Source organism: Ambystoma mexicanum, chromosome 1p (assembly GCF_040938575.1).
Source record: "Ambystoma mexicanum isolate Mex_15411 chromosome 1p, UKY_AmexF1_1, whole genome shotgun sequence".
In the NCBI taxonomy this organism is placed as follows: domain Eukaryota; kingdom Metazoa; phylum Chordata; class Amphibia; order Caudata; family Ambystomatidae; genus Ambystoma; species Ambystoma mexicanum.
This window is the reverse complement of record NC_090921.1, coordinates 1,332,964,803-1,333,253,160: the sequence shown is the minus strand read 5'-3', so window position 1 is coordinate 1,333,253,160 and position 288,358 is coordinate 1,332,964,803. Positions and strand designations below refer to the sequence as shown.

General features: G+C 46.1%; 1 long non-coding RNA gene across 2 annotated transcripts; it reads right to left on the bottom strand.

Annotated features, from left to right (window-relative positions):
- Nucleotides 1-115,773: 115,773 nt before the first annotated feature.
- Nucleotides 115,774-276,703, bottom strand: LOC138453748 (uncharacterized). 2 transcript variants are annotated; one of them, XR_011260515.1, is made up of 4 exons: nt 276,628-276,703; nt 263,169-263,335; nt 119,451-125,559; nt 115,774-119,139 (listed from the first exon to the last, which is right to left on the bottom strand). It is a non-coding gene; the product is annotated as an uncharacterized lncRNA (long non-coding RNA). The 2 variants fall into 2 exon arrangements; XR_011260514.1 differs by lacking the exon at nt 115,774-119,139 and having other exon boundaries at nt 125,375-125,559; nt 276,610-276,688.
- Between the last annotated feature and the right edge of the window lie 11,655 nt (nt 276,704-288,358).

Below are 288,358 nucleotides of genomic sequence, written 5' to 3'. Positions count from 1 at the left end.
TTTGCTAATTTAGATCAGTCTGGATTTCATTTAATAGTTCAGATTGATTCTGTGCCAGAGTTGTATTTTCCTCATGCTTTTCCTGCATCACTCCCATGTGGAGATACATGTAGTACACAATTCTAGCTATTTTGATTTGCTCCTCTTTAATTTTTGGGGTCATATATATCTCACTCAAAGCTTGATTTAATAGGCCACCGTCCTGCCAAGTATCCATGTTTATGGCGGTGACCTGTTGCATTGTTTCTTCTAGCCAGACTTTTTCATCTTGCTCTGGCCATTCACCTCTGACAAATAGTGTGTGCAGAAGGTGCTCCCCAGCCATATTGATCTCTACTACAGTCATTTTGGACATGTTCTTTCTTTATTACTTTATTTATATAAAGGTAACCTGTATTCTGTTGCTTTCTGTCTATTTTGGGGTTGATTTAGTTTTACTTTTAGACACAGGCCTGGTACTTAGAGTATTTGTTTTTTGGGAGACGCTACAGTGTAACAAAGTATTCCAACTACACAAAGTATCTCTACCTTGCAGGTTAGTCTGCTGTGTTAGACTGCCACGGGTGGCAAGCAAACTCAATCCCTGGCTACGAGCCCCCAAATTTGTTAAGGATTTCAATTGGGCGACACACACCTTGTTCTCAGCCTAGTATGTAGCGCACAACTGAAATGCCTTTCTCTATATTTTATGTGGATTCAATTTGAGATGGTACACAACTCGTATCACACCCCTTTTTTTTAAATACCCCGGGTCACAATGGACCATGAACCAGGGTTGGTGAAAATTACAATATTTATTTATTTTTAAATTCAAAGTAAATCATACCATTTTTTCTGTGGGCAGCAATCACCAATGGGGTGATAATTACAATGAAAATTGAAGCAATACCCTTGATTAACCTTCTCCTAGAACATATACACTACTCAATTGAATAGGAGCATTTTTATGATTTTAGGAAAGATGGCACCCAAGTTAAGGTTTCCCCCCTGCAATGTTCCCTCAAGCCACAAATAATCGAATTTTGAGTGGATAGCGGATTTTAAACCCTTTGCAATAGCATGAAATGACACTCAGAAATGGCAAATAAATAATTAACATGCAGTTAAATATGATTTCTCACTAAGGCAGCAATGCACAAAAACTAGCAATCACAAGGCAAAGGATCAACAAGGAGCAAACAATTCGAAAATGAGTGGAAGTTGAAATATGCTGCAGCCAAATGACACGTTGGAAAACTTGCAATTTTCTCAATTCCCGCTTTAAATTACCCAATCAGTTTTTAATAAAAACGGGTGAAATACTCTGATTTGGAGTGCGGTTTTTGGGCTGGGGGATATATGTGTATCACTGGGATATTACTGAAGTTAAAGGATGGTAGTAGCTTAAGATTTGGATGAGATTTTCGGGGTGGAATGGGGTTCACTTTTAGGGAAATTGAGCAGTTAAAATGAAAACTTCGGTTTTAAAAGAAAGGCAAATGTTACTTAAAATGAAATTATCTAGACTATATTGTTAAGGAGGAACACAGTAAGTTCCAGATTGATTTGCAAGGTCAACCTTGTCTCTCCAGTGCTCAACCCCAACAATAAAATATATGGAAATTAGTTTGATTACTCCAAATATATGTAAGGGCTTATAATTTAACCAGACAAAATTGAAAAGAGATGGCGCTAGTACTTAAACATTAAGGATAGGATACAAGGATAATTCTAACAGTTTCAGCAAGTTACCAGGGTATAAATATGACTACTTAGAGAGTGGAAAAAGGACAAAGGCAAGACAAGGTAGGCCATGTGTTTCTATGGGGTGGGGATTATACTCGAAGTCAATTTTTTAGTTTTGGGATTTTTGGACAGTCAACAGAGTCTGGTCACCACACAGCGGCGCGCCTGGCAAAGGCCAGCTGGCCAAGGTCTTGTTACCAAGTAGCGAACAGCTGGGCAATTCGGGTCACTGGATGGCACAGGTACCGCTGTATGCAGTCAGTGGGCAAGCAGTTAGTGGGCAGCAAGTCAGGCTGGTCTCAGGATGCAAAAGGTACCACCGCTTTCCCATTTTTATTAATGGGATATTAGTGGGTAGGAATCAGCTAGGCTTGGGTTTTGCAGTGGGCTCTTGATTAGGGTCAGCAATGTTTTGGCCTTGTAGGGAAAATATGGAACAAGCAAGATGAATGGAGCAGATCAGGAACGCAGCGCAGGAACTTCAGGAAGAGTGTCTGTCTAGAGTCCTGTCATGGACTCTTATTTATAATGCATAGTGACATCATAGCACTATATGGCTGGGCAGGCTTAGTTTAACACACCTCTAACCCACTGGATTGATCAGGGGTGCTAGTGCCCGCCTCACTCTCAGCTGGTTGGATTTCAAGGGCAGGATGTCAGATTTATGATGTGAGTTTTACAATGTTCAAAACCCTTCCACAGTTACCTTAGCTAAAACCCGATTTTTTCACAAATTATACAGTTAAAGTCTCTTAGCAAATTACATAAACAGGTTACATATTTTATGCAGACCATTGCGAGACATTGTTTTGTACGTTTAATAATCTTTGGTAATTTTCAGTGTAAAATGTTCGGCCTAAAATTCTGTAACTTTACATGTGCGTACATACTATAATAGGGCCCATTTCTGTTAATTTTTAATGTTCCATCATATGTCCTTTCCCCATGATTCACATTCTTCTGGCGTTCGTGTCCCATACATGCTATTGACAGCCAAGCCATCTTAATTGAAAGCCACAAGAATCACATTTAAACTGCTTAATTTTCATATTTCTGCAAAGTCGTGCTGCAAAAATAAAAGTCTTTAAAGTTTATTTCTAAAATAGTGTCTGGGAACAGATTGGCAGTCCTTTGTCCTGCACTGGACCATTTTTTCCTCTTCAGCTACCACCAACTGTCATTTCCTCCAGAGTAAGGTGGGGGTTTCCCAGCTTGATTGAAGGTTTATTGCCCCATCTCCACTTCACGCTTCTGTGTCCTGGAAATTCCATTGTAGAGCGCTCAGCCCAGTCCAGATTCTGTCCAACCTAGTAATTATCGCTGGGGTGTTAGTATCTATTGAGAGGACCCCTTTTGTTTCTATCATCCTCTCAGCAGAAACCTGTTTTTGCTGACATCCCCCCCCTGCAGCCACTGAAGTTTTGATTTAATTGTATTTATTTTTGTTCTGAATTTGAAGAACCTGCTGAATAGAACAATTTCATACATTGTATTTTCACATTGCTAGGCAAGAAGAAGTTTTGTTGAACATAGTACTCTCAAACAAGCATTTTTCTTGTTTAGTTTGCAAAGCCCATTTTAACACATGTGGTGCAAGCTGCTAGCACTTTGCTTTCAAATTCGGTTTTTGACTTGCAATCTGGATTCCCACACTGTTTTGCAGCCATCATTATTTTCCTGTAGGCAGTAGTTTATTTGAACCACCTATGCACTGAAATTGACATAGCCCAGAGCTGGAGTTTCTTTCAATTACTGACCATTGACACCTTGTAACTTAAAAAGTTAAGCTTTTCCCGTGCGGCGGAAAATTAAGTTTCGTTGTTGATGTTTCTCAGATTTGGTTTGACAGAGCCTGTCATTCAGGGGTCATACTTGGTTTTGCTGAAGCACAATGGGGATATGAATGGACATGGCAGGGCCTTATTAATAACAGTAGTTTGAGGAAGAACAGATAAAAATATCGTCAGAGCACCATCATTTTAGGGTAAAATACCCCCTTTTCAATGGGGACTTTGGGGCTGGTAGCCAAGCACTGCTGCTTTTCACTCTATTTCTTTTGTATATGTAAGAACACACTTGCAAGCTCCCTCAGTGTGCCCCCTTGTTCCATCCTGCCCAATATGTGCTTGGCAAGATGGTGCAGGCACCTTTTTGTCTCTGCAAAACGCAGTTTTGAGGACATGGTGCTCACAGGAGCCAGCGCAGCCATTTTGCTGGTGACTGCAAATGCGCAGCATGGTGATTTGGGGGAAGTACAGCTGACTGGGTAAATATATCCCACAATGCCCACAGCATAGTTGCTGCAAATTCTGGCCAGTGCAGAAAAGGTCTCTGGGAGAATTAAAACCTTTCATCACATTGTAGGCATTACCAGAAAAAGCTGGCAAGTACTGTGCTACGGCGATGATACATTTGATTAATGCAAACTATCCATTGAACTAAAAGGGTGAACGCCAGAACAGGCCTAACCCCACACCTCCATAAATACCATAGCATATTCAGGGTCTCCCCTCCCCCATGTATACATGTCCATGACTATTGTGACTGAAGCTTTCAAGAGAGCCATTAAAGAAGTTCTTGTCACTCCCAGTGAATATGTCACCTATGTAAGGCTAAGGCCTATTTCAGATCATCTACCAGTGCACAAAGGAGAGGATGAGCACCAAATCTGGTCACAGCAGGCATGCCAGATGTTGCGAGAATGAAGTTGAAGCACTGCAAGAAGAAGCGAGTTATAGAGAGTCTGCAAAGAGCTGCTTTAAAAGACATCCTGTCTTTATATTTTACGCAACCTGATCGGAAGGCAGAGGATATCATGGACATGCTGGTATGTGTTTTTGCTGGTAGCAAGACTGGATTAGATATTATGGTAAGATTCTACTCTACCCTACTAGAACAAGGGCAAAACTTAGCCTATGTTAGTTCAATTTACTAGATATTGAAATTAGCATTGACATTGAAATGAGCACACTTGAGGGTGGGGGTTGAGGTCAAGGGCATTCATTCTTAATGGCTGCAAAATATTTTTCATGGGGCCAACAAGTGCATATGAGAATACTACAATAGAAATTGAAGGACTACACTATGAATCAAGATATTGAAGAATCTCTGAAAATATACCTGGGTAATCTGCAGCAGGAGCTGGGAAGGTTATGACGGGATCCAGGGCAAGGGAACTTCCACTTGCAAGAAGTAGCGAGGGTGACTGACAGTTCCTCCATACTGGGAGAGAGAACAATATTGCCGGGCATATGAGCCCTGTGGTGCACCTCCACAGGTCTTTGGGCCAGGATCTTTGCCCGCATTGAGGTTCTGCCATAGTTGTGGAGAAGGAAGACCTACTTCGCTGTTCATATGCACCAACACTGAGGGGTTATCGGCAGGCCAAAATAATAAATAATAGACAAAGGAACAATCTAGTGTATATGGCCAAAGTCCCAAACCTTAGTCCATCAACACAGGAAATGGGAAACTGATCAAAAAACAAATGTCTACATTGGCTAAAACATAGGAAGGGGTGTGTGTCAGTAATTTGGTCAGACATATGTGAGAAACCTGAGGGCGATCTCACAAATAATCCCTACGGATCCATTGTTCAGGTGGCCAGGGAAGGGCCATCGCTCTTGTATCCCAACCCTGGAGGCGGACAAGCGAGGGAGCATCACCTGGGCTGGGGGTGCTTGGGGACTGCAGGAAGAGCGTCCAAAGGCAAGACATGGTATTCCCTGTTCTTTGTCCCAATCCATCCCATCCTCCCTCTTTGTTCATGGATATTGTCATCCAAGTCCCATACGACCTATTGATCTTCCCTCAAGAAAAGGGAAAATAAAACATCTTAGACATCTAAGGAGGCCAAACCCTTTCACAACCTTTGACACTAACGTTATCTCTCCTTCCACAAAACCCAGAGGATATACTGTAACCCCACCTTATTCCTCCCAGTTCTCCCCCCCTCCAGTAAACAAAGGGCTTTAGAACCAACACCCCAGTATTACTACTACCACAACAACCCAAATAAAGAAAGAAGAAAAACATCACACACGCACCTTAATAGGCCCCAACAAATCCCCACACCTAGTACTGAAAATAGGATGAGAAAAGTCTAACCACCCTCAACCTTTATGGGGTATTTCCAATCAACCCATTTCCAGTAAGTACTGGGACGAGGAAGGGGTGATCGGGAGCAATATGGATTGCCCATAGAAACAACATACGGATGCAAAGTGAGGCTTATCATCTAACACAGTGCTTGGTGTTGACGGTGAGTCACACTGAGCCTGTAGATTTGAGCTACTGCTGTATATGTTATATGACAGAATGATGTCTGTATAAAGCACAAAGTCAATTTAATCAATTAATGTCAATTAAACACAGGAATGGACAGAATTTAGGGAGTGAACCCTAATAATCCCATCTTTATTTGTAGGAATCAGTGACAAAGAAATTGTCTTTGGGTGAGCATTCATTTAAACCCTATCCATTTCACTAATGAGGTGTCCCTCTTTCCAATAATGATGTAAAACAAGATGGAGACAATCTTTTTAATGGTAATAATGGTGATAAGGGCACACTCATGTACATTTAAAAATGATGAGCACTTAACAGCTATGGTGTAGCTTTCAACCGGCCATGGTGCTCCACTCAACCCACACACTAATATGATATTGTATAACGTGTAAATTAGCAAAAAGACAAAGTTCAGCATAATTTCTGTTCCTGTTTGTTTTTCTTCATATCACACCTCCCTGCCCACTTACTGTCATGATCACGGACAAGGTATCAAGCATTAACTCACAGAAGAATTGGACATCAGCTTATCGCACTTGGTTCTTACACAAGAAGAAGCCTGCAGAGAAGGAATTTCAAGAGTAGTATGGAAATGTGAACACCCAAGATGGCCGCCAGGGAAGACAGTAAGTTGCTGTGTTGTTCCATTCATTCCGATCTGTTGTCCTTATAAACCCTGCCCACCGTGGGTGCTCCGCTTTGCGTTTATTCTGCTTCACAGCAGTGTAACGTTTACTGGGGTTCTGTTTGAAAACCTGAAGTCACCTCACAGAACCTCTGTATCCGACCGTTTCCACGGTATTCTGATATTCTTTCCTTTTCCACTTAGTCCCCTCTTTCTGCCCGTCCCGTTATTTCCAAATTCCCTGTCACCTTTCTGAAGCAGTTTCAGTCAGACTCTCGTACCGTATTCCTGTGTACCTGGCGCTGAGTCTACCTTCAACAAAATGCAGAACTTGAAACATTGTATGCAATTCCTTTCAATTAGTAATTGTATCCTGGCACATGTCAGTCATATTGTATTTTCAAATTTAACGTTGAGAAGTCAGCGCTCAGTTTTCTTTGAATGTAGTTTTTTCACAGCCTCCACCGTTTTCAGTGAAGGCAAATAGATATTAGTTAACCGTGCTTGGACTCTAGTGGCACGGTTCAGTTTTATGGACTACAGACTACAAGTTGTTACCTCCCACTACGACTGTTTGTTCTTTCAATTTGTTTTCAATACTGGAATATTTATGTCAGTCCAGTCGTACATAAGTTCCATAGAACCTTTGCACTAGTCAGGAGCGTTCGCTAGTGCGTTCTCAGTCTTCCATGAACCTTTAAAAATTCAAGACTCCATAGTAGCATTTCATTCCATTTCGTGAGAAGCTCTCAACTCTGCTTAATCAACGTCTGTCAGGAAAAGTAACTCTTACACGATCCATTTCTTCAGAAGCTCTCAACTCTGCTTAAAACTACATCTGTCAGGAGAAGTACTCTTACACATTTCTTTTCTTCAACCCTTAACTCTCTGAATCTACTCTTCTTCTTGTTGATGTTCAAGTTAGATACCAGTTAGTTGTGCCCAACTACAGTACAGATCATTCAGCTCGATCTTCTCTTCAGAACATGCGCCCATGCATTCCGCAGGATGGAGAGCTCATTAAAAACTCAACACTGGTAAGCAATACAACTATCTTCAGTTCAAGACAACCGTAGTTAGAACTCTACTAGTCACATAGAGAATTAGACTGATGTGGTGCATTGACATATTAAATGAGAACATTACTGTTATACCTTGTAGGGCCTACCAGTCCTGCTTCCATCAGGAAAAATCCACTGAGGAACATCTGTAGACCCGGTGCCCCCGCAGAGTTCAGGTAAGCGTTACACTTACTATGATTTGGCTACGTAACTTTACTTTATCTTGATACTTATTTTTCTTGTGTTCGCTCAAATGTATAATTCTTATTTTGCAATGAATATGTATATAATATTTTTGACATATGGACATGATGTTATCTATAATTTATCAGCCTTGAAAACGACCTAGTGTCGAAATACGTGTCGGCTGAAATATGAAAATAAACTTCAAACAGAAGTATTATCTGAGGTTTTATTTGACATTGACTTTATTGTCTTTTATAAAGAAATAATTATGTCTTATAACATTACAATAGTAGTTAAATTCTACAGGCTCAGCGTCACTTACCGGCACCACCAACCACTGTGTACTTACTGTTAGGGACTTAGGCTAAACCCCTTGGTGACGGAGATGCTACTTGACACATCATACACTCAACCGGCCAAAGCGCACTCGTTAATGGTTATACCTTCACAAACACATTTTTTTAAAATCATCTAACACCTTTGAATTGTCCCCCTAATCGAGTCAGGGAAGGTCAGTAACATTTCCCCAACTGTGCACACCGGAGTCCAATTGACTCTTACTGTGGTATAAAAACTGTGGCTCTGCTAGCTGGGGATGCTAACTGGACCAGAGGAGCCAAAGAGCTGCAAGAGGAGATGCTTAGAGGATCCGGAGGAGAACGGCATGCAGAGATGCTGGCCCGGTGTTTGTGATGGGCTGCAGCATAGATAGGGAGCTGTGTCTCCAAGGAGCCGAAGCAAGGCAGCCTGAAACCTGCTGGCACTGTTCAGAGAAAATGCTTGTTCCCATGAGGACGTGTCCCGGTCACAAGGGTATCTGAGGGGCAGATGGTGAGACCCTGACTTCAACCCAAACCCATTTGTCCTGCTCTCCGGCACTGCGCTACTGTTGGTGAGTCTCATGAGAGAGTGAGACATCGAAACTCAGTACCGTGCGGGTGGCTGGAGCAGGAGCATTGTTGAAAGAAGAGCCTGTTGAGCAAAAGCGGGATGAAAGCTGGAAATCGGTGAAAGAAAACAAAGCGAAGCAAGAGAAGGGGGAAAAGCGAAGAAAGCAAAAGTTGGAAAGCGGAGGAAGAAATCAAAGCAGAATGACAGAAAAGGTATGTTAGAGGCACGGAAGTAATGAAAGACAGCGCAGTGCATGCGGAAACAGCCAAGAGTGGGTGCAAGAGAGACCTGAAACTAAGGACAGTAGTGCAACAGAGCGGGTGCTATTAACCGCAAGTGGGAAAGAGGGTGCAAGCGACCCAAAAGAAATACAGAGTGTGCAAGAGGCATGTTAAAGGGCAAATGAAGGTGCAAGAGAGCATGTTGAGAAACTAAAGGGGTGTAAGAGAGCACATTGAAAAGTAAGGAGAAGTGTGCAAGGGGCACAGAAACGTGGAAAGAGGGTGCAAGTGTGCACGGCAGAAAAAGAATGTATACAGGAAGCCCAGTAAGGTGAAAGAGGCACAGAAAAGGAAAAGGTGCCAGAGATTAAGGCTAGGGGTTAGAGGTCAGAGTGATCGTGCCTTGGAGGAGAAAAGAGCCCAGCGTTCTTGAAAGTCTCTGATACTACTCCCATGAAGAACTGTACATTGAACAGTGCTTCCTGACAAGAGGAACCTTTTGTTTGTTGAACTTTGTAAAGAGGGACCTAGGCTTCGGGAAGGAAACCCTAAGAGGCCCGCTAAATTCATCGTTGAACTTGGTAAAGAGAGGCCTATACTTGGGGAAGGGAACCTTGAGACCTAACAGGAACTGTGTCTTTTGTTGTTTGAAACTGGAAGGATCAAAGCTTGGGGAAGAGAACTCCAAGAGACCCAGAGACATTGTGAACTCTATTGACGTACGCCAAGAGCCCTGCGTGGAAAGTTCTAGGGGCAACCCTTTTGAGGTGAACTATTTTTGAACTGGCGGAACTACACTTAGTGGTAAGACTACCTGAAACCAGCGGTGGTTTACATTTCCTTTTCTTGAGTCACCATTTTTCCTTTAAGAAAATCCCCTATCACATTTTGTTAAGAGTGAGGGCAAGTATAGGTTTGGACACAGACAAACTTTGGTTTTGGATTTACGGACATCGACAGCCCTTAGAAGCATCAGTTGAGGGAATAATACCCTTAGAGTTAGGGACAGGCGGGCATTACACCAACCCCACAACGTTTGATAATAAAGGTTTTCAAACCTTTACTTTTGACTCTGTCTCTCTATTGATACCCTGCCTGTCTCACACATAGTTGTCTCAAGGCTTCCTGACAGCAAAAACAAACTGGGATATCATCAGAATTACTACTGCAGGTGATTATTTGGTTGGAAAGACTATTGGCTGTAGAATATAGATCCTTACCACCAAGGGGTTCATCAATACAAATAGAACAATATTCTCCTGTGGCTCCTAATGTCACACGAAAAGGACTTGACTTGTCCCCAGGTGATAATAAGGAAGAAAACCATGCCACAAGTAGTTCAGACAAACACATAGCAAGATCAGAGCCCAAATCCAAAAAGGAGAATTTACCTGTTTTCACAGGACAATCAAATAGTTAATTCAGAGATTAATTTAATCGATCTGGACTGACATCATGTGCCACCCACTGTGATGGTAGAACATTATAGAAATATCCAAAGGCTGCGGAATTAATTGGACAACATGGATTGGCAGAGATTCTTAAGAAAAAACATAATTATTTGATTACAATAATCATGGGACAGGAATTCTGTGAATTGTAGGGGTTATGGCTCTTACAGCATTAAGGCAGTTAAGGGCTTATGGAGAAGGGGCCTAGCAATATCACTCAAAGCCATTTTGAATGCTCAAAGCACGCAATTCACTATAGAATCACCAGACATAATAACGTTAAAAATAGAGCTACCTCAAAAATGGTGTTATCTATTGATTAATGTCTATTTAAGGCAAGAAGAAAGGGTAATTGATGCATTTGAAAATATAATTCACTCATTAATGGAAGAGAGTGGAAGCTGCAATAATATATTTGTGGTAGTCGATCTAAATCTCCAGATAAAACCCTTTCTTGCAATGGACAATTTATTAGAACACGCTGAGGAAATTTGGGGAATGCCAAACGTTGTTCCACCTCAATCCTGCTACTGTTAAGTAAAACGTCTGGCTATACTACTGCGGTCTACGGGGGGCTAAGGGCCTGTGATGGGAGGACGATAGAAGATAATCCAGCTTCTCTGACATTCAGAGTAGATACCAAATACTCACACATAGATTATATACTGATGGATATCACATCATGAAGTTGTGAGAGAATTGTTAGGGTCCAGGAAAGCTGGGAGAGCAACGACGACCCACTCGTATGTACTGTCATCTATCAATCAGACTGGAGAGGGGAGGAGGATGTCAATGGAAGATTCAGCATTATTACAGAGGATTAAATGGACCGATATACATAAAGAGCAGGTTGTTCCATTAATATATAACAGACTATTACCAATAGTAATGGATTACGCAGACTGTACTGTTAATGATAATCATCTGGTGTTTTATAACAAACTTTCGTAAATAATAATACCTATAGTTACACAGGAAGTGATGGTGTCTCGATCCAGATACCACACAGTTGGCAAGGGGCAATAGTAGTTCCCATACGCACAAAGGTGGACGTAACCTTCCTCACAATTATAGGCTGATCTCACTATTAGATTCCATGGAAAACATATTTGGGAAAGTCCTACAAAATTGTAACACAGGCGCACCACGAATGAGACTATCCCTCCTTGCAAGCTGGTTTTAGAAAAGAAGTTTCAACCATAGACCAGGTATTTTGGTTTCTATTGATACTATATACATTTGTTTTCCTAATGAGACAAATGATTTACCTTGCCTTTATGGATCTCCAAACTGCATTTGATCTTATTCCACAAGCAAAACTATGGCTATCACTCGATCAACCTGCAATGCCAAATGAATAAATTAAAGCTATTAGATTGTTATATACTGGACATTATGCAGTCATCAGAGGAAATATTCCCCTTTAGAATATAAACAGGATTGAGACAATGATGTGTGCTGCCACAGCTGCTTTTCTATCTATACATTAATGGCTTAATCATTAAATTGGCAGCTCTGGAAGCAGACGCCCCAAAGATGAGAGATCAGAAACTAGCAATGATACTATCTTAACATCAAAAACACAGATGTGACACCAAAAACAAATATCTACTTTTAGTAGCATGGTGGAAGAAAAAGGGATCATAACCAATACATCCAAAATCAAAATAATGATTTGTCAACCCTCAGTTTCTAAAATAACTCCCTACCATCGTCTTGCCCCCCCGTTCCCCCAGGCAACCATGGACCGGTTTTAGCCAATCTTAGACAATCCCCTAGGGGAGTGTGGATCACTATTCGCCCCCCCTGCATTTGTATCATGAGGCCTTAGTGCACTGTGTTACTCCTATCTTACTCCTAATAACATACACCTATCTTACTTCTATGGACACAAAACACAAAGAAAACACATGAATCGATTCAATTATAACAATAGAATACATTTATGTATGCACAGCAAAGCATGTTGCAGACAATTCTAAAACTTGAGCCAATATCGAATTAGCACCTTTTATGCTTCTGGTGCAAATCTACCATGCAATAACTATAAGCCTTACAGGTTTCTAATGCAAGCCTGTGATTCTAATGTAGTCTAAATGCTTCAGCAATCCTCTCCTTCATGCACGATCAAACCTATCCAATCCACACCATACTTCACACTCACTCTCTTAAGACAATCCTTGTCTGATCTCCCCTTTCCCAAACCCAAAGCTCTTTGTGTGAGTGTCTGTCATAATTCTAGAGGGGGAGCAGGGATGCCCGTCCCCCCAACCTCCATGGCACACCATTCTGTCCCCAATCATTTGGCTCAGGCACCTCCCCTTCAGATGTCATGTCCTTCCCAAACCCATCAGCAAAGCCTCCCCACTGGTTGTAATCAATCAGTTTGTCTAGGCCATGGACCATACTTCCCATTTGCTTGTGCATCTCTCTGTCTTCTCCAGCTCTGTCTTTGTCAGTCTCTCCTCTCTGCACAACTCTGCAATCAGCCAGTGAGTGGCAGGCCCCTCAAGATCTGGTCACTCGAACTGCTTCTGCCAAGCTCTCGATCTCCCAAAGCCAACGGATTCTGCTGCACCAAGACATCTGTCCCTTATTCTCCGAAAGCAGCTCCATCTGTATCTAACCCCATTCTCCAACAGCAACTACCAGCAACTAACAAAAAACTAGCCACTCTCCTCTCTCTTCACTTCTGGTTATACTTTCCAATGACGCACTCATTCCCATGGTTACTTTCGTTCTCTAAGCTAAGAATATCTCTTCAGCATTTAACAATGCCTGCCAGTCTGTGTTATGTTCTGTCTCATGTTCTGGTCACTACGTGTTCTGTGTCAATTTGACATAGGACATCATATCTCTGCCTTGGCCTTCTTTGTGCAGTGCAAAACACCATCTAATTCCCTCCATTTCTCCACTCACTCCACTGTTGGCTCTGTCTGCATTACAAAATCCTCTTAGTGCTCGTGTTCAAAGCATCCCCTTGCCTGAAAAGGCTTCTCTCCCATCTCCCCATGTCGCTCCCTCCATGGCCCCAACCTTTGCTGTCTCCGCGGTACACCAACCCATGCTGATTAGCTTTCTTCACCTAAGGCGAAGGCGACCTCTGTGTCTGCCAAGAAACTGTTTACATTCCTTCTTTCACTAACTCATAACAATCTCTCCGCACTGAGCCCAGTGGTGCTTCTGTGTCTCCATCAGAAATGGCTTAAAATGCTGGCTAATTGCTTTCTAACGTTCTCGAATGTAGTGCACAGCACATTCAAACAATACCAAGCACTACCCTCGAAGCATAATGCAAATTCTAAGTGCACACTCCATGTGTGGTGTCTCTACAATGCATACATGTGTACATGTAACTACAAAGCATGACAGTGTGTCATTCCAGGCCTCATTCGTTCTCTCTAGTGCAAACAATACATTTCTCTCTCATCCTAAACTCTACATAGATGCATAATAAATAACATCATCTCTACATATCATGATGCAAATATACCGTGTCTCTAAAGCACTACATGGAACTTCAAATACGACAGTGCAAGTGTCATTCTATTGCAAATGGCTAATGCAAACAAAAGTGGCAGTATAATATGTGGATATTATAATGTTGCTACTTCATGTACTACTAAACAGGATGCAATAATGGATAACTGAACATGATGCCATTATCCCTAAAGGGATAATGCTAAGTAATTGTTCTCTACCAATGGGTACTAATGGGTAATGGTTCTGTAACAAAGAGTACTGATTCTCTAATGATAACAATTCCAGACATCTCGTTTTATCAGATTCTACAAGGTAAGAAGAAACCTCTACCATCAAAATTAATAAAATAAATATACACCACTTGCAACTGTGGATGTATTTGTGTGAGAATTGATAATAAACTAAATAGGCAACCGCAAAAAGACAAAAGTGGTACTATTCTTAGCCAAAGAGGAGATGGTATATAGAAATTCTCTAAACAACTCGACGGCAGAATGATATTGTGTGCTGTGGAGGTATAGTGGATGTAAGTTGGGCCTGCTGCCATCTATGGCGCAGAATTGTGGGGTCAGAATAACTGTAACTCAGTAACAATAGCAGAGAATAAAATCAAACAAATTTCTGAAACTCCCGACAATAGCAACTGAAATGGTATCCGTAGGAAAGATCGAAAATAAAATTCTGAATGGTAGATTTGTTAGAATTTTGGCTGTACGAAAATTACGTACAGCTAAAAAGTTTGAAGACATCTACCATTTTGTGCGATTACAGTGAACAAGGGGCGCCGGGGTGTCCCTCACACCCTTGTTCACTGTAATCGCATGGGAGTTGCAGGGGTGTCCCTTGCGACCTACATAATAAAGTTTGAAAAAAGAAAGGGGACCCTGTAGTGCCGGTTCCCAAGCACGTAAGTGAAGGGAGCCGGCGTTGCGGAGGGATTGCGGAGGCGGCGGCACACAGCCAAGAGTGCCGCATGAAGGCAAGTAATAGGGTGGGGGGAGCAGGTTGTCGGAAATGTCCGCAGGAGACAAAACTGAAAGTTATTTTCGTTCAAATAAGTTGGTTTTTTATCCTTCAAATTCATGCACAAACACTGAAATGGAATTAGGTGTTAATGAAATTGAGACTGTGTTGGGACTAAGACCACTTTTGTTCTGGATTAAATCTTAAACCCATGAGAATTTGAAGCTCTTTTGTAAATCTCTGGTGGATGTTTTAGAAAAAACATCAGGATGAGGAACCCTGCTGTGGTTTAGATACGTTAGATTAATGTTAGCCAAGCTACACCTAATAGAAATATGTAATAATGCAGGCTACTATGGTTTGGGAGCCAGTCACCTTAAAAAGGCATAAAATGAGTGGCTATTGTATAAAATACAAGAGATGGAGCCAAATTCCTGCCTATTGGAAAAGTATCTGGAGCTGAAAGACTCAAAGGGGTTTGGACAATATCTCGATAGTCTGAGAGGAAAGAATTGGATGCTATTGAAAATTAGACTGGGAATTCTGCCCGTCAGAACATACACAGCAATTTGGCAGGGAGGTGCTACACAAAATGTCTGTACTTTATTCAATATGAGGAATCCTGAATGCACTTCTTACTGCCATGTCCCTTTTATGAAACAATTAGGAGGACTTGGCTGGTTCCGATGCTTAGAAGCAAGGAAATAAGACATGTTCAAGTGGCCATAAGATTTAGCATCAAAGGAGCAGACGACAATTAGAAATGTTGCCAAATTTTTAACTACAGCATGGAATAAGAAACTCAATTTGATTTAGCTGTGCAGTAGTTTTAAAGGTCTTATGGGATATTTATGCATTGTGCACAACAATATTGCATGTATGGATAGGGGGGCCTTTATCAAATACATATTGTATGCTATGAATCTACCAAAAGGGGTTCTACATAATTGCACATGAGACCAAGAACAAATTATACATTTTATGTTTGATCTAATGAATTGTATGGAGAAGGATATTGGCAGGGTATGTGTCTTATCATTCCCTCTATCTTATAAGTCAAACGAGATAGTTATTTATTTTAGGTGATACTTGTTTTTATGGATGTATACTTTAAGGTTATTTACTGAAATAAATCTTATATGATGGTGCTGCTCATTTGTGCCCAAATCAGAGCAACTATTAAAGTAATGGTGAGGTATGCAGCATTAACCACTAAAATGATGACCCTGACAAAAATCAACAGTGAGGTGCCTGTACTGGAGCACCCAGTCCATTGAATACAGTAAGCTTGTCACCAAGATTGACCCAACAAAATCAAATGGCAACCACAAGGCCACCTGACACCCATAATGTTTCCAAGAAGAGAACCACTTAAGTTGAAAGCCGAAAACCTAAGTCATGCCAGCCAAATTCCAGAAGGCCTTCTGGGACCCAAAGTGGAAGTTCCTTTGACAGAGGAAGGTAGAAGTTCAACAGCTGTCCTGGACAGTGGATCACAGTTAACAATCATTTTTTAGCCTGGCTGCCAAGCTTACCATAACAATTTGACACTGGAACCCGTGCAAGGGTTAAACCTTGTTGGCATGTTAGCTTGCACCGTTGAATACCTGACATACCTTCCAAATTAATTTGTATCTGCCACATTAATAGCTTGGGTGAAAAGCAACATCACCAGTCTTGTGCTTGTCTCCCCTACCAAAGCTCAGGACCCTATCCCTCTGTTGGTGCTTGGTACCAATTCGTCCATGTTTGGTGCTTTAGCTCAGCTGTGCAAGGAGATGGCTGAGCCAAACTATACAATGACTTTGGCCATTCATCTAATGTGCAGGTTTTTCCCTAGTGATGCCTGTTGACAGTCTCAGGAAACGTTTGTTGGACCTCTTTGAGATGTTACTACCACAAACTTTAGACAGGTCGCAGTATGCCTGCCAAAATCACAAAATTAGTCTATGGATGAGTGCCTATCACTGATTTCATCAACCTACCCATCACGTCATGTTAGCGCCTGATCAGAGTTCACTACCAGGAGGATTGCTTATTGAAAGGGTTCTGGTGCAACCAACAAATCAGAGACTGCAACATATTATTGGTTCCCAGCACCAATGTTACTGAATGTGAGATCATTCTACATGGAGTAACTAGAACATCATAGTTCTGTGTAACTGCTGCAGTGGCCCAGTTAACCTTTAGGTCACGTGTATTACCAGCTTTTGATCCACTGAAGCTGACATTTGGGGAACCAGAGAAAGATTGTGAGAAGTTAAGAGAAAAGCTAGCACAGTAGGCTTTTCTCTACGTATGATTAGACAATTGGAAAAGCTCATGGCGTGCAGCACCAAATTCGATTACTGCTGCTTAACACCAGGGGATGTTATAGACACGAGAAAACCTCTGGAGGAGCTACTCCATGCTGGCATCATCAAAGAGTCACTAGGTCCTTTTGCATTGCCTATAGTTGTCACCCTCCAACGGAACAATAACGTGTACATGTGTATTGACCAATATGCCACACCTCTTGTGGCTGGAGCATTAAACTGCCTGATGGGACTTAAGAAGTCGATGTTTAAAATACCAATGCACCATCAAGACCAAGAGAAGACAGCTTATATATGCCCATTGAGATTCTACTAAAATGTCAAGGGAATCCCAGGAGCACCCTCTACCTTCCAGAGACTGATGGAAAGGACTGTGGGTGACATATTTCAGGTAATGGAGAAGTCCACAAAGTAAGGAAGAAGGAAGATCACAAGCTTCTTTGGGGCGACATCTCAGACAATGACTGAGACCAGGAGCAAAGATGAACACGTTACTGTACACTTACTAAGGGTTATCTCTCAGACCCTAGTAGAAGCCAACGACAACCAGGACCATATTAAGGACTAGACACTGTGGACCAGGGAGGCTACCCCCAGCTGGTGAGTTAAATTAACACTGTCTGACAACAACCTAATGCAAGGGTGAAGAAATACTATTAGGCAGGAGTGTGTCCTGGTAATACCTTGACAAGAGGGGAAGTAATAATTTTCTCTAATTCCGTAGGAAATACCCCAAAGCCAGGGTGTATAAAGTTCTTGTTTGTAGGCATTTCATGAAGCATTCATGTTTGGTGTATTCTTCTTTCAGGGTCCTATTCCTCCTGCTCGTGCTACCCTTAGGTTTTGGTGGGCAGGTATCACTTCCTCGGCTGATGATAGGCTGGGGATCTTGAGGACCCACTCTGTTCTTACCCTGGGCCCTACATCACAGCAGGTTATGGCACCCGGCCTCCATGGTCCTTCCAGCCCCATCACTCAGCCCAAAAAATGTCAAAATACCAAGTTCCTTTTCGCATTGGAATCAGAGTTCTGGTAGGAGTAGCAGAAGACATTGGAACAGGTGGCTCAGGCCGAATCATATAGAAAGCGAGAATAAGTAGGTTTTCAGAAGTTTTTTAATTGAATAATATTATGTTCAGCCTGGATCTTTGTGGGAAGTTCACTTCATATTTTGCATCCTTCGACACTAAACCTGCAAACTCCAGCAATGGTCGATTTAATCCAGGGAACAGTAAAGAGAAGAGCATTGGATTAGCGCAAAGAGTCGTTAGAAATGTATTTAATGGGTGGAGCCAGAGTGCCCGATGAAGATGGCTGCCATCCCGTGTAGCTCCTGAACAGGCAGGAAGTCTGTGCCATGCTACGACCACTTGTGTAGGCTGAAGGGCCAGGCCTGGATACCAGAGGCTATTGGGGACCCCCAGACAGGGGCTCTGCAACTCTTGGCCCGATTGATACGGTGGGGGCTGAGAGATTAGGCCAGTGGAGGAGGCCTAAGGCACTGCATGGGTGAACGGATGACATGTGCTGGAGGTGCCTCCCACGCAGAGCTAAGATCACCCAAAGAAGAGGTGCTGGGAGTTATTTTATTTATTTATTATTTTCCTATTTACGTATAACGCGCCATAACCCCCAGGCATCAGGGCGGACAGATAACAGAACCTTACAGTCAGACGGAACAGAAGGAAGAAGGCATGGCAATTTATTAAAAAAAACAGCGTTTTTAGGTTTTTTCAGAAGGTAGTAAGTTTTCCTTCAGAGCGCATACACATGGGGAGAGTATTCCATGCATTGGCAGCTCTGAGAGGGAAGGATCTACCCTTTCCTCGGACTTGTTTAGCATGTGGAATGGTAAGAAGATGTGCTGAGCCCGATCGCAAAGTCCTGCTAGTGTTATGTCATGTCAAAGTGTTCTTGAGATAGGGGCATTTCCGTATACACACTTGTGAGTCAGGGTTAGGGTTTTAAACTGAATCCTTTTTTCCACAGACAACCAATGGAGCTCTTTCCTGAATTTAGTGATGTGTTCTTTCTTAGAAATGTTGTATATTATCCTGATAGCGTCATTCTTCACATTCTGTGGTTTATAAACATGTTCCTTGCTAGCTCCACTAAGTAGAACATTGCAATAATCCTGAAGGGGCATTATTATAGCTCGGACCAGAGTTTTGCAGTTCCTTCATGAAACAAGCAGGTTAATTTGCCACAGGATTCTGAGATGGTAGTGAGCATTATTTGCAACATTATTGAAATGGGTGTCCGAGCTAAGGGATGCTTCTAATACTGTACCAGGTGTTTTAACCTTTTCGACCACTTGGATGGAACAATCATCTAGTTTGAAGCTAGCATATGCCTTACTTAACTTATTCCTTCCCTGTTTGGTACCAGAAATCATGAGCTCAGTATTTGAGCAATTGAGGCACATCCAATTACTAACCATCCATTCCCTGATGGATGCGTAGATGTCATTAAGGTTGGCTGAGTCGGTCACATAATCTCCACTAAGATCCATAATAAGTTGGAAGTCATCTGCGTAGTTGGTGAAGTGGAGACCCTTTCCCTCCAATTTCTCGCATAAAGGTTTTATATATATGTTAAAGAGGGCTGGGGTAATACATGCCCACTGAGGCACTCCACAATTAATGGGAGCTGGGTCAGAGCAGGCAGTATCCCACCAGATTCTGGAGCTTATTTCACTCAGGAATGAATGTATCCATTTGATGGTGTGGTTGGAGCAATTTCCTGTTTTAGCTAGGGTTTTGAGCAGGCGTGAATGATCAAGCAAATCAAATGCTGCTGAGAGGTCAAAAAGGATGAGAATCCCTGTCCTGCCTTCATCCAGTCTCTCCAACATTTGGGTCTGCAGGTCTAACAGGGCAATTTCTGTCCCATAGTTGCTTCTGAACCCTGATTGTTTTGGGTGAAAAGCAGAGGATATCTCAAAATGGGTCTGCAGTTGCAGAGTGGGAGCCCTATCCAAGATCTTTTAGCAAAAAAGGAGTATTAGTAATGGGCCTTAGGTTGGCTGGGTCCTTTGTGCTAAAACCAGGCTTCTTCATGATAGGGGTTACTGCTTCTTCCATAATAGCTAAAGGCACATTTCTGTGCGAAAAAGAGGCGTTTACGAACCTTGTAAGAAAGAGTGCAAAAATGTCACTATTCTTTAGTATAATCTAAACTGGAAGAAGATCTCCTGGACAGGAAGTGGGCCTGATATTCGCTGGTATTTTGGTTGTTTCTTCCATGGTGATAGCTTTAAAGGAAAATCCTAAGGACACACTTTTTACCCCAGGATCAGTACGTATTTCTTATTCCCAAGGTATTTCTGTGATGTTTTGCTGGTTATGAATTTTATCACGGGCCAGTAGGACTTTTTCCCGAAAGGCCTTTTGTAATTATTTGCAGTCATCTTTATCCGGGACAGAGAAGTGGGAGAATGCTGTTGGTTTTCCCATTTCCTATGAAGTTCAAAAAAGTTTTCTAGTGTTATTTGCTGCATTTTCAATTTGATCATTGCAGAAGTGTTTTTTTAGTATCAATGATTTTGGCTTTGAATGTCTTTTCCAGGCATTTCCATTTATCTCTGTTTTCAATATTTTTATTTATCGCCCACACTTGCTCGCACTGCCTTTTGGCCTTTTTTAAGGTGCATAGTTCAGGGCTGAACCAGTTTTGTTGGTTAGGGCAGTCACGCACTATCTTGGGTCTTAAAGGGGAACTTTTATCAAGTAGACCAATGAAGTGGGATTTATAGACTTCTACCAGCTTGCAAGAGGGATCTAGGTCAGATGATGCAGGTTTCTAAATCTACTGCATTAAGTTTATTGAAATTCCTGTTAAGCATTTTTTGGGAGGTGCGGGGGTAGGTTCTGCATGTTCTGGTAGGTGGAGAACACAATCGATGGTATGGTGGTCAGCCCAGATACATGAGTTATCATCAACATTGCTTATACTAACGTTACGTGCCATCACCCAATACAAGATATTGCCCCCTTTATGAGTGGGCTCATGATTTTGGGCTAGAAAGTCTGTATTTGCAAAATGTTATTCCAGCCCAATGGCATCTTTATCTTTTATCTTCCACCGATTCAAGTCTCCCAGAAGGATTGTGGCTGAGTTTGGTCGATTCAGGGGGTTTAAGAGAGGACTCAGTTCTTCATTGAACAATGGCATATCAGATGGAGGTCGGTAGACTAGGATGAAGTTAATGAAATTATTGCTAGTGGGTGTCATTTTTACGTGTAAAACTTTGCACCCTAAGCATTTAATATTGGACTCAAAAAGTCCAATATCTTCTTTGCTTATGATTGCCACTCCCCTTTCCTTGTGATCTATTCTTGCAGAACATATTGTATCCTGGAGGGTTGGCTAAATCTATTCTTGGCCCACTACTTTCCTGTAACCACATCTCCGTAACACACATGATGTCTACCCTATTATCAAAGACATAGTCTTGTATCTCCAGGGCATGTTTGGACAGTGATCGGGTGTTTAGAAGTGGTAGTTTCAATGTATTGGACAGGGGCCTTGTGTGGTTGTGTTCGGTCATAGAATCGATGTTAGTTGGTCTAGTATCATTATATGGAAGAGGGACAGAGTTGTATATTAAGGCAACATCTTGCTTTGATAGGAAAGGGTGGTTGTTTTCTAGCTGTACATCTACCCCAATCACAGGGATGGTTGGTCAGGAGTTGGGTTTCGGTGGTAGCTGGGTTATAGAGGAGGGTGATAAGTTCTTTGAGCCTGTATCTACTAAAAGGCTTTCTGACAGTGCCTCACTTCATGGTTTTAAAGCTGCAGGTAGCAGCACAAGTTTGGGATGTAGTCCGATTGTAACAGTACAAACTTAAGCAGGTAAAGGAGGTGAAGCTTTACCCTTACCCTCAGTATGTGTGTGTGTGTGTGTGGGCATCGGTTCTTCCGCGCACAGACCAGCCCAAATGTGCCTGCAGTAACGCACCGACAACGGAAGAAAAAGCCCTGCGCTTGCAGGGAAATGTAGTTTATCAAAACTACATGCAGATCGCAGTTTCGCCAATAGAAAGGTTGGCTGCTAGACTCATTGCAATCAATGCTAGGGCCTAGTGCCCAATCAATCAATGCTACAATTCTGAAATAGGCAGATGTTGAACCTAGCTGATTTTCCAAACAAAATAGCTTTCACTTTTAATAAATAAACAGTCTAGCAATTTCTATGTAACAGTTCTTTCAGCACAATTACAAATTGCGGATAGATTTTAGGCGTAACAGCCCAGCACACAGCAAAATAAGCTTAACATTCAAACGTTCATCTGAAAATGCTCACTGCATGGCAATGGTTAAGTAACAAGCTGTTCCGTAACGTTTCTTCACACACCATGCATTTGTACTCGCAGTAGCTTGAGTGACTAGTAGAGTGAGTATTTGAGAGTGCAGAGTTTTGAGAAACCTGAGGGTGTTCTCACTGGTAGATCCTGGTGATCCTTTGTTTAAGTGGCCAGACGAGGGCCATTGTGCTTGGATCCTGACCCTGGGGGCGGACAAGTGAGGGAGGATCACCTGGGCAAGGGGCCCTTGCGTACCGCTGAAAGGAACACCCTTGGGTGGGGGCATTGCCCCCTTTTTCTGTGATACACCCTTTGCCGATCACCCCTCTGTCTTTATGGGATATTGCCACCACTGTCCCATCCTACCCCAGTACTTACCTTTAAAAAAACACCTTTATCCACGACACATCTTTTCACCCCTTTCTGACAATAACCTTCCCTTCTCTTCAGTCGAACACTACAAACCCCATAATCACTGTTCCTTTGTTCATTTGTTGACAAACCTTTTTTTAATTACTCAGCTGATTTTCTCCCAAAATCTGCAACTCACATTTCACAGAATCCCCTTCATTCACTCTGTCCTTCAAATACTGCGAAGAAGAGGAAGCAACAAGCGGTAATAAGGATTACCCATAGGAATCCCTGGGCCATTAACTCCGATGGACGACCACCATATTGTCCCGCTAACGAGGACAAACAGGGTCAGGCATTCCCTTCCAACCACTCACACCTGATTCCAATCAGTACTCCCAGGAAGTATAAAAGGCGGGACAGGAAAGCACACTTTGAGCGAGTCGGGAATGCTGGAAGCCAGAGGAAGACTAGAAGAGCTGTAGAGACACTTGGAGACCTGGAGGAGGAGAAAACCACCCTGACATTGGCCATGTGAGTCCAGAGGAGACTGCACCGTGGAGAGGGAGCTGTACCTCCAGAAGGCAAGTCCAGGGGCAGCTGGGGTTGCCTGGCAGTAACCACAGCAAGACACCTCCCCTGGGTCAGTCAGGCTAGCACAGGTCTCTCAGGGTCAGCAGAAGAGACTCTGACCTCAGAACATTATACCTTTTTAGCTCCTGCAGATCCCAATGCCAAATGCTGTTTTGGGGAGCTGAGAAGTGGGAGCAAAATCATTACAGTGCATTCTGGAACTGTGAGCCCCAAAACCCTTTTTTGAAAACTGTGAGGAGTCTATAGCCCGGCGGAGGGAAGTCTTCTTGTGAACTTTGGGAGCAGGGTCCAAGCCCAGAAGAGGGATGCCCTTTGTAATCCCTAAGAGGGGCCCAAGCTCGGCAGAGGGAAACTCTGGTGAACTTTTGTGATTGAAATTGGCACCAGAGACCGAGTGGTCCGGCGCCACATGGGCGCTCATTCAAAGGTCTGTGGCTGGTGCCCGCTCTCCTGAATTAGGAGAATGTATTGAACTATGAGTGGTGAGACTACAAATGCCAAGAGGTCTTAGGAGAGGCTGGTATGAGGTATCAAGGTGGTCATACGAGGGTCAAACCAAACCCCTTGTACAGTCGAAAGTCTTTGACACGTTGTGGAGGCAGACACGAACCCTACTGATGGATGCCTGCGAATTGGGGTGAACATTGACACACCCTAGAACATTGTGATGATAGAACTGTGTGAAGCCTGACTGGGTGCTTAAAGGAAAGCCTGACTGGGGGCTGAGACCCACACTTTGTAAAACGAAGAACCTAAGGGGTCTAGAATGACTTTGTTGAAAAGTGAACTGTGGAAAATGCGAACCTGACAGAGGGATGCCAAGACAAAGCTAGGGGAAGAGAACCCCTTTTTTTTATGAGATTTAGGAATCGTGAACTGTGAAATTGTGAACCCCGACTGAGGGAATTGTGAAACAGGCGTTTGCGCCCAGCTGAGGGGAACACCATGTGAACTGTGATTTTGTGAAGCCTGCACTTTCCATAAGCTAACAGACCCGGAGAGACGAGATTTCCCTTCGTAAGTCTCTATTTAAATTGGCAGGTGCTTATGGGAGGCTGACGCTGAAAGAAGGATCGGAGCCCAGCTGAGGTGGATTGTAGGGTGAAGAGTAATCACACAAAGTGAAAGTTACCAGGAGGAACTTTTGTTTTGTTGTTTTGGCATATCATGCCCTCTGAAGCAAGAGACTTTGTATGAGAAGAGACTTTGGCACAGAAGGCCTTGGTATAGAGAAAAGGAACTGTAAGCTTGTGCCAGAGAAGCCCAGCAGTGTGCTGTGCTCAAGAGTCCTGCCCTGTCCCGTGCTTAAAGCGTATGGAAGAGGGACCTCGGTCATAACATCATGACTTCTCATTTTGTGAACATTTCTTTCTTTCTTGTGAACATTATCCCACACTCTCTTGTAGCATAGCGGTAAGGATTGGCAATAGGTTTTCTTAGTATAGGCGCTTTTATTTGACTAAACTCCACTAGGACTGTATTATTATTATTTGATGATTGTAGTGTGCTCCCGTCTTAGATTTTGGTTTAGATTAGGCGTTTATCTCACCCATTTTTACATTTTAATAAATATCCTTGAACTGTGATCACTTTTCTCTGTCTTGTTTTATATCATGCTTTCGTTACAGAGTCCGATGTTGAGACTCGAGTGCGGAGTGTGAGCTGGGGCACACAGGCATACCCTTGGTGGCTGGAAGTGACGGCATCCCGGCCCTATGTGACAGGGGCTGGCCCGGAGGCAGGTGGGTGAACGGAGCAGGCAGTCAGCAGGAAAACTGCTTCTACCAGATAGCTGGACCTGCTTGCTCGTACGAGCATAGACCCCAGCATGCAAGGGTGCACGGATGAAATGGAGATGGCAGCATGAACAGAAGTGGAACAGAGGGCCATTTCATATGCATATGTGGATTTAGCACACTACTGTGGTGATCTGTAGGGGTTGCACTGGATCCTGGTAAGCAGCAGAGGAAAGTTGCCACCAGTTCAATTGAAAGTGGCTATCCCGCCAACCTGCATAGAAGTGGGGGGGGTGCACTGTCTGTGTGGGGCTGTCCGTGGCCCTAGGGAGAGCAGAGAAGAGGAGGACACACCTTGTGGGAATAAAAGGTACAATTTTATGTGGAAACTGCAGCTACACTAAGTGAGCCCCCATCCCCGGTGAGACTACTTGACTAGCCAGCTGGGTGTTGCTAGACAAAGAGAACGGCTGCAACTCAGACAGTGGTCTGTGCTGGACAGCTGTAGTGCACCTTTTCTTTGTAAACACGTCCACCCACCTGGTATTGAAGAGAGGTGGTGAAATGGCTTCAGGGAAGTCTGGTAAGACTGAGGAGGCAGAATTCTTCTCACTTTGTGGTAGACAACATAGCCAGAGAAGATAGCGGCCCAGGACCCTGTGATGGCCACACCGGGTAGGATGGAGAAGTTGATGTTGCGGCTTGAAAAACAAAATTGACAAACTGAGTAAGAAAGTACCCCAGTTGGAAATGAGGACCGCTACCTTAGAGCAGACAGCGAGCGAAGTGGACCAACAATGTGCCCAAATGTTTCCCTTGGTGCAGCATGCCGATAAGGAGGCTTTCCCTCTCGATTGTATTTGCATATTAAACTTGAAATAAAGTAAAGTAAAAAAATGTATTTAATCAATCAAATGAAGCGATAAGGCAGGGCAGTGGCCTAGAATAACAAGTCAGCCAAAGGGGCCACTTCAATTTCAGTCCTGGACACAACAGGCAGCCATTGAAGGTGACATAAGGTGGGTGAAATAGGAGCCCCAAAAGGAATATTTTCAACAATTCTGGCTGTGTTATAATGTATCACCTGAAGTTTCGAGATGTGGGACTTAGAGAGTCCCATTAAGGGTGAGTTGCAGCAATCCAACTTCCAACTTGGATAGTACAGGGAATTGCGTTCACCCCATGTCTATAAATGGATCAAAGGTGTTTCGCAAGGCATTTATTTTGGAGAGCACAGGAAGGGAACTTATGTCAACCTGAAAGTAAGAAGATAACGGAATTATGATGTGAGTGAGACAAAATAATGACAAATTCTGTCTTATTTGTTTTCAGACTTAAGAACTGTAATTGCATCCTGGATTGACTTTGTGAAAGTATGTTCTGTAAGTCAGCAAGATGTGTCTGAAACCTGACTAGCAAACACTTAGAAGACCTTGAGATCACACAAATTCCTGGAGTTGTGTAGTAACCACCTTAGGATTTTAACCAAGAAAGGGATATTGGCAATAGGTCTATAATGTGATGACCAGTCTGGGGCCAAGGTGGCTTTCTTGAGTAAGAGCATAATCCAGGACCATTTTGTATGCCAAGGAATAGTGCCCTATGCCAAAGAGGTTAAAGGCATCCCTGATGGCCTCATCTTTTGATTTTGAATTCTTCAATATGTCTTGGCCTGGTTGGAGAACATCTAGCAGTAGCGTGCCCACTGCTGCATAGACGCTGGGTGCATCATTTAGCGACAGATGACAGCTCAAAAAAGATGACTCACCTCAGTATGGGTTCTCCAAGCGGTCTGTGTGGCCAATACACAACCCGAGTCTAGGGTGGTCATTGCAGGTTGTATGATGAGCACAAACCTGGTGTATGTTAGGTGCCACATTAAAATTGTCACTCCTGAGAAGGCCACCAGGGGGCGCGCTTATGCTTGCAGCCTCAGCTTAATCCTCCCATACTTCGGGCCTGTTATAGTGGTTTGAGCCCCCAATTGCATGGCTCCCCTAACCCCACAGCTGGAATGTGACGGGAGGTGAACCCCCAGGGCACGTGCAGCGAAAAGAACAGCCGAAATCGGCCACGGATTGCTGGTGGAAAGCCGGTTGCTGGTGATGGAGAAAACAAAAGTGGAGCAGCCTGCGTCAGAGTTCTGCGCTGAGGAGGGACATGGCCCACCGGTGCGAGGGAGACATGGCCGCGCTGACAGAGGAGCGAGGAAGTTAGCCAGGGGAGTGAAGGGAGGTGAGTCTGTGCCCCCCTGTAGTCCACTCGATGAGGCCATTTGATGAGCCATCAGGGCCCCCCCTGCATGCCCACCACAGCGGCTCGCGCCAGCAAGGCTTTGAAGACCCGACCGGCTGGGGGAGGGGCAGACCCCACAACAGAACTGTGCCAGCCTCATGGGGAGGGTTCCCAGTGGGTACAGGGGCACCCGTAGGCCACAGTTGTCATTGGGGGTGACCAGTGCAAAGGGACCACCAGCTTGCAAGGAGCAGATCAAATACCAGAATGCTCTCTGTACACGCCACTTAAGGAAGGTGGTGGAGCTAGCCCAGGCTCCTAAACAGGAAGGGAGCAGGAGTTAGCCCAGGCCACTGATCCCTAGTGGGAGGGAGAAGTCACGAGAGGGCCCACGACACGTTACTGCTGGGTGAAGGGCCCACAACACGTTACTGCTGGGTGAAGGGCACCCCCTGCTAAATAGTTCCTAAGTTGGTGGCACATGTGTGGGCCCTGAGTGGACAGACCTGAGTGGACAGTGCAAGAGGCCCTGTGGGGCCAAAGAGGAACAACCACAGTGCGCTGGGGTGTCTGGGACCCCATTACTGGCACCCCTTAGGAGGGACACGGCCACTGTGACACTCTGAGCCAGGCCACACGAGGAGCTCCCCTCCGCTGTTGCGGCACGTTATTGACAAGTGGAGGTGGAAGAGGCCTCACGTAGAAGGGGCGGGGATGTGAGGGCCCCGACGTCAGGACGTGTTCCTGCCTTCCATGCCGCAGAGAGGAGCAATTTATTGGGAGAGGAAGGTGCTTTAAGTGGAAGATGCAGGGGAAGAACCAGCCACCATCTCCCGGAGTGAACGGGCTGGTTGCAACGGAGCCGGAGCCCCAGTGCAGACCAATATGGCCACCACCCCGGAAGAATCTGCGGCCACTAAAAAAGATGTTGCCGCACTAATGGAAGAAATCAGGAACACGAGGGCGGATATTGGAGGTAAGGTTGATAAAATCACCCAAAGGATAGACAAAATGGAAGAGAGATTGGAGGAGGTCGAGCATAACCAATCTTCATTCGACAGAGGAAGAGGCCAGGTTGAAATTGGATGATTTAGAAAACTGTGAAAGGCGGAACAACCTTAGTCTTTTCGGAATTCCGGACAGAGAGGGGGAGACCGAGCTAGACCTGAGGAGAACACTACATGAGGTCATAAAATTGGTCTTTGAGGATGACACCATTGATGAGGGGGATATCGAGAGAATTCACAAAGGGGGTGCAGGGGAGTAGGAGGCTCAAAGTCAGTCCTCGCCTGGTTACACAACTACTCCGATAAAATGAAGATCCTCAAGAAAGCAAAGCAGAGAGGCCCGGTCATGTACGGCACATCCAGAGTAACGATCTTCCAGGACTTTACTCCATGACCATAGCCAAGAGGAGGTTGTGCTCGCACATGACTAAGTGGCTCAATGAGAAAGGAGTAAGGTATAGATGGGGGTTCCCGTTTGCCATCTCCTTCGAATTTGATGGACACAGATATCGACTGATGTCGGAGGAAGACAGTCAGAGGGAGATGAGGGAGTTGCTTGGAAAAGCCGACTCAAAGAACCAGGGCAGGGGAAAAAAGGCAAAGGGGGACAGGCAATGGCTTATTAAGGGGCCCAGGAGAAGACGGTTGCCGGTATCTAGAAAATATAGGAAGCTGAATACATAGCCTATGGCGGACACTTGATTCATAGCTTGAAGCAACCAAGGCGAGGACACAAGACTGGTAAGGTGGCTTTCACATTGTAAGATGCTGATGTATGATCAGGTGGGCACCTACCCTACTGGATTATGTTAAAGTGGTTTGTTTGAAAGGGGCATCTGCCGGCGGCAGATGTCGGCTGTAGCCTGGAAAGTTGCTGTTTAGTTTCATTGTGGGAAGAGGAAGGTAGGGGAGGTGAGGGCTCAAAGGTAATGATGTGCAGTTGGCATGGGACCGGAGGGGAATTGGTTCCAGCTGGTGGTCCGATCCTAATCTGGAGATGTCAACTGGGAGGAGTTGTGCGCCCTTACGGGTTATTAGGGTGGATACCAGGGTTGGGGCTAGGATACAGGTCTTTTTGAAGTTAGGGTTCTCGGTTGTTGGCAGAAGGGGTTATGGGCCTGGAGAGCTAAGGGGAATCATGTCCGTGGGGAATGGCAGGATGGCAGTAGTTTCAGGTGATACGGGGGAGGCCACCTGCGGATGGGGACGCTGAATGTAAAGGAATGAACTCACCCACGAAAAGGTCTTTGGTGGCTAGTGAATTTCGGAGAGCAGGCTTTGACGTAATGTTCCTCCAGGAGACTAAATATGCTAGAGGAGAGGAACAGAGGGTCACTGGAAATGTACTGGGTCAGGAATACTGGGGTTCAGATCCCCCGAGGAAAGCGGGGGTGGGAATTCTCGTAAGTAAAGGGCTGAGAATGGAGGTCTCAAAGGTTTGGGCTGATAAAGAAGGTAGAGCCTTCCTGGTTTCCCAGACCCTAAAAATAGTTGGGTTCATATTCGCAACAATTTACTGCCCGAACCAAGTTCAATTAAGGTTTTTGATGAAAACTCTCCCTAAAATAATGCTGGAAGCTACGGGCCATATAATATTGGGGGGCGATTTCAACATGTGGGCATACCTTAAGCTCAACAGACAGGCATGGGTGGGTGGGCCGCACGAGGTAGCAAGAGTGGCATATGGAGAGGTCCTGGAAGTGTTAGAGGTCTATGGGTTGCGTGACATATGGCGGAAGATGCATCAGAAAGAAAGAGGGTACGCCTTTTACTCGGTCCCTCATGGCACTTTCGCCAGAATTGATTATATGTACATCTCAAGGGGTCTGTGGGAGGAAGCATTGAACTCGGAGATTTTCCCGATTACTTGGTCAGACCTTGTGTTACGCTCACCTGGTCTTTGCGGAGGCATTGGGGCATGGTTGCAGTCGTCCCTGAACTTGAATCGCCCCCTCCGGCCTCTCCCTCAGTAGAAAAGCTGTGAGTGGTGGTCAATGTTCCCTCTAATTTTTTTGGGCTGTGTGCGCCAAAGAATAGTTGTGTGCGGGCTGTTTTTCAGTCATGTGCGCAACTGAGTGATGCACCGCCGCTGCCAGAACGGGGGTGGTCGGCGCGGCAGCGCCGGCCCGGCGCCCCACTTGGGAGCAAGGCTGCAAAATAAGTGCCAGAGGCTCTGGGTATTAAGTGCGTTATAAATAACCTATCATATCATACCATAATAACATGTAAAGACTCAGCGGTGTCGCTGCAGGTAGTCACAAGATGGCCTTTTGTCATGGGCAGGCAATTAGGTAACCCTGCGGCCCAGCTGAACCTAAACCTCACAGATCTACTCATCCCCATCCCATCCCAAGGACATGCTACTGTCTATGCGTGAACCTGCCCAGGCCTTACGGAACACATATCCTCATGTACAGACTGTGCTAAATTACATTGTTACTCATAGTGTACCTTTTGTACCACTCACTCACTCAAATGAAAACAGGGTTGGTGAAAAAGAGCCAGCCCCCCACACTGCGGTATAAGTGCTGGATTAGCAGGTGTTTTCATTATAGCTCAATGTTTTTCTATGTCCCGTTCTACACCAGTCCTCTGCTAGTCACTTGTGCGTGTTGGGCTAGCAGGGCATACATCACCACACAAGGGATATTGAGCAGCCAGCCCTTGAAGTCGTGCCCCCTGCTACTTTGTGCTCAGGCTGCAGGTCAGTAGGGCCCAGGCCCCCTTCCCCGGAAGCCATACTTAGGCGTGCATTAAGGGCTGGATGGCTGACGTAAGACGTGAAGCTTAAGAACCCGCCATCATTAGTTGCTAGTGCTACTGATGGAGAAAGAGAGCTAGTGTTGGTCAATTGTTCATTAATGCTTATAAAATGGAAGGGGACTCTGCTAGCATCACTTTCATCTGCTCTCACGTAAGAAGAGAAACAAATGGGATCATCAATTTTGGAGCTACAATGTAAGAAATACTTTGTAAGATATTTTTTAAAAAAAATACAAGATAAAGCGCAAACAATTATTTTGTTAAGGAATGTTGTTTCTTATTTTGCCTTTTATAAAATCGGACAGATTAATGTGGTTTTGGATTTCGTGCTGCCATCGGTTTCAAATTAATCTGACAAGCGCAAGCAGTGGCCGCAATAATAATGTAAGGTGAGCGGCAGCCTTGGTCGGACGACCTCATTTTGCAGTATTTGTGAATGGAGCAGGGTCCTGGATTTTAATTTATGAATCCACCTCCCTAATCCGCTCGGTTTCACAACTACAGCCTGTGCCGCATTTTGGGCAAAGATGCCATACATTTGTGGAATACTTGTAACAGCCGCCCACCTTGAACATACATGGCGGAAGGCATTTTGCATATAAAAATGCACAGAAGCACAGTACTGCACGGATTTCAGTGTAGTATTTGCACCTTGGATTGCAATGAAAGAGTGCAATCAGAAGACTATATGCTTCGCCATGCGTGAAATTTACGAGGTGATTCAAAATGCTCCCGCCCCCGATGATGCAACTGGGTGGTCCACTGGTGCGTGTAACTAAGGGAACGTCAGCTTACATTCCATGGAAACCCTAAACATGCCCTGACCATTGAGGCAGACATTTAAAAAAAATACCATTGTGGCCTATTGAACATAATGCCAATGATCGCCTAAATACAATGTGAACACCTATAAGAGCAGCCGTCCATTGACAGCTCAGAGTCAAGCATTCACTTTCAAAATTAGGCTTTCACAATTTAAAATCATAATTGTATTTAATTTGGAAGCTAGTTCGACCAGTTGTGTTCTTTTTCTGCTATTTGCAGCTGTGGCAATGCGCAAGCGCCGTCGGCCTATTCATGTATTTCAGCAGTATGCCTTTCTTCTTTGCAAAATAATAAAGCGTTAAGTTTTAAAAAATAACAATAGTCCTCGGCGGGAACATCTTCGTATGCAGTGCATTCCTCTTCAGATAGCACCACTGGGAAAATAAACAAATGTTCTCCTGAGCAGAAAGAGCCCATTTACATTGTGGACATTGAAAAGGTAAGCAGAGATGATTTTACAACAGTGCCACTCTTAGACCACAACGTACCCCGCTTCAGAGTCTTTAAAGACCGCAGCCAAGCTCCAGCTGGGGCAGCGAAGCTCCATTAGTAACTGTATTTTATCCGGTGTTTCTATGAAGCCGTGTGGGCCTCTGTAGAACCTGCAGTTATGCCGGACTGCTGACTTGTGCCGATGCCCCTGCAGTCAGATCCCTCCTGGTCCAAATCATTTAATTTCCATTCTGTGGGCCCGGGTCCGTGCACCGCTCAGTCAATAAACTGATCGTTTGTGCACCTGCCCTTCCGTGGTTTTCGTTTCTGTTATTGTTTGCTGCTTATTTTGGTCGTGTACGCTCAGAATAGCAGCCTTATCCAATGTCATTTGTGCGCAGGACTCACTGCACCTATGTGGCCCTAGTCCCCCAAAAGCGGCCAGAGAGCGGAGACAGCATTTTTTAAAGAATACATGGCAGCAAAATTGGCTTATTGTGCCCCCACTTAGGGTAACCAGACCATAGTCTGTGGAAGAAAAGGAAAGGGAGAAGCGGGAATATGAAAGGTGTACAGACTAACAAATTGGGAAGTTACAAGGGGGTTTGGCTGTATACATAGAGGTGCACGTCTAATAGTATGCAGTGGCTCAAATGCACGATGGTTACAAGCATTTTCCAGCAATGGCAGTTTTTAGCAGTGGTGGGAAGTGCTAGGATTAGTGAAAGAATAGTGTGATGGTCCAGATATGTACTTGGGGATTCCTTGATGCAGTGAGGCTGGTTTGTGCAGTAGGTTGTTTAGGCACCCAGCCACCCACTGTTTGTGACAGAGCCGAGAATGGGCTGTGTAAAAAGGGTTCTATGTTATTTGCTCGCAGGGATTTCACCGAATCCCGTTATACCGTTTTGTTTACCGCAAAGAAATGCGAGTAGAGATGAACCAACCTACTCCTCCCCCACTCCCTGCGCATGCACACGTGAGCACACCCACACCAACACACACACACCTCTCTTTCTAAGTACCTAACCCCAAACCCCATCTACTTGCAGAGAAATGTAGAACACAAACTGCAGGGAAACGTGAGTCGGTGAAACTGGCCTGCAATTAAAATGGGCATTTCCACTGGCCTACAGTATTGATATGGGGAGGACGATCTAAATGAAGAGGTCACATGGTATAATTGCAACGTCAAGTGAACTGACAAATCTTACGGAGATTTTAAAAAGTAATCGCAATCTAAAAGGAGTCACAGATAAAAATTGGATAAATAGGATCAAGGGAATTATTGCATGTAGGACATATGGCCTTTGAGAATGAGTGACGTTAAAAAGATGGTGTGCTTTCTTAATAACATCTATTATTTGAATGGTTTTGAGGGCGGTGACTGAGTAGAAGAATTGAAGACAGCAACAGGAAACAAGTGATTTAGGGCCCTACCATCTGAAGTGCTGATTCAGTAATTACATCAAAATGCTTATCAATTCAGGGGAAAAGCAACAATAGGGAACGGGGATGCCCCAATAGAGTAATATAAAAATAATACATAAGCGTGCCTAGAAAGACCAGGCGCGTTATAAGTGCCATATCATATCATAAAACAGTGACAGAGGGAAAGAAGGAAAGGGAGGGAAGAAGAAAAACAGTATAGTGGTCCTGTGTGGGGGCTGCTCACTCACCTTTAAAATCCTTGGCACAGCAACAGGATTTGATATGGAGCCCGAATGGAGCACTGCTCAACTGTCTCTGACAGTGAGGTGGTTACACGTGCTTCGAGAAGAATGGATTCTGGAATGTTCCAGTCTGGCTGGGCCCGGGCAAACTCCGACTCCTCCAAACTCAAAACTCCACCTCCTCCACACTTTCTGAAGCAGCCCAGCCCAGGCCCGGGAAAACTCCACCTCTTCCATGACTAGTAGTGCAGCCCAGCCCAGCCTGATCCCGGGCAAACTCCGCCTCCTCCACCCAGCAGGCTCCCTCCTGAAGCCCTAGAAAACAAAGCTAAAATGCTTGCACTGTGCAAGAAGCAGACATATGCTGAGTGCGGACAGGGCCATCCTCCTCCTAGTTATTCTGACCCTAGTTCGGCACATTGCCAGCCCAGACTGCCTAACTGTCTTACAAGGTACCAAATGCATTATCACATTAGTCATGCATAACGTGGCCGTGGGTGTTCTTACTGACAGTGCTGGTGCTGGTGTTAAAGTCTTGAGTCATGTTGGCATATTAGCTACTTTCAACACTGTTACCAAAATATCCTTCTGCCTCATGTCAGCGTTGCTGGAGTTTAAAGTCCGGCACACTCAGGGAAGACTTCCTGCCTCTCTGCCAGCACTCGGATCATGTTTCCTCCCCCAAAAAAACACAACTTTCGTCCCTGAGGCAAATTCCTGTGTCTCGTTTCAACATTTCACTCTCTCACCAGTTTCAATATGTCAAGAATGCCCATCTGTCTGGTCGTCACCCACAGGCCGTAACAATATCACATTATATGGCTGCCCATACTAATAGACATTGGCTGCCCCAGAAAAATGTAAAAAAAAAAAAAAAAAAATATTGGAGCAAAATGATGATTGGAGCAAGTGCGCGGTAAAAAAAGCATTATGCGCGGCTCCCAATCAAAGGTGCGCGGCCGCACAGGCGCGCACCTTACAGGGAACGTTGGTGGTGGTAGGTGTAGATAAGTGTGTGTGAGTGCGCCAATCTGTGATTGTTGTACCTCTCGAACCCTTCACCCCAAAGTATGGTTTCTGTGAGCATACGCCGGCCCATAAAGCTCACCTGTGAATTATGGAAGATAAGCTCTAAGTCCTGCTACTTCTGGCAGGGGCGCGTCGAATGGGATCTAGTTCCTTCACTGATCCCTGATAAGGATTGGCCCAGTCGAGGTGTGACTATGCTTCTCCTTATGATTGGTAAGTCTTTCTTGAGCTCTTGTGATGCTGTTCGTTCTGTTTAATGTCTTTATATGTTTCTCCTATTTATGCCCGCAATAATGTCTCTCTTCTGTTTTCTTCCCTTAGATGGAAATGCAGCCTCAATGCAGCTGTGAGACATGAGACATGGCCGGATGGAAGATGGATACTACCACAATGTTCGGCAGCAGGTAAGGGATGGTTTAAGGAAAAGCGCGAAGTATGGCGAAGAGCAACCTTAAACTGACGTTGGTTTTTTTTCAATGTCTAACCTTGTTTTCTGTTTTTCCTTGCAGGCACTGCTGTCGACGATGGAGCGTGTCGTGCTGCGGTGCCAAGATGAAGATTTCGGCATTCCGAAAAGTGTAAAGATGAATACTTGCTTCGCCGAAGAGATGTACAGGTAAGAACAGTTTCCCCCAGTTGGTAAGTATGCTGGCAGGAAGCAGGATGTCCAGGAAGCAGGATCTTCAAAGTTAAGTCTGACCTCTGGCAATGGTGAGCGTTACGCTGCATGCAAGTGCAGAATAACGCGATGCATCTGTCTTGAGGATCGGGGCAGCTTATATAGCTGAGATTGTGGGCATGCCCATTAGAGCTGGTGTACCAGCCACACCCTGCCACTCCTGAAGAGTGAGCACGTGCAAAGGCAATCCATTAGCAGTCACACCCAAGAATACACTTGGGGCTGTTTAATGGATGGAATGTTCAAGGTTAATGCATTCTACTTAATGGATGGAATGTTCAAGGTTAATACATCTGAAGTGCTATCCATAATAAAAGCTTTTTGGTGTTAAATGGATGTTCTTGTTTACTTTTGTTAAAGAGCCTGGCGCCAAAGGCGCCAGGACAGTGTCCAGCCAGGTCTCCTGTGCATGCGACCCCTGCATGCATGTGCCCCTGACTTCATCACCATGACAGCACTCCCCCTCAAGGCCCCTCTCAAGGGTGGTTCTCCTCCCGGTCCTGGTTTGGTGCGATTTTTGCGATGGAACTGTCTGATTAAACGCGGAGCATGGGCTTGTTCACTGGGTTCCCAAGTTCGGTCTTGAGGTCCGTAGCCTTTCCAGTCAATTAGGTAATACAATTTTGATCGAACCAAGTTGGAGTCCAGGATGGATTTGACTTCATATTCTGGTTCTCCATCTATTACTTCGGGCTCTGGCAGAGAACTAAGCCGTGTATTGGATTTTATTGGTTTGAGGAGAAAGACATGAACTATGGTGTGAATTTTCATGCGAGATGGTAACTCCAATTTCATGGCGACAGGATTGATTATGGACTTTATAGTATAGGGGCCCAGGTATCTTGGGCGGAAAGCTCTTGGCCCCTTCAGGGGAATATATTTGAATGCTAACCACACCTTTTCTCCAATCTGGTTGGCGGGAACTTCCTTCCAATGTCGATCAGCAAACAGTTGTTGTCTTTCCTTAGCCTTGGTCAGATGCTCTGTCGCCTCCTTAAGAACCTGAGTGATGGTTTTATGCAAGTTTTTTATGGCTGGCATTTCCAGGGTTGTCATGGCCACTAACCATGGGCCATTACTTTCACCCTCCAAAGGGTCCAAATGGACCCTGTCCTGGCGCCTGTGGCGCCAGGCTCATAAGAAAGTGTGCTCTGCACACTTTGTATCCAAAGCACATGCTTCCAGGCCGGGCGTGGCCATTGGAAAGTATTGGAAGGCACGTGCAGAAGTCTATGGGAGTGGTGAGGTGGGGCCACAAGGTGGAGCTAAAGGGGAGTGGCTGGGGCCAGGCTATTTAAGCCAGCCCCACCCGCATGTAGAGGCTTTGTGTTAGTCTGCTGTGTGCAGCGTAACCCGTTTCCAGTTCTGCATCTTCAGCGCGCACCTACCTGTTTCCAGCCCTGCATCTTCAACGCGCACCTACCTGATTCCAGCTCCGCATCTTCAGCGCGCACCTACCTGATTCCAGCTCTGCATCTTCAGCTTGCACCTACCTTTTTCCAGCTCTGCATCTTCAACGCGCACCTACCTGATTCCAGCTCTGCAGCGCGCATTTTGCCTGAATCCAGCCACACCATCGCTCACAGCGCTGCTACTTTAACTCTACCTCTGCAGCGCGCATCTTGAATCCAGCCATTCCATCGCTCGAAGGGAAGCTACCTTCACCTCAGCATTTACAGCGCGCACTTACCTTTAAAGTCTTGTGATAAAAAGTGGTGGCACAGGCCGTTGCCTCACTCCGTGGCTACTTTTTCTCCTTCATTGCACTTGTTGCATACAGCAGTCCATGCATTCAAGCATGGTTACATCTCCCTCCTGATGAAGACGTTGTTACAACCAAAACTCCACGTAGAAACCGGTTGAGAATAATCCAAAGGGATGTGATCCTTGAATTTTTCTGTTGTGATCCACCTTTTGTAATAGATTGTGTTTTAATATTTTCTATTACTGTTGAAATACTAAAATAATGAGTTTAACCTTGGGGAGAATTCATGACATTTTCTTCTCCTCATATGTGTACAGTTTTTTGTCTTTTAGTAATCCTTGCTTGAATGAATGCCACTGTGTGTTGTGCTTTGTTTGAATGTTGCACTATGAGTGATACGTGTGGTTGATTATTTCTCTTTTTTTAGCAAACGTTGGGCACATTGTTGATATCTTGCTGTGTTTTGAAATTATGAAATGCTTAAAAATTTGTGATTGATTCACAATTTTTCTAATTTATGTATCATTTAAATAAATTTTAATACGTTGTCATAAACACATCCTCTGGACATTTTTCTGTTTTTGATGCACGTCTCATCCTCACCTGTCCGAGCGTCCACCTACACGGGAGTCTTCATCTCATCCAGCATCCCCACGGATGTTCCATCTAACAGCCGCTGACAGGTTCTCGGATCGCCGCTCTCCATCATCTGACGCCAGGCCATCCCTGCAAGAGAAAATGAACGCACAAGGTTAGAAACGGCATGAACATTTAACGCTTGGCCGCAATACACCTAAGCCTTGTGTACCACCTTGAAACCCTACTTACCTTCTAGTGGGGCCGCTCCATTCCCTTCTGGCACCGCGTGGACTCACTTCAAACTCTGCGACGCTGCGTGGACATCTTCGCACCTGTAGGGAAAAGGAAAGACATAAGAATTACGGACAAAATTCATTGGGAAAGACATTGCAAAAGCATAGGGACAATAATCATTGTTACAAACACTTACCTCCAAAGTGGATTGGTCGCAGCCGGTCTGGGCCATCACGCATAAGGACCAGTGATGCAACTAGGTCCATCTACAGCACCCCTGCTGAAGAGAAGCAGAACGGAGAGCCCATGATATGATATGATATTGCATTTATAACGCGCCTATACACAAGTGTTTCAAGGCGCGACGAGGCAAGGGAGGGGGGAACAGAGGGAAGACCGACAACAATCCTACTAGGCCAAGTGTCATTCAGATCGCACAAGTGCATGGGAAGGGAGGAAGGGGAAGTGCAGGGGGGAAGGAGAAAGGGGGAAGGGGACAGTGCAAAGTGCAATACATGGGATAATAGAATAAATAACAAAATAAGTATGGCCAGCAGGTGGCAAGTGCAAGGGAGAAGGGAAAGTGCAGGCATCAGGTGTCAAGTGCTAGTGGTAGGACTGTAGGAATACAGAGAACAGTCCCCAAGTGCAGGGGTTTCCAGGAGGGCAGTGCAGGTGTGCGACTGGTGGAGGGGGGGACCTGTGCCTGAGATCAGATGGTGGCCAGGTAAACCAGTGCAGTTTCAGTAAAAGCCAGGAAATCAGCTGGGGAGAGGAGGAGAAAAAGCAGAAACAAAGACAAGGTGCTTGAGGTGCTTCCGGAACCGGAGATGGTTCTCCTCAAGTTTCAGGGGGGCAGGGAGGCTGTTCCAGAGGGAGGCCCCGGCCGAAGAAAGTGATCTACCACCAACTCGTTACTTGGAGAAGCGACTGACCATGAGGGAGTTGGAGGTGGATGAGCGAAGAGCTTGAGAAGGGAGATATTTAGGAAGAGAGAGTTGAAGGTATTGAGGCCCTTGGCCCCAGAAGGCCTTGTGGATGATGCAGAGGGTTTTGAACGTAATCCTTGCTGCCACTGGGAGCCAGTTGTAACGCTCACCTGATTCTCGCAGAGGCACCGGTCTTGACTGGGCGACTACCGTATCTTCAAAGGTGATGTGTAGCACCCGGTTGGCTCTTTGGGCTGGACCTCTGTACACTGTATGCCCGACGTGTAGAGTAAGATGTCTGTAGATAGAAAATAAGGGGTTAATGAACTGGGGTTATTGGGGTGTCCCTATCTCTTTCCTCTTCTCCTCTCCTGTAGACCCCCAAAGGTTAACGCTCTCACCTTAGGTAAGTGAATGCCGAGCTCTCCATCTGCCTTGGGGCAGGGTGCTGTAACCAGTTTCTTCACTGAATAGGTAGCGCAGGCCTCTTGACTTCAGAGGACTGCTGTCCGTCGTTTACTGCACGAACGGTAAGTTTCGAGTCATTCAAATGTCTGTAAAGTCTTTAGTAATGATGTCTCTTGTTTTGCAGGGTTCCGGCGATGGCGGATGATGGGCTGAAGTGAGTTGAAGATGGAGCCCGTGTGATGAATAGAAGCGCCTGGAAGCACGTAAGTAAGCGCTTGTTGCCTGCTTCACGATGCGCTCTAACTGTCTTTTTATTTTGCAGGTACGAGTTCGGAGCGGCTGTAGGGTGCCGGAATACCCACTGGATTAGATGTGGAAAGGAGTAATGGCACGTGAGTATTAAAGTTCCCCAATGTCTTAAACGCACCTTGTTTTGTCTTTCAGATGCGGGATGCAGCGCCGAAGGCCTCCGGAGCGTGCGAAGAGTTGGTAAGTTTTGTCTTTCAGATGCCGGAATGCAGTGTGAAGACCTCTGGAGCGCACAAAGCGTAGGTAAGCCTTTGCCTTTCAGATGCCGGAATGCTAACCTGTTCTTCCTTGTCTTTATAGGTGTTGCTGAAGACTGGATTCAGGATGGTAAGCCTTTGCCTTTCAGATGCCGGAATGCTAACCTGTTCTTTCTTGTCTTTATAGGTGCTGCTGAAGACTGGATTCAGGATGGTAAGCCTTTTTCCTTAGGCCCAGGACCGGATGCAGAAGACACGATGAGCGTTCTGCTGCAGAGGTTGCAGAATAACGCAAAGCAAGATTCATCCACCGGGTGTGGTTTAAATAGCCTCCTGTAGTGCTTCGGTGTCTCCTTCCACAGCCACGCCTAGGTAAGAAAAGAGTTCCTGCTTTCCAGAAGAGTTCCAGTGTTCTGAATCTAGGGAGTGGCTCCAGCCCCACCCAACAGGAAAAGTAGTTCCAAACAGAAGGGGATCAGAGGCTCAACTGGCAGGCAAGTAAGCAGCATGGTGTGCTGCAGGTAAGTCCACCCAAGCATTATGAGCCCGGCGCTTCCAGCGCTGGGACTGGGCATATTTATGAGCCTGGTGCCACTGGCGCCAGGACTGGGTCCAAAAGGTCCCAATTGGAACTGGTTGGCACTCGGAACCTGGGTTATGGATCTGCTTCCAAGGGAGTTGGGAAAACCCTGACCTTTTGGAAGCAGAGATCATGACAGTACCCCCCCTCAAGGCCCCTCCCAAACCGGGCTTCTCCTGGGGTTTTGGCTTGTCAGGAAATGTTCGGTGAAATCTTTTGATTAGGCGAGGAGCGTGGACATATTCAGCAGGTTCCCAGGATCTCTCTTGGGGGCCGTAGCCTTTCCAGTCAATTAGGTAGAATAGTTTAGATTTGGAGATATTGGAGTCCAGAATGCTTTTGACTTCAAACTCGAGTTCTCCATCAACTAGGATAGGTTTTGGAGATTTGGTTAGTCGGGTTTGAGGTTGCACAGGTTTTAATAGAGAGACGTGGAAGACCGGATGTATCTTCATGTGCGGGGGCAAGTCCAACTTGACCGCTACTGGGTTTACTATGGTAGTGATGGAATAGGGACCAAGGTATCTTGGGTTGAATGTGCGTGGCCCTTTTAGAGATAGATATTTGGTGGATAACCAGACTTGATCCCCTACTTGATAGTGAGGGGCTTCCTTCCGATGTTGATCTGCTCCTTTCTTGTATTGTTCTTTAGCCCTTTGAAGGTGAGAAACAGCTTCCTTAAAGGCTTGGGTGATTGTAGAATGCAGGTAGTCTACTGATGGTGTTTCAAGATCTTGGAGGGGATCCAACTCCGAGGTTCGAGGGTGACTGCCGTACAAAAGAAAAAACGGGGTTTTCCCAGTTCCCGAATGGACAGAGTTATTGTAGGCATATTCGGCTATCCAAAGGATATCTTTCCAAGTTTTTTCAGTTTGTTGCAGCATGCAGCGTAAATACTGTTCCAGAGTTTGATTGGTCCTCTCGGTTTGTCCGTCGGTCTGAGGGTGGTGACTGGTCGATAGTCTCACATCAATTTGAGCCGACCGACAGCAACTTCGCCAAAAATGAGAAATAAATTGACTACCTCGATCCGAAATTAGAACCGAAGGAAAACCGTGCAGTCGGACGATGTTTTCGAGAAATTCTCGGGCCAGAGTTGCTGCTGTTGGCAAGCCTTTGAGCGGAATGAAATGCGCCATCTTGGAGAATAAGTCCACGATTACTAGAATCGTATTGTATCCGGAGCATGGAGGTAGATCGGTGATGAAGTCCATAGAAAGCGTATGCCAAGGGCGAGGTGGGATGTCAATAGGGCGTAAGGGGCCTGCTGGTCTTTCCTTTTGACTCTTGTTTTGGGCGCATACTCCACAGGACATTATAAAGTCTCTGATATCTTTCTTCCAAGACGGCCACCAGAAGTAGCGCTTGATCTTTTCTGAGGTCTTGGCCATACCGGGATGACCTTCCATTAAAGAGTCGTGATAACAAGAGATTACTTTTTTCTGTAAATCTGTGCTGGGTAGGTATAATCGTTCTTGGAAATACAATAAGTTGTCCTTTACTGCAAAGTCCTTTCCCTGCAGATGCCAATTCTGTATGTCTACTGGAGTTACAAGTTGCCTGGCTTTATCCTTAACTTCCTCTATGGATTCGGTGGCGATTACACCCAGAATTCTTTGTTCGGGAATGATTGGTACAGGTTTAGGGTTGATCAAGTGTTCTTCCACTCCCATCCGAGAAAGGGCATCAGCTTTACCGTTCTTTGTACCAGGTCGATAGGTAATTATGAAGTCAAACTCGGCAAAGAATAATGCCCAACGGAGTTGTCTAGAGGATTGGGCTTTTGCGGTTTTCAAATATTGCAGGTTTCGGTGATCCGTAATCACAGTAACGGTGTGTCGGGCCCCCAGCAGATAATGCCGCCAAGCCTTAAAGGCAGACTTGATAGCCAGAAGTTCCTTGTCAGTAATCGTGTAATTGATTTCAGGAGGCGAGAATTTGCGGGACCAAAATGCCACGGGATGCAACTGATTGGTTACCGGGTCCTTTTGTGATAGAACTGCCCCCATGGCAAGGCTTGAAGCATCAGTTTCCACGATGTAGGGGAGTTCGGGGCGAGGGTGTTTTAAGATTGGTGCAGAGATAAATTTAGTCTTCAAATCCTGGAAAGCTTGTTCCGCCTCGGTAGACCATTCAAAACGTTTGTTTTTCTTTAACAAGGCAGTGATGGGCTGGACTATTCGAGAGAATTCGGGGATAAACCTGCGGTAAAAGTTAGCGAAGCCTAACATGCTTTGCACACCTTTTACGGAGGATGGTGATGGCCATTTGAGAACTGCATCGACCTTCTTTGAATCCATACGCACTCCGCCAGGTGATAATATGAATCCCAAGAATTCAACTTCAGTCACGCTGAAAACACATTTTTCCAATTTAGCGAAAAGTTTGTGTTGACGCAATCTTTCGAGGACCATTTTCACGTGTTTCCGATGTTCAGATTCCGATGAAGAATAAACGAGGATGTTGTCAATGTAAACAACAACACATACATCTATGAGCTCTCTGAGGACATCGTTCATAAAATATTGAAAGGCGGCCGGGGCATTGCAAAGTCCGAAGGGCATGACCTGATATTCAAATAGCCCATACTTGGTGCGGAAGGACGTTTTCCATTCATTGCCCTCTTTTACTCGTACCAAGTGGTAAGCTCCTCTAAGATCCAGCTTTGTATATATGCATGCTTTTCTGACTTGGTCCAGGAGTTCAGGGATCAAAGGTAACGGATATCTATTCTTAACGGTGATCTGGTTCAGGGAGCGATAATCGATACAAGTTCTAAGGTCTCCTTCCTTTTTTGGAACGAAGAACAAAGCTGAAGAAGCAGGGGACTTGGAAGGACGAATAAACCCATTTGCCAGGTATTGATCCAGGTATTGTCGAAGGTGAAGGTTCTCAGGCTCGGTGAGGGCATAAATTCTACTACAAGGAGGAGTAGATCCAGGTATCAGGTCTATCTGGCAGTCATAAGACCTATGAGGAGGTAGAGAGTTAGCCTGATCCTTCCGGAAAACATCTTGGTATTCTAGGTATTCGGGAGGTAACTGGGGAGTCTCTGAAGAAATTGCGGCCAGTGCAACACCAGGTGGAGGGTGACAAGTAGAGACACATTCTGGAAACTGGACCGTTCTTGCTCGCCAATCGATCAGAGGATTGTGTTTCTCTAACCAAGGTATTCCTAGAATAATCTGAAACTGAGGGGCCTTGATCACATCGAACACGATCTTCTCATGGTGTCCATCTTGACTTACTAGCGTCACCTCTTGAGTGGTATGCGTTACTGGCCCGGAGGCTATCTCCGTACCATCCACCGTAGTAATGACGTCCTTTACAGCCTTGGGACAAAGAGTTAGATTCATCCTCAAAACCATTTCATGATCCACATAATTGCCGATGGCACCGCTGTCGACGTAAGCTTCAATTGCATGTAATCGATCCGGATTATCAGGGCTAATGAGGACCATCGGTATCACGAAATGCGAGGTCACGGAACTGGTTTTCACGCTCGGCAAGAGGCCTCTATTCTTGTCGGGCGAGGTCGTTTCCCTGCTCAGAGTTTGTAACTTTGGTAACTGCAGCTCCTACTGCCTTCTTGGCAGGTTTCACCAGACAGTCTCGAAGAAAGTGTCCCGAGTTTCCGCAATATAGGCATAATTGCAACTGTTTCCTCCTTTCCTGCTCCCTTTGTGTTAGAGGACCTTTCAGACCCCCTATTTGCATGGGTTCCCCGGAGTCTACTCCTTTGGAAGGAGTTGGCGGTTTGGAAAATACTCGAGCATCAAACTTGGAACGATCGGCCTTCCTGTTCTGCAGCCTGTGATCTATTTGAACGACCAAGTCTATATAATCCGAACAGTCTTGTGGGGGATTCACTACTTGGGCTAAAACGTCTTTGAGCTTTCCACGTAGACCTCTATAAAACAGCGTAATCCTTTTGTCCTCAGGCCATTGAGTTTCCACTATTAGTCTATTGAAAGATGCAATATAAGCCAAAAGGTCTTGAGTACCCTGTCGCAACGAAAGAAGCTCATTGTCCAAGGCCTGCCCCTGTGAATGTCTTGCGAACAGTTTTTTCATACTAAGCTGAAAGGCTTGAAAATCATGGAGAACCGGATCATCTTGATTAACTAGAGGGATCGACCAGTCTGCCGCATTGCCACTAAGGTACGAAAGTACAAAAGCTACTTTTGCTTGATCAGTTGGAAAGGCTGCTGGCCGGCATAAGAAGTGCAACCGGCACTGATTGATAAATACTGCAAACCTCTTTGGGTCACCAGAAAATCGTTCGGGCGGAGCCAGAGGTACATTCCCAGGTAGGTTTATCTGCACTGGATTCATAGAGGAGGTTGAAGGAAGATTTGCCCCTGATGCGGGTAACGGGGTCTGTCCGGCTTGTGACTGTAGCACTTGTCTAGCAAGATTGTCTGTTCTCTCCTTGGAAATAATTAGTTCCCTTCTTAGAGCATTCGTTTCCTGACGAGCTGCATGCACTTCTGCCCTTAGTTCCCCAAGTAACCGGGCTAGGGGGTCAGTATCTGAGGTTTCCATAGCGCCTGGGCGAGAGTTTTGCGGTAGGCTTTGCGTTCTGTAACGCTCACCTGATTCTCGCAGAGGCGCCGGTCTTGACTGGGCGACTACCGTATCTTCAAAGGTGATGTGTAGCACCCGGTTGGCTCTTTGGGCTGGACCTCTGTGCACTGTATGCCCGACGTGTAGAGTAAGATGTCTGTAGATAGAAAATAAGGGGTTAATGAACTGGGGTTATTGGGGTGTCCCTATCTCTTTCCTCTTCTCCTCTCCTGTAGACCCCCAAAGGTTAACGCTCTCACCTTAGGTAAGTGAATGCCGAGCTCTCCATCTGCCTCGGGGCAGGGTGCTGTAACCAGTTCCTTCACTGAATAGGTAGCGCAGGCCTCTTGACTTCAGAGGACTGCTGTCCGTTGTTTACTGCACGAACGGTAAGTTTCGAGTCATTCAAATGTCTGTAAAGTCTTTAGTAATGATGTCTCTTGTTTTGCAGGGTTCCGGCGATGGCGGATGATGGGCTGAAGTGAGTTGAAGATGGAGCCCGTGTGATGAATAGAAGCGCCTGGAAGCACGTAAGTAAGCGCTTGTTGCCTGCTTCACGATGCGCTCTAACTGTCTTTTTATTTTGCAGGTACGAGTTCGGAGCGGCTGTAGGGTGCCGGAATACCCACTGGATTAGATGTGGAAAGGAGTAATGGCACGTGAGTATTAAAGTTCCCCAATGTCTTAAACGCACCTTGTTTTGTCTTTCAGATGCGGGATGCAGCGCCGAAGGCCTCCGGAGCGTGCGAAGAGTTGGTAAGCTTTTGTCTTTCAGATGCCGGAATGCAGTGTGAAGACCTCCGGAGCGCACAAAGAGTAGGTAAGCCTTTGCCTTTCAGATGCCGGAATGCTAACCTGTTCTTCCTTGTCTTTATAGGTGTTGCTGAAGACTGGATTCAGGATGGTAAGCCTTTGCCTTTCAGATGCCGGAATGCTAACCTGTTCTTTCTTGTCTTTATAGGTGCTGCTGAAGACTGGATTCAGGATGGTAAGCCTTTTTCCTTAGGCCCAGGACCGGATGCAGAAGACACGATGAGCGTTCTGCTGCAGAGGTTGCAGAATAACGCAAAGCAAGATTCATCCACCGGGTGTGGTTTAAATAGCCTCCTGTAGTGCTTCGGTTTCTCCTTCCACAGCCACGCCTAGGTAAGAAAAGAGTTCCTGCTTTCCAGAAGAGTTCCAGTGTTCTGAATCTAGGGAGTGGCTCCAGCCCCACCCAACAGGAAAAGTAGTTCCAAACAGAAGGGGATCAGAGGCTCAACTGGCAGGCAAGTAAGCAGCATGGTCTGCTGCAGGTAAGTCCACCCAAGCATTATGAGCCCGGCGCTTCCAGCGCTGGGACTGGGCATATTTATGAGCCTGGTACCACTGGCGCCAGGACTGGGTCCAAAAGGTCCCAATTGGGACTGGTTGGCACTCGGAACCTGGGTTATGGATCTGCTTCCAAGGGAGTTGGGAAAACCCTGACCTTTTGGAAGCAGAGATCATGACACCAGTGCAGGGATTTCAATCCTGGAGAGATACGATCCCTGGGCTTGAGGCCAAGGACAAGTCTCGCAGTCCGGTTCTGGATGAGCTGCAGAGGGTAGAAGAAGGCAGATCTAGAAACAGGCTGTTGCAATAGTCCAGCTTAGAGAGAAACAGAGCTATGGAGACAGTGAGCTTCTGGGGGAAGAATAGGAAAGGTAGAATACCTCTGAGGAGGTGCATCTGGTAGTGTGACTTCTTAGAGATATCAGAGATGTGAGGAGAGAAGGAGAGTGTGGAGTCGAAGATGACCTCAAGGTTTTTAGCCTCACAGGTGGGAGCAGGGAGAGGGCCAAGAGAGGCCGGCCAAAGAGTGACAGGAAAGGAGGGTGGCTGTGCCGATGAGGAGAATCTCAGTCTTGCTGGCATTCGGGCAGAGATCATTGGCGGCACACCACTCATGGATGGCGGACAGGCAGTCAGAGATGAGAGAGGGAGAAGAAGTGGCTGAGGGTCGCCTGAAAATGAGCTGAGTATCATCCGCATAGTACTGGAGGTTGGGGCAGAGTGCGGCAATTTTTTTATTTTTATCTTTTATTGCAATTTTTTAGTTTATACAAACTTTTATCACAATATTCTTTCCATTATAACTCCTAAGAAGAACAAAACGAAGTGTTGTTTACTTTCTAAAACATTCTAGTTGTCTAGATACCACCTTTTCTAAGTTTCTTTCAAAATTTCATCCATAAAATCAACAATTGCACGTTATCTTCGTGTTGTAACCAGATGTCACTCGAATCCACCATTCATCAAGATTTTCATTTAATGGAAATGAAAATCCTAAATGACATGTCCTTTGGGCCGTTATTGCGCTACATGTGACGGTCAAATGATGGAGCGATTCTATATCGTTTTTGCAATATCTGGAGAGATTGTCTGTGAGGTCGGCTTCTTTTCTTAGCCAGCGCATTTCTTTGGTCTTTAATGCATTTAACCGTAATCGCAAGAACTGATCTTGATGATGGCGAGATGGGCATTTTACTAAATATTTAGGTTGTGCCTCTAATTTATTTATTGTACTCCCAAATGGAAGAGCAGTACGCAGGTCTCTCTTTTTTCTTGATTTAAAATCCAACTCCACTGTTGGAGGTGTTTTTTTGCCAATTGTGGATGTTTTTGCAGTGTCTCTTTGTCAATGTCGGCGTCCAGAAGAATTTGATCTATTTTATTGATCAAAACTTTTAACATATTTGAAGAACTCCCAGCTTGGGATGGCTTAAAGCTTCTGTATGCAGGTTCTCCAGGGTTTTCTCTCATTTTGCGTAGGGTTGCACAAGCTTTCCAGACTGTTGCACTGTAAAGGGAGTTTATAGCCAATTCGTGTCGCAATGTCGTCATTGATACATGACGTGGAAGTCGCAACACTTAGCGCCAAAACATGCCTTCGAGAATTTCACAAAATTTGAAGCTAAGGTTCCATGCTGCTTCAGCCCAAAATGTTATTGCTGCCAATACTTTGTTCTGGTAGAACATTAGTATCGGCTGGGGGGAAAATTTCCCATATTCATTATGCAATTTCAGGCCTTGTAATGCGTATGTGGTCATTCGACTTCTCAGATCTTGATACCATGGCCATTCTCCAATTGATCTACTGAAAATGATTCCAATGTACCGTATCAACGAGGTTGTCTCGATTTGGTCTTCTGCAACATGCCATTTGAAATTTTTGTTTTTTGCTCCTTTTAAAGATCCCATCTGTATTATTTTGGTTTTTAAGGTGTTTATTTCGAGGTTGTTCTTTGTCAAATAGGTATTTAGTTTTGCCAGCAATCGCTGTAAGCCTATTTGGGTGCGATCTGCTAACACTAAATCGTCTGCATATATGATGCAGTTGATTGGTTGCTCATTTATTTTCGGTGGGAAGCACTTGACATCTTTCAAATCGGCTGGCAGATTGGAAATGAACAGTTTGAATAGCAGGGCAGCCAACGGACAACCCTGTTTTACTCCCTTTGCGGTCGGTATTGGGTTTGTCAGATCACCCTCGTGATTCAACCGAATTCGAATGGTTGTTCTTTTGTGCAATGCTCTTATAGGGTTCAAAATGTCTGCCGGACATTTCCAAGATGATAGTTTCTGCCACAGCAGATGTCGATTAATTTTGTCGAATGCTTGTCGCATATCCACAAACGCGAGGAAAAGATTTTTGCTTCCTCTTGGGTTCTCCAGTTTTAAAAGGTTTAGTAGCAACAAGTTGACTTCTGTCCCTACACCTTTTGTAAACCCTGTTTGTCGACAATCGCCTATCCCAGTTTGTGTGGCCCAAGTGGTTAGTTTTTTTTGTAGGAATGAAGCGAAAATTTTACCAATCGTATCTAACAAAGCGATTGGGCGGTAGTTTGCCGGATCATCCTGTGGCCCTTTTTTATGGATTGGGATAACTACCGCAGTTAGCCAGGATGGAGGGACCACTTGCCTGACTGATATTTTTCTGAATAGAATTTCAATAAACCACGCCCACCTTTCAGGCTCTTGTTTTAACATCACGTTGCTGATGTTATCTGGGCCAGCTGCTCTCGAGTTTTTTAACAGCTTTATTGCTTGTTCAATGTCAAAACAAGATTCAGCAGTATTCCATTGTACGCTGTTACACTCCTGAGTTTTTTCTTGCTCGATGTAAGAGTTATTGAATAATTTGAAGAAGTGGCTTTCCCAAATATTGGGAGCCATTTCATTATTTAATGTTGGGTTACTTTTTGAGTTGCGAGAGTTTAGAATTTCCCATATTTCATGTGTGTTATGTTTTTGGAACAATTCTAATATTACTTCTGCACGTTCTTGATCTCTTAAAGTAGCAAATGATTTAACCCAGTTCCTGTAACGTTGGCATCAGTGACAAATTTGCTCAGTGACCTTATGATTCTTCATTTTACTAATCCTTCTTATATCTTTCAAAAGAGATTTTCTTTCTAAGGCTAGAGTTCTGCTGAATTTATGTTGATGTTGATGACAAACGATTCCTTTTGCATTGGATTTCACTATAAATTTCGTTAACAGTGGGACGTAATTGATGTCATGTTGTGACATGTGTATTCCAAATGTATCAGTCAGATTTCCGATCTGAGTTTGGTTTATCCGGAGTCGATTTCCACTTGCATTTGTGGTTACAATGTCAGTGTATTTTAACAACCTCTGTGGACGTACCGCATTCCATGTCAATTTTAATGGATTGTGATCGCTGCTTCTTACTGTTATGATGTTTAGGTTTGTCACTTTTTCAATTAAATTTTGGGACGACCACGTATAATCAAGCGTTTTGTGGCACTGCTGTTGGCGTCATGTTGGATTGGCAGGAGTGTCACCCTGTGTATGCCCATTGAGCATGACACAGTTTCTGCTCCGCATTGCAGAGTGCCACAATCTGGCTTCAAGCGACAGATCTTCAAACGGTATTGGCTTTTGGTTTTGGCAAAACTTGTTCGGCGCAAACCATGTATTATTTAAGTCACCACAGATTATGATTTCCGGATTTTGGTCAGACGTCAGGCGTGGGTCAATCATAGAAGTCACTGCATCTATATATTTCAAGGCACTGATCATGGCAGAATTCCAGTAGGTGTTTATCAGCAATAGCTTAGATTTTACCAGGTTCTCTTTACTGGAATAGTTAATTAAGGCTCCTTGGACAAATAAATTTGGATTAGGTAATTCTTTGATAGTTCGATCCGGTGCGTTTTTTATCAACATGAGAAGGCCAGAAAAAGGGCCCCCTTTATGATTTTTTCTGGCCGAATTGAGCAGGATTGTATAGCCATCTCTTGTGGGTGGATCGCGGAGCCATGTTTCTTGTAAACATAGTGCAAAGTTATCTTGAAACTTCACTGGAAAGTCATTCAACAGATGTACGAAGCCCCTTGTGTTCCATGAAATCAAGTTCTGTGTCTTTATTCATATGTTTTTACATATCTATTTGTTCTGACTCTTACAAGGAACTCTCTGCTTTACATTTAGTTCTTCTGGTCTTTTCGCGACAAAATGTTTCCTCAAAGTCTCTCTTCGTTGTTCATTACTTGTCGGTGATGTTAAGGAGTCTTTCGAGATGCTCTCTGCAACCATCTCGCCATATGGTTCTAAGGAGATCTCAAATCCATAGAATAGTAGATCGTCCTTTGCATCCAAAAGTGTTCTTCTGACCGCTTTAGAATTTATGTGCAGCAGCACTTGATCGGACGTTCTTTCGGTCGCATATTCCACAATTTTTAATCATCAGAGATAACTGTCGTAATGCTGGTATGCATTAAGTTACGCGGTTTAAGTTAACCTCCAGGTCATCGGAATGGATATTTTGTAGTCGTAGTTTCACTTTTACACCTTCAATGCTATGTTGCCGTCTTGGTGGTGACTGTTCTTGTATTAGAAAATGTGTGCTTCTGCAGCAGCATTAATTTAGGATTTAGTTTGCAATGTTCTATGGATTTTCTATCTTTAGTTTGTGATGAATTCCTTGGCGTGTTTTTGTGCCGCAACAGAGTTAGTTTTGAGGGTTTGTTCCTTCTGAATTATCGAGTTTCGTTGGTTCCTTTTTTGGTGTTGAGGCGCTTGATTCATTTGTCTGTTCATCTGAGTATGTTGATAGGTCACATAAATCAGATAGCGTAACAGATCGGACAGTCTCCTGGTCCTCAGACTCTACTCTTCTACATTTCATTGGATTTATGTTCTGTTTTGTGAAGAGGCCAGGCTGAGATTTATTTGGGTTGGTTTTTCCTTCTTGTGTTGCAGTAATTCTTTTCTGGAGCTTTGCATGTTCAAACACCGGGGTCTTAGATGGCGTTGGCAAATTTCTTATGAATGCCTTTGCAGTCTAACGAGTCGATTTCTTTATTAAGCTTTGGCAGATGCATCCCTCTTTTTGAGTTTGCAATGGTAATTTTCTTCTTATTATTGGCGTTCAAGTTGCCAGTTTTCGCTGGCCCGTAAAGATTCCAAATGAGGAGAAGGGTTTGTTAGCACTCCTTTACTTGCCCCAGCGGATTCTTCGGTTTTATTTGTAAAGAAGTGCAATGTTTCGTCATCCGTTGCACCCTTATTTTGTTCTGATGACGCATTCATTATTATTGCTTTATTGTCAATATGGTTTACTGTTTGTGTCCCTTCTTTGGGACAATTTTCGATGTTTCCATTTTTATTGATGGTTTTATTTGTCAGGCTCTCTTTGAGCTCACATTGTGTCAAGGTGTTCCCCCCTTCTCACCTGAGTTCGATATTTGCTGGATTTCTTGATCGATGCCTTCTTGCGTACTGCTCGAGTCTTGAATAAGGCTGCACGAGTCTCTTCCGACTCCAGCGTGCGTTCAAGTACCGGGATGCAGGGATCCAGGAATCCAGGAAATAACAGGGTGCACAACTAGCACACAAGTCCAGGAATCAAGAAAGGAAGGAAAGGGACTAGAATTGGGTTAGAGTTCAAGAAGCAAGGGAAACCATACGCGAGCTACGAAGCACACGTCTGGTCGCTACTTCCCAATAGCATTGAGACGCGAAGGGGCGTGGCATATTTATGGAACGTACTACGTCTGCCGTGAAGGCTGGTGCGAGGCGTGTCACGTGATACGGCCATGTTGGGAGAAACAATGAATGCAAGCCCCGCCGCGACAAGGACCAGGAAGTCCAGAAGGGGCTCGTTCTGTGGGTCATGACAGCATGCCTCCTCCGAAAACCTTTCCACCAGGTTTGCCCGGGTGTATAAAGCGAAATCTTCTGAGTAGTTGAGGGGCCTCGAGATTAGAAAGTGGTTCCCAGGTTCTTTCACTAGGAGGATATCCTTTCCATTCAACCAGGTATTGAAGCTGACCCCGTTTATACCTGGAGTCACATATCTGAGATACTTCATATTCCAATTGGTTGTCGACCAGGAGAGGAAGAGGTCGATAGGATTTCCGGGAGGATTGGTGGTAGGGTTTTAGAAGGATGTGTGGAATACTGGGTGAATTTTCTTCCAAGAGTCTGGTAGACTAATCCGGTATGAAACTGGATTGATAATTTCCTTGTTGGGAAACGGACCATAGTACCGAGGGGCCAACTTGTTTGGCCGTAGATGCCGGGGTAGTAATTTCGAGAACAACCAGACTTGATCACCGATTGCATAAGAAGGACCTGGTCTCCTTTTAAAATCCGCATACCTCTTAGTCTGTGTTCTGGCCTTCTCTAAATTTTCTTTGGCCTCTTGGTGTATGTTGATGAGGGTTTCAATCCAGGAGTCGACAGTAGGTACTGGTGTGGGATGAGGGAGAACAGAAGGTAGAACTGATGGATGGAAACCTGTAGTGATACACGAAATTGCAACCTTGCCAATCAGGGCTTTAGATGACAGCATTAGCCGCTGAAAGCCAATAGTGTATTCAAAGTATGTGCTAAAAATGCTGACAGTAGTCTGTTGTAGCACTTCCATTATGCAGTAGTGAGCTACAAGGAATATGCAGGCCTAGTATGAAATAGGTCACATTATGCATTGTTAATAGACAGGCAGGGAGAGGGCCCCTATCTCTGTACCTAATAGGTATTTTTGGAGTGTTTGGAACATTATGGCACCTATATAGCGCTTAGATAGCCAGTCTTAAGCGCTATAAACACTAAGCTATGAGTGCATGCCTTTTAGAGCTTGCAGATGGGGTTAATACATCCCTGCTTCCCTTAGAATATTCAGCCTCACTAACGGTAGCCCTGGCTCCAAGCTAATCTTGCTTTTCTCTGGGAAGGCACTGATAAGGACATTTCAGTGTTCGCGGAGAGGGCTCCAAGGGAGGGGGTAGGAGCGAGCAGGGAGCATCTCAGAGAGAGCTGGGTTTTTTCCATGAACCAGCCCATATTTTTGCACAGGGAAAGTTCTGGAACTATGCGTCATGGTGACTGACATCACGAGATTATAAAATATCCATGCACACATGACTCGGGGGGAGATCGTCCTGTGGACTTGATTCGTGTACAGTCAAGTGCCCGGAATTGGCTCTCACGGTGTCCTCCAGCATTGTTTTTCTATGAAAAGCCCAGGTCTCCCAGTGCTGATTAAAGGGACGTAAGACTGTGTTTCTCTATGTTTCTCTATATTTCTCTATGTTTCTCTATGTTTATCTAAGTTCCATGTTTCACTATATTTTGCATTGTTCTAAGTTTATGCTTTGTAATATTCTTTAACTTGAATCCCAAATGTATATGAAATTCACTGCTTAGAATAAATATGCTAAAACTTTGAGGGTGTCATTTGTCACTAGCATGAGATCACTGCTCAGCACAATAGAACCTGTATTTTGGGCTGAATTGGGTATTTTTGCTCTCAAAGGGCTGGCCCCGAGGAAGATTTTGCCCATATCAAGACATTTGGTGGCAGCTTTGTGGGATTTGTGAAGAGCAGTGCCATGCTGACATGACAAATGGTGTGAGAGAACACAGTGTAGAGTGGGGAGCAGGCTGTCACATTTCCTTGATGGTCTCACTGCAGCTCTGAGACTTCAAAAGGCAGCAATGTTGTGTCGGCTTGCCGTGGCCGATAGCTTGTGTGGTTAAGACTCCCTTCAGTAAATCAGTCGTGACTGACTTATTGCATGGGATTGGTGCCAGGGAGTACAAGGCGATAAACGAGCGGGAAATGGCTTTGTTTAAAGCACTCCGATGAATGGTCAAGAAAGATGTATGCTCAATTAGAAAAGAATTTTATCATGCGGTTTCCCCAGTTTAAAGTTGTAATTTGGAATGCATAGTGAGACGGAGTTCTCATCTCTATTCTGTCATGAGGGCAGGAAAAAAATAATTGCAAGGATTTGACATGCAAATTGTGAATAGTGATTTAACCATTGACTCAGCCCCAGTGTGCTAGCGAGTGGGGGCTGTAATGTTCGGAGGCGAAGGTTCGCTTTTTTGATGTATGCTTTTGAAGGGTTGGCATTCCTGAATAATGAGGAGCCATGCTTAGGAGAATGAGTAACATCTGTGCTGAGAGCCTAAAGAGTTTTTTTTTTCTTTTGGCAACTGTAAAATTCCATGTGCTGGTGGTGGCGAATTCTGTTTTAAAGGAAACACACTAAAATGACTATATTGCATTTTAGGCTGTGCCATGCTTATATTGGGTGAGAGACTCACTTAAAAGGAAAGTGAGTGAATGTTATTTGGATTTTCGATTTTTGTGTATTGATTTGAATTTGCAGAATCAGTTTGCAATGGTTTGGGGGAAAAACAATTTATATTTTTCTAAATTGCCCCTGGAGTATTTTTGACTGTCCCCATGCTATGCCATGGATTTGTGCTGTTGCCTTATAAGTGATGTATGATTTAGAAATAGTAATCTGTTGACTGTGATACATGATGAAAAAATGTTGTTGACACATTAAACAGCCCACAAGCAATATATAGAGTGTGGGTTGCTCTTGCAGGAAAACGTGCAGGGAGCTGCACTAAACATTGGCATTTTTTATTTTTTAAATGCACTGAAATGAGTGGTTATAGTTTGGCAATGGTACAACAGAATGAAACATCTGTGTGTGATAAGATAGCACAAAGATTTAGTGGGTTGTGAGTTCTCTTGAAAGATCACACATTACAAGAAAAGAAAACGTATGCTTTTAAATGGGACATTAATCAGGTTAAAACAGGCAAAAAAAAAGACGCTTTGACATTTTGCAAAATTACATGGAGTAGAATCTGATGACAAGAAAAGTGCCTCTTTTGAAAACAAGAGTCTTGCTGTGTGTGCAGAGCTTGTGCCTTGAAGCTGTCTTGGGCGAGGTGCGTGAAGGCAAACAAAAGCAGAAACAGTACAAGAAAGAGTTAATCTGGATGAACTGTCTAAAACGAGTGCTTCCCATTGAGGCCGCCACAGTGTAAGAGTTATAGTCAAAAGAGATAAGCATGCTGCGTGCTCATGGCGCTGCCAGGTGCACACGAAAGATAAACATGCCTGCATTCCTGAGGAAGGAGGTGCAAAGACAGAGAGCTGTTCAGAAGTAAAGAATTTGCCCATGAACACTGTGGTAGGGAACGAAGGCATGCAGGATGGCAGACGGGCACATCACATCTGAACATTTACCTATGCATCTGTGAATGGGCCAAGAAAAGACAGCTGCCCATTCCAACAGACATTACTGTGCAAACCGCATTCCCATGTGATGTGATGTGAAGTGAAACGCTATTGCTGTGCAAGCTGCATTCCAATGCTCCATGTGATGTGAACTGAAGTAAAGCGCTGTGCACTGGCGAAGAAACCTCTAGGCGCTTTGAGAAGAGAAAATACACATCTGGCAAACTGCAAGCTACATTGCCAGGGATGGAGTAACTGACAAAGACATTATGGCATTCCAGATGGAAGCAAAACTGACAAAAGTGCTTAGCCGTTTTGCAAAAGACAACATGCAGAGCGGGGCTTTGAAGTACAACATGAACACTGCACATTAGCCATGATCCAGAAGCCACACGGCTTAGTGCAAGAATGAATGATTTGTTGAAGCAACAAAAGAAACTGACTTAGACTATCGCACTCAAAGGGGTGGTTCAAGAAACAGCAAACACCCTTTGAAAAAATGACAAGTGAAAAAACCAGAGGCTTGAAAGACACTGCCTGTATGGAAAAGAAAAATAAACAGCTGCTTGTGCAACTGTAAGCGGTATTGGACTGAAAGACTTTACCTTTGAAAAATGGAGTGATGCCAGCAGTGCAAACTAAATCAAGATCATGAGACACTGGAAGCAAGTTGGCGCCTGGCATTTGTGATCGCTTTGGTGAAAAAGAAAAAGCATTGTGCGACCTGGGTACTTACTATATGGCTTTGTAAAAGCACAGATCAGTCTGAGGTACCATTGACCAGCTATGATTGCATTGCACAAATGAGTTTGTGATTAGGCAGTTACACCCCGTATGGTTGAGTGTAAATAAGCCCCCAGAAACATGCAGAAGGGTGATAAATAATTGCAGTAGCAATGACAAAGTGTGTAGTTACCTGATGAGACTTTTTGAAGATGGGGGTGGTATTATGGGAAGGGGTGGATAACGCTGATATTGAAGTTTTGATGACATCCTAACATGAAGAATAATGATATTGAACTTTTGATGAAATCCTAACATTTCTGTTTGTATTTTGCCTAGGCAAATAACCAAGAAATAGATTGGGGGGTAGACGTGTGCAAATGCCGGGTGACACTGATCAAAGAAGGGTCAGACGCATTCTCAGAGAAAGCGAGCCACTGCGACATGCTATTTCAACTTTAACGTGCCCTGCACCGCACAACGCTGCTGCAACCTGCGAAAAGTGTCCAACAGAGTAATAACTTCTGCTGAACTGGCACGATGCAGACTTGGCTAATTATCAAGTATTTGATGCTACACATTCAAATGACTCAGTTGCTGGAAATAACTTAAATGACATGGTTTGCCCTTTCTTGTTTAAAGGACTATGGACAATGAGTTGTGGACTGTAACATCAGGCACCACATACAGCTGTGTGACACAGCAATTGAATGCTAACACATTGAAAAATGGTTTTTAAATGCACTGTTGAGATGAATCTGAAAAAACGAAATGGTTTTACTCTTCCAACTGAATTGCTTTAACCAGAGATGTTTTGTTTTTTGAAAAAAAAAAAATATTCTACATTGCACGTAGGCAGGAAAATGATTTATGAACTGTTGGGGCAGCAGGATTATGCAAGCAGGAGTGTAATTTATTTTGAGATAAGATGAGTGTGCACATCAAAGTCACCTGTGCGTAGGTTAAGATTCTTAATTGAAGTAATGCTGCCAAGTGTATGAGCTATAATTTGAAATGGTAATCTTTGAAACACTGGATACTTTTACAGCCAGCTTAAGGCAGGTAAATGAAACCATGACTGACTTGATGTTTGATTTTATGACACAGAGTGTGACACGGTTTTTGTTAAACCAACCAGTTTCATGTTTTTGTGGGGACAGCTGTCTCCAGCACACTAATGCAAAGAGTCACCTTTTGATTGTAGACATTTGGAATAATTCTTTGGAAAAGCGCTACAAATGAGTATCCACATGGAATTGCTAGCGTACTGGCCTGGCACATTGTCGGGCATCTTTTGTCACTGAATGGATACGATTTGTTTAATTTGTTTAATGTGATGTTTTTCTGACCAAGAACTGCAGCGAGTTTCTCGCCAAGACGCCAAGATTTTATGGACTATAACTTGACTAATGCATTTTTATACCATGGTGTGATGAAACAGCCACTGCCGGATAGTAGTATGGTGTTTGTGGCTAAAGTTAATATTGTATATGGTAGATATCCCACTTGAAGAAGAGTATTCTCCAAGTCACAATAGGTAGACACTGTGAACATGTTAGATTTTCCAGTAGTAAGGTAACATGTAAATTGTAGGCTGGTAATGCACACCTCCATTATTACAGTGATACACTTAGACATAGGTTTATCATGAGGCAATGTTTCCATTTCTATGGCCCATCACCAGAGTGTGCGTAGCTAGGGAGCTAGATTCATTAATTGCAGGAGCTTTATATGCTTGTGACATAGAAACTGTGCACAATAAGCTAGCCACTGTGGGTTCTGATGCCAGCTCTGCTATAGAACTTCTGGCCTAGTGGGGCCCATTGATACGCCCAACACTGCTACAAGTATTGACAACCACTGAAGATGGCAGAATTTTAGGTATGAAGACATTTTTGTCTGCCATAGGGCAGGTCAACAAGACTGCTATATACACACGATGCATTGTATGGCAAACATTGTTTGATCAGCAGGTGTTGGCTTTTTTACTGGGTGGGGGCGACCATCCTCCACACACTGGCATGCAGAGCTACAGTTACCAGCATACATATGGATTGAATTGCTTGCTTTTTGATTGCATGAATAACACATGCCATGCTTTGATGTAAATTAGTAGAATTGTTTTTATTTAGATAACCTGGTGCCCATGGGTTCACCTTGTTCACGAAATTAGATGGTTTCTGGTTGGGTTCCACCTACCTGGGGGAAGTGTCTAGTCACACAGCCCATAGTCACGCTTGAATGCCCTGGGATCAGGGGGAGGGTAAGCCCTTAGAGTGAAAGGCTGCCAGGTTTTAGAATTGGTAACCATACATAAATGCAATAGTGCATTGTAGATTAGACTACACCGGATTGCCTTGACATTTTAACTGCATGCTGCTTTTTAACTGACAATCAGTTATACAAACTTGGTGTAGGTATTTTTTGTGTAGGCCAGGTTTTGGCAAGGGTATATGTCACTGTTCACTTTGTGTACATTTTTGTTTAGGTAGTGTTTTACCTTGCATGCCACGCTAACTAACCGCTAGAAGATAGTTTGCTTAAACCTCTTGCAAAGCCCCAAGGTCTTTATCACTGCACTAAATACTATATTGATAGGTATTAGTCAGCATTTGTCGCACAAACGTTGAATAGGGGTGGAATGTAGTGATACACGAAATTGCAACCTTGCCAATCAGGGCTTTAGATGACAGCATTAGCCGCTGAAAGCCAATAGTGTATTCAAAGTATGTGCTAAAAATGCTGACAGTAGTCTGTTGTAGCACTTCCATTATGCAGTAGTGAGCTACAAGGAATATGCAGGCCTAGTATGAAATAGGTCACATTATGCATTGTTAATAGACAGGCAGGGAGAGGGCCCCTATCTCTGTACCTAATAGGTATTTTTGGAGTGTTTGGAACATTATGGCACCTATATAGCGCTTAGATAGCCAGTCTTAAGCGCTATAAACACTAAGCTATGAGTGCATGCCTTTTAGAGCTTGCAGATGGGGTTAATACATCCCTGCTTCCCTTAGAATATTCAGCCTCACTAACGGTAGCCCTGGCTCCAAGCTAATCTTGCTTTTCTCTGGGAAGGCACTGATAAGGACATTCCACTGTTCGCGGAGAGGGCTCCAAGGGAGGGGGTAGGAGCGATCAGGGAGCATCTCAGAGAGAGCTGGGTTTTTTCCATGAACCAGCCCATATTTTTGCACAGGGAAAGTTCTGGAACTATGCGTCATGGTGACTGACATCACGAGATTATAAAATATCCATGCACACATGACTCGGGGGGAGATCGTCCTGTGGACTTGATTCGTGTACAGTCAAGTGCCCGGAATTGGCTCTCACGGTGTCCTCCAGCATTGTTTTTCTATGAAAAGCCCAGGTCTCCCAGTGCTGATTAAAGGGACGTAAGACTGTGTTTCTCTATGTTTCTCTATATTTCTCTATGTTTCTCTATGTTTATCTAAGTTCCATGTTTCACTATATTTTGCATTGTTCTAAGTTTATGCTTTGTAATATTCTTTAACTTGAATCCCAAATGTATATGAAATTCACTGCTTAGAATAAATATGCGAAAACTTTGAGGGTGTCATTTGTCACTAGCATGAGATCACTGCTCAGCACAATAGAACCTGTATTTTGGGCTGAATTGGGTATTTTTGCTCTCAAAGGGCTGGCCCCGAGGAAGATTTTGCCCATATCAAGACAAAACCTTGGCTACAATAAAAGGGGCTGGTCTTAATTGCTGAATGGTCAGAATTGTTGTAGGCGAATTCAGCCACGGGTATCAGGAGCGACCAGTCATCCTGAACCTTGGTGGCGAAACATCGAAGATACTGTTCCAGGGTCTGATTAGCACGTACCGTGGCCCCGTTGGTCTGGGAATGATAACCCGATGAGAGGGTGCGTTGGATTCCCAAAATGCGACTGAGATGTTTCCAGAATTGAGAGACGTACTGAGGTCCTCAATCAGATATAATCTTGGAAGGGAGTCCATGTAAACGAAATATGTGTTCCAGGAAGATTCCAGCAAGTTCGGATGAGGTTGGTAACTTACACAGGGGTGTAAAATGAGCCATATGAGTGAACAAATCTATGGTAACCATGATGGTCGTGTATTCTTGGGAAGGTGGTAATTCCACAATGAAGTCTGTAGCAATGAATTCCCATGGCCTTGTTGGCAGCGATGGTTGCATTAGAAGACACGCCGGGCTCTTGTTATCATGTTTGTTTTGACTGCAGACAGCACAAGCTTTGATGTACTGCTGTACGTCGATCTTCATTCCAGGCCACCAAAACTGTCTTTGTATAAAATGGAGGGTGTTGGTTATACCGCAATGTCTGGAGTGAAGGGTATCATGACAGAGGTTTATCATTCTTTGTTGTAATTTCTGTGTAGGAATGATCAGTGCATTGCCCTTGAATAAGCATCCTTCCTTAAGTCTTAGGTTCCATGGATTCTTCCTTGAAATATCCTTCCAGAGGTCAGAGGATTGGGTTTGTACTCGAATTTCTTCCAGGAGGTTGACTGCTTGAGCTACAAAGATCGTGTGGGGAAACATCTTAGGATAGGCCTTGTCTTCAGTAGTTACATAGTCAGGACATCGAGATAAGGCGTCAGCAATCATGTGTTGTGATCCGGGAACATGAGTGATTTGGAATTGGTATTGGGCAAAGAAGTAGGCCCAACGCGCCTGAGGACTGTTCCGCACTACAATGATTGTCGAATTTTAAGATTCCGATGGTCCGTGCGGACCTGAACCGGATATCTAGCACCCAGAAGTAGATGTCGCCATTCAGTGAAGGCCTAGCGGATAGCTAACAGTTCCTTTTCCAGGACGGAATAGTGTGTCTCACTGGGAGTCAGGGTTCGTGAGAGGTAAGCAATGGGGTGTTCCAGTTTATCCTCAAGTTCCTGTTTCAAGACCGCTCCTATGGCGTAGTTAGAGGCATTTGTTTCCACTAGGAATGGGCTATTTATGTCTGGTTGGGCCAGGATAGGGGCTTGCGTGAACTCTGTCTTCAATCGTTGGAATGCTTCGTCTTGCGGTGTAGACCAGATAAAGGGAGTGTCTTTCTTCAAGAGACCAACAATCGGCTGGACGATCTCGGAAAAGGTAGAAATGAACTTCCGGTAGAAGTTGGCAAGCCCCAGGAAGGATTGAACTTGTTTCACGGACGTGGGAGCAGGCCATGCCAGTATGGCCTTTACCTTTGAAGGGTCCATACCAATTCCTTCTGGGCTAAGGATGAATCCCAGGTAGTGAACAGAAGTAACGTGAAACAAGCATTTTTTAGGTTTGGCTAAAAGTCTGTGTTCACGGAGTCGTTGCAGTACTGCCTTTACATGCTCTTCATGCTTTAGAGGATCCTTGGAAAAGATCAATATGTCATCCAGATAGTCAATGACAAAAAGGAATAACATGTCAGAAAACACCCTATCCATAAAACGTTGAAAATCCGCGGGGGCATTAGCTAGTCCAAAGGGCATGACTAGATATTCATAGTGACCAAAGGGTGTTCTAAAGGCTATTTTCCATTCGTCTCCTTCCGGACACGGATCAAATGATTGGCACCCCGGAGATCCAACTTCGTAAATACTACGGCGCCTCTCACAGCTTCCAGGATATCTGAGATCAGGGGTAGTGGGTACCGATCTTTGAGGGTGCATTGATTTAAGCCACGATAGTCGAGGCAAGGTCTGAGTTCCTTGGTGTCCTTCTTGGGAACAAAGAACAATGAAGCACCCGCTGGAGATTCTGAGGGTCTTATGGTGCCGTTTTCAAGGTTGGTATCCAGGTATTCTCTGAGGGCCTTTTTCTCAGGTTCAGAAAGAATGAACATTCTGCCAAAAGGAATCACTGCTGAGGGATCTGTATCTATGGCACAGTCTTCAGGTCTGTGAGGGGGTAAGGCCTGGACTATGGCAGTTGAAAATACATCAGCATATCCCTGATAGGCCTCTAGGACTTGTATGATATTAGAAACCATGAGTGGTGTTTTCAGGTCTCTTGGTGGTTCTTTAGGGGGTGTCAAGGAGGGATCCAGGATTAGACAGTGGGACATACAAAACTCTGAGCCTAGGAATAGTGATCCTGCTGTCCAATTGATATACAGATTGTGCTTCTGTAACCAGGGCATACCCAATACCATGGGGTAATGGGCTGACTTAATGATGTTGAATGTAATCCGCTCTTGGTGATGGTTTATGGAAAGTTGGATCTCTTTTGTCTGCAAGCTTATGGGTCCTGAGGAGAGGGGTCTTCCGTCGATTGCTTCCACCGGCTGCATGGTGCTTCGTGTCTCATACGGAATATGATGACTAACAACCCAGTCTTGATCAATGAAAATTCCCATAGCTCTGCAGTCCACCAAGGCCAGAATGGGATAGGTCTTATTCTTGGAGGGCGACAGGAAGGCTTGTAGTATCACCAAATTGTTTTGTCCAGGATGGAATTGATGTGGGGCAAACATCTCTCTCCCGAAGCTCTGCTCCATCTAGGATCGGGAGCTGACGTTCCCCGAACGCCGAGGAGGGGGCAGAGGACACTCCCTAACCAGGTGTTTGTCTGAGGCACAATACATGCACAACCCCGTATGAATCCTTCTCATTCTTTTTTGGGGGATATAGGTCCACGGAAGGCTCCTATCTGCATGGGTTCTGGTTCAGAGATTGAGCCTGGGTTTGTGTCCGCCTTGGTGGTACTCTAAAAGGACGGCTTCGGAGGATTAGCTTTGGATTTCTTCTTCTCTACCTTTCTTTCCTGGATACGAAAATCTATTTGCATGGCAAGGTCCATTAGTGCCTGGAATGAGTTTGGGCGAGCCACTCTGGCCAACTCATCCTTAATCTCCTCATTCAGTCCTCTCCTGAAAAGGGTAAAACTCGCCTCCGGGGACCAATCAGCTTCCTTCACTAACTGCTTGAATCGGGTAACATAGGTGAGCATATCCTGGGATCCTTGCTGAAAGTCTAACAGGCGTTCCTGGGCACTATAGACCTGTTCTGGATGGTCAAACATGGTCTTACGGGCTTGTATGAAGCCTTCATAGTCATCTAGAAGAACGTCGCCGGAATTAACGAGGGGCGTGGCCCAGGTTAAGATGTTTCCTGAAAGATGGGAAATTATGAAGCCCACTTTAGCCCTGGGAGTTGAAAAGTAGTAGGGCTTAAAAGTAAAGTGAACCAAACATGAATCCAGGAATCCTCAAAGGGTTTTTGGTGAGCCATCGTATTTGTCCACTATACCGCCCAGCAATACACTTTCTTTTGTGGCAGAATCGCAGGATAGAACTAGTTGTTTGAGAGCAGCGTTTTCCGCCTTTAGATTCTGCACCTCGGTTGATAGCTCTTGCATGCCACGCATCAGGTCCTGGATGGCCGCTTCCATGTCCATATCGAGTTTGGTCGGTTGGCATCTCAAACTGTCAAGGAGTCCCCCCCCCCCTTCTCACCTGAGTTTGATCTTTGCTGGATTTCTTGATCGATGCCTTCTTGCGTACTGCTCGAGTCTTGAATAAGGCTGCACGAGTCTCTTCTGACTCCAGCGTGCGTTCAAGTACCGGGATGCAGGGATCCAGGAAATAACAGGGTGCGCAACTAGCACACGAGTCCAGGAATCAAGAAAGGAAGGAAAGGGACTAGAATTGGGTTAGAGTGGAAGAAGCAAGGGAAACCATACCGCAAGCTACAGAGCACACGTCTGGTCGCTACTTCGCAATAGCATTGAGACGCGCGGGGCCGCAGAGGCGTGGCATATTTATGGAACGTACTACATCTGCCGAAAAGGCTGGTGCGAGGCGTGTCACGTGATCCGGCCATGTTGGGAGAAACAATGAATGCAAGCCCCGCCGTGACAAGGACCAGGAAGTCCAGAAAGGGTGTGTTCTGTGGGTCATGACACATTGATTCACATTGTTTGTGGTTGCCATTGTAATTGTAACGGCTGGGTATAATCCGGCGGGCGATGTGGTTTGTATATGACAGGATTCTGCTGGTCGTGCGTCATTCTTTGAGTGATTCACAACGATATCTTTGGACCTGCGGTCTTGCATGAACATTGATGTTGTCTTATTTTATTAATCTCATTTTGTTGCATCCATTTTACAGATTCAAGTAGTGCAGCCATCAAATCGTCTTTGCATGATTGATCTTTTTCCATTTGGTCCTTTAAAAGCGACTGCCAACGCACAGATTGCTCTGCTTCCTTCTCGATCCTTGAATGGAGGGACCCCATAAATTCTTCAATATTTGCTAGTTTAGAAAAAGCATCTGTCATCAGTAAAGCTTGATTAGCTATGGTATCCTGTAGGGATTGATACAATTTTATGAACGGGGTTAAAGCCGTGGATGAAGCTGCCAAGACATTGTGTAGATTTGAATTGCTGCTGCAGTGGATAAATTCGGTTTGACTCTGCTTTCTCTGTTGAAGTCACCATCTGATTCACGCGACAAGCGGTTATCTTCCTGCTCGCATTGTGTCTCTTTATTTTTGAGCTGTTGCGAGGATGGTACTTTTTTTGGCAGGTTACATGCAGACTCTGAGTGGTCGACAAGTTTTGTTTCCGGTTTTTTCTTCTCCAGGAATTTTGTTATTGGAGTACTGGTGATTGCTTGTTGTCCAACTTCAGGGCTGCTCTTTTTTTCCTCTAGTTTGCATCTGCTTTTTTGCCTCTTGTCTTTTTTTCTGCTCAAGTTGAAAAAATTGCACTTAATTTTGCCTCAACTACGAGATAGTCAGCTTTTAGTCTTTCTGTCAGGCGGGAGTCACGACCCGCCTCTTCTATTTGAGGCTTTCCCCTTTGGCTTAGTGCAGAGTTAGAGTTGAGCTTTGACATGGTTTCTGTCAGGGTTTTCTGTCGAAATCCATTGTGAGTCGCTACTTTGAGCCAATGCTTTGCAACTGAGCTCCAAGTTGTTTATATTGTTAGTCGACATTTTTGGGTCTTTAGTTTCTATGTCCCTACTGTGATACAGGTATTCCTCTGATTGAAAAACTGCATTTTTGTGGTATTTTGGTGAGCCATTGCCAATTACGTTGCAATCTGCCGCATATGTTTTTGTTGCATCCAAGTTTGCTTTTTTTGGTTCCACAATAATGCAGGATGCATTAGGAACAAAGATCAAGCTTTCATTATTTATCTTATCAACCTTTGTATCATTTGACTGATGTGTAGCATTCAAGAGATCCATATCTGTCACCTCAAAAGGTGATATGAATAATTCTGGATTTATTTCCACTGTGTTGACATTCAGTGGAGAAAATTCAGTCTGGCTTAGATCTAAAAGCGGATGGGTTTCAGCATTGTTTGGCAAAGATAGTAGTTTACATGTTGGCAATCCCTCATTTGGACCAGCGTGTCGCACTAATTTTTCCAAAAGCCCAGCTGCCTTAGCTGCTAGAGTGTATAAGGATGGAATATGTGCCTGTTGTTTTGGGGGAGCTGTTAAATAGCCCTTCCTTCCGGGGTGGGCGTGGCTACACGATGTTGAAGCAACGCTGCTTATAGTCTTGCAGCTTGCCTGTGCCACGCTACCTCGCGCACCTCAGCACAAGTGAAGGTCTGGTTCCAGCAACGTTTTCAGCAACGTAAGTTCCAATGAAAAAATAAATGCAAATAAATGCACAAAGATGTTGATGCGTTCACAGCAACTCCTCGCAGCACAGCCAACAGTCCAAGTCGTGCGCCCTTTACTGAGTGCGGCAGTGCACTGACCAAACCACAGGTGAGATCTTATGGGCAAACGCATGCTCATCTCATTGTGGCAAGAAGGGTTTCGAGAGGGATCGCAATTCAACTGCAGCATTTTCACTGCCTCTTGCCTTCTTCCAAAGGTATTGCCAGCAACCAGAGCATTCCACACTGCTGCAGCTGGGGTAAACCCAGATCCAGGGGAGCCAAGTCCAGGGAGGGCTCCAACCGTGCCCCAACGTCCCGGCAGAGATCAGGTGAGCGTAACAAGGGTATCGGGTGGATCAAATACTGATGTCCTCGGATGTTTTCCGTGCACAGTGTAGAATGGAGTTTGCCCTGTGCTTGTGTGAACTGAGTTGTTGTATGCATACTTAGCTATCCAGAGTATATTTTTCCAAGAATCCTGGGAATGTTGTAACATACACCTGAGATATTGCTCTAAAGTTTGGTTGGTTCGTTCAGTTTGCCCATCAGTTTGAGGGTGATGGCTTCTGGACAACCGGAGATCGATTTTGGCAATCGTAAAACACTTTCAACAAAAAGCATGAAACAAATTGAGTTCCGCGATCTGATACTAATATCGATGGAAATCCATGCAATCGAACAGTTTGCGCTAGGAACACAGAAGCGAGAGTTGACGCAGTTGGGAGTCCCTTCAGAGGGATGAAATGGGCCATTTTAGAGAATAAATCCACGACAACTAATATGGTGTTGTATCCATTGCAGGGTGGAATATCCGTGATGGAGTCCATCGACAGGATATGCCAAGGTGCTGGTGGTACTGTTGGGGGATGTAGTAAGCCAGCAGGGTTCTGTTTCTGAGACTTGTGTTGTACACAGACACTGCAGGTTTCAATAAATTGGGCAATGTCTTTTCGCCAGGTTGGCCACCAGTAGTTTTGTTTTACCTCAGCCTGGGTTTTGGCTATTCCTGTGTATCCTCCCACTAATGATTTGTGGTAATTTGTGATGATTTGCTTTTGCAGTTCTTGGTCTTGGACATATAATCGTCCTTGGAAATATGGTAGATTGTCTTCAATGGTATACTTGTCACCTTTTAACGGCCATTCTTGTTGTGGTGATTGATCCCTTGGGGATTGCAAACTGGTTGTTTGGTCATCCACACGTGGTGGCAGCTATTCTGGTTTGAATCCTTTCCTCAGGAATTATGGCCACGGGGTCGGATACTGTAAAAGCCTCTTTTTCTTCACTCATGCGTGATCGAGCGTCTGCTTTCGCATTGCGTACTCCAGGTCTATAAGTGATAATAAACTCGTATTCTGTGAAAAACAGAGCGAAACGAAGTTGATGCGAGGATTGTGCTTTGGCGGTTTTCAAGTATTGCAAGTTACCGTGGTCCATGATGACAGTGACCGTATGTCTCGCCCCAAGAAGATAATGTCTCCAGGCCTTAAATGCTGCTTTAATCGCCAGTAATTCCTTATCTGTGAATGCGTAGTTCAACTCGGGGGCTGAACATTTGCGGGACCAGAATGCGACGGGGTGTAGTTGTCCTGTTTCAGGGTCTCTTTGTGACAATACTGCTCCCATGGCTCTTTTTGAAGCATCTATCTCAACTATGTAAGGTAGGTCTGGTTGTGGGTGTCGAAGGACTGGTGCTGTAGTGAATGCTAGTTTCAACTTCTGGAAGGCTTCTTCAGCTTCTGTCGACCAATGGAACTTTTGATTTTTCTTTAACAAGGAGATAATTGGATGTACAATTTGTGAAAACCCAGGTATAAACCGACGGTAAAAGTTGGCCAATCCGAGCATGCTTTGCACTCCTTTCATGGATGTTGGTGAGGGCCATTGGAGGATTGCATCCACCTTTCATGTATCCATATGTACGCCTGGTGGTGTGAGCATGAAACCGAGAAATTCAACCTTGGTTACATGGAAAAAACATTTTCCCAACTTGGCATACAATTGGTGTAGTCGAAGCTTCTCTAAGACTGCCCGGACATGGCCTACATGTTCTTCCATGGAATTTGAGTAGATAAGAATGTCGTCAATGTAAACAAGAGTGCAAACGTTCAGTAGTTCACGGAGTACATCATTCACAAAGAATTGGAATGCCGCGGGGGGCATTGCATAGCCCGAAGGGCATGACCTGGTATTCAAAGAGGCCTTACTTCGTGCGGAAGGCCGTTTTCCACTCGTCTCCCTCTTTTACTCTTACAAGATGGTATGCTCCTCTTAAATCCAGTTTTGTGTAGATTTGAGCATGTTTCACTTGGTCCAGGAGCTCTGGTATAAGTGGTAAAGGATATCGATTTTTTACTGTGATCTGATTGATGGCTCTATAGTCGATGCAAGTTCTTAAGTCCCCCTCCTTTTTAGGCACAAAGAATAAGGCCGAGGAGGCAGGTGACTTGGACGGGCGAATGAAACCGTTCACCAGGTACTGATCCAGGTAAGTTCTAAGATGCTGATTTTCCTGTTCTGTCAGAGCATACATTCGGCTGCAAGGGATCTGGGCTCCGGGTACAAGATCTATTTGACAATCGTAGGGTCTGTGCGGGGGCAGAACGTTGGCTTGCTCTTTTTTGAAGACATCCTGGTAATCTTGGTATTCAAGCGGTAAGGAGCTGATGAGGCACAACACGATTCCTTTCTTCGGTTTCAGATTGGTGTAATCTTTTTTGTAACATGTGTCGGCACAATCATGAGGAAATGTCAGAACTCGTTTTCGCCAGTCGATCCTAGGATTGTGGGTCTCCAGCCAGGAAATTCCCAATATCATCTGGAACTGAGGAGCACCGATGAGATCAAAAGTAATGTCCTCTTAATGCCCGTCCTTACACAGAAGCTTGACTTTCTCAGTGTATTGTGTCACCGGGCCGGATGATAGCTGAGAACCATCCACAGCAGTTACGTTTTCCGATTTCTGCTTCTGTCGGAGAGGAAAGCCTATTCGGAGAGCCACATCTTGGTCAATCTAGTTACCCGCAGCTCCACATCAATATATGCCTCCAAGGCATGTATTTTTGATGGTTGCTGGTGATTCACCAAAAGCACTGGAAGGACCAGATGTGAGGTCTGTACAGATTCCTTTTTTATGCTCAACAAGCGGACCCCTACACTTGCCGGGCATTGGCGTTTCCCGAGTTCTGTTCTTCTTCTTCATCAGTTTTGTCTGTTGTACCAACCGTTTTCTTGGGTGGTTTCACGGAGGAAGTGACCTGCTTGTCCACAATATAAGCAAAGCTGTTGTCTTCTTTTTTCCCTTTTTGCTTTGGTAAGGGGACTTCGTAATCCACCAATTTGCATTGGCTCAGACTGTTCATGTGGTTTAGTCTGATTCTCACGAGGTCGTACATACACTGACCGTCCCTCTGATCTAGCTAGATCCATTTTCCGATTCTGCAACCTATGATCGACTTGCACCGTCAGGTCTATCTAGTCCACACACCTCTCAGGGGGATTCACCACTTGCGCCAACACATCCTTAAATTCTCCACATAACCCTCGGTAAAAGAGTGTAGTCCTTTTCTCTTCTGGCCAGTTGGTCTGGGCTATGAGATGATTGAAGGTTGAAATATAGGTTAATAGATCTTGACTCCCTTGTCTGAGTGACAACAACTCTGGATGTTACACTAACTATGCGGATGATACCCAGATCCTCCTACCACTTACTGGCGATTATGACAGTGACTTGGCCTTGGTGAATAGAATTTACAGCATCGTTCAAGCATGGATGGCTACCCATGGCCTCTGCCTGAACGATGATAAAACAGAGCTCCTTATCCTGCGATCTGCATCTCTTCTCACCAAACTCAGCAATGATTACACATCATTCACCATCGATGGGAACCCTATTAGGGTAGCAAAATAAGTAAAAACTCTTGGTTTCTACTTAGATTCCACCTTAACTTTCAATAAACAGGTAAACTCCCCAGCCTCTGCCACAGCATATACATGCAAATTAATTAGAGCCGGAAAACAATTCCTATCTTCCAACAGTTGCATGACCTTAGCGAGAGTCCTCATTTTATCTAAACTCGACTACTGCAATGCCTTATACATTGGTGCCAATAAATACATTATAAACAAAATACAGATACTTCAAAACAATGCCCTTAGAGCTGCTCTCAGTATATCTAGGAAAGACAATATTACTGAAACAAGAAAAAAACACAAGTGGTTATCCACCTCCGAGAAAATCAGACTAGAAATTGCATCCCTTATCCACAAATGCTTAAACAGAAAAGCACCAGGCTATGTCATAGATAAAATCTCTATAAAAACCTCTAACAGGCCTACGAGACTAGCCAACTCTAACTGCCTTCAGGTGCCCCGCTTTAAACTATCCACCATCGGCGGTACTAGCTTCCCAGTGAAAGCTCCCCAACTGTGTAAGTCACTACCCATACCACTAAGAATGGACCAAACCTTTGACAAATTCAGGCAAAACATGATCATCTGTCTCCTAGATAACGATGGTAAATAAACCTCTAGTGGTAACAACTGTATATATTTGTTTGTATATAGACTGCCTGTATATTCCTTACTTCTTTTGTATGCACTTCATATTACACACTTGCTAGTTTTAGATATCACTATTCTTTATTGTAACCATTGTATTCTTGTAACATTTGTACTAAGCTTCGAGATTTCTAACTTCCTGCACCCTGATACCCTCGGGTCTGGCGCGCATAATAAATAATAAACAAACAAACAAACTCATTGTCCAGAGCTTGTCCTTGAGTATGACGGACAAACAATTTTTCCATTTCATGGTGAAAATTCCCAAAGTTCCGGAGTAAAGGGTCACCTTGATTTACCAAAGGTATAGACCAGTCTGCCGCACTACCTCCTGAATATTGGCTTGGTCATTAGAAAAGATTTGGGGGGGGCTAGAGGCACTGCTCCTGGAAGAACCACCTGAATCTGTGTTGATTGTTGTGGTGTGGAAGAATAAGAATGGGTCACTCCAGGCAGTGGAACCTGTCCTGCTTGTGCTTGTAGCATTTGTCTTGCCAATTCGTCAGTTCTTTCTCGAGTTACTATAAGATCCCTCCGTAATGCATTGGTTTCCTGTCTTGAAGCATGTACTTCAGCCCGTAATTCCCCTAGTAAGAGGGCTAACTGCCCAGGCAGAGAGTATTAGAGGCTTCACGTTCTGTTACACTCACCTGGTCTCTGCGGAGGCGTTGGGGCACGGTTGCAGCCCTCCCTGAACTTGAATCACCCCCTTCAGGCCTCTCCCCAGTAGAAAAGCTGTGAGCGGTGGTACGTGGTGATTCTGCTCCTGCGTGGAGATAACAGTGTGTGAGTGCGCCAATCTGTGATTGTTGTACCTCTCAAACCCTTCATCCCAAAGTATGGTTTCTGTGAGCATACGCCAGCCCATAAAGCTCACCTGTGAATTATGCAAGATAAGCTCTCCATCCTGCTACTTATGGCAGGGGCGCATCGAATGGGATCTAGTTCCTTCACTGATCCCTGGATTAGTCCAGTGCAGCTGCGACTATGCTTCTCCTTATGATTGGTAAGTCTTTCGTGGGCTCTTGTGATGCTCTTCGTTCTGTTTAATGTCTTTATATGTTGCTCCTATTTATGCCTGCAATAATGTATCTCTTCTGTTTTCTTCCCTTAGATGGAAATGCGGCCTCAATGCAGCTGTGAGAAGCGAGATGCGGCCGGATGGAAGATTGATGCTACCCTAATGTTCGACAGCAGGTAAGTGATGGTTTAAGCAAAAGCGTGAAGCATGGCGAAGCACAACCTTAAACTGACTGTTTTTTCTATTTCTAACCTTGTCTTCTGTTTTTTCTTGCAGGCGCTGCTGTCGACGATGGAGCGTGTCGTGCTGTGGTGCCAAGATTAAGATTTCGGCGTTCCGGAAAGTTTAAAGATGAATACTTGGTTTGCCAAAGAGATGTACAGGTAAGAACAGCTTCCGGCAGGAAGCAGGATGTCCAGGAAGCAGGATCTTCAAAGGTAAGTCTGAACTCAGGCGACGGTGAGCGTTACGCTGCTTGCAAGGGCAGAATAACGCAAAGCGTCTGTCCTGAGGATCGGGACAGCTTATATAGCTGAGATCGTGTGCACGCCCATTAGGGCCGGCTTACCAGCCACACCCTGCCACTCCTAGAAAGTGAGCATGTGCGAAGGTAATCCATTAGCAGCAACACCCAAGAATACACTTGGGGCTGCTTAATGGATGGAATGTTCTAGGTTAATGCATCCTGCTTAATGAATGGAAGGTTCAAGGTTAATGCATCTGAAGTGCTATGTCCATAATAAAAGCTTGTTGGTGTTAAATGAATGTTCTTGTTTACTTTTGTTAAAGAGCCTCGCGCAAAAGGCACCAGGACAGTGTCCACCCAGGTCTCCTGTGCATGTGACCCCTGCATGCCTGTGCCCCTGACTTCATGACCATGACACCTTGATTTGGTATTGGTAGGCCTGAACTGGCACGGGATGGTGCCCAGGGGCTCTAGATAGAGATGCAATGAATCCCTATGGAAGGACCCAGTGTTCCACTCGGAACTGACCAAAGAAATTGGGGATTTTTTTAAAACAAACAATACGGGGGAGGTCTCGAGGAGAGTGGTGTGGGAAGCGGGGAAGGTGACAAGGAGGGGTATCCTGATCAGGGAAGGGGCGCAGAGGAAAACAGAGTGGATGCTAATCGAAAACAGGTTGTGGGCCGAGATGGCCCAACTAGATAGGAGGGCCAGGACACCACCGAAGAGCGAGAGGAAAGGGTCATGGAAGCGAGGGGGAAATGGGAGGAGCTGGGACTCCTGGAGGAGGGTCAAATAACCAGGAAACTGCAGTGTCTGAAACAAAAGTTTTATGAGAACAGAGACAAGCCGGATGCACTATTGGCCGCGAGGTTGAGGGGACACGAGCCGAACGTTGGGTGGAGGCCATAGAAGAGGTGGATAACACTCAGGACCCAGGGATGGAAGGCATCCGAGATACATTTGCATCCTTTTATGAACACCTCTATAAAGGAGACGCCAATCTGGACGTAGTAGAAATAACAACGTTTTGGGGGGAATTTTGATACCCAGGCTCTCCATGAGGAGGCCGAAGCAATGGAGGCCCCGATAACTGCTGAAGGAATCGAGAGCAGTGGCAAGAATACCGATGGGGAAGGCTCCGGGGGAGGACGGTTTCTCAGCGGGCTTTTACAAGGCTTTGGTGACCTCCCCCCCCCAATCCCGTTCTTTGTAGAACTATTTAATGATATCCTGGAGACAAGGGATGCCCCTGAATCCTTCTCTCGTGCGCTGACAACCGTGATACATAAGGAGGGCAGGGACCCCCGGCTATGTGGATTTTATCGCCCCATCTCCCCCCTGAATATCGACGCCACCATTTATACACGAGTTCTGGCGGCAAGACTTGAGCTATACAAGCCACAACTGATCCATTCTGACCAAGTGGGCTTTATAAAGGGACGTCAGGGGGCGGACACATTGAGGAAAACTGCACCTGATTCATGAGTCACACACATGGGATGGGGAGACCCAGCGCTTCTATCGGCTGATGCTGATAAGGCGTTTGACAGGGATGAATGGGGCTTTCTCAAGGACGTGCTTGTTAAGGTAGGCCTAGGCACTAGGATCACGTGGGGTATCATGGAAGTCTACACATCCCCCCGGGTGTGTGTGACACTTAATGGTGGTTACTCCCGTTTGTTCGTCCTGTGCAGGGGTACGAGACAGGTTTGCCCACTTTTCCCCGATCTTATTTGCGCTCTCCCTGGAACCACTAGCTCAAAGAGTAAGAGGGGATCCCTTTGTAGAAGTATTCTTGGTGGGGGTGTGGAATATAAGGTTGCACTGTACGCCGACGATATGCTTCTGCATATTAGGAACCCCCTAGCCTCTATACCTATGATAATCAGGTTGATTGAGCGGTACAGAGACCTTTCCGGTTTTAAGATGAATTGGGCTAAATCAGTCCTTTTCCCCCTGGACAGGGACAGAGATCGGGAGATAAATAGGTTCGCCCCACTGGGAGTACTTGTCATCCTGGACACGTTGAGATGCCTGGGGATTAACCTCACAAGGGACATCGGAGGCCTATTTCAGGCCAACTTCCCCACACTCCTGTCTGGATTTTGGACAGATTTGGAAAGATGGGGGAAACTGACTATATCGTGGCTCAGACGCCTCAATGCCCGAAGATGGTTTGCTTACCAAATTTCCTATATGTGTTCCAAATGCTTCCGATCCAGGTCCCGAAGCCTTTTTCTGGGAGATATAGGGGCTATGGTAAAATTCGTGTGGCAGCGGAAAAAACCCTGGGTATCTTTTGATGTTCTCACCTTGCCGAAAGATAAGGGCGGTGTGGGGCTCCCTAATATTAAACTGATGAAGAAGGGAGGTGGGCAAAAGAAGCCAAGGCAGAACGTTGCACTTGCAAAAAGAAAAGAATTTGTTACTCGGAAGGCAGCAGGTGGCTGGGGGTTGTAGGTACGTTGCCCACGTCCTCTAAGGTAATGGCACATTAGAGAATGTTTTTCAGTCTCACTGCGCCAACACAAAGGTGTACAGGCTGTACATCTTTGCACCCAATAAATCTGCAATCTAAGCAGTGCCTCCAATCTCTTTGTGTTGGCGCAGTGAGGCTGAAAAACGTTCTCTAATCTAATATTAAACTGTACTATGAAGCGGTGCAGCTTAGGGTCCTTATATCACATCTCAGAATGCAAGGGGAGTTCCAGTGGGTCAGTGTGGATTATCAAATCATCAATTTGAGTGATCGACCGGTTTCGATGACCTTCTTGCGGATGTCATCTTCATCGGACCATTTTGTTTGCCGGCAGAGGAGCGCGATTCGGACTGCGTCCCCCGACATTGCAGGCTAGGATCTCCTACAATCACGGGGACCTGAAAAAAAGCCTGCACACCTGGGATTTCTTGCAATTACCTGGAGACTGGGTTCCTCACACCACCAGATATAGGTCCATTACATCTGGCCATATGGAAGATGTGGTAACTGACAACATATCCTGTGAATTGAACGATCTAACTGTAGTGATACACGAAATTGCAACCTTGCCAATCAGGGCTTTAGATGACAGCATTAGCCGCTGAAAGCCAATAGTGTATTCAAAGTATGTGCTAAAAATGCTGACAGTAGTCTGTTGTAGCACTTCCATTACGCAGTAGTGAGCTACAAGGAATATGCAGGCCTAGTATGAGTGATAGGTCACATTATGCATTGTTGATAGACAGGCAGGGAGAGGGCCCTAGCTCTGTAGCTAATAGGTATTTTTGGAGTGTTTGGAACATTATGGCACCTATATAGCGCTTAGATAGCCAGTCTTAAGCGCTATAAACACTAAGCTATGAGTGCATGCCTTTTAGAGCTTGCAGATGGGGTTAAAACATCCCTGCTTCCCTTAGAATATTCAGCCTCACTAACGGTAGCCCTGGCCCCAAGCTAATCTTCCTTTTCTCTGGGAAGGCACTGATAAGACATTCCTGAGCTTTCGCAGATGGGAGCCAGGGTGGGGCTCAGACGGAGCAGTGGAAATTAACAGAGTTGGGTTTTTTCCATGAGCCAGCCTATATTTTGCACAGGGAAAGTTCTGGAACTGTGCGTCATGGACGGGCAGCACGAGATTATAAAATATCCATGCTCCCATGACTCGGGGGGAGATCGTCCTGTGGACTTGGTTCGTGCAAGGTCAAGTGCCCGGAATTGGCTCTGACGGCGTCCTTCAACACTGTTCTCTGAGCGGGGCTTGTATACAGCTAGCTTATGAGGGCCAGGGTCTCCCAGTGCTGATAAAAGGGACGTAAGACTGTGTTTCTCTATGTTTCGCTATATTTCTCTATGTTTCTCTATGTTTATCTAAGTTCCATGTTTCACTATATTTTGCATTTCTCTAAGTTTTATGCTTTGTAATATTCTCTAACTTGAATCCCAAATGTATATGAAATTCACTGCTTAGAATAAATATGCTAAAACTTATTTGAAGGTGTCATTTGTCACTAGCATGAGATCACTGCTCAGCACAATAGAACCTGTATTTTGGGCTGAATTGGGTATTTTTTGCTCTCAAAGGGCTGGCCCCGAGGAAGATTTTGTCCAGATCACGACATTTGGTGGCAGCTTTGTGGGATTTGTAAAGAGCAGTGCCTTGCTGTGAAATGACAAATTGTGTGAGAGAACACAGTGTAAAGTGAAGAGCAGGCTGTCGCATTTCCTTGGGGGTCTCACTGCAGCTCTGAGACTTCAAAAGACAGCAGCGTTGTGTCGGCTTGCCGTGGCCGATAGCTTGTGTGGTTAAGACTCCCTTCAGTAAATCAGTCGTGACTGACTTATTGCTTGGGAATGGAGCCAAGGGAGTACAAGGCGATAAACAAGCGGGAAATGGCTTTGTTTAAAGCGCTCCGATGAATGGTCAAGAAAGATGTATGCTCAATTAGAAAATAATTTTATCATGCGGTTTCCCCAGTTTAAAGTTGTAATTTGAAATGCAAAGTGAGACGGTGTTCTCATCTCTATTCTGTCATGAGGGCAGGGAAAAATAATTGCAAGGATTTGACATGCAAATTGTGAATAGTAATCTAACCATTGACTCAGCCCCAGTGTGCTAGCGAGTGGGGGGCTGTAATGTTCGGAGGCGAAGGTTCGCTTTTTTGATGTATGCTTTTGAAGTGTTGGCATTCCTGAAAAATAACGTGGGGAATGAGCCGTGCTTAGGAGAATGAGTAACATCTGTGCTGAGAGCCTAAAGGGTTTGTTTTTCTTTTGGCAACTGTAAATTCCATGTGCTAGTGGTGGCGAATTCTGTTTAAAGGAAACACACTAAAATGGTTATATTGCATTTTAAGCTGTGCCATGCTTATAATGGGTGAGAGACTCACTTAAAAAAAAAAAGAAAGTGAGTGATGTTATTTGGATTTTCGATTTTTGTGTATTGATTTGAAATTGCAGAATCAGTTTGCAATGGTTTGGGGGGAGAAAAAACAATTTATATTTTTCTAAATTGCCTCTAAATTGCCCCTGGAGTATTTTTGACTGTTCCCACGCTATGCCATGGATTTGTACTGTTGCCTTATAAGTGATGTATGATTTGGAAATAGTGACCTGTTGACTGTGGTACATGGTGAAAAATGTGTTGACACATTTAACAGCCCACAAGCAATACAGAGTGTGGGTTGTTCTTGCAGGAAAAAACCGTGCAGGGAGCTGCACTAAACATGGCATTTTTATTTTTAAATGCACTGAAATAAGTGGTTATATTCTGGCAATGGTACAACAGAATGAAAAAATCTGTGTGTGATAAGATAGCACAAAGATTTAGTAGGTTACGGGTTCTCTTGAAAAATCGCACATTGCATTGGATTGCGCTTGTGAAGCAAAACTACAAAACTACGAGGAAGAAGAAGAGAAAAAAAAAAAACGTATGCTTTTAAATGAGACATTAATCAGTTTAAACAGGCTAAAGACGCTTTGACATTTTGCAAAATTACATGGAGTAGAATCTGATGACAAGAAAAGTGCCTCTTTTGAAAATAAGAGTCTTGCTGTGTGTGCAGAGCTTGTGCCTTGAAGCTGTCTTGGGCGAGGTGCGCGAAAGGAAGGCAGACAAAAGCAGAATACTGCACTTCTGTTTAGTGAAATGATGCTTCAGATATGAGAGTTTTTCTGAGTTGCTAGACAAGAGCAGTGCAAGAAAGAGTTAATCTGTATGAACTGTCTGAAACGAGTGCCTTTCCATTGAAGCCGCCACAGTGTAAGAGTTATAGAGCAAAGAGATAAGCTTGCTGCGTGCTCATGGCGCTGCCAGGTGCACACGAAAGATAAACAATGACATTCCTGCATTCCTTCCCCTGTGAAAAGACCGTCAGTGAGCAGAAAACTGAGGAAGGGGGTGCAAAGGCAGAAAAGAGACTTTCTAACGGCATGCAATAACAGAACTGATCAGAAGTAAAGAATTTGCCCAGTAACACTGGAAGGAAAAGAAAGGCTGCATGCAGGATGGCAGACGGGCACATCACATCTGAACATTGGGGAACCTGTGCATCTGTGAATGGGCTAAGAAAAGACAGCTGCCCATTCCAACAGACATTGCCATGCAAACCGCATTCCCATGCACCATGTGATGTGATGTAAAGTGAAACGCTATTACTGTGCAAGCTGCATTCCCATGCACCATGTGATGTGAACTGAAGTAAAGCGCTGTGCACTGGAGAAGAAACCTCTAGGCGCTTTGAGAAGAGAAAATACACATCTGGCAAACTGCAAGCTACATTGCCAGGGATGGAGTAACTGACAAAGATATTATGGCATTCCAGATAGAAGCAAAACTGACAAAAGCGCTTAGCCGTTTTGCAAGAGACAACATTCAGAGCAGGGCTTTGGAGTACAACATGAACACTGCACATTAGCCATGATCCAGAAGCCTCACGGCTTAGTGCAAGAATGAATGATTTGTTGAAGCAACAAAAGAAACTGACTTAGACTATCGCGCTCAAAGGGGTGGTCCAAGAACTCAGCAAACACCCTTTGAGAAAATGACAAGTGAAAAACCAGAGGCTTGAAAGACACTAGCTGTATGGAGAAAAATAAACAAAGCTGCTTGTGCAACTGCAGGCGGTATTGGACTGAAAGACTTTACCTTTGAAAAATGGAGTGATGCCAGCAGGGCAAACTAAATCAAGATCATGAGACACTGGAAGCAAGTTGGCGCCTGGCATTCGTGATCACTTTGGTGAAAAAGAAAAGCATTGTGCGACCTGGGTACTTATTATATGGCTTTTGTAAAAGCACAGATCAGTCTGAGGTACCATTGACCAACTATGATTGCATTGCACAAATGAGTTTGTGATTAGGCAGTTACACCCCGTATGGTTGAGTGTAAATAAGCCCCCAGAAACATGCAGAAGGGTGATAAATAATTGCAGTAGCAATGACAAAGTGTGTAGTTACCTGATGAGACTTTCTGAAGATGGGGGCGGTGTTCAGGGAAGGGGTGGATAACGCCGATATTGAAGAATAATGATATTGAAGTTTTGATGAAATCCTAACATTTCTGTTTGTATTTTGCCTAGGCAAAAAAGCAAGACAATAGCGTGTCCTTATTGGCGTAAATGTGTGCAGTATGTGGGTGACACTGATCTCAGAGAATATGCGAGTTACTGCGAGATGCGAGTCAACTTTAAACGTGTCCTGCACCGCACTCCATGCTGCTATTTGTTCTGCAACCTGCGAAAGGTGTCCAACAGAGTAATAACTTTTGCTGAACTGGCACAGTGCAGACTTGGCTAATTATCAAATATTTGATGCTACACATTCAAATGATTCAGTTGCTGGAAATAACTTAATTGACATGTCTTGCCTTTCTTGTTTAAAGGACTATGGACAATGAGTTGTGGACTGTAAGATCATGCACCACAATGCTAACACATTGAAAAATGGTTTTTAAATGCACTTTTTGAGATGAATCTGAAAAAACGAAATGGTTTTGCTCTTCCAACTGAATTGCTTTAACCAGAGATGTTTTGCTTTTTGAAAAAAAAAAAACTTCTATGATTTATGAATTGTTGCGGCAGCAGGATTATGCAAGCAGGAGCGTAATTTATTTTGAGATAAATTGAGTGCGCACATCAAAGTCACCTGTGCGTAGGTTAAGATCCTTAATTGAAGTAATGCTGCCAAGTGTGTGAGCTCTAATTTGAGATGGTAACCTTTGAAACACTGGATACTTTTACAGCCAGCTTAAGGCAGGTAAATGAAACCATGACTGACTTGATGTTTGATTTTATGACACATAGTGTGACACGGTTTTTGTTAAACCAACCAGTTTCATGTTTTTGTGGGGACAGCTGTCTCCAGCACACTAATGCAAAGAGTCACCTTTTGATTGTAGACATTTGGAATAATTCTTTGGAAAAGCGCTACAAATGAGTATCCACATGGAATTGCTAGCGTACTGGCCTGGCACATTGTCAGACATCTTTTGTCACTGACTCATATGACTGGTGTCTATGAAGTCATAGGCCCAAATGTTTCAGTGAATGGATACAACGATTTGTTTAATGTGATGTTTTTCTGACCAAGAACTGCAGCGAGTGCTCTCGCCAAGATTTTATGGACTATAAATTGACTAAATGCATTTTACACAATGGTGTGATGAAACAGCCACTGCCGGAGGGTAGTATGGTGTTTGTGGCTAAAAACTAATATTGTATATGGTAGATATCCCACTTGAAGAAGGGTATTCTCCAAGTCACAATAGGTAGACACTGTGAACGTGTTAGATTTTCCAGTAGTAAGCAACATGTAAATTGTAGGCTGGTAATGCACACCTCCATTATTACAGTGATACACTTAGACATAGATTTATCATGAGGCAATGTTTCCTTAGTACTACCAAGCTGCTACAAATGGAGTCCATTTCTATGGCCCATCACTAGAGTGCGCATAGCTAGGGAGCTAGATTCATTAATTGCAGGAGCTTTATATGCTTGTGACATAGAAACTGTGCACAATAAGCTAGCCACTATGGGTTCTGATGCCAGCTCTGCTATAGAACTTCTAGCCTAGTGGGGTTCATTGATACCGCCCAACACTGCTACAAGTATTGGCAACCACTGAAGATGGCAGAATTTTAGGTATGAAGACATTTTTTCTGCCATAGGGCAGGTCAACAAGACTGCTAAATACACACGATGCATTGTATGGCAAACATTGTTTAATCAGCAGGTGTTGGCTTTTTTACTGGGTGGGGGCTACCATCCTCCACACACTGGCACGCAGAGCTACAGTTACCGGCATACATATGGATCAAAATGCTTGCTTTTGATTGCATGAATAACACATGCCATGCTTGATGTAAATTAGTAGAATTGTTTTTATTTAGACAACCTGGTGCCCATGGGTTCACCTTGTTCACGAAATTAGATGGTTTCTGGTTGGGTTCCACATACATGGGGGAAGTGTCTAGTCACACAGCCCATAGTCACGTTTGAATGCCCTGGGATCAGGGGGAGGGTAGGCCCTTAGAGTGAAAGGCTGCCAGGTTTTAGAATTGGTAACCATACATAAATGCAATAGTGCATTGTAGATTAGACTACACTGGATTGCCTTGACATTTTAACTGCATGCTGCTTTTTAACTGACAATCAGTTATACAATAATTATTTAGGTATTTTTGTGTAGGCCAGGTTTTGGCTAGAGTAAATGTCCATGTTCACTTTGTGTAGGTATTTTTGTGTAGGCCAGGTTTTGGCAAGGGTATATGTCACTGTTCACTTTGTGTACATTTTTGTTTAGGTAGTGTTTTACCTTGCATGCCACGCTAACTAACCGCTAGAAGGTAGTTTGCTTAAACCTCTTGCAAAGCCCCAAGGTCTTTATCACTGCACTAAATACTATATTGATAGGTATTAGTCAGCATTTGTCGCACACACGTTGAATAGGGGTGGAATGTAGTGATACACGAAATTGCAACCTTGCCAATCAGGGCTTTAGATGACAGCATTAGCCGCTGAAAGCCAATAGTGTATTCAAAGTATGTGCTAAAAATGCTGACAGTAGTCTGTTGTAGCACTTCCATTACGCAGTAGTGAGCTACAAGGAATATGCAGGCCTAGTATGAGTGATAGGTCACATTATGCATTGTTGATAGACAGGCAGGGAGAGGGCCCTAGCTCTGTAGCTAATAGGTATTTTTGGAGTGTTTGGAACATTATGGCACCTATATAGCGCTTAGATAGCCAGTCTTAAGCGCTATAAACACTAAGCTATGAGTGCATGCCTTTTAGAGCTTGCAGATGGGGTTAATACATCCCTGCTTCCCTTAGAATATTCAGCCTCACTAACGGTAGCCCTGGCCCCAAGCTAATCTTCCTTTTCTCTGGGAAGGCACTGATAAGACATTCCTGAGCTTTCGCAGATGGGAGCCAGGGTGGGGCTCAGACGGAGCAGTGGAAATTAACAGAGTTGGGTTTTTTCCATGAGCCAGCCTATATTTTGCACAGGGAAAGTTCTGGAACTGTGCGTCATGGACGGGCAGCACGAGATTATAAAATATCCATGCTCCCATGACTCGGGGGGAGATCGTCCTGTGCACTTGGTTTGTGCAAGGTCAAGTGCCCGGAATTGGCGCTGACGGCGTCCTTCAGCACTGTTCTCTGAGCGGGGCTTGTATACAGCTAGCTTATGAGGGCCAGGGTCTCCCAGTGCTGATAAAAGGGACGTAAGACTGTGTTTCTCTATGTTTCTCTATATTTCTCTATGTTTCTCTATGTTTATCTAAGTTCCATGTTTCACTATATTTTGCATTTCTCTAAGTTTTATGCTTTGTAATATTCTCTAACTTGAATCCCAAATGTATATGAAATTCACTGCTTAGAATAAATATGCTAAAACTTATTTGAAGGTGTCATTTGTCACTAGCATGAGATCACTGCTCAGCACAATAGAACCTGTATTTTGGGCTGAATTGGGTATTTTTTGCTCTCAAAGGGCTGGCCCCGAGGAAGATTTTGCCCAGATCACGACACTAACCAGACGCAGAAAGTGAAAGGCCCTGATGAAGATGACATACACAAGAAGGTAATTGAAACTGGTCGACCACTCAAATTGACAATATCCCCCAATGAAAATAGGATACGGGATATAATCAACACTACTGCACTGGAGAACATACCTTCTCCGCCTTTTGATATCTGATTAACTCTGTTGAACAATTGCAGTCGGGGTAACCTGAGTTTGTTACAGATAGCCACACAGAGAATAGAATAGCTGGTCCTGAACAAGGAGCATTCCTGGCCCCTGAGATACAAGACAAAGATAAAAGAAAAATTATATACAATACATGTGGCCAATCAGCACTCTCTCTGCACCTGAAGGGACAGCACCGTGATTCAGAAAAATTCAGATTCCTAGGACTTTTTCTCAAATTCACCTTTTAAGACAAGTGGGGCTTGCCCACAACCCTTTGACTTTTTAAAAGCAACTTTTTTGAAGTACATCGTTGGCACACTTCTTTGGAAGGTCAATAAAGTAATATAAGGCCCGGTGCCTTATGGAAATAGGTCCTCCTCGAAATGCTAACGTGACTAATCATTGATATCTGTTTTGGGAATCAGAACAATATCTAAAGTAGAAAAACATTGTAGATGTAGGGACAGCTCTCCTTGTCTTTCACTCTTAAATAGGCGGTCCACCACGCGCTACCTAGGGACTGACACCTGACACTAGGGAAATGGTAGTTTACACATTTAGTGTCTTGAAAAATAAGTTTTTAAATACTGTTTGTTTCTAAAGAAGTGTTTTTGTGTGCTAAAATGTATTTGGTCAGACCACTATACTATGTTCATATTCAACTTTCAGATGGGCACTTCAGGGGACCTAACACAGCCAAGATATTCACCAGCAGGCACCTTAAAAAAGATAAACCCCAAGATTCTTGCATCATGCCTTAACCTCATTATGTAAGAAACCCTTGAAACCGATTCAGCTGAACATCTTACTCTCCTATATCATAGAAGGTTGACTACCCTTCTGGATAAAAATGCACCACTTAAAACCAGGCTAGTTAGAGATAATCCTGGCCACTAAAAATGATTCAGTCAGGATTTGACTGCACTCAAGAGGCAAAAACAAAAGCTAGAATACCGGTGGTTAAAACATCAAATCAAGGAAAATAAAGAGGCCTGGAAACACTTTTATGACCATGAAATAACGCAAGCAGCTAACAGTACTAGGAAACTCTTTGAAACCCTCAGACTTCTTGAGAAACCTAATGCTGTTCAAAAACCGTTCCTACCTACAAATCTTGATACATTTACAATGCAGGCAGCCTTTGCAGAAAAAATCATTAAGGCAAGAGAGAAGGTAGAGGTAAAGATGCAGGTCAGAAACATGACATCCAAAAGCCCCTCATACATAGATCACAAGGCGCCTGGACACCTTTCGTTTTCCTTCTCCAAAAAAAATATACTTGAGATGGAAGACACCCTTGCGTCCATGAAGCCCAGAGCTTGCACAGAGAATACTTTTGCATCTAAAATCATCCTGGAACATGCAATGCTCTTTGCCCCTTTTCTCACAAGGTTTGTAAATGCCTCCTTCTGTGAAGAAAATGTGCCTGAATCTATAAAAAAAATTCTCCATCACCCCATTGCCCAAAAAGTCCATTCTCAACCCGAAAGAACCTAATAACCTTAGACCCATCACCAATTGCAATTTTTTGCTTAAGGTTCTGGATAGGGTTGCCTGTATGCAGTTCAGAATTTTCATCGAAGTCAACCGTATCCTCCATCCTAGACAATCTGGCTTTCGACCAAATGACAGCACAGAAACCGCTCTAGTGAACCTTCAAGCATACATGCTCTGTATTTTAGAAGTGGGTAGAGTAGGCATTCTGGCCTTGCTGGATTTGTCCACGGCCTTCGATTTGGTGGACCATGGCACTCTGAAACAGACCCTGCACCACCCAGGGCAATGCTCAGACAATGCAGTTGATTGGCTCTCTTTCTTGTCAGACCGTGATTAACACATTCAGTGGGGCCAGGCAAGCTCCCCCACCTAACCCGGCGTGTGCGGAGTACCGCAGGGTGCTAGCTTGTCTCCAATTTTGTTTAACCTTTACATCTGGCCTCTTTGTACCCTTCTAAAAAACCTGGGTGTGTTTTTCACTAACGGTGCTGACAATACCCAGCTAGTCATAGAGGCAACGGGAGACTATCTGGTAGACTCTGCAGCCCTCTCTACAATATAACACCATATTGCCCGTAAGCCATTCTCTAAGGCCCCCTCTTTGTTTGTCCTCTTCTTAACATCAAGGTTCAACTCATATCTATTAGCAACCTCTATACATTCCATGTCATTTGTCGTAGTTTCTGCTAAGGCAATACTATTCTTTTTAACTAAAATCTTCTTTTTATTTTTGCTACACTTATTTTTATTACCGTTCTTGTAGTTTCTTTTTTGTTGAGTTCATCTTTTCTGTCCCTGTGAATGTGTTATTTCTTCTTGTCCACGCACCTCTCTGATCCTACTGCATTCTAGTTCAAATTCAATGCCCTGGGCCATTATTGATACCACCTCCTCTTCCGGGATCTCCACTTGTTCATTATTAACCAACATACAAAGGTCACTTAAATAATTTCCTCTCTCATCTTGTATATATATGCTAGGTTCGTCAGTCTCTTTTTGCTTAAATCCCTTATCAGGCAAGTTAATTTCTTTTACATTCTCATACACATTTACTAGCATCTCTTTTAGTGTCATTTGTTCATTTATCATTTTCGTACATATGCCCAACAATAGGTCTACTGTCTTGGTAAATACATCCAGCTTACCATTTATGCATAAAGTGCACACATACGGGGTACAAGGGTGTACCCCCACCCATGGGTGCCATAAGGGTATCCCATGGGTGTTGTTCACCAAAAAATAAAATGAAGAGTTGCTCTGCCAGAGATCCAGGCTGGACCTCAGGGGCAGAAAACAGAGAAAACAAACACAGAGCAGTGGCACGACAAGGACAGGAGGTCCTTTCCCATCCATAAGGCATTTCCAGTATCACATCAAGTGTGAGAACAAATCAGACTTGTCATGATAGTTTGGAATCCCTAATGCTGGAGCTGTGCTGAACTTGCTTTCTTCAGCTGCTCAAATGCTTCAGTCATTTTGTGTGTCCATAATAGGTTACCATCACCTCTCTGTGCCTCACAGAGCCCACTCTATAGGGGTCCTGTGTACCTGCTGTAGGCAATTACCCAGGCTCTGCAATAAAAATAATAATAATAAGGCCTTAGAATTGCTGCATTTCTTTCACTGTCTTGGGCCTGGCGTCCTGAAGATTGCCTCTGCCCTTTCTGGAGTTAAACTTCTGCCTTCCTGCAATATCAGCTGTCCCACTTCCTTTTGGCAATATTGTAATTTCATCTTGTCTACATTGTTACCCTTCTCTGCTAATACTGTCAACAAGTATACTGAGTCATTGTGACACTGCACCTCTGACTTGCCATAAATCAATATGTCATCTACGTACTGAATTACTGTACTCTCCATTTGTCTGTTGCCAAGGGTGACTCCCAGTACCCCTCTGGTAATCTCATGTGTTTCCACTTCCGGTTTCTATATAGAAAGGAAGTCAAGTCCTGTGACGCTTCAAATCTATTACGGTGAAATGGTTAGCTTCCGGCAGGATGCTACATAGTATTGTTGTTGGATTGGGAACTAGCGGAAATCCTGCCTCGACAATTTGATTTAAAGGAAGCAAATCCTGAATAAAATGCCACAATCTCCCTTTCGCCTTCGTCACCGAGTACACATCTGTGTTGCACTGTGACTCCGAAGGTACCAGAATACCTTGCTTTACTAACACAGCGATCATCTCGTATATACCCTCATCTGCTTCTTTTGATAGGGGATATTGTCTCGCCCTCTGTAAAATAGTCCCTGGCTTGAGCTTTATTTTGGCACCTCCTATCCCTTTTAACAGGCCCACATCATTTGGACCATTGGTCCATAGGATACTGGCCACTTGCCCCAAGTCTTCCTCGAGAAATGATGGTGGTGCCTTTTGCAACAGAATCATTCTCTCTGGCACTTTGTAGTGATTTGGCTTCTCCTGTATTATGGTAGAATGAATGGAATGCTGGGGTGACTGACACAGAATGTGACCAGGTAGAATGTTGTGGTATGACTGGTGTTCTGAGAGTGTCAGTTGAGATGCGAGCCCTGAGAGAGTGGATGCTGGTGCTTGTCATTGTACCATTGAAGTTCCTACTTTATGATTATGACTCAACAAACTGGATGTAATATACAGGAACCTAATAAAGAAGTCACTGGTACATTCAATGATGTCAGTCTCATCTTGGCCGAACCTTAAGCTTTACAATGGCGACGAGGATGCTGGCTGTGCTGGGGTGACAGCACGAGGAAGGAACAAGCACCGCCCCCAAACCTGGAAAAAAAGACTCTCTCTCTCTCAGGTAGGAGCAGCATTGGTGGCTATTAGGTGCAAGGAGGCCCAGCGCTGGAGCTTGAGGTGCAGTATGTAGAGGGCAGCGCCAGGGCCTGGGGCCAGCAGGCCTGCCAGCTGGTGAGAAGGCAAGGGGCTGTGCAGATCGAGAGGCTGTCATCACAGACAGTCAGCATGAAAATGAACTTGGTTGGGGGCTGAGGGCCCACTGATAATTGATGGAGGGGCCTGGAGCCTGTAGCTCATAACAGAGTTTAGGAGCCCATTGTGTCTCTTCCCCACTAAGTAGAAAAGGGAAGTGGCATTGTTGGTAGAGTTATTTGTCCCACTATGGTGGGGACATTCATGGGTTTTGTGTTGTGTGCCAGAGTGTTTTGGTTAAGAGGTATAGATGCACGCACATTTGGATTGGGGTGGTTGCGTGTGTGTGTTTTGTTTAGTAGAGTGTTATTTTGTTGTCACAAAAGTGTGGAGATATGTAGTGATTTGGCTTCTCCTGTATTATGGTAGAATCAATGGAATGCTGGGGTGACTGACACAGAATGTGACCAGGTAGAATGTTGTAGTATGACTGGTGTTCTGAGAGTGTCAGTTGAGATGTGAGCCCTGAGAGAGAGGATGCCGGTGCTTGTCATTGTACCATTGAAGTTCCTACTTTATGAATATGACTCAACATACTGGATGTAATATACAGGAACCTAATAAAGAAGTCACTGGTACATTCAATGATTTCAGTCTCATCTTGGCCAAACCTTAAGCTTTACACACTTCCCTGTAGGTTATCCTCACCCAATGTGTAAAGCTCATGAAAAACACTTTCTCATGATATAAACAATTGTCTCGGAACAGTTCCTCATCTGTCACGTCAGCCAGCCTGTGCCCTTCCCCTACTACGATTACTAACCTCCATGTCCTTTGTCATCAATCCCATGCAACAGTAGTCTCTCGTCTTTCACTATGACTGCTTCCAGTTCTATCGCACATTTAGATTGGGGTGGTTGCGTGTGTGTGTTTTGTTTAGTAGAGTGTTATTTTGTTGTCACAAAAGTGTGGAGATATGTAGTGATTTGGCTTCTCCTGTATTATGGTAGAATCAATGGAATGCTGGGGTGACTGACACAGAATGTGACCAGGTAGAATGTTGTAGTATGACTAGTGTTCTGAGAGTGTCAGTTGAGATGTGAGCCCTGAGAGAGAGGATGCCGGTGCTTGTCATTGTACCATTGAAGTTCCTACTTTATGAATATGACTCAACATACTGGATGTAATATACAGGAACCTAATAAAGAAGTCACTGGTACATTCAATGATTTCAGTCTCATCTTGGCCAAATCTTAAGCTTTACACACTTCCCTGTAGTGTATCCTCACCCAATGTGTAATGCTCATGAAAAACACTTTCTCATGATCTAAACAATCGTCTCGGAACAGTTCCTCATCTGTCACGTCAGCCAGCCTGTGCTCTTCCCCTACTACGATTACTAACCTCCATGTCCTTTGTCATCAATCCCATGCAACAGTAGTCTCTCGTCTTTCACTATGACTGCTTCCAGTTCTATCGGCATTACTTGAGCAAAAAGCAGATGGCTGCAAACTCTCAAAGTGGTTACAAACCACTGAACAGGTTATCATGCCGTGTTCTTTCGAGAGAGGGTCGCCTGCTACCTTTTTTGTATTATCAGCATTACTTGCCCTTCCTTCTCAACTAGAGGAATCTCTGGTCTAGACAAGAACTCATTAGGTACGCCTAATAGACTGCCATATATTACTGGATGTCATGATTTCAAAACGTATACCCCATCTGCTGGCACCCCCCTCTGTACAGTCTGGCCACAATATGCCTGCGTGAGTAGAACGTTCATGTACTGAATTCCTGGAGTCAAGCACACTATCCCTTGGTCTGTGAATAAAATGGTCATGTTAAGTCGGCTCATCATGATGCTACCCGTTAGGTTCACTGGTGTCTGTCGGGAATATAAAAATGGCATAGCCATGTCATGTTCTCCCATGGAAAGTGGGAGCTCGTCAGTAAAAGGAACCAAATCTGTAGCCCAGAGAATCCCTGCACATTCATGACAATGCCTGAAATCGGGTATCTTCCCTCCCTAATACAGGATCGAGTCCCCCCTGTATCTACAAGAAAGGAGAAAGTCTTCTCACCTATTGCCACCCCAATACGTGATTCCTTGTTCAGGTGGGTGTTACAGATAGGATTGAACATATAAGTTTTGTCTGTGGGCTGGCCTATTGCGGATATAATAACATTCCCATCCCAGTAAATGGCTTTCCCCCACTACAGTTACTCCTCGCAGTTTTCACACAGGAGTCTGCATCGTGGAGTCTGTGTGTGTTGTTGCTACGTTGTTCTGTGGTGTTGGTGCTTGCTGTGTTGGTTGAGATGACTGCATGTGTTCCTGTGCCTGCAGTGCATGTGTCATGGGCTGATATGGCTGTATTTGCATGTTTTGTGTATGCATCGGTTGTGGCGCACATGCCTGTGCTTGCGTGTGATCCTGGGCATAATAGTCTGTTTGCTCTGCCTGATATGTCTGTTAATGATGCATCCTCCCATTCTGTTGCATTCCTCCTCTGCTTCTGCACATTCGAGCTATGTGACATATCCTTCCACATAGCCAACATTGTATGGGACCCCCCATTGATCTTGGCTGTCCCCCACTGAATCCATGTGTGCCCGGCTGCATTGGTTGTCTGAATCTTCTTCCCTGGGGCACTCCTCCCCATCCACGTGGCCAATAACCAACAGTAGTGCACTATAGTCAGTTGGATTTCTGACCATGGCTTAGCCTCCATCCCCACCAACTTCTTCAGCTGTTTCTGTACCTGTTCTGACACCACTTGGCATAATATGTGGTAAAATAACCCCACTGTTTTATCCCACGTTTCCCTCATCTCGAGACGCAAACGCTCTTGAATCTCCTGAATGTACTGAAGTGGGTCTTCATCTTCCCACATTTTCGCGCTAATGTCTGATGTGTCTGGATAATGTACTCTTAGAGCTTGCCATACGGCTGCTCAGCAGTTATTAAACAGTGTGCCATTGTGCACCTTGTTTTTTGCTGTCACTCCATGGTAACCTTCTCTTTTCCAAATATCATCAGCTACCTCCCTTAGAATGGCTGAAAGAAGGCTCTTCATGTCACCCACTGCTAGTGTCTTCCCTGCTGTCAGTCTTTCGAGGTCATGAATCCATTTCTCAGCCCCTGCAGTCAGCAAAGGGAGTTTACATCTTAAATTATCCTTAGACATCTGTTGCCATGGTATATACTGAGGTTGTCTGCCACCCTTCCTCAATAATGGAAACTCTGTCAGCGCCATCCCTCCTCCCGTCTCCCTTTGTCTTTAGTGGCTGTGAGTGCTCTTGTCATCTCTGTCCGTTTCGCCCTTACAGAGCTCTGAGCCTCTGCGCATGTGGCGTAATTTCGTCTGCAGTGTGGGAACTGTCCCAAGGACATTCCAGTCGTCCTTCGGGTTCTCCCTCTTCTCTTCCCATGTCTTCCCCTTCTCCCCACATTGTGTATCTGTCAGGGCTTGTCTCCCTGGAGTGGTGTCAAGGCCTCTCCACCTAGCCATTGTCGCTCTCCCGTTGATTTTCATCTGACCCCATAGTTTCAATACTATCGTCACTGTGCTCTTCTCTTTCGTCTTCGAAACTAAGCCTCCTTAACATCGGCTTCTCCCGCTGTTTTCCCTTTGCCTGGTCTGTAGAGCTGCATTCCCCCTTCAATGAGGTACCCCTTCTCGTTTGTGGGGCAGCCAAACTATCTCTCCTGCTCCTATTCTTCTTCGTATCCCTTCTCCGTCATCGTCATTCAGATGTGTCAAATCTGTCTTAATGTCCACCGCTTTCTTGAGAAGCCTCTCCCTACTTTCGTGTCTTTCTCGCCCACGTCTCCTATCCTCCTCTTCTTCTCTGCACTGACGCTCTTTAACAAGTCGCTTGACTTCCAACCTTCTTTTCTCCCTCTTTATTTGTAACTGTCTCTCCCACTCCTTTCAGCCTTCCTCCTTGCTATTTCCTCTAGCTTTCCTCTTTCTCCCTTTCTTCTGCTCACTCTCGTTCTCTTCTCAATCTATCATATTCCTCCTTCTCTCCCTTTTCTCTTCGATGTACCTCCTCCATTATTTCTGGTCATTCCTTCGCTTCCTCCTCAATATCTTTATGATTTGGAGCTTCTTCTCCTATATTCCCCATCTTGCTTGTGGCCTTCCCGTCCAATTTAAGCAATACATTTCCGCCTACCCACTAATTCGGCAGGACTATCGCCTCATGACCTCCTCTATGTCCTGTCTTCCCCCAAGTCATTTTCTCTAATTCTCGCTTGCAATTTGCGGCGCTGCATGCATCCGCCGCTGCTATCTTGCGCTTTTTTATTTGCTTGCTTTGCGCCACTAAGTCTGCCTTTGCTGCTATACACAGGAGGTGCAAAAGTAGATTTGGTGTTTCCTGCCACAGCTTTTAACTCCTTTAAGGGGTAACATTCCTGACTTTCTGCTGTTGAGCCTACGTCTGCAGTTTGAGAAGGAGCAGCACGAGGAGGGGGAGCCGAAGGCGGTTCATCTTCCATATCGGATTGACTCAGCATCCATTGCTTTTGGATCGAGTCCCCTTCCTCATGCTGAAACATCTTCCATAGGTCTGCTCTAATATAACTAACCGGTTTTTTTTTATCTCTTCCCCTTATAACTTTAGAAGATGCATGTAAATACATGCTCATATGTTGCTGCACACATTTGGAAAAGCTTCTGTCTTTGGGTCATGGCTTTGCCAATTTGCCCCTGGTGTCGCAAGTCCATTCCGCGCTATACTTTGTATTTTGTCTTGATATCGTGGAAGGGACTTGCACACATGCTAAATGGGTGTGTCTATCATGTTGTCACGTTATTCAATACTTGTCAATACTTACTTGACCTCAAATCGGGATTTCGACACATCCAATTTACCTTCTCAATTCGCATTTTACATATTTAATGGCACTTCTTAATCACATTTTTTACAGACCATTGCAATACAAAGACTCTTTTCACCAGCCTCTTCGGCTCACCACCATCAACAAGAGCATGCTCCCCACACTGCCCACACAGTGTTTTCTACCCTCAAGGCCCAAACCACAATTACATTCATGTGCTCCTCAAGCGCCACCCAAATGGCATTACACTTTTCATTGATTCAAGCAACAGTTGGACAGATAACATCCACCACCTTTTGCATGCCTCTGATCCTATTCAATAACCTCATGGGTGATATCGCCAATTGCGTAGAGGGAAAAGCCCTTAATACTTGACACTCCTCTATATATGTCTGCTTCGATCACACACACAATGATGAAACATGATGCAACAAGCGACTGTCTTCCTGCCTAAAAGGGTATCCTCCAAATCATGTGGTACCTCTTCCCTATTGCAGTCTATGGGAATACATCTCTAAGAGATAAATTAGGAAACCACCTTCCGTGATATAAGCTAGCTTCTTCCGCTCATACCTAGACACAGGTAACCATACATAATCATCCATGAACCAAGCTAAACTGCCCAACTCACAGGGATACTTTTTTTTTCTTCTGTAGTTTTTTGTCTATAAACCAAGCTGACTCCTAGAGTATAGGTAACCTTTTCATAATTTTTTTTCTTTTTTCATCCCTAAACCAAACTGACCATTTTAGCTGACCACCTAAACTGACCGCCTAAAGAACGGGTAACTTTCACATAAAAACACAAAAACACAAAACCATTTAATCGCAACACTAAGCAGAGCCTTTTCCCTTCCCTCATATTTGCCAAATAGCTGAGTCTATACTTGCACTCTGTGATCTGCTGAAGCCCCTCGGACACCGACTCTCCCACAATCTGCCACTCTGCTGTCTGGCCTGCTTCGCATCCCACGCGGAGCGGGCAGGAATTTATTCCAAAGCGGCTCCTGTCGACCTCTTCACTTTTTTCACGTGTGGTCTTGAGTGTCGGTAATCGCGGGTCACTACGTAGCCCTTCAGGCATGCGGCCGGACAAGGCAGGCTAAATTCTGAAAGGTCTTAGGTACCTCCTCCTGCTACCACTCGTAAAGCAGCGGCAGGGGCTCTCTAGCAGTTGCCCCAATTTCCTGCAAAAGGATACTTGGGCCCCAACAAAATCCCTGCCGCAAGAACGGAAGACTCAAACATTGGGCAAATGTACTGTATAATGACAGGGATCACACTAGAATAGCATAGAGTTTCCAGAGCTCTCGTCCACCCAACATGTGTCACACCATTTTAATCATGAGTGATGTCAAAAAAACAAGTTACCTCCCCAAAACCTATCAGGGATGTCGATTGGTCAGTTTAGAGAAACTATATATGCAATGTATAGGTGTTAGTATGATTATTGGATCGCCATATCTGGTGGCTCCTCCTAGGACCACCTCTACCTAAAACAAATACAAAGCTGCAGGAAAGTAAACAAGATATTGGCCACTGCAATATTATATGTCTTAACGTGAACGGTAACTGAGGGTTGGATAGAACGTGAATTCCCGGCCTTGGGACCTTTGTACAGCTACCAGGCTGGGCAGACCTTTTGAAGGCAATGAGAATGAACACTGAGGTGCTGTGTGTTCCATCAAGTTGCCATCTTTGTTCACTTAAGCCTTAGAGAGTACATTCAGTTGTTAACATTTGAGCAACACTTTCCACTTCTGGTTCAATTAGAGACTGCAAAATTAAGTTCTGCTGCTTGTAATCATGAGGATTTTAGAATATATTCCTTGCAGGTGTCTGGTTACTGTGGTGAACTTTGAAACCTTCCATCTCTGCTTGTCCTTGGCTAGGGTGTGAACCATGTCTGCGCTGGAAACTTGGTCTGCCTGCCTTTAGGTAAATCAGGCTGTCAGTTCTCTCATTTATTCAAAGTCGCTATCCTCTTCCTCATTCACTTCATTGTACCTACAGCTTCCATCGTTGTTCCTATAGATTTGCATGTTAGTTGCAATTAAGCATGTGCAAGCTGGATATATGTATTCTTGGCTTCTTGCGGTTTCTGCTTTGGCCCAGGATTACAGGGCCTGCGGTAGTGACCCTGTAGTTATGGTTAAGTTGCTCAACTTGTAGAAAGAGCACTTTTTGGGTGGCTTATAACTGCCCCCCGGACGAATCTTCACCAAACTCTGCACAAAATGTATATGGCCCCCTGTGAATGATTTTGGTGCGGTTTCATCCAGGGGGGGGGCAAAGTTATAGGGGGTCCCATAATTTGTGAAAATCCTCATGGAAGCAATCGAAAAAAATGTTGCTCGCAACTACAGCCCAAACCGCTGGATGAATTTTCACCAAATTTCCGGCATGAGTGGCGGCTTGGTCCTGAAAGCGTGCATTTGTAAATTTGGTGTGAATCTATCCAGTGGTTTTTTAAATAATGGCCAAAAAGTAGCAAAAGAAAAATGAGTGATATCTGGGTCTGGCCCACTGACGCATTTCCCGATTCGGGGTCTGCAAACACTCCTGGACCAATCGGGGGGCGGCGTGATGTCTGCGGACATCGTCCACGCCCGCTGTTTGGATGGTGAAAAACGTGAGGTGCATCATATTTTTTTAAACAATAGCCATTTTGGATCTGCGGACAGCCGCCAGTGTCCACGGATAGTGCGGTGGGGAAAAGGTCTGCAAAACACATTTGGGGTTATTTGGTGGCTGAAAGAGGGACTGGAAAGGGTGGGGCAGTGGAATAAAGTTAATATGTACCTGTTTTTGTAGTTGAAAAAGGGGTTTGCAGGTGCCGCAGAGTCCATGGACATCGTCGCTGACCGCAAACAGCGTGGTGAGGAAAAAGTCAGGAAAACCTTGTTGGGGTTATTTGGTGGCCGAAAGAGGGTCTGGGAAGGGTGTTTGAGTGGATTAAATGGAGCTGTTTGTATAGGCAAGAAATAGGTTTGCAGGTGCTCCTGAGTCCACTGTCAGTTTTAGTGCCAGCGGACATCATGTGGATGGCAGGGGATTCTGAGTGAGTCTTCTTATTTGAAGGTACATACTTGTTATATTGTTTAATTATATTGTGGTGGCCAGTGGCCAGATTCTTGTGGGCATGGCTGTAGGTGGCATGGCCAAAGGCCATGCCCCCAAGAACGTGGCCACTGGCAGCACATAGTATAGTAATATGTGTATCGAAATTATAGGTACTGTAGGGGGCTGTGCAGCATTTGTAATATGGTGGAATTATATATATGGTATTTATGATTGTAGTACAGTTGAGGATAGTGCTTATGGAATATGTATTTTTTTCTTTGTGACGATAACAAATAGGATTATACTTGGTAGGGTTCGTTAGTTGCATACGGTAATAAAGCTGGAATCTCTGGTTCTTTTTCTGTAAAAAACACTTTATAATATGTTAAGCAGGATAGTTTAAAAGCTTTAATTGCATACAATTTTACAACTAGATATACTTTATTGACCCTCATAAACAGTACATTCTATGTACTATGTTTGGTACCACATTAGTGTGTGCTACACTTTTGTTGTATTGACATGAAATAATCATTGGGTCATTGGGAGAAAAAAAACCCATAGAGGATTAAAAAAATATTCTAATTGTGTGAGTGTAAGTGTGATATGCTTGTTTGAAGTGTGTTGTAATTAAGGAAATGTTTAAAGTAGTTAGATACATGTTGGTTTAATCTAACTATATTGGACTTTAGAAGAAGTGTTGCAGTAAGACTAACTATGATGGGATATTTGAAGTGTATTGTAATGACGGGTATTTTAGAAGTAGTTAGATACCTGTTGGCATATTCTAGCTGTTTTGGGTTTTAAAAGTACTATCTTAGTATTTTAGATGTAGCTAGATACCAGTTGGCATATTCTAACTGTTTATTATACTATAGTTTAGTGAGTACATTTTTGGTTGACGGAATATTAAGTAGGCATTTGTTATATTTGGTGGTAATGTTGGCGTATTCTAATTATATTGGATTTTATATAAAGTATTGCAGTAACAAAAACTGCAATGGCACATTTGAAGTGTATTGCAATGAAGGGTGTTTTTGAAGTAGTTAGATACCTGTTTGCGTATTCTAACTATCTTGGCTTTTAAAAGTACTATTGTTGTTTTATGGATGTAGTTAGATATCCGTTGTTGTATTCTCGCTGTTTATTGTGCTACAGTTTAGTGACTACATTTGGGTTGAAGGAATATTAAGTAGGCATTTGTTAGATTTCTTGGTAACCTATGTTTTGGAGTAAAATAGGTATTGTTGCATTCAAACCAACCACTTCTTTTTTTGACAAATGCAGTACAATGGCCTGAAGTGGTGGGGCACCAGTGTAGTAGATTATGGCCACTGTTATGAAGGTTTTCTTGCCAAGAGATTATTGGCCGTGTGTTGAGCTAGTAAGCTTTTAGGTGTTTTTGTACCATCTGCATTGTACCTTAGAAGCATTAGTATCACATATTGGCCATGTCTGTTTATTTGTATGCTGGAACGATTGTTCGAATTACAAAAAGGGCATAATATGCTGTGATTTGCATTTTGCAGAAGCTTGTGAAATAGAATGGATTCAGAATTTGGTATGGATACATACACAAATCGTTCATTAGGGATGTGCTCTCGTGAAACATGGTTGCAGAGAGTGCATGCATGTTTCCAGTTGTATGCAATTTGGAAGATTTCATTTATAGGGATATTTTTGGTTTCCCACACTTGTAGTAAGTACATTAGGAATTCATGTGGATCTTCCTGTGTGTTTATGGTGAATTTTACGATTCCTGCGCAGTAGTCCAATTCTTGCCTTTGCTGAGACACTGTAAGTCCTGGTAGGATTATTTGTGGATTATTTCTATGAAGGACAAGCATTTGCAAACACAACTGGTCTGAGCCGTTTAAGTAAATGTTGTGAACAATTAGTGGTGATTGGAAGAGCAGATTGATTGTTACATTTGCATAGCAATGTACTCCACTTGTGTTGCTGAAGTTAAATGGACCAGTTGAGCCTCTGCACCCTTTGATGGCCTGCAGTTCTTTTTTGAGAGGAGACATTTCTCTTTGTCTTCTGATGGACGTGCAATTGAGTTTGTACTAGACAGTTTTGTGGTTCTATTATTTGATGCAGCAGCAGTTGGTCTTTGTTTCTTTAGCTGTATTGTTGGGAGATGTGTTATAGGTTCTGTTTATATTTGTTTTCTTTATAAAGGTTTTCTTTTTTGAGGTACAGGGTGCCTAAATAGATGGGTGTGTACAGTGCACGTAGCCTGTTGTATTCTAGGATGCAAGGAATGTCAGCATCGATTTTGTTTGCATCAAAGTTAACTAGGAATAGACCATTCAGTGTATGCAGACACAAAAGTGCTATGTAACTCATACCTTCTTTAAAGACTGTGCTGCCAATGTCAATCAATGCAGGATCTAAGGATATACCTTGCGATTTGTGAATAGTGACAGCATATGTAAGAGATAGAATTGTTCTCTGCGTACGTACATGTCTTTGAAAAGAAGGAAACGTGCTATTGTGCGGCTTATTTCTTTAACTTCTGCAAGTTTGTCAAAGTGGATGTTGACAAACTGAATGTTGTTGTCATGTGGCTATGTTTGGATACCAACAACTCCATTGACTAAACCTTGTTCTACGTCAAGGTTACATTTTTACTCTGCAGTTTAGACACAGAATTAAAACCTTTTCTAATTCAGCTGTGTAGAAGATTTTTCTAAGCTATTAAGTTGTGTTGTTGCTTGTTGACACATAGGGAGTGTCATGCTGTGCACTTCTAGTTTGTCTGTGGAGCTGCTATGCAGTATGGGTTGCATTTCTTTTTTCAACATTGTACTGACTACAGCTTGATAGGGTTGGCATTAAGGACATGCATTTTATATTTTGTTGAGTTCATTGTTGCATGACATATAGCTCATGGATTAGTCTAGTATTTAAGATGGATATTGCATCTTCAGTAAGCAGACCAGTTCTAATGCTTTTTAAAATGTTAGCATAGGTGAGATCTGCGGACTGACACATGTTTTGAGTTAGTTCTCTGTAGCGAAAATGTTGCCAGAGATTTACATTTCCAATACAGCCGAGTGTATCAAAGCATTATTTGTGTCCTAATGTTTTGAAAATAGGTTGACCTTTTACTGGTGTAAACTGTAGGAGGTCTCTGAAAACAATAACATGTTTCCCTCCAAACAGTTCTTCGTAGTCGGTTTTTTGGACTTCTTGCATTCTGACATGAGTTAAAGCCAACATTAGGTTGGAAGCCATGCTTACTTCATCTATCAGGAGCACTCATTATTTCATTTATTTTAGAATTGTGAATACTTCAGTAGCGCTTCTGCTGATAATTTGTAGTATTCTAATTTGCTTTGGTGTTCTACTGGGAGAAGCAGTAGTCGGTGTAAAGCTAAACCTGTGAGGGCTGTTACAAGAGTTGAAAGGTTGTTGTTTGCTAATTCTTGTACAAATGTGCTGATTATTTTAATTAAGAAACAGCTTCACCACTTACATATAAGAGGAGAGGTTTATCATGTTTTGATTTTTACAGCTGCAACTTTTTGTTTCATGTTTAAAACCATGTTCAGTTTCTTCAGTGATTTCTAGATAAATGATGCAGTGTTCATCACTTAGCTGTGATTTCAGCACTGATAAGTCTTCTTCAGATTCTTTAGATTGATGCAAGGTATTTTCTACCTCAGTCATGGCTATTTCTGCTTCATTTAGAATGAGTGGTTCTCCAGGTGGTTCTTGGCTTCGTGTAAGAGAAGGTTGACTGCCCCCAGGAGTGTCTTTATCTAGTAGGAGTTCAATTTCTTCCTCTTGTTGGTGTTCATTGTCCAACATTTGTTTGTATTGTTTTACATTTGTTATACTGCTTTGATTAGCATTTAATGCAGCTTCAAATTAATCATGGTCACCTAATAATTCTTCTTCTTTTCTCCAAGGTTTGAAGTTGCAGTAGGGCCATGTAATAAAGTTCTCTATGTTGCAGAGATTTAAATGATAACTTTATATGATTATACGTAGGTTTTGGGATATGTCGTACAAGCACATCTTTTCCAAAGCAGTACTTCTGTTTGGGTAGTATGTGTCAATTAAATTGTTTTTTAAAATGTCCTTGCTGTTGGGGTAATTTGTGGCTATTGTTTCTATCACTTGGTAGGTTTTTAGTACTCTTTTTCGGGATGAAGCTGGACCAAGGTTCAGCCAGACAATGTGTTCAGATTTGCCATACAAGGCTGTACCTATTAAACAGTCTGCAGCTTCGTAGCACCTGCATTCTCTATGGGAGAGCATATTTATCCCGAAGCTGTACAATGTCATTCCAGAGGTCTTTTAGCTCTATTTTCTCAGCTGTGATGAGATAGGCTGTGACATATCTTGCACTGCAGTGGAATTGTCTGCAAAGCATTATTTGTCTACATTTGCATTCCACAAGAGGGCAATGATTGCATTGTAATCATTGATGTACTTGGATGCTTCGTCCATTTTATTGTTGTATGTATTTTTATGGAATTTGCCTTTTACTCTATCTCTAACAGAAGACATGAAGCTATTTACTTGTCCTTTTTTGCAAACTGGTCTAGGGAAGCCAAAGCAACATTTGGTATAGTATTTACCTTTGTTTTTATATCTACATCAGCAGTATTTGCCACACTTATGTTTTTGGAAGCGTATGATTTGTGTACGTAGATCAATATGTGTGGTTTCTGAAGGAATGTCGCAGGTAATTTATTTTTCAATAAACTGTAAAACAGTGGCATCACTGTCATGACTAATTCTGGAGGCATCTTTTATCCGTAAATGCATGTGGATGTGTGGTGCACTTCTCTGAGTGGAGGGGTAGTTTTATTGCACATGAAGTGCAGCATGGCAATGAAGCGATGGTGAAAGTACCTTGATACATTCACATGGTCAAGAGAACAGAGTTCTACTGGTGTTTTATATCTATACCCTCTTTATTTTGGTTTGCAGTGTATACGAAGTTATGCAAGTCATCCCATGGATACTCTGCTCAACTTAAAGTAACAAACCATGTGGGTGGGCCTAGGTTCCTTAGCATACAACCTACATCAGCGTGACCACTCATGTTTGCCAATAGATTGTGATACTTGACTGCAAAACTTCATCTTTGTCTTTTATCTTTTGAAGCAGTTGGGTAGTGAACATGTTTAAAATATTGGAGCCTGTTTTTAATGTGTGTGCAACTCTATAACATAGAGTTGCCAGTTCACTTTCGACCAGGAGGTGGAAAATGTATAATGTATTCTACATTTTGTCTGAATCTGGGGTCTTCATAATACATTCATAAAGAGCGTTATTCTGATGCACTAATGTGTGTGGATCTTTCATAATTTCTTCCTCCTTTTCCTGTAGGAAAGAGTAGAGGAAAAGAACGTGCTTCTGAACTTTTTCCCCATATGCTCATTGAGGTTCTTTTGGCTTTGCACATTTGATATGTTTCTAATGCATCTTCAGTGGTGTCTTTGGAGTGTGGTAGGTGAACTGTATACTGGTCTACAATGTTGGCTGTAATAACAGGAACTACACGTTCAAATTGCCCAGTTGCTGGTGAATCTTGAATGATATGGGTGGTTTCTCTTAAGTTTTCTTCTATGTTTATATCTTTGTAGTATTCATTGTTTTCTTGTCTAACTTTGTTTAAGTAGACTAGTTGTTGCCAATTTCATTTGTCTTTTATTGGTACACCATTAATTAGTACAGTCACAGATTGATCTGTTGGCTGCTGTACTCCTAGAGTTTCTACATTTTCTTTGAGATCTAATGGCAAATATAATACTTTGCAACGGGTGCCTTTTAGTAACTCAGATGGAGGCAATGTGGCTGTTTTCGGTTGAAGGCGTATTATAGCTTGAAATGGGTATTGTTTGAATTATAATGCTCTCATGCAAGTTAAGTTGACGGAGAGCCTTTGGAAGTGGAAATATTTCCAAGTTATTAGTGATAGTATGTGATGGAATTTGGTTATAGTCAAGCTTTGTATTGCAGTATGTGCAAACGATTGAGGGGTCAGTTATTTTGTATTTATTTTCTGCTGTTAGCGATAAGGCTAATTGGAACAATTGGGATCCCTCTTTGTCCTCTATTTTGTAGGCCATATCTACTATTTTTGTGCTCTTTTTATAAAATGTTCTGTAACAACAGATACATAATTGGTCTGGTATTTCAGCAAATGTGTTTTGAAACTTAGCTTTTTTTTTGTATGTGTTTGTTAGGAGGTTGGTGATTGTGAGGTGTTTGCTAATGTTTCCTGAAGTTACTGAATTTTCTAAGTCCACTTCAGTTTCAAAGTATTTACTTTGGATCTGCTCTATTTCTCAAAGGAGTTCTTTGGCTGTTTCATGTAGGAGAATGTTATTTAAATGTTGCAGTTCTAGAGCAGGACTTTTTGCATAGTATAGTCTATGCACAAGATTCTGTATAGCGGAATGGTGTGTTTCTAACATTTTGATGTTGTGCAATGTGCTTTTTCAAGCAGTTCCTGAAATGCAGGCTAATGAATGTCCTTGAAGTTCAGTGTAGCTGCTCACTGGACAAGAGTCCATGGTTTGTAAAGTTTTCATTTTACTTTATCTTTTAGTTTCACAAAGTGATTGAGGATTTGTCGTAAAGATTTAAAGGATTGTTGGCATTCATTACATATTGAGCTGCATGTCCATTTGTACACTGGACGCTTTGGGCGAAAGGAATATTTGGTTGAAAGTGTATTTGGGGATGTTTTTTCTATAAGGGTTTCTTTTGCTATAATGGTGTCTCCTACCATTTCATACCCCCATCCATTACTGTCTATGGCAATTGTTTTGTTTGTTCTTGTTTATAAGCCTCTTCATTGAAATATGGTTCTGTGCTACTTGTGTGAATCCATTCACCTTCACAGAAGTTTAAAAAAGTTATCTATATTGATATTGCGCATGTTTAGAAGTATTTATTGATTAATTTAGTTAGTTGTTTCATTCTGTTTAAATTCAATATAAACAACTTTCTCTATAGTAGAAATACGCTGTCAATTAGAGCTCCGAGGATCAGTTTTATGGGCTAGTTTTTTAAAGGGTAGATTGTAACTTTTCAGCTGTTTTTATAAGATTGTAAAGAACACTGCTGTGGACATTTATTTTGCCATATTTATTTTTTGGAATGCTTTACTGTGGCTACGTTAACATTGGCACATATATTGTTAGGTTGATTAGCAGGTGTGCTTTTGTTTGTACATCTTTTTTTACTTTTAGTTTTTGCAAGAGGGGCCTCACTTTTTTTAGTAGTGGCTGGTTTCGTTTTGTTGAGTGAGGTTACTAGCAGTGTTGTTTTCATGTTTTCTATACATTGTTTAAGAGGTGGATGACTATATGGCTTTCTTTTATTTTTATCTGCTGTATGTTTTCTTTGTTTTCTACTGAGTTGCTTTTTAACAGGCATTTTGTTTTGTCTGTTGGGAAAAAAGAAAGCTTGGGTTTGAACGTTTTGAAATGTATTTGCATGTATTGTGATTGTAGAGATGAATAGAGTGCTGTGTGATTGTGTACTGGGATGGTAGATGTGGTTGGGAAGATTTTTTAAGAGTGTCTGTACAGGTGTCCCCCGCTGCCCTTAAATGGTATAATGGGTCTAGGTGTTGCAGGGAATATCCCCCGCATCCTTTACATGATTGTGGCACAGAAACATAAAACCACAGCAGTTTTGCCGCAAAATGTTGTATTCACGGCCATTTTTGCCGCAATTTTAAGGCATGGAACCGTAGAGAATGGTGGCAGTGTAAGGGATGTTATGAGTGTGGTTTGAAAGTGTGACATTAATATAGAATGAAAAATGCTGAGTGTTTACAAATTGTTGTTGTTAGGAGCATTTTCATGAAAGGTAAAATAAATGCATATGTACATTTATAGCAGCATTGTGTGTAATTTTTTGTAAAAGAAAAGAAAATCTGATGCAAAAGATGTGTAGAACATTTTTAAGTGGCAATTGGTGTGGAAGTTTAATATGTTGGCAGTAAATGTATACGTGCAAACATGATCCATTCCAATGTGCAGGTGCTTATCAAGTGTTGTTTATTTTCTTTGCATTCTGGGGGTTGTAGTTGCACTTTTACCATAAGGAAACTTGGACTACAAGTTTCAGAATGCAGAGAAGAGAAACCACTAGGACTGGATAAGCACCTACAGTTGGAACGGTTCATGTTATCAGTAGGCATATACTGCTAAGATATTAAGCTTCCATACACCAAGTAGCACTTAAGGATGTTGTACAAATGTTTTGCAACAGCTTTTTCTTTCTTTTACAAAAAGGTTACACACAGTGCTGCTATAAATGCATAGATGCATTTCTTAACTTTTATGAAAATGCTTTGAAAAAGAAAAATGTTTAAACGCACAGCATTGTAAGTAACCACCACTTGATGTGAGCAGGTGATGAATGCTTCAATACATGGAATTTGGTAGAGTCGTTAAAAATGTGAATATGCTTATTGAGAAGCTTATTACAGGTTAAGTGGCAGGAACCCTGTATACATACATTTGTAAAAGAGTTGAAAAATACTTTATAAAATATAATCATATCTGTAGCATGTCTTCTTAGATGTAGATGTTGAATCTGCAAGTAAAAATCTTGGAAAGGTTTACAGGAGTTTTTGATGCAGGTGGCTGTGATTAACAGGAGATATGTACTCTCAGTTCAAGCGTACATCTGAATTGTTGAAGTGAGATGACAGGGTTATGTGTAGAGTTTTCGGACGTGATTGGTGGATGGATGTGTGACTATTTGAAAGCAGCCAATGAGGGAATGTTACAAATGTAAAAGTAAAAAGGGTAAAAGAGCTGCCCTGTGCTACGGTGTCCGCAGTCACTGTGGTAGTCTGCAGACACCGCACATGCCATCCAGGTCTTTTAGGAAGCCTGGCATGGAAAGGGGACTGTGGAGACCGCAGACCGTCGTGGATATCCGTGGACATCGGGGGATGAGCCAATCATGAATTCTGGGTGTAGTGTACAGGAAGAGAGGGTAACAGAAGTTGTGTTTGGTGTTTGGTGAGTGCACTGAAGATGGTGATGGCTATGTCTTTGAGGAAGCAGAGTGTATGGATTCTGGGAGACTCTTGGATCCATTGGCTGAAGGTGTATTAGGAGCACTGTGGATTGTCTGAGAATTGGATTAGATGAATTTCTGGAGTTCGGGGAATGAAGTGGGCGGAATGTCTCCCTTTTGCGAGAATATGGTTCACTTGAAGCATTTGGAAGATCATTGTAGTTCACTGTGGAGGCAACAGTTCTGGCTTTGTTACCACATTTTCACTACATTTTGCAATTAAGTATACATTTGGAAAGTTGATGGAACTGTTTCTACATTCTAAAATAATTCAGTGTTCATATTCAACACCAATTGATCTCATAGCACCAATGCCTCTTGTAGTTCGTATTCTCTGTTGCTTGCTGTGTTGGCTTTTTCACAATCCTTAACCTGGTCTTTTGCCCTCTTGGCATATTTCACAGTTCACTTTACTTTTGCCTTCTTGGTGTGTTTCACAATTCACAAATATCACTTTACTTTTGCCCTCTTGCCATATTTCACAGTTCACAAATGTCCCTTTCCTCTTATTCAATTCTCTTTCCTTATTGCGGTTTCCTTTGACCTGCGCTCGCAATATCTTTCAAATTCCACAAACATTTCACAGAGACTTTTGAATGTGCAACTTTCCCTTGCAGGACCACTCTGCTACTCTGTATCCTTGTCTTTTACCAATTGTTCTCTTCACTGGCGCTTTATCGGCACTAAGCGTAACCTTCAACTTTCAAACGATAGCCACTTTCCCTTTTAATATCACCCAGACCTTCGTTTCCCTCAATAATTTTCTTACTACGTTGATTGGATTTCTGTCATCTCTTTTCTGCAGCTTAAGGCTGTTACCAATGCATCTTCTGCTCCTCCTTAACTCCGCCACTCTCCCGGGAGGGTCGCAGGCTGCTCTCTGCCAATTTGAAAGTTTCTTTCCTCTGCTCGCTTGGCTCTGCTTTTTGAACACTCACAGCTCCCTGAAAGCTTGGAAATCTTGCTTGGCTTTCTCTCGATTGTCGCCCTTCCAACTCCCACAGCCTGGTTCGCATCAGCCTCGGAAGAGCTGTTCCTTCTCGTACCCAGCCTCGCTTAAAGTGTGCCTGTGCGCACCACCTTTTATTTTCACAAGGTATCTTAATAAGTGGCAGGTGTACATTATTAGAGCTACTTGCCTGACTCTGCCTGGCCTCATTACAGGGACAGGGCCAATGCAAGTCATGGGAAGTAATCCTGCTGACCTCATTCCTCATCTTCTTTGGTGCAGTATATGTGTCAAGACAAAGTGGGTAGGAATTATGGGAGTTGTTCCCCATAAAATAAACAGGGAAAGGGGTTAGACGGGTTGTAGAAAAAGGCGGATACAATGTCTCACCACTGAGTGCTTCTCCTCCACTCCCCGAACCCCCCCTACCCAGGTGATCCTCCCTCGCTTGTCCACCCCCAGGGTCTAGATCCAAAAGCGATGGCCTTACCCTGGCCACCTGAGTACGGGATCCCCTGTGACTGGGCTGTGAAACACCCTCTGGATTTTCACACTAATAACATGATTTTAATATAATTTAAAAGTTCCTTAAAGTCATTACTAAGTTCATCCAGTTTTGCAGACAAGTTCATCATTTCATTATGTACAGTTATGATATGGCATTTAGTTGGGGATAGGGATTGTTTTTGTGAATCTTGAAATTCTCTATAATTAAATTGGGTGTTCTTTCTTCATGCAAACTATGTGCTATAAGAAAAGAAGATATTATTATTGCAATGAGCTCTGTATAAATTACATTATTTGTTTATATTGAAAGATGTATTGTTTACCATTAGAGATGTTATCACTAATTTCTTCTTTTGGGAATTTTTGTTCCAACCACTCAAGTGCGTTTGCCTTTTCTATTAAAATTAAAATAATGTGCTTTTCGCTTATAAGAAATGTTTCATAATAAATGGTAATTTTAAAGAAATAAATGCAGTGTACTTAGTATTTGGTAAGAGGTTGTTTTGTAATGAGCACCTGGTATATTTGAGTCTGTATGAAGAGTTGTACTGAAGTGGTAATATGGGAGGTGCAGTTATGGTTTGTGCTTGGTGCATTCCATTGTATTGTGTGCTACATGAAAAAATAATTTGTACATTTTCAAATAATGATTTGTACAAAAAGGTATATTTGGATGTAGTAAATATAGGTAACATTGTTTTATGTATATGTGTTTGGTGGTTGAAGGGTATTACATTTTCTGTTTTTCCCTGTGCTTCTGGGCTTTGTGAATGCTACCTGCCATCCATGGACTTGGGTGAGTATAATAAAAAGGAACTTGTAGGAAATTAAGTGTGCACTGGTAAAAACCTATGAAATTCAGTGAAACAACTTTGTTAAAGGGACGTTGTGGTTAAGTTGCACTAATAAAAACCTATGAAATTCAGTAAAAAACCTTTGTTAAATGGACGCTACAGTTACAAGTAAAACCGAAAACCCCCAGAAATTCACCAGTTATGGTAACCTAAGCAACCATAACTCAATCCACCACCATGCACTGCTAAGACTAACACCCAGGACATCAAAGATGACATCACAAATGTCATTGATGACATCACATTTGAAATTAATGTTGATGAAAAGTCCCTACAAGGGTGAGTGTTTAAAATGTTGGTAACAAGATGTCAGGGGTGATCGGGAGACCTATCATGAACTACTTAATGTATTAAAGAATACACTCATCTAAACAAAACATTGTTTTGCATTGTTGTTGTTAATATAGGAACCTAATAATAAATATATATAGGCAATAGCTGCAGCATGTACCATAGAAGTACACTATTTTTAATCTGGTAATTTTGGATACTTAAATAATGAATGCTACCTTATCAGAGTTGTGAGTAAAGTTAAACATGGAATAAATAGCTAATAATTCAAACAATACATATGAAGATGCACAATGCATACAAATCAGAGGCACATACAGGGTAACTAAAGTAAGGAAGAAAGAAACATCACGAGAAAAAAAACCTGCTTATTGCCCCATATATTTGGACCATGAGCTGAGACCAAACTGTAAGGAAAGTTTTTTATGAACTGTGAGAAACCAAAGGATGTCTCACTGCTCAGTCCCCGGGGAATGGTCATCCAGGTGGCCAGGACACGGCCATAGCCTTTGGATCCAGTTCCTGGGGGTGGAGGATCTCCTGGATGTGGGGCCCTGGGCAGTGGGAGTGGGGCACCAGAAGGAGAGACGCGGTATCCCTGTTTCCATTTCCCTGTAGAACACCCTCATTCCATGTACTGTCTAGGAACTTTATCCCCCCCTTTCCTATACAAACTCTGCTGCACAGTCAAAGTGCTTCAGGAAAAGACAGACTCCCACATAGCCATTCTGTTTGACATGTCCCAACATCAGGGTCACGCAGAGTCAGGCACTTAACCTTAATGACTCGCACTTGAATCCTGTTATCTTTCCTCACTGGGATAAAAGGCAGAGCATGAGAGCCCCCAGACAGCAAGGCGAAAAGGGCAACCGAAGCGAGTGAGACCAGCAGAACGGAAGGGAAAGAAATCCCAGGAAGGCGGCGCGACTATGGAAGCAGAGCAGACGAGACCAGGAGGTGAACGAAATGCCGTGGTCCTACTTACTGCGGGGTGAAAGTCACTGTAGAATTCCAGAGGGGCAACACCCTGCCACTGCAGAAAGTCATGGTGGACAATCCTTCATGTGCGGCCTGAGGACTTATAAGGAGGCTACCCGCACTGGGCCAAAAGCCTTGTCTGAGCGGAAGGTCTTGATAAATTGTATCAGCCGCTGCCGGTGAGGGAAAAGGGATACTGGCTTATATTGATAAATGAAAACAACATTACCGTTTGAAGTGCTTGTTGGGTTGTCGAGAAACCGCGAGCCGAAGCACATTGTAACGAAAATGAAGAATGCCAAGATTGTGCATGGGGAAAGAAGCCGCAAAAGAAAATGACTAAGAAAGGAGGCGAATAGTCAAAGTGGTCATACGAGGAGAAAGTCAAGTCACAAGCCTCCTTGTAAAGTCAAAGGTCTTTGACAAGAAGTTAAAGGAACTGCAGATACCAGAATGCCTCGGGAGAGGAGGACGGTATAAACCTTTGAACTGTATTCAGTATTGTGAGTTGCGCGTAGGATGGCAGCCGCGTGAAAGAGAACCTTGTTTGTGAAAAGTAAATGCACTTGCTACAATATAACAGAGTGGCCCGGAGAGACGTGAAGTCTCCGCATTGAACTGCCAAGTACATAAAAATGAAATTGTGAAAGATTGCAAAGTAATAAGTGTGATGCTGGCGGTTTGTGTGCCCGCCACCAGTCCGAGCCCGGAGGAGGGGGACCTGAGTAAACCGGTGAAAGTGAACCAAATATTTGTTTAAAAGACATTAAGAGTTCCTGAACGCTATAAGCTAATAGAACTGTGATTTGAAGGTTCCAGTGAACCCGACAGAGGGATGCCAAGTGAAAGCAAGGGAAAGTAAATCCCCCATTTTTATAAAGTGACGGAAGAGTGGTGTAAAGACGATTGCGAACCCAACAAAGGTCCTTGGTCCGATCATAATTCTGTAAAATTAAATATGTAAAACATAGTAAAATATGAAAATCAAACAGCCCAAGAGGAAAGTCATATGTCATAACTTACGAAAACTTACTGATCTGTCAGCAGTATACAATAAAATGATGACTGAAGCCATTCATAGTCTTGCCCCTCAAAAACTAAGACCAGAAAAGTCCATTCCCTCTAAATGTTGGTGTTCATCAGTGATACAAAACTTGAAAATCAAGAAACAAAAGGCACTGCGCAAATGGCAGAAAACACTATGTGCTATTGACAAATCCAATTATATTCGTGCTGTCAAATAGCTCAAAGATGCTATCTATGCTGTAAAAAAAAATCCCATGAGAATAGAATCAAGACCACCGCGTCAGACTCAAGGGAACTTTTTAGGATCTTAAAAGAATTGGAGGATCCGTGCCCAAACAATCATACAGTCGATAAAAACTCAGACTGGTGTACCCCAATTGAAAAGGCCATGGTTAGCAAGATCCAAATGATTAAAGAGGACATTGAGACCAAGGTTATCCAATTGACTCCATCATCTGCTTCTGCTCATGTTCAATACTAGCAACCCAAGATCAGTCCTTTCTCCTTTGTAGAGGTGACTGTAGAGGAGGTCCTCGGTATAGTAAGAGTGTTAAAACCCACCAGTTGTAGAGGTGATCTCTGTCTGGCTAATGTTTCTTTGTTTGTTTATTCATTTGTTAAGCGCACCAGACTCGTAAGTGAAAGGGTGCAGCAGTATGGAAATGCAAAGCTTACAAAGTTACGACATGAGCACAGGATACAATATTTACATGCTTACAAGATATACACAAAGTACAAAAATAATGGCAGCGAATAAAAAAGGCCTATACAATTATAGAAATAAACACTAAGCACTGTACAGAAATATATATTACAAAGGTAAGGGCCTTCATGTATAACTTAGGCTCACAGGTAGAGTAGATAGTGCACAGGAAGACTAGAAAGCATGTTGTCTTTGAAGGTGGTGCCGTAGTACACTGTTAATGAAAGGTAAGAGGTCTCTTCAGAGAAAGGCCAGTTCACAACAGGTGCAGGGATCTAGGGGTCAGTGGCGATGATGTATTTTATAACATTTTTTCTGAAATGTAGGTAAGGTTGTTCAGCTCTCAGATCTTGAGGCAGTGAGTTCCAGAATTTTGCGGCCTTTACAGTAAAGCTGTTACCACCGAAGGTAGTAAGCTTGTATTTAGATATGGTCAGACAATTAGCATTTCCAGGTCTGGTAGCTCTGAGAGAGGTTCTTCTCTGGAGTTTATCAATAAGGTAGCTGGTGGCTGCGTTATTGAGGGCTTTGTAGGTCAAGGAGAGGGTTTTTAGTTGTATTTTATTAGCTGTAGATAACCATTTATGCTGGTGTCTCACAGAGGAGATATGTTTTTTTTATTTATGCCTAGGGCTGCTCTTAGGGCATTGTTCTGTAGTGTTTGGAGCTTTTGGATGGTGGATTTATTAGCACCACTGTATAGGGCATTACAGTAGTCAATTCTAGAGAGTATTAGTGCTCTGGCCAAGATCAAGCAACTATTGTCGGAGAGGAAAGGCTTACTAGCTCTGAGTAGCTTGCAAGTGTAAGCAGTAGAGGAGGTAAGGGATTTAATCTGTTTATCAAAGGATAATGTGCAATCCAAGTAGAATCTAAGGGTTTTTACATCCTTCGAGACTTTAATGGTGTTCCCATCAATATTAAAAGAGGAAAATTCTTGGCCTAATTTTTTGATATTGGCCAGTGAACCCAGAATTATTAGCTCAGTGTTATCATCGATCAAGCACAGGCCATGAGTAGCCATCCATGCTTGGATGATAAGGTAAACTTTGTTCACTAATCCAGTGTCTGTAATGTAATCCCCAGAAAGCGGGAGGAGAATCTGATTATCATCTGCGTAATTAGTGTAGATGATAACCAGATGGTCCAGATCGTCAAACAGTGGCTTAGTGAAGATATTGTAAAGGGTTGGCGAGGCGCAGGAGCATTGAGGGACACCACATAGGATAGTTGTTGGGTCAGCGGCTGCCGATGGGGAGAAGACTCTCACTCAGGAAGGACTCAATCCATTTGATGGCTCCAGAGGAGAAATGGGCCGCAGAATCAAGGTGTCGACATAGGACCTTATGATTGACCAGATCAAATGAGGCAGAGAGATCAAGTAGGAGCAAGAGTACTGTCCTCCCTTTGTCTCACTGCTCATCTATCCTATTTGGGACTTTAGGTCAATTAAGGCTTTCTCTGTACCGTGCAGTGACCGGAAACCAGATTGTCTATTACCTAGGAGTTTATGCAGTTCAAGGTGTTTTTGAATTTGGATATAAGCAGCGTTATCCAGTATTTTGAGTAGAAACGGGACTGTGGTGATGGGCCGGTAATTAGTAGGGGTAAGAGGATCTAATGACTGTTACTTGAGGAGGGGGAGCACCCATGATTGTTTAAGGTTGGCAGGGATGGTACCTGTAGCAAATGAGGCATTTATCAGTTTTGTAATGAATGGTGATAATTCTCTGGCAGCATCTTTTATTAATTGTGCTGGGCAGATATCGCCTTTGCAGTTTGAAGGCTTCGATGACAGGATCATTTTTTCTACCTCCAAGGTGGACATTTTAGAAAAATAGAAAGTCGAATTGTGCGCCGGTGGTGAAACATTAGGCAGATGGGTATTAGGTGAGTGCTGTAAGTTCAGTACTTCTTTTTTTGTTGAATTTTATTCTGGAGTGTGTTAATTTTGTTGGCTAAGGCATGTTGGATGTCTGTACACCAGGATTTGTCCTTGGTGCAGACTCAGGTACAGCAATTGGGGACTCTAGTTCCTTGAGTATGGAAAAGAGTTCTTTCATGCTAGAATTAGAGTTGGCAATACGCCCTTCGTAGGAATTACATTTTGCCTGGCAAATTTCCTTCTTATAATGTGAGGAAAGTGAAGTTAATTTACCTTTGTTCTCGCTAGAGGGGCATAGTCTCCAATTGGTTTCACTTTTATTCTTTAAGATACGGAGGTCTTTGAGTTGAGGTGTGAACCATTTGTTTAAATGGGATAATGGTTTACTAGGTCTGAGTTTGACAGGAGCTATTTTGTCCAATGTGGTGAGCATAATATTATTAAATTCCTGAACTAGGATACTTGGATAAAGATTTTCTGGCAGTGCATTGAGGGTGGGCAGAATGGCAGGGATAACTTTCTCTACAGTGATACTTTTTTTTTGCTTCTAGTAGAGCATGGTGGCGCTAATGGCTGAGCCATTGGAGTGGGTCTTATAGTGGAGAGGTGGAATGATACTAGAAAGTGATCTGTCCACGATAACGGCAGGATGGAGGAGATAGTAGCAGAGCAGTTAAAATCTACTATCCAGTCCAGTATTCTTCCTTTTACGTGGGTAGGTTCGTTGACTTTTTGGCAGAGGCCTAGTGCGTTAATAGTGTTAACTAGGTCTGTTGCATTTTTATCCGTTAGGTCGTTAAAGCCTAAATTAAAGTCTCCTGATAGGATTAGTTGCGAGGTAGGTTTAAGGTTGTTCGAGATTATGTTATGCAGATCTTCCTCGAAGGAACCAAGAGGGCCAGGCGGTCTATATATTAGGTGAATCGTAAGTGATTGTGAGTTATTTATCTGTAATTTGGCAGTAAGAACTTCACATGATTGAGACAGATGGGTGGGTGCTAGTCTAAGTCCCAGAGTAGTTTTAGAAATAATGGCAATACCGCCGCTCTCGGGCGTTGTCTCGGTCTTGTCTAACTATAGTATAGCCATCAGGGATAGCCAGCATAAGTGTGGGTCCTGCTGCATCATGGCGCCATGTTTCCGTAATTGCGAGGAAGTCCAAATTGCCTTCAGAGATTAGGTCAGCAATGTCGGTAGCATGAGCAACAAGCGATCTTGCATTGAGAAGTGCTCCTTTGAGGGGGGGTGGAGTCTCAGATGCTTTTTTGACTGGGATGGGTTTGTCAGAATTATTATTACCGGACTTGGGTTAATAGTTATTAAGCTGTTGGGTAGTCAAATTCAAAATAGCCGTAGGAGGAGACAACTTTAGGTGGCTAGGTCTCAGGCTAGGTTTAAAGTTAGTTTTAAGATTGGTGGCTGGTAATGATCTTCTCAAAGGTTCGTATAATTTGGTTAATCTGGCACGAAGTCTGTCATTTCTATTGGACGTGGCACATGGTAGAGAGGCGTAGGATACTGTCTCTAGGGCTCTGTCATGTATGGATAGGTATGTGGGCTCAGTATTTGTGGGAGTTGGCAAGCTAAGGTCTAGGAAAGGTACTAGCGACTGGGCAGTGTGTTCTTGGCACCTAGGGTTCACATGCATGATAACAGCCATAATGCAGAGCAGTATTTCTTGGTTTAACATTCTTCCAATTCCAAAATCAAAGAGGGTATAGCACATATGTTACTCAATTACGGCTAACTGACACAGCATGGTAAGTGCGACTAGAGAATGACTGGCATGGATCGAATGTAGTGAAGGTTTGTGCCCAGCTGCTTGCCCCTTTGATAACTAAATTTGTAAATATCTCATTTAAAGATATGTCAGTACATCAAGCAGGCATGCACCCCCCTCTTAAAGAAGCCTACACTTGATCCAAGTATATCAGGAAACTATCGTCCGATTACGAACTCCCCCTTCCTTTTGAAGGTACTCGTGGAAAGACATCTCTGTTGGTGCTCCTTGATTTGACGGCCGTGTTTCACCTGGTGGACCATTCCATACTAGCCAGTAGTTTGATAGAGTGGGCCTCTTTCTCCAAGGAAGCGATCAACTGGGTCATATTGTTTCTGTCAGACAGGACTGCAAATGTTTTCCATGAGGATGTAATGTGAGAGGGACTGAGCCTGGAATGTGGAATGCCACAGGGCGCCTGCTTATCTCCGACCCTCTTTAATCTGTTCATGGTTCCACTCTTTGATCAACTGGATAAAGATGGCATCTGTTACACTAAGTACGCCGATGATACTCATTGTCTTTTTCCACTCTCAGGGGATCACCTCAAAGACACTAAGATCATCAATGCAACGTACAACAAAATTCAACCTCTGGATGTTGCTCAATGGCCTAGTCCTGAATACCTCTAACACAGAGATTATAATCCTGGTACTGGCCCTAAGCTTCGCCATCTTGTTCAAGCCTACCCCTCTTTCCAAATTGCAGACTGTCTTTTACCTACCCTTAAGAAAGTGAAAACTCTGGGTGTTACCATTGACCAAGAACTCTCAATGCGGGCACATATCAGTTGCCTAGTGTCAAACACGTCATACTACATCAAACTACGGGCACAAATCAGACCATACCTGGATGTTATCAGCTGCACCACCGTAGCCAGGGCTATTATCGGAAGTCGTCTTGACTACTGTGCCAGTATTTTACTTGGCATTGGTAAAGGGGAGTTAATCCATCTTAAGGTTAAGACTACCTGGCAGCCCAGCTAAAATGGCTACCGGACCGTTGCAGCCTCAGATCAAACAACTGCGGCTTACTGCTTATCCCTAAAGCAAAACGGACACATGTGAAAAACTGATGTTTTCCATTCTTGTCACCACACCTATGGAACACACTCCCACCTGGCATAAGGCTGTGTTCTAGTTTACCAAGTTTCAGAATAAACTTTAAAACTGTCCTTTTTGAATGAAGACTGAATCCTTGGTCCTCTGACACCCCTATGGCCTGCCCCACATTTGTATGTTTTGTGTAGTATGTTTTAGTCTAAGCGCTCCTATGCCTCTGGGCTCTTGTTCCAGTGCTCTAGAAATAAAATAAATAAATAAATAAATAAAAGGGGTATCATGAGAAAGTTGCAGAAGAGGGGAATCCCGCATGGTGGTAGGGTGACAAAGGTCCTGTGTTGCCAAGCAGAATACATTGATTCAGGGATCCTGCCTTTTCAGAAGAAACGGCTTCCTGATGCCTATACACTCAAGGGGTGCTCACAGTCATGCTACTGTTCTGCCTTGTCCTGTGATGCAACTGTGGGGAAGGTCAGCAGCAGTCCTGAACTACAAAAACCCTTTTGGACATTTTAGTTTGCATTACACTCTTTTGTTATACATATCATTGTCCCGTACCCTTTTGTTATCTAGGGTAAGGATTTGGCAATAGGTTTATTAGTATAGGCCATTTTGTTTTGACACAACACCAATAGGACAGTGTTTTCTTTACTTTGATGGTCGCAGCTTGCTCCCATCTTAGATTTAGGTTTAGATTAGGCATTTTTCTCACCCACTTACTGTTCAATAAACACCCTTGGATTGTACTCCTTATGTCTGTTGTACTTCTGATAACCATACCTTCCTTACAGAACATACAATAATGTTAACATCTAGATATATAGCACCTTTTCAATGTTCATATTTTGGCTGTCAGTGAACAAAACTGTCTGTCTTAGATATCTCAGTGAACAAAAACAAGTGGCCCAGATATGTGATGTCATCAGTGATGTCAACAATGACATTTGTGATGTCTTCTTAGATATCCTGGGTGTTAGTCTTAGCAGTGCACGGTGGTGGCTCGAGTTATGGCTGATTAGCTTACCATAACTGGTGAATTTTGAAGTATCCTGCCTCCTGCAGGATCTACCCTGAGCCAGTAATAACAAGGAGCAGGAACCAGGCTGACTCAAGTATGTAGAAAAAGGAACACGTGTTATTCTCTTGGTTACAGGTTCAGTATTGAATATAGGAGAGAGAGATCATCAGTAGCTTCTTCCCTGGTTCCCTGCCCAGCTCCAAGTCCCCAACCGTCTTTCCTGGTATCCCCAGGTGCCCCAACACTCCAAGCTCCCCTAGCATTCCAACACAGCTCTGACACTGACTCAGACCTCATTCTTACATATGCAGGTGTCTTGATATGGGCCAAATCGTCCTTGGGACCAGCCCTCGGGGGCAATAATTACCCAATTCAGCCCAAAATACAGGTTCTATTGTGCTGAGCAGTGATCTCATGCTAGTGACAAATGACACCTTCAATAAGTTTTAGTATTTATTCTAAACAGTGAATTTCATATACATTTGGTATTCAAGTTAGAGAAGATTACAAAGCACAAAACTTAGAGAAATGCAAAATATAGAGAAACATAGAACTTAGATAAACATAGAGAAACATAGAGAAACACAGTCTTACGCCCCTTCAATCAGCACTGGGAGACCCTGGCCCTCATAAACTAGCTGTAACAAGCCCCGCTCAGAGGACAGCGCTGTCGGGATGCCGTCAGAGCTCCAAATTCCGGGCACTTGATCTTGCTCGAACCAAGTCCACAGGACGATCTCCCACCCGAGTCATGTGAGCATGTATATTTTATAATCTCGTGCTGCCCGTCCGTGACGCACAGTTCCAGAACTTTCCCTGTGCAAAATATAGGCTGGCTCATGGAAAAAACCAACTCTGTTAATTTCCACTGCTCCTTCTCCTGTGCCCCTCCCTGGCTCCCTGGAGCCCATCTGCCAAAGCTCAGGAATGTCTTATCAGTGCCTTCCCAGAGAAAAGGAGATTAGCTTGGGGCCATGCAGGGCTACCGTTAGTGAGGCAGAATATTCTAAGGGAAGCAGGGATGTATTAACCCCACCTGCAAGCTCTAAAAGGCATGCACTCATAGCTTAGTGTTTATAGCGCTTAAGACTGGCTATCTAAGCGCTATATAGGTGCCATAATGTTCCAAACACTCCAAAAATACCTATTAGCTACAGAGCTAGGGCCCTCTCCCTGCCTGTCTATCAACAATGCATAATGTGACCTATCACTCATACTAGGCCTGCATATTCCTTGTAGCTCACTACTGCATAATGGAAGTGCTACAACAGACTACTGTCAGCATTTTTAGCACATACTTTGAATACACTATTGGCTTTCAGCGGCTAATGCTGTCATCTAAAGCCCTGATTGGCAAGGTTGCAATTTTGTGTATCACTACATTCCACCCCTATTCAACGTGTGTGCGACAAATGCTGACTAATACACATCAATATAGTATTTAGTGCAGCGATAAAGACCTTGGGGCTTTGCAAGAGGTTTAAGCAAACTACCTTCTAGCGGTTAGTTAGCGTGGCATGCAAGGTTAGTAAAAAACACTACCTAAACAAAAATGTACACAAAGTGAACAGTGATATATACCCTTGCCAAAACCTGGCCTACACAAAAATACCTACACAAAGTGAACATGGACATTTACTCTAGCCAAAACCTGGCCTACACAACAATACCTAAATGATTATTGTATAACTGATTGTCAGTTAAAAAGCAGCATGCAGTTAGAATGTCAAGGCAATCCAGTGTAGTCTAATCTACAATGCACTATTGCATTTATGTATAGTTACCAACTCTAAAACCTGGCAGCCTTTAACTCTAAGGGCCTACCCTCCCCCTGATCCCAGGGCATTCAAACGTGACTATGGGCTGTGTGATTAGACACTTCCCCCATATATGTGGAACCCAACCAGAAACCATCTAATTTCGTGAACAAGGTGAACCCATGGGCACCAGGTTATCTAAATAAAAACAATTCTACTAATTTACATCAAGCATGGCATGTGTTATTCATGCAATCAAAAGCAAGCAATTTGATCCATATGTATGCTGGTAACTGTAGCTCTGCGTGCCAGTGTGTGGAGGATGGTCGCCCCCACTCAGTAAAAAGCCAACACCTGCTGATTAAACAATGTTTGCCATACAATGCATCGTGTGTATTTAGCAGTCTTGTTGACCTGCCCTATGGCAGAAAAAATGTCTTCATACCTAAAATTCTGCCATCTCCAGTGGTTGCCAATACTTGTAGCAGTGTTGGGCGCATCAATGGGCCCCACTAGGCCAGAAGTTCTATAGCAGAGCTGGCATCAGAACCCACAGTGGCTAGCTTATTGTGCACAGTTTCTATGTTACAAGCATATAAAGCTCCTGTTACTCCCCGCTGCTCCTGCAATTAATGAATCTAGCTCCCTAGCTACGCGCACTCTAGTGATGGGCCATAGAAATGGGCTCCATTTGTAGCAGCTTGGTAGTACTAAGGAAACATTGCCTCATGATAAATCTATGTCTAAGTGTATCACTGTAATAATGGAGGTGTGCATTACCAGCCTACAATTTAAATGTTGCCTTACTACTGGAAAATCTAACATGTTCACAGTGTCTACCTATTGTGACTTGGAGAATACCCTTCTTCAAGTGGGATATCTACCATATACAATATTAGTTTTTGCCACAAACACCATACTACCATCCGGCAGTGGCTGTTTCATCACACCATTGTGTAAAAATGCATTTAGTCAAGTTATAGTCCATAAAATCTTGGCGAGAACACTCGCTGCAGTTCTTGGTCAGAAAAACATCACATTAAACAAATTAAACAAATCGTTGTATCCATTCAGTGACAAAAGATGTCTGACAATGTGTCAGGCCAGTACGCTAGCAATTCCATGTGGATACTCATTTGTAGCGCTTTTCCAAAGAATTATTCCAAATGTCTACAATCAAAAGGTGACTCTTTGCATTAGTGTGCTGGAGACAGCTGTCCCCACTAAAAAATGAAACTGGTTGGTTTAACAAAAACCGTGTCACACTCTGTGTCATAAAATCAAATAACTAGTCAGTCATGGTTTCATTTACCCGCCTTAAAGCTGGCTGTAAAAGTATCCGGTGTTTCAAAGGTTACCATCTCAAATTAGAGCTCACACACTTGGCAGCATTACTTCAATTAAGGATCTTAACCTACGCACAGGTGACTTTGATGTGCGCACTCATTTTATCTCAAAATAAATTACGATCCTGCTTGCATAATCCTGCTGCCCCAACAATTCATAAATCATTTTCCTGCCTACGTGCAACGTAGAAGTTTTTTTTTTCAAAAAAAAGCAAAGCATCTCTGGTTAAAGCAATTCAGTTGGAAGAGTAAAACCATTTCGTTTTTTCAGATTCATCTCAAAAAGTGCATTTAAAAAACATTTTTCAATGTGTTAGCATTCAAGTGCTGTGTCACACAGCTGTTTGTGGTGCATGATGTCACAGTCCACAACTCATTGTCCATAGTCCTTTAAACAAGAAAGGCAAGACATGTCAATTAAGTTATTTCCAGCAACTGAATCATTTGAATGTGTAGCATCAAATATTTGATAATTAGCCAAGTCTGCACCGTGCCAGTTCAGCAAAAGTTATTACTCTGTTGGACACCTTTCGCAGGTTGCAGAACAAATGTCCTCATACGTCATGCATGCTAGCAGCATCGAGTGCGGTGCAGGACACGTTTAAAGTTGACTCGCTTTCTCTGAGCACAGTTTGCTTGACTGATCAGTGTCACCCACAAATTGAATACATCTACTTCTGTCAATGGCGAAATGCATTTTGCTTTTTTACCTAGGCAAAATACAAACATAAATGTTAGGATTTCATCAAAAGTACAATGTCATTATTCATCAATATCAGCGTTATCCACCCCTTCCCATAACACCACCCCCATCTTCAGAAGTCTCTTCAGGTAACTACACACTTTATCATTGCTACTGCAATTATTTATCACCCTTCTGCATTTTTTCTGGGGGCTTATTTACACTCAACCATACGGGGTGTAACTGCCTAATCACAAACTCATTTGTGCAATGCGATCATAGTTGGTCAATGGTACCTCAGACTGATCTGTGCTTTTACAAAAGCCATATAATAAGTACCCAGGTCGCACAATGCTTTTCTTTTTCACCAAAGCGATCACAAATGCCAGGCGCCAACTTGCTTCCAGTGTCTCATGATCTTGATTTAGTTTGCCCTGCTGGCATCACTCCATTTTTCAAAGGTAAAGTCTTTCAGTCCAATACCGCCTGCAGTTGCACAAGCAGCTTTGTTTATTTTTCTCCATACAGCTAGTGTCTTTCAAGCCTCTGGTTTTTTCACTTATCATTTTCTCAAAGGGTGTTTGCTGATTTCTTGGCCCACCCCTTTGAGCGTGATAGTCTAAGTCAGTTTCTTTTGTTGCTTCAACAAATCATTCATTCTTGCACTAAGCCGTGAGGCTTCTGGATCATGGCTAATGTGCAGTGTTCATGTTGTACTCCAAAGCCGAGCTCTGCATGTTGTCTCTTGCAAAACGGCTAAGTGCTTTATGTCAGTTTTGCTTCCATCTGGAATGCCATAATGTCTTTGTCAGTTACTCCAGCCCTGGCAATGTAGCTTGCATTTTGCCAGCTGTGTATTTTCTCTTCTCAAAGCGCCTAGAGGTTTCTTCTCCAGTGCACAGCGCTTTACTTCAGTTCACATCACATGGAGCACTGGGATGCAGCTTGCACAGCAATAGCGTTTCACTTCACATCACATCACATGGTGCATGGGAATGCGGTTTGCATGGCAATGTCTGTTGGAATGGGCAGCTGTCTTTTCTTAGCCCATTCACAGATGCACAGGTTCCCCAATGTTCAGATGTGATGTGCCCATCTGCCATCCTGCATGCAGTCTTTGTTTTCCTTCCAGTGTTACTGGGCAAATTCTTTACTTCTGATCAGCTCTGTTATTGCATGCCGTTAGAAAGCATGCGTACATCAGCATTTCTGTCTTTGCACCCCCTCTCCTCAGTTTTTTTTTTTCACGCTGCGGTGTCTCTCACAGGGGATGGAATGCAGGAATGTCATTGTTTATCTTTCGCGCAGCAAGCTTATCTCTTTGCCTATAACTCTTACAATGTGGCGGCTTCAATGGAAGGCACTCGTTTCAGACAGTTCACCAAGATTAACTCTTTCTTGCACTGTTCCAGCAACTCAGAAAAGCTCCCATATCTGAAACACCATTTCATTAAACAGGAGTGCAGTATTCTGCTTTTGTTTGCCTTCCTGCACCTCGCCCAGGACAGCTTCAAGGCACAACCTCTGCACACACAGCAAGACTCTTATTTTCAAAAGAGGCACTTTTTCTTCTCATCAGATTCTACTCCATGTAATTTTGCAAAATGTCAATGCGTCTTTTAGCCTGTTTTTGAACTGATTAATGTCCCATTTAAAAGCATACGTTTTTTTTTTCTCTTCTTCCTCGTAACCTTGTAGTTTGGCTTCACGAGCTCACTCCAATGCAATGTGCGATCTTTCAAAAGAACCCACAACCCACTAAATCTTTGTGCTGTCTTATCACATACAGATTTTTCATTCTGTTGTACCATTGCCAGAATATAACCACTTATTTCAGTGCATTTAAAAAATGCCATGTTTAGTGCAGCTCCCTGCACGGTTTTTCCTGCAATAACAACCCACACTCTATATTGCTTGTGGGCTGTTATTGTGTCAACAACATTTTTCACCATGTATCACAGTCAACAGGTCACTATTTCCAAACATGCATCACTTATAAGGCAACAGTACAAATCCATGGCATAGCGTGGGAACAGTCAAAAATACTCCAGGGGCAATTTAGAGGCAATTTAGAAAAATATAAATTGTCTTTCCCCCCCAAACCATTGCAAACTGATTCTGCAATTTCAAATCAATATACAAAAATCGAAAATCCAAATAACATCACTCACTTTCTTTTTTTAAGTGAGTCTCTCACCCATTATAAGCATGGCACAGCTTAAAATGCAATATAGTCATTTTAGTGTGTTTCCTTTAGACAGAATTCGCCACCAGCACATGGAATTTACAGTTGCCAAAAGAAAAACAAACCCTTTAGGCTCTCAGCACAGATGTTACTCTTTCTCCTAAGCACGGCTCATTCCCCACGTTATTTTTTCAGGAATGTCAACACTTCAAAAGCATACATCAAAAAAGCGAACCTTCGCCTCCGAACATTACAACCCCCCACTCGCTAGCACACTGGGGCTGAGTCAATGGTTAAATTACTATTCACAATTTGCATGTCAAATACTTGCAACTATTTTTCCCTGCCCTCATGACAGAATAGAGTTGAGAACTCGGTCTCACTTTGCATTTCAAATAACAACTTTAAACTGGGGAAACCGCATGATAAAATGCTTTCCTAATTGAACATACATCTTTCTTGACCATTCATCAGAGCGCTTTAAACAAAGCCATTTCCCGCTTGTTTATCGCCTTGTACTCCCTGGCTCCATTCCCAAGCAATAAGTCAGTCACGACTGATTTACTGAAGGGAGTCTTAACCACACAAGCTATCGGCCACGGCAAGCCGACACAACGCTGCTGTCTTTTGAAGTCTCAGAGCTGCAGTGAGACCACCAAGGAAATGCGACAGCCTGCTCCTCACTCTACACTGTGTTCTCTCACACAATTTGTCATTTCACAGCAAGGCACTGCTCTGCACAAATCCCACAAAGCTGCCACCAAATGTCTTGATATGGGCCAAATCGTCCTCGGGACCAGCCCTCGGGAGCAATAATTACCCAATGCAGCCCAAAATACAGGTTCTATTGTGCTGAGCAGTGATCTCATGCTAGTGACAAATGACACCTTCAATAAGTTTTAGTATTTATTCTAAACAGTGAATTTCATATACATTTGGTATTCAAGTTAGAGAAGATTACAAAGCACAAAACTTAGAGAAATGCAAAATATAGAGAAACATAGAACTTAGATAAACATAGAGAAACATAGAGAAACACAGTCTTACGCCCCTTCAATCAGCACTGGGATACCCTGGCCCTCATAAGCTAGCTGTAACAAGCCCCGCTCAGAGGACAGCGCTGTCGGGATGCCGTCAGAGCTCCAAATTCCGGGCACTTGATCTTGCTCGAACCAAGTCCACAGGACGATCTCCCACCCGAGTCATGTGAGCATGTATATTTTATAATCTCGTGCTGCCCGTCCGTGACGCACAGTTCCAGAACTTTCCCTGTGCAAAATATAGGCTGGCTCATGGAAAAAACCAACTCTGTTAATTTCCACTGCTCCTTCTCCTGAGCCCCTCCCTGGCTCCCTGGAGCCCATCTGCCAAAGCTCAGGAATGTCTTATCAGTGCCTTCCCAGAGAAAAGGAGATTAGCTTGGGGCCATGCAGGGGTACCGTTAGTGAGGCAGAATATTCTAAGGGAAGCAGGGATGTATTAACCCCATCTGCAAGCTCTAAAAGGCATGCACTCATAGCTTAGTGTTTATAGCGCTTAAGACTGGCTATCTAAGCGCTATATAGGTGCCATAATGTTCCAAACACTCCAAAAATACCTATTAGCTACAGAGCTAGGGCCCTCTCCCTGCCTGTCTATCAACAATGCATAATGTGACCTATCACTCATACTAGGCCTGCATATTCCTTGTAGCTCACTACTGCATAATGGAAGTGCTACAACAGACTACTGTCAGCATTTTTAGCACATACTTTGAATACACTATTGGCTTTCAGCGGCTAATGCTGTCATCTAAAGCCCTGATTGGCAAGGTTGCAATTTTGTGTATCACTACATTCCACCCCTATTCAACGTGTGTGCGACAAATGCTGACTAATACACATCAATATAGTATTTAGTGCAGTGATAAAGACCTTGGGGCTTTGCAAGAGGTTTAAGCAAACTACCTTCTAGCGGTTAGTTAGCGTGGCATGCAAGGTTAGTAAAAAACACTACCTAAACAAAAATGTACACAAAGTGAACAGTGACATTTACCCTTGCCAAAACCTGGCCTACACAAAAATACCTACACAAAGTGAACATGGACATTTACTCTAGCCAAAACCTGGCCTACACAACAATACCTAAATAATTATTGTATAACTGATTGTCAGTTAAAAAGCAGCATGCAGTTAGAATGTCAAGGCAATCCAGTGTAGTCTAATCTACAATGCACTATTGCATTTATGTATAGTTACCAACTCTAAAACCTGGCAGCCTTTAACTCTAAGGGCCTACCCTCCCCCTGATCCCAGGGCATTCAAACGTGACTATGGGCTGTGCGATTAGACACTTCCCCCATGTATGTGGAACCCAACCAGAAACCATCTAATTTCGTGAACAAGGTGAACCCATGGGCACCAGGTTATCTAAATAAAAACAATTCTACTAATTTACATCAAGCATGGCATGTGTTATTCATGCAATCAAAAGCAAGCAATTTGATCCATATGTATGCTGGTAACTGTAGCTCTGCGTGCCAGTGTGTGGAGGATGGTCGCCCCCATTCAGTAAAAGGCCAACACCTGCTGATTAAACAATGTTTGCCATACAATGCATCGTGTGTATTTAGCAGTCTTGTTGACCTGCCCTATGGCAAAAAATGTCTTCATACCTAAAATTCTGCCATCTCCAGTGGTTGCCAATACTTGTAGCAGTGTTGGGCGCATCAATGAGCCCCACTAGGCCAGAAGTTCTATAGCAGAGCTGGCATCAGAACCCATAGTGGCTAGCTTATTGTGCACAGTTTCTATGTCACAAGCATATAAAGCTCCTGTTACTCCCCGCTGCTCCTGCAATTAATGAATCTAGCTCCCTAGCTACGCGCACTCTAGTGATGGGCCATAGAAATGGGCTCCATTTGTAGCAGCTTGGTAGTACTAAGGAAACATTGCCTCATGATAAATCTATGTCTAAGTGTATCACTGTAATAATGGAGGTGTGCATTACCAGCCTACAATTTAAATGTTGCCTTACTACTGGAAAATCTAACATGTTCACAGTGTCTACCTATTGTGACTTGGAGAATACCCTTCTTCAAGTGGGATATCTACCATATACAATATTAGTTTTTGCCACAAACACCATACTACCATCCGACAGTGACTGTTTCATCACACCATTGTGTAAAAATGCATTTAGTCAAGTTATAGTCCATAAAATCTTGGCGAGAACACTCGCTGCAGTTCTTGGTCAGAAAAACATCACATTAAACAAATTAAACAAATCGTTGTATCCATTCAGTGACAAAAGATGTCTGACAATGTGCCAGGCCAGTACGCTAGCAATTCCATGTGGATACTCATTTGTAGCGCTTTTCCAAAGAATTATTCCAAATGTCTACAATCAAAAGGTGACTCTTTGCATTAGTGTGCTGGAGACAGCTGTCCCCACTAAAACATGAAACTGGTTGGTTTAACAAAAACCGTGTCACACTCTGTGTCATAAAATCAAATAACTAGTCAGTCATGGTTTCATTTACCCGCCTTAAAGCTGGCTGTAAAAGTATCCGGTGTTTCAAAGGTTACCATCTCAAATTAGAGCTCACACACTTGGCAGCATTACTTCAATTAAGGATCTTAACCTACGCACAGGTGACTTTGATGTGCGCACTCATTTTATCTCAAAATAAATTACGATCCTGCTTGCATAATCCTGCTGCCCCAACAATTCATAAATCATGTTCCTGCCTACGTGCAACGTAGAAGTTTTTTTTTTCAAAAAAAGCAACGCATCTCTGGTTAAAGCAATTCAGTTGGAAGAGTAAAACCATTTCGTTTTTTCAGATCCATCTCAAAAAGTGCATTTAAAAACCATTTTTCAATGTGTTAGCATTCAAGTGCTGTGTCACACAGCTGTTTGTGGTGCATGATGTCACAGTCCACAACTCATTGTCCATAGTCCTTTAAACAAGAAAGGCAAGACATGTCAATTAAGTTATTTCCAGCAACTGAATCATTTGAATGTGTAGCATCAAATATTTTATAATTAGCCAAGTCTGCACCGTGCCAGTTCAGCAAAAGTTATTACTCTGTTGGACACCTTTCGCAGGTTGCAGAACAAATGTCCTCATACGTCATGCATGCTAGCAGCATTGAGTGCGGTGCAGGACACGTTTAAAGTTGACTCGCTTTCTCTGAGCACAGTTTGCTTGACTGATCAGTGTCACCCACAAATTGAATACATCTACTTCTGTCAATGGCGAAATGCATTTTGCTTTTTTACCTAGGCAAAATACAAACAGAAATGTTAGGATTTCATCAAAAGTACAATGTCATTATTCATCAATATCAGCGTTATCCACCCCTTCCCATAACACCACCCCCATCTTCAGAAGTCTCTTCAGGTAACTACACACTTTATCATTGCTACTGCAATTATTTATCACCCTTCTGCATGTTTTCTGGGGGCTTATTTACACTCAACCATACGGGGTGTAACTGCCTAATCACAAACTCATTTGTGCAATGCGATCATAGTTGGTCAATGGTACCTCAGACTGATCTGTGCTTTTACAAAAGCCATATAATAAGTACCCAGGTCGCACAATGCTTTTCTTTTTCACCAAAGCGATCACAAATGCCAGGCGCCAACTTGCTTCCAGTGTCTCATGATCTTGATTTAGTTTGCCCTGCTGGCATCACTCCATTTTTCAAAGGTAAAGTCTTTCAGTCCAATACCGCCTGCAGTTGCACAAGCAGCTTTGTTTATTTTTCTCCATACAGCTAGTGTCTTTCAAGCCTCTGGTTTTTTCACTTATCATTTTCTCAAAGGGTGTTTGCTGATTTCTTGGCCCACCCCTTTGAGCGCGATAGTCTAAGTCAGTTTCTTTTGTTGCTTCAACAAATCATTCATTCTTGCACTAAGCCGTGAGGCTTCTGGATCATGGCTAATGTGCAGTGTTCATGTTGTACTCCAAAGCCGAGCTCTGCATGTTGTCTCTTGCAAAACGGCTAAGCGCTTTATGTCAGTTTTGCTTCCATCTGGAATGCCATAATGTCTTTGTCAGTTACTCCAGCCCTGGCAATGTAGCTTGCATTTTGCCAGCTGTGTATTTTCTCTTCTCAAAGTGCCTAGAGGTTTCTTCTCCAGTGCACAGCGCTTTACTTCAGTTCACATCACATGGAGCACTGGGATGCAGCTTGCACAGCAATAGCGTTTCACTTCACATCACATCACATGGTGCATGGGAATGCGGTTTGCATGGCAATGTCTGTTGGAATGGGCAGCTGTCTTTTCTTAGCCCATTCACAGATGCACAGGTTCCCCAATGTTCAGATGTGATGTGCCCATCTGCCATCCTGCATGCAGTCTTTGTTTTCCTTCCAGTGTTACTGGGCAAATTCTTTACTTCTGATCAGCTCTGTTATTGCATGCCGTTAGAAAGCATGCGTACATCAGCATTTCTGTCTTTGCACCCCCTCTCCTCAGTTTTTTTTTTTCACGCTGCGGTGTCTCTCACAGGGGATGGAATGCAGGAATGTCATTGTTTATCTTTCGCGCAGCAAGCTTATCTCTTTGCCTATAACTCTTACACTGTGGCGGCTTCAATGGAAGGCACTCGTTTCAGACAGTTCACCAAGATTAACTCTTTCTTGCACTGTTCCAGCAACTCAGAAAAGCTCCCATATCTGAAACACCATTTCATTAAACAGGAGTGCAGTATTCTGCTTTTGTTTGCCTTCCTCCACCTCGCCCAAGACAGCTTCAAGGCACAACCTCTGCACACACAGCAAGACTCTTATTTTCAAAAGAGGCACTTTTTCTTCTCATCAGATTCTACTCCATGTAATTTTGCAAAATGTCAATGCGTCTTTTAGCCTGTTTTTGAACTGATTAATGTCCCATTTAAAAGCATACGTTTTTTTTTTCTCTTCTTCCTCGTAACCTTGTAGTTTGGCTTCACGAGCTCACTCCAATGCAATGTGCGATCTTTCAAAAGAACCCACAACCCACTAAATCTTTGTGCTGTCTTATCACACACAGATTCTTCATTCTGTTGTACCATTGCCAGAATATAACCACTTATTTCAGTGCATTTAAAAAATGCCATGTTTAGTGCAGCTCCCTGCACGGTTTTTTCTGCAATAACAACCCACACTCTATATTGCTTGTGGTCTGTTATTGTGTCAACAACATTTTTCACCATGTATCACAGTCAACAGGTCACTATTTCCAAACATGCATCACTTATAAGGCAACAGTACAAATCCATGGCATAGCGTGGGAACAGTCAAAAATACTCCAGGGGCAATTTAGAGGCAATTTAGAAAAATATAAATTGTCTTTCCCCCCAAACCATTGCAAACTGATTCTGCAATTTCAAATCAATATACAAAAATCGAAAATCCAAATAACATCACTCACTTTCTTTTTTTAAGTGAGTCTCTCACCCATTATAAGCAGGGCACAGCTTAAAATGCAATATAGTCATTTTAGTGTGTTTCCTTTAGACAGAATTCGCCACCAGCACATGGAATTTACAGTTGCCAAAAGAAAAACAAACCCTTTAGGCTCTCAGCACAGATGTTACTCTTTCTCCTAAGCACGGCTCATTCCCCACGTTATTTTTTCAGGAATGTCAACACTTCAAAAGCATACATCAAAAAAGCGAACCTTCGCCTCCGAACATTACAACCCCCCACTCGCTAGCACACTGGGGCTGAGTCAATGGTTAAATTACTATTCACAATTTGCCTGTCAAATACTTGCAACTATTTTTCCCTGCCCTCATGACAGAATAGAGTTGAGAACTCGGTCTCACTTTGCATTTCAAATTACAACTTTAAACTGGGGAAACCACATGATAAAATTCTTTCCTAATTGAACATACATCTTTCTTGACCATTCATCAGAGCGCTTTAAACAAAGCCATTTCCCGCTTGTTTATCGCCTTGTACTCCCTGGCTCCATTCATAAGCAATAAGTCAGTCACGACTGATTTACTGAAGGGAGTCTTAACCACACAAGCTATCGGCCACGGCAAGCCGACACAACGCTGCTGTCTTTTGAAGTCTCAGAGCTGCAGTGAGACCACCAAGGAAATGCGACAGCCTGCTCCTCACTCTACACTGTGTTCTCTCACACAATTTGTCATTTCACAGCAAGGCACTGCTCTGCACAAATCCCACAAAGCTGCCACCAAATGTCTTGATATGGGCCAAATCGTCCTCGGGACCAGCCCTCGGGAGCAATAATTACCCAATGCAGCCCAAAATACAGGTTCTATTGTGCTGAGCAGTGATCTCATGCTAGTGACAAATGACACCTTCAATAAGTTTTAGTATTTATTCTAAACAGTGAATTTCATATACATTTGGTATTCAAGTTAGAGAAGATTACAAAGCACAAAACTTAGAGAAATGCAAAATATAGAGAAACATAGAACTTAGATAAACATAGAGAAACATAGAGAAACACAGTCTTACGCCCCTTCAATCAGCACTGGGATACCCTGGCCCTCATAAGCTAGCTGTAACAAGCCCCGCTCAGAGGACAGCGCTGTCGGGATGCCGTCAGAGCTCCAAATTCCAGGCACTTGATCTTGCTCGAACCAAGTCCACAGGACGATCTCCCACCCGAGTCATGTGAGCATGTATATTTTATAATCTCGTGCTGCCCGTCCGTGACACACAGTTCCAGAACTTTCCCTGTGCAAAATATAGGCTGGCTCATGGAAAAAACCAACTCTGTTAATTTCCACTGCTCCTTCTCCTGAGCCCCTCCCTGGCTCCCTGGAGCCCATCTGCCAAAGCTCAGGAATGTCTTATCAGTGCCTTCCCAGAGAAAAGGAGATTAGCTTGGGGCCATGCAGGGGTACCGTTAGTGAGGCAGAATATTCTAAGGGAAGCAGGGATGTATTAACCCCATCTGCAAGCTCTAAAAGGCATGCACTCATAGCTTAGTGTTTATAGCGCTTAAGACTGGCTATCTAAGCGCTATATAGGTGCCATAATGTTCCAAACACTCCAAAAATACCTATTAGCTACAGAGCTAGGGCCCTCTCCCTGCCTGTCTATCAACAATGCATAATGTGACCTATCACTCATACTAGGCCTGCATATTCCTTGTAGCTCACTACTGCATAATGAAAGTGCTACAACAGACTACTGTCAGCATTTTTAGCACATACTTTGAATACACTTTTGGCTTTCAGCGGCTAATGCTGTCATCTAAAGCCCTGATTGGCAAGGTTGCAATTTTGTGTATCACTACAGCAGGATACAACACATTTCTGTCAGTTTTTGATTTTACTTGTAACCATAACAACCCTTTAACAAAGTAATTTACACTGAAAAAATATATATAACAAAGCCTGCGGTAGCGCAGTGTAGTTATGGTTAAAATGTTCAACTTATAGAAAGAGCACTTTTTGGGTGGCTTGTGACTTTGCCCCCCCCCAGACGAATCCTCATTAAACTTTGCAAAAAAAAGTATATGGCTGTGATGGCCGTAGTTCAGTGATACGCGTGCCATGCAGCGCCGTACAAACACACAGACAAGGAGGGTTTCCTGCAATGTCGCCCTTTATTTAACTCCAACAGTGTACTGCCTTTGCCCCGTCCTCCCACGTCATATCCCTCACTGCCTCCCTCCTCCCTGTCCCCTGGAACTTGTCTGTCAACATGACATCCGCCCCACTCCAATTTAAACAGTTACCGAAGAGGTGTGATGCACAAACGGGAACACAGTCTGATAACCCATTTCCTCAATAAGGCGGCAAGGCTTATTTCTAGCTCTCTGAGGTCTGGAACTGAAACGTTCAGCCGAACTGCTAGCTCTAGGTCCATCACCAGGGTCTTCCCAGCCGAATGCTTCCGAGTCCTCTTGGTCCCCTTGGTAAGGGTCATTGGACAGATAGTCAAGTGGTATTTCCATTTGCACACTCGAGCCTCCTCGACCCTAAGAGAGGAACCTTCTTGAAATGCGAGGAAATTTGCATTGTTGACCCTTGGTCTCCTTGTGCCGTGATCATAGAGCCCTTCTTTTCCAGGATGATCAGGGGTTCCTCATGAAATGTTGCAGTGTGTTTGTGAGTCTGCGGTTGCTTCACTGCGACTATGTCCCCAACAGCCAGTTGGGTATTGCGGGCCATCCTCCGGTCATCCGCATCTGTCTTCATGCGACATTTGGTCTCATGATCCCTTTCTCTTATTTCGGTGTCCATTCTTCAACTATCCTCCGGTGAACAGGCTTGTGGCAGCCGAGTCCTGAGGTGTCTTCCAAACATTATCTCTGCTGGGGTTTTCCGCATGGAGCTGTGTGGGGTGCTTCGATAGTCCTGCAGTAGTTGGTGGAGTACTTGTTCATAGGGCTGCCCCGTGAGCCGAGCCACCTGTAGTGCCCTCTTCAGAATTGCCATAAAACGTTCAATCATGCCATTGGCCTTGGGCCAGAGTCGCGTGACCCTGTGATGGTGGAATCCCACGTATTCGCCAAACTTTGTAAAACTCTGTCCGTTAAACGGGGGCCCATTGTCTGTCTTCACCTTCAGGGGAACGCTGTATGCCGTGAAAATACAGTCCAATGCCGGGATGACATAGTGAGCTGAGGTGGATGCTACGATCTGTGCTTCTGGATACCTGGAATACTAATCCTTGATGGCCAATATGTATCTTCCCCCTTCAATTGGACCAAAGAAATCAGACGCCGCCACCTCCCATATGCCCCCTGGCAATTCGTACATTCTCCGTGGCTCTGGGTACTGGAGTGGCGTGAGGAGGCAGCATGTGGGAATTTGTTTCAGTAGCTCCTTCACCATGGTGTCCAGTTGTGGAAACCACACCTTCTGGCGCAGCATGCGCTTTGTGGAAACTAAACCTCAATGTCCCTTGTGAGCCAGTTCTATCAACCTCTTTTTCAGAGATGCTGGGATCACCACCTTGTAGCCTTTTAGTAGAAGGTTGTCTTCGGAGAGAGCTAGTTGCTCTTTCACTTGGATTAGTCTGTTGACTTCCCGCCGTACTTCCTCTGACAGCAACTGACCGCTTTCTTTGGCCCTCTGCCACTGACCGGATCTGAGCCCCTCACACACGATTTGGCATGCCTGGTCCAATTCTACTTCTTGGGCCCGATGTGTCGACCCTATGCCTTCAGGTACCGCCTGCTGGATCAGTTATCAGAGGTATCAAGATATCACGCACGTGGCCAATGTATGTAAAAAACATATATGTAAAGTCAAAACAACACAACAAAATGAGACAACAGAACAAAACAGGATATGTGAAAAATATTAGAGAATTTATATAAACAAGGGCACGAGGTATAGAAGTTGTAGTCTTTTTTAATATAAAAAGCCCTCTCGTGAGTATGTACAGACCTTGCAGTATCATAATAGAAAACCAATATTCACAAACTCTATTGCAGAGAAATTAATAAATTGAGTGCAGATTTTGTCAGCACTCTTCCATGAAGAAGCAACAACAGAGAAAGAGTTAACAGGAAAACACAGACATTTTATCTGAAATACAAATGAAAAACATACATGATACTTCTTACTATACAAAATATGTGTGAGCACAGCAAATCTTTCTAACTGGCCCTGGCAAACTCATATATATTGAGTAAATTACACTTCAATGTGTGCCAGTAGGCTGAGAGGCTTCCGAGTTTAGTTTAGGAAAGAATGTAACAAATGTATCCTCAGATAGAAGCCTGTCAAAAATTGCCAGACTGAGGCTAATAGAGGAGACTAGTATTAATTAGCTTATAAAGAAATAAGAGTGCTTGAGGGTCGGTTACCACTCGAAATGGCTTTCCATAAAGGAATGAATGAAAGTGGTCACACGCCCACACTACTACGAGACTTTCCTTCTCCGCCTGAGAATAAGCCTGCTTGGTGACTGAGAGGCTTCTGCTCGCATACGCAACAATGTGGGTCTGTGTCAGGTCCTCCGAGTCAATCTGAGCCAGAATGGTGCCTAGTCCCACCGGGCTTGCATCTACTGTTAGCTCTGTTCACGTGCGATACCTGGTGGAACAGTTCCCATCTGAGTCAGAACTCAGGAAGCGAACAACAGAAAGAGGCGAACATATATGCCCTGGGCAACCCAGTGCCCACCAAGCACAGCCCAACACTGAACATGAAATTGAACGAAAGACCCACCAAATTCCTCATAGACATCGGGGCTACAGTGAACGTGTTCAGCGAGAGAGTGTTCAAAGAACTGCAGCGGAGTCCAAAGCTAGACCCAGCAACCATGGATATATATCCATACGGAGCCACAATTCCCCTCAAGTGTCTAGGGCAATTTGAAGGGTTGTGCCGGTACAAGGGACATGAGAAAAGAATACTGCTGCATGTGCTGGCGACAGGGAGCGAGAGTTGCTGTGTACTCAGTTTTAAAACCGCCATTGATATGGATATAATACATGTGCTCTACAAGATAATGGTGCATAAGTGCATAGATCCAGTAAGCATGATGAAAGACTTGTACCCAAACCTGTTCAGAGGCATAGGAAAACTGTTGAAGAGTCAAGTGAAGCTATATATTGATGAACAAGTGCGCCCCATAGCCCAGCATTACAGGGGCATACTGGTGAACATCCAGAAGAAGGTGGAGGTCTCACCCATCGTCCCTGTGCCGAAGAAAGGCTCTGATGCTATTAGACTGTGCATGGACATGACAAGGCCTAATCAGGCAATCCTAAAGGAAAGGCACATGGCTCCATGAATCAAAAATATGATTCACGTACTGAACAGAGCCAAGGTCTTTTCAAAATTGGACCTAAAGAAGGACTACCACCAGTTGGTACTAAGCCCCGAGAGCTGGAATATCATGACATTCGTCACGCACCTGGGACTATACAGGTATAAGAGATTGAGCTTCGGAGTCTCCTCAGCCGCAGAGATATTCCAGGCGGAAATCCACAATGTGATAAAGCACATTCCAAACTGCATAAACTATAGTGATGATATCCTGGTGTTCAGATCGGATGTCAGAAAACACACCGAAACCCTAACCAAGGTGTGCATGGCTCGCAAAGCAGCCAATCTCCCTCTTAAACGGAAGAAGTGTGAGTTTAGGAAAGGCACCCTGAAGTTTTTTGGCTACATGTTCTGCGAAAACAGCATGACGCCCGATCCCGACAATGTGGCTGCGTTCAAAGAGACACCACCACCGGCTAATGTCTCGGAACTCAGATAGTTTCTGGGACTCACCAGTTACTGTACAACGTACATAAAAGATTTTGCCACAGTCAGCGAGCCGCTCAGAGCACTGACTAAGCAGAATGCAGTGTTTCACTGGTCAGATGACTGCCAACAAGCCTTCGAGATAATACGAGAAAGAGTGGCGCGAGCTGAAAATATGTCATATTACGACATAAGGTTGTGTCTTCCCCTATGTATATGTTTCATATGATATGACTGGACCATAAGGGAATTATTGTAAGAACATACTTGAAGGATAAGTCTACGAATATAGTACATTTACAATTTTTAGTTCCTGACTGTTACTGAAGAAAATCATGTGGCCTAGATATGTCAGGAAAGGAAAAAAGGGGGAGTCAGACATGTGAGGTCATCAATGACATTTGTTATGTCATCTTTGATGTCCTGGGTGTTAGGCTTAGCAGTGCACGGTGGTGGCGCGAGTTATGGTTGCTTAGCTTACCATAACTGGTGAATTTCAAGGGTTTTTCGGTTTTACTTGGAACCATAACGTCCCTTTAACAAAGTTTTTTCACTGAATTTGAAAGGTTTTTAGCAGCGCCCCTTAACCATAACATCCCTTTAACAAAGTTTTTTCACTGAATTTCATTGGTTTTTAGCAGCGCAACTTAACCATAACGTCCATTTAACAAAGTTCTTTCACTGAATTTCATAGGTTTTTAGTAGTGCAACTTAACAATAATGACTTTGACTTTATATACATCTCATATGGAACTGACTGAATCTCTTCTACTGTACTTGATGTCCACAAACTCATTTAATGTTCGCAGACATGTTCAAAGAACAGTACCACTACCTAAAAACTCTGGGGGGGTATGTTTGATTGTTATATCATAACATAGGAACATTTAACAAATTCAAAAAGGAGCACACAAACACATTATATGTACTAATACATAAGAAATGTAACCCATATATGCAACACACTAACCATTCATTTAAATGCACTATGTTCTAAAATGGAATATACCACAAGAAGATAAATTGGCTTCCAACATAATTACCTCACAAACACGACAGAACTGAGAACAAGAGCAGACCCACTGAGTACATAGGACATATTTTACCTGAAATAGTAAGTGTACTTAATTGTATTAATATATTTATAAACTTTCTGTATTAGATAAAAAAATATATTATATTTTTTTTTCTCACAGAAATGTCTAGTACTCTGGAATGGCTAGAGGAGCATTTCCCACATGAAGAAATGTCACAAGATAGTGAAACTAATGGTAAATACTTTATAATATAAACCATTTAATTATTATTATTTTGTATACATTTAACATATATATATTTGGTTTTGTACAGAGCATACCAAAATAGAAAATACTTCAGAAAAACCTGTTATGGATAACACTTTTCACAGTATAGAAGAAAAAAAGGATTTATTGTTGACTAATTTTAATAAATTGAAAACTTTTGTGGAAGATCATTTTAAACCAAAAACCTTGTACCATTGCCCCACATGTACTTGTCCCGCCTCACCATATCCCAGTCAATTATCCCCAAAACCTCTCCATAACCCAAAACGTTTTGATGAGACTTCCATCCCTTATTCACGTAATAACAATCATGTTGAAACCCCTAATTCTCCTGTTTTTGTTTCTGTTTCTGCCTCACCTTCTCTGTCATAAATTATTAATATATGTTAAATAAAGTTTAATTTTTATATTGTGTTGTAAATAGTTTCGTTTTTTTTTTAAAACAATGTAGGTGTCCGCGGACAGTGCAGGTGTTCTGAAATGTTCGTAAATAAACGAAAATGGAGGTGTCCTGAAGAACACTATACCTGTTCGTACTGTTCGCTACCAAGTTGAAACTGTTCTAAGAACACACGTGGTGTCCTGAAATGTTCGGAAAGAAACTAAAATTAAAGTGTTCTAAAGAACACTATATCTGTCCGTAATGTTCGCTATCAACTTGAAACTGTTCTAAGAACACAATTGGTGTCCTCAAATGTTCGTAAATAAACGAAAATGGAGGTGTCCTGAAGAACACTACACCTGTTCGTAGTGTTCGCTAGCAAGATGAAACTCTTCTAAGAACACACGCGGTGTCCTGAAATGTTCGTAAAAAAAAATAATTAAAGTGTCCTAAAGAACACTATATCTGTCCGCAGTGTTCGCTATCAAGTTTAAACTGTTCTAAGAACACAATTGGTGTCCTGAAATGTTCGTACGTAAACGAAAATGGAGGTGCCCTGAAGAACACTATACCTGTTCGTAGTGTTCGCTAGCAAGTTCAAACTGTTCTAAGAACACACGCGGTGTCCTTAATTGTTCGTAATTAAACGAAAATGGAGGTGTCTTAAAGAACACTATACCTGTCCGTACTGTTCGCTAGCAAGTTGAAACTGTTATAAGAACACAATTGGTGTCCTGAAATGTTCATACATAAACGAAATTGGACGTGTCCTGAAGAACACTATATCTGTCCTTACTGTTCGCTAGCAAGTTTAAACTGTTCTAAGAACACACGCAGTGTCGTGAAATGTTCGTTTCACGTGTGACGCATTTTTAATTACTTCAGGACCCGAACAGTGTCCGTAGAACATCAACGCGCATGCGCTAACCAATCTCTGTGCATTTGGTGTCCTCCGGACATGCGCTTCCTTCGCGGACTTGTTCGCGAACGGATCATATGACCGCGCCCACGCTGATCGCGTGTTCTGAATGCGGACACTGTTCGTGTCCCCGAACAATTTAAAAGTACATTTTCAATTAATCCATAATATTTTTCAATAAAATCTCACCATGGCACAAGTCCCACATAGTAATCCTGAGTTTCTACATACCTTTTGAAACTTTTTCGAACTTTTTTTTGTGTTCGATCTGTCCGCAGACAGCGCGCATTTCCGCGGACCACGCGCAAGCACCCCTATAAAAGACCATGCCCTAGAGCTTATTCTCATTGTGTTTCTGGCTATTCTTCAGAACACAGCGATTTTCACTGCCACCTGCAGATTACACCATCATCGAGATGGCATCCATGGCTGAAATACTGCCACCTGGTGCTGCACCTGCTTCAGCACCCCACCCACCTCCTCCACCACCACCACCTCCCCAAGGGCCTGAAGAGGGGAACAGGAGTGAGGATGCAGAGGAGGAAGAAGAGGATGATGAGAATGAGGTAGAGGAAATACCTACTACCCGCACTAGGCGTGAGTCTTGGGTGTGGCGGTTATTTACCATTCATGGGAATGGTCCTAAGGCTCGTGCGAACCGTGTTACCTGCAATGAGTGCAAAATGATACTCAGTCGTGGGAAGCACGGTAAGTACAGCTTTGGGACCACTACTATGAAGCGACACCTGAGGTCATTTCACTCTGGGGTTATTCGCAGGGTTGTACCTTGCAAAGAACGTAGCAGGTTGATTTCCTCTACTTCATCCTCTGTTTCTGATCCTGTCACCACAAGGACCACCTCTGTGGGACAGCGTCTTCCTCAAGCTGCCTCACAGGCCATACAGAATGCTGATGACCCTTACCTTTCGAGGGTCACAGTTGTATGTATGTACTGTGACACAGTACTCTGCAGGGGGGAGCGACTTTGTAGTGCTTTTGAGACTATCATCTCAGAGCACGAGAAAATCTCACTACCCAAATAAAACCCACTCTACATCTTCCTCTCTCAGCTCGCCCTTTCTTATCCCTGTGGTTGGTGCCCCCCCCTTTACCTTCCTTTCCCCTCCTCTCCTAGTGTGTCGTGTATAAAAAACCAAAAATAATACAAAATAACAAAAATAAAAAAAAAATAAGGCTCTTTTCAGAGCCGCATTTCACAGTTAAAAAATAGAAGTGAAAATAAATGAAGCAGGGCCCTTTGTATTTTTTAGAAGTCTGCGGACAGTTCGCAAACATTTAAAAAATTGGGTTGTTACTCTATCACAAACATTGCAATTTTCTCTGGGAGGAAGTGGTGGCTCTGAAAAGAGCCTTTGGGAGGTGTTTGTAAGTCAAAAATTATAAATGCTTAACACCTACTTCAAAATGGATGTTGTAATTCCAAAAAAGGTCGCAATGCATTTTGTACATTTCTCAGAAAAATCTGATTGCCACCATAAGTAAGATGGACTCCATCTCTGCGAAAAATGTATGTACTACGAAACAGAATATTTTCATTGTGAAAAGAAGACATGCCAAAATCTTTTAGAAAGGCACAACCAGCTTTATTAACATTGCGCCTTGTTTTTTCCATTTGTGGACCAAATGAAGAAGAACGAAGCCACATTTGTCTCTGCGCAGTCCGTGAAAATATCACTTGAAAATTAGGAAACATGTCCATAACCTTCCCAAGTACTTCTTTCATAGCAAATTGCAAAAAAATTCCACTCACATGTCCTAAACTGTTCCCTCCACAATGAATTACAATTATGTCTGGATGTTGCTCTGTCTCCAAAGTAGCACAGAGAAGTAGCAAGTCCAACCACTTCATTCCATGTACTCCATGCCAGTGTACTTCCACATGTGGGAATCCAAGATCTACAGCTACTCCACAGCTTTCTGCATGCACCTTCAACCAATATATCCATGAATCTCCCAAAATCCATACAATCTTTTTCCTAAAACACACAGACATAGCTATCTGTTGTTCTCTCAGCAAAAACAGTATATGAGAAACTCTCTTCTGGCACAACACACCCACTAAACTTTCCTGACCAATCCCTTTCAGTACTCATTCTCATTTGCATGACTTCTGAACCCAAAAATCCCCGGATGTAACTCCCGATGTCCGCGAACTACCGCTATGTCCGTGGACATATCGTAACATGAACAGCCCTTCTACCATTTCCACTTCACTCTCTCTGCCATTCCCTCATTGAATGTAGCTAAGAGGTCACATGACCATGCACCAATCACATTCAAGACCTCTACATCTAACTGCATCATCATAGATCAGCACTACAAATGTACTGTGAATCTCTCTGAGTACAAGTGTCATATCATTGGCAAGCACCATCTACCAGAAATACTGTACAAGTCTCCAAGATTTCTACTTGCGGCTCCATGCATATCCATATGCATGAACACAAACGTCAGGTATGCATATTTTCTGTACAGTAGATGAACACATTTTCAAACAGACTTTTAGCTTGTGTAATCTGTAAAATGAATTTACTGTATTTTTTTCAATTTCCTAAAATCAACTATCACTTATAAACCTTTATACTATTTACTTTCTTTATACACACACACTCAAATCATGTTAAACTAACATTTTTCAAATTAAATATGTAGACTACATATATTCAAACAAAATTGCATGCAAGCACAATCTATGTTTAAATCTTTAAAAAAAATACTTATACAATTTCATATTTTTTTGTTTTTATTTATTTATTTACTTAATTACTTTAATTTAGACATGACATTGAGGCGCTATTACCTAGAACAGCTTAGTTACAGAAATAGTGGTATTCACTGGTATATTATAAATTTCACAAGACATAGTAAAGATATTTTTTTTGCTACAGTTAGTCATTCAATACAATTTGTTCATTAAGAACATATCATATGTACTGAACTGATGCAATGTATCTTATGTAAATAAATTAGTTTAATGGTTTTGAAGAAGGCGCTGAGGATTTCAATGAAAAAAATCAATATCTAAATTAAAAACAGCGCTATATACAAACAAAATGACTAATTTGAATCTTTTACAATTGCAGTGAAGACCAGTCTCCTGAAAAGAAGCAGCCGAATTTGAAGAACTAAGAAGAACTAAGAAGTTACCTGTTAATTTAAGAAAAAAGTAAGTAGAATATCACCATAATATTTGTATTATTACTCAAACATACTGTAAAGTTAATACAAGCTATTTCTGTGCCTAAAAATAGAGATTGTGTACCATTTTGTCCAAAAATCCCTGTGTCTTAAACAGCGATTTACAGCCAGAATGGCCCACAAATTCCTATTTTTGGACACACAAATTACCCAACTGAACCGCTACAATTTTCATATTATAGAACAAACAAATGTTTTAATTGTATACATTAGATTTACTATTTGTACTTTTCCACAACACTAGCTTACTTTTTTTGTCATCTGAACCCCAGTTTAGTAACACATAAATTCAAGAATACCTATCCCTACTAGTTGTAGTTCCCAATGCACAATCACACACCATTACATACATCTTTATCATCTTACTCAAACACTCATGCACACAGCACACATACATTGCAGAACACCCCAACCCATACCTTCTTTATTTTTTTCAACAGACCTTAAAGAATGCCTACCAAAAGTCAAGTCCGTAGAAAGCATGCAGAAGTAGAGCAAATGAAAATAAGTGTCCAACATAAGCATCCATTTCTAGCAGAATTTGTAAAAAAAAGTTGAAACAAAACAGCTAATACAGTCATTTAGTGAAACACAAGAAGTTTCAAGTACAAAAAATGTGCCTCCTCTATCAAAATGTAAAACAAACAAAAAACAATTACCAGAAAATCAGCTATCACTACAGATAAAACTACTTCTTTAAATTTGAATATAGTGCAAAGTAAGCATACCAAGAAAAGTATTTTAGCCAAAATGTACCGTCACAAAGTCCTTCAAAATCTTATAAAAACAGGAAACATGCGGCAATCTGCAGATCTCACTTATGCCAACATTTTAAAAAGTATCAGAGTTGGTATACTTTCTAAAGAAGCAGAAGCAATATTGAAAACCCGGCACATTAATGCACTTTATGGCGATAATGCATGTGCTACAGATGTTATGGAACAATTAGCCCACAAAAATGTCAATTGTATGGCCTTAATGCCAACTCTTGCAAGCTGTTTCAAATTCAATGAAATCATGCTAAGTAAAGAAATGCAACCAATCATGGAAATTAGCGCCACAGACAAACTAGATGTACATGGGTATAACACTACCCATGTGTGACCAAGCCACAACAAGACTAAATAGTTTAGAAAAATCAATCTCAAACACAGCTGGCTTAGGAAAGATATTAAAGTTATCCTTAAATTGCAGAGTAATGCTTAAACGTGACCTTGACGTGGACCAAGGACTAGTTAATGGAGCACTGGGTACAGTTTTTGGCTTTCAAACATACCCACGCGACAACAAAATTCAGTTTGTCAATATACTCTTTGACAAACTTTCAGAAGTAAAAAGGATAGGACGCTCAACAGCTAGATTCCTTCTCTTCAAAGATATGTATGTATGCAGAGAACAATTTTCTCTAACTCATGCATACACAGTCACGATTCATAAATCACAAGGTCTTACCCTAGACAAAGCAATGCTAGATATTGGTAACACAGTCTTTAAAGAAGGCATAAGCTACGTAGCACTAATCCGCTTACGTACACTTGACGGTCTATTTCTAATCAACTTTGATGCAAGTAAAATAAACGCTGATATTCCTTGCATTTTAGAATACAATAGACTTCGCTCACTATACACCCCCCACCTAAACACATATTCTGTTCCACAAAAAGTAAAACAATATAAAAGAAAAATAAATCAAACAGAAATGCAACAAGATGTCACTGCAAATCCTCCAAAGAGAGTAAAAGAAACTGATACTTCATCAAGTACCACAAGCAAAAAAGAATCAATTAGGGAAAGTAAACCAGGTACTTCTTTAAAGAAGGAAAACAAACTCCAAAAAAGCAGTTAGATACAGAACTACCTGGACCATTTAAATTCTCAAATATAGTTGGTGTAAGTTGCTACGCAAATGTAGCAATGAATATTCTATTTCAATTACCACCAATTGTTGACAACATTTACTTACACAGTACAGACGCATTGTGTTTGCAAATATTAGTACTTCACAGAAATGCAGCAAACAATCCTGACAACACGTATAGTGTTTATGGAATAAGACAACAATTGGACTACTGTGCTGGAATGGTGAAATTCACTATAAACTCACAGGAAGATCCACAAGAATTTCTAATGTACTTACTACAAGTACTGGAAAACAAAAACATACCTATAAATGAAATCTTCCAGATTTCATACATGTGGAAACATACATGCACTCTCTGCAACAATGTGACACAAGAAGAAATCCCCAATGAACGCTTCATATATATATCAATACCAAATTGTGAATCCATTCCATTTCAGCGACTTGTAGAAAATGCAAACCATGGTAGATTATGCTCTACCTGCAATTCAGATAATCGCTCCACGTTAGTAATACAAACACATAGTAAATACATAATACTAATGCTTCTATGTTACAATGCAGATGGTACCAAAAACAACTGCAAGCTGACTGGATTCACACATGGTCAAATATCACTTCGTAAGAAAACCTTCACAACAATAGGTATAATCTACCACGCAGGAGCCACAACTAATTCAGGGCACTACACTGCATATATAAAAAAGAAATGTGGATGGTTTGAATGTAATGATAGTACCATTACTCTAAAGCAGAGATTACCAGCAAATCTTACAAACGCTTATTTGATGTTCTTAAAACCAAAATTTGATAACTAAACTGTATTTAAACCCTACGTAAACTTGTGTTAAAAAATATAAACTGTTAGAATACTCCAAAAGCTATCTAACTACTCAAAGATTCTACAACAACTAATCAGATAAATGAATACCACTAAATTAGACCAAAAAATAGACAGTTAGAATACGGCAATTGGTATCTAGCTGCTCCAAAATTTTATAATATCCAAACAAATAAATAATGTTACTGCTCCAAAAAAATGCAACAAGCCAAAGTATAAAGCATTAGCCAGAAACAACAAGTGAACACTGAAAACAAACAAACAAATAAAACTGTAGCATAACAGAAAAAGGTCTTTTTTTTAATCCAACATGGATTTTTTTTCTCCCACAGACCCAATGATTTTAGCAACAAACACAGAAACTGAGCAAATTGCACAGTACTCTGATTTGTAATCTACTAAACATGAGGGTCCAAAAAAAAGTATGTTGATTATACAATGTAATAAGTCATTACAAAATACTAATACTAACATGCTATTTTCTTTTATCACAGAAATTAACAAGAAATACATGTACTCCGGTTACTAGACCAAACAGTAAGTATACAATAATAAGGAGAACCATCGCAGCATATCACATCCATAGTATCTAATACCTTTGTTCCTTATACATTTGTTTTTCACCCAAAGTTATAAGCAAATATGAATGTGATATGCTGCGGTGGTTGTGGCCAGGGCATAGAGTCTTGGGTGCATAGCCAAATGGCCATGCACCCAAGACTCTATGCCCTGGCCACAACCACTGCAGCATATCACATCCATAGAGTCAAACATTTCAACTATGGTCTATGGAAACTTTTAATGTCCGCTGACATTATGAGTGTTCTTAGAACACTTTCAACTTGCCAGCGAACAATATGGAGAGCGTTTTCAGGACCCCCCCCCTACGAACATTTCAGAACATTGTGATAGTTCTTAGAACACATTCAACTTGACATCGAACAATACGAACAGCATCTTCAGGACACCCCCTATGAACATTTCAGAACAACGCGAGAGTTCTTAGAACACATTCAACTTGACAGAGAACAATACGGACAGCGTCCTCAGGACACCCCCATTTTGTTTATTTGCGAACATTTCAGGACACCGCAAGTGTTCTTAGAACACATTCAACTTGCCAGCCACAACCCCCATTCATATTTGCGAACATTTCAGGACACAGCGAGTGTTCGACAACGTCTTCAGAACACCCCCATTTTGTGTATTTGCAAACATTTCAGGACACCGCGAGTGTTCTTAGAACACATTCAACTTGACAGAGAACAATACGGACAGCGTCCTCAGGACACCCCCATTTTGTTTATTTGCGAACATTTCAGGACACCGCAAGTGTTCTTAGAACACATTCAACTTGCCAGCCACAACCCCCCATTCATATTTGCGAACATTTGAGGACACAGCGAGTGTTCGACAACGTCTTCAGAACACCCCCATTTTGTGTATTTACGAACATTTCAGGACACCGCGAGTGTTCTTAGAACACATTCAACGTGATAGAGAACAATACGGACAGCGTCCTCAGAACACCCCCATTTTGTTTATTTGCGAACATTTCAGGACACTGCAAGTGTTCTTAGAAGCGTCTTCAGAACACCACCATCTTGTTTATTTGCGAACATTTCAGGACACCGCGAGTGTTCTTAGAACACATTCAACTTGACAGAGAACAATACGGACAGCGTCCTCAGGACACCCCCATTTTGTTTATTTGCGAACATTTCAGGACACCGCAAGTGTTCTTAGAACACATTCAACTTGCCAGCCACAACCCCCCATTCATATTTGCGAACATTTCAGGACACAGCGAGTGTTCGACAACGTCTTCAGAACACCCCCATTTTGTGTATTTGCGAACATTTCAGGACACCACGAGTGTTCTTAGAACACATTCAACTTGACAACGAACAATACGGACAGCGTCCTCAGGACACCCCCATTTTGTTTATTTGCGAACATTTCAGGACACCGCGAGTGTTCTTAGAACAGTTTCAGCTTGCTTACGAACAAAACTGACACATATTGAGGCCTCAGAACACCCCCCATTCAGTTTATTTAGAACATTTCAGAACACCCGTGATGTCCGCAGACAAATCGAACACAAAAAGAACGTCTAACACATAAAAAAACACAACTTTCATCCTATCTCATACACTCCCATCCTCCCCAAACACTCCTACACACCAACACACTCTACTAAATACACATTTTGAACAAAGTTTCACTGCGCTGTCCGCGGACATCCGCGAATCCAAGATGGCGGGCGCTACCGAAAATCTGACATGCCTCTCTCTCCACTCCGTCCAATCAGCGAACACGTCGCATGTCCGCGGACATCACGCAAGTCAATGGACCAATCAGGACACTGTCCGCGGACCGAACAGGGAAGTGTGTCCGCGAAGCAGACACAGATATCACAAATTGTTTTTTACCTACTTTTTGGTCATTTTTTTAAAAACTACTGGACGGATTTTCAACAAATTTGCAAAAGCACGCTTTCAGGACCAAGCCGCTACTCCTAGTCCAAATTTGGTGAAAATCCGTCCAGCGGTTTGGGCTGTAGATGCGAGCAAAAACATGTTCCCATTCAGTCTATGGGGAAAAAAAAGTTTTGGGACCCCCCCTATAACTTTGCCCCCCCTGGACGAATCCTCACCAAACTTTGCAAAACAATTCAGAGTGACCCAAATACTTTTTTTGCAAAGTTTGGTGAGGATTCGTCCAGGGAGAGTGAAGTTAAAAGCCACCCAAAAAGTGTTCTTCATATGGGAACACCAACTTAACCATAACTACATGGCCACTAGCGTGGCCATGTAATATATATATATATATATATATAGCAGCCATGTAGTTATGGTTAAGTTGCTAAACCCATAGGAAGACCACTTTTTAGGAGGTTTATAACTTCGCTACCTCTGGAGAAATCCTCACCAAATTTTGCAGAAAAAGGTATATGGCCTGCTCTGAATTATTTTGCCAAGTTTGGTGAGGTATGGTGCAGGGGGGCACAACATTTATTTTTTTTCCATAGACTGCCCTGTAGCCGTGCTCAAATATTTCCCCATTCAAACGGCTGTACGGATTTTCACCAAATTTGCAGAAGGAGAGGGTGCTTGGTTTAGAAAGCATGCTTTTCTGTGTTTGGTGGAAATTCGACCAGTACTTTTGTTGCAAAGAACTGAAATGTACATCTCAAAAAATTAGTGATAACTGGCTCTGCTCAGCTGACCCATTTCCCTGTTCGCTCCGCGGACAGAAGGCTCATTGACTTGCAGTACGCTGCAATGTCGTCGAACATTGGACGCGGCCGGTGGTTGGCTGGAGGGAAGCGTGCTGTGCTTCAAAGTTTTTGGGAAACGCCGCCAGGGTGTATCAGAGGATAGTGTTGTGGTGTGTGTGCCAAGCACCCAAGGCATTAGTCATATCTGGCCCCACTCTGGCGTCCCATTTCCCTGTTCGCTGTGCGGTCAATAATTTGATTGCACTGCAGTGTGCCGTGACGTGATGTGCATCATATCTTTTTGATAACGCTGGCATGTTGTATATGAGGACAATGCAGTGGCGAAAGGGCCTGGAAAACATATTTTACGGCATCTGGTGGTGGGAAGAAGGGATGGAAAGGGTGGAGCCAGCGGTATCCGTGCATTCTATGGCAATTTGCGGTTACCTCAACAGGCAACAACCTTGTGTGGTGATTGCAGGCAGCCTTCGTTATGGCATGACAGCTCCAGCAGCGATCTCTTTCTGTGATGAGTGGGGCAGACTAAATTGAAGAAGGGGAGTGCATTCCACATGACATGAATATTTAAACACAGCGTGTACTATGGTGTGTTCTGTGTGTGGTAAGTCTGTAGCCCCTTCGATGCATGGCTGGAGCCCTTGCATGCAAAAGTATGTCCACTGGTTGAAAAGGTATGTCCACTGGCTGCAAGTAGGTGTCACATTGTTGCTTTGTGTGTGGTTTGGCTGCATTGCACACATTGTTGGTTGCATGGGTGTGGTGATTGTTAGAACATCGTACAGTTGTCAGGGTATGGGTGGAGATGGTGCAGTGAGTAGTCCTGCAGTGTGTCCATTGGGTGCAGTGTTGGAATAGTGTCCATATAGAAGAGGGTATGGTTAAACTGGTTCTTATATATGCTTGGGTAGTCTGCATTGCGCAGATTAGTAAGTGTTGTAGTGCACTATGCAGTATTGGTCCTATGCACATACTACTGTATTGGGAGCAGGACCAATGTTGTGAAGATTTTGTTGTTTGGTTGGCATTAATACAATGCTTTGTGAATGGAAGTGGGTAGCGGTGCCAAACACTGTGGTATGTTTGTGCATCATGGTAAGTGGAACATGTGTGCTTGCATCCCTGCTTTATGGTGCAGCGGTTGGGTAGAAGTGCTGGTCCATATGTTGCCTTTGTGAATTTTGGCACATGGCTACATGTTCGCCTGCATGGCTCTGTGATGTTGTGGGTGTGGCCAAGGCCTAGACTGTTGGGTGCATGGCCGAAGGTTGCAGGCTGTAGGCCATGCACCCAACAGTCTAGGCCTAGGTCTTCACCACAGCCACCACAAAATAATGCTGCAATGCAGTTGTAACTCTGCATGTCTTCGAAGGTGGGGACCTTTACACAATGGTTGTGGAGGACATTGTAGACTTGGTAGAATAGCAGAAGTGAGCTGCTATGCGTAGATTAGCATATGGTGTACATCATTGCACCTGTTGCACAATAGGGGGTCACATGTGACCATTTGCGTTTGCTATGGTTAGGCCCTTATAAGACCCTTTCTTTAGGAAGTGCTTAAAGATATTGTGGCATGAACGGAAGTTCTCAGCAGCACACATGTAAAATATGGCCAATGTACACAGGCACCTACATACCGTTCAGCACACCCAATGCAACGTTATCAGCCATGCATGCAAATATGTGGCCAGGGTGAAAGCTGGCAAGCTCAATTGCAGATGGGGAGTGCATTGCCCATGACATGAGTATTTAAACATAGGGTGTACTATGGTGTGTTCTCTGTAGTGAGGGCCTAGCGCCTTGGATGCATGGCCGGAGTTGAAAGGGAAGAAGGACTGTCCCTGCTTTTCTGGGGCACGGCCCACACTGTAGCTGGGAAATCGCACATGCCACATCCTGCCCTTTTAAGCATGGTGGGCATGGAAATGGAACTGTGGGAATTAGCCAATCAGTTGCTGAGGGTGTGCCTCGCAGGCCTCGATGGAGAGACGCAGAGTCCTAATAGTGGGTGATACCTTTGTGCAAGATCTGTACAGGTATGCTGCGCAAAGAGGCATGCCTGCTAATTTTGCGTTGGAAGGCGTGGAGGCTTTCTGGGGCACTGTCTACGAGGGCAGTTTCGGCGATATGGTTGACCTTTGCAGATGTGCGGCCTTTGTCGGTACTGTTGATGTTGTTGTACTACATTATGGAGCTCTACATTTGAGGTAAATGTCGTGTGGAAGTTTGCTCTGTTGCCTAAAGAAGTTAATGGAAGAAGTGATGTGGATTTTTCCCACTGCCACAGTGGTTTTCTCAAGCATACCACCAATAGGAGCATGGGACCATGCCGGTGTCTTTTGTCCGCAGCCAGAGGTCGGAAGGTGTTTCATTAACAGAAGCATGTGTCAATTTATGTCCACTGCTGGGATGTTCTCCACTGACTATGCCATCATTAATGAGCGAAATGTGCACTGGTTCCATGCAAATGGCATTTTTTTTACTAACATTGGCAATGCTGATTTGTTTTACACTGTGCAAAAAGTGTTGAAGACAATCCTGTAACAATGTAAGGAGGCAAACCAAAGAGAAACTCCAATAAAGAGCAAAAACAAAAAAGGTTCTTTGTAAGCAGGTAAAAAAACACAAAAAAGTTTAAAAACACATCTTTTCCGAGAGACCAATAAAGACCCAAACCCCTAACCTGATTCACACTTCTTCCCCCCACCGCCTCCCTTCCTAGCACGATAACTGCATGGATTCCACACTAGTTTCAGGATTAAACGTGCCACATCCAGAACTTTTCAGGATGATAGCCATGGATATGGGACTGTGGAGGCAAAGGGATTGCTCAATAAGGTTTCTGGTTGTGGTGCGTACGGAAAACTGTGGCGGAAGGTCTCTTTGTACAGAGAAATGCAGAAGACTATGGTGAAAATGTGCAAGCTAAGGGGCATGCATCCTGTTTGTATGCATGCACTGTATGTACTTGTTAGCAGTTGCTAACATACACTTAGTGTTGCTTTTCTGTGATAGTTTTTCATAAGTTTGCAGTGAGTGGGCGCTGCAGAATTTTTTTTGTGGAGTGTACAAGGTAAGTGGCAGGCATCCTGTTAACATGCATGCAATGTGTGTATAATATCATATGATGTGATATTGTATGATATGCCATTTATACTGCACATATACACAAGTTTTTGAAGGTGTGCCAAGGCAAGGGAGGGGGAACAGAGGGGAGACGGAGACAACAAACCTACTAGGCCAGGTGTCACTCAGGTCGCCCAAGTGCATGCGGAGGGGAGGAGAAAGTGCAGTACATGGGAAGAAGAAACAATGACAATAAGTAAAAATACGGCCCAATGGTGGCAAGTGCAAGGATAAGTGTACGCATCAGGTGGTGGTGGAACTGTTAGGGATACAGAAAACAGTCCCCAAGTGCAGAGTTTACCAGAAAGGCAGTGCAGGGGTGCGACTGGCGGGGGAGGTTGCCTGGGCCCGAGATCACAGGGTGGCCAGGTAACCAGTGCAGAATCAGTTTCAGCCAGAAAGTCAGCAGGGGATAGGAGGAGAAAAAGCAGAGGCAAAGAGAAAGGTTTTGAGGTGCTTCCGGAACCATCAATGGTTCTCCTCAAGTTTCAGGGAGGCAGGGAGGCTGTTACAGAGGGAGGCCCCAGCTGAAGAAAGAGATCTACCAACAACTGGTTGCTTGCTGAAGCGAGTGACCCTGAGGGAGTTGGAGGCGGCTGAGGGAAGAGCTCGAGCACAGAGATATTTAGGAAGTGAGAGTTGAAGGTATTGAGGTCCCAGGGCCCAGAAGGCCTTGTGCAGAATGCAGAGGGTTTTGACCTTATTCTTCGCAGCTACTGGGAGCAGACATTTCAGTCCCTTAGAGATATGATCCCTGGGCTTGAGGCCAAGCACAAGGCACGCAGACTTCTTTTGGATGAGTTGTAGAGGGCAGAGAGTACAAGCAGGCAGATTTAGAACGAGGCTGTTGCAATAGTCTAGCCTAGAGCGATCCACAGCTGTGGAGACAGTGAGGTTTCCGGACATTGCTTTAGGTTGGTAACATACATTCAGTGCTGGTTTTGGTGCCATATTTTTATGATTTATGTAGGAGATGTGTTAGTGGGGAAACAAATTCGTAGTATTGTCGGAAGGAAAGAAGAGAGTTCCTGTTTTGATATTACAATGAGTGATATGGGAAAATGGAAACATTGCAAGCATATACAATTGAAGTGCCACTTGACGACAGTGGATGGGAGAAAAAAACGTAACCTTTTTAAGAACGTAATGGACGCTCACTGGCAGATACCATGCGCATAGGCACTTATAACAGAGTTGTAAATATACTGCAGAAAAAGTTTTCATACCTCCACTTTGTGGTTGTGGGTGCTCATGTGGATTGATGTTGATGCACAAATCTTGCATTCTTTTACTGAACTTTCTACTGGACGTGCTTTCCAATGACACGACACTTGGAGGCTTAATGTGCAACGGTACATATGCAGTGTTGTAGAGAAGTGACAGAGTTAGATGCTAACGTCTTGGATGCCATTGGTGGATGCATGTGTGACCATTTTTTTTTATTTACTTGTATTTAATCATTTATGATTTTTTACAAGATTGTCATACAAAAATAATTTTATACAATAATTCAAAATATATACAATTTTTCATGAATTTAGAAGTCATCAAGTATCCAATCATATTATTTGAATCATATAATATCTATGACCATTTAACAGTACCCAATGAGTTAGTGATGGACAAAATATAGTGGAAAGAGAAGAAGGACTGCTCCTTCTTTACAGGGGCGCTGCCCTCATGGTACTTGGGGAAGCGCACATGCTACATTCTGCGCTTCTCACCATGCTGGCCAATGGAAATGGTACTGTGGGGATTGTCCAATTAGGTGCTCAGGGTGTGCGTCACAGGAAAGGGCAGAAATATTTTTTTTCATTACTCTGTGTAGTGAAGGTTGCAGGCAGAGATGGAGAGATGCACTGTTTTGATAGTCGATGATGCCTTTGTGGAAGATCTGTTCCAGTATGCCATCAAAAAAGTCTTTTATGGCAATTTCGATTTGGAGGGATTGGTGGCTTTTTGGTGCTGTGGCGATGTGTGCAGTTTTGGCATTCTGCTTGCAGAATATCAATGAGTGGCCACTTTCGTAACTGTACATGGTGTGGTTGTGCACTATGGAGTGTTGCATTTGGGTTCCATGGCTTGTTCCTGTGTGTACAGTCAACTGAACAAGTTGATGAAAGAAGTGAAGCGCATTTTTCCCACTGCCAAGGTACTTTTCTCACGTATACCACCAAGAATGGTATGGGACTATTCCAATAATTGTTGTCGCCAGCCAGAGGTCAGAAGGGGTCTCATCAACAGAAGCATGTGTTACTTCTTGAGTGCTGCTGGGATGTTCTACTGTGAGAATGACAACATTGGTTCTCGATATTTACACCTTTTCAAAGCAAATGGCATTTCTTTGTCGACCAGTGGAAATTATATTTTGTTTTACAATCTACAGGCTGCACTGAAGACCCTATTGTAAGAATGTGAGCTGAACTACACAACACAAAAATATTTATAAAAACTGCAAAAAAAGGTCTTTTATGGAAGCACCTTTAAAAAAAAAGGCTCTTTTCAGCACCACCACTACTACGAAGAACCCTACCCTGGTTGAAATGTATTCCCCCGCTCCTGCGCACGGACAGCATGAAAAGTCTGCGGACATTGTGATAGTTGCAGGGTTGCATGTGTCACATATGGCCCTTTTGCAGATGGCAGCCATAGAAATGGGCCTGTGGAGGTTACGGATTGCTCAATAAGGTTTCTGGGTGTGGTTTGTACCCACAGACTGTGGTACATGGTGTATTTGTGGACAGAAATGCAGAGGGTGCGGTTATGGCTGTGTGTTTCATGAGCCACAGTGTATGGTTTTTGGGGGAGTTCTAAAAACATTGATTGAAAGTGAATGGAAAACACTCTGCAGTGGCTGCTCATTTTGGATTCTATCATGTGGATGTGTACTGCTATGGAGTACCTACAATGAAGTGACTGATTTTGTTTTGTCTTTGTGAGACTTTGGTGACGCGCAATCATGCCGACATTATTCAGGGTAATTCATAGAATTTCGCACAAAAGTGGCGCACGCGGCTGGCGCACGGTGTCCCCGTGCGATACACTGCGCCAGCCGTGTATTCATGGATTCCAGCCACCAAAACCAGCTGTGGTGCAGAGTGGCGCAGCGACCCTGCAGCAGCGCCAGTTACGCCCCCAAGAACGCCCTCGCGCAAGGAAAACCCTTCAAAATTCCCAATTCATCGCAAAGGGCTGCGCTAACCCTGGACCAGTTCACAGGGCTGCCAAACAGCAAACGCCAAGCGGGGAACGTGTATTTCAGTGGTTCGCGGGAAGTATCACACGTGATTACCCTGGGTACGTGTACATCAGGGGTGCGTGGGAACTATCACACGCGATTCCATCAGGGCACGTGTATTCCAGGGGTGACGGGGAAGTATCACACGCAAAATCAGCAGGATTCGTGTATTTCAGGGGTGCGCGGGAAGTATCACTCGCGATTCCATCAGAATACGTGTATTCCAGGGGTGCGTGGGAAATATCACACGCGACTCCATCAGGGCACGTGTATTCCACGGGTGCGCGGGAACTATCACACGCGATTCCATCAGGGCACGTGTATTCCAGGGGTGCGGGGGAAGTATCACACGCAAAATCAGCAGGATACGTGTATTTCAGGGGTGCGCGGGAAGTATCACACGCGATTCCATCAGAATACGTGTATTCCAGGGTGTTCGGGAACTATCACATGCGATTCCATCAGGGCACGTGTATTCCAGGGGTGCGCGGGAACTATCACACGCGATTCCATCAGGGCACGTGTATTCCAGGGGTGCGCGGGAAGCATCACATGCAAAATCAGCACGTTACTTGTATTCCAGGGGTGCGCGGGAAGTATCACATGCGATTCCATCAGGGTTCGTGTATTCCAGGGGTGCGTGGGAAGTATCACACGCAAAATCAGCAGGGTACGTGTATCTCAGGGGTGCGCGGGAAGTATCACACGTGATTCCATCAGGGTACGTGTATTCCAGGGGTGCGCGGGAAGTATCACACGCAAAATCAGCACGGTACGTGTATTTCAGGGGTGCGCGGGAAGTATCACACGCGATTCCATCAGGGTACGTGTATTCCAGGGGTGCGCGGGAAGTATCACACGCAAAATCAGCAGGGTACATGTATCTCAGGGGTACGTGGAAAGTATCACACGCGATTCCATCAGGGTACGTATATTCCACGGGTGCGCGGGAAGTATCACACGCGATTCCATCAGGGCACGTGTATTTCAGGGGTGCGCAGGGAGCACTACATGTACATTGGCCGTGTGGGTCCTCCCAGGTGTTCCCTCTACACCCTCCATGGCCCCTGCAGCCAGCCCACAATACAGGGGACCACCCTGCACCCCTGCCCATGTCCCGCAGGCAGCCCATCCACCATGGCCATGCCCCCCAGCCAACCCACATGTCGCCTTGCACTACTGATCAAAAATGCAGGTCTCCCAGCACCCTCACCCCTCAGCACTGTGGGGCACCTGCCAGCAGGCCCCACACATGTCCAACTCATGTCCCCCTGCACCCCCAGCCCCCAGCACTGTGGGGCACCCTCCACCAGGCCCACAATCATGTCTCCCAGCACTAACACCACCCAGCATCCAGGGGCACCCTCCACCAGGCCCCCACTCATGTATCCCAGCACCCCCCACCCCCCACCAGTCAGGGGCACACTCCACCAGGCCCCCACTCATGTCTCCCAGCACCCCCACCCCCCTGCATCCAGGGGCACCCTCCACCAGGCCCCCACTCATGTCTCCCAGCACCCCCACCCCCCAGCACTGTGGGGCACCCTCCACCAGGCCCCCACTCATGTCTCCCTGCACCCCCACCCCCAGCATCCAGGGGCACCCTCCACCAGGCCCCACTCATGTCTCCCAGCACCCCAGCATCCACAGGCACCCTCCACCAGGCCCCCACTCATGTCCCCCTGCACCCCCACCCCCCTGCATCCAGGGGCACCCTCCACCAGGCCCCCACTCATGTCCAACTCATGTCTCCCTGCACCCCCACCCCCTGCATCCAGGGGCAACCTCCACCAGGCCCCCACTCATGTCTCCCAGCACCCCCACCCCCCTGCATCCAGGGGCACCCTCCACCAGGCCCCCACTCATGTCTCCCAGCGCCACCACTCATGTCTCCCAGCACCCCCACCCCCAGCATTGTGGGGCACCCTCCACCAGGCCCCCACTCATGTCTCCCTGCACCCCCAACCCCCAGCATCCAGGGGCACCCTCCACCAGGCCCCCACTCATGTCCCCCTGCACCCCCACCCCCCTGCATCCAGGGGCACCCTCCACCAGGCCCCCACTCATGTCCAACTTATGTCTCCTGCACCCCCACCCCCCTGCATCCAGGGGCACCCTCCTCCAGGCCCCCACTCATGTCCAACTCATGTCTCCCTGCACCCCCACCCCCCCTGCATCCAGGAGCACCCTCCACCAGGCCCCCACTCATGTTTCCCAGCACCCCCACCCCCCACCAGTCAGGGGCACCCTCCACCAGGCCCCCACTCATGTCTCCCAGCACCCCCACCCCCCTGCATCCAGGGGCACCCTCCACCAGGCCCCCACTCATGTCTCCCAGCACCCCCACCCCCCAGCACTGTGGGGCACCCTCCACCATGCCCCCACTCATGTCTCCCTGCACCCCCACCCCCTAGCATCCAGGGGCACCCTCCACCAGGCCCCCACTCATGTCTCCCAGCACCCCCATGCCCCAGCATACAGGGGCACCCTCCACCAGGCCCCCAGTCATGTCCCCCTGCACCCCCCACCCCTCTGCATCCAGGGGCACCCTCCACCAGGCCCCCACTCATGTCTCCCAGCAACCCCACCCTCCAGCATCCAGGGGCACCCTCCACCAGGCCCCCACTCATGCCTCCCTGCACCCCCACCCCCCACCAGTCAGGGGCACCCTCCACCAGGCCCCCACTCATGTCCAACTCATGTCTCCCTGCACCCCCACCCCCCAGCATCCAGGTGCACCCTCCACCAGGCCCCCACTCATGTCTCCCAGCACCACCACCCCCCACCAGTCAGGGGCACCCTCCACCAGGCCCCCACTCATGTCTCCCAGCACCACCGCCCCCCAGCATCCAGGGGCACCCTCCACCAGGCCCCCACTCATGTCTCCCAGCACCCCCACCAGTCAGGGGCACGCTCCACCAGGCCCCCACTCATGTCTCCCAGCCCCCAGCTTCCAGGGGCACCCTCCACCAGGCCCCCACTCATGTCTCCCAGCACCCCCACCCCCCAGCACTGTGGGGCACCCTCCACCAGGCCCCCACTCATGTCTCCCTGCACCCCCACCCCCCGAGCATCCAGGGGCACCCTCCACCAGGCCCCCACTCATGTCCAACTCATGTCTCCCTGCACCCCCACCCCCCCTGTATCCAGGGGCACCCTCCACCCCCAGCCCCCACTCATGTCTCCCAGCACCCCCACCCCCCAGCATCCAGGGGCACCCTCCACCAGGCCCCCACTCATGTCTCCCAGCACCCCCACCCCCCACCAGTCAGGGGCACCCTCCACCAGGCCCCCACTCATGTCTGCCAGCACCCCCACCCCCTGCATCCAGGGGCACCCTCCACCAGGCCCCCACTCATGTCTCCCTGCACCCCCACCCCCCAGCTTCCAGGGGCACCCTCGACCAGGCCCCCACTCATGTCTCCCAGCACCCCACGCCCCACCAGTCAGGGGCACCCTCCACGAGGCCCCCACTCATGTCTCCCAGCCCCCCCACCCCCCTGCATCCAGGGGCACCCTCCACCAGGCCCCCACTCATGTCCAACTCATTGTAACGCTCACCTGATTCCCGTAGAGGCGCCGGTCTTGACTGGGCGTATACCGTATCTTCAAAGGTGATGTGTAACACACGGCTGGCTCTTTGGGCTGGACCTCTGTGCACTGTATGTCTGGCTCGAAGGGTAAGATGTCTGCAGATAGAAAATGTGGGATTAATGAACTGGGTTATTGAATGTCTCTCTCTTCTTCCCTTTCTCTTCTCCTGTAGAACCCCAAAGGTTAACGCTCTCACCTTAGGTAAGTGAACGCCGTGCTCTCCATCTGCCTCGAGGCAGGGTGCTGTAACCAGTTTCTTCACTGGATAAGGGGAGCAGGCCTCTTGACTTCAGAGGACTGCTGTCCGTCGTTTACTGCACGAACGGTAAGTTTCGAGTAATTCTAATGTCTTTAAAGTCTTTAGTAATGATGTCTCTTGTTTTGCAGGGTTCCGGCGATGGCGGATGGCGGGCTGAAGTGAGTTGAAGATGGAGCCCGTGTGATGAATAGAAGCGCCTGGAAGCACGTAAGTAAGCGCTTGTTGCCTGCTTCACGATGCGCTCTAACTGTCTTTTTATTTTGCAGGTAAAAGTTCGGGGCGGCTGCAGGGTGCCGGAATACCCACTGGGTTAGATGTGGAAAGGAGTAATGGCACGTGAATATTAAAGTTCCCCAATGTCTTTAAACGCACCTTGTTTTGTCTTTCAGATGCGGGATGCAGCGCCGAAGGCCTCCGGAGCGTGCAAAGAGTTGGTAAGCTTTTGTCTTTCAGATGCCGGAATGCAGCGCGAGGCGTTGGTGACAGCCGATGGACCAGGTAAGTGAAGAGCTGTCACTGAAGACCGTAATGCTAACCTGTTCTTTCTTGTCTTTATAGGTGTTGCTGAAGACTGGATTCAGAATGGTAAGCCTTTTTCCTTAGGCCCAGGATCAGATGCAGAAGACACGAGCGTTCTGCTGCTGAGGATGCAGAATAACGCAAAGCAAGATTCATCCATCGGGTGTGGTTTAAATAGCCTCCTGTAGTGCTTAGATGTCTCCTTCCACAGCCACGCCTAGGTAAGAAAAGAGTTCCTGCTTTCCAGAAGAGTTCCAGTGTTCTGAATCTAGGGAGTGGCTCCTGCCCCACCCAACAGGAAAAGTAGTTCCAAACAGAAGAGGATCAGAGACTCAACTGGCAGGCAAGTAAGCAGCATGGTCTGCTGCAGGTAAGTCCACCCAAGCATTATGAGCCCGGCGCTTCCAGCGCTGGGACTGGGCATATTTATGAGCCTGGTGCCACTGGCGCCAGGACTGGGTCCAAAAGGTCCCAATTGGGACTGGTTGGCACTCGGAACCTGGGTTATGGATCTGCTTCCAAGGGAGTTGGGAAAACCCTGACCTTCTGGAAGCAGAGATCATGACACTCATGTCTCCCTGCACCCCCACCCCCCTGCATCCAGGGGCACCCTCCACCAGGCCCCCACTCATGTCTCCCAGCACCCCCACCCCCCAGCATCCAGGGGCACCCTCCACCAGGCCCCCATTCATGTCTCCCAGCACCCCCACCAGTCAGGGGCACCCTCCACCAGGCCCCCACTCATGTCTCCCAGCACCCCCACACCCCTGCATCCAGGGGCACCCTCCACCAGACCCCCACTCATGTCTCCCAGCACCCCCACCCCCAGCACTGTGGGGCACCCTCCACCAGGCCCCCACTCCTGTCTCCCTGCACCCCCACCCCCCAGCATCCTGGGGCACCCTCCACCAGGCCCCCACTCATGTCTCCCAGCACCCCCCAACCCTTCACCAGTCAGGGGCACCCTCCACAAGGCCCCCACTCATGTCTCCCAGCACCCCCACCCCCCTGCATCCAGGGGCACCCTCCACCAGGCCCTCACTCATGTCTCCCAGCACCCCCACCCCCCAGCACTGTGGGGCACCCTCCACCAAGCCCCCACTCATGTCTCCCTGCAACCCCAACCTCAGCATCCAGGGGCACCCTCCACCAGGCCCCCACACATGTCCAACTCATGTCTCCCTGCACCCCCACCCCCCTGCATCCAGGGGCACCCTCCACCAGGCCCCCACTCATGTCTCCCAGCACCCCCACCCCCCAGCATCCAGGAGCACCCTCCACCAGGCCCCACTCATGTCTCCTTGCACCCCCACCCCCCCTGCATCCAGGGGCACCCTCCACCAGGCCCCCACTCCTGTCTCCCTGCACCCCCACCCCCCAGCACTGTGGGGCACCCTCCAGAAGGCCCCCACTCATGTCTCCCTGCACCCCCACCCCCAAGCTTCCAGCACCCCCACCCCCCACCAGTCAGGGGCACCCTCCACGAGGCCCCCACTCATGTCTCCCAGCACCCCCATCCCCCTGCATCCAGGGGCACCCTCCACCAGGCCCCCACTCATGTCTCCCAGCACCCCCACCCCCCAGCACTGTGGGGCACCCTCTACCAAGCCCCCACTCCTGTCTCCCTGCACCCCCACCCCCCAGCATCCAGGGGCACCCTCCACCAGGCCCCCACTCATGTCCAACTCATGTCTCCCAGCACCCCCACCCCCCTGCATCCAGGGGGACCCTCCACCAGGCGCCCACTCATGTCTCCCAGCACCCCCACCCCCCACCAGTCAGGGGCACCCTCCACCAGGCCCCCACTCATGTCTCCCAGCACCCCCACCCCCCTGCAATCAGGGGCACCCTCCACCAGACCCCCACTCATGTCTCCCAGCACCTCCACCCCCAGCACTGTGGGGCACCCTCCACCAGGCCCCCACTCCTGTCTCCCTGCACCCCCACCCCCCAGCATCCAGGGGCACCCTCCACCAGGCCCCCACTCATGTCTCCCAGCACCCCCATCCTCCAGCATCCAGGGGCACCCTCCACCAGGCCCCCACTCATGTCTCCCAGCACCCCCACCCTCCAGCATCCAGGGGCACCCTCCACCAGGCCCCCACTCATGCCTCCCTGCACCCCCACCCCCCAGCTTCCAGGAGCACCCTCCACCAGGCCCCCACTCATGTCTCCCAGCACCCACACCCCCCACCAGTCAGGGGCACACTCCACCAGGCCCCCACTCATGTCTCCCAGCACCCCCACCCCCCTGCATCCAGGGGCACCCTCCACCAGGCCCCCACTCATGTCTCCCAGCACCCCCACCCCCAAGCACTGTGGGGCACCCTCCACCAGGCCTCCACTCATGTCTCCCGGCACCCCCACCCCCCTGCATCCAGGGGCACCCTCCACCAGGCCCCCACTCATGTCTCCCAGCACCCCCACCCCCAAGCACTGTGGGGCACCCTCCACCAGGCCCCCACTCATGTCTCCCAGCACCCCCACCCCTCTTCATCCAGGGGCACCCCCCACCAGGCCCCCACTCATGTCTCCCAGCACCCCCACCCCCAAGCACTGTGGGGCACCCTCCACCAGGCCCCCACTCCTGTCTCCCTGCACCCCCACCCCCCAGCATCCAGGGGCACCCTCCACCAGGCCCCCACTCATGTCTCCCAGCACCCCCACCCCCCTGCATCCAGGGGCACCCTCCACCAGGCCCCCACTCATGTCTCCCAGTACCCCCACCCCCCAGGCACTGTGGGGCACCCTACACCAGGCCCCCACTCATGTCCAACTCATGTCTCCCTGCACCCCCATCCCCCAGCATCCAGGGGCACCCTCCACCAGGCCCCCACTTATGTCTCCCAGCACCACCACCCCCCACCAGTCAGGGGCACCCTCCACCAGGCCCCCACTCATGTCTCCCAGCACCACCGCCCCCCAGCATCCAGGGGCACCCTCCACCAGGCCCCCACTCATGACTCCCTGCACCCCCACCCCACAGCATCCAGGGGCACCCTCCACCAGGCCCCCACTCATGTCTCCCAGCACCCCCACCCCTCTGCATCCAGGGGCACCCTCCACCAAGCCCCGACTCATGTCTCCCAGCACCCCCACCCCCCAGCACTGTGGGGCACCCTCCACCAGGCCCCCACTCATGTCTCCCTGCACCCCCACCCCCCACCAGTCAGGGGCACCCTCCACCAGGCCCCCACTCATGTCCAACCCATGTCTCCCTGCACCCCCACCCCCCTGCATCCAGGGGCACCCTCCACCAGGCCCCCACTCATGTCTCCCAGCACCCCCACCACCCTGCATCCAGGGGCACCCTCCACCAGGCCCCCCACACATGTCCCCCAGCCAACATGTCATCACAATCTAGATCCCTGGCCCTTATGGTCAGCCTCCAAATGCCAAACACCCACCCGAGTATTGCATCCACCCACTTAGAAATGGCAATAACATGATAGAACCCCAATTGCAAGTTTGGAAATGAACACATGTCCCTCACATACACCCAATGGGTGTCAGTGAATGTCAAAACCCATATCATGATATGCATGAAACCAATGAGACGATACTACACATTGAAGTTTGAAGAAAAAATATGTATTAAAAGCAACATAAATTGAATCAAAAATAAACAAACAAAAATGGGAATTTAAAAAAATAAAACAGCATGTCCGTGAAATAATGCAAAACCACAAATCATAATCCAAAGGAAAGGTGTCCAAAGTCACAGTCCACAAAAGTAAATCCAATAGAAAATTAAAATCGAAAACCATTGCTCCATGGGTAAATCATAAAAAAAATAAAAATCCAACAGTCAACTATATACAGATAAACAATCCAGGGTCCATGATCCCAATAGAAGAAATGAAACCTATCTAATAACACTACCTAATAAAAAAAACTATATACAAAAATGTGGCCCATTGTCCAAAAGGTCAGAAAAAAATGCAAAACCGAAGGAAACCTAACACTAACTACAGAACTATTTACAAGGGCAGCGGGCTAGTCCGACGGCTCACTTCGGGATGTTCCGGGCCAAGGCATCATCAAACTCCTGCTCAATGTCCCGGAGGCGGTCCTCCTCCATGGCCCCGAGGGTCCGCAGGGCCATCGACATGTTCACCTCCAACTCCCTGCGGATTGCCTCCAGGCACTCGGCCCGCCTCAGGGCCCTCCGCATGGAGTTCTCCGCCCTGACCATCGTGAGCCGTGCCTCTTCCGCCCGCTGCCGCTCTGCATCTATGGCGTGGCCCAACCGCTGCCACACGGAAGCCACTTCCCATCATGGGTCCTCCTGCCCTCCGGCCGATACCTGCCCCTCCGATGTCGAAGGCCCCGAGCCATCATGGCTCCCACCTCGTTGCTGATGCTGCTGTGCCTCTGCCCGTGCACTGCCTCCTGCTGCCTGCACATCCTCCACTGGCTGGGGTGCAGTCGTTGATGTGGCCACCCCTGCTGGACGTCCGACTCCCGACTGTGGCAGGGATGCCTCCTCCACCAGCCTGGCCGCACCGTCAGAGGCAGCTCCACAGGGCACCCATGTGACTAATGGGTGGGAAGATGGCACGGAGGATGACTGGTGCATAGGGGGTTCAGTTGAGGAGGGGGTCTGAGCAAGCCTGGGTGACCTGTCCCAGTAGGCCGACGCGGTCTATGAGCCATTTGAGATGACGTGCAGTCTCCTCATGAAAAGACTGCAGGTCACCTCGCATGGCCCGTTGACGCAACGCCACACCAGTCAGGACAGGCTCAACCCGGACCCGGATAGCCATGTCCGCAGGCAGAGGAAGGCCAGTTGTTGTGAGCTCATCCCCTGCCTGAAAACTGGTCTGGACGTAGGCATCCCTGCTGGTGCAAGATGATGCAGTGACAGGATCAGGGACAGGATTGCACACAGGCACCTCCGTGGGGGCCTGTGCTGCCTCCTGTCCCTGGTCCTGCACTGCACCACTAGCACAAGTGGAATCCCCACCTCCAGACCCCGTCTCTGTTGCTTGCACGGCCTCCTCCTCCACCAAATCCCCCACCAACCTGGATGACTCCATGCCATCTCCCCCCGTTGGGCCCTGTGGGGTCCCAGCTGCCCCTTCTGCTGCCGAGGAGTCCAACTCCGACCTCGCCTCTTGGACCTCCCCCCGGCAGCTGCGGCCTGGGATGCGGCACTGGACTCCTCACTCCCCGACGAGATCACAACCTGGGAGGGGAGCCGGGCCTTGCGTCTCCGGCTGGCGGTGCGATCCCCGCCGCTGTGCTCCACAGCACCTTCTCCGCCCTCTTCATCAGTTGATGCTGCAGACAGGGAGAAATAAAACACAGGCATCAGGGCACTGTACAATGGACACATATACACATGACAGTTGTACATGAGTGGCAACTGCCAGCAACATCCATACACATACAACAGCATGAAAAGGCAAAGGTGAGCCAGACATCACATGCAACACAGGGAGTGCACTACACATGCACACACACCACCACACTTGCATGCATGTGTACACCTCTGCCAACTGTCGCAGTGTTCAGATGGGCATCCATGTCACATCTGCCAATCAGGCTTCCACATCCCGCTGTCACATGCATCCATGTTGCATCACTGTTGCACCCTTGTCAAATACACACACATGCACATGTACACAGTGCTGATACATGCAGCTGAAAACAACATACATGTGTGAGATCACGAACATGCCTACTTACATACACATTCATCCAAACATGTGTGCCCACACAACTGCATTTGGCATGCAAGCCTACACACACAAGCACCATCCATGTCTCACACATGACAGCCCTCGCATGTGTTAGCCTCACGACCCTGTACACCCCCACCCATACTCGGCCCCATACAAACAGATGTGCAACCTGCACACTACTGGCACATCACCACACGCACAGCTTACAATCATGATGCATGTACACTTACCGCTCGACTCCAGACGGGTCTGTCTCTCAAGGACCTGGACGTGGAGCGCTGGGGATATGCATTCCAGGACCCTCATCTGATCTTCCGACAAGTGGCCCCGGCGCCCCTTAGCATCCGCTGCCTTCAAGAGGCACCGGGCCTTGTTGAGGGTCCTGGACCTGAAATCCTCCATGTGCTTCTTGACATGTTGGAAGTCGCGGACTGCCACCCCCTCCGCGTTGATGGCAGTCACGATGTCCGTCCAGATCCGAGTCCGTCCTTCCTTGTCGGCACGCAAACTTCCGAAGAGGGCATCATACTGCCCCAGGACTTGCTCCACCAGGAAACCAACTTCGGTGGCAGTGAAGCTGGTGCCCCTCTGCCTCTCTGGCCGGGGGTTGTCAGTGGTGCCAGATGTTGCAGTGCCCGACATGACAACCCCAGAGGCAGGAGTGAGTGGGCAACTGGGTCCTGAGGCTGGGCTGTGGAGCGATGGAATCCCAGTCAGGAGTCTTCGGTTCCAGCAGGGGTGGTCACAGCAACAGCACCCCTGGCTGATGTGCAGGCAGCAGATGGCAGGGCACGTGGGCAGCAGGCAATCAGGCAGCAGTAGATGGCAGGTGGGAGCGTGCTCGGGGCTCTGGGGGGCAGTAATTCGGCCTTCTGGGCAGGAGCGTGGTCTTCCGTGTGCTTACGCGTGGCCAGCTTGATACAGAGTGATTTGGCACGTGAAAATCCAGCACGTCTGCTTGTAATTCGAGGAAAGGGCCTTAGCGCTAAGTGCCTCAGCACACGTACGCGAATTCATTGGCCCAAAGGCCAACAGCGCGAATGCGCGTCTGTGACGTGCGTGCGCGGGTGTTTTCCTGTACTCGGGTGCATGTTACACGTCCAATGACTGCACGTCAGAGTGTCACCACGTGTAATTGGAGGATGGGGCCTTACCGCGTACACGCGGAAGTGACGCTGGACGTGTGGCCATGTTTAAAAGGTACGTGTAGAATGCCATTTCCTTGTACGTGCTTTTTGTGGAGAGCGAGTGGGTGAAATCTGTACTTCTTGTCGGTTCACCCGCGATTTACTTCACGGCGTTCCAAGTTCGTACTCCCTGTTACCTCTGACAGCTTTTTCTCTTCTTGTCTTTTTCCTGGACCTGTTTCCTCAAACAAGGTTCACTTCTCCTGTTGTCCTGTCTCCTCAGACAGTGTACAATTCTTCTTTTGGCGGGGGTGTTGCCAACACGCACACGCGTGTATTTTACACGCGATTTTTCCTGGCAGATGGTGAGTTGCGCACGTATTTGACATCTGTGCTTGCCCCGTGTGTTGCCTACCCCTTGAGAGACCATTCTAGGCTGCGTTTGACATGCATACGTTCATTTTTGTGTTTCTGGGTGCCACAGCGTAGTGCAGGTTTTTTTTTCCACGCACGTGGTCTAGGAGGGGTTGCGTGCACATTATCTACCTTTTTCGGGCTGCCTGTGCGTTGCGTGACCCGTCATCTTCCCCCAGGGGTCACATACAGCCTTGTTAGAGCACTAGGGTACGAATTCCACTAGTACCCTACCCCTTTGACCCCCAATTGCCCAGGATAATAGTTTACTGCAACTCCCATACGCACAACAACATCATTGCCATGGTTGGGAGGCGAGTACGCGGTAAGGGTGGCAAAGGTTGGCAAGCCACAAGAGGTGGCCGTGGTGGATACGGTAGGGGACGTGGCCAGGACTTGCAGGGTGCCCCTAGCCCCCCATGTGTGGGTGACCAGTCAGGGACACCCATGCCCCCCCCCTGGTTGAGGGTATTGTGGCTGACACCATCCCTGCTCAGCCCTTGTTGGACCAGCCCATTGTGGCCACTGGGTGACTCCATGGCTGACTTCCAGGTCAGCAGGTCTAAGCCACGTGTGGCGGTGCACGTTGGTGTCACCAGCCCACGTGGATCAGGGGCAGCTATGTCATCTGCTGCCCCGAGTAGGCAGGGTGGGGAGGCTGCAGGGGCAGCTGCGGCTCCATCCACCCCAGCTCTGAGTGTCCCAGCCAGGACAGTGTTGGTCCTAGTCCATCCTGCTGACATTCCCCCTGACCACATCACACTTCAGATAATGCCTGCACCAACTCCCATGGTGAGTGTTCATTCCCACACTCCTAGTCCACAGTCCACCGGGGCTCCTGCCCCTAGTGTCCAGAGCAGCGTAGGACACTCAGTATCACCACCACCTTCCAAGCGGAAGAGGAAGAGTGCTCGTCCAGTACAGGCTGATGCCCCAGACACGGCTACACAGTCCAAGGAAGCCCTGCTTCAATCGGGTCGAACTTGATGCACTTGTGGAGTATGTGTCCGCACATGACAGCGAAATGGTGATTACTGCAGGATGCACGACCACACCTGCACAACATCAGCCACACTGGCAGACCATTGCGGAACTCATACGTGCCCTTGGATTCGTGAGGCGCACAGATAATGATTGCTACAAGCGCTGGAATCACCTTAAGCGCAGGGCAAAGAAAAATCTGGCCTCAAGTCATGCCGCAACTCTAGTGACTGGAGGTGGGTCTCCGGCAGAGGACATAGAACTCACTCCACATGAGTATGTTGCTGGGACCTACGTCACGGAGGAACATATCCAAGGCGTGGGAGACCTTCCAGATTACGAGGCATTGTCCGGTGAGTGCACATGCATGTGTGTGTCATCCATGTGCATGACGTGTGTGTGAGTGCTTCTGATTGAGTGCCAGGTGAGGGGGTGTGTGCCTGAGTGGTTTGGGTCACCCATGTGCTTCATCCAAAACATTCTGCGCACCAGGATTTGGGTGTTGCAGTATCCCTTCTGGCAACAGTAGACATTCAGCCCAACCTCACGCCAGTTGCCCTTGAATTGTCATCTTGCCACAACATAGTTGCATGTTATTCTCTGTTCATTCAGGCTGATTGTCTGCATTCCACCACTTTCACTAGGATTTATCAGTCCTATTGTCACATGTGTGACATGGCTAGGGTACATGCCATCTGTGTGATGGCATGTGTCATGTATGTGTATTGGACATGCCAATCACAGGCCAATGTGTGATGGCACTGCTAGGCAGCATGCAGCAAATTTGTTGGTCTTCCATCTTAGTGTCATCAATGTGTGCCATTTGCCTCCCCTTCATACGCAGTGACAGTGCATGCATTGGAGGGTTATAGTCATGTGGGACATGTGTCAATGAAGTACTGTTTCTGTTGCTTCTCAGCCCTAATTGTGTTCCATGTTGCTAATGCCTGTTCCCATTTCTTTTCTTTCATGTCTTTGCAGGGGATGACGCACTTGATACTGCTGGGGTTGTGGAGATGGTGCAGACCCAGGATGGGTCTCAGGCCCGACCGGGCACCAGTGAGGGACATGGTGTGGTGGTGGGTGAGAACCCACACTTGCTGCAGGCCGTCATCTCAAGGGGTGTCCCTGGGTGCACCTCCCCTGAGCTCTATTCAGGTGTCGATTCGGATGATGAGACCTATGTGCCGTCACAGGTAAGTGTCTCTGGGAGGGATTCTGTACTGTCCAACCCACCTGCACCAGGGGTAGAACCCTCAATGGGGATGTCAGTGTTGGTAGGTCAGCCTTTGGTGGTTACGGATGCAGGGTCACACTCCGCTACATCTGATCCTGTTCCTGGGCCAGCAGATCAGAGGGGGAATGCAGTCCTGCAGCCTCAGGCAGTGCCGGCACAGCAAGGCGCAGTTCGCCTTGCCCCAGACAGGTGTGGTGCCCGCCGATGCGGTGGCCGTACGCCACCAGGCAATACCGCATGGGAGCAATCCATATACGGTATGGCAAACCAACAGGCAGCATCAACTGAGATGATGGCTCAGGCCATGGATAGGGTGGCCACTTCCATTGTCCCCCAAGAAAGGCTAATCGAACAACTACAGCAGGCAACAGACTCCATTAGCCAGTCACACAGGGAGGGCATGTTGCCATCCAACAGGGACAGGCGGGCGGCACTGGAGACTGTGCGGGAAGCCATTTCCATTGAGTCCCAAGGCCACAGGGAAGCCCTGAGGGTGGAACTCCGTCAGCTCAGGGCAACTCTGGTTGAGCTTGAGGCTTCAGCTAACACGAGGACAGAACAGCAGCTGGAGCGGCTCACACGTACGCTCTCAGCTGAGATGCAGGCAACTAGGGCAGAGGTCCGGGCATCCTGTGAGTTGTTGCATGGGGACCTCCGCACAATTATCCTCCAGAACCAGACCTTCCACACCCGCATGCTTGCTGCCATGGAGGACCAGACTAGAGCTTTGCGTGGGCTGCCTCCCATAGTGCCACCACCTCCTGATGCAGCTGCAGAGGGTGAGGAGAGCGACAGCAGCGATTCTCCCACAATAGGGTAGCCGTGCAGGCCATGAGCCCATGGAGGTGTTTTTTTTTTCGCAAGATCCACACAGGTGGGTTTTGGTGTGCACCCTGTCCTCAGACCTCATGGGTGGCCTCCCCACCCCACCCCCCCGGGCCCATTAATGGCCATTTTTGCTGGTTATTTATTTATTTTTTTTGATTTGTGATTTTTGATTTTTTTGGACAGTGTGTTGTTGCCTTGTGTGGCTCCCGTGGGCATACGCTGTATTGTGGCTGGGCACATGCAGGCTTGTCCTGAATTTAGGTCAGATGCTTGGGTTTGTGTGACACACGCCCCTCCTGCTTCCTGTTTCCATGGGCTTGCAAAGGGTGTGCCCAAGTGACATTAACTTACACGATGACGTTGGACTCCCATTTGATGTGTGGGCAGTCTGTAGTCAATACTGTGTATACATTCCTAGTGCATATGGTTGTTGTATTGTACACTGCATGGTGTATTGATATGTGCCTCTGCATCCATCTCATCCTCCTAATTTGCAGGTCCATTTCTCATGTCTTCACAAGGCGGTCTACTTTGGGACTGGAGTCCATGTTGAAAGCAGTGCACGTACACTCTTGCGTGGCGCTAACACTGTATACTTGGAAGTGTTCGAAGTGCTGCCATTATCAGGTAGTGAGGCTACCAATTTTTTAAGTCTGTACTGTCATGTTTATGGTAGGTTGGAGGTTGTGTAGGTGATTGGTATTCTTGGTAAGTATTTGGTAATGTGTGTTGTTGGTCCTGCATTACTGTGAGCATTTCATGTGTGGCCAGTTTCCATTAGGGACACTGTAGTTGGTGACACTTGGGGCATGTTGTGGGGATTAATTTGTTTGCTCTCACATTGCATGACATGCCATGGTGTGTTGTGTGGCCGTGCCGGGGAGGCGTTGGGTGACATGGCACTGTTCTCATGTTGTATTTTGCAAGTGGGTATTCATTTTTGCTGCATGGAAGTGTGTCTTTTGATGACACTGCATTGGTGGTGTTTGTGTAGGCAGGGATGCACACATTGTGACACTTCTAGATGAACAATCTCAGGCTGCTATGGTTCTGACAGTTGACTGTCCCTTTGTTCATCATAATTGTCAGATTGAGTCATCATTGATTGTCAGATGGTATGTGCCAGGGCTGTGTGCACTCCACAGGGGTGTGCTTTCTATGTGAAGTAATTAGCCACCAGCTGCATACGGGCTGCCTCACCCCATGCACTTTCCCCTCCCATGCGCAGCAGGCGTGCATGTGGTTGGGGATGTGGGGGCACCACCATGTCCAAAGCCAGGCCCCGGCGTGTTGCAATATTGTGCAGGACACATGCTGCCACTATGATCCTGCACACTACTGGGGGAGCGTATAACAGCTGCCTGCCAGAACGGTCAAGGGAGCGAAAGCGTGACTTGAGCACTCTGAATGTGCGCTCCACTATGCCCCGTGTTGCAATATGGGCTGTGTTGTATCTTACCTCGGGAGGCGTTATGGGGTTCCGAATTGGCGTCATCATGTGTGTGCTCAGAGGGTAGGCACTGTCCCCTGGGGAGGTGGTGATGGGGATCATTAGTGGGGTATTGGCATTACTCTGTATCTGTCATGCATGCGTCTGCTGTGGCATTTCTACTCACCAAGCAGCCATGCATCGTCATGCCGCTCAGCTTCCATGTCCCGGTTTAGGGTTGACATCCTGTAAATGAAGCTGTCGTGGGTGGACCCTGGATAGTTGGCATATACTGAGGTGATGATTCCCTTGGCATCACATACTACCTGGACGTTGATGGAATGCCAGTGCTTGCGGTTTCTATAGATGTGCTCAGATGCCCTGGGGGGACGTAGAGCCACATGGGTGCAATCAGTGGCACCTAGCACTTTGGGGAATTGTGCCACCCTGTAGAAATCCTGGCTGACAGCCTGCCTTTCTGCAGGTGTTCTGGGCAAGTATATGTGCCTGTGGACTGATGGGCGTCCAGTGATGATGGCCAACACCTGGTGTAGGCACCGTGACTGCGTGGCCTGTGACACCCCCCCACCATGGCACTTGTCCGCTGAAATGATCCGGTAGCCAAGAAGTGCAGTACATTGAGGACCTTCTCCAGGGGGCTGTGTGCTTGGGAGCACAGGGTGGGTGATGTGAGGTCATCCTCCCACTCACTGACCAGATCGAGTATTATGTGTGGTGGAAACCTGTACCTCCCATACACCTGGTCATCTGGCATACCAAATAGGCTGGTTCTGGGTGTGAAGATTCTGGCCCTGACTATCCTTCTCCTCCTCCTGTGGTATCCCACGGCCACTGCTGCTAGGAACGGTATATTCATCCTGGCGTCTGAGCTTGTTTGTTGTTTGTGCACTCTTCTATGCTGCGCGGGACGTGCGCCTGCTTCATGCTGGCATACGTGTTTCAGGATTGGTCCTTTTATTTTTTGGCGCGTTGTAGGCGAGCGTGTAAATCTTCCCGCCCACCCCAGGAATACACGTGACACGCTCTCCCAGGCCCAGTCGCGAGTAAATAATCCCACATACCCCTGAAATACACGTACCCCACTCTCACAGGCACAGCCGCGTGTGTAACTTCACGCGCACACACCGAAATACACGTACCCTGCAAATTCGCGTGTGAAATTTCCCGCGCACCCCGAAATACACATACCCTGCTGAAATCGCGTGTGGAACTTCCCGCGAACCCCGTAATACACGTACCCTGCTGATATCGCGTTTCAGACTACACGCGCAACCCTGATATACACGTACACAGGCGAATCGCACTGCTGGGGGGTGGGGGTGCTGGGAGACATGAGTGGGGGGCCTGGTGGAGGGTGCCCCACAGTGCTGGGGGTTGGGGGTGCAGGGAGACATGAGTGGGGCCTGGTGGAGGGTGCCCCTGACTGGTGGGGGGTGGGGGTGCTGGGAGACATGAGTGGGGGCCTGGTGGAGGGTGCCCCTGGATGTTGGGGGGTGGGGGTGCAAGGAGACATGAGTTGGACATGAGTGGGGGCCTGGTGGAGGGTGCCCCACAGTGCTGGGGGGTGGGGGTGCAGGGAGACATGAGTGGGGGCCTGGTGGAGGGTGTCCCTGGATGCTGGGGGGTGGGGGTGCAAGGAGACATGAGTTGGACATGAGTGGGGGCCTGGTGGAGGGTGCCCCACAGTGCTGGGGTGGGGGTGCAGGGAGACATGAGTTGGACATGAGTGGGGGCCTGGTGGAGGGTGCCCCTGGATGCAGGGGGGTGGGGGTGCAGGGAGACATGAGTGGGGGCCTGGTGGAGGGTGCCCCTGGATGCTGGGGGGTGGGGGTGCAAGGAGATATGAGTTGGACATGAGTGGGGGCCTGGTGGAGGGTGCCCCTGACTGGTGGGGGGTGGGGGTGCAGGGAGACATGAGTGGGGGCCTGGTGGAGGGTGCCCCACAGTGCTGGGGGGTGGGGGTGCAAGGAGACATGAGTTGGACATGAGTGGGGGCCTGGTGGAGGGTGCCCCTGACTGGTGGGGGTGGGGGTGCAGGGAGACATGAGTGGGGGCCTGGTGGAGGGTGCCCCTGGATGCAGGGGGTGGGGGTGCTGGGAGACATGAGTGGGGGCCTGGTGGAGGGTGCCCCACAGTGCTGGGGGTGCAGGGAGACATGAGTGGGGGCCTGGTGGAGGGTGCCCCTGACTGGTGGGGGGTGGGGGTGCTGGGAGACATGAGTGGCGGCCTGGTGGAGGGTGCCCCTGGATGCTGGGGGGTGGGGGTGCAAGGAGACATGAGTTGGACATGTGTGGGGGCCTGGTGGAGGGTGCCCCTGACTGGTGGGGCGTGGGGGTGCAGGGAGACATGAGTGGGGGCCTGGTGGAGGGTGCCCCACAGTGCTGGGGGTGGGGGTGCAGGGGGACATGAGTGGGGGGCTGGTGGAGGGTGCCCCTGGATGCAGGGGGGTGGGGGTGCTGGGAGACATGAGTGGGGGCCTGGTGGAGGGTGCCCCTGACTGGTGGGGGGTGGGGGTGCTGGGAGACATGAGTGGAGGCCTGGTGGAGGGTGCCCCTGACTGGTGGGGGGTGGGGGTGCTGGGAGACATGAGTGGGGGCCTGGTGGAGGGTGCCCCTGACTGGTGGGGGTGGGGGTGCTGGGAGACATGAGTGGGGGCCTGGTGGAGGGTGTCCCTGGATGCTGGGGGGTGGGGGTGCAAGGAGACATGAGTTGGACATGAGTGGGGGCCTGGTGGAGGGTGCCCCTGACTGGTGGGGGGTGGGGGTGCAGGGAGACATGAGTGGGGGCCTGGTGGGGGGTGCCCCACAGTGCTGGGGGGTGGGGGTGCAGGGGGACATGAGTGGGGGCCTGGTGGAGGGTGCCCCTGGATGCAGGGGGGTGGGGGTGCTGGGAGACATGAGTGGGGGCCTGGTGGAGGGTGCCCCTGACTGGTGGGGGTGGGGGTGCTGGGAGACATGCGTTGGTGGGCAGTAGTGCAAGGTGACATGTGGGTTGGCTGGGGGGCATGGCCATGGTGGATGGGCTGCCTGAGGGACATGTACAGGGGTGCAGGGTAGTCCCCTGTGGTGTGGGCCGCCTGCAGGGGCCGTGGCGGGTGTAGAGGGAACAGCTGGGAGGACCCACACGGCCAATTCACATGTGGGACTCCCATGGCACCCCAGAAATACACATAGGCTGCTGGATTCGCCTGTGGAATTTGCCGTGCACCCGGAGTACACGTACCCTGCTGAAATTGCATGTGGAACTTCATGCGCACACCGAAATACACGTACCCTGCTAATTCGCGTGTGAAACTTCCCCCCACACAACGAAATACACGTACCCTACTAATTCGCGTGTGAAACTTCCCGCACACCCCGAAATACACGGACCCAGGGCAATCGCGTGTGGAACTTCCCGCGAACCCCGGAATACACATACCCTGCAAATTCGCGTGTGAAACTTCCTGCGCACCCCGGAATACACGTGCCCAGGCCAATCGCGTGTGGAACTTCCCGCGAACCCCGTAATACACGCACATGCTATTTTTCACACAGCGGGTGTCCGTGTTTGTCGGTACCCCTTTGCAACCTAGAGGGCCACTGTATGGACCATTCATCATGGCTGTATATGGGTGCTTTTTGTTAGCGCACATTTTGGCGCACATTTATTTCAGGAGCAGGGACGCTACCGCCTGCTTTCTTGTGGCGTACTTGTTTGGCCCTGTGCACGTCTTTCACCGTGCGCTGGTTTGCGCTATTCGATTCTATGAATACGGGTTGTAGGCGAGCGTATGGGCGTTCCACGCACTTGCCTCCTGTACTTCCCCTGTGACGCCCATATTTTCACGCGTTGTTCCCCATTCCGAGTGTTACGCCCCGTGTTCCGCCTACTTTTGTGATGTGCGCCGCGCTATGTGCAATTTCGCAGTGGCCGTGGCGCACGCCGTTGGATGACCTGTGCGCCGGCGTGCGCCGCGCACTTTTTCAGCACACATCCAATGTTTTTCTCGCGCACGGACTTCCATGAATCGATGTGCGCTGGTTTCCCTGCGATTTTCACAGTTGCACTGCGATTTTCGCACTTTTACTGTGAATCGCACGCTTTGGCACCTCTGCACGGGAATTTTCGGCGCACATTAAATCCATGAATCGACCAGATTGTTCTTCATTGTGGAGGTAAAATTTCACAACATGTTACACGGGTTTCAGTGCCGTTTTCGATGAAGGAGGCACTTGCCGTTGTCATGCGTCTGTTTCCAATCTCCTGCATAATTTTTTATCGCATTACGTAGACACCGATGTGGCTGTGTTATTTTTCATTTGGTCCAGAAAGGGAGAAAGCGCAGTACATTGTTAAGAAGTCTATTTGTGCCTTTTTACGACATGTGCCAATGTCATTCTTAAAAGATGGGAATATAACATTTCACAACACAAAGAGTTTTTCCCACAAATAGCGTTCATCTTACTATTCCTGCCATTCCGATTTTCGGCACGCCCTATCCAAAATGCCTTGCTGCCTTTCTTGGAAGTACAGGAATCATTTTTGTGTAGGTGTTGTGCACTTAAACTCTTCAAAACGCACTGCAACACATAAAAAAACCTCTTTTTACAGCGAGCCCTTTCTACCCGTTTCCACTAAATTGTTTTCCACAGTGCCACCCTCCCTTTATTTTGCACACATCCTGTGGAGCGTATACAGTGCGCAGCGCCCTGCATCCGTTCATTGGCAATTCCATTGTTCAACTCTGAAAGGAGCTTTCTTTATTTAACTTTTTTCCTTTTCCAGTACATTTATATTTATTTTGGTCTTGTAACACACGAAACAGAAGGAACAGAAGGCAAGGGCCGGTACAGAAGGCAAAGGCCAGTACAGAAGGGGCAGCACCTACAGGGCTAACATAGGGGACGTGCAGAGAGACGAAAATGTTGGGTGGCCCTCACTTAAATAGGCGGCAGTCATTGTCATGCTCCCGGACCGACCCTTCCCAAGCACTTCCAAGTATCTTAGTGACGCGCTACTCTGTAGAGTAGCGCGTTGCAGGGTTTATAGTCATAAAATCAAAAACAAAAAAGTTGAAAGTCAAAATATTGGAAAAAAAAATCTATTTTATTACGTTTTTTATTCAAAATGGGGGGGTTCCCCCTGACCCCCCCTTTTTTTTGTACCTTTTTTTTTTTTTTTACACGCGAGAGCCAAAAAATAAATATAAATTTAAAAAATAAAAAAATCATTTTTTTTTTTAGATTTTGACTGCACACCACGTCGCAGTACATGCACCAGACAATGCCCTTTGCCAGGTAAAGGTCTGTAACGCAGCATATTGTCTGCAAGGATGTTTTAAAGATCTGCTGCCCTACAGGAGTGTCCCTGTTGTTGGCTGCAGCAGATGTGGAGAATGCTGTACATTAAATTACCCTACTGCATTGTTGGAAGGGTAGTACCCTGCCCACTGGTCCCTTGTGCTTCGATTTCAGTTCTCGTCACATGCAGTACGAACACTTCATGGTACAGCATTAGCCATAGGACTAGCATTCACGGAGAGGAATACATTATGAAATATACGAATGTTTACAACAACGAGAAACACAGCTTCATTACGTGGAACAGGAAGATAATTATTCAGCAAGACCCATGTGGCTACAGTACTTTTCTAACCATCACTGATATTCTTTGCACTCCGAAGAATCTATGGTTGGCTTACTTCTCTTTAGATGCACTACTATGTGAGTGACCAAGGCACACCAGCTTTGCCATTTTGCAGACTCACTACAAACTGTCAGACCTGCAGTTAAATATTTTCTCCAACTCTATGACCCGCAGACGAACCCTTGACACTTTCCATCACAGTGCTCAGTGCAGAGATGGTGTGTCTGTTTCACGGGTCATGGAAAGGCAAGCAGCACATCAATCAAATTAATGCGAATTTAACATGCCCACCATACACTGGAGGTTGCTGTTCCTTGTTTGCCAGTGGGCCTCATACAGCCATGCATGCTGCAGCCATAAATTGTTAGGTTTGCACAGCAACCCACGTAGTTGCCAGGACTACTTGAAATGAGGTAGCCTACTGTATGAATCCATAGGGCTGGCGACAGGGGCGGTGTTACCAGCACACAGAGGATGCGCTACGCATGTGCATAGCTGTGCAACGGATAGATGTGCGCTCCCACAGCTAATTAAATGTGCATTAGAAGATGCAGCCATGTGGCCTTTACTGGAGTCCTACGGATACCTGCATTGTAATTGCACATACGCCGGCCAGCTGTAGTCTCCATAGGAAATATCCATATTGCTTACCTGCAGTCATCTCAGACAGTAATGTGTGGCACAGATTCACCATGCAATGTTAACACAAAAAGAAAAACCACTCACTCACTCACCAACACTTAACATGCACACCTTTAATTTCTAAGATACACCGACACTATTAAGAAAAGGAAGGGGCAGCACAAATGGATACACCCACAGGGGAATTTGGGATTTCAACAAGTTTGTCATGGGGCAGCCAAGGAATCAGTGACAAAACATTGTTACCGGGACTTTATGGTTCAGTTGCGGTACCACAAACCTTTCACCTTTACAGAAATAACTATGCTAAAGCAACGTTCCGGTTACAGTGCCCTACTAAAAACCTATGAAATTCACTAACAAAAAACATTGTTAAAGGGACGTTATGGTTAAGTTGTGCTACTAAAAAGAGCTACCCCCTTTACTGAAAAACTATGCTAAAGGAAGTTTCTGGTTACAGTGCCCTACTAAAAACCTATCAAATTCTCTGAGAAAATGTTGATAAAGGGACGTTATGCTTCAGTTGCCATAAGGACAACTTAGCAAATTCAGTGCAAAAACTTTTGTTACAGGGACAACACAGTTACTTTGCACTAACAACAACCTATCCATACTCTGGTTACAAGTAAAACCGAAAAACCCCACAAATTCACCAGTTAGGGTAAGCTAAGCAACCATAACTCGCGCCACCACTGTGCACTGCAAAGACTAACACCCATGACATCAAAGATGACATCTCAAATGTAATTGATGACATCACTGATGACATCACATGTGCATTTACTTTTCACGAAAAGCCTCCACTACGGATTGTCAATATAATGTTGGCAGAAAACTTTCAGAGGTCATTGGGAGAACTATCATGAGATACATAATTCATTACACAATGCATTGCTATAAACACCATTGCAGTACAGAGTTATTTAAGTAAAGGAACCAACGCATGAAGAAACATAGGCATTCTCTGCAGCATGTACCATAGAGGTGCAATATTCGGATTTTGGCCATGTTGGAGAATAAAATGATGAATGCTTTAGTGTCAGAGTTTTGCGTACTGTGAAACATGTAATAAGTAGCTAATAACACCTCACTTACTACATATTTGTACTACTACACACAAAACAAAACATAATAACATATATAAAACACATTCATCTATTCATCTTTCAGGTTGTAGCACTACAAAAAAAACCTTACTGGATGTATGTAGAGAACACCCAACAAGGCCTCGTGACTCTGCTTACTTCTACAAACAAAATCCCTTTATTAGATTTAAGTACAGTACAGAAAATGTTTATATTTCATCATAAGCAGGTACACCATGCTTACACAAATGGCAGCCAGATGATCTTAAAAACACACTCACCCATCCGGTTGGCGAAAGCCACGCGTTCCGCCTGCACACTCAGGCTTCGTCAGGTTAGCAGGTCCAATAATGCCAAATGCACCAGTGAGTTTAAAACATGCGGCTAGAGTGGCCTGCTGCTTCCTCTACGTTGTGCGGTAGCATGAAGGTCAGCACCGTTGAATTTTTGTTTCTTAGCTAAGAAATCCCACGCATGGAACAAGTATAAGGTTCAATTGTTTTTTTTTACCTTGAAACAAGGGGAGGATTGCGAACGGAATGCATGAAGGGAGGGATGTAAGACTTTCAAATATGATAATGTTCACCATTCAAAAATTGGACAAAGGCACATGTAATTTAATTTTATGAAAAAGCATTCAAGTGCACGGAGTTTTACTTTGGACAATTTTATACACAAACTTGTCAAATTATAATTCGGTGACAGTATTGGTGGGGTACATTGCATTGTGTGTGGTATATTGCAATGACACAAAATTAAAACTTGTGTGTGTAGTTTGTTTTGTCGTTTTATTTAGCTCTCTAATGTCAGCGTTAGCATCCCATTTTGAGGTCACCATACTGCGTAGCAGTAACTCATACAGCAAACTCAAGAGTAATTTGCACGTTTTTTTGTTTGAGTTATCATTTTTGACATCCGTGTTTATCAATAGTTGTAACAGGGGCCTAAATTGATGGTTGAAATGATAAAATGTAATAAGATTGGTTACTGAGACACATTTCTGTTATCTTTTTTTAAAACAGGTACATCTTGACTTTCTGAGATTGTCATGTATTCCAGATACCAAGTGACGTTTTTTTAACCATCAACTACAGCTGTACGTCAGTGGTTGGATTACAGTGACCGTTTTTTGGGATGATCGACACGGGCCCATATGCCCGTACGCCATACCAACGATAAGGAGCAATTTTATGTGTTTTGTGGTGCCCTAGCGGAAGTATATGGCAAACTCTTGCGATTCACAGTGCATCCAATCCGTTTTTATATCAAAAAGGAATACCGCGTGACTCACGATAAACATTTGTGGATCGAGAACGAAGAAAACAATTACATATTTGCTTGCATATGTAAGTCTCCTGATGTTCTCAGAGCGTTTATTGTGAAATAAACGTAGTTTACAAATTGTACAGTTTTGGTATTTTCTTCAAAAGTATGGTTGCATATTCAAAATTGGGACGCGCTGTGTTGTGAGATGATCTGTGTTGATATTCCGGGTTTTGCGTCAAGTAACGTTAACACGTAGGTGATGATGGGGTGTGTTTTACTACGCTATATAGTAATGTTCTGGAGATAGGTGGAGCATATCACTAGGTTTGGTGATGTTTGACTCCTGGGCGGGGCATATGCATTAGTGCCACCAGGGCAGTCCACCTTGGACGATGCGGGAATGGATAAGATTATCCCAAGATGCCTGCACCCTGCTGCCTGATTTTGCATGTGTAAAAAAGAGGAAAATTACGCTAAGGTGCATGGGAAATGTTTGTACGATTGATCAATGTATGCTTAGAAGTACATGCTCGAACACTTGGGAAAATAATATTTCTGAGCGCACTATTATTTTAATAGATCAATTTTTTGCTGCATTCGCTGCAGATGATTTTCTAAGTTCTGTTTCTGTATTATTGCTAATGTCTGTATGATGTGTTTCAAAACATCTTTTGGGGAAAGTACAATAAAGTAATGTGTAATCATTTGTTTATACAGAGAAGTGTGGTGCCTTCCATTAGGAGGGCCGGTCTTACATCTGAGTGTAGCCTAGGCATGAAGCATCATTGGCGCCCCTCACCACAACAAAAAATGACAACAACATAGGTTGGGTGCAGTTGAGCACAGAGCCTCTTATTATAGTATTTCGGGGGCGTGATTCAGGGTGGGCTATGTTTAGATTTAATAAACTAATTACACCTGCATGATCTTTTCTGCAGAATATTCCCACCATACAATGCATTATTCAGCAACATAAATATGTTATCCATTCTCTTGAAAACTGGTTACAAAAAGAGGCGTGTTAGTTTAACTTCAATTTTACAGTTTACTATACAAATGTGGATGTTGCACCAACTAAATGTAAGGTTAGAAAGATGGAGAGAGGTAAAAGGTATGGGTAAATCATATTGCTTGGTAATACTGTGATGAAAGCGTCATCGCAGGTCTTTGATGGGCCCAATGTCCACATACCTTTACAATGCGCAGGCATTTAGAAAAGGAATGCCACCGAGTTGTCGGTTGAGGGGGTGCACACTGTGAGCCTACTGAGCAGACCTCTGCTAAGAGGTTGTATACAACTGACTATGCTGGCATGTTCAAACACGACGAAGGAGGATTTCTGTGGTATAAAGGAAATCGTTTCAATGCGTAAATACACACATGCTTCCAATCACTGTATCAGAAACTAGTCTGTCAAACATTGGTTTCAGTCCGATGTGCTTCAGGCTACATTTAATGGTTGTTTTCCTATTCTGCTGTCCAGTCAGTGCACTTTTAAGTCTTACTTGCATTTGCAAACTCCCTGCCACTACTTGAGGTCCAAGTGAATAGCTGCCATGTGAGCCACTAAGGGCCATTCCTGGCTTTTTTCGTTGCATGATTGGATTTGTAGTTTCATATTTCCCTTAAGTATGGGCCTACAAATTCCTGCATGTAAAGTCAAAAGGGAGAACAGGCTCGTGTTATCGAGCATGATATGGGACCACTTGACAGCTATGCAAGTGTGCATCAAAAACTCATGCTCCCGGCAGGTTTCGCTACTGTTTTTCACACTCTGCTATGCCCAGTCATGTGCTGTTAAATGCTCCTGTAACAGATGTGTTACCATGTGTGAGTTTTTAGGTAAACTAAAGCATGTGTGCGCCCTATATTTTTAAGAAGACTGTCCCTGATTTTTGAGAAGACCTCATGGTGCCCATAGTAGTGAAACGTTCAGGAAATGGTTATTTTCTTAAGTGCTATCAGTTTAAATTCAGGTTCTTACGGTTTTGTGTGTGTGTGTGTGTGTGTGTGTGTGTGTATATATATATATATATATATATAATGCCGGTCTTTGTATCAGGCCATGGGCTTCATTACGACCCTGGCGGTAATTTGCGGACATTACCGGCATGGCGCAATTAACGTGTCCGTGCTGGCCAGATACCGCTAAAAGCGGCACATTATGACCTCTCGGGCACGAGCTTTGCACCATGCCGGTAATGTAACAACCGCCATGGCGCAAAAGTACCAAAAACGCCACTTACCGGCATCGTATGCCGTGCAAATAGCGAGTCCGCCACCTCAGCCATCGATATTAACAATCACCGCCATTAGCGGTGTCCGCAAATAGCGGGAACCGCTATTAGAGGTGACCGCAAATAAGCAGAACCGGAAGTTGACTCAACGCACAGGAACGGGAAAGAGCACGGCCGCCATCTTCAAAAACACAATCCATTGCCATTCGCCTCAACCAGTGGACTCCTGACCCCCACAACCTCGGCAAAGCTTCATCTACATCAATCCATCATCACAATGCCAAAAGTTGTGAAAAAAACTGGAGACCGGCTGCGGCAGGAGTGCTTCTCTAAGGAGGAGCTTAACATGTTGACAGACACACTACAGGAACATGCCAACGTGGTGTTTTCGAACGAGATGACAAGACCGGCAATAGCCCGTAAGAAGGCCATATGGGCCCTAGTCGCACAGAGGGTCAGTGCAGTTGGCACTACACCCCGCAATGCACGACAGTGCAGGAAGAGGTGGGATGACCTACGGCTCTGCGTAAGGAGTATTCTTTCTGCCAACAGAAACCTGGCCATGGAAACTGGTGGAGGAGCACAGTCACCAATAAAATTGCAGCCGTGTGAGGAGACATGTGCCGCACTCATTGGCACCGAAAGCATCGAGGGGGTCGGAGACATGGAGAGAGGAGCCCCGACTTCATGTGACGCAGGTAGGTGCCTCTAATCCAGCCATGCCAAAGTCACTGAAGTCCAGATTGATCGGAATTGCAATGATGCCTGACAGGGTTAACACAACACATCTGCATAATACTGCCTACAGGCAGTTCTGACCTCCACCTTGTACACATACAGTATGTACACCCTTTCCATAGCCACCCACATGCCTCCATGCTTCTACCACCTAAAAGTATGTCACTGCCTCCAATGTGCAACATGTACCAATCAAAATGAATGCAGTCAGGAGGGGGATGGGGTGTGTAGGGAAGTTGAGGGAGGAGGGGGGATGGGGTGTGTAGGGAAGTTGAGGGGGGAGAGGGGATGGGGTGTGTAGGGAAGTTGAGGGGGGAGAGGGGATGGGGTGTGTTGGGGAGTTGAGGGGGGAGGGTGGAGGGGGTGTGTTCAGTCAAATCACCTAATCAATACAGTTTATGGTTATGCACAAATCACATGTGTGGACATTGATCATTGTGTACGTTTGCTTTATTTGTGAATGGTCCACAGTGTGCATATCCCAGACACACACAGTGCCCCAAGTGCCATCTCCATGTGACACCCACCGTCCATGTTTGCTAGAAGCATTGGTTAATTAGAGTCTGACGCATGGCACGTCCTTCCTGTGCATTTCTTCCGCCCTGAGGTGCTGCCCTATCCCCAACTCCTCATTGTCAGGTGGTTGCAGTTCAGCGTCAGGGGGCAGGGGCACATTCCGTCTGATGCACATATTGTGTAGCATTACACATGCCATGACGATCTTTGCCACCTTCTCATGGCGGTACAGGAGTGCCCCACCAGACCTGCTGATGCAGCGAAACCGTGCCTTCAAGAGGCCCAATGTCTGCTCAATCACCACACGGGTACGGATATGTGCACGATTAAAGTCCTCCTCGTGCTGGTTCTGTGGGTTCCGGACTGGGGTAAAGAGCCACCTCTTCAAGGGATAGCCTGCATCACCTGTATGTGCGCAACAATGTGTGTGTCAAACATGACATCAGATTTCAAATCATGACGTAACACCATGGCATGCATTCATCTCTTCCTTTTAATCACATTTCCATGCACGAATGCAGTCACACGATGTGACCGCTATATGTTTATTCCTCTTATGGACTGTTTTGCATGCCTTCAACCACTGTATGCAGGGGGGTCCAGTACCTTATGAGTGCCCATTCACTGTGTTAGTACATAGTGGTTGTTTTGGTGATCTGGCCGATGTCCATGTGTTATCAATGCTCTCATCATGGCACCATTGCTGTCAGCCTCATGATGACCTCACTGAGCACTAAAAATGTTGTCATGCAATTCATTTGGGCCTCTATGTCCATGTATTGGTGTTTCGATGTTCATGTCCGTCACGTGGCTCCTTTGTGCGCACTTATGGTGGACTGGCCTTTCAGTTGATGGTGTTTGGTGCCGTGTATTGGCTGAAGTCATTGCATGTAGGTGCATTTCTTTGAGCTGGATGCGGTCTGATTTTGTACAGTGCACATGCTTTTGGTTGGGTCATGGTTGGGACACATCTTCATTCACATGGTAGGGCTGCCTACATCTGGCATTATGTGGTCAGGTGTCAGCTAAAGTCTGCACTGCTTTAGGGTATGAGCTGGCTCCATTACCTCTGCTGCTTGCAGCCAGATGAAGTATGCATCCTTCCCCCCGTCAACCAGCTGAAGTATGCATCCCCCCCCCCCCTGTCAGCCAGGTAAAGTATGCATTGGTACGGTAATCACCTATCCACTTCACAATTCCATGGCCATGACATGAGACTCACCAAGTAGCCAGGATCTTGGCCCTGCATGTCGCTCCATGTAGCGTGATATTGTGGAGTTCCGCAGGACCATTGAATCATGGGTTGATCCGGGTATCGGGCACAACAATGTGTGATGATCCTGTTTGAGTCACATACCATTTGTACGTTGATTGAGTGGTATTGCTTACGGTTGCGGTACGCTACCTCCATGGCATGTGGGACCACCAATTCCACATGGGTGCAGTCGATGGCACCAATGCAACCAGGTATGCCGGCCAGTGCATGGAAACCCACTTTGGTGTTTGTGATCTCCTGGGCAGACCGTGGTAAGGAAATGTAGTCGTCTGTGTGCTTGAGGAGGGCATTGAGCACTTGGTTCAGCGTACGTGAGATTAATGGTTGTGAAATGCCATGCAAGTGCCCCACTGTGTGCTGGTAGGTGCCTGTGGCCAGGAAGTGGAGCACGGACACTACCTTCAGTAGGGGGGATGGCGGTGGGTGTTTCAATCATGCTGACGATGTCGTCGTGTATCATGTCCACGATGGTGGTGATGGTGTCCCGGTCCAAACGGTACAGGGTGTGGATCTGCTCAGCGGTGAGGTTGAATGGACTGGCTCTGATGAGTGGGATTGGGGGCTGCATGCGTGGTATCACTGGCTGTGCTGGTGGGGCTTGCTGGCCCTGCCTTGCCCTCCTTCTCCTGCGTCTCCTCTGTGCTGCCTGTTGTTGTAGTAGTTGTTGTTGTGGTAGTTGTTGTTGCTGTAGCGCTTCCATTGCAATCAGGTCCTCCAGCCCCAACATTGCTAGTCGTATTGGAATCATTGTGGAGTGTGACTGGGTGTGGGAAGGGGTGGGGTGTGCTCCTTTTGTACTTGGCCAGTCTGTATTGCCTCCACCTGTGCTGATTGTGTGCACCTGTGACAGCTGGGAACACTGCACATGGCCATTTACGGTTGGTCCGCGATGGCGGTATTAGCACCATGGCGGTAAGGTACTTTACGGCCTTGACAAGGGCGTTAAGAGCATGTCCGCTCGACTCGTCATGTTCCCCAATTTGCGCCATGCCGCTATTTCCGGCATGGGGGGGTTGCGTGCCCGCGCCCTTAGTGCTGTTAGCGGCACCGTTAACTACGGTGCCGCTAATTAGAGTTACTCGGGTCATAATCGGACCTAGCGGTAAGCGATGCCGGTAATCCTTTACAGGCATCGTTTTTCACTTACCGCCAGGGTCGTAATGAGGGTGCATGTATTTTTGAAATGTCAAAATTAACTTGCAAGATTAAAAGCACTTCTTTTCATCCTGCGTGTTAATTTTGCTTCCCATTCACACCTCGTTCATACTCCAATTCACACCTGCTGGTGGTTGCGCCCCCTGGAGGCTGGCACATCAGGCAGCCGCATGCATGTGTGATGCAAAGATCGGATCTGTCCATTAGTATGAATGTTTTCACTTATTTCATCACAAGGAACATTTTTTTTCAGCCATTCCAAAGTAGTAGACATTTTTGTGGAAAAAGAAATATATATATTATTTTTACTGTACCTAATACGGAAAGTTTATAAATATATCAAATCAGTGAAAAAATTGTTGTTAAAGGGACATTCTGGTTAAGTTGCGCTACTAAAAACCTATGAAATTCAGTGAAAAAACTCTGTTAAAGGGACGTTATGGTTCGAAGTAAAAACAGAAAACCTCAGAAATTCACCAGTTATGGTAAGCTAAGCAACTATAACTCGCGCCACCACCGTGCACTGCTAAGACTAACATCCAGGACATCAAAGATGACATCACAAATGTCATTGATGACATCACTGATGATATCACATATCTGGGCCATTTGCTTTTGTTCACTGACATATATAGGCCAGGTGGTTTTGTTCACTGACAGTCAGAATATTAAAATTGAAAAAGGTGCTATATATCTAGACGTTAACCTTGTCATATGTTCTTTAAGTACTTTCCTTAGGGTTTAGTCTCAGCTCATGGTTCACATACATGGGGAAATGAGCAGGCCTCAAACACACAATTCATTTGTATACATGAAGATAAACTTTAATGTCATTAACATTTTCTGATGATGCTGTTTCTTTCTTCCTTACTTTAGTTTCCCTGTATGTGCCTCTGATTTGTGTGCATTGTGGTTATTCATATGTATTCTTTGTACCAGCGCAAGTGTTGTAAGTCTTGAATTGTTAGCTAGTTATTACATGTTTAACATTACTCAAAACTCTGATATGGTAGCATTCATTATTGTACTATCCAAAATGACACGATTATAAATAGTGTACTTCTATAGTGCATGCTGCAGTCATTGCCTATGTTTATATATGATTAGGTTTCTGTATCAACAACAACACTCCAATACAATGATTTTTAGATGAGTACATTCTTTAATGGATTAAGTAGTTCACAATAGGTCTCCCGATCACCCCTGACATGTTGCTACCAACAATATAAACACAACTCCTTGTAGGGACTTTTCATCAAAATGTATTTCACATGTGATGTCATCAGTGATGTCATCAATGACATTTGTGATGTCATCTTTGATGTCCTGGGTGTTAGTCTTAGCAGTGCACGGTGGTGGCGCGAGTTATGGTTGCTTAGCTTACCATAACTGGTGAATTTCTGAGGTTTTTCGTTTTTACTTTGAACCATAACGTCCCTTTAACAAAAAAATGTTACCTGAATTTCATAGGATTTTAGTAGCGCAACTTAACCATAACGTCCCTTTAAAAAAGTTTTTTTCAGTGAAATATATATATATATATATATATATATATATATATATATGTATATATATATGTATATATATATGTATATATATATAGTTAAACGGGCTGCGGTACCGGCCGCATAGTTAGGGTTACGCTGCTCAACTCATAGGAAAAGGGATGAATCGTCACCAAACTTTGTAAAAGTATAATATGGCCCTCTCGGAATGATTTTGTGAAGTTTGGCGTAGTTTCGTCCAGTGGGGGCAAAGTTATAGGAGGGGTCCTAAAATGTGTGGAAATCCTTGTAGATGCAATGGAAAATATTTTTTCTCGCGCCTACAGCCCAAACTGCTGGATGGATTTTCATCAAATGTGCACCAGAAGCTGCGGTTTGTTCCCAAAACCGTGCTTTTGTAAATTTGGTGCAAATCCGTTTGTAGTTTTTAAAAAAATTGCCAAAAAGTAGGTAGAAAGAAATTAGTGTTATCTGGTTTCGGTCCACAGACTAATTTCCTGCTTCGGAGTCTGCAGACACCTATGGACCAATCGGAGGGTGGCTTGGTGTCTGCGGACATCAAAGATGCATGCTGATTGGATGGTAAAAAACAAAGTGCGTTATATCTTTTTAAACGGTCGCCATTTTGGATCTGTGGACAACGCCCGTTGTCCGAGGACAGCAGAGTGGAAAAAAGTTTGCGAAACACATTTGAGGTTATTTGGTGGCTGCAGGAGGGCCTGTGCCTGGAAAGGGTGGTGGAGTGGAATAAAGTTCACATGGAGCTGTTTTCGTAGGTAAAAAAGGTTTGCAGGTGCCACCAAGTTTACGGACATCGCCGCTGACCGCGGACAACGCAGTGAGAAAAAAGTTTGGAAAAGAGATTTCTGGTTATTTGGTACCTGAAAGAGGGCCTGGAAAGGGTGAAGGAGTGGAAAAAGGTTGATAGGGAGCCGTTTTATAGTTGAATAAAAAACGGTGCAGGAGCAATGGTGTGCATGGACACAGCGGTAGTCTGCAGACTCGCACATGCAATCCGGGTCTTTTAGGGATGCTTGGCATGGAAAGAGGATATTTTGGGAGTAACACATCAGGTTTTGTGGTTGTGGAGGAGGAGTTGAAGTGTACAGCAGTACAATATAGCACGTCTTTTGTTTGTTGTGTGTAGTGAAGATGGCTAAGGCTAAGGCTATGGCTATGAAGAAGCACAGTGTGTGGATGGTGGGAGATTCTTGGATCCATTCATTGAAGGGTTATACTGATTCTCGTGGCATCTCTGCTACTATTGGATTGGATGAAGTGGAAGTTTCGTGGTATGCAGATTGTGGATTAAAGTGGGTGACTTAATTACCATTCTGTATGAGTATGGCTCACTTTAAACGTCCAGATATTATTATTGTGGAGACAGCAGTTTGGTCTATGTGACTGCAGGATCTTTGCAGTTTGCGATGAAGGACATGTTGAAAAGCCTAATGAAACTGTTTCCAGCTGTGAAGATAATTTTTTCTGAAACCCATGAAAACCAAATATGGAGATGTCCAAACTTGTTTTGTTCTGAAATGGAAGAAGCTAGACAGCAGGTCAATAATGTGTTTGTGCTTTTTTAGTTGGTTTATGAATGGAATCTGTTGATAATGCAAATATCAAGTGTGATGGTGTAAATATTTTTCGAGGGGATGCAATGCATTTTACTGAGGTCGGAAATCTGATTTTCCTGTTGAATATCCAAAATGCACTGACATTTTTTTGGGAAGTTGTGAAATGTGTCGTGAATAATTTTTAGTAGTTGTAGTAAATAAAAAACAAAAAAAAATTAGAAGTAGTTTTTGTGAAAGTTAGAAAAAATGATTAAGTTCAGTAGAACATTTATTTGTTTAGTATATAAATCCCCCCAAAAATAAAAAAAAGTTTCTTCTAAGAGTATCCATTTCTGAACGAAAAACAAGTTAATGGATTTTAATTCCCCCACTCCACGCTTGGAATTTTCCAGATGTCCGCAGCCCATTATACTGTCCGTGGATCATGCAGACTACAAAAGGTGTATTTATTAACTGTGTAAGGTGGCTTGAAAAGGAACCTTTGTATTGTCTTTTTGGCTTTTAAATTTTTTGTGGAGTTTGTTTTTTGTAGGAGAGGCGAGGAGCTAAGGTGGGGACAGAAGTGAGGGAAGAGAGGTAAGGGGTAGCAACTACAGATACGGAGGGGCAGGTGGATAGGGGAAGATGTTGGGCGTGCCTTAAATCTAAGGTAGGTGGCAGTGTTTCTTGTGCACCTTGACCGTGGCCTCGAAAGCACACCGAAACTGCTTCCCCAGAACGTCCCTTTAAGAAAGTTTTTTCACTGAATTCATAGGTTTTTATTAGTGCAACTTAACCCTAATGTCCTCTCACTCAATATACAAATAGTTGTTTTCAGTTTCTCAGTGAGTCAAAAACACGCTCAGTACACTACAAGTGGCATCAAAGAATAATTGGAGCCAGGAATACACTGTCAACCAATGGAAGCACTGGAAATAATTTTCAAAGTGACCCCATATTACACAGTTTGAGCTACCACAACCCTTTTCCTACGACAAAATGTGAAAATAAAATACAAAATAGAGCCAGACTGCAAACGGACACCAAGAAAATCTGCACAGCACCCTATAGGCCCGTCCAGCCCTGATTACCCTTTTCACCCACCTCATCCCGATCCATCCCCTATCCAGTATCAAAAGCAATTCACAGCTATGCCACGCACTTCCAAGAGGGCTGGGTGGATGGGAAAACTCTAGTTACCAAACACGATGTGGACCTCAAAATGATCCTCTGCACAAACACCATTGTTCACATGGCCTCCCCAAACCCTGTGTCTCCAGACTTTCCTCTTTAAGACCTAGGCAGACTACAATTAGTTTCTTGCTTAGCCGTTTCTAAATTCCAGTATGGGTAACCTGGACTCATCTATCCATATAGCAAAGATAGAGGGGCCGATTCATGGAATAAATGTGCACCGAAAATAATGGCGCAAGCTGGTGCAAGCGTGAAAAAGCAAGCGCACGTGCATGCGTGCGATTCATGGAAGGGCCTGCGTGTGTTTACTCCGGGATGTGCGCCAAATCCGAGCGTGGCGCGCACGGGCGCACACATCACAGCAACATCCCGAACGCTGTGCGTGATGCGCACCGCAAAAGTGCACAACATCAACGCACACACCAAAAAGGGGCCGGAACTCGGGGCGGAACACGCCGAATGGGGAACAATGCGTGAAAAAGAAGGCGTAACTGGGCAAGTACTGCAGGAAAATACACGGAATGCCCACACGCACGCAAACAACACATATTCATGGAATCGAATACGGGAAACCTGCGCACGCCAAAGACGCACACAGGTGTCAACACGTCTGCCACACGAAGGCAGGTGGAAGCGTCCCTGCCGCAGTATAAAAGTGCGCGCAAACAACAAGCATGTATATACAGCTACAATGAATGCCCCATTTGTCGCAGCACTGATCGTGGGACACCGCAGGAGGAGGAGAATAGCCAGGCCCTGCATTATTTTGCCCCAGACCAGCCTTTTTGGGATGCCTGATGACCAGGTCTATGGCAGGTATAGGTTTCCACCCCGTATCATCCTAGAACTGGTCAGGGAGTGGGAAGATGACCTTAGATCACCCACCCTGTGCTCCCAAGCATTAAGCCCCTTGGAGAAGGTGCTCAATGTCCTGCATTTATTGGCCACTGGGTCATTTCAGCGGACAACTGCCATAGTCGGGGGTGTCTCACAGGCCACGCAGTCACGCTGCTTACATCAGGTGTTGGCAATCAAGACTGCACACCCCTCAGTATGCAGGCACATATACATGCCCAGAACATTTGCAGAAAGGCAGGCCGTGGTCCAGGACTTTTAAAGGGTGGCACACTTCCCCAAAGTGCTCGGTGCCATAGATTGAACCCATGTGGCCCTACGTCCACCTAGGGCCACTGAGCACATCTATCGAAACCGCAAGCACTGGCATTCCATCAGCGTGCAGGTTGTATGCGATGCCAAGGGAATCACCTCTGTCTATGCAAACTACCCTGGGTCTACCCATGACAGTTTCATATACAGAATGTCCGCCCTGAGCCGGCCCCTGGAAGCTGGGAAGCATGGCGACACATGGCTCCTAGGTGAGTACAAATGCCTGTGCACATGCATGCATGTCACACACAGACAAATACACAAACCCAACTAATCACAACCATTCTCACCTCCCCAGGGGACAGTGCCTACCCTCTGAGCAACCACATGATGACGCCAATCCGGTGAGATACAACGCTGCCCATATTGTAACCAGGGGCATAGTGGAGCGCACATTCGGAGTGCTCAAGTCACGCTTCCGCTCCCTTGACCGCTCTGGCGGGCAGCTACTATATGCACCCCCAGTAGTGTGCAGGATCATTGTGGCAGCATGTGTCCTGCGCAATTTTGCAACACGGTGGGACGTACCGGTGGACATGGTGGTGCCACCACATCCCCAACCACATGCACAGGCGCTGCCCATGGGATGGGAAAGGGCACATGGCGAGGCAGCCCGGACCCAGCTTGTGGCCACATTGTTCACCTAAACTCCCACCCCTGCGGAGTGCACACAGGCCTGGCACATACCAGGTGACAATTGATCATGACAAAGAGACAGTCAACTGTCAGAACCCTACCACCCTGAGAATGTTGGCACAGAAGTGCTACATTGTGTGCATCCCTAGCTACTTAAACATAACCAATTCTGTGTGACCAAAAGGAACACATGCAAGGTGTGTATCACACCCTCTCCCCCTCCAAAACAGGCCATTACAATCACTGGTATGTCACCCAAACCCTCCCAACCCACATCACCCTTATCAGCCACACCATGACATGGCACGCAACAGCAAAAGCCCAACGCATGACCAATTAGATACGATGTGGCATGTGATAAATGGAAAGAGGCCCGAGACAATCACACCTGACATGGAATCAGATGAAATGACTGACCAACAACCTCCCACTCATACACAGTCATACACAAATGCATGCTACCAGTGGTACCATCAACAAAACACTGAATGCCTCTTGTCATAAGCATTGGCCAAACCAAATCCGCTAATCCCTTACCCGTGTGCTGTGTGTGTGTCTCCTGCAACACACTGCTCAGCACACAGCACAGTGAGCAGCCATTGTGTTGGAGATGCACCTTGAGCATCATATAAAAAGGACAAGCAACAAAAATAACCTACTGATGCATGTACACGATCCCCAAATGGTAAGTGATCATGCGCTAGAGGGACACAGCATGCCAGAGAAGGCAATCTGTGTGCACGTGTGGGCATGGAAGGGTGGTTGTATGTGTGGTAGAGCATTGTGTAAGTGTGTGTGTCAGTAGGGACATGCACTCAATACATGCCTGTGAAATCAAGTGACACTCTGTTACATCGCTTAAGTTTTCACCAACCCAGTTTACTCAAGAACCTTCCATACAGTCAACTGCTTAGGGTTAAGAAGATTGTTAGCGACCCCGAGGATTGTGCAGTCCAACAACAGATTATGAAAGAGAAATTTCTAGCCCGGGGCTACAAACAAACAGAACTCGACATAGCATCAAATAGGGTCAGTACCCTGACACGAGAAACTTTGTTATCTACCCAAAATCCCAGAAATAAGAAAGAATTAAAAACACCGGTATTTGTTTCTAAATTTTCAACTCAGAGTAACAGGATTAAGAAAATTATTAGTAAGCACTGGGGGATTTTGAAGAATGATGTCCGAGTACAAAGTTTATTCACTGAATTACCGGTATTTGCCTATCAACGTAGCAGGAACTTGAGGGATGAACTGGTATATACTAGACCCCCCTTGAAAGAATCTGTAACCCAACGCACTGGGACATACCCTTGCCTCCACTGTACCAATTGTAATTCAGTAATTAAAGGAGACTCTATCAACCATCCCAGAACAGGGAAAAAGATTCCGCTCAAGAACTATGGTACTTGTGATAGCACCAATATAATTTACGGCATCAAATGCCCGTGTGGAAAATTCTATGTGGGACAATCCACAAGAATGGCTAAAGTGAGGTGGAATGAGCATCGCTCATGCATCCGGACTGCTAACACCAACTCTGCTGTAGCCCGCCACTGGATGGAGAATGGTCATAATTTGACCCAAATCAGATTTGTGATCTTGGAGGTACTGACTAAGAATAATCCTCACGAAGATTTGAACCAGCGGTTGAACCGAAGAGAGACATTTTGGATCGACAAACTTGGGAGTTTGGTTCCCCATGGAATGAACGAGGAGATCAATTATCACTGTTTTTTATAATTTTTTATAATTTTACCTTTTCTTTTCTTTGATTCTATGGACATGTTTCTAGCTATTATATACTGTGAATTGCTTTATAGACATGTTTCTAGCTATTATATACTGTGAATTTCCATATGACTGATCTATTTGTGTCCTCCCCGCTACGTCTCCTGGACAATTGTCTGGGACCCAAGGTGGCGTTGTTTTGCGCCACCATAGCAGTGGGGAGGCTTACACCATCAGTGTTACTCCCTTTGGTGTCGCCACTGTTCGACACTGCATTTTGTATGTTGATTGTAATTTCAGAATGTAATTCCACAACCATGTGTTACTAATATTATGTATACTGTGCTTAACATATTTAGCAGCCCGCCTCTGGGTTGGACACCATTTTAATTGCCATCTCACTTTCATACCTTTGGCTACTGCTTGTCTTTACTCTTCTTTACTTTGGCAGTATTTCTTCTATTTCCATGTTTTTCATTATTGATAATTTTGAGTCACCATTATTCCGTGATTACCTTTTGGTAGAATGTAAATTATTTTTTGACTTTGCACTCCCTTCCGGAGATCCACACACAGTCTGTTATCCCTACCCGCGAGTCCTTCGGGAACGCGGTCACGTGGTAGATTCAAGAGGCGTTGTCCTGACAACGCGCCGATGCGTGCATCGCAGTTTCAAGTGAGCTAGCGAGAGGAACAGTTCTATCGCTCGCTGGTCACACGGTAAGCCTTCTTTAAGATTTATCTATACTGATCGTACCTGTCTGCTTCCATAGCTTATGGTACTTTCATTACATTTCAGCCTATTCCGAAGGCTGCGCTACGGCGCTGACATTTTCCCGGGCAGTTCACTGCCGTCCACATGTTTTCGCACACCAAGCCACCACGCATGCAAGCACTTTACTACTCAGTCAGGTAAATGCTATTCGAATTTTTATTTCTTGCCAATTTTATATGCATCAGCCCTCTCACTGCTGTTTTCTTCTTCTCCTTCTGTTTCCTGTTATCCGCATCTATCAATTTTGACCTTTTCCACCACAACAATTATTGGTATGTTATTTACTTTATTCATTTAATTATTGTTGATACATTAATTTTGGAATATTATGATATGACACATGTACAATTTGTAGACTTGCCCTGAAGAAGGATATATGAATCCGAAATGCATTGGCAAATGTTTTTGTCTGACATGAGATGTTAAGTGGCTTTTCCTTCCTCGTTAAGGAAATATTGGTAACGCCTCACACCACGAGGCAGATTACTATGCCTTCACGCAACTATTTGTTGATAAAAACTCTCTTTTTTTGAAAAATCAATGGACTAACGTGGTTATTATATGTGAACATATAATTTCGGAAATACATTAAACTTTTGATGAATTTGCATTATCATTGTACCCGGTTGGGTTTTCTGGAGAGCAGTTGAGTGACCTAGTTGTGTACTTGGTCTTTTGCTTTTTTAGTTGAGTTTAGATTTGGGTGTCTCCTCATTTATCTCAGCTGGCTCCCTCTTACAATTTTTGGACAAGAAATCACATAAGAAACTAATTTTCCAAAAAATCAGTATCCGGGTAAAGATTACAAAGTGGTGCCCACTTCTTTGCTGCTATTCACTCAGTGTCCTGTACACATCACATGTGAACATTGCCCATGTGTACACCCCAGCATGTCAAACCACAAAAATCCCCTGACAATTGAAAAGTAAACACAACACAGGAACAGCCATTGCCCAGCAGAACACAGCATGCACATAGTACTCCACAATTTGAATGTCGGAGAGGGCCCAAACACTGTAGCCCAAACGTACTGTCCCACAACAAAAGGCCCTCCCTCATTGACACATCACCATGACCTTCTGAAGAACTGTGTGTGGGGTCTGTTGCCTTCTTCCTTCTAGTCTACCTGGCTTCAGGATACCCTTACCCCTTGGTTTCCATGTTCTACCTTGCATGTAAATAGGGTCCAGCCCCCTCAGAGGCCACCTTGACTAGTAGAAATACCAAATCGCAGAGAACTCCAAGGAGCCAAACCCCCAAACCAGGGAAGAATCCTGTAGCCTCAAAAAAAACCCTGGAAGAGTCTCCAGTAGATGAATAGAAGTTGCTGAAAATTGCCAAGTACAAGTCCAAGCAGAATGATAGAAGTACAAACCAGGTAGCACAGTTCAAGAATGGTTCAACAGGATGGGTAGCATTTTCAGTACACAATAATCAGTGAGGATGCAACAACTGATGGGTAGTGTCACAGCTCCGGTCTCCAAGCGCAGGAGGTGCACGAACCAACCACCCCCACCGCGGTCTGGGCACCTGCAAGGCAAAACTTACACAGGCCTCCGAGACCCAGGCGGGGAAAGAGGGTTAGGGATCCGTTCTTTGGATAGGCATTGGTATTCAGGATAACCGGAAAGAAGGTCAGGAAAGGGGAGGTAGATGGGCAAGAGAAAGTAGGCCAAAGACAAAATACAACTATTGACGATAACACATACTCAATCAGCGAAACCATGTTCTTCATGCACATTGTACAAAATGGGTCAAATGCAAGCCAAAGAGAGACTTATCTCTGGGGTGAGTGCTGGCCTCCTGCCTGCACACTCTCAGGTTCGATAACAGGAGCAGTTCAATGCTACAAAGAGAGTGTGAGTTATTATTCTGTGTGTGTTTTCACCACACACAACACCATTCATGCCTCAAACTTAGTGACTCCTCCCCAAAGCAACACTCTTGTCTGCTGCTTTGTTCGTATAATTTTGCTTGCCCCCATGATGGGTCATACACTGTCAATGTGGTAAGGCAGCGCATGTGGCCCCGCGGTAAATGGAAGAGCAATGTGTCAAGGATCAGACATGATACAATCTTCCTTGGGTGAGCTGCTAGACGCATGTGGCGAGGTGCGACTTCAGTACAAGTCGTGTTCTGGTAGCCACGAATTTCCATAGCTCGTGCATGTGGCAATTTGCATATGCAAATGATATGCACTCCACTCGAGTCTGTGCGTCACTGGGTCCCCCCGTGCGTTGTATTAGTTTCTGGCTAGGAACGCTACTGCACTAATAACTCTGCCTCTATGGAGCAGGGGGGACTCGAGGATATGGGCGACCCCCCCCTGCATGTGCCCCTGACAACCTGTGAAGCCACTTGGCATTTGTTCCTCAACACGGCTTAGCTGTACTCTGCGCTTCTTCCCCAATGCCTGCCAAAGCTCCCCAGCACTGGCGCAATTTAGCATGCATGTGCGAGGGGCTGGAGGAAGGTCGGCTGGGGTGTGGCCCCTCATGCTGCTCACCTTGCTTGGTGCTCCTGGAAACACGTCTGGTTCTGTCGGATGTCTGAGCACAAGCCTTGTGCATCTGCTTGTGCATGCATGCACACGTGTGCACCACCCAACGTGGCCAGGTTTCTGTAGTTCTTGGCCCCGTGTCTGCTGGGAAAGGTAGTCTGGAGGCTCATTTTCCTGCAGAAAGGGCATAAAAGCTTTTAATATGGCTGGCAAGTTTCCTGTGTGTGTGTCTTCATGCTGGTTGTCACTGGGTGTCATGATCCCTGCTTCCAAGGGGTCAGGACTTGCCCCACAACCTTGGAAGCAGGCCCATGACTCTGATCCCAGGAACCAGCCAGTCCCTATAGGGACCCTCTGGACCTTGTCCTGGCACCAGTGGCGCCAGGCTCATGATGGTGACTGGTCCCGGCACAGGAAGCACAGGGCTCATATTGGATAAGAGTGCTTGGTGGACCTACCTGTAGCAGACCATGCTGCTTACTTACCAGCTAACTGGTCTCCTGATCCTTCTCTGCCTGGAACTACTTTTTCTGTCTGGGTGGAGCAGGAGCCACTCCCTGGAAGCAGAACACAGGAACTCTTTTAGAAATCTGGAACTCTTTTCTTTCCTGGGTGGGGCCGTGGAAGGAGATGCCTAAGCACTACAGAAGGCTATTTAAAGCACACCCGATTGGTTTCACGTGCTTCGCGTTATTCTGCATCTGCAGCAGGACGCTCACCGTGTCAGCTCCAGGAAACCTCCAGCTCCAGATCCTGTGAACACGAAATAACCTGCTGGAATCCAATCTTCAGTCTTCTTCAGTCTTCTGCAGCTCCTGCAAAACAAAGGCACAGGTTAGGTTAAAGTAAAGGCAGTGAATCTGCTTACCTAATCCAACGGCAGCATCCAAGGCGCCTTTTTCTGCCTTTCTCTTCCGGCATCCGACATCTGCAAAGAGAGAGAACATCGGTCAGTAATATTCAACTACAAGTTCTGCTTACCTGTGTTACGCCCGTTCCAACTCAGCTCGCGCTGCATTCCGGCACCTGCAAGGCAAGATACATCGGTTAGTAACGCTTAGTTACAAGACTTCTTACCTGTGTTCTGCTCGCTTTCAATCTGTTCGCGCTGCACCTCAGCACCTGCAAAGACAAAAGAGACATTACGGAGCATTCTCCAGCGCTAGTGCAGTCTTTCTACTTACGTGCCATTAGAAGGATAATCTTCATCGTCACAGCATCTGAAAAGGGAAAGACATAGACTTTACAGACTTAAGACTTTTGAAAGAGAAGAAAACAAGGCAAAAGGAACTTTAATACTTACAAGGCACGCTCGTGCATTAACGGCGTCTTCGCTCTCAGCAAATCCTCTGCTATCAAGAGGCAGAGCTCGCATCCAGTGAAGCAACTGGATCCAGCGCCCCTGCATAAGACGCAGGATGGAGAGCCCGGCATTTACCTATATAAGGTAAGCGCAATATCAACCCAGTTCCACGGGGAAAGAAAGGGCGAGAGGGGCTAGGAACTTTCCGAACCTTCCAAACACTAATACCTTGGTTTACCCTTGCAGACATCTCTCTCTTCAGCTTAAACTGTCGGTGGGAAGGGGGCCCAGTCCGGGAGCAAAACGAACCCTGCGCCTAACCCTGAAGACAGTATCCTCGCCAGATCAAGACCCGCGCCTCCGGGGGAACCAGGTGAGCGTTACACTGGGCCATGTCTGAGATCTAAATCCGTTCTCCTCCCACCATCAGTGTGACTTTGACCGCCAAAGGGTGCAGGCTACTGTCTACAACATGAAGTGCATCAAGCACATACACAGGCAAGAAAAGAACATACATCACAATCAACATCAATAATTGGACATATCAATTATATCAACTCAACAAAAATGATTGCAGAAATCCCGTGGAGAAAACATACATTTTCCCCACTAGGGGTGTTAACACAAGTAGTACAGCAGCAGACAGCCCACAGATATGACGAAAGTCCAATGCCCTTGTGTAAATGTTTGTAACACCGAACCATCCTTGCGAGCCCATGGATAGGGGAAGCAGGAGTGGCATATGTGAGTCAGGACCCCAAGCTGCAAACACATACACAAGACCAGCTTGAAGCTTGAAGGGCCCAGCTGGAACAGACAGTGGATGCTTTCAAAAGCTACAAAGCACCACACCGTCACATAAATGCACAATAGACAAGCAATTTTAAACTATATTAACTAATTAAACTAACTATAAAAATCAAAAATGGCCACATATGACCCAGGGGGTGGGGGGAGGGACCCAGGAGGGGGGAGGTGCAGGGTGCACCTCAACATCCACATGCGATGACGTCGAGATCAAAATAAAAACCTCCATGGGCTCAATGCCTACACGGCCCGACCTATGTGGGAGATAAGTTGTCGTCCTCAAAAGGTGAATGTGACAGTACCCTGATCACGCCTATGCGCAGCTTGCCCCTTGTCGGCAGCAAGTCTGCGGGACCAGTGAGCCTGGTTCTGTGCGTCGATGACACACAGGTCAGCATGCAGAACCTCTCATGATACGCGTGCTTCCTCTTGCAAGGTAGCACGTGTAACACAGAGTTCTTCCTGCATGGCCTGGCATGACATATGGAACACCTCCCGGCAAGCATGTACCTCAGCTGAGATGGTATTCTCAAGCTGTTCCAACCTCTCCTCTGTCCGCTGCCTCTGGGACATCAAGAGCACACCCAGAGTAGATCGGAGGGATTTATGGTCATCCCTCAGGGCCTCCCTGTGTGCCTCTGCATGAGCAGCAATTGCTTGATGCAGAGACACCGTTTCAGCCCGGCGTTGCCTTTCTGAGGCCGCCATGCCCAGCCTAAGCGAGCAGGCCGTGGACTGTGCCACCCGCTGCTGGAGATCCACCTGCCTGGCAGGGGGGAGCACTGATTGGGCCACACGTTCCATGCTCTGAACGATATTATCAACAGCGGCCCCCTGGTGTTCGGAATTGGCAACCATGGCTTGCTCCGACTCAGTATACCTCGGTGGCGTATGGCCACCGCGTTGCTGAGCTTGACACCCATGGAGCCGCGGTCCTTGTTGGGTTGCCACCGCCCGCAGCTGCAGGACTACATTCCTCCATTGACGTGATGCCCCAGGCACATCAGCAACTGGTGTGGAGTGTGACCATGCGTCCCGATCCACCACAGGTGGACATCCCACCACCTTCTGGCCCCTCAGTGCAGGTGTCGCGGACAGAGGATCATCCACATCAGAATCACTCACCATTGACAAATGGACATGACGCGCATCCAACTCGACATTGTCGCCAGAGTGATCATCCGGGCTAGACTCATTGCCAGCCCTAGACACGATGGTCTGGAGCACAAGTGGGTTCTCGTGGCCTACCACCCCATGACCCCCACTTGTGCCGGGTTGCTGGTGTGATAGCAACCCTGTGTCTGGTATGACATCACCATTCTCTGCCTCCTTCAGCTTAAACTGTCGGTGGGAAGGGGGCCCAGTCCGGGAGCAAAACGAACCCTGCGCCTAACCCTGAAGACAGTATCCTCGCCAGATCAAGACCCGCGCCTCCGGGGGAACCAGGTGAGCGTTACAGAACGCGAAGCCTTACCACAAAATTCCCGCCCAGGCGCAATGGAAACTTCAGACACAGACCAGTTGGCCCAATTACTCGGGGAGTTGAGGGCGGAAGTACACGCCGCACGTCAGGAAACAAATGCCCTAAGGAGGGAGTTAGTGGTCTCCAAAGAGCGAACAGACGATTTGGCTAGACAATTGCTGCAAGCCCAAGCTGGACAAACTCCTCTACCAACCCCAAGTGGGGGCCACGCTCCTCCAGCTTCCTCGAATCCGGTACAAATCAATCTACCAGGAAATATACCTTTGGCTCCGCCCGAACGCTTTTCAGGTGATTCAAAAAGGTTTGCTGTGTTCTTCAATCAATGTCGCTTGCACTTTTTGTGCAGACCCGCCGCTTTTCCAACGGACCAGGCTAAAGTGGCCTTCGTGCTCTCTTATCGCAGTGGCAGTGCCGCAGATTGGTCTGTTCCTTTAGTGTCTCAAGATGACCCCATTCTCCATAACTTCCAGGACTTCCAAGCCAGTATGGAGAAACTGTTCGCAAGGCACTATCAGGGACAGGCCTTGGACAATGAACTTCTTTCACTACGACAGGGCAATCAAGATCTTCTGACTTATATTGCATCATTTAACAGACTAGTGGTGGAAACCGGATGGCCGGAGGATAAGAGGATCACACTGTTTTACAGAGGTCTGGTGGGGAATTAAAAGATGTTCTGGCTCAAGTGGTAAATCCTCCACAAGACTGTTCCGAATATATCGATCTGGTAGTGCAATTGGATCATCGACTACAGAATCGGAAAGCCAATCGATCCAGATTTGAAACCCGACCTTTTTCAAGGCCGCAAAGTTCTACGAAAGGAACTGATTCCGTGGAACCCATGCAAATAGGGGGTGTAAAAGGACCTTTAACCCAAAAGGAGAGGGAAAGGAGGAGACAACTGCAATTATGCCTCTATTGCGGAAACTCAGGGCACTTTCTTCGAAATTGTCCAGTGAAGCCCAAGAAGAAGATAGTAGGGGCGTCTGATAAAGGTACCGAGAATCCTGAGCCGGGAAACGACCTCGCCCGGCAAGTGTAGAGGTCCGCTTGCCGAGCGTTAAAACCAGTTCTTTGACCTCGCATTTCATCATGCCCATGGTCCTCGTGAGTCCTGAACAACCTAATCGTATGCATGCCATTAAAGCATACATTGATAGTGGCGCAATCGGGAATTACTTGGACTGTGAGCTGGCCGCCAGGATGAATCTATCTCTTTGTCCAAAGACGGTGAAAGACGTCATTACCACCGTGGATGGGACGGAAATAGCTTCCGGACCCGTAACTCACACCACCATGGAAGTAACGTTAGTAAGCCAAGATGGGCATCAAGAGAAGATCGTGTTTGATGTGATCAAGGCCCCTCAGTTTCAAGTCATCTTGGGAGTTCCTTGGTTGGAGAAACACAATCCTCAAATTGATTGGCGAGCAAAGACAATCCGGTTTCCAGAATGCGCTTCTACCTGCTACCCTCAGCTCTCCACCAAACTAGCTGCAACTGTTTCTGAGAGTCCGCAACTGCCTCCTGAATACCAGGAATTCCAAGATGTCTTTTGGAAAGACCAAGCTAATTCCTTGCCTCCCCACAGATCATACGACTGTCAGATAGACCTGATTCCCGGATCCACTCCTCCGTGCAGTCGGATTTATGCCCTTACTGAACCTGAAAATCTCCACCTAAGGCAATATTTGGACCAGTACCTGGCTAACGGATTCATCCGTCCTTCGAAGTCCCCGGCCTCCTCAGCTCTGTTCTTCGTGCCAAAAAAGGAGGGAGACTTAAGAACGTGTATAGACTACCGTGCCCTGAACCAGATTACAATTAAGAACAGGTATCCATTGCCATTGATCCCAGAACTACTTGACCAAGTCAAAAACGCCTGCATATATACTAAGTTAGACCTCAGAGGAGCCTACCATTTGGTGCGAATAAAGGAGGGCGATGAATGGAAGACGGCCTTTCGTACCAAGTATGGACTGTTCGAGTATCAAGTGATGCCCTTCGGGTTGTGTAACGCACCGGCCGCATTCCAGTTCTTTATGAATGACGTGCTCCGTGAACTCATTGATGTGTGTGTAGTTGTATACATTGACGACATTCTGGTTTATTCGTCCTCTGAGGCAGAACACCGAAAACATGTAACCGCAGTACTGGAGAGGCTCCGCAAACACAAACTTTTTGCAAAACTAGAGAAGTGCGTCTTTCATGTTACTGAGGTCGAATTTCTGGGATTTATTTTGTCACCTAACGGAGTTCACATGGACTCGAGGAAGGTAGATGCAATAATCAAGTGGCCCTCACCATCATCTGTAAAAGGGGTTCAAAGTATGTTGGGCTTCGCCAACTTCTATCGCAGGTTTATTCCAGACTTTTCTCGGGTAGTCCAACCCATTACAGCTCTCCTCAGAAAAAACAAATGTTTTGAATGGTCTACCGAGGCAGAACAAGCCTTTCAGGAGCTAAAGACTAAATTTACCTCCGCCCCGATTTTAAAACATCCCCGTCCGGAACTACCTTACATCGTAGAGACCGATGCCTCCAGCCTTGCTATGGGAGCAGTGCTTTCACAAAGAGATCCAGAAACCAACCAGTTGCACCCTGTGGCGTTTTGGTCTCGCAAATTATCAGCCCCAGAAATCAATTACACCATTACCGATAAGGAACTGTTGGCTATTAAGTCCGCCTTTAAGGCCTGGCGGCATTATCTCTTAGGAGCCCGACACACAGTCACTGTCATTACTGACCATCGTAATCTACAGTATCTTAAATCAGCCAAAGCTCAATCCTCCAGACAACTTTGCATTATTTTTTGCCGAATTTGATTTTATAATCACCTACCGACCAGGCAATAAGAATGGTAAAGCGGATGCCCTCTCTCGAATCGGAGTAGAGGAACACATGGTTAACCCCGAGCTCATACCTATTATTCCTGAACAAAGAATCCTGGGTTTGATCAGCATGCAATCCATTGAAGAAATTGAAACCCAGGTTAAACAACTTGTAACTCCAACGGACATACAAAAATGGCAACTTCAGGGGGAAGACTTCACAGTAAAGAACGATTTATTATACTTCAAGGAACGACTTTATCTACCCTGTACCAGCTTACAAACTCAAGTCATCTCTTGTTATCACGACTCCTTAATGGAAGGACACCCGGGTATGGCCAAGACCTCGGAAAAGGTCAAGCGTCACTTTTGGTGGCCATCTTGGAGAAAAGACATCAGAAACTTTGTCATGTCCTGTGGAGTGTGCGCCCAGAACAAGAGTCCTAATGAAAAACCAGCAGGCCTCTTACAACCACTTGAAATTCCACCTCATCCCTGGCATACCCTTTCCATGGACTTTATCACTGACTTACCTCCCTGTTCCGGATACAATACAATCCTGGTAATCGTAGACTTATTTTCAAAAATGGCACATTTCATCCCACTAAAGGGGTTACCGTCAGCAGCAATCCTGGCTCGAGAATTTCTTGAAAACATCGTTCGGTTGCACGGCTTTCCTTCAGTTTTAATCTCAGACAGAGGAAGTCAATTCATCTCCCACTTCTGGCGGAGTTGCTGTCGGTTAGCTCAAATTGATGTGAGGCTTTCCACCAGTCACCACCCACAAACCGATGGTCAGACCAAAAGGACCAATCAGACTTTAGAACAGTACCTACGCTGCATGCTGCAACAGACAGGAGGAACTTGGAAGGACATCCTTTGGATAGCCGAGTACGCTTACAATAACTCAGTCCACTCTGGAACCGGAAAGACCCCGTTTTTTCTTTTGTATGGTAATCATCCTTGAACCTCTAACCTGGATCCACCTCAGGATCTTGGAACACCGGCAGTTGACCACCTACATTCAACCATCACCCAAGCCTTCAAGGAAGCTACTACCCACCTTCAAAGGGCCAAGGAACAATACAAGAAAGGAGCAGATCAACATCGAAAGGAAGCCCCTCAATACCAAATAGGAGATCAAGTCTGGTTATCCACCAAATATTTACCCCTAAAGGGACCACGCACCTTTAACCCAAGATACCTGGGACCCTACTCTGTTACTGCCATAATAAATCCAGTAGCGGTCAAGTTGGATTTACCCCCTCGCATGAAAATGCACCCAGTCTTCCATGTTTCACTACTAAAACCTGTTCAACCAGAAACCCGATTGACTAAATCTCCTGAACCTATCCTAGTTGACGGAGAACTTGAGTTTGAAATCAAATATTTCCTGGATTCCAAGATCTCCAAATCAAAACTACACTACCTGATTGACTGGAAAGGCTACGGCCCCCAAGAAAGATCTTGGGAACCTGCAGAACATGTACACGCTCCCCGACTAATCAAGAAATTTCATCGGACATTTCCTAACAAACCAAGACCTCCGGAGAAGTCAACCTTGGGAGGGGCCTTGAGGGGGGGTGCTGTCATGATCCCTGCTTCCAAGGGGTCAGGACTTGCCCCACGACCTTGGAAGCAGGCCCATGACTCTGATCCCAGGAACCAGCCAGTCCCTATAGGGACCCTCTGGACCTTGTCCTGGCGCCAGTGGCGCCAGGCTCATGATGGTGACTGGTCCCGGCACAGGAAGCGCTGGGCTCATATTGGATAAGAGTGCTTGGTGGACCTACCTGTAGCAGACCATGCTGCTTACTTACCAGCTAACTGGTCTCCTGATCCTTCTCTGCCTGGAACTACTTTTTCTGTCTGGGTGGAGCAGGAGCCACTCCCTGGAAGCAGAACACAGGAACTCTTTTAGAAATCTGGAACTCTTTTCTTACCTGGGTGGGGCCGTGGAAGGAGACGCCTAAGCACTACAGAAGGCTATTTAAACCACACCCGATTGGTTTCACGTGCTTCGCGTTATTCTGCATCTGCAGCAGGACGCTCACCGTGTCAGCTCCAGGAAACCTCCAGCTCCAGATCCTGTGAACACGAAATAACCTGCTGGAATCCAATCTTCAGTCTTCTTCAGTCTTCTGCAGCTCCTGCAAAACAAAGGCACAGGTTAGGTTAAAGTAAAGGCAGTGAATCTGCTTACCTAATCCAACGGCAGCATCCAAGGCGCCTTTTTCTGCCTTTCTCTTCCGGCATCCGAAATCTGCAAAGAGAGAGAACATCGGTCAGTAATATTCAACTACAAGTTCTGCTTACCTGTGTTACGCCCGTTCCAACTCAGCTCGTGCTGCATTCCGGCACCTGCAAGGCAAGATACATCGGTTAGTAACGCTTAGTTACAAGACTTCTTACCTGTGTTATGCTCGCTTTCAATCTGTTCGCGCTGCACCTCAGCACCTGCAAAGACAAAAGAGACATTACGGAGCATTCTCCAGCGCTAGTGCAGTCTTTCTACTTACGTGCCATTAGAAGGATAATCTTCATCGTCACAGCATCTGAAAAGGGAAAGACATAGACTTTACAGACTTAAGACTTTTGAAAGAGAAGAAAACAAGGCAAAAGGAACTTTAATACTTACAAGGCACGCTCGTGCATTAACGGCGTCTTCGCTCTCAGCAAATCCTCTGCTATCAAGAGGCAGAGCTCGCATCCAGTGAAGCAACTGGATCCAGCGCCCCTGCATAAGACGCAGGATGGAGAGCCCGGCATTTACCTATATAAGGTAAGCGCAATATCAACCCAGTTCCACGGGGAAAGAAAGGGCGAGAGGGGCTAGGAACTTTCCGAACCTTCCAAACACTAATACCTTGGTTTACCCTTGCAGACATCTCTCTCTTCAGCTTAAACTGTCGGTGGGAAGGGGGCCCAGTCCGGGAGCAAAACGAACCCTGCGCCTAACCCTGAAGACAGTATCCTCGCCAGATCAAGACCCGCGCCTCCGGGGGAACCAGGTGAGCGTTACACTGGGCCATGTCTGAGACCTACATCCGTTCTCCTCCCACCATCAGTGTGACTTTGACCGCCAAAGGGTGCAGGCTACTGTCTACAACATGAAGTGCATCAAGCACATATACAGGCAAGAAAAGAACATACATCACAATCAACATCAATAATTGGACATATCAATTATATCAACTCACCAAAAATGATTGCAGAAATCCCGTGGAGAAAACATACATTTTCCCCACTAGGGGTGTTAACACAAGTAGTACAGCAGCAGACAGCCCACAGATATGATGAAAGTCCAATGCCCTTGTGTAAATGTTTGTAACACCGAACCATCCTTGCGAGCCCATGGATAGGGGAAGCAGGAGTGGCATATGTGAGTCGGGACCCCAAGCTGCAAACACATACACGAGACCAGCTTGAAGCTTGAAGGGCCCAGCTGGAACATACAGTGGATGCTTTCAAAAGCTACAAAGCACCACACCGTCACATAATTGCACAATAGACAAGCAATTTTAAACTATATTAACTAATTAAACTAACTATAAAAATCAAAAATGGCCACATATGACCCAGGGGGTGGGGGGAGGCACCCAGGAGGGGGGAGGTGCAGGGTGCACCTCAACATCCACATGCGATGACGTCGAGATAAAAATAAAAACCTCCATGGGCTCAATGCCTGCACGGCCCGACCTATGTGGGAGATAAGTTGTCGTCCTCAAAAGGTGAATGTGACAGTACCCTGATCACGCCTATGCGCAGCTTGCCCCTTGTCGGCAGCAAGTCTGCGGGACCAGTGAGCCTGGTTCTGTGCGTCGATGACACACAGGTCAGCATGCAGAACCTCTCATGATACGCGTGCTTCCTCTTGCAAGGTAGCACGTGTAACACAGAGTTCTTCCTGCATGGCCTGGCATGACATATGGAACACCTCCCGGCAAGCATGTACCTTAGCTGAGATGGTATTCTCAAGCTGTTCCAACCTCTCCTCTGTCCGCTGCCTCTGGGACATCAAGAGCACACCCAGAGTAGATCGGAGGGATTTATGGTCATCCCTCAGGGCCTCCCTGTGTGCCTCTGCATGAGCAGCAATTGCTTGATGCAGAGACACCGTTTCAGCCCGGCGTGGCCTGTCTGAGGCCGCCATGCCCAGCCTAAGCGAGCAGGCCGTGGACTGTGCCACCCGCTGCTGGAGATCCACCTGCCTGGCAGGGGGGAGCACTGATTGGGCCACACGTTCCATGAGCTGAACGATTTTATCAACAGCGGCCCCCTGGTGTTCGGAATTGGCAACCATGGCTTGCTCCGACTCAGTATACCTCGGTGGCGTATGGCCACCGCGTTGCTGAGCTTGACACCCATGGAGCCGCGGTCCTTGTTGGGTTGCCACCGCCCGCAGCTGCAGGACTACATTCCTCCATTGACGTGATGCCCCAGGCACATCAGCAACTGGTGTGGAGTGTGACCATGCGTCCCGATCCACCACAGGTGGACATCCCACCACCTTCTGGCCCCTCAGTGCAGGTGTCGCGGACAGAGGATCATCCACATCAGAATCACTCACCATTGACAAATGGACATGACGCGCATCCAACTCGACATTGTCGCCAGAGTGATCATCCGGGCTAGACTCATTGCCAGCCATAGACACGATGGTCTGGAGCACAAGTGGGTTCTCGTGGCCTACCACCCCATGAACCCCACTTGTGCCGGGTTGCTGGTGTGATAGCAACCCTGTGTCTGGTATGACATCACCATTCTCTGCCTCCATTGCGTCATCATCTGAAAAGTGGAAAAAACAAACATGAGTTTACATGTCAGAAGCACATAACCCCCACACACACAAACCCCCACACACACATAGACATCACATTGACAGCCAACACATGAAGCAGACCTGTCACACACAAATGAGAACCTGGCATGCATCCAGTGGCATTGATATGCAAACACATCCCAAAAGCAGAAATGGATGTGTCTAAATAGCAAAGCCTAAACACGTATAAAATGTAGTATTTCACCTCCATCAGACACCACCTCGGTCTGACACAAGTCACAGGCAGAAAAGACAGATGGCAACAAAGAGATGGCACATACCATAAGCATGTCTGAACTGCAAATTGACCACAGCTGCAAGTGGATCCAAACACACAATGACACACGTAATATGCATGTACACATGCATCACTAAACCATCATCACCAATATAGCTTCATCCATCTGCAGCTTGGCCCGTACCGGGTGTCATGGGCCATGTAGATATAGTGAATGTCCCAAGCAAAGCAAGGGCCTGCAACCAGGCATGAGGGACCATAACGGCCAGTACGGTCCGAGCTGCAGGCCATGAAGCCTCCTGAACACACCTCAGGGCCTGATTAAGCACATTGTGCTATGAATGTGCCCTATTCAATTATTCAGTGTGTATATTCTGCATGGCCAGGCCCCACCATATCAGCTAAGTGGGCCTGGCCGTACACAAATTGCACAACAGTGCACCTTAAGGATTATGCCAGTTGGACATAACGTGCGCAATGCTGAAATCTCACCAGCATTAATGTCAATCAACTACATATCAGTCAGTCAACAAAAAAGCTGTGGAAGACACATATGTAAATTAACACTTTTACACACACATAAGTAAGTAGCCGCAATGTTGCACTACACAACATTGAAGCTGCTTGCATATGTACATGTGAAAGCATTCCAAAACACACCTTTCCCTGTACACCTCTGTTGTGAACATGAACAGCATCCAATACAGCAAAGCAAGCAGCTACAACACTGCTTGCTTTGATGTATGTGAAAGTGTATACATACACACGTGAAGGCAGCTCCACAGTCATCACAAACCAATTTGCAGGCTACATTCAATCTGCGCCCCATACCAGTTGTTAGATTCTGCACATTGACCTATCAACTTAGCTAAACACCCACTAGGGAGTTCCAATACTGAGTACATGTGTCACAGGATGCACCTGTGCCCGTGGCATACATGACATAGAAGGGATGAAAATCTGACCATACATGCCAGGTCACTTTGACATTGCAGCAGTGAGTAGGCATGTAGAACGGTGTAACAGGGCTCAGAAGTGGGTTGATGCAGTGCAGAACATGTGTACCTTACCCACTATCTACATGAACAAGTACATTATGATGTCAATAAATAAACATGAAGGCAGTGTAAGGGCAAGTTCAGGCATCACGTGCAATGTTTGTTTTGTTTGTTTGTTTTTATTATTTATACTGCGCTCCAGACCCATGGGTATTCGGGCGCGATAGCATAAGAGGGTTGTTAAGCTTAGGTTACAAATGTACAAGGATAGGTACAGCTGAGGTTACAATGCTGTATAGATGACACGATAGACATCATAGACAGGCAAAAGGAGTGTGTGTGACATACATAAAAATGTTAGGCAGTTACAAGTGTACAAGGATAGGTACAGCTGTGTTACAGTGCTGTGTAACTGCCACAATCGGCAGGCAGAAAGAAAGTGTACAGAGTGTGGCATAGGTTTGTAAAACACACCTAAATATAGTAAGGCAGTATGGTTACTTATATACAATGGGTGCAGGGTGGATACATGTATAGTATGTTCAGACGTCCTGTTCCTTTAGCCAGTGGATCAGGCTAGCTCAGAATTGTAGGTTGGGTCGATCTCGATTAATGAAGGGGGGAGGGAGTTCCAATATTGAGCTGCTTTATCAGGGAAGCTGCTCCCACCGGACTTGGTGAGCCTAAATCTGGTACTAGTAGGAGGTTGGAATTGACCTTTCTTTTGGGCGGGAGGCTGTTTGTCTATTAAATCTGTCTGAGAGGTATTGTGGGGCTGCCTGGTTGAGGCATTTTGTGTCGGGATGCAGTTTTGGGGAGGATTTTGTCTTTAGTAGACAGCCAGTTGACTGATCTCCTAAGATCAGATATATGGGCCATTTTAGGAAGACCTAGGGCAGCTCTTAAGGCATTGTTTTGGAGAGTTTGAATTTTGGAGATGATGTGTTTATTGCTGCCAATATATAAGGCGTTGCAATAATCCAATTTAGATAATATTAAGGCTCTTGCTAGTGTGATACAGTTATTGGGAGAGAGGAAGGGCTTGGCTGCTCTGATTAGCTTGCAAATGTAGGAGGTGGCTGAGGCCAAAGTATTAATTTGTTTGCCAAAGGAAAGCGTGGAGTCTAGGTGGAAACCAAGTGTTCTGACTACCTTGGCCACAGTGATATTGTTGTTATCATTGCGAATAAGGTGTAGTTAGGGCCTAGTTTTTTAATGTTGGATGGTGTACCTAGGATGAGGAGTTTTGTTTTGTCACCATTCAGGCATAGACCGTGGGAGGCCCTCCATGCCTGGTGGGGTAGACTCTGTTTACAAAGGCCAAATCCTTGTCATAATCTCCCGTCGACGGGATGAGGATCTGTGTATCATCAGCATAATTAGTGTAGGTGATACCTAGATCATCGAAAAGGGGCTTTGTGAAGATATTGTACAGAGAAGGGGAAACGCAGGAGCCTTGGGGTACACCGCATGAGATAGGTGTGGGATCAGCCGCTGCTATGGGCGAGAAGACTCGTATTGTCCTGTTATCTAGGAAGGACTGGATCCATGCGACTGCTTCCTGGGAGAAGCAGGCTGCGGAGACTAGATGGTTGCATAGTATTGTATGGTCTACCAAGTCGAATGCGACCGAAAGGTCAAGGAGTAGTAGAAGTGCTGTGCTGCCTTTGTCTCTTAGTGTATCTATTTGTGCCTTAAGGTCTAAGAGAGCAGTCTCAGTGCGATGCTGGGGTCTGAATCCAGACTGGCGAACACCTAGGAGGTGATTTTGTTCCAGGTGGTGCTGAATTTGTAAGTAGGCTACTTTATCCAGAATTTTGAGGAGGAATGGCACCGTGGTTATGGGACGGTAGTTAGTAGGATATTGGGGTCAAGAGTTTGATTTTTGAGGAGGGGCAGGACCCAGGAGCGTTTTAAGTTGCAGGGTATGGTGCCTGAGGTGAATGAGGCGTTTATGAGTTTGGTAATGAACAGGGAGAGTTCACGGGCAGCGTCTTTTATGAGTTGGGCTGGACATGGGTCACCATGACAGTTGGACGGTTTGATGGAGAGAATGACTTTCTCCACTTCTTTGGTGGATACTTTGCAAAAGTGAAAGCTGGAGGTAAGTAGAGTCGGTGGGGTAGGGGTGGGTTGCAGTGGAGATGTGGGGTTAGTGTCAGTCTTGGTAGTATTCTCATGGATGTTGGTCTTCGTAGTAGTAATGGTGTCTTTTTTATTATTAATTTTCACCTGGAGCATTGATATCTTGTTGGCCAGAGCATTCTGTATATTTGTGTACCAGTTTTTATCCTTCAGGCAGGAGTCAGGAGCTTGAATAGGGGATTCTACTTCTTTTAGGATGGCGAATAATTCTTTGGTGTTCGATTTGGCTTGGGAGATGCGGGTGTTGTAGGAGGTTTGTTTGGCTAGGATAATTTCCTTCTTGTATAGGGTGGATAGTTTGGTCAGGTTATTTTTGTTAAGGCCTGAAGGGTCTGATCGCCAGATTTTTTCAATTAGGCATTTTTCTTGTTTTATGGCTTTCAGGTGGGGTGTGAACCACGATTTTAGGTGTTGTCGAGGTCTGCTCTTTCTGACCTTCAATGCTGCAATGGTGTCAAGTGATGCAAGCATCGCTTCATTGTACACTTGTACAATGGGAGCTGGATCAGTCAGGTCTGGGATAGAATTTGGAGAATTTGGAGTAGGGAGGATGAGGTTTTCCAGAGTAATATTTCTTTTATTTCTAGTGGACGCAGCTGGAGCTGTCTTACCAGTAATCGTGGGGAGTCTAGCTTCTAAGGTGAAGGAGATCAGGTAGTGGTCCGACCAGGGCTGGGGTCTTATGGAAGTGATGGATGTATGGCAGTTGTGTTCAGCAATCCAATCTATGATCCTTCCTTTAGTGTGCATAGGTTCTGTGATCTTTTGGATAAATCCTAGTTCCTCGAGGGAGTTGTTAATTAGTGCAGCATTCAAGTCTAGTGGGTCGCCATATCCAAGGTTAAAGTCTTCTAGTATGATGCATTGTGAGGAATTTCTTAAGTTGTTGGATAGTAGGTTCATGAGCTCTTCCTCAAAGGAGCCTAGAGGGCCTGGAGGTCGGTATATTAAATGGATGGTGATGGTTTGGTTGTTGGCGATAGTGAGTTTGGCCGTGAGGGATTCACAAGAATTAGTATTTTGGTGTATGAGGAGTCTAAGTGTTAGACTTTTTTTTTTAACAATTATGGCGAGGCCTCCGCCTCTTGATGTGGTACAATGCAGTCTTAAGAGAGTGTAATTGTCTGGAGTGGCAAGCATAATGCTGGGCCAGCTTCAGGGTGAAGCCAGGATTCAGTAATGGCTAGGAAGTCTATGTTATCATTTTGGATTAAATCAGATATCTCTGTAGCATGTGCAACCAAGGAACAGGCATTTGTTAGAGCGCCTTTTATTCCCAGTTGGGTGGGTGGATCAGATGGCAAGTGAGCTTTCTCTTTGCCGTTGGAGGAGGAGGTGGTGTCTCTAAAGAGTCTACAGTTGAGCTGAAGTGGGTGTTGGTTTAGGACATTATTGTCCTTGTGGGTGGGTAGAGAATCCTTCGGGCAGTTGGTGGTGGTATGGGCATTAGTTTCTTGGGAGTCTGGCACAGAGTTTAAGGATTCTTAGTTGGAGGCTGCATGGTTTGGTGGCGCTGTTAGGGAGCTCAAAGGGTGCTCTTGCCAATGGTAATTGGTTCAGTTGCTGGGACACATTGAAGTCTTGTAGGGTAATTAAGTTGAGTATAGTTCTAAGTAGTATCGTGTAGAGAGGAGGCAGATACATGTCGGTTGTGGAGTAGTATTACTAACCAGAGTAGGGCATGTAGGATAGGGCCAGAAAATGAGGTGAGCAACAGGTGACCTAGGGGTCGACTAACTGGCAGGTCGCAAGCAATGTAGTTCTGACTTACTGCTAAGGGCCAGAGTAGGGTCGGTACTCAAGCACTCTAAATACAATATTTGCTGTTCTGGCAGTAATCGAGCAGGTTCTCCTCTAATCTGGGTGCAATTTTACTGGTAAGGACCAGAGTATAGCAAATTCTCAGGCAGTCTAAATGCAGCTTTTGCAAATAATGGTAAAATCAACACAAACTAAATGCAGTATTTCTAGTGAAGTTCAAGGTAAAGCAGGTTCTCAGGCAGTCTAAATGTAGCTTTTGCAAATAAGGGTAAAATCAACAGGTTCCCACACAAATTGAGTACAATTTTTCTGGTAAGGTATAGAGTACAGCAGGTTCTCAGGTAGTCAAGATGCCGCTTGACTTCTATGTGTCATGATCGAACAAAGTTTTCAAGCAAATTTATTGGAAGCAGCCATATCACTATAAGCAGATATAAGTGGGCTATACCATGGTTAGTTGCTAGAGCGGAACGTCGCAGAAGCACATTTCAAATTAATATGTCGGACGATCACTCAGACCTGCAAGATGAGGCTCTAGTGGGTTAATGGCTACACGTTAGTATGCTGCAGGCTGTGTCGGAGTGGAGGGAGCAGACAGACAATAGAGAATATAGTTGTACGAAATGATATGCACGTAGTAGTCAGAGTTGTGTGCATAAACAAGGCAGGATCGTGGCAGTAGAGTAGGCATATGACACACGGCCGGACTCACAGTGATAACGCGCATTTACCCATTTTGGGCGCAATAGTTTGTGAATGTTAGCTTGTGTGGAGGTAGAGTATAACAGTTAGGGGGTCTGGCAGATGGCAGACACGGCACAAAATAGGCGACAAACAGGTGCTGGTCTTGTTTCTGTGGGCCTTGAGTGAGGTGGGCCGGCTTCGCCTGCCAGCGGCCAATAGGAGGGCAAATAGGCAAGGCAGCCTATCAGGGCTCATTGGAGAATGCTGGGGCCTGGTTAGGCTCTGGAGGCAAGCATCAGAAAGCGGGCAGCCATTTTTGAGCGTTTAAAGAGCCTTGTGTGTCTTAATGGCATTTGTGATGCGGCAACAGCGTTTCAGCTGTAATCAGGCTGCACGGCAGCCTAGTCTTCCTTCAGTGATGGCGATTTAGCATAAATTGCGGACAAAATATTTAAGAAGGGGATTTTTGGAGGGAAGCGCTACGATCTCAGCGCTTACCTTATTTATGACATTGGTAAGGTGGCCTTCGTGCAGGGTGCTCGCTGCTCCTGCAGGGGCGGATCCTGGTTGAGGGAGCTCCTGCTCCTCTGTTGTGATGGAGTGAATGTGGTTGGGTTGCAATGCAATGGGTTGAATGCAATGGGTTGCATGCCTACAGGCAAACACCCCCCCCAAGTGAAAATGCAGGGAGGCATTGCATGGCTGCGAAAGTGTGACCAGAGAACTGTGTATTGGCAGACAGTGTTGACTAGCGTCAATTGCATCATCTGAGTCAACTGACAACACAGCAGATGAGACTGGGACAGTAAGCAGGACACATGATGAACCCTCAGTAGTACACCCATGTGTGCAGAAGCCACTACACCAGTTGAACAGAGTCAGGGTGCCTGAAACAGGGGAAGGCCTGTGCCCCACACAGACTGACACCCGGAACATGTGCGTGATGCAGGACTGTGCCAGAGTGGCCATGGAATGGATGATCAAATGCCATTCAATGTAGGTCATCCTGGACACGTACTACAATGATCATCCGGGCAAGGACACATAGGGGCATGCATGGAATGCACATGGAGCATGAATGGGCACTCATGTCCCTGAGGAGCATCTGCCATCTGCCATCTGCAAAGTCCAGTGAGACACCCTGCATCAAGGACAGAGTATGTAGGCCACTGTGTGCATCTGGCAGGTTGGCAGGGAGAAGTGTGCATGTACACAGGAGCATTGAACAGGCCACTGCAGTAGTCCAACATGACACCCACCAGTGCCATGGTGAAATTGGGATGCAGTGGGGTGGAGGGGCAAGGGAGCATGCCTACGTGGAGTACCTGCATGCAGGCAGAACACACATGCACGTCAGTCATGCGATGACATAGTCCCAGTGCTGAGTGGAAAGACCCCCCAGGCTTCATGCAGAAGGGCCAGTTAGCTGCAACATGGACTGGAGGGGCAGCCGGGTGACTAGCATGTGAGCAGGGTGCAGGTGTGGTGATGAGGACAGTCCCCATCTGCTCTACATGTCCACCATCCTGCACAGCAGGCACGCATCAGTGAAGCATTGCATGACTTGCACATGACAACCATGTACACATAGCATGTAGTGGCAGTCAAGCACAACACATCACACAAGCAAATCACACATGGTCTGGACAAACACGCGACAACACTCACTGGACGGGGCATCAAAGTCCAGCATCTCTCCCACTCCTTCGTACAATTCTGCCGGTATGAACTCCTCAGCGACTGACTTGTGCGAAGTGAGGTCTTCCTCCTGAGCTGGTGACCCACCACCAGTCAACCCAGTCATGGCATAATTGGAGGCACGCTTATCCTTAGCACAGCGTCAGAGGTAATCCCAACGCTTTTTGCACTCTTGAGCTGTGCGCACCTCATGTCCGAATGCACTCACACAATCCGCAACGTGCTTCCAGTGGGACATACGCTGGGCAGCTGTAGTGTGACAATTCAGCCCCACTAGCATATCACGGTTGTGTTCCTGCACGTAGTCCACAAGGAAGTCCAGTTCCTGCACGCAGAAAGGCTTCTTCCTCGACATGCCGGACGCCAGAGCCGTGTCTGGGGTCCAAGCCTCTGCTGCAGATGCAACCTTCCTCCTCTTGAGCAGTGGTCCGGACCCTGGCTGGCAAATGCCGCCCTGATCAGTATGGGCAGTGGCGCTGGTGGATCGAACAGAGGGAGTGGCAAGTGGAACAAGGACGGAAGCCCTGACTTGCATCAGTGGCTGCTGGGTGCCCTGTAATGGACCCTGCGCAGCAACATCTGCTGTGCCAGGGTCATTGACCGGGACTGTCCTGGATGGTAGACTCACAGCCGGGGTGGTGTCAGCTGCATCTGCCCATGCACTTGCCAACACCCGGCTGCTCGGGGTAGCAGATGACAATACTGCCCCAGGGACACGTGCCTTGGTCTGGGCAGCCCTGCGTGCACTTACGGTGTGCCTCCTGACCTCCTGAAAATAATCCTGGGACTCTTCAGGTGCCAACGCAGCATGCGCTGGCTGACCCTGAGCCTGGGTGGTGGTGTCCACAGCTGAACCTGCAGCTACCACTACCCTTGGGCCCGTGGCAGTCGATGAAACGGACTGCTCGGTCACATGGGCGCCAGTGCCAGATGCAAGAGCTGCATCTCCCGGAGACACAGGCGGTGGTGGCATGACTGCACCAACATGTGGTACAACATCGTGCCGAAGTGGGGCACCCCTGCCTCTTCCCCCTCTGCAGCCACCCTGGGCACCCTGGAGTCCCCCTACTCCCTGGTCACCCCGGCCACGTCCCTGACCACACCTGCCACATGGAGTACGCCCAGCTGAGGCACCCCTCACCTTTCGTGGCCTCCCAACCATGGCACAGATGTAGTAGTGCCGGCACAGATGTAGTATTGCCAATGGGAGGTGTACACGACAATTGTCCTGGGCAATTGGGGTGAAGGGGGTGGGGTACTAGATGTTAACAGCACCCCTGCATCTGCAAGGCTGTATGTGACCCTGGTGATAAAGTGATGGGTCACGCAATGCTCAGGCACCCCAAAACTGCAGTAAAACCATGCACGCAACCCCCGGTAGCCCACGTGTGTGGAATTAACCTCCCGCAGTACGCGCTGGCACCCAGGATCAAGAAAACCACGTACGCGTGGGACACGCAGGCTACTATGACCTTGAAAACGGGTACGCAATACACAGGGGCACCCGCAGTGGGAAAAATAGCGTGCACGACTCACCGTCTGACTAGCGTGATAATGAAAAACATGCGTAGCCAATACCCCTGCCAAAAGAAGAGATACGTCCTTGATCTGCTGTGAAGTTGTGATGGCACGCGAAACAACCAGAAGTAGCAACACACGTCGGTCTCCACGAAAGGCACGTACAGCGAACTGCTGGCCCTGCTCACCTTTAACCCGTGCTGAGGGAAACGCCCATGTGCGTCACGTCACATTCACGCTTACGCCATCCTCAAATTAAACACATTAACACGCAGACGTGCTGTTTTTTCATGTGCTGAATCACTATGCACCTGTGATGAGGGGAACGCCTGTGTGTGTTAAGTCACATGCGTGCTTACGCGCTAAGCGCCTCTCCTCGAATGACACGCTGATGTGCTGTTTTCTCACGTGCCAAATCACTCTGTATCAAGCTGGCTACGCTGCAACACATGGAAGACCATGCTCCTGCCCAGAAGGCCGAATTACTGCCCCCCAGAGCCCTGAGCTGACTCCCAGCCATCTGCTGCTGCCTGCCTGCTGGCCACGTGCCGTGCCTGCACGTCAGCCATCTGCAGGGGTCCAGTTGCTGTGACCACCCCTGCTGGAACAGAAGACTCCCGACTGAAGTTCCATCGCTCCACAGCCCAGCACCAGGGCCCAGTTGCCCACCCACACCCCAGAGAGGCAGAGGGCTACCAGCTTCAGTGCCGCAGAAGTTGGTATCCTTGTGGACCAAGTCCTGGTGCATTTTGATGACCTCTTCGGAAGACCATGCGCCGACAATGAAAGACTGAAGAGAATCTGGAAGGACATCATGGCTGCCATCAACGTGCAGGGGGGGCAGCCTGTGACATGGCACATGTCCGGAAGCACTGGGAGGACTTCAGGTCCAGGACCCTCAGCAAGGCCCGGCGACTCTTGGAGTGAGCGTAAGCAGAGGGGTGCCGGGTCTGCCTTACCAACAACCAGATGAGGGTCCTGGAACATATACGCCCAGCGCTCGACCTCCAGGTCCTTCAGAGGCAGACCCATCTGGAGTCGAGCGGTAAGTGTCCATGGGTACTGATTGGACGCAGTGCATGTTGAGGTGTGCCAGGAGTGTGCAGCTTAGACATATGTCTGGAAAGCCCCATGTATGGATGTGTATGTGCAGGGACATCAGCTTGCTGCATGTGAGTCCAGTCATGTGTGAGTCACATCAATGGTGTATGTGTTCAAATGCATGATGCACGGATGCATTTGGGGATGCACACATGTTTGCATTTCTGTGTATGTACTGTGGCATGGTTGTGGTGTGACACATGGATGCTGGTTCCACCTTCATGTACGTCCATGGCATACATGAGCATGTGTGTGTTTCACATGTGTGTGAATCTGATACGCCATGGATGCATGTGACATAGACATGTAGGAGGCTGATTGGCAGATGTGACATAGTTGCTGATGATTTCACTGTGACAGGTGGTGGAGATGTACAGATGCATGTATGTCTGGTGGCGTGTGTGCATGTGTTCGGCACTCCCTGTGTTGCATGTGACGTCAGGCTAACCTTTGGATGTTCATGCTGTTGTATGTGTATGGATGTTGCTGCCTGCTGCAACATTCCTGTTAATTTGCGCATGTGTGGGTTCAAATGATATGTGTGTTGGGGAGTGTGATGCCATCTGTGAAGTTTGACACTGCCACTCATGTGCAACTGTCATGTGTGTATCAGACCAACTGTCATGTGTGTATCAGACCATTGTACAGTGCCCAGCGGCAGGGATCCCACCGCCAGCCGAAGACGCAAGGCCCAGCTCCCCTCCCAGGTTGTCATCTCTTTGGGGAGTGAGGAGTCTGGTGCCGCGTCCATGGCTGCAGCTGCCGAGGGTAGGTCCAAGAGGCAGAGGTCGGAGGAGGACTCCTCGGCAGCAGAAGGGGCAGCTGAGCCCCCACAGGTGTCATGATCCGCCGAGCCTGCCCCTTTTGGACTTCATGGTCCATGATGCACCATGGTGTTAACTCCGTGGTTCTACCAACATGGCCGGCGCTTCCGAAGCGCTGCGCGCCAGCCCTCACTTACTACGTTCAGCTTCTTAGAAAAAGGCTACACCTCTTCGGCACTGCGCGTCTCAATGCTACTGCTTGGTGTAGCTAGACGTGCGTTCCAAAGTTCGCTTCGCTCTCATTGTTACCCTATTTTTCTTCCTTCCTTCCTGGCATTCATTTACCCTTTCTCCTTACCTGTTTTCGTGGACTATTCCTGGTAATTCCTCGCGCTCAGACTCGGAGCTCGACTCCTTCGAGCTGTCTCATTGGTATCCTGGTTCCAATACCGGAGACTGAACGCTTCCGTTTGGAAGGCTTCAACCTCATGCTGGACTCCGAAGACCTGCGACCAGGTTTATACAAGTCCCAGACCATAAGGAAAAAAGCTAAGTCCAAGAGCGTCACAAGAAAGGAAAAACAGGTGAGAAGGGGAGAAACTTGTGACAGATTGAAACGCCTAAAACTTGATACAAAAACAGATATGGAAGCCGCAGTCCAGGACCTCATGAGAGGCATGCAAGAATTAACCACTGAAGTTCAGAACCTTAAGGCTGAGAATGCTGCATTAAAGCAGCTGGTCTTGTCCAGAGATTCTACTGCAAAGGAAAGTGTTCTGTTAGGGGGAGTAGTAGACAAATACGACGGATCATCAAAGACTATACATGGCTTCCTAGATTCCTGTTTGGTACACTACACTTTCAAACCATACTATTTTTCCACGCCACAAGCGAAGGTTGGCTTCATGATATCCCATCTCACGGGCAATGCCTTAACCTGGGCTACTCCCTTAGTCAATGCTGGCGATGCTCTCCTGGATGACTACGATGGTTTTTTGGAAGCCTTAAGGCCATGTTTGATCGCCATGAGTGTCACGCCGCGCGCTCGCTCGCGGGCGTCGGCGCCACTTACCTGGGTTCCTGGTCCACGGCCGCAGCAGTCTCCTCCTTCATGGAGGCTGTACCCGCGGTGGCGACTCTCTTCACGCCGACCCGCGGTTCGGATGAGCGCCGTGGACGCCGCCATCTTGCGAGGATCTGCGCATGCGCGGATCGTCAGTATTCGACGTCCCGCGCATGCGCAGCATCGGAACATGCGTTCCAAGCCTCGTTTTGACCCCGGACCATAAATAGGCATCGCATACACAAGGACAACGCGTCTCAACGCGGTTGTTACTGTGTATGCGCTGCTGGAGCCTGGTGCTAGGTTTTCAGCCCTCCAGTTTCCAGGTCTGCCTTTCCTGCTCAGTCCTGCCTTTTCTCCTTACTCCTTACTCCTTCTTGCTTCTGGTCCTCATACCCTTTCTTCCCCTATCTTCGTTACTAGCCAGCCCCTGGTTCAGGGTGGAGGAGGTTTCGTCTGGGTTCCTAGTAGTAGTGGGGACCCCTGTCAGTACTGCTTCTTCTTGCAGTTTGCTTTCCTTTGCCTGTCTTGTGCCCTGCCGGTACCTGTGCCTTACTGCCTTGGAAGTTCCTGAGTTCCTCTCCGTTTTCATCGGTGATTTCATCAAGCCTTCTCAGCCAGTGGAAACACTGTCCCGACGTCACGCTAATCCTGAGAAGTGCCACCCGTGGCGTTGGGAGTTGGTTCAGTACCATCCTGTCATATACCGTCAGGAGGGGATTGGGCTAATTCCTCGCGTTACTCTTTCATCGGCTATCAAGACTTCGACAGACTGGCAACCTCAACTCCACGGTCTACAGGAAAAAGAGGTAAACCACGATCCCGTGAAGATACGTTTAACAGATTGAGACGCCTTAACCCCAGTTCCGACATGGACGACATACAGGAACTACGTGAAGAAATGCGTGCCATGCGTCTTGAAATGACCACTCTCCGCCAGGAGAACAACACCCTCAGACAGGCATTGGATCGGTGTTTGGCTAGTCCCGCACAACCTGTCACACCGTCAGAGAACTCCATGGCTTACACGACTCCGATGAAGTATGATGGTGATCCGCGTCGAGTGGCTGAGTTCTGTACTCATTGTCGGATCCATTTCCAGTTCAGATCAACTCATTTTGCTCAAGACAAGGCCAAGATCGGGTACATCCTTGGCAATCTGACCGGCAATGCACTCGCCTGGGCAGCACCTCTAGTCTCTACTAACAGTCCTCTGTTGAGTGATTTTACTGCCTTTGAGAAAGCCTTTTTGGACGTCTTTAAACCACCCAATTTGGCAGCCATGGCTCAGAATCAATTAATGGAGATCAAGCAAGGGTCAGATGACATAATCCGCTACATCAGTCGGTTTCGACAATTAGTAACTGATTCACAATGGCCTGAAATTACTCAAAAAACCTTGTTTCCTCGGGGATTACGAGAGGAGTACAAGGATGAATTACTGCACATTCCGGAGCCAGAAACATTGCCTGCTTTGGTGGAACAAGTCTTACGCATTGACCACAGGTTGACCGAACGACGGAGTGAACGCCGCAGGTCTGCCAGGTATCAATCGATTCCTCTTGCACAGAACCTCGGACCAGCTGTTTCTACTGAAGTAGGTCCAGAACCCATGCAGTTGGGTGCCGTCCGTGGTCCGTTGTCCGAGACCGAGACCGAAAAGAAAAGAAGACGACAGAAGAATTTGTGCCTGTATTGCGGTGGTTCTGACCACTTTTTAGGCACCTGTCCGCTGCGCCCGTTGAAGAAACAGGAAAACTAACAGGCCCGTTGTTTGAGGCGAAGGCAGCAACGGGCCGCCCTTCTGATTCCGTCCTTCCTCCCATGAACTCAGTACCTTTGTTGATCCTGAAAATCGGTGTTGCCTGGCTTGGAAAATGTGTGCAGACCTGGGCCCTTTTGGATTGCGGAGCATCCGGCAACTACATCGATGCTTCATTTGCGAATGCCAAGGGGATCCGTTTACATAACAAGGAACGACCTACAGTGGTGGAGGTGATCGATGGGTCTACTTTGTCTTCGGGTCCTGTTTGCCAACACTCTGATCCCTTGTGGCTCTCTGTAGAAGGGCATCTCGAACGTATCTCCTTGGACGTCATCAAATCCCCCTCATTTCCGGTGGTTCTGGGGTTACCATGGTTGTTGTATCACAATCCCCAGGTCGACTGGACCGCTCGCTCTTTGATGTTTACTTCGACACGTTGCCCTAGTGATTGCGTAATCCATGAAACCTTTCCTGCAGTTATGGAGTCCCTCAATCCTGCTGACGTGTCTACTCGTCTATGTGCCACTCAATCGGTACCTCATGAATATGCTAACTACCACAAGGCGTTCTCCAAGCCTGAGGACATACCATTACCACCTCATCGGTACTTTGATTGTTCCATTGACATTCTGCCTGGTGCGATCATTCCCCACGGCAAGATTTATTCGTTGACTCAACTCGAGAAAGGCATCCTACAGGAGTACATTACGGATTGCCTGAACAAAGGCTACATTATACCCTCCAAATCCCCTGCGGGATTCCCGTTATTCTTCGTCAAAAAGAAAGAGGGCACTTTGCGCCCTTGTATCGACTATCGTCAATTAAACGAAATCACGAGGAAAGACAGGTACCCGTTACCACTCATCCGGGACATCATCGAATCTCTGAAATCAGCACAGATCTTCACCAAACTGGATCTAAGAGGGGCCTATCACTTGGTGCGGATTAAGAATGGAGATGAGTGGAAGACGGCCTTCAAAACGCCTATTGGTCACTTCGAATACAGGGTGATGCCGTTTGGACTCTGCAATGCCCCGGCAGTCTTTCAACGGTTCATGGACGATGTCTTTTCTGACCTTATTGGGATTTCTGTCTGGGTTTACCTTGACGACATATTGGTTTTTTCTGACTCTCGTACTGCACACGTAGTGCATGTTCAGGAAGTCCTCCGGAGGTTAATACACAACGGCCTGTATGCCAAAATCGAAAAATGTCAATTTCATAAGGAAAGCATGGAGTTTCTGGGTTATGTGATCAGCAACACAGGAGTACAGATGGATCCCGCAAAACTGCAAGCTATACAAGAGTGGAAACCACCACATGGCGTGAAGTCGCTTCAAAGGTTCTTGGGCTTTGCCAACTTTTATCGGCGTTTCATCCCACGCTTTTCTAAACTGGCCAACAGTCTAACCCGCCTGACCAGTACCAAGGTGCCGTTTATTTGGGACACGCAGGCCGAGGAGGCATTCCTGGAATTAAAGAAATCTTTCATGTCGGCTCCTGTTCTTAGACACCCAGATGATGAAAAACCATTTGTGGTTGAGACAGACGCTTCTGACTACGCAATCGGTGCGGTCTTACTACAGCAAGATGCAGTCACAGGAACAGAGCACCCGGTGGCATATTACTCAAGGAAATTGTCAGTGAGCGAGAGAAACTATGCAGTGATAGAAAAGGAACTACTGGCAATAAAAGCTGCTTTCGAGGAATGGAGACATCACTTGCTGGGTGGGAGGTACTCGGTGGTGGTTCGCACAGATCACCGCAATCTACAGTTCCTGCGCTCTTTGCAATGCAGAACTTCCCGTCATGCTCGTTGGGCCTTTTTCTTTTCACAGTTTGATTTCACTGTCACGTACATTCCTTGTTCCCAGAACACGAAGGCTGATGCCTTGTCTCGTTCTTTGGAAAATAACGCTGAAGGTGTCAATGAACCGGAACCTTTGATTGCATCCAAACATTTTCTATTGATGCTGACTCCCCGGCTCCAACAGTTTGTTGAGGATACACGTACGGATCCCACAAGAGCACAGATACTACAACGTGCCGACATTAAGGAACGTGACGGCTTGTTGTTCTTCAAGAATCGTCTGTACGTTCCCACATTGGAACTCCAGAAAATCATTCTACAGAATTGCCATGATTCCGTCGTTTGCGGTCACCGTGGAGTCCGCACAACACAAGAACTGGTTGCACGACAGTACTGGTGGCCTGGATGGGCTACACTGGTAAAGCAATACGTGGACTCCTGTCCTGTATGTGCCCAGACCAAGATTCCTTGCAAAAGGCCAATTGGCCTTCTGAAACCCACGCCTACGCCTCCGTACCCTTGGCATACCATCGCCACGGATTTCATCGTTGACCTGCCCTTGTCCGGTGGATTTACCTGTATAATGGTGGTGGTGGATTGTTTCACCAAGACGGCTCATTTCTTGCCCTTTCCTAAGCTGCCCACTGCATCTCAGATGGCACGATGTTTTCTACATGAGGTGTATCGCCTTCATGGTCTTCCGGAGAAGATCTTGTCAGATCGGGGGTCTCAATACATCTCTTCCTTTTGGGGTCAACTGTGTCGGCATTTGGACATTCAGCGGGCCCTGAGTTCCGGCTATCATCCGCAGACTAATGGACAGACTGAACGTACCAATCAGACCCTTGAGCAATACCTACGTTGTTATGCCAATGCTACCCAAGACAACTGGTCGGAATGGTTGGACACCGCGGAAGCAGCTTACAACAACGCTGTTCATTCCGCTACCGGACTCAGCCCCTTTTATTGCTCTACTGGTCTTCATCCTCGCCTGCTGCCTATTCATCCAACGTATTCCAGCACCGTTCCTTCCGCAGATGCCCTGGTGTCCCTGATCCGCGATCAACATCGTCTGGCGGCCAGTACCTTGGCAGCGGCACAAGCACATATGAAGGAGCAGGCTGACAAGAGACGGAGCCCGGAGCCTGTCCTTCATGTTGGGGACATGGTTTGGCTATCCTCCAAGAATCTACCGGTACGCAACTTACCTGTGAAACTAGCCCCCCGCTTTTTTGGTCCCTTCCGCGTCTCTGAGCGTATTTCCTCTGTTGCCTTTCGTTTGTCTTTGCCTCGCTCTTGGAGGATCCATCCTGTCTTTCATGTTTCCCTCTTAAAGCCCTATGTGCCCGATGTTATGGGTCGTGCCTGTTCCCGTCCTGCCCCGCTACTGGTTCGGGGGGTCCCTGAATTTGAGGTGCAGGAGATTTGTGATTCACGAATACGGCGCGGTGTTCTGCAGTTCCTGGTCAGCTGGAAGGGTTATCCAGCTTGTGACCGCACTTGGGAACCGCGCTCCTTCGTGCATGCACCGCGCCTGGTTCGGGATTTCTATCTCCGCTTTCCTTGGAAACCCGGTGCTCCGGGGTTGTCCGGGAGGGGGTATGGTGTCACGCCGCGTGCTCGCTCGCGGGCGTCGGCGCCACTTACCTGGGTTCCTGGTCCACGGCCGCAGCAGTCTCCTCCTTCATGGAGGCTGTACCCGCGGTGGCGACTCTCTTCACGCCGACCCGCGGTTCGGATGAGCGCCGTGGACGCCGCCATCTTGCGAGGATCTGCGCATGCGCGGATCGTCAGTATTCGACGTCCCGCGCATGCGCAGCATCGGAACATGCGTTCCAAGCCTCGTTTTGACCCCGGACCATAAATAGGCATCGCATACACAAGGACAACGCGTATCAACGCGGTTGTTACTGTGTATGCGCTGCTGGAGCCTGGTGCTAGGTTTTCAGCCCTCCAGTTTCCAGGTCTGCCTTTCCTGCTCAGTCCTGCCTTTTCTCCTTACTCCTTACTCCTTCTTGCTTCTGGTCCTCATACCCTTTCTTCCCCTATCTTCGTTACTAGCCAGCCCCTGGTTCAGGGTGGAGGAGGTTTCGTCTGGGTTCCTAGTAGTAGTGGGGACCCCTGTCAGTACTGCTTCTTCTTGCAGTTTGCTTTCCTTTGCCTGTCTTGTGCCCTGCCGGTACCTGTGCCTTACTGCCTTGGAAGTTCCTGAGTTCCTCTCCGTTTTCATCGGTGATTTCATCAAGCCTTCTCAGCCAGTGGAAACACTGTCCCGACGTCACGCTAATCCTGAGAAGTGCCACCCGTGGCGTTGGGAGTTGGTTCAGTACCATCCTGTCATATACCGTCAGGAGGGGATTGGGCTAATTCCTCGCGTTACTCTTTCATCGGCTATCAAGACTTCGACAGACTGGCAACCTCAACTCCACGGTCTACAGGAAAAAGAGGTAAACCACGATCCCGTGAAGATACGTTTAACAATGAGCTCGTATACAGTGCTCAGGAAAGACTGCTCGAATTCCAACAAGGGACCCAGGACATGCTCACGTATGCGACGCGCTTCAAACAGCTAGTCAAAGAGGCTGATTGGTCCCCAGAAGCCAGCTTTACCCTCTTTCGAAGAGGTTTAAATGAGGAAATTGTCAACGTTTACACACTCTTCACTAGTTTGCTGTGTATTCCCCTCCTCCTCACTTGAATCAGAGTCCTCCTGTTGTAGCTCTTGTAGTCTCGTCTCCCAAATACTCTTTTTTTTTATAGGTGGATTAGGCTTGCCACGGAATGAAGCCACCGTAGGAGTTATTGCCAATGACCCAGTGGCCCCTTCCCGGGACAGCCGGAAAAGGGGAAACAGCTCTAAGGCACAAAAAACCCCTCACAGGTGTATCCAGAGGGATGTCTTCAAGAAGAGCCCATTGAAACTGGATTAGGAGGAGGGCAGACGCGTCTGAATACGCGACAGGGTGTTCATTGGAGGGCAAAGGTAACTTCAAGAGGGAGCGTGGGTGCGCGGAGTACGGAGAAAAACAAATGGAAGTAATGGTAAGTAGTTACGAGGTAAGGCAGAGGAGAAAGAAGCAAGCGGACGAGAGAGGAGCCAGGGGGAAGAGAGAGAGAGAAGAAGCGGAAGAGCCGCACAGCATGAGAAAGCAGAGAGAGGCGGAACAGGGCACAGCCGCCAAAGCGGGGGAAGAAAGGAAGCAGAGAGAGCAGCGTACCGAGGGTACGTGAAGGGAAAAAACACTAGCGAAGCCTCCCAAAGAGGAAAAGCAGAAACGCCAAGCCAAGGGTTGCAACGCACTGTCTGCCAGAAGGGAGAGGAACAAAAACCTTCCGGCGTGAAGTTCTTCAACAACTAGACCGTTACAGTGCGCCATTGAAAGACGTGACGGCGCAAGTAATGGCAAGACAGACGCCAGCGGTCCCACAGGCGTTTGACCCCTGCCATGTCTGGTTCCTCCCGGCTCACCCGAGTGTGCCCGATGGAACATGCGGACAAGCCGCGGGGCATGGACATAAGAGCAAGGTTCCCAGGAGTCTTCAGATGAGGGAAATCCCTTCCAACACACCAGGTATTCCAATCTACCCCTTCTGTACCTAGAATCACAAATAGAAGATACCTTGTATTCCACAGGGGCTGGGTCAGGGGTAGCGTGACATAGAGCGGACCGTCGGAGTCTAATCGACAGATCCACTGGGCGCAGAAGAGATGAGTGAAACACTGGATGGATGCGAGATAGACTTTTGGGCAGCCTGAGACGATAGGCTACAGGATTGACCTTGGCTACAATCTCAAATGGACCGATAAATCTAGGAGAATTTGGTAGGGTGCACCCAACGTGGGAGATAACTCGTGGAAAGCCAGATCTTAGAGCCTACGTTCCAAACAGGACATGGGTTACGGTGTTGGTCCGCTTGTAATTTGTGACGGCGTTGGGCCTCTTGTAGACTCTTCCGGGCTGCCCTGTGCGCATTTGCAATGTCGGCTAAAGTAGATTTGATGGTAGGAATATTGCTCTGAGGTAATACAGTAGGAATTATACCACAGTGATGCAGACTGTAAGTACAAAAGAAAGGGCTCAACTTTGTCGAAGAATGAACAGTTTTATTATAGGCGAACTCTGCAGTTGGAAGAAGAGAGACCCAGTTGTCCTGATGATGATTGACATAGCATCGTAAGTACTGCTCGAGCGATGCGTTAAGCCTCTCAGTCTGTCCATTCGTTTGAGGGTGAAAGCCTGAGGACAAGGCCCTTTCGATCCCCAAAAGACTGCATAAAGATCTCCAAAACCTGGAGGTATATTGACACCCACGGTCTGAGATTATTTTATCAGGTAGTCCATGTAATCGAAAAATGTCCTTGATAAAGACTTCTGTCATGACTGAGGCTGATGGTGGTCCTGGGAGTGGGGAGAAGTCGGCGAGCTTAGTAAGAGAATCCACATTATACAGGTCTGTCCATTGGAAAGTGGAAGGTCCACTATAAAGTCAGTGGATATCTGAGACCAGGGTTTGGTAGGTAAAGAGGGTTGTCTGAAGAGACCTAGAACAAATAGTGCAAGAATGGCAGTACCTTTGTACGTTAGCTGTAATGCTAGGCCAGAAGAAATGCCTGGTGATGACTTCGGTGGTACTCTTTACTCCGCGATGTCCTGCAGTGAGATGATCATGACACCATTCCATCACCTTTTGCCTAAGGGGTAATGAGGGTATGAACAGCCTTTGATTGACAAACATAAGTCCATCCTTGACTGTGGTTCAGAATTTCCTACCCAGACCCAGCAGGATGTTGGCTGAGGCTGCGGTAGCTTCCTTGATATCTGTAAGGAATGAAGTCACGCTCCCAATGATACACTCCTTCCGAAACATGAGATTGTTAGTTGAGACTTGTGTGGGATCGTGGAAGAACCTACGGGAAATAGTATCTGCCAGGATATTTTGACTGCCAGGTATGTAAGTTATTATGAAATCATACTGACTGAAGAAATGGGCCCATCTGGCCTGACGGGAGTTCACACATTCCAAGTTACGTAGTACTTGTAGATTTTTATGATCTGTGCGAACTGTAAATGGAACACCCCCGCCCTGAAGAAGATGTCTCCATTCTTCACAGGCGGTCTTGATGGCCAATAACTCCCTTTCAATTACGGGATAGTTCCGTTGACTACAGGTAAGCATCTTGGACATGTATGCTATTGGGTGTTCCATCCCGTCTTCTTCTTGAAGTAATACAGCACCTATAGCTCCTGTTGAGGCATCAGCCTCTATTATGAATGGTTTCAATTGATTAGGTTGCTTGAGAATGGGAGCCAAAGAGAACAAAACCTTCAAATGCTGGAATGCTTCTTCTGCTTGACCTGTCCACCTAAAATGTTTTGCTTCCTTCTTAAGAAGAGCTGTTATAGGGAGGACTACTCTGGAAAATCCGGAGATAAACTTGCGGTAAAAATTAGCTAAGTCTAAAAAAAAATAATCTCTTTAACATTTGTAGGGGACGGCCAGGCTGCTATAGCTTCCACCTTATCAGAATCCATCCTGATACCCTGTTCGGAGAGTACAAAACCCAAATACGGTACGGAAGAAACCGCAAACAAACATTTCTCAGGCTTTATCAGGGGTTTGTTGTCCTTGAGTCTTTGAAACACCGAATGTAAATGTCTGGTATCTTCTTGTAGATTGTGAGAAAAGACAATGATATCATCCAGGTAAACAATGGTATAAATGTACAGACTGTCCGAAAATATCCTGTCCATAAATCGCTGAAATATGGCTGGGGCATTCACCAAACCGAAAGGCATGACCTTATATTGGTAGAGTCCATAAGGTGTGCGGAAAGCCGTCTTCCACTCGTCCCCTCCGCGGATGCGAAGCAGATGGTAGGCACTGTGTAGCTCTAGTTTAGTAAAGATAGAACACCCTTGAACAGCCTCTAGGATGTCTGATATCAACGGCATTGGGTAACGGTCCCTGATTGTGACCTTATTAAGACCCCTGTAGTCAATAAAAGGTCTCAGTTCACTGGAATCCCTTTTGGAAATGAACAATAATGGAGCACCAGCGGGAGACTTGGAAAGTTGTATTAGTCCATTTTCTAGGTGGGCATCTAGATACTTCCGTAAAGTTTTCTTCTCGGTCAGGGACAGGGCGAACATGCGTCCGAAGGCTACCAAGGCATTGGGAATGAAATCTATAGCACAGTCCTCGGGACGGTGGGTAGGCAAGTCCAAAGCTTCTTTGTGTAGAAAGACTTCATTATACTGGCTGAGCTCAGGTGGTATACAGCAAATCTTACTGATGGTGGTAGGCTCTGTAGGGAGTATTTGCATGTTTTTTTCTTGCAAATCTGAAAGACAATTATGGCGACAGTACATAGAGTGAAATGCCATGGTATTTTTTTTCCCAATCAATGGTGGGGTTATGTCTTCTTAACCAGGTGATACCCAGAATGACGGGAAAATGGGCTGCCCGGATTATATCAAAGGTGAGTTCCTCAGTATGACCTAATACTTGAACCCGAAGCGGTTCAGTGGAATGGGTGATCGGTCCGGAGCTGAGGGGGGAACCATCCACCCCTTCCACCTTCTGATCTTCTTCTCTGCGGAGTCGGCGCAAACTGGTCTTCTCAGCCCACAAAGTGTCACTAAAATTACCTGCTGCACCGCAGTCAATAAGTGCTAAAGTATCCAACACTCGTTCTGGAGTGGTTATCTGTATAGACACTACCAGGGGGTGAGAATCCTCTTCACTCTGTGTAGGTGTAATGGATAAGGAAACGTAGGGACCCTGTGGAGACCCTCGGATACCTGTCCCTAATAGGTCAGAGGTCGATCGTTTCCCGAACGCCTGGGTGGTACATCGGGACAGCTCCTGAGAAGGTGCCTTTCTGAGCCACAACACATACATAGACCAGAGTCACGGTGATGTTTCCTCTCTTCTGGGGTCAACAGGGCTCTAGCAGTAACAATCTCCATCAGCTCATCTCTAGGTGGTCTCACAACAGGAGGTAATGGTGAGGAGGAGGGAGGGACAGTTGGTTGCGGTAGCCTAACCCTTCTTCTTTCTGCCCTACGTTCTCCAAGACGGTGCTCGATCTGCAAGAGAGAAGAAAGCAAATCGGAAAACGTGGCAGCTCTGGGAATTCATGCAACTTCATCCTTTATTTCTTCCTTAAGTCCTCTCTGGAAGATCACATACTGGGCCTGTTCAGGCCAACCGCCTTCTACTGCGAGATGTTTGAACGCAGAGCTGTAGGACAATAATTCGGATGAACCTTGGCGCACGTCCAGCAAATCTTCACATGCTGTGAACGTCATCTGAGGACGTTCAAAAGTATCTTTAAGTCTTTGTAAGAATCCATCCAAATTCTGCAAGACGGGATCATTATTGTTAACAAGTGGCGTTGCCCAAGACAGAGCATTCCCCATCATGTTCAAAACCATGAACCCTATACGAGAGCTAACAGACTCATAAGTGTGAGGCCGGAACTTGAAATACAGCTGACAGGCGTCCACAAACTCCTTCAGCTTCTTGGGAGAACCATCATATATTCCTGAAGAGAGAGTCATAGGAGGTAGGTCGGTAGACTGTACTTCCCGGGCAGTCACCAACTGTTTCAGGATTGTACTTTCAGCCTTGAGATTCTGAACCTCTAGATTGAGGCTCTGTACAGCAGCTACCAGTTCCTGTATTTGTTCAGCAGTAGCCATGGTTGGGTTTGGGCGTTGCAAACTGTCAACGTTTACACACTCTTCGCTAGTTTGCTGTGTATTCCCCTCTTCCTCACCTGAATCAGAGTCCTCCTGTTGTAGCTCTTGTAGTCTCCTCTCCCAAATACTCTTTTTTTTTATAGGTGGATTAGGCTTGCCACAGAATGAAGCCACCGTGGGAGTTGTTGCCAACGACCCAGTGGCCCCTTCCCGGGACAGCCGGAAAAGAGGAAAAAGCTCTAAGGCACAAAACCCCCCTTACAAGTGTATCCAGAGGAACATAAAGAGAAGAGGTATTCAAGAAGATGTATTCAAGAAGAGCCCGTGGAAACTGGATTAGGAGGAGGGCAGACGCGTCTGAATACACGACAGGGTGTTCATTGGAGGGCGAAGGTGACTTCAAGAGGGAGCGTGGGTGCGCAGAGTACGGAGAAAAACAAATGGAAGTAATGGTAAGTAGTTATGAGGTAAGGGAGAGGAGAAAGAAGCAAGCGGACGAGAGAGGAGCCAGGGGGAAGAGAGAGAGAGAGGAAGCGGAAGAGCTGCACAGCATGAGAAAGCAGAGAGAGTAGGAACAGGGGACAGCCGCTGAAGCGGGGGAAGAAAGGAAGCAGAGAGAGCAGCATACAGAGGGTACGTGAAGGGAAAAAACACTAGCGAAGCCTCCCAAAGAGGAAAAGCAGAAACTCCAAGCCAAGGGTTGCAACGCACTGTCCGTCGGAAGGAGGAGGAGCAAAAACCTTCCGGCGGGCAGTGCTGCAACAACTAGACCGCTACAGTGCGCGGTTGAAAGACGTGATGGCGCTAGTAATGGCAGGACAGACGCCAGCGGTCCCACAGGCGTCTGCCCAACCGGGGCATGACAGTAATAAAGGACGAATTAGCCAGAGTGGCTTGCCCTAGCTCCTTTCAAGCCCTCATGGATCTCTCTCTACAGATTGATTTCCGGATCCAGGAAAGGAAGGCGGAGAAGAGGAAATCTAATTCAACGTCTCCTAAGCCACAAACTATCCTGGTCCTAAAGAAGCAACCATTACTCAAGTCTCTGAACCTGAACCAATGCAATTAGGAGCCTTCCGAGGACCTATTTCCCCCCAGGAAAGGACCCGTAGGATCAACACTGGGCTATGCATGTATTGCGCCTCTGACAAACACCTTGTAAGGGAATGTCCTATAGCACCACCTCAGCGTTCGGGAAATGCCAGCTCCCGATCCTAGGCGGAGCACAGCTTCGGGGGAGAAAGATGTTTGCTCCTTGTCCATTCCCTCCTTAAAATCTCCTTGACAGAACACTCTTGTGATCCTGCAAACAATCATATCCTTTTCAAAAGAGGATACCTACCCCATCCTGGCTTTAGTGGACTGTGGTGCCATGGGCGTTTTCATAGACCATGATTGGGTTGTCGAACATCACATCCCACGAGAAGCTAAAGAAGTTGTCCAACCGGTCGAAACCATACCCATAACCCACCAAACCAAGGACTTACTGTTGTCAATAAACAATCATCAGGAAATTCTCAAATTTGACATCATTAAATCAGCTTATTATCCCTTGGCTTTGGGCATGCCGTGGTTACAGAAGCACAATCCCTACATCAATTGGGCAGCAGGTTCCTTGTTTCTTGGTTCAGAACATTGCATGTCTCGTTGTTTGTCTCTTACCAACTTGTCAAGCCCTTCAGAAGATCTCCAGGAACCTCAGCAACCCTCAGTAACTGTCTCCAGTAGCATCCAGATTCCCCAAGCTTACCAAACATATTCAGATGTGTTTTCAACAGCCATTGTTCAATCTCTCCCACCTCACAGACCTGAGGATTGTGCCATTGATACAGAGCCTTCAGCGGTGATTCCCTTTGGAAGAATGTTCATTTTATCTGAACCGGAAAAGATGGCACTCCGAGAATATTTGGATACCAATTTAACAAACAGAACTATTCGACCTTCCAAGTCCCCAGCTGGTGCTTCTCTCTTCTTCGTCCCTAAAAAAGATTCCAAGGAGCTTAGACCATGTTTGGATTACCGTGGCCTTAACCAGTACACCATCAAGGACCGCTACCCATTACCTCTTATTTCAGACATCCTGGAGGCAGTGAGGGGTGCAGTCATCTTCACCAAACTCGATCTCAGGGGTGCCTACCATCTCATTCGTATAAAAGAAGGTGATGAGTGGAAAACAGCATTCAGAACTCCCTTTGGCCACATTGAGTATCTGGTAATGCCCTTTGGTCTTGCTAATGCCCCCGCTGTATCCCAACGCTTCATGGATCGGGTTTTTTCTTGCATGTTGTTCCTTTTCATCATTGTGTACCTAGACGACATATTGATTTACTCCAAGGAACCTCGGAAACGTCAAGAACACGTTAAGGCAGTTTTACAACATTTATGTGAACATAAGCTCCTAGAGAAACCTGAAAAATGTCTTTTCCATGTTTCAGTCGTTCACTACCTTGGGTTTGTTCTTAGCTTCAAGGGCATCGGAATTGATACTTCCAAGGTTGATTCCATCCTGTCTTGGCATGTTCCTACTACTGAGAAACACATCCAATCCTTCCTGGGGCTTGCCAACTTTTACAGGAAATTCATACCCGCGTTTTCTGACATTTTACACCCTATTGTAACACTTTTAAAGAAAGACACTCCGTTTCAGTGGACCTTCAGTGGAATTCACTCGGGCTCCCATCCTGTCTCAACCAGATACAGACCGACCCTTCCTCGTTGAGACTGATGCATCCGACTACGCCATTGGAGCAGTCTTAAAACAGGAACTTTATGACAAGATGGAACATCCCATTGCCTATCTATCCCGTACTTTGACTCCCAGGGAAACTCATTATTCAGTCCTGGAGAAGGAGTTGCTAGCCATCCGACAAGCCTTCACTGACTGGCGTCATCTCCTTCTGGGAGCCAAACACCCAGTACAAGTTTGTACGGACCATCGGAATTTGCAAGTTTTACAATCACTGGAGTGCAGAAACAGCCGACAGGCCCGTTGGGCCTTCTTTTTTGCTCAATATCAGTTTCAAATTCTTCACCTTCCTGGAACACATAACATCATAGCTGATGCCCTGTCCAGACGTCCTGGCTACAAGCCTCTCGAAGCACGCTCCTTTCCCAAGATGTTTCCTGACTCAGTAATTGTAGCCCAAGCCATTTCTGTCCTGGAGGACATTTTTGCTAAAACATCTTCTTCCGAACTCTGGAAGGAATACGAAAGGAACAATCTTAGGAACTTCCAGCAGAGAGATGGGTATCTTTTCAAGGAAAACCGGCTGGCATTACCCACACAGGAACTCAGACAGAAAAATCACAAAACTATGTCATGATACCTTCCATTCAGGACATCGAGGTATCACCACCACCCTCCATCTTCTACAAAGACAGTTCAGGTGGCCACAGATGAAAGATGATGTAAGAACCTATGTCCAATCATGTGCAGTCTGTAACCAGAACAAACATGATAACAGAAGACCAGCAGGTCTATTACACCAACCAGCAATTCCAACACGGCCGTGGGAAATCATCGCCACAGACGTTATCACAGAATTACCCCCATCCAGAGGATATACAACCATAATGGTTACAATTGACCTGTTTTCTCACATGGCTCACTTTACACCCTTGCTCAAGCTACCATCTTCATCAGAATTGGCTGGTATTTTCCTGGAACACATATTCAGACTTCATGGACTGCCTTCCAAAATCATCTCTGATAGAGGCCCTCAGTACATATCCCAATTTTGGAAACAACTATGTCAAATATTGGGGATTCAGCGTGCGTTGTCATCAGGATATCTCCCACAAACCAACAGAGCAACAGAACGAGTCAACCAGACTTCAGAACAGTATCTTCGCTGTTTTTCCACCAAGGTCCAGGATGATTGGTCACTTCTGATTCCTGTAGCTGAGTTTGCGTACAACAATTCGGATCATTCAGCCATCAAAACCAGAAGATGGCATGGAGTCATCCAGGTTATTGGTGGGTTTGGTTGAGGAGGAGGCCGTGGAAGGCCCACACACAGGGCCTGGAGGGGGGCATTCCACTCGTGCTAGTGGTGCAGTCCAGAGGTAGGGACAGGAGGCAGCACAGGCCACCCCTGAGGTGCCTGTGTGTAATTCTGTCCCCGATCCTGTGAATGCATCATCCCGCACCAGCAGGGATGCCTTCGTACAGACCCGCTTTCAGGGAGGGGATGCACGAACAACAACTGGCCTTCCTCTCCCTGCAGACGTGGCTTTTAGGGACCACATTGAGCCTGTCCTAGCTGGGGTAGCGTTGCGTCAACGTGGTATTCAGGATGACGTGCAGGGTTCTCGTGAGGACAATGCACGTCATTTGGAATACCTCATTGACCTTGTCGGCCTACTAGGACAGGTCACCCAGGCTGGGTTCGTCCGTGTGCTGGATCTTATAGTGACCCCCTCCTCACCTGAACCCCCTATGCGCCAGTCGTCCTCAGTGCCATCTTCCTGCCCAAGTATCACCTGGGCACCCTGTGGAGCTGCCCCTGAACCAGCGGCCAGGGGTGGAGGAAACATCCCTGCCACAGTCGGGAGTCGGAAGTTCATCAGGGGTGGCCACCCCCACAACTGGACCCCAGCAGGAGGAGGACGTGCAGGCATTGACCAGCAGGGCACATGCACGGCAGCAGCAGGCTCAGGGTGGGAGGCATCATGGCTCGGGGCCATCTACATATGAGGTGCAGGCATCGGCTGGAGGGCAGGAGGACCCTGGATTGGGAGTGTCTTCCGTGTGGCAGCGGTTGGGCCTGCAAATAGATGCAGAGCAGCGGCGGGCGGAGGAGGCACGGCTCACTACGGTCAGGGTGGAGAACTCCATGCACAGGGCGTTGAGGTGGGCTGAGTGCCTCGAGGCAACTCGCAGGGAGTTGGAGGCCGCCATGACTGCATCTCTGCGAGACCTCGAGGCCAGAGAAGAGGACCACCTCCAGGACATTGAAAAGGAGTTTGATGATGCCCTGGCCCGGAACATCAAAGAGTGAGCCGTAGGACATGCCCGTCGCCTGTGTACATAGTTCTTTAGTGTTAGGTTTCCTTTGTTTTTTTATTTATTTGGGAGTTCATGGACTTTGCTCCACTTTATGTACATAGTTAATTTGTAGGATTTCTGATAGGTTTCCTTTGGTTTGGGCATCATGGACCCTTTGGACTTGCAGTGTATATAGTTCCTGACTTGTACATACTTTAGTTATTTTAACATCCCATGGATCAATGTATTTTTTGGGATTTTTTCATGTACTTTATTTGGACATTGGAAATGACCACTTCCATTTTTTCCTCTTGTGGATTTTTGTTTAACATTGGACTTTTCGTTTTTCTGATTTCATTATCTCTTAATTTACAAGTTTGATTTTTCAATATGTTTTTTCATTACTTTTTTTAATACATATCAAATATCTTCATTATTGGTGCTGTTTACTCTCATTGGTTTTGTGAATGTCTCTATGAACATTGCCTCAGTCATGTGTTGCCACTGTGTGTCTCTGTTGTACATTTATGCATGGCCATGGTGGTTCTTTTGAGACTCTCATGGCATGGGTAATTTGGGAGTGGGTGCAGTGGATGGTTGCGTGCTTGTACTGGGAGGCAAGAGGGAATAGGGTTGGCATTAGGGACATGGGTCTGTTTTGTTAGGCCATGTTTTTTGGTGGGCCATGTGTCGAGCTTGCTGGCAGGTGCCCGTCACTGTTGGGTGCGTGGGTGGTTGGATGGCTGGGGGGACATGAGTTGGGGCCTGCTGGCAGGTACCCGCCACTGCTGGGTGGGCAGGGACATGAGTCGGGGCCTGCTGACAGGTACCCGTCACTGTTGGGTGGGGGACATGAGTCGGGGCCTGCTGGCAGGTGCCCACCAATGGTGGCTGGGTGGGAGTGCAGGGGGACATGAGTCGGGAACTGCTGGCAGGTGCCTGTCAATGTCTGGTTGGGTGGGGTAGCAGGGGGACATGAGTCGGGGCCTGCTGGCAGGTGCCCGTCACTGCTGGGTGTGTGGGTGGTTGGGTGGCTGGGAGACATGAGTCGTGGCCTGCTGGCAGGTGCCCGTCAAGGACATGTGTTGGGGCTCCCAAATGCATGGTGCCATGTGGGCTGCCTGCGGGGCATGGTCAGGGGTGTAGGGTAGTTCCCTGTGGTGTGGGATGCCTGTGGGGCATGGTCAGGGGTGTAGGGTAGTCCCCTGTGGTGTGGGCTGCCTGCAGGGCATGTGGAGGGGGCAAAGGGCACACCCGGGAGGGCCCACACTGCCAAATCGTGTGTTAAACTCCCTGCGCACCCCCGAAATACATGTACCCCGCTCGCATCAGGTAAAATGTGTGTAGAAATCCACGCACTCCCCTCAGAATACGCGTACCCCGCCTGCGCTAACAAAAACACATGTAAAACTCCATGCATACCCCTCGGAATACACACAGGCAGCCCATCCTCCCTCCCCATGCCCCACAGGAAGCCCATCCCTCTTCCCCATGCCCCACAGGCTGGCAATCCACCCTCCTCATACCCCACAGGCTGGCCCATACCACAGGGGGGACTTTTTCAATGCATTTCATCTAATGCGAGCAGGGTACGTGTATTCCGAGGGGTGCACGGGTAGTTTTACATGCATTTTCGCTAGCCTGGCGGGGTACGTGTATTCTGAGGGGTGCACGTGGACTTTTACACGCGATTTGGCAGTGTGTGCCCTTTCCCACTCCCCATGCCCTGGAGCCAGCACATCCACCATGACCATGCCCTGCAGGCAGCCCACACCATAGGGGACTACCCTACACTCCTGGGCATGCCCCGTGGCCAGCCCACATGGCACCATGCACTCGGGAGCACAGACTAAGCAGCCAGCAGGCCCCGACTCATGACCCCTACACCCCCACCCACCCACCCAGCAGTGACGGGCACCTGCCTGCAGGCCTCGATTCATGTCCCCCTGGACTCCCACCCACCCAGCAGTGACGGGCACCTGCCAGCAGGCCCTGACTTATGTCCCCCTGCACCCCCACCATTGACGGGTACCTGCCAGCAGGCCCTGACTCATGTCCCCCTGCAATGACGGGCACCTGCCAGCAGGCCCCGACTCATGTCCCCTGCACCCAACCATCCAAATTGACAGGCACCTGCCAGCAGGCCCTGACGCATGTCTCCCTGCACCCCCACCAAACCACTCACCATTGACGGGTACCTGCCAACAGGCCCCGACTCATATCCCCCTGCAACCACCCACCCACCATTGACGGGCACCTGCCAGCAGGCCCCAACTCATGTCCCCCTGCACCCAACCGTCCAAATTGACAGGCACCTGCCAGCAGGCCCCGACTCATGTCCCCCTGCACCCCATAATTGACGGGCACCTGCCAGCAGGCCCCAACTCATGTCCCCCTGCACCCAACCGTCCAAATTGACAGGCACCTGCCAGCAGGCCCCGACTCATGTCCCCCTGCACCCCATAATTGACGGCCACCTGCCAGCAGGCCCCGACTCATGTCCCCCTGCACCGTCACCCAACCACCCAGCAGTGACGGGCACCTGCCAGTAGGCCCGACTCATGCCCCCTGCACCTCCATCCACCCACCCACCATTGACGGGCACCTGCCAGCAGGCCCTGACACACGACCCACCAAACAACATGTCCTGACAAAACAGACCCATGTCCCTAATGCCAACCCCATTCCCCCTTGCACCCAGTGAAAGCATGCAACCATCCACAGAACCCACTCCCAAATTACCCATGCCATGAGAGTCTTAAATGGACCACCATGCCCATGCAGGAATGCACAATGGAGCCACACAGTGGCAACACATGACTGAGGCAATGTTCATTGAGACATGCACAAAACCAATGATAGAACACAACACCAATCTTGAAGTTAGCAAAGATGTATTAAAAACATTATGAACTGACATTGACGAAACGAAACTTGAAAATCAATGTACAGTGAGAGATATTTAAAAAAAAAGTTGATCCAATGAAGAAAAAAATATACGTCATGTTGAATAAAAAAGTGGTCCATTGCCAATGTCTATAAGAAAAACATAATCCAAATTAAAGTAAACCATTGATCCATGGGAACATTGAAAAAGAAAGTGTGTAGAAGTCTGCAACTATATACAATGGAAGTCCAAATGGTCCATGATCCACAAACAAAAGGAAACCTACAAAAAAGTCCTATGAAGAAAAAACTATATACACGAAGTGGAGCAATGTCCATGAACTCCAAAATAAAATAAAAAACAAAGGAAACCTAACACTAATGAACTATGTACAATGGCGGCAGGCAAGTCCAACGGCTCACTCGATGATGTTCGGGGCCAGGGCATCATCGAACTCCACGTCGATGTCCCGGAGGCAGCCTCTTCCCTGGCCTCGAGGTCTTGCAGGGATGCATGGAGTTCTCCGTCCTGACCATAGTGAGCCATGCCTCCTCCGCTCCGCATCTATCTGCTGGCTCAACCGCTGCCACACGGAAGACACTCCCAATCCAGGGTCCTCCTGCCCTCCGGCCGATGACTGCCCCTCTGATGTTGATGGCCCCGAGCCATGATGCCTCCCACGCTGAGCCTGCCGCTGCCTCCGATGCAACTGCCTCTGCCACCACAACGGCATCTAGGATGATGGAATCCACCGGCATCGTCGTGCACGTGCCCTGCCCGATGATGTTGGCACATCCTCCATCTGCTGGGGTCCAGTTGGTGGGGTGTCAACCCCTGCTGGACCTCCGACTCCCGACTGTGGCAGGGATGGGATCTCCAGCAGGCTGGCTGCGTTGGTTGGGGCAGATCCACAGGGGGCCCTGGTGGCATCTGGGCCGGAAGACAGCACGGAGAACGACTGGCATATGGTGTGCACAGAGGAGGAGAGGACTGCAAGACTGGCCGACACATGGAGGAAACCCCCAAACATGGACCCTCCCAACTGGGCCACATTGGCACACAGCTCTTTGTGATAACGTGCGTGTTCCCCGCGGGAAGCACGCACGTCATCACGAATGTCACGTGTGCGCAACACAGCACCAATCAGGACGGACTCCATCCGGTCACCGGTCCCCTCGTCCGCAGGTAGCGGAGTGCCAGATGACATGGACCTCCCCCCTACCTGCGGACGGGCCTGGGACGGGGCATCCCTGCTGGTGCATGGTGATGCAGTCACAGTGTCAGGGACAGAGACATGCACAGGCACCTCTGCGGTGACCTGTGCTGTCTCCGGCCCCTGCCCCTGGACGGCACCACTTGCACCAGTGGTACCACCCCCACCAGGCCCCATGTGCGGCTCTGTAGAAGCCTCCTCCTCTATACCCACCACCAACCTGGATGGCTCTGCACCATCTTCCGCCGTTGCAAGCCCCTGTGGGGGCGCATCCGCCCCTTCCGCTGCAGCCGTAGTGGCAGACGCGGCTCCATTCCCCTCACTCCCGGATTATGCTATTTCCTGGGAGGGTGACTGGGCCTTGCGTCGCCGGCCGGTGGAGGCATCCCTGCTGCTTTCCTCCATAGCGCCGTCTCCACCCTCTTCTTCACTCGCTGCTGTGTAAAGGGAGACATTGAACACAAGCATCAGGGTACTGAACTATAGTCCCCTAGACACAAAGCAATGGCACATGAGTGGCACTGTCAAACGTCACTTCCATCAAGTCCCTCCACAACACATGGGTCAGTGCAGGCAACACACATGCAGGAACAGGCATGGCAAATGCAACATACATTGGCATCCATGTCCAAGGCACTTTAGTTGCATCCAATGGTGGGCTGATTCTCACATGCACCATGGGACATGCTGGTCACATGCACACACATCACTGGAGGGTCATGCATGTGGCCCGGTATACCCTCAGACACAATGGATACAGGGATGACTAGGCTGTATCAGTGAATCAACACATCGTCACCGACATGTGTCATGCATCCATGGCGAACACACTACTCAGACACACGGACATGTACATCATACATGTCCATGACAACAGCACACATCGCTCACACCCCAAACATGTCAAATTACAGACACAGGCATGCATACATGTGTGCGTTCCACATGCTGCTCTGCATTATGCATTGTTATACATGCACCATCTATGTGGGCCACGCCTGATTGGACTCACATGTGGCACCATCATGTCCCTGCACACACACATCCAAACATGACCCATTTCACACATGCAGCTAAGTAGCTAACTACCAGCACACTGCAACATGCCCTTTTTTAAACGTGAGTGCATGGCCACTTACTGCTCGACTCCAGACGGGCCTGCATCCTGAGGATCTGGTGGTGAAGCACTGGGCGAATGCGCTCCAGGGCCCTCATCTGCTGGGTGGTAAACTGGCCCCGGTGCCCCACTGCATCCGCTGCTTCCAAGAGGCGCCGGGCCTTCTTGAGGGTCCTGGACTTGTAGTCCTCCCAGCGCTTCTGGACGTGTTTGATGTCGCGGGGTGCCATCCCCTCCACGTTGATGGCACCCACTATGTCCTTCCAGATCCTCTTCTGTCCTTCCTGGCGGCGCACAACGGTGTGAAAAGGGCATCACAAAGACTCAGAACATGCTTCACCACAATACCAATTTCCTTTTCACTGAAGCTGGTAACCCTCTGCCTCTCTGGCTGCACTGGTGCCGGAAGGTGTTGTGTCGGACATGGCAACCCCAGAGGCAGGTGTGGGTGTGCAACTGGGTCCTGGGGCTGGGCTGTGGAGTGATGGTACTTCAGTCGGGAGTCTTCTGTTCCAGCAAGGGTGGTCACTGCAACTGGACCCCTGAAGATGGCAGATATGCAGGCACCAAACGGCAGGGCACGGTGGCAGCAGGCAGGCAGGCAGCAGCAGATGGCTCGTGGGAGGCTGCTCAGGGGCCTGGGGGGCAGTAATTCGGCCTTCTGGGCAGGAGCATGGTCTTCTGTGTGTTGTCGCGTGGCCAGCTTGATACAGAGTGATTTGGCACGTGAAAAAACAGCATGTCAGCGTGTAATTTGAGGAAAGGCCCTTAGCGCCTAAACGCATCTGTGACGTAACACGCACAGGCGTTTCCCTCACCACGGGTTGAAGGTCCCATGTGGGTTTCCATCTCTCTGTACGTGCTCTTTGTGGGATGCGGTACGTGTATTCCGAGGGTGCGGGTGGACTTTTCCACACATTTTGGCTGGCGCGAGCAAGGTATGTGTATTCCGAGGGGTGCGCGTGGACTTTTCCACGTATTTTCGATAGCGCGAGAGGGGTACATGTATTCCAAGGGGTGCGTGTGGACTTTTACACTTGTTTTCGCTAGTGCGGGCGGGATACGTGTATTCCGAGGGGTGCGTGGGGACTTTTCCACACTTTTTCGATAGCGCGAGCGGGGTACGTGTATTCCGAGGGTTGCGGGGGAGTTTTCCACGCCTTTTCGATAGCGCGAGAGGGGTACGTGTATTCTGAGGCGTGCGCATCGACTTTTACATGCATTTTCGATAGCGTGAGCGGGGTACGTGTATTCCGAGGGGTGCGCAGGGAGTTTTCCATGCATTTTTGTGCTTGGGGGGGCTGCATGTCGGTCCCCTGGCCTTTGCGCCATGTAAGGGATTTGTGCGATGTTTTTGGTGCACGGGGCAGGATTGGGGGCGTTACTGGCATTGCTGCAGGGTCGCTGCGCCGCTCTGCACCACAGCTGGTCATGGATGCTGAAATCCATTAATACGCTGTGTGTTGAAATGGGTTTTGGCGCACGCGGCTGGCGCAGACTGCTGCACGCGCACTCTGTGCGCCAGCCGCGTGCGCCACTTGTGCGCCGAATTCTATTAATTACCCCCTAAGTTTCTCACTCTTATAAATGACATTGTGTAAAGTACAATAATATGCTAATCGACTATTACATCACGACGGAATGCACCAGCAATGGTTGTGTGATAACGCAATGGTTAAATAGTGCAATAAATACAGTCACAATAACCAACCCCCTTTGCGCTTTGTGCATTAAACTGTGCTAGACCAGAGTAAGCTGGGCTTTCTATGCAATTTTCTTGCAGGGATGATATATCCACGACCATTCCACCAACACACACCAATCTGGAATATTTACAGGTTCACGGCGCGTAACCTATTTCAAAATGCTATTTAAGACTTGCATTGACCGGGAACAAGTTCCCTTTGTTATGTGGCCTTCAGTGCAAGTCAGCAACAGTTCCAAGGACACAACTTGTCAAAAATAGCCCCACAAAATGATAACATTTACTATATTGGGAGTGGACATTCCAAAAGTTAGCTTACACTTCTGCGATCCGTTGTACAGAACGCTTCTTCATTGACAGAACGGCACAATGGAATTTCCCACAACGATGTAAGTGGACGTTTACGTAATAGTATTATCGGAATGAAAAATGACCAGAATGCTCTATGCAAAACAACTAATTAAACAACATGCAGACTGACCTTGTTCTCGGTTGTTAGCTATAGCATATTGTAACTATTAATCATCTACGTTCCGCAAACACCACTGGTATGCAGAGTACTAATATGTGAACCGGTTTGTCCCATGGAACATACCATTGCATCCTACAGACTCATAAAGTCCTCGTTCGGGGCACTGGGCAGTGGGTAAACATTGTCCGTGGGCACTGGGTTCGCTTTTCCATCACTAATGTTCTCAGTTAATTTATAATAACATCTGTCCGCACTACAACCTCAAACGTTCATTTCTGTCTCCTTGTTTTCTGCATATACTTCTCCATCCCATTGCGAAGTATACACAGCGCTGCTCAATGTGCCACCTTTAGTCGGATCGGGCACCAGATATGTAGCCGGATCTCGGGATCCGACTAGCATTAGCACCAAATAGCCCTTAAAAAAAATGTTTATAACAAACAAAAAAACAAACAAAGTGATTTGCACGCTACAGTAGGGATTTGGGGGCCAAGTCGCACACAGCACATTAGCCCCACGAGCGGTATTCCGACTCTGCCCCCTACCTATGTCCCAGGCAACAGGAGCTGAGACAGACCCTCACCGAGCCCGGGGGCTCCCCGCTCTAATGAAATATGCTCTGTGCAGTCTTGACAGCTTGTCGATTCTTTTGCTATATTTACCAAAAATCATGGTGCCCTACCGACTTTGTGCTAAAAAAGCAGCTAGCGAGAAATCTAGGTATTTTTTCTTGTTTGTGTGGAGAGTTACACTTCTTTCCATTGGTTAAGAGATTTGCATCATTTAAACAACTTTCTAAACCAATACAAAAAAGTGTAACCCTCAAAAACAATGCAAGTACTATAACGTTGAACCTCGGTGCTGTGCGCCTCTGTTGCGGAGTATGAAAGGCTCCTACAAAAGTTGTTAATAGGATGTAGAGTAACTATAGAGTGTGCACAATGTAAATCTGCAAATTGAGTGACAAGAAAGCAAACAGTAGCGGGCTACAAAGGCACGGGAAGCGCTGCCAATGGGCATACATCTAGGCACATGGACTCTAGCCATGTGTTCCTTCCATCAATGTTAGCATGTTGCATGGCTGGGCGGTGTCTCTCTTGCAGCATGGCAGACTTTAGCACAGTAAGTACATTTTACCACAGTTGGTCTATGATGGTAATTCTACTTCCATTCGTTCTCCTGCCCATATTTGCATATTGTAGTTTGTACACGGTCATGCAAACGATGTGTTTGGTAAGTTCCAGTAATATATCACATGTTCTGAATGCTACAGTGATATGGGTACTGGCCCTTCAGTAATCCCCCATCATGCACATGGCCAATTATGAAAATTAGGCGATGGCGTAATTTAGCTTGTTCTAGCTACTTTTACGACAGTCAATAGGTACTTTCCTTACTAACCAGTTCACTACACTGGCTCTTTGTGACCGCACTGTGCATCGTGTACTCGCACAGACCACAGTACATCACTAAGGCGAGCATCCAAGTTCGCTGGCTGCACTACCACCTTTCTTCTTTTGTTATTTGTTTTATTTATTTATTATTCTTTTTTTGTTTTGCATAGCACGTAACACTTCTCCCCGCCCCCCATGTACTTTCACCCTTTTCCTCTCCCATACACTTTCACGTTCCAATGTCACTGGGCCTGGTAAGATCGTTGTTTAGTTCTCCCCAATTCCCCTCCCTTCCCTCGGCGCACTCTAAAACACTTCTGTACGAGGGAAATAAAAATACAATATCAGTATCAATTGTTATATTCCAGTACAAAACAGTGACTAAAATGTACTTTTATTGTCTTATCTCAACAGATTTATTCTACCATACTGCATGTGCCACCGTTTCCAGCTACCTGCCGATGGATTGTTTAACCAGCATTGGAAAATATCTATCCACAGAATTATCTCCATCACCGTGATATGGGACAACCGACATGGGCCAATCTGTCCTTTCGCAGTACCAGTAACAAGAAGCAACCTATCAGCCTTCCAAATGTAGCAACGTGCAGAAGCAAAAACTTTCCTATTCAAATTGCAAAAAAAGAACTTCTTCCCCCACAAAAACCACCATGTGCGTCACTCCAATCCTTGACTGCTGCAACATGAAGACATATAAGAAATGTTGTTCTTCGTAAGCGCATATCATGCAGACTTTGGAAACCACAATAGAATCATGCGATGTTCCTTAGCTATAACTTCCATGGGAAAAAAATATTGTTAATTTCGTGGACTTAATAATGTCTTGCAAACGTTTTTTGTTAAATAAAAGCACTTGTTACATTGACAATTATTACTGTTTCCTTACAAAATTCTATATGTCAATACCATTTTTATCAAGAAAGAAAACGTACCCTGTGTATGACGATATCTGTGTTTATATTCCTGGTTCTATGTTAAGTAACGTTTTGGCGTAAATGATAACGAGGCACATTTGGGTACGATGCTCACGAACGTAATAAAATCAGGTAGAGCAGATAGTTGGGACTAAGTATATCACCTTGAGGAGTGGCCCATCTCTATTATTACCGCAAGGGAATTTGAATTTAGGGCAACACATCAACTGTTAACATTAGCACAACATCACCACACCCAATATGTTGTTTTTGCATGTATGAAAGTGAGTAAAAGTAAGGTAAGATGCATAGATTTTTTTTTATAATTGATCAGAGTATGCTTAACAGGAAATGCCCGAACGATCAGAACAATAACATTTTTGAACGCAGTTCCCCTTTCATTTCACACAAAATGTTCCACCGTGGTGTACTTTACAATCTTATAAAAACAACACAAAACTCACGTACAACCTTTAAAAATAACCGCACAAAACTAATCCTGGAAGCTTTCATTGACAGTGTAATGCTCCTCAAAGGGAAATTGTTTATATCAATTTTAACCAGCATATACCACTAACAAAAATAAGCAGTAAACTACAAAAAGTAGTTCGAAGCATGCCAATGTCAACATAGATACCTTGCAAACTTCTCTGCAGATGACTGTATTCACACAACCAACACAGAACCATCTTTTTTTTCTCCAAACTTTTTTTTATTAGTTTTGTACAAACAGTGTTATAGCATGGCATTATATTGCTTACATCATCTTATACACATGACTGTTTGGCAGTAGGCAAAGGCAAAAGGAAAAAGAAAAGTCAGATACAAAACCATTAAGAGAACCATATAACAAGAATAACATGATTATAAAGTCTTCATGAGGACAGGGGAGGGTGCATGGGAGGCCTATGGATGAGTGGAAGCAGGGAGCGCAGGACTGTCATTTATGTTTCAACCGAGGAGTGGGAGGGCGCTGTGACTCTGTGGCTCTGGGACCCTGGTAGTAGGCTCTGAGATTTCCAGGAGAGGGTGGGCGGAGGTATGAGGTCAATAGTCCCCAGCCGATTGTCTGAGCGTGCCCCATGAGGTTCAGGTGGAGCTGGGTTATGTTTCGTTCCTCCGGCCTCCTTACTAGTCCTGGTTCTTCATCCATCGAGAGTGGGAGGTTGTCAGGCCATCCCATGGAATTGTTGTGTAGAGTCCATGAATGGAGCCCAGGTTTGGTAGAATTTGTCCCTGTTCCCGAACGAGAGGGCTGTTATTTTCTCGGCCGCTATTATGTCCCAACATTTCAACCACCACATCTGAGTTGATGGCCCGTCTGGATTTTTCCAGAGCCTCGCTGTCGATATTTTAGCAGCAGTTAGCGGATGGGAGCATAGCTCTGCTCTATGGCCTGTCCGGGGAAATTGGCCTCCACCTCTAGCTCCTAGTAGGACCACTCCAGGGTCCCATGGGATCGTAAGGCCGGTGATAGCTCTGATCTGATCAAGTACCAAGTTCCAGAATTCGGTGGCCTTGTGGCATGACCATAGTAGGTGGAATAGAGAGCCTTTGTCTGGGCATCCTCTCCAGCACAGCGGAGGGATCGAAGGATTGCATTTGTTGAGCGTTTCTGGGGTGAGGTACCAATGGTAGCATACCTTGAATGCCCCTTCCTTGTTGGATGTACACCTGGAGCGTCTATGTGCTCTATCCCAGATATGGCCCCATTCCTCAGGATCAATGTCTCTTCCTATGTCACTTTCCCATTGGAGCATGTAGGGCTCCTTGAAATCTTGGTTGGTTCTGTCCAGCAGCCTGTAGAGGGTTGATATTTTCCCTTTTGGGGGAGTGGCTGTCAGGGTGCGCTCGAGGGCTGTGAGATATCTGCGTCTGTAGTTTTTCATAGGATTACTTGATAGCCAGTGCCTAAGTTGAGCGTATCTGAACCTCTCCGTCTCAGGAACCTTGAATTTTGCTTTGCAGGCTTCGAAGTCTAGGGGGTTCCCATTCTCAAAGAAGTCTTGGACCCTCTCCAGCCCTCCCTCTTTCTAGCTAAGGAAGCTATTTGGGTTAGCCCCCGGAGTGAAGTCAGGGTTTTTCCAGATGGCGGTAAGTGGGCCTATCGTGCGGCCGCATTTCCAAAGACGAGCCGCTTTCCTCCAGCTCAGGATCGTGTTTTCGGTTGCTAACGGGAGATTCCGTGCCGCTGGGTCCGTTGGTCGCTTTGTGTGTGGCAAGGAGCTTATCGGGATCAGGCTCCAGGCTTCCTCTAGCTCCAACCATCGTGTTTTCTGGGAGATGGTGTTCCATGAGAACGCGTGTGAGAGCTGAGCTGCCAGGATGTATCTCGCTATGTCTGGAGCCCCGACGCCCCCCACCGCTCGTCCCCGCAGCATGATCCTTCTCAGGATTTGCGATTTATTTCCTCCCCATATGTAGTTCATCACATTCTTTTGCAGCTCCTGAGCTGCCTTCTTCGGGATAAAAGCTGGCAAGGCTGTGCAATGGTAGAGCAGTCTAGGGATTAAATTCATTTTTAGGGCTGTGATTCTCCCAAACCATGAGATCTCTTGTTTCACCCAGCGTGTCAGGTCATTTTTGAATTCTTTGAATAGTAGAGGGAAGTTTGCTTTATATATCCTGTTGAGTTTGTCTGGGAGTTGGACCCCTAGGTAACTCAGGTGGCCTCTCGCCCAGGGCATTGGGTAGTCGGTTTCCAACCCTCTGATCATTTCCTGAGGCAGGTTGATGCTCATTGTTGTGGATTTAGAGAGATTTACCTGGAATCCTGCTGCCTCCTTGAATTCTTCCAGTTCTGACCATAACGCTTTCATGGACTCCTTGGGTTGGGCCAGTGTTAACAGGACATTGTCGGCGTAAAGGGCCGCTTTATACGATTGCTTGTCGAGGTTTAGTCCGTGAATATTTGGGTTGTGACGAATCCTATTGGTGAATGGCTCCATCGAGAGTGCAAATATGAGGGGGAGTAGGGGGCACCCTTGTCTAGTTCCTCTCCTAATTCTGATTATGTCTGATCTGGCTGCATTTATTCTGAGTCTAGTAGATGGGTGCTGGTAGTTGGCTAGTGTCCATTTTATGAAATTTGGGCCAAATCCATAGTGCCGTAGTGTTTCTTGGATATAGCCCCAGTCTAACATGTCAAAGGCCTTATGTGCGTCGAGCGATAGGACCATCATTTGAAGGCTCGTCTTGTTGGCCGAATCAATAATATTTATGGTTCTTCTGATATTGTCGTGGGCGTTACGGCCCGGCATGAATCCGGTTTGGTCCGGGTGGATGATCTCTGGGAGAAGGCGTGCAAGTCTGTTCGCTAAGATTTTTGTGAATATTTTGGTGTCGTTATTTAATAGGGTGATAGGCCTGTATGAGGCGCATTGGTGTCTGTACCTTCCAGGTTTCAGGATGAGGATTGTTAGTGATTCCTCCATGGAAGGCGTGGTGGTTCCCGACAGGAGGAACGATTTAAACAGAGAAGCCAGGTGGGGGGCTAGGATGTAGGCGAATTTCTTGTAAAATTGTGCCGATAGCCCATCTGGGCCTGGGGTTGTGTTTTTCAATGTTCGGATGGTGTCACTCACTTCTTCAGTAGAGAATGGGTCTTCTAGGGCTTCCATTAGAGGGTGTGGAGGGGCTGGTTGGACCCCCGATAAGTATCGGAGCTGTGCAGATTTTGCAGTGGGAGGCCCTGACATGATGCTCCTGTGGTGTTCTGTCATGATTTCCAATTTGTCCCTGTTAGTGAAGTGAGAGTTACCTTGGTTGTCAGTTAGGGATTGGATGTAGTTTCTCGACTGCAGCTTCTTGAGTTTGTGGCTAGTAGCCTGTTTGCTTTCTTGCTGTTTACGTAGTAGAATTGTTTTGTGTAGGTTAACGCTCTAGCTGCTCTGTCCGCTAGCTGCATTTCCAGGGTTCTCTTCGCTTTCTTGAGTTCGCGGCTGGCCTTCTTCGTGTGCCCTCTCTTGAGGTTATTTTCTGCCTCGGTAATCTGCGCCTCAAGTTTGTCTTGTTGTAATTTGTTCAGCTGTCTGAGCCGCACCGTACAGTCCCCCACGACTCCACGGATGACCGGTTTCATTGCATCCCAGATGACCGGCAGCGGAGTCTCTACGGTAGTATTCTCTTTGAAGTAATTCTTGAGGGATTCTGCTATTTCGGTTCTAATGGCCAGGTCTGATAGGAGTTGATCTTGTAGTCTCCAGTAGAGTTGAGTCGGTTCTGGTAGGCCCTTCACACTTAGCTTCATTGTGACCGGAGCATGGTCTGATAGTGCTCTGTGTCCTATTTGGATACTTTCTACGCAGGGAATGAGGACGCTGGAAAGCAGCAGTAAATCAATCCTCGAGTGCCCAAGGTGAGCGTGTGAGAAGTGTGTGTAGTCTTTCGCACTTGAGTTCGATAACCTCCATACATCTATAGTTTCAGTCTCCCTCAGAAATTCTGCCATAGCGAGAGCCTTGGTGAAGTCCTCCTTTGTTGGGGGGAGAGTCTTGTCCAGGTTCAGGTCTGGGGTCAGGTTGAAATCTCCTCCCGTAATTAGATGACCCTCAGCAAAAGTGGTAATTATCGGTAAGAGATTGCGGAGGAAGGAGGCTTGTGCGATGTTCGGGCAATAGATTGCTACTAGAGTGATTGGTAATTCGACTAGAAGGCCTTTCAGTAGGATGTAGCGCCCCTCTGGGTCTTTTCAGAACCATATTTAAATGAAAACGCATACACACACGAGCATAAAAACCCAATTTCCATACATAGCAGTGGTCGAGGATATTACATTTACAGTCAACACCATTATGTCACAAGAAACCGCATTTCAACATTCAAAACAATTTGCCCAAAAAACGTACGATCAATTATCCGATGCACCAAACCAATCCATCCACTCTACAAATATCCCTGCACCTCAATGTGTAATATACGAAAAAAAGTACCAGTTCCACTTCAACTGTATTGTCTCACTGTGTTCCAAAAAGTGTACACTGCCTACACAGTATGTATAATCACTATATACATATTATTGCAATACTTCTTTCCAATAGCTAAATTCCATTGCTGTACACATATTATTACAATGCTTATAGCCAGTGGCCAGAATCTTGGGTGCATGGGCGTATGATGCTGTGGGGGTTGTGGGCAGTCCCTAGACTCTTGGGTGCATGGCCTACAGCCTCCGGCCATGCACCCAAGAGTCTAGGGACTGCACACAACCCCCACAGCATAATACGCCCATGCACGCAAGAATCTAACCAGTAGCCACAACCCACACACATAACCCAGGCTTCTGGATAAATTATTGCTGGTATGGTCATATGACACTGCAGTAGTTGTGCTACTGCATAGATTCTTCTGTGCAGAGCCTATCTGTAACCTATGAAAACATCATCATATCACCTACATTCCACTCACCTACCCTAATGAAGCCTCCCTGCATTTACCACACAATCCACCCGGTAGTCCTGTATGCGGTCCACCTCTGTGTCCGCGGACTGCTGCGCCCCAAATGGTCTTCTTCCACCTAAACAAATACATCATAATAACCATTGTTCACTCCCCCACCCGTCCCACCCCTCCTTCAAACACCAAATACCCCAAAACATGTTTCCCAGGCCCATCCCCCACCGCGCTATCCGCGGATATCTGGAAATCCAACATGGCAACATTTCGGGAAAATTTGACGCACATCACGCTCTCCGCCAGCCAATCAGCGGGCATGTTGTCTGTCTGTAAACATCACATGGCCCTCCAGGCCAAATGGGGTCCTGTTTGCGGCGCGAACAGGGAAGTGGGTCCGCAAGCCAGATATCACTAATTTTTTGACACTTACATTTTGCCTGTTTTAAATAAAACTACTGAACGCATAGCAAGCCACCGCTCCTGCCACACATTTGGTGAAAATCCATCTAACGGTTTGGGCTGTAGGCGTGAGCAAATTTCTTTTCCATTATGTCTATGGAAAAAATAAACATTTTGGGACCCCCCGTATAACTTTGCCCCCCCTTAATGAAAACTCACCAAACTTGCCAAACAGATTCAGAGCAGGTCATATACTTTTTATGCAATGTTTGGTAAGGATTTGTCCAGGGGGAGCGAAGTTATAAGCTGCCCAAAAAGTGCTGTTCCTATGAGATGAGCAAGGCACCCGCAAGTACAGCATGTCGGATGCACCAGCACCGTTACAAACGGTGCCGGTGCATCCGACCTCCCCATTTCTATTCAGTCCTATGGGGCCGAATGGGAATGGGGAGCATCTTTTTTCTGGCGCCGCAAATGGGCAATGACGGGTCTAGCAGGGTCGTAATGACCCGGTAATTGCCCATTCGTGGACGCCGGGAAAAAAAGGACACCGGTGGCAGCTACCGCCGATGTCATAATGAGGCCCATAGGTGCCCATCCATAGGCTTTTCCTTCTTGGCATCCTCTCCCCCCTTGTCTTCAATGTAACCTGATCAAATGTAATTAATGATCTTTGCTCTACAAATGGACGCAAGGTGAAAAGAAGCCCAAGAGTAGCCCAAAACACACCAGACCTACACAACTGGGGTTTCTGTAGCCCATATGTGTGGAAAATAGTTGAATCTAACAGCCTTGATTACTTAGAATACATTAGCACTTTCTTTGAGCATGAGGCTGGCGCGGGGATAATCGACCAGAGATAGTGTTACAAATGGAGTGACAAGTATAACGTTTTGATTATGACTAAAATTCATACTGGCTGAGATCATTAAAAATGAACATAGCAAAAATCATTTTAAAAGGAGTCAGTTTCCAATGTTAGCACAACTACATAGATTTGTTTTTGAATAGCTTATTTTTGCTGAGAATATACTCCGTTTTGTCTCTCAAAATGTCCTTCCTTCCGCTGTAGAAAATAACAAATGCTGTAGACCCTGCAGCCTGGCTCTCTGGCTGCCTTATGTGGTCCGTCAGACTACCTGCGACCCTCACCGAGCCTGTCCACCTCTCGCTCATTCCCCCCACACAAATAATGCTCCCTCAGTTTGATGGTGACATTGCTGGGGGGAGCAAACAATGACAATATATATCTCCAAATACAAGGCCAGCCCCACCTTGTCGCTGTCGCTGCTGCACTCATTCTACGTTTCACTATTTAATCCACACCCCCTGACCCCCAGCCCCCACTTCCCGCTTTTAGATCTGTGTACTATCTCATAAAAACACAAACACGACTTAGACCTACACACTACATTTCACACCAAAAGAATAACTAACGTTAAAACGCCATCTACAAACAAGCTCACATACAACAGCAATATACAATCGAAATACTAAAACATATTACAAACAGGAGAGATAATGTGCCAACATTGTTTGTTTTACTTTATGTTTGGAATTTTATAATTGGTTAAATGGTAACGTTGACATTCCCACCATTTGTAGACGGGACATTTGTAGGCAGTAAATAAGTTCAGTACTGTATTTGTTTACATATGCCTACCTGCGTGTATGTCTGCGCGTGCATGATGTGTGAGGGTTGAGCCAGCACCTATACCTACAGGGTTAACGCTGGCTGAAAACCTCTATTTGAATGTTGTGCCATGAGAGAGAGGTTCTTATCTCTGACCAGGAAGGAAATAAACTGATGGACAAAAGGCTCATTGTTGTAGCAGTTTATGATCTTCTGATATGCAAACAGTTCCCCTAGTGAAACAGCGCAGCCAGAAGCTTCCAACTGAAATGGCAAGAAGGATCCTGAAGACTGGAGGGATTAAAGGTTAGTCACCTGTCCAAAATAGATCTATTGCCCCTCAGGATTCAGAAGCCACCCTTCCCCACTTGCATCACTCCACCGGCAGTGAGTGGGGGGTTAGGGGGTGGGGGGCGCTGAATGGCCAGCAATCCCAGGTCCTAGTTTTATCTTTGTTCACAGATCTGCATGCAATTAAAGTAAAATGTTTTGGTGTCAAGAATGTTTAAAATGTGTAAATGATTCAAGGCATGGGTTATCGTGCTCAGTCAGCCGATGAAGACCAGGGGTTCCTTTTCAAGGGACCAGTGGGAGAGAAGCTCTGATTATTGGGGTGAATCTCTAGAAGAGTCCTGTGTGGTGAAACACCAAATCTCCCCAAATGTGTAGCCTAGTTGGGTTTGTGTGATTGGCTCTGTTATGCACATGGCAATGAATGCAGCATTGGTGCTTGTAGAGCAAGGACAGGCAGAATTGGGATGGGCTTCCGGACCTATCCAGCATACATTGGAGTAGACACATTCGCAATTGTGCCCTGTATGTCCAAGGGAAAAGGCAGTTAGGAACCAGGTTCTACAGTGGTGGACTGCTGGGCTGGGCAGGGGGCAGGGCGCAAGAGCAGAGGAATTCCCCAGAGACGGTTTTGGAATCAAAAAGGACATGTATTTACGGCAAACGCAAACCCACAAATGTGACCCGCAAAAACGTTATTCAATTAATCACTTCATCATTTTCTTAAGAATTTAGAATCAACAACACAACATTCCAACATTGGGATGAATGAAATCCGTCTCCCGGCATCGAGTGGCACTTCTGACCCACATGGGCCCGCCCCACCCCCCAGTCCTTCCTGCCATGCCCAATTTTGTGGGCGATACCAGGAGGCTCCATAACTTTATGTGTACCGACTGTCTCCTGATTCCAGCTCCAAGACCACTACTAGTCCAAAACTCCCCAGTGAGAGGCCTCCTGCCTTCCTGGGCACTGGGCCCTCCAAAGGTGCAAATCGCTGTCCACCTGGACGACCACCACCTGCCACAGGGACCAGGACCTACCAGTCCAGGGCCCTCCCCCCAACAAAATCCAAGTTCATAAAAGCTGCAAAGGTTTCCCACAAGAGTTCCATTCCCCTCTCAGATAGATGCACGCCATCGTGGTGAAAATACAGCATGCCCCTTATGAGTCCATTGGCAATAATTCTAAGACACCCGTGGCAGGATGCCAACCGAGCCAGTTCATTCTTCAGTTTCCTTGCCAAAATGTTCAAAGGGCGAGTTTCCTTGTCCGGTCCCCACGTAGATTGTGGGATGATTTGTGACCATGCTACAATCGCCCGGAGCAGTATCTGACCACCCAAGAGAAGAGGGAGACCAACCCCTCCCTTAGTTCTTTCCACCCTAAGGGGACCAAGTCATTGCCCCCAGTGTGAATAATCACTGTGTCCGGTTCCGGCAGATGCCACCGCTGACTCTTCTTAGCATCACCTTGCGAGCCTATTGCAACCGCAGACCCCCTTGTGATGACAAAGGTGGAGACTCCAGTGTTCACTGAGCGAGCCTGGAGAGATTGGACCCTCCAAACCATTCTTGTGATAAACGAGTGGTCAACGACCCATACAACTCTCCTTGCCTCCATCACTATAGTGAAACAAAGAAACGCATGTGAGACAACATAACATTGGTGTACCCCTTTTTGAAGCAAAATTCCCCCCACATGATGACCCTCCCCAGGCGGGTCCCCCACCACAGCCTTGCCCCTTCCACATGCCAAATTAGGACGTATGTAACCTTTGACGGCATTCGATTTCCATCACCCCAATCTCATATTTACTTCTCTGCACAAGCCCATGCTTACTGAGGTCGTTTCTGTCCCTTTACTAAAGAAGTGTGGGCGAATCCCAGACCATTTAAACCTGCTGCTGCCAATGTCCTCTCAAAGATTTTCCTAACCTGGAAGCGAGACCAACTAGACCCATCCTGATGCCTAAACAACGTACCGCACGTCTCCTCTGACACGCCAGGAGGTTGGATAGTGCTCGTACCAGGCAGATACTCACATCTTCCTGTGCAGGCAGTACTTTTCTTGCACCCCATCCCTCTTGATCTGTTTTTGAGCACTTAATCTGCAGCTGAATTGATAAACCCGTCACTGACTGACACATCTGCTTGTGACAATCCCCCTTCATTGCAGCTGTGGAAGACCCTACTAGCTCACGAATCCGCAATGCCTCAAAGAAAACCGTTACAAATGCCTCCTTGAACAGCGTAACCTCTTAGCCATCCCTGAAAACTACCCCCAAACTCTGCACAATAAGCCCCAATTTAGCTGGTTCCAACGGGCTCCTACTGTCCTTCCGGGACCCTTGTATCCTTCGCCACCCTGACATGGCTTTCCGCACTACAAAGCCCGATGATCCCCTTGCCACCCTTTTGAACCCTGCGATAAACGGTACTGCGGCCACATGTCTACAGGCCAGGCTCCTGGATGCCCCATGCAGATGCCCCAACTGACAGATGAGTGAGTCCGTATGAAAAATAGGTAAGGATCCTTGTTCACCGCAGATCCCGCTGAACTGCTGGAAAGCGTGTTCAGAAGCGCTCTTAGATTTTGGAGCCAGGACGTTTTGGATCCAGGACGTTCCCAATGATCGTGGCTAGGTCTGGGCAACAAGCCTCCACAGAATGCCCGGGCCCGGGAATGCGGTCATCATCTACTTTATCCAGGGAGCCACTGACGAAACTCCTGCATCTTAAAACAAGCTAAAGCATCAGCCGCATTATTATGCACACTTGGCACATGTCTCACATGAAAGTGAATGTTAGATTTCAGACACAACAACACTAGTAATTTCAACAACTGTAATACCATGGACAGGCTGCCCTCTGACTGGTGATGGCATGTACCACAGACATACTCTCAGGCCAGAAGATCACCCTTTTTCCCCACAGCTGTGCCTCCCAGACCATGAGGGCCACCACTATCGGGTAGAGTTCAAGGAATGTCACATTGTGCACCAACTCACATTCGAACCATCCCCCCAGCCCTGCACCACCTGTTGCGCAGAATGGCCCCAATACTCCTGCTGCCCGCTGCATGGAGCCCCAACTGCACACTCGAGGACTCTCCTGTGGGCCAAACCATCACTCCATTGAAATCTGACAGGAATGCATCCCATGTGCTGAGGTCCCCTTTGAGCTCTGGAGAGAGCCTTGTGTGGTGGTGTTTCTTCTTCAAACCTCTCATGGCCCCTGCAATTGACCTGGAGTTGAGAGTACCCATAGGAATTACCCAGAGGGCGAAGTTCAATTGGCCTAACAACCTCTGTAGCTGCCCAACATAATTTTGTTTACATTTTAGCACAAAGTTATTGAGTCCTTGAACTCCTGCACCTTCCCCATTGGCAACCTGCATTCCCCTTGGAGAGAATTGGTCTCCATGCCCAAAAAGGTCAACGTGGTGACCAGACCATCAGTCTTGTCCATGGTCAACGGAACACCAAGCATGTCTGTCACTATCGGAAAGGCCCTTAACGCCATCTCACGTTTCTTTGTGCTTAGCTGTCAAAGAAACAAAAAATCATCCAGGAAGTATAACACCCTGGCACACTTGCATGCCTTCACCGTAGTCCACTCCAAGAAAGTACTGAACTTCTCAAGATAACAGCAAAACACACAGCATCCAATAGGCATACACTTATCATAACAGTAAAGCCCTTCCAACTGAAAGCCTAACATGTGGTAGTCACCCCGGGGAACAGGTAGAAGCCGGAAGTGGCCTCAATATCTGCCTTGGATAACAACACACCCTTTCCCAGTTGCTCCAGTGCCCCATCAAATGGTACATACCGCACAGAACAAGCGTGCTCACTGATTGCACCATTTACTGAAGCTCCATTTGATAGGTTATGTATCAACGTAAATTTCCCCTTTTGTTTCTTCGGAACCAGGCCAAGAGGGGAGCATATGAACGTGGTATATGGTGGGTGAATGAAGGGGCCTGTCACCCTCCAATATGCCTTTTTCTTCCCCACCTTTTCCTTAACCTCATCCAGTTGCCTGATGGCTGAAACACGATTTCTCAGAATATCCGGAATGGCTAAATCTTAAGCCGGAAAATGAAAACCAGCTGAGAAACCATTTGCTAAAATCCTAGCTCCTTCTCTTTTGTCCTCTTGATGCACTGCAGCTGCGGGTTCCCGTTAACCCCACAGAATATGCATGCATGCTTAAATTTGCAGGTAGCCCTAATACAGGCTTTCCTGTTGAAGGCCCAACACGTCCCCTTTTTCTCAGCTGCACATGAATCTGCTCGAAAGGGCTGCCCACATTTTGAAAAACACTGACCCCAGATCCTCGGGGTGTTTGGCGTCACCATTGTGCAGCTGACCCACCAATAAATTGCCTTAGCCCCCCAATCTAGGTGTCATGATCTCTGCTTCCAAAAGGTCAGAGTTTTCCCAACTCCCTTGGAAGCAGATCCATAACCCAGGTTCCGAGTGCCAACCAGTCCCAATTGGGACCTTTTGGACCCAGTCCTGGCGCCAGTGGCACCAGGCTCATAAATATGCCCAGTCCCAGCGCTGGAAGCGCCGGGCTCATAATGCTTGGGTGGATTTACCTGCAGCAGACCATGCTGCTTACTTGCCTGCCAGTTGAGCCTCTGATCCTCTTCTGTTTGGAACTACTTTTCCTGTTGGGTGGGGCAGGAGCCACTCCCTAGATTCAGAACACTGGAACTCTTCTGGAAAGCAGGAACTCTTTTCTTACCTAGGCGTGGCTGTGGAAGGAGACACTTAAGCACTACAGGAGGCTATTTAAACCACACCCGATGGATGAATCTTGCTTTGCGTTATTCTGCATCCTCTGCAGCAGAACGCTCATCGTGTCTTCTGCATCTGATCCTGGGCCTAAGGAAAAAGGCTTACCATCCTGAATCCAGTCTTCAGCAACACCTATAAAGACAAGAAAGAACAGGTTAGCATTACGGTCTTCAGTGACAGCTCTTCACTTACCTGGTCCATCGGCTGTCACCAACGCCTTGCGCTGCATTCCGGCATCTGAAAGACAAAGGCTTACCTACTCTTCGTGCGCTCCGGAGGTCTTCACACTGCATTCCGGCATCTGAAAGACAAAAGCTTACCAACTCTTCGCACGCTCCGGAGGCCTTCGGCGCTGCATCCCGCATCTGAAAGACAAAACAAGGTGCGTTTAAAGACATTGGGGAACTTTAATACTCACGTGCCATTACTCCTTTCCACATCTAACCCAGTGGGTATTCCGTCACCCTGCAGCCGCTCCGAACTTGTACCTGCAAAATAAAAAGACAGTTAGAGCGCATCGTGAAGCAGGCAACAAGCGCTTACTTACGTGCTTCCAGGCGCTTCTATTCATCACACGGGCTCCATCTTCAACTCACTTCAGCCCGTCATCCGCCATCGCCGGAACCCTGCAAAACAAGAGACATCATTACTAAAGACTTTAAAGACATTAGAATTACTCGAAACTTACCGTTCGTGCAGTAAACGACGGACAGCAGTCCTCTGAAGTCAAGAGGCCTGCTCCCCTTATCCAGTGAAGAAACTGGTTAAAGCACCCTGCCCCGAGGCAGATGGAGAGCACGGCGTTCACTTACCTAAGGTGAGAGCGTTAACCTTTGGGGTTCTACAGGAGAAGAGAAAGGGAAGAAGAGAGAGACATTCAATAACCCAGTTCCTTAATCCCATATTTTCTATCTGCAGACATCTTACCCTTTGAGTCAGACATACAGTGCACAGAGGTCCAGCCCAAAGAGCCAGCCGTGTGTTACACATCACCTTTGAAGATACGGTATACGCCCAGTCAAGACCGGCGCCTCTACGGGAATCAGGTGAGCGTTACAGAACGCAAAGCCTACCACAAAACTCCCGTCCAGGCGCTATGGAAACCTCGGATACCGACCAGCTAGCCCAGTTACTTGGGGAACTAAGGGCAGAAGTGCATGCAGCCCGTCAGGAAACGAACGCTCTAAGAAGGGAACTGATTATTTCCAAGGAGCGATCAGATGATCTCGCTAGACAATTGCTACAGTCACAAGCCGGACAGACCCCGTTACCCGCATCTGGGGGAAATCTTCCTTCTACATCCTCTATGAATCCAGTGCAGATCAACCTACCTGGGAATGTACCTCTGGCTCCGCCCGAACAATTTTCTGGTGACCCAAAGAGGTTTGCAGTATTTATCAATCAGTGCCGGTTGCATTTCTTATGCCGGCCAGCAGCCTTTCCAACTGATCAAGCTAAAGTAGCTTTCGTGCTTTCGTACCTTAGTGGCAATGCGGCAGACTGGTCGATCCCTCTAGTAAATCAAGATGATCCGGTCCTCCATGATTTTCAAGCTTTTCAGCTCAGTATGGAAAAACTGTTCGCAAGACATTCACAGAGGCAGGCCTTGGACAATGAGCTTCTTTCGTTGCGACAAGGTAATCAAGACCTTTTGGCTTATATTGCGTCTTTCAACAGACTGATAGTGGAAACTCAATGGCCTGAGGACAAAAGGATTACGCTGTTTTATAGAGGTCTACGTGGAGAGCTCAAAGATGTGTTAGCCCAAGTAGTGAATCCCCCACAAGATTGTTCGGACTATATAGACTTAGTCGTTCAAATAGATCACAGACTGCAGAACAGGAAGGCCGATCGTTCCAAGTTTAATGCTCGAGTATTTTCCAAACCGCCAACTCCTTCCAAAGGAGTAGACTCCGGGGAACCCATGCAAATAGGGGGTCTGAAAGGTGCTCTAACACAAAAGGAGCGGGAAAGGAGAAAACAGTTGCAATTATGCCTCTATTGCGGAAACTCAGGGCACTTTCTTCGAGACTGTCCGGTGAAACCTGCCAAGAAGGCAGTAGGAGCTGCAGTTACCAAAGTTACAAACCCTGAGCAGGGAAACGACCTCGCCCGACAAGAATAGAGGTCCTCTTGCCGAGCGTGAAAACCAGTTCCGTGACCTCGCATTTCGTGATACCTATGGTCCTCATTAGCCCTGATAATCCGGATCGATTACATGCAATTGAAGCTTACGTCGACAGCGGTGCCATCGGCAATTATGTGGATCATGAAATGGTTTTGAGGATGAATCTAACTCTTTGTCCCAAGGCTGTAAAGGACGTCATTACTACAGTGGATGGTACGGAGATAGCCTCCGGGCCAGTAACGCATACCACTCAAGAGGTGACGCTAGTAAGTCAAGATGGACACCATGAGAAGATCGTGTTCGATGTGATCAAGCCCCCTCAGTTTCAGATTATTCTAGGAATACCTTGGTTAGAGAAACAGTTCTCTCACAAAAGGACCCGGTAACCAATCAGTTGCATCCCATGGCATTTTGGTCCCGCAAATTCTCGCCTCCTGAAATCAATTACACGATTACTGACAAGGAACTTCTGGCTATCAAGTCTGCCTTTAAGGCTTGTCGGCATTATCTACTGGGGGCCCGACACACCGTTACTGTGATTACGGATCACCGAAACCTGCAATATTTGAAAACCGCAAAAGCCCAATCCTCTAGACAACTCCGTTGGGCATTATTCTTTGCCGAGTTTGACTTCATAATTACCTATCGACCTGGTACAAAGAACGGTAAAGCTGATGCCCTTTCTCGGATGGGAGTGGAAGAACACTTGATCAACCCTAAACCTGTACCAATCATTCCCGAACAAAGAATTCTGGGTGTAATCGCCACAGAATCCATAGAGGAAGTTAAGGATAAAGCCAGGCAACTTGTAACTCCAGCAGACATACAGAATTGGCATCTGCAGGGAAAGGACTTTGCAGTAAAGGACAACTTATTGTATTTCCAAGAACGATTATACCTACCCAGCACAGATTTACAGAAAAAAGTAATCTCTTGTTATCACGATTCTTTAATGGAAGGACATCCCGGTATGGCCAAGATCTCAGAAAAGATCAAGCGCTACTTCTGGTGGCCGTCTTGGAAAAAAGATATCAGAGACTTTATAATGTACTGTGGAGTATGCGCCCAAAACAAGAGTCAAAAGGAAAGACCAGCAGGCCTCTTACGCCCTATTGACATCCCACCTCGCCCTTGGCATACGCTTTCTATGGACTTCATCACCGATCTACCTCCATGCTCCGGATACAATACGATTCTAGTAATCGTGGACTTATTCTCCAAGATGGCGCATTTCATTCCGCTCAAAGGCTTGCCAACAGCAGCATCTCTGGCCCGAGAATTTCTCGAAAACATCGTCCGACTGCACGGTTTTCCTTCGGTTCTAATTTCGGATCGAGGTAGTCAATTTATTTCTCATTTTTGGCGAAGTTGCTGTCGGTCGGCTCAAATTGATGTGAGACTATCGACCAGTTACCACCCTCAGACCGACGGACAAACCGAGAGGACCAATCAAACTCTGGAACAGTATTTACGCTGCAAGCTGCAACAAACTGAAAAAACTTGGAAAGACATCCTTTGGATAGCCGAATATGCCTGCAATAACTCTGTCCATTCGGGAACTGGGAAAACCCCGTTTTTTCTTTTGTACGGCAGTCACCCTCGAACCTCGGAGTTGGATCCCCTCCAAGATCTTGAAACACCAGCAGTAGACTACCTGCATTCTACAATCACCCAAGCCTTTAAGGAAGCTGTTTCTCACCTTCAAAGGGCTAAAGAACAATACAAGAAAGGAGCAGATCAACATCGGAAGGAAGCCCCTCAATATCAAGTCGGGGATCAAGTCTGGTTATCCACCAAATATCTACCTCTAAAAGGGCCACGCACATTCAACCCAAGATACCTTGGTCCCTATTCCATCACTACCATAGTAAACCCAGTAGCGGTCAAGTTGGACTTGCCCCCGCACATGAAGATACATCCGGTCTTCCACGTCTCTCTATTAAAACCCGTGCAACCTCAAACCTGACTAACTAAATCTCCAAAATCTATCCTAGTTGATGGAGAACTCGAGTTTGAAGTCAAAAGCATTCTGGACTCCAAGATCTCCAAATCTAAACTATTTTACCTAATTGACTGGAAAGGCTACGGCCCCCAAGAGAGATCCTGGGAACCTGCTGAATATGTCCACGCTCCTCGCCTAATCAAAAGATTTCACCGAACATTTCCTGACAAGCCAAAACCCCCGGAGAAGCCCGGTTTGGGAGGGGCCTTGAGGGGGGGTACTGTCATGATCTCTGCTTCCAAAAGGTCAGGGTTTTCCCAACTCCCTTGGAAGCAGATCCATAACCCAGGTTCCGAGTGCCAACCAGTCCCAATTGGGACCTTTTGGACCCAGTCCTGGCGCCAGTGGCACCAGGCTCATAAATATGCCCAGTCGCAGCGCTGGAAGCGCCGGGCTCATAATGCTTGGGTGGATTTACCTGCAGCAGACCATGCTGCTTACTTGCCTGCCAGTTGAGCCTCTGATCCTCTTCTGTTTGGAACTACTTTTCCTGTTGGGTGGGGCAGGAGCCACTCCCTAGATTCAGAACACTGGAACTCTTCTGGAAAGCAGGAACTCTTTTCTTACCTAGGCGTGGCTGTGGAAGGAGACACCTAAGCACTACAGGAGGCTATTTAAACCACACCCGATGGATGAATCTTGCTTTGCGTTATTCTGCATCCTCTGCAGCAGAACGCTCATCGTGTCTTCTGCATCTGATCCTGGGCCTAAGGAAAAAGGCTTACCATCCTGAATCCAGTCTTCAGCAACACCTATAAAGACAAGAAAGAACAGGTTAGCATTACGGTCTTCAGTGACAGCTCTTCACTTACCTGGTCCATCGGCTGTCACCAATGCCTCGCGCTGCATTCCGGCATCTGAAAGACAAAGGCTTACCTACTCTTCGTGCGCTCCGGAGGTCTTCACACTGCATTCCGGCATCTGAAAGACAAAAGCTTACCAACTCTTCGCACGCTCCGGAGGCCTTCGGCGCTGCATCCCGCATCTGAAAGACAAAACAAGGTGCGTTTAAAGACATTGGGGAACTTTAATACTCACGTGCCATTACTCCTTTCCACATCTAACCCAGTGGGTATTCCGTCACCCTGCAGCCGCTCCGAACTTGTACCTGCAAAATAAAAAGACAGTTAGAGCGCATCGTGAAGCAGGCAACAAGCGCTTACTTACGTGCTTCCAGGCGCTTCTATTCATCACACGGGCTCCATCTTCAACTCACTTCAGCCCGTCATCCGCCATCGCCGGAACCCTGCAAAACAAGAGACATCATTACTAAAGACTTTAAAGACATTAGAATTACTCGAAACTTACCGTTCGTGCAGTAAACGACGGACAGCAGTCCTCTGAAGTCAAGAGGCCTGCTCCCCTTATCCAGTGAAGAAACTGGTTACAGCACCCTGCCCCGAGGCAGATGGAGAGCACGGCGTTCACTTACCTAAGGTGAGAGCGTTAACCTTTGGGGTTCTACAGGAGAAGAGAAAGGGAAGAAGAGAGAGACATTCAATAACCCAGTTCCTTAATCCCATATTTTCTATCTGCAGACATCTTACCCTTTGAGTCAGACATACAGTGCACAGAGGTCCAGCCCAAAAAGCCAGCCGTGTGTTACACATCACCTTTGAAGATACGGTATACGCCCAGTCAAGACCGGCGCCTCTACGGGAATCAGGTGAGCGTTACACTAGGTTAACACTACTTGCCTTGGCACCCCTAAATCTCTCATCATACGTCAGCCACGCACCATGTATATCCCGATACATGGACAAAATCAAGTGCGAGTATGCGAACAGTTTGGGGTGCAACTCAGGATTCTTTTCTACCATCACTGCTGAAAAGATTGCAAAACCTATTGTCCAGATCACTATTGTTCTTTCCACCAGGCCTTCTTCTTCTTAACGTCCACCTTATTATCTCTAGCCTCATCTGTCCCTGAATGCTCCAACAAGGAAAAAATATTGACAAACCTTTCCTTCCAATCTTCTCCTTCTTGTCTCGGGAGGATAGCTCAGGGGAAACATGCTCTCCTTGGAAGCAAGACGACACGGAGCAACACAAGTTTGATCCCCGGGTCCGTGCTTAGAAACCTCTGGGTATTAAGCGCGTTATAAATAACCTATCATATCATATCACTTCAGGGATGATGTGTCAAGTGAGCAAAACTTGCTCAGGCTAGATGGGGGTGGATATATCCCTCGCATCGCTAGGGGTGCTGCCCGATGACGGTGCTAAGGGGGGCACTGGTGCTGCAGATGGTGACCCCGCCGCTTTCCCGACTCCTGCTACTGGAGGGGAGGGTATTGTTGCTGGAGTGGGTGCCCCTCCACCTACCGACTTCTCCCCACCTGCCCCTGCTTGACCCGAAACCGCCACCACTGTGACACACTCTGCCCCCTCTGCGGGTAACCCCACACCCCAACCTTGGTAACATGGGTGCCATGGTCCCCACTAGTTGTCACCATATATTATACGGCACAGGCAATTCAGGGATCCCCTACAATGAATGTGGCACACAATATAAACTCTTTTTATTCCTACAACATAGATTCTTTCTTAAGAAGGCCTCAAACCCGTCTCACATCCAACCTCCACAAGCAACCCGTGTCACAATGGACTAGGAACCAGGCTGGTGTGTTATCAATGAATATTTTATTAATTTATGATTTAATGTTAAATTAGAATAAACAATTACAACAGCCACCAAGGCATGGCAACACAGAATGCTGTGTCTTTTTTGGTCAAACAGCACACTGAAACAATTCAAATATATATAGCATAAGGATTTGTTTTACTTCTTTCACCACTACCATCAAAGAACAGTTCAAAACACCAAGAAAGTGAATGCCACAAACAGGAAAGTGCATGCACACACACAATTATTCTGGAGTCCCAGCAACCCTCACCCCCCACCCAGCCCCTCAGCCCCCCAGTCCCCCACCGCCAAACCTCCTCTAGGCTTGTCAGCTTTGGATGGAAGGCAGTGGCAAGGAATGGGAACACAAGGTAAAAATCGGATTTTGAGTGGTGCTTACAGAAACAATAAGGGGAGCAAGCAAAGAATGGGACAACTCGTTTTCACAGAATGAAAAAATGGGTTTTGAATTATTTAGCGCCACTGCTATGGGACAGAGCAGAAGAGAATTTGTACCGCTTATACTTCGAAGATAAACAAGGCTTTAGAGAACACCAGCCGGCACACAAGAGGAACATCGGTTTTAGGATACGCAACACATGGGCAGTGGAAAGGGAAGGCAAATGGAAATTCGTTATGCCAAAACAATAGGGAAAGAGGAACAGAATAGGAAAAATGTTTTTTAGAATGTTAAGCTCAATTGCATTGGAAAAGAAAATGCATATGGAATTCGTTTTTACTGAGGCTGCAAATGACAGGCAAGTCTGGGCCGTGGGTAGTTCACAATAGAAAAATCATTTTTTAGGTAAAATGACAAATGCAAATAACAGGTAGGCTCTGAGAAAAGGAGGTAACACAACAGGAAAATCGCTTTTGGGTTAGGATGGCAGAGAAAGCTCCTGGCAATAGGAATAGCTCACTAAAAGGAAAATCGGTTTGGGGTTCAGATGGCAGAGCAAGGGAAAAATACAGTTGTAGGTGAAAATGCATTTTAGCAGTGCACAATTTAAACACAGGGACACATTCATTTTTCAGCTCACACGTGGATTGATTCTTTTGGGCAACACTTTTATGACTATAACAATTTGCAATGCACTTGGAAGAGATGGTGGGTTTCGAATTCCCACAATACAAAACCCGTGAAATAAATGGGAAAATTAATTGATTTACTGAGAATAATATACTAAGGATCCACACAGGCAACTGGGGATTCTTCAAGGGGAAAACAACTAAAATGCACAGGCAAACAAAGGATTCTTCAATAGCAGAATGACTTAAAGGCACAGACAAATAAAATAGGGGATATTTTCAAGGGGCAATGTCTATGGCAATGCTGAAGAGGATAGGGCTTATGCAATCTATGGCTTGGGATATTTATGCTTACAGGAGATGGCTGGATGCAATCAGGGAGCATCAGAGCATCACTGCTGGGACGGTCAAGGGGTCAGTCAAGGATTCCCTCTGTCCTCCAAGGGGTTCCAAGGCAGCTACTAAACCTCCAGGCTCCTCTGCAAGATTTAGGCCTCACTCTGCTGGGATGGTTCCAGATTTCTGAGAAAAGAAAGAGCCAGAAATTGATCTAATTCCGGGTATGCTCACGCTAAGCTCTCCTTTGGAGTTGCAGTATGGTCGATCAACAACAATTAGTGTCCAAGGTTGTGTTCAAAATTATCAGACAAGAACATATTTTGATTTTTTCATGCTCTAAAATGTCATTGGAAGGCTGAAAGTTCATCCAACCATTCAGTGCCATTGCACATGTTATGACCGTCTTCGGGACTAAAGGCACTGCTTAAAGTTATTATAATACATTATAGAAATACAGAAAGATTCAACCATTCAGTCCAACATTTTGATATATTTGGATATATTTCACCAGCTGCTCACCTCAGGATTTAGTAGGAAGAGTCCTGATTTGAGGAGGGGTTACCTAGTTATAGGATAAGTGACATCACTAATGTTTCATAGTTCTCACAGAATGGATACGGCCCTGTTCAAAAGTCCACTCCCATCTGTGGGCTGATAGGTCCACAAATGTGGGAGTGTTTTCGGAAACCAGGGGAGGAAAGCCCTTCGTCATCTTACTCTGACAGGGGCCTGGGTCTGGTTTTTACACATGGAAATCTCACTGCATGATGCCCTTAATCTTCATATTTGTACACATATGAGGGCATTTCTGAGCACTATATCTTACTGCAAATCAAATGACCCTATTTAGAAGTTTGTAGGTTATTCCGTTGCAGAGCTACAGTTTTCCCTCATTTACTCCCAAACTATATCCGGGAAAAATATGGCGCAGAGTGGGCGGAATATGAATCATATGTTACATGTTTTCTCAAATGCTCATATTTCTCAACCACACCAGGAGTGCCCATGAGGTTTTCCTAAATAACTTGGGTTGTGTACGCCCCACCAAAATTGTTTTTGGTTGACCAGAAGCAGTCAACGTTCACCTTTTCAAAAACCCTCCCCTGTTTATTGTGTGACCAGATTGCCAACGTTATACAATAAAAAGCATATCTCCCATTTTGCACAATAAGAGTGAAACCACTCATTAATCCTGGCCCGCACCCTTGGCATGGGCCTGTTCTTGGCAGCGAAGTCAAGAAGGGGTCCCGTGTTTAGATTAGCTCAGAGATTCAAGAGCTAATTGCCAGCTACTGGCAGTTTTTTTGCGGAGTAAGTGGTTTGGATCATAAACTGCTGGGGAGCAGAGCTGCCTTTATCTCACCCCCACCACAAATTTGATCTCTGCTGGAATTTAAGATTGTATTTCTAAGAGCAAGCACTCATGCTTGAAGGGAACTATGCCTTTATCTCCATGACAACAGGCTTTGGAATCTAGTTTCACATTTGAAGACACAAGCAGAGAGAAACGAAACCAAGATTAGGCCTGCCCCACTAAAAACATTTTACTTTCAAATAAACTCTTGGAAATGCACACAATTGTAACATGTAAAACCCTTGCAAAGTAGTTCCCTGCACGCAGTGGCTACAGAAGGGCAACATAATTATATATTTAGAGACTTTAGTTGTACATCTAGATGCTCAGTGTCATTTTAAAGGCACAATTGAAATGTCACTTTGTGAACTTTCAGCCGTGAAAAAGTCTTCATGCTGCTGAAATTCAACACCCCCTTGTAGCTTCTGTGCATTGTTGTTTCCTCTGTGATGGGCTCATGATGGACGGAACCCAAGTTCATATTTTACAAATATTGCACACATTTTCATGAGCATGTCTTTAATTTACAGGAAAAACAGATTTCCGCATTTTCTTTAATGTTCCTGCAAGGATGCAGTGTGCTTCACTGCAACTGTAGGTAACAATGCTGACATCCCATTTAGGTTTCTGTGGACTGTAATATCTGAGGATGTTACTTCAGCTTTTCCATAATTTGGCCAATCTTGTCTCGTGTCTTTTCCTTATGCCGGGCAATTGACATGTCTATGCCTCTCCAGGTTCTGAGGCCCAAATTCACTTGTTTCTGCTTTGAAAGTGTAGGGCCTCATTTCCACATTAGTTCAAGTCAGGCCTTTCCCCTCATAAGTGACTCTGGCCGTTTACTCATGACATCCGGAGCTATTTCATCCCACATAGTCCAGGGCGAGGTGGGCCAGAAACCGTGTGCCACTGTGCCCATCCAGCCCATGCATTCCAGCCTGGTTGCCCCACCTGTGCCCATCAGCCCTGATCCTGTCATCCCCACCTGGTTTGTTGTGTTGGTCACCTTCTCTATGCTGGTCATCGGCTATGCCGCTATTTTAGCCCCCTGGCCCTCTGGTTGCTCTGATGCCCCACTACTGGGCCCTCCATTTGTATCGTGCCCCTTGGCCTCAACATGGCTCATCCATGGCCACTGGAGACACAGCCGAGGGCCGCACCTTCTTAGGTACTGCCTTCCTCTTTTTTATGGTGGGAATGCTGCCATGGGAGGCAAATTCTTTCTACGGGTTCTATCTCCTTCCTTCGTGGATGTAGCCTTTGCGCTGGTCTGCACCTGCAACTCCTTAGAGACACTGCCTGCCCCTCCCTGAAGTTGTGACATGAATGCCTCAAAACTCTTCACCTGGACCATCACAAAGATGGCTCCAAACTGTGCAGTATCAATTGCTGAAATCCTATGAATGTACAGCACTCGTATACCTGACCACAATTCCCAGCACTACTGTGTTAAGGCCTGGCCCCACTGCTGTTTAGTAGGTAGCCCGATAACAGCCCCCTACTGCCAGATACACCCCTGACCAGCTCAATCCGGCCTGTTTCGCTAAGCTCACAAGTGACTCTGTGCTCCACAACTTCCTTTGTGACTGCCATGCACCGGTTCCCACAGCCGCCTACTCCACATGCTCAAGACAGCCACCATCACCCCCCCAACCAGCAGCCCACCACACCACCACCACAACCCAACAGGCCCTCTGGCAATGCCCACACTGCTCCCAAGGCTGGGAACACCCCCTCCTCTAATGTTACCTTCCTTGATGCTTCCGATACTGGGGTTATGCCACCAGCAACAATGAGGGATACGGCTAGGTGACAGCAGGAAGCTGGATTCAAACGGCCAAGAAGCAGTTAAAAAAAAAGGGTTTTGCTTTGTCCACGGCGTGTGCCGTGGGGAGGGGGACCAGCAGCTGGACTCTCAAGGAGGAGGATGAGGCAGTCACTGCTCACACCCTCCTTGGGAACCCCTTAAATGGCAGATCGATGCTCTGCAGGTCCCCTCCCCACCCCCGCCAAGCCCACAAAACTTGGCCCGCCCCTTTCGGCCACACACCCTGCTTCTGCCCCTATGAGACCAACCACTGTGTTCTGTTATAACAAGTGTGCCCGGACCTGGAACAAGGCACACATTTATGCGTAGGCCTGCATATAAACACTATAACTCTCGAGTAACAGATCATCTCTTACGTATAACTTTCAGGTAACAGATAGTCTCTTATGGCTGTCCTTCTGCTTCGCTGCTCCGGCGGTACACCCCCTGTAGCACGTACCCGTGGATCTGGGATGATGATCTCGGTCTCTCCCTCAGCTGGTATTGCGGGTGGGCTCTTTCAGGCTCTGTCACTCTGTGGGGGCTTGGTGGTGTTGTATCTTGCTGGAGGAACAGTTCATTTGCTATGTGAGGTGGGGACTCATCTTCAGCCTGCTCTGGTGTCTCCTATCATGATGGAAAGCTTGCGCTACTTGGTTGGTGTTCCAGTTGTTCCCTCCACATTGTTTCTGGGACTTTCCGGAAATGAGACACGTTCCGTGCCACTACATCAGTTCCTTGTGTTGCGGTTATCATACTGCGGTTTGTGTCTTGTACTATCCACGGGTGTGACTCATAGTTCATTGTCATTTTCTATTGGGGTGCTCTGTTCTTTACCAGCACTGTGTCTCCTGGTTGAAGTTACCTGTGGCGGGCATGGTGTGCTTGGCTTTCTTGATCATTCCTCCTTACTCGACTTTCTTCGATTAGGGGAATTTCAGGATCAGGGCTCAACCAGCTCAGGTGTATGGGAAGTTCTGTTTGAATTGGCACTCCGAACATGAGAGCTGCTGGGCTCACTCCTGTCGACAGATGGGGTGTTTGCCGATGGGTTTGCCGGAATCGGTACACCACTGGGAGCCACGGTTGGTGATAGGCTTTGGCAATCCATATGACCTTGTTCAGAGATCCCATGAACCGTTCCGCGTCGACATTGCCCTGCGGCCAGTATGGGGTGATCTTCTTGTGTTTAATGGTCAGGTCTTGGAGGAATTGTTTTAGGTCTTCACTCATGAACGATAGGCCATTGTCGTTCTACAGCTTGGTGGGTATTCCGTGCACTGCAAATATATTTTGAGTGCAGTGATCACAGCCTCCGCGCTTGTAGATGTCACATGTTCTACCTCTGGGTAGCGGCTGAATTCATCAACTAGGACTAGGAGCTACCCCTCTCCAGCAACGGTGCACAAATCCATGCTTACTGCCTCCCACCTGGTGTGACTTCACAGAGCGCTGATGGTGGGTTCATGTGGGGCCAGCCTTCTTGCCGAGTGGCATGCTATGCATGATTGGATTAGCTCTATCACACGTTGGTGCATTTGGGACATCCACATTCTGGATTTTAGGTCAGAATGAGTCTTAACAATGCCCTGGTGGCCTCCATGTGCTAGCTTCAATGCTCTTCCTTCCAACAATGATACTGTGTCCTTTGGCAGCACGCCTTCCCCCGACAGTGTGAGTTTGTGGCAAATCCCAAACAGAGCTTGTAGTTTTTCCTGGACAGTTGGTGTCCGCTGGGCCATTGCCGCCAGGTGGTTCTTCCATTCTGCTGTTTAGACTGCTTGGATGGTTCTCATCAGGCATGCATCTGCCCTGGTTTCGTCTGCTATCTCTTGTAGCATGAGTGCTCGTGGCCGTGCACATGCAACCACATGGCATACATGCACTTTAGTTTCTGCTGCATGTTGTTCCTCGCTCTTCGTGGCAGGGCACGGGTGGCAGGAGAGGTAGTCTGCAGGATTGTCGGGCCCGGCCCTGTATTCTACATCTATGTCAAATGGTTGCAATTGCAGCATCCACTTCTCTAGCCTTGCCGGGGGATGTGGCTTGACCCCTTGAATATGGGGGTTAGCGGCTTGTGGATGGTGAACACCTTGGCTGGTTGGCCCAGGAGGTATACTCTCAAGTGGCGGCAGCCCCACAGGATGGCTAATGCCTCCTTCTCGATGTGCGCATAGTTCTGCTCTGTTTTCGTTAGCGCTTGGCTGGTGAATGCGATTGGATGTATGCTACCGTCCTTGTCTACTTGTGTCAGGACTGCACCTAGCCCTACTGGGCTGGTGTCCACCAGGAGCTCTGTTTTCCATTCTATGTTGAAGAATGCCATTCTTGTGATGCTGGACAGCGAGTCCTTTATTTGCTGGAAAGCTTGCTGGTGCTGTGCTGTCCATTCCCACTGTGTGTCCTTCTTTGTTAGTTTCCTTAGGGGCGCTGCAATGGTAGCGAGGTCCGGTATGAATCTGGTGCAGTAGGTTGCCATGCCCATGAAGCTTCTCACCTCTGTGGCTGATGCTGGGGCTCTGGCGCTCTTGATGTCACTCACTTTGGCTGGGTCTGGTGACACTCCGTTAAAGTTGATGACATATCCGAAGAAGCTGATTTCTTCCTTGTTGAACTCACATTTTTCAACATTCAGGGTGAGCCTGGCCTCCTCTAGGCATTGTAGCACTGCTGCCAGTCGCTCATCGTGTTCTCTCGCGGAGGTGCCATGCACGAGTATGCCGTCACTTATATTCGTGGTTCCTCCGCTGTGGAGTCGTTTGTATACCCGCAGGCCTAGGTCGGACGAGAACGTCGTTATGTACCTTGATTCTTTTGCAAGTCGCAGTTGATGATACCCGGACACCAAACATACAACACGCACAATAAAAGACAATGACCAGCTTGCATGGCTTCCAGCTGCCGACTGACGTAGTCACGGGCTAATTTTATTCACCCGCCCACGTCACGTGACTCGGGTTTCCCTCGTCCATGTGACTGGGCCCATTCAGGATATACCACACACTGAAGAACTGGTGCTGTTATGCCACCTTTGTGTGCGGCATGGGTAAGAAGGAGGAGGGCCGCCCCGCTCCTGCTGCCACCACCCACCCAACCCCGTCACCCTTCCATTCGGAGAACGCTTACCTCCGGAACCAAAAGTGGCCCAGGTCATGTTTTTCAAAGTGGCCCCATTTTACACTGTGCAAGCCAACCCATCCCAACCCTTCTAAGGGCTTAGGAGGTTTCTCCAAATTGCAAATTTTGAGGCAGATTTTGCATTGCTTAGGGTTTAAAAAGTAATGAAATGGCATGTGGAGCATGTCATATCAGCAGTTTCATCAGGGACCCGCTCATGGGCTTACGATCCTGCCATGAAGACAATGGGCCTCATTAAGACGTTGGAGGTAGCCTTGCCGGTTTTACCAGCATGGCTACCTCCAAACTCGCACCTGCGAATGGGCAATTACCGGGCTATTCTGGCCCAGCCGGACCCGGTAATTGCCCATTCGTGGGTGCCGTACCCAGTAGATCCCCATTCCCATTTGAGCCCCCATAGGGCTCAATAGGAATGGGAAGGATGGTAGCAATGGTTGCTACCATCAAGTCCTGCTCGCGGGTGCCGGTACGGCCACCAGGTCAGTCATGGTGGCTGCAAGGGCATCCGCAAGCAGAACTCCTAGTATGGCGGTATGGTAGCAACGGTGCCGGTAGAGATACCGGCGCCATTGTTGCCTTACCGCCATACTCGTCAAGAGGCCCAATGACACTACAACACTGCACGCATATCAGGGTGCATCAACTTGTTTCTTTATTCACTGCACTGTACTGGCTGCAGCAAACACACATGACGTGTTTCCTGCCAGGCAGGATAATGAACACAAAGAGGGGCGCAGATCCCTGGAACACTAGAATATTACATCTACCCCCACATAAACCATAACATACAGTTGCTCATTCCATTTCTTCAATCCAGCTCATGGGTCAACGTACAACCCTCTTGGATGGACTTTGACTACAGCGTGGCTCGGCTGCTCCATAGTCACTGTCGTCAACAGTGTCCCATCAGCGTCCATGCAGTTGGAACAGCCATTCGACAGATCGTCGTCACTGAATTCGTCTTCTGATTATGTCTCCTTAGTGAAAGATTGACCAACCTTTTGGAAAAATTAAGAGTTCTGGGTGATGGAGAGAGCATCATTCTCAGCTGAGATCATTGATCCTTTGATGTCCATCACTTGCAGTGGCTTAGGTTGAAATGCAGGCATGTCCTTCTGGGTCTGTCTCTGATGCACCAGCAGGGTGTCTCTTATGTGGATGTCCTGCTCTTGTGCTCTCCTTCTCTTGTCAGCATAGTTTTTCATCTTCTGTTTGCCTGCGCTGTGCAACTCACAAGCATGTCTTGTCCTATCATCTTCTGATGCCATGCCTGGCATGTGAGGCAGGGTGTGCCGATCTGGCGGTTGAACATGAGTTCTGAGGGACAGACCCCTATGGTGCTGTGTGGGGTGTTCCGATAATCCCTCAGTAGGGCACAGATGGCTTGCATAAAGGACCTATTAGTGTGGTACAGCCTTGTAGTGTATGGTTAATGTTGGCCATATATTTGCCTGGGGCCATAGAGGTGCACTTTTCCTGTATAGGAAACCTAAGTGCTCTGCAAACATGGCGAATTCCTGGCCACAAAAGGGGGGACCATTTTCCATCTTTACCTCTGAGGGAAAACCATGATCCACAAAGGCCTTGTCGAGTGCGGGATGATGGCATGCGCACTCATGGACAATACTAGATGAACTTCAGGGTATTATGACATCTTTAAAAAAAAGGTAGCAGGCGCTCCTCTCCAGAATGAACATGGCATGATAACCGGTTCTGAGATGAGAATTTGCAGCACACGCTTTTTGCTCACTGTACCTTTCACAGATGGGAAATATCCATTTGCATATCAGTCCAGCACTGAAATGCTATGGCAATTCCTCTCTGAAGAAGAGTACCGACAGCAACCCCATACACGTGTTTCAGCCTTGTTGGGCCTCATCAGTGAGGTGAAGCTGTGCCTCTCTGAGCACAGTGAGTAGGGAGTCCACGTCTGGTTGCCCCCAGGTAACTCAGGGTCACCAACCCCAAGTTCCTTGCACATATTTCAAATCAATGGCCCCCAATACATATTTCCCATTAGCCAGAGGCCCAAACAAGACAACTGCCACCTCGTCTTAGACATTCAATGGCATGGGAGTCATCTATAAATGTTGAGGGAATGTGCGAGGCACCACAGCCTTCCATATCAGGTAGTGTTCCAGGGCTGTCTGTATCTTGGAATCCATGACGGGAAACCACATCTTGGTCCTCAATTGCCGCTTGGTGGACAAAATTCCCCTGTGGCCCAAATGTGCAAGTTCAACAATGCTGTCTTGTAAAGAGAAGGGAATGACTATCCTGTTCTTCTCGAGACTTAACCCCTGCACCAACTCTGACATCACATCCCTCATGAGCATGAAAGTGTGCATCCTTTTCTGCTGGTTGCTATTAAGCACGGCCTCTCCCCGCACTGTGATGCACCATCGTTCTGCGATATTCTTTTCCTTCACCAGCAACAGCAGTTTCTCCCTCTCCATTTCCTGGAACATTTCTTGAATCGTCAATGCTGTTGGAAGCACCCTGTTTACCAGGAAGTTGACATACTTGTCTGCCTTGGAGGTTTGCGCCTCTTTGGCTGTCGGGGAGCAGAACTCTGGAGAGGAAATCAGCAGGGTTGTTCTCCTTGCCAGGTTTGTGGACAATGCCAAAAGAGTACTCTTATAGACGGAGGCCCCACGAAGCAATTCTAGGAGGCATCTTGGCGTTGGGCTTGCAACAGACAGTGATGAGAGCTTGATGATAGGTTACGATGGTGAATTCCTTTCCGTATAGGAACAGATGGTAATGTTCACGGGCCCACATCACAGCCAAACTTTCTTTCTCTGGCTGTGAGTAGGCATGCTCAGTACTTGACTCGTTCCTGCTGGCGAAGGAGACAATGCGCTTTGGTAAAATGCATCAATTTTTGCACTGCGCCAGTATGGCCCCTAGGCCTACAGGGCTTGCATCCACTGTTTCCTCTATCTCCAACTCTGGGTCATAGTACGACATGCATGCAGCCGACAAGATTCGAGATTTTATCTCCTGGGATGCATCTTCACATTCATGGGACCAGAAGAACTCTTGACCCTTCTCTGTGAGCAGATGCAAAGGCATGCTGACAGAAGCAAAGTCATTGATGTACTTCGTACAATAGATGGCCATCCCTAGAAAGCACCTGACAGCTGAGACAGAGGATGGTGTGGGTGTGTCAATCAGTGCCTGCACTTTTGCTGGGTTAGATTGCAAACCATCACACAAGAAAATGTATCTAAAGAATTTCCGAGTGGACTTGCTAAATTCACATTTGTTGAGGTTGAGAGTCAAATTTGCACGTTGAAGTGCCATGCAAACCTTTGGTAGGGTGTCATCGTGAGCTTCTTGCATGGCCTCAAATATCAAAATGTCATCAATGTAGTTTAGGCACTGAAAAATATCAGTAGCAGAGGACACTTTGGAGCTTAACCGTACCCGAACAGCCCAACGCGCATCGTAAATGTGGTGATGTATCCGCTGTCTGGGTGTAACTCCAGCTGATGATATCCTTTGTTTAAGTCTAATTTAGAGAATACCGAAGCACCATGCAGCAGGTGCATCATATCAGTCATCCGAGGTGTGAGGTGCCTTTCTCTTCCTATCGCTTGACTTGGCATTCTCATGTCCATGAGTGTATTTAGTCGCTGTGTTCTCTCTTGGGCACAGGTACTATGGGGGGAGAACTACAGCGTTGGACCTCTCACATGCTCTAAGATGTCCTGGGCAAGAAGGGATTGTAGTTCCTGTTCAACCTGTACCTGAAAGTGTAGGGTAATCCCACTATAGTGTTGAGCTGTTGGCTTTATGTGTTTGTCAATGTGTACTTTGATCTGTTTCGCTTTTAGTTTCCCCCAGTGGCATCTGGTGAATCTTTTAACTGGAGGGGTGTAAATATGTGTCCCTGATATGGCCAAGCGACTAAGCGTAGCGAGGGAGCCCACAGAACTCAAGAGGGGTTCGGGGTGGTTCTCCACCGAGAATTTCTTTTAAATAATGGGTAAAAATTGTTCATTTTACAGCACACCTTTATTTTAAATTGGGTAAAAGCCAAACCGTTTGCAATTGGGGTTTGTAGGGTAACTCATGAAAAATATCCAATAGATGTAAGTCACCAACAGTGCACAGGAGCACAACACATTTTCATGATGCCTTTTCCCACAATATGTGCCAGTATAAAACATTTTCACACTGACTGTGCTCATAAATTTCCTTGCTGACTGCAACGTTATACCCTATTGTTTCCCTATAAGAACATACTCATGTTTGCTTTGTACATAATGCCAGTAATAATATTATAAGAAAACAAGTCCATGTTTGTTCTGCCAATGTATGGCAGTATCGCCACATAAGAACATACTCCAGTTGGCTTTACCATTAAAATTGCATGCTAAAGTATGAACACATGTCCAAACTGGCTGTACTTAAATGCCAGTCGAGCTACATAATAACACTTATCATGCTTGCTTTACCAAAGATGTCCAATACAAAATGTAATGCCACAATAAGAAATGACTAGAGTGGCTGCATTGGAATGTCATTCTAGCTACATAATAACACTTATGCTTGTTTTACCAAAGATGCCCAATACAAAATGTCATGAGCAGCAAGAATAATACCACTCATCCTACTTGCTTTATCAAAGATGTCCAATACAAAATGTCATGCCTCTGTAAGAAATGGCTAGACTGGTTGCATACAAAATGCCAGTCTTGCTCCATAATAACACTTATCATGCTTGCTTTATCAACCATGCACAGAAAGCACTCTCTCCTTCACACCAGCATCCATCATCATACATTCACCTAACACCACAAGCATGCACACATCCATACACATAATTGAAATTAAAAAAGATGAACATAAACAAACTTACCTTCTGCTGCAGGTCCGGAGGTTCCAGTGCTCCAGCCCCCTGCAAGCACAAACAGGAAGTTTCCTGGTTCCTGCATATGCGTGCAAGGGGTTGGAATGTGGGTCTGCATACGGCCCACTCCGGCATGCTCTGTCTGTATGTGCGAGGAGGTGTAGGAGCGCCCCCTTGAACATACAGACATGCAGTTCCCCAGCCAGGATTTCCAATGAGCCAAGCAAGGCTGGAGAAGAAAATGCCCCCAGCCTTGCATGGCTCATTGAGCTTGCACAGCTGGGGAAATTTAACAGTGAAAGGAAAAAAAGTTTCCCTTTCACAGTTAAGAGCACTTCTTCAGCTGGGAAAAACAGCCGAGGGAGTGCTCATATTTTACTGGACTGGCTCCTCCATAATGGGTGAGAGGGGGCCAAGACGCGGTGAGTCGATGCGCCCTCGCCCATTATGGCTGAGCCAGCCCTGGCTTCCCCAGACCTTGAAAAAGCAATGGGACCATTTGCACTACCATGTCTTTTGGGCCAACATAATCCGATACATGATATGTAGCAGGTCCATCTTGATCGGCGGCTTGAAACTCAATAAGCTGCCTCCTGGCACGTAACTTTTTATGATGTATGTTCTTACTGTTTCAACCTTGTCCTTGTAGGAACAGGTGCACTCAAACATTCCTTCACATGGTAGTGGTTTATGTGATATTATCACACAAATAACAGAAGGATGATTGTTAACAAATTATTCCTATGGCTAGATCCCTAGCGATAATCTTGTTAGCCCTGTGTTTCTGAACCTTTTGTAGAGTTGGTGCCAGCCCTAGTTTTTGCTGGTATGCCATATACAAATGGTATATAGAGGTCCTGGCCCTTTCCTCTCTCACTACTTTCCTAATCTTTTAAAAGTGAGTGCATACTACTTGGGGGTCGGTATGTTTACTTTTATTATTGCCGCCTCCGTATTGTGTGTCTTATAACAAAAAAGCAAATAATTAAAAAACCAAAGAATATGGTTAAAAGTTAGCTAGTTCTCCCTTTGCCAAGTGGGGGATAGAGGTAAGTAGCAATGATAGTTTTTTCTTATCACGAGCCCCTTTATATATATATATATATATATATATATATATATATATATATGTGGGGTATCGGGGTCTGGTTTATCAGGCCAGTACCACTTGAAATAGTCAACCGTTTTCAGTGGGATCCTTTAATGGCCGCTTTCTTCAGGACGAATACTTCTAGTTTGGGTATTCTATATGTGATCTTCAAATCTTTACAGATTATGAGGATATTTTCAGGTATCCAGAGGGCTTATGGGTGCAATCCCTGAGACCTAAAAGGTAAAAACAAGAAAGACAAAGTGGAACAGGCATCAGTCTTTCATGTACTTCTGAGATGGACAGTCTCTATGGAATCCAGAAATATTCTGAATTACCTGTGTTTTTGCGGAGCCGTCTACTCTTTTTTGTTTTCCTTAGAGATACTTAAGAAGATTCAGTCGGAGATCTCTCTTGCAGGAGTCTATAAATTAATAATTCAATGAGTAGTGGATACTAGTATCCAGTGCTTGTACTTAATTACATAAAGGACATCTCAGGCCACATTGACAGATTTTTCACCTGTTTGTTCTGCATCATTTCTTTAAATAGAGGGACAGAATCTGGTTCCATGTTTTGTGTTCATGTTTCCCTGGAGTTAGTTCCTGTGGATTAAACAATGCAGTTAATCCGTTGTTTTTCGAGAAACTACACCATTATTAACAGTATTGCCCTAATTTAACCACTGAGATCTATACTGCACTAGATTCTGCTCATCTTCGTATGTTGCTAACAGGGTTCAGCGTGTTTAGTCTATTATTCGCACCATTTTCAATAAATCAATATTTCAAGCATTAGGAGGCATCCAGCATTTCTTTAACTGGACATCCCTGATCGCAGTGTGCCCGTTATTTTCTTATAGTGCTGTCCAACTCCGTGCTAAACCATTTCAGGAAAACTGAATGGTTCAGGCACGGATCACGCTGAATGGCGTGCTTCACCATTTCAGAATAAATGAATGGTTCAGGCACAAATTTGCATCAAGCATTTCCCTGAATGGAACATCCCAGGTGGCGATGTGCCAGTTCATATCTTTTGTTCCTCTACCCACCTTCATTTATTTTAGAAGCGGCTCCCTGCATTAACAAGATGTGGGAATTGTTTTCTGGAACAGCAACTATACCGTGTATACACAATGTCCCTATCTGTTTTGTAAAATGTGTATACATCGCAGGGTGCGGAACGCTCATTTATGTATAGACGGCCGCACCTCACATCTCGCGCTCACTTTCAGTATCTGTCCGATCCGTCTTCCTTCCGATAGTTGCTACAGGCGCCATCTTCCGAGGCTGCCTATAAATGTAACGCCACGGTGCTCACGTGACGCTCGCGTTGTAGTCATCACGTGATTGTTTTTGTTACTTCGTGCACTCTTTTGAAATTTGTTTCCAAACAGCAAAACACAAACAACAACGAGCCTTTTAAATGTCCAGCAAGCATCATTGTTGGTGCGCATGTTTCTTTTATCCATTAGGGTTTTTTTGGTTTTGATTTATCCTCAGCCCGTGCCACGCAGGATTGTGGGAGTTGGAGTCACCTATGTACACTGTTCTTTTTTATATATGTACAAGTATGTATAATCAAGGTGGAACCATTCCCACCTTGAGTTGTTGTATATCGTGAACTATGTTGGTCTTTCAAAAGCATATGCGCGTGTTTTTTTTATCCATTCGAGTTTTTGATTTAGATTTAGATTATCCTCAGCCCGTACCAAGTGGAATAGTAGGAGATGAAGTCCCATATCTACATAGTTCATTTTATATAAGTATGTGTAGTCAAGGTGGAGGCATTCTGCATATATGTCTCAAACCGCATGGAATGTTGGGCTTAAGGCGACGCTATTCAGCAATCTATTATTCTTTGTATCCAATTCTAGAGCACGTGGACTCCCAGATGTATTCTAGGTTATAGAATCTCTATATTAGACTGCTTCTTAGGCGTTCGGACCGAACTTTCTACATTATTCTGGCGCTATTTTACTGGACCGGCAGGGATTGCCAGCAAACCTCTTCGTTGAGTCCAGATATGTGACTACGTAGTCTAAAGATCCATTGTTGTTCTCTTCTCAGTAGAAGAGCTGGGATATTTCCCCCTCTTTTGGATATTCTCACTTTCTCCAATATTGTCCACCTAAGATCATTCTCTGTGTGGTTTTTGTTGATGTAATGTTCCACCAAAGGGGCAGTTCTTTTTTTACTTCTAATATTGGACCTATGTTCCCCGATCCGTGTTTTTATCGCTCTCGTTGTCATCCCGATATATTTTTTGTTACAAGGACATTGTATCATATATACCACGTTGGTGGTGTTACAATTCATGAAGCTCCTCTGTTCCCAGGGGTATTGCCAGCCTATGTCTACAGATGTGGTTCTTTGGGTAAATTTACAGACTACGCAATTGCCGCAAGGGGTGTGTCCCTGCGGTCTTGGTGTATTCCATAGTGTAGTTGTCTCATTTGGATTTGTCACATCTTTATATGTGTGTATCAAAGAGTCCCTTAGATTTTTTCTCCTTCTTATTCCAAATAAGGGGGCCGGTAAGTGATTGCCTTCGATATTTAATAGATGCCACGCTTTTCGGATTTCTTTCTTTAGGCGGTTGATAACTGGCGAGTGACTAAACACTGCTGTGATCAAGTTCTCATCTCTCCTTTTTTTTGCCGTGTTGGTTGAAAGTTATTTCCCGCGGTATGTTCCTTGCCCTCTTTTTCGCTTGCTTTATTATCCTGTTGGGATAATTTCTTTCCTTTAAGTAGTTCATCAATCTTGTTGCTTGTATATCATATTCCATTCTTGAGGTGCAGTTCCTCCTAAAACGGAGAAACTGCCCGAAGGGTAGATTTTCTTTTAACGATCTTTGATGGAAACTCGTATAATCAAGGAGAGAGTTTCTATCCGTGGGTTTCTGAAATACTGTAGTTTCAAAAGTCTGTCCTGACCTGATAATTTTCAGATCAAGGAAGGTTGCTTCCGTTTTTCTGGCCTCATGTGTAAATTTTAAGAATGGATTGAGAGAATTAATCCATTCGATGAATCCATCCAGAGTGATTCTGTCCCCATCAAACAATAATAGTATGTCGTCGATGTAGCGTCGATAGCTCAAGATGTTTTTGATGTAGGGATTGGTAGCAGGGTATATATGTTGCTCCTCAAAATCTGCAACATATAGATTAGCCAAAGTAGGTGCAAAGATCACACGCATTGCTGTTCCGGCTATCTGTTCATAATAGCAGTCTTCATTCAAGAAATAATTTTTGGTTAAAGCTATTTCTGCTAGTTGCATTATCAATGATATTGGAGTCTCCAGAGTTTTTGTTTGCAATATTTTCTCTATTACTTTGAGAGTTTCTCTCTGGGGAATCTGGGGGTTTATGTGAGCCATATGTGTAAATGTCGATGTCTGAGGGTTTGAGCTTGACGGGACGTTTCAATGTGGCATTGGTTGATTCACTCATGATATCCACGGTAGCATCTGTGTCAATGAGAAATTCCTGGGTGCTGCCGTTTATTTGTAAAGGTAATGTTGGGCTGAATTTTGTCACTGTACTATTTCCACTGGCATGTACATAACCTCTATTTCTGTTGCTGCTGGAGGATGATTGAGATCCGGACTGACATCTTGGCGATGCTTCGATGTAGCGCACGTTGTGCCTTGTGGTCCTTTGCTTCTATTCTTCTGGCGTGGTGGATCTGCGCCTTTCATAGCATTGTCCAGGGGGGCACTTCGGGCTTCGAGGTGACGTGCAGCGCCTTTCGAGGGAGCTCCTGGCTCTCAGGTGTTTTTCCTCCGTATCTTCTCTCTGATTTTTACAAACCATGTTTGAATGCTTTGCACATGGAGCTGAAATGATTATCTTCTCCACAGACATCACACCGATATCCCATGGCCGACACGTCCCTTCATGAGGGAAGTCGTAGCCACACCGGTAGCATTTTGCGTGTCCTTCCTGCGTGTTCTGTCTGACGCTTGTATCTGGCAGACAGTGGCAGAGGTTGCGTGGGAGATGGTGACCTTCCCCATGGATTCAGCCTGTCTGTCAATGACCATGTCAGCTCTGGCCAACATGAGAATCTCCTCTAGAAATCTCTTCTTCTGGAGTAGCTTCTTGCGAAAGTCAGGGGATTTGCACCCGGAAATCATTTGGGACCAGAGGGCCTAAGCGGTGGAATAGTTATCGAAATCACAGTTTTCACTCTCTCTCTCTCAGTCTCGGGAGGATAGCTCAGGGGCAACGTGCTCACCTTGGAAGCAAGACAACACGGAGCAACAAAGGTTCGACTCCCGGGTGCGTGCTTAGAAACCTCTGAGTATTAAGCACGTTATCAATAACCTATCATATCTCTCTCAATTCCATGATGAACCAATCCAACATTTCGCCCTTGTCCTGTGTAGTAGTATGGAAAATATGTCTCTCGTAATCAATGCTACAGTTTGGGGCGAAATAGGAATTCAAGGTGTCAATAACATCTGTGTATGAGACAGTGGTTTGGGGAGGCAGTTCATAAACCATGTGCCTCACTGTGGGACCCAGCAAGTGCATCAGCAGTCCTCTCAAATGTCTTGGTTCCTGCACCATGAGGGTGTCTACATAGACATAAAAGTCCAGTAAGCACTGAGCACACCTGGACCCCAGACTGCTTGTGTCAGTTATCTCGAAAGTTGGAACCCCTTGCAGATGAACACTCTCGTGCTGCTGTTCATGTTGTGTGGGCGTGTTTGGCAAGACGACAGATGGGGTGGCATGTGCAGACACAAAAGGCTCTTCGGAAAACATAATATCGGTGGCTTTATCACCTATTTTCTGCTGGCGTTATACTGTTCAGCAGTCAACTTGGCAGAACCTTTTTATGGCGAGGCAATCAGTAATGAATGAGCATGTTACTCTCAATTGATATGTAAATGCTTACTACAGAGAAAAATTATAGTCTATTTAGCCATTCATAAATTATTTTTTCTTGCAAATCTCACACTGGCCACTGAAAAATCTCTAGATGATCCCAACACATACAAAGAAAATAAGGCACAGTGAGTGAAAATGATTTGCACAGGATCACACAGTCCGGTAAAGTGGCAAAGCAAATTTTGAGCCCAGGTCTGTCAGAACCACCGTCTCCAGTTTTACACCAAGGTGTGACACTTTGTGCATTGATGCCTTCCGAAAGATATATTCCTTTCTCTGTGTTCAATAAAACTGACTTGTAAACACATCATATAAAAGATCAACCTGACAATAGATGGTATATTTTCAAAAGGGTAGTAGAGAAACGTAAAGGTCATGAACATCTGCTAAAGGTTTAGGCATAATCTCTGTTCTCTCTAATAGTGTGAAATGTAGGAAAATGGCAAAGCACTCAACTTCTATGCAGACCCATGCAGCAACCCTTCGAAATTAGGGGAAGTTAGAGAACAGAACTATAAAATGGATTGACATCCATGCTTTGTGTTATCCAAGAAAATTTACTATTTATGATTATAGTTGAGTTATGACGTCAGTATGCCAGCTGCTTGCACCAGCACATAGCAGAGTTCTAGCTGTCAGTGAGCCCTTTAGTTACATCTGTGACAAACTTTTTAAATTACTTTATTCTTAAAAATCTTTCTATGACACTTAACAGCCATTGTTTGAAAAGGAACTACTTGTGATAGCGTGATTATTTGGGGCACTCTTGGAATTTATCACAGCAGAAAAAGAACATATCTGTATGTTAGCATTTATTTTAAACCCCAAAACGCATTTTAGATGCATTTTTATTTGGAATACTTAAATAATTATATTAGGAAGTGCACGACGTGTGTAGGAGGTAGCATGCAAATCTGTCAATGCCTGCTTGCATCAGCTTTGGCTCAGAAAGTGAGGGCGTTATCTGTTGGGCTTTTTGGTCATGAGATGTTTTGCGTATGTGAAGCTTGACCAACCTGCTACAAAGAGTAGACGCTTTTCTATAAAAGGGGGGAAAAGATGAGAAGATAAGCGTCAAATCGTCGACTTAAAGGAGACTTTTATGCCATCGGTTAACCTGTCTGTTGGATTCTGATTCGGGTCTGTACGTTTCGTAAATAATTCAATATGTTCAGTTTCAAATAAACATTAAACTTTATTATTATTATTATTATTATAAAAATCTATGGAGCACGAACTATGGCCAGAAAGCATCTGGGCGCTAAGAAGGGGAAGCAGCTAACAAGAAACAGTGCTCAAAGATCAACCTAAGAGGAAAAATCAGCACAGAACAGGTGAGTTTTCAGGGCTCTCCGAAAGGCGAGGTACTCATCCAGTAATCTCAAATGTAACGGCAAAGCGTTGCACAAGGTGGGGGCCAGTACTGAAAAAGGACAGCCACCTAACCACTTACGTTGATATTTTGGAATCTTTAGAAGTACCAGAGATTCCGAACGGAGGCTTCTTACTGGACAGTACCTTTCCAGTTTCTTCTTAAGGTAGTGTGCCCCGACATTGTGCATGGCTCGATGGACAGTGCATAGAATCTTAAAATCGATCTACACTGCCATCGGCAGCCAATGCAGCCGGTAAAGAAGAGTGACAGAGGAAGGCAAGTAAGGAGCCTTGAGTGCCAGGCGAGCTGCAGCATTCTGTAAGACCTGCAGCTGCTGGATCTGGTACTTTGGTTGCCCCAGATAAATAGCAATACAATAGTCTAAGGAGCCCATTGTAGTCAAAGTCACTAGTGTGATGAAATTTTCTGGAGGAAGCAGGGGAAGGATTTTCCTCAATGCCTTCAACTTTCCGAAACCCGCGCTGCAAATGGCAGAGATCTGAGCTTCCCTTGATCCATTTGGCAGAAGTTTAACTCCCAGACTCTTTACCGAGGCACAGGGGGCTGGGCATGGACCAAGTGATTCAAGCCAATATAGTGAGTTCCAGAGAAGGTCCCTTCCCGGAGGCCCAATCACCAGTACCTCAGTGTTATTACTTTTCAACTGGAGCCAGTTGGCCGCTATCCAGTTGCCCACTTTCTCCAAGCAGTCACGCAGCTTTGTGAGGGGTGCCGCTGGAGAAGAATCCAGCCGAACTATTAACTGCGTGTCACCCACATAAGAATAAAAGAGTATTCCCCATTTCGTAATGAGATTGGCCAACATACGCACGTACAAATTAAACAAAAGAGGAGACAAGACCGACCCCTGCGGAACTACACAAGACAACTCCACAGGAGAAGAGAGACAGGCCTGAAAGGACACTGTTTGAGAGTGTCCTTCCAGGAAGGACCTAAACCATGCAATTAGTGATCCAGTGACCTTGGCCTGTTCGAGCCTAATCAGCAAGATTAACCATGATCCACCGTATCGTATAAATAGCATGCTGCCAGTTTGCCATTTATGTAAGTAAATTTGCATTTGAACAAGTTTGCAAAAGAATAGTATTCCCACAGGCAGGACCCCTCCTTTCTCTTATATACAGAGCTTGTTGTGTGGGCAGGAGGCTTTCAATAATGTAGAGATCCCGTTTTTTCCAGTTATGGAAACACAGGCAGACTGATTGAATTAGGGACTGATGGATGCCTTACCCCGGAGTTGTAGTTGTTAAAGCATTGGATCTGAACTTGTCTAAGTTAGAATGGGAGAAGAGGATCAGGTTCTCACGCCTTTGCAGTGAAGAAGCCAGAGTGGTTGCAAGATATTCCCGGGTCAGCGAGCTTGCAAAAGATTTTGAAGAGCTCATCAGAGCAACCTGTAATGTCAGCGGTGCAGGCACCATTTAGGTCTACAAATGGCGTGTTTGTAGCCTGTGTTTTGTGCTGTATTTGCCAGATGGGGGACCAGTTTTGTAAGGTTGGTCTTTCTATGCTTCAGGGTGCGCCCTGTGAAGACTCTGTGTTACTACTTTCTCAGTTTTATCAATCAAGCTGGCCAGTGCGCAAGCAATGAAACAGTTGTGTCCTATGGTGAAGGTATCAGGTTCAATGTAGTTGCCAACAAGATAGCTCAGAGAGTGGGGGGAGGGCGGAGGGGGCTTGAAGCCAATTAGTGTTCATATTATTTTTCAGGGTCTTACCTCAATAAAGGATGCGACACCGGAGGAACTGCTTACACCTCCACTTTATTAAACCACCACTTTATTAAACCTCCAACATGAAACTGACTTCCCTTCTCCTGACTCCTCCCTTTCCTCCCTCTCGATCCCACTTCCGCCTTGGCCCTGATCTCTCCCTTAAAGGTGCAGAGACCTGTAACAATTATGTTTCTGACTCCCTGACCCCCTGTTGCACGCTTCACTTCTGATTGAATCTTGTTCAAAAATGCATGATGGCAGCTAAAAATTGCAATGTTGCCTTTGGGAAACTGGCTGGCTTAGTGTTTGAAGCCGCTTGGTGGTGGTCATCTTTCTGTGAGTATAATAAAGATTGCTGCCAAGCTGGGCTGCCCAAGAAAGTAACGGAAATGGAGGATGTGAAGGAACAGTGGCTGGCACAGAGAATAAAATTCAGCACAGAACGACATGCCTACACCTGAAAGAATATGGGATTGCAAGTTAATGGATGCCTCAGAATACAAGACTGCTTTTAGTCAAGTGATGACTAAGTGCAGCCGAAACTTGTTAGTATTGATTATCACCACAGCCCAACGAATCAGTAAAAATTAATGAGCTTCAAAGTCAAGAACAGATGTTTCAAACCAACTCATTGATAAAAGAAACGAAGGACAAGCCAACCGCTGTGAATAAACAATTTCAGGAGTTCAAAACAGTCACCATCAATAGGAAAATTGCTAAATTACAAAAAATATGTTGCTATTTTAAAAAAGAAAATGCGTATGCCTTTTTGGCAGATGATTTTGTCTTTTCATTTAATAGGGCGTTCACAAAACAAACAAACAATGCACCATCGAAGAGTTCAGCTAAAAAATTGGTGACATTTTCAGATACATCATGGTGGAATTCTGAGGGATCATTTTCCCAGTACTGGTAACATTTCCAGAGGCCAACACCTTTTTAAGAAGAAGAGGGCCTCGAGGTAGAGATGGCGTTCCAACAAAGCCATCCTTATCAAGAACCTCAAATACATTTCAAACTCAGAACCGTGCTTACCGTAGTCAATCATTTAACTATCTTTAATTTGTCTTACAGAACTCCTAACAAAGCTGAAGTTGATGTTCTTGGTCGTGGACTTACATTTGTTCTGACACAGACACCTAGTAAGATGCATTTAATTGCAGAATTAAAAAGCTTTTTCCGTAAAATTGCATTAAAACATTTTTTGAATGCTGATGCTACTGGGTTGCAACCCACTTCTACGTTTACTCCAGGATCTCCTCTAGAAATCTCTTCTTCTGGAGTAGCTTCTTGCGAAAGTCAGGGGATTTGCACCCGGAAATCATTTGGGACCAGAGGGCCTAAGCGGTGGAATAGTTATCGAAATCACAGTTTTCACTCTCTCTCTCTCAGTCTCGGGAGGATAGCTCAGGGGCAACGTGCTCACCTTGGAAGCAAGACAACACGGAGCAACAAAGGTTCGACCCCCGGGTGCGTGCTTAGAAACCTCTGAGTATTAAGCACGTTATCAATAACCTATCATATTTCTCTCAATTCCATGATGAACCAATCCAACATTTCGCCCTTGTCCTGTGTAGTAGTATGGAAATATGTCTCTCGTAATCAATGCTACAGTTTGGGGCGAAATAGGAATTCAAGGTGTCAATAACATCTGTGTATGAGACAGTGGTTTGGGGAGGCAGTTCATAAACCATGTGCCTCACTGTGGGACCCAGCAAGTGCATCAGCAGTCCTCTCAAATGTCTTGGTTCCTGCACCATGAGGGTGTCTACATAGACATAAAAGTCCAGTAAGCACTGAGCACACCTGGACCCCAGACTGCTTGTGTCAGTTATCTCGAAAGTTGGAACCCCTTGCAGATGAACACTCTCGTGCTGCTGTTCATGTTGTGTGGGCGTGTTTGGCAAGACGACAGATGGGGTGGCATGTGCAGACACAAAAGGCTCTTCGGAAAACATAATATCGGTGGCTTTGTCACCTATTTTCTGCTGGCGTTATACTGTTCAGCGGTCAACTTGGCAGAACCTTTTTATGGCGAGGCAATCAGTAATGAATGAGCATGTTACTCTCAATTGATATGTAAATGCTTACTACAGAGAAAAATTATAGTCTATTTAGCCATTCATAAATTATTTTTTCTTGCAAATCTCACACTGGCCACTGAAAAATCTCTAGATGATCCCAACACATACAAAGAAAATAAGGCACAGTGAGTGAAAATGATTTGCACAGGATCACACAGTCCGGTAAAGTGGCAAAGCAAATTTTGAGCCCAGGTCTGTCAGAACCACCGTCTCCAGTTTTACACCAAGGTGTGACACTTTGTGCATTGATGCCTTCCGAAAGATATATTCCTTTCTCTGTGTTCAATAAAACTGACTTGTAAACACATCATATAAAAGATCAACCTGACAATAGATGGTATATTTTCAAAAGGGTAGTAGAGAAACGTAAAGGTCATGAACATCTGCTAAAGGTTTAGGCATAATCTCTGTTCTCTCTAATAGTGTGAAATGTAGGAAAATGGCAAAGCACTCAACTTCTATGCAGACCCATGCAGCAACCCTTCGAAATTAGGGGAAGTTAGAGAACAGAACTATAAAATGGGTTGACATCCATGCTTTGTGTTATCCAAGAAAATTTACTATTTATGATTATAGTTGAGTTATGACGTCAGTATGCCAGCTGCTTGCACCAGCACATAGCAGAGTTCTAGCTGTCAGTGAGCCCTTTAGTTACATCTGTGACAAACTTTTTAAATTACTTTATTCTTAAAAATCTTTCTATGACACTTAACAGCCATTGTTTGAAAAGGAACTACTTGTGATAGCGTGATTATTTGGGGCACTCTTGGAATTTATCACAGCAGAAAAAGAACATATCTGTATGTTAGCATTTATTTTAAACCCCAAAACGCATTTTAGATACATTTTTATTTGGAATACTTAAATAATTATATTAGGAAGTGCACGACGTGTGTAGGAGGTAGCATGCAAATCTGTCAATGCCTGCTTGCATCAGCTTTGGCTCAGAAAGTGAGGACGTTATCTGTTGGGCTTTTTGGTCATGAGATGTTTTGCGTATCTGAAGCTTGACCAACCTGCTACAAAGAGTAGACGCTTTTCTATAAAAGGGGGGAAAAGATGAGAAGATAAGCGTCAAATCGTCGACTTAAAGGAGACTTTTATGCCATCGGTTAACCTGTCTGTTGGATTCTGATTCGGGTCTGTACGTTTCGTAAATAATTCAATATGTTCAGTTTCAAATAAACATTAAACTTTATTATTATTATTATTATTATTAGAAAAATCTATGGAGCACGAACTATGGCCAGAAAGCATCTGGGCGCTAAGAAGGGGAAGCAGCTAACAACAAACAGTGCTCAAAGATCATCCTAAGAGGAAAAATCAGCACAGAAAAGGTGAGTTTTCAGGGCTCTCCGAAAGGCGAGGTACTCATCCAGTAATCTCAAATCTAACGGCAAAGCGTTGCACAAGGTGGGGGCCAGTACTGAAAAAGGACAGCCACCTAACCACTTACGTTGATATTTTGGAATCTTTAGAAGTACCAGAGATTCCGAACGGAGGCTTCTTACTGGACAGTACCTTTCCAGTTTCTTCTTAAGGTAGTGTGCCCCGACATTGTGCATGGCTCGATGGACAGTGCATAGAATCTTAAAATCGATCTACACTGCCATCGGCAGCCAATGCAGCCGGTAAAGAAGAGTGACAGAGGAAGGCAAGTAAGGAGCCTTGAGTGCCAGGCGAGCTGCAGCATTCTGTAAGACCTGCAGCTGCTGGATCTGGTACTTTGGTTGCCCCAGATAAATAGCAATACAATAGTCTAAGGAGCCCATTGTAGTCAAAGTCACTAGTGTGATGAAATTTTCTGGAGGAAGCAGGGGAAGGATTTTCCTCAATGCCTTCAACCTTCCGAAACCCGCACTGCAAATGGCAGAGATCTGAGCTTCCCTTGATCCATTTGGCAGAAGTCTAACTCCCAGACTCTTTACCGAGGCACAGGGGGCTGGGCAGGGACCAAGTGATTCAAGCCAATATAGTGAGTTCCAGAGAAGGTCCCTTCCCGGAGACCCAATCAGCAGTACCTCAGTGTTATTACTTTTCAACTGGAGCCAGTTGGCCGCCATCCAGTTGCCCACTTTCTCCAAGCAGTCACGCAGCTTTGTGAGGGGTGCTGCTGGAGAAGAATCCAGCCGAACTATTAACTGCGTGTCACCCACATAAGAATAAAAGAGTATTCGTAATGAGATTGGCCGACATACGCACGTACAAATTAAACAAAAGAGGAGACAAGACCGACCCCTGCGGAACTACACAAGACAACTCCACAGGAGAAGAGAGACATGCCCGAAAGGACACTGTTTGAGAGTGTCCTTCCGGGAAGGACCTAATCCATGCAATTAGTGATCCAGTGACCTTGGCCTGTTCGAGCCTAATCAGCAAGATTAACCATGATCCACCGTATCGTATAAATAGTATGCTGCCAGTTTGCCATTTATGTAAGTAAATTTGCATTTGAACAAGTTTGCAAAAGAATAGTATTCCCACAGGCAGGACCCCTCCTTTCTCTTATATACAGAGCTTGTTGTGTGGGCAGGAGGCTTTCAATAATGTAGAGATCCTGTTTTTTCCAGTTATGGAAACACAGGCAGACTGATTGAATTAGGGACTGATGGGTTCCTTACCCCGGAGTTGTAGTTGTTAAAGCATTGCTAAGTTAGAATGCGAGAAGAGGATCAGGTTCTCACGCCTTTGCAGTGAAGAAGCCAGAGTGGTTGCAAGATATTCCTGGGTCAGCGAGCTTGCAAATGATTTTGAATAGCTCATCAGAGCAACCTGTAATGTCAGCGGTGCAGGCACCATTTAGGTCTACAAATGGCGTGTTTGTAGCCTGTGTTGTGTGCTGTTTTTGCCGGATGGGGGACCAG